The sequence below is a fragment of the Melospiza melodia genome, chromosome 3, assembly GCF_035770615.1.
Source record: "Melospiza melodia melodia isolate bMelMel2 chromosome 3, bMelMel2.pri, whole genome shotgun sequence".
NCBI classification, from domain to species: domain Eukaryota; kingdom Metazoa; phylum Chordata; class Aves; order Passeriformes; family Passerellidae; genus Melospiza; species Melospiza melodia.
Window position 1 is genome coordinate 65,496,964 of NC_086196.1, and position 243,948 is coordinate 65,740,911.

At 38.7% G+C, this 243,948-nt stretch overlaps 5 protein-coding genes and 1 long non-coding RNA gene across 7 annotated transcripts in view; 3 read left to right on the plus strand and 3 right to left on the minus strand.

Moving 5' to 3' along the window:
• PPM1B (protein phosphatase, Mg2+/Mn2+ dependent 1B) overlaps positions 1 to 18,639 on the minus strand; it is a 61,367-nt gene extending 42,728 nt beyond the window's left edge. For both annotated transcript variants that reach the window (XM_063152073.1, XM_063152072.1), the window contains exon 1: positions 18,560 to 18,639. The gene's annotated coding sequence lies outside the window, so the exon portion shown is untranslated. The remainder of the gene's footprint in view (positions 1 to 18,559) is intronic.
• A 77,454-nt stretch (positions 18,640 to 96,093) lies between these two features.
• LRPPRC (leucine rich pentatricopeptide repeat containing) lies at positions 96,094 to 182,710 on the plus strand. The gene is made up of 38 exons (XM_063152074.1): positions 96,094 to 96,284; positions 106,121 to 106,323; positions 108,923 to 109,045; positions 109,720 to 109,841; positions 109,931 to 109,989; positions 110,539 to 110,625; positions 111,107 to 111,233; positions 112,255 to 112,399; positions 113,210 to 113,352; positions 113,633 to 113,738; positions 113,819 to 113,926; positions 119,622 to 119,740; positions 120,297 to 120,390; positions 123,570 to 123,639; positions 126,776 to 126,803; positions 129,006 to 129,063; positions 130,193 to 130,299; positions 130,513 to 130,590; positions 130,918 to 130,971; positions 131,696 to 131,809; positions 133,023 to 133,153; positions 134,572 to 134,657; positions 136,280 to 136,484; positions 144,077 to 144,201; positions 144,825 to 144,931; positions 157,282 to 157,350; positions 157,591 to 157,681; positions 159,929 to 160,071; positions 160,182 to 160,263; positions 164,112 to 164,232; positions 167,900 to 167,988; positions 171,178 to 171,382; positions 173,402 to 173,541; positions 173,704 to 173,819; positions 176,573 to 176,647; positions 178,175 to 178,259; positions 180,797 to 180,939; positions 182,212 to 182,710. Exons 1-38 carry the CDS (start codon positions 96,094 to 96,096, stop codon positions 182,266 to 182,268), a joined length of 4,206 nt encoding a protein of 1,401 aa, XP_063008144.1. The 3' UTR covers positions 182,269 to 182,710.
• An 11,554-nt stretch (positions 182,711 to 194,264) lies between these two features.
• Positions 194,265 to 207,142, minus strand: ABCG8 (ATP binding cassette subfamily G member 8). The gene is made up of 13 exons (XM_063152078.1): positions 206,754 to 207,142; positions 204,975 to 205,079; positions 204,098 to 204,254; positions 201,995 to 202,233; positions 201,455 to 201,587; positions 200,136 to 200,405; positions 198,020 to 198,185; positions 197,850 to 197,933; positions 197,347 to 197,546; positions 197,156 to 197,232; positions 195,607 to 195,874; positions 194,954 to 195,081; positions 194,265 to 194,463 (listed from the first exon to the last, which is right to left on the minus strand). The coding sequence occupies exons 1-13, from the start codon at positions 206,802 to 206,804 to the stop codon at positions 194,326 to 194,328; spliced, it is 2,016 nt and encodes a 671-aa protein (XP_063008148.1). The 5' UTR covers positions 206,805 to 207,142; the 3' UTR covers positions 194,265 to 194,325.
• Positions 195,192 to 204,122, plus strand: LOC134415990 (uncharacterized). Its single transcript, XR_010027152.1, has 4 exons — positions 195,192 to 195,509; positions 196,809 to 196,861; positions 200,562 to 200,715; positions 203,474 to 204,122. It is a non-coding gene; the product is annotated as an uncharacterized LOC134415990 (long non-coding RNA).
• A 100-nt stretch (positions 207,143 to 207,242) lies between the features above and the next one.
• On the plus strand, positions 207,243 to 227,381 carry ABCG5 (ATP binding cassette subfamily G member 5). Its single transcript, XM_063152075.1, has 14 exons — positions 207,243 to 207,409; positions 208,023 to 208,144; positions 208,594 to 208,730; positions 208,946 to 209,044; positions 210,026 to 210,158; positions 211,521 to 211,660; positions 212,908 to 213,037; positions 215,612 to 215,825; positions 216,074 to 216,279; positions 217,109 to 217,247; positions 220,307 to 220,492; positions 222,113 to 222,225; positions 223,951 to 224,149; positions 227,297 to 227,381. The coding sequence occupies exons 1-13, from the start codon at positions 207,288 to 207,290 to the stop codon at positions 224,133 to 224,135; spliced, it is 1,926 nt and encodes a 641-aa protein (XP_063008145.1). The 5' UTR covers positions 207,243 to 207,287; the 3' UTR covers positions 224,136 to 224,149; positions 227,297 to 227,381.
• DYNC2LI1 (dynein cytoplasmic 2 light intermediate chain 1) lies at positions 225,709 to 243,492 on the minus strand. Its single transcript, XM_063152077.1, has 13 exons — positions 243,433 to 243,492; positions 242,144 to 242,267; positions 241,709 to 241,743; positions 241,257 to 241,326; positions 241,091 to 241,179; positions 238,889 to 239,075; positions 236,370 to 236,438; positions 234,971 to 235,048; positions 233,395 to 233,471; positions 232,971 to 233,041; positions 232,370 to 232,467; positions 231,112 to 231,204; positions 225,709 to 226,294 (listed from the first exon to the last, which is right to left on the minus strand). The coding sequence occupies exons 1-13, from the start codon at positions 243,444 to 243,446 to the stop codon at positions 226,229 to 226,231; spliced, it is 1,071 nt and encodes a 356-aa protein (XP_063008147.1). The 5' UTR covers positions 243,447 to 243,492; the 3' UTR covers positions 225,709 to 226,228.
• Positions 243,493 to 243,948: the final 456 nt, after the last annotated feature.

Consider the following 243,948-nt stretch of genomic DNA (forward strand, 5'->3'; position numbering starts at 1 on the left):
CAAAAGATTCTCAAAGGCAGAACAGCATCACATTTTCTGTATAAGGGGAATAAAGCCATTACAATACACAGACGCCAACTAATCACGTTTTTCCCTGTCTCAGAAATATAACACAACCCTAAGTGTGACCACGAGTATATCCAAACTTCAGAAGGAATTTAAACTCCATAAATTGGGGTGAAAAACACAAAGTATCAAAATAACAGTACCTCAGTTAGGACCAGGTACAAAAGATACAGCAAGAATCCACTAATGCCGGTGTGTTTGACAATGACAGAAATCAAGATGTATCAAACTTAAAAGGGATAAGAATGGGGTTTTATTGCTTTATATATGATACCAATGACCAGAGGAAGGACTTCCCCTCTTGAATAAGGCTCCTCTTCAATTTCTAATGTAAGCCTTCAGGTGTAAATACACTAAAACTGAGCCCTCACAGCAGATTAAAAAAAAAAAACAAAACAACAACTTGGCCAGTACTGATGTGCAGACAGTTACAGAAGGCATAAATTCTCTGCCACACTACTTAGACACTTGGCTCTATTTGTAGCTTTTTTTAGCCATGTTATCACCTGCTAAATTTATATACATCAGGAGTTAAACGCAAAAAAGGTCATTCAACACCACAATAAAATCACCAGCAAATTTAAATTGGTAACATAAGAAAACCAGTAGCATGAGCTGCCAAATATTAAGAGTTACGATGCTATAGGCAGTTTAATGTTTACTGCAAAGCACGCAGCTTGGAAAGAGAGAATTCAGGCATCTGTTATGTCAACTCACAGCCTACACACACAGTCTTTCTAAAGAAGTAATTTAAGTAATACAGGAACTGAAGGCTCCAAATAGGAATTGTTCAAACACATAGTTATTATTATATCTCAATTACAGTTTTAGAACATTCTTTCCTTTTGTCTCTTCCAGATTAAGACGCTTCTTCTAATTACTAGCAAAGTTACTTCAGTAACAGCACTGTATTACTATTAATAGAATCAGCACACAGAAATGTAAAGACAATTAAAATTTTTGAGAGGGTCCATTTGTTTAGAAAGTAATTTCCCTATTGCTAACAGAGATTTATCACCTTCCTAAATCAGCCCGATTTGATTAATTTCAGATAAGGCATATCTCAAAGCATTTTGAAGGCAGTTATAACCAATGTGCAAGAGAAGCAGCTGATCCCACACAATATATAATTATGTACTCCCATACTGTAACAGAATCAATACACCTGTAGTCAAACGATATCCAATCCATAAAATGATAAAGAAAGTAATGTTTCAGAACACAGATGACTTGTCCAGACTATTTCAGAAAATACTACACACTACTCTCCTTTTACAGGATGCTCAGCTTCTCCATCAGGCTAGAGAAACTTTTTAAGAAGAAGTCTAGTTAAAAGAATTACTATCTCTAGGAACTGCAGAGTGAAGCAAACTTCCATTACCCTTTTTTCCGGCAGCAGGTTCCAGTATTGTTGCCTAGACACATGGAATCTTTTTCAGGTGTCTGCATTGAGGCTATCTCAACTGTTTCACTTGTCATCTACACAAGAGTACTTGGCAAGAGGCAGCCACTTGGCAGCCTGTAAGCATAAAAACTCAAGGTTTTCATGTCCAATTCATTCTGCAACTTCAATTCCACAATAAGTCACTTAAACTATTGATTAAAAGTGAGTCTAAGTTCTCAATTTGCAATATATATTTCAATGTTGAAGTTTCAGTTATCTCTATTGAGTAAAAACTGTTTTAATTTTGCCACTGTACCAGTATTTACAATACATGTTGAACTATACCTGCAAAAATTCAAAGGGGAATTCTGTCAGTAAGAATGTTAAAACTAACACATAAGCAGATCATGACAATTTTCAAGAAATCAATTATTAGAGAAGGTGTTTAAGGGCATGACAGGCAGTCAGTGCCATAATGATAGACATGACAGCCAAAATGATTCCAGGAAAGTTATCATGTTAATAATTCAACATTTACTCTATGCTACCCATCATTTCAGACATCAGCTGCAGGCAAATTTGGATAACACAGATTAAGACACCATCTCAGCTCCACCAAAGGTTACTACTGCTCCTGTACTCTGCTGGTGCAAGATAGGCCCTTGCTGGACTGAACGGTGATGGAAACATCTTAGCACAAAGACACGCTTAAAAAAACATATTGTAGCAAGGGGGCAAACACCACATTCTGGCATCTCATTTATATGACAACTTGACAAGATATTTTCAAATTATTTCTATATTCCGAAGCTCACATATCGGCCTTACCACTTTACTACCATAAAGCTTAACCTGCATGTATTCTACACTAGTGTAACAAACTATCTGGATCAAACTAGGAATCCATAAAATAATCATGGCACACAAAGGAATACTCTTAAATATTCCGGCATTTGCAGAATGCCAACTGAAAGAATCAGATGAATTTAGCAGTTTAAAAGAAAAGCAGACAATTAGCTTGGGGATTACACAAATAATTCAGTAAAACCTACAACATAAAAAGCAGACCCCCAGCCACAAAAAATCAGAAATAGGTACGTGAATAGAAGACTGCTGACCTGAGCTTTCAAAGAGGTGCTGAATGCAGCACAACAAGTGCCAATTTCACTAGGTTTCCATGCCTCTGAAACTGAAGAGCTGGCATTAGGCAGCCAGCCGCCTATATAAAGTGCTACTTACACATTAGTCCCCAAAACATCTTCCACTCCTTCTAAGTGCCTCCAACATCATTTCTATGACTTGAGATCATGGCCTTGTATTCTCTCTTCTATGCAAATACCTGTCCTGTAAAGCAATAGCTATGTGCTTCTCAGATCTTCAGAGTGGTTTGGGTTGGAAATGACATTAAAGATCACCGTGTTCCAACCCACGTGCCACAAGCAGGGACACCTCTTACTGCACCAGGTTGCTCAAAGCTCCATCCAGCCTGGTCTTGGACACTGCAAGGGACAGAACATGCACAATTTCTCTGGGCAACTGATTCCAGTGCCTCACTACCTTCACAGTAAAAATTTCTTCCTAACATTCAATCTAAATCTACCCTCTTGCAGTTTAAAGCCATTATCCCTCGTACCATTAAAGCACACCCTTGTCAAAAGTCTCACTCCAGTTTTCTTGTAGGCACCCAGCCTGAACAACCTCAAAACCTCTACTCTATCAGGAGAGGTGCTCCAGCCCTCTAATCAGCCTCACATATATATATATATATATATATACATACACACACTTTTTTAAAATATATATACTCCACTTTTCCCTGGGAGTGGTGTGCGAATGAAACAACAAACATTATTAACATTTTGTTAAACTATGCATGTAAGCTGAAGGCAATGGCATCACTGCTGAACAGTGCTAATGGCTCCTACTATTTGATTGTGCTCTAACTCGCAGCAAGGTGACAATGGTGCAGGTGCTTGAAGCTATGGCTTGATTAAAAGAAATGCATCTCCCATTTCCTCCAAAATGCAGCAACCCTGCCCTATTTCCTAATATTTTGAAAGCGACTGAAATATTACTCAAAAGGGTGTTCACTCTCTGCACTCACAGAGAATTACAATAATAAGCTCATCATGGGGCCACAAAGTAAATAAAAGAGTTACTAAGACACCACCAATTGAGTACAACATTCCATATAATGAAACTTAGTCTGTCAGTTTTATAATTAGTAACACCTATACTACTCAAAAGACAGAGGTGCAATAAACATTACCTACAAGTAGCAACCTACTTGACTTTAAGTTAAGGAACACAGACACAGCTAGCTTTATACCTCTGATCATTAATGCATTTCAACAGAAATATGCAGAAGTATTTAATAGTAAAGAGTGATAACATTCTGCAGGAATAGTACAATATGCAAGCCAAGAACTCAGAAACAGTACCATTTTTCCAAGTCTCAGTATTCATGCTTTGTTTCATCTGATCGTGGATAATTTCCAGTGTCTTACACAGTAGAAAATATTTCTTCCAGATCTTTGTCTTTCTGATTAAGATTCACTTTAGAGACTCTTCCTTGTATATTGAGGTGAATAAAGCAAAAGGGTCTGTGAGTCTGAAAGTAGTAAAGTGGAAGAATTTACCAACTTCTCTCCTAGTTCACCACAACATTCAATAAAATCCCTAACTCAAGCACTTAATAGTAACAGCTAAACTGAAACTAATAAACTCAGTGAGCCGCTGGAAGAGGCCAAGCTAGACAAGAAGTTCCTACTCGTCTATGGCAATGCTGCCAAACATCAAGTGACTGCTTTTCACTTGTTAAAGATGAAAGCATGAAGTGATCTAAGGTACCAACCATTTGATGGCCATTACTTCCCAAAAAACTCCCACTTTCAGTATGTACCACCTTTACAGATGTCATGTAAGCAAATCCATTTCCAGGCCAGGAATATTCAAACTCTAGGACAGGAGAAGCTGCACACAATCGCGTGTGTGTGCACACGTTTCAGTGAGGACAAAACAGAGAAGTCTGGCATACAAATGCAGTTGTTTACAGTAACACACCCACATCCCGGGTGCAAAGGAAAAGACAGACTAAAAGGTGAGATTCTGATATATCTTAAAGCACAGAAACCACGACAAAGAAGTCTGTTACTGGCCACTACAGATCTTTTCAAAAACACAGAAGTGTTCTTCACAGTTCTTCAGAAACACACCTTAGCTCTCTTGGTTACAAGAAAGAAACAAAGTTGCATTTCCCCCAAACCCATGAAAAGCGCTATCACAATTAAGCCACCACACCTTCACAGACCAGAATATTGTTTCTGCAGCGAGAATCTGCCTCAAGCATTGCCTGCTCTGGAGATTGCCTACATCTAGTGTCCAAGATGACAGCTCACTTCCTTCTTTATCCAGGCTTGTGAAAAGAAACTAGCTTCACAAAAGCTGAGATTTAATTTCACCACCCAGCATCCTGCTTACCCTCCCTTCCCAGTAACTTCAAATGCTCTACAAATTGCTTTGCTTTTCCTCAAGGTTCAGAATACCAAAGGCAAGTGAAAGACAAGACACATTGATAACTATAATGTTTTTAAAACTTCATTTTTGACACTAAAAAAGAGCATTTTTCCTTTCTTAGATTAAATGTTTATTCAGTGAACAAACCTTGCTTATTCCAAGCCCATTCAATGGGCAGATTCTAATTAACTACTGCTTAATACCAAAAACGTTTAACATTAAACTATTTTATTTAGTAGCCAACAGACCCTTGAGGAGCTCTAGCTGTAACTGCTGTTCAGAAAGAGCATGAACCATTGACCAGCCACCCTTTAAAATTACTCCTCAACCAGTTTTCATTTGTCTAGTCATCCTCCCATTGAGACTGTAAATAGGAGTATGCTAAGGGGCACCAAAACATCTTGCTAAGGTCAAAAAAAAAAAAAAAAATAAATCTCTAAAGCTCTATCCTCAGCTGAAGATCTAGTAATTTGACAGAAGGCAGTCAGGTCAGTCAAGCACAACTGACCCCTGGTAAAGTCAGCCAGACTGAAAATAGTCACCTTTTTAAAATATGTTTTTCTACAGATATATATAAACTACTTATTGATAGTGCTACCCAAATAAAGCAGTATTTAACATTTTTATTAAGTGAAATGGAAAGCTTTATTATATAACATAGCCTGAAACACTGAACAGGAACCACCCCTTATGCTTCAACAATTTGCAGAATGCAAATGTTCCAAAGCCTAGATACAAGAACTCTGTGCATTAAAAAAAAAAACAACCCAGGTCTCAACATGTGAAACACAGACATCAAACAAATCAGTTTCTGGCTGGTTTTCAAGGTATCTGGCTACAAGACAGTAAACAGCAGAGGTTATAAAAGGGAAAACTTGGTCCTTGTAACAGTATGTAAAATTTATTACAGAAATGGGTGGCTGAGAAAGAGAAGAGAAAGAAGTGGAAAAGAACAGCAAATGACCAAGAAAACTCAAACATGTTTCATTGTAAAGAACTTCTAGAATTCAGATTGCTTCCATTTTTCAGACAGCTTGAATTTCTTCCCAATCTTCTTGCAAGAGACCTCCAACACTGAACAAATACAGAAACTCCTGGACACAGAATCAGTCAGTGCCTGACAAACAACTGCAAACTCTATTCTTTACTAGTGATGACATTACTCATGTTTCACCCAAAATAGTTCAGTCCCTCTGCAGTTCATCAAAACCTAGGCTTGAAACAGGCAGTGGGTAAGATACTCTAACCACACATTAAGTGATGACAAACACCACAGTGATGAGCTGAGGCAGTCCTCCTACCCCTAAGGAAATCTGCAAATGTGACAAAAAGCACCCAAAAACAGCTTGACTCGCTCAAAAACTTTCTGACAAACTCCTTACCATGACCTTTGCTATGCAAAGTTTTGGTTTCTGCTGCTTTCTCATGTACCTACAGATATTCTTGTCAGCAAGTGCTGGTATTTAATTAAACTGGAATGACTACTATGAAGGGAGTCATATAAACACCTGTTGCAGGCAATGCATTTGGGGAAAATCCAAAAGAGGGGACGGACCTTTTTCATTTAGTTATAATAGATGTTTTAATGTCAACATTTAGTTCCATGCTCTTTTACTTTAGGACTGCAACATGACTGGTGACATTGCTAACACTGTCACGGTTATGTGACTTCTCTGTGGTCTTCATCAGCAGTGACATTCCAAGTAAATACAGAACTTCCATTCACAAGACAGGCCATCAGGTATCAAAACCACCAGTGTCAAGAACCAATATTAGTGACCACACAAGCACCTCATGTGAAACAGTTCAGCATGCAGTCCTACAGTAAGTGAGGCTATGCTGAACTGATAACTGCTGTAAGCCCACCTCCGTCATGGGGAGTTTCAGACCCAGCTTTGGCACCAGGAGCTGCTCTCACATCCTCATGCAGCAAGCTGATTCAAGAATAAACTAGAAGAAAATTCATCTCAGCAATATGTACCCAACATATACACATTACCCACCTCTTACCCTGAGATGAGACACAGCCAAGTATCCACATGAGAAGGAAGAGGATCCTGCACACGGTCAGAAGCACAAAACTGCAGAAATACAGCAGCACTAACATACTCAGGTAACTATGCAAGAACTTCTTCCTTAAAGAAAGTCAGGATTATGAGTGGGTTCCAGAAGCAAATGCCTGAGTGTGTGCAAAGGCCTAGCAAAAACTCTTTTCTGTACTGTGTAAACACTGAAAAGTGGTGAAAAAAACAAACTAATCCAAGGACCTTTCAAATTTAAAAAGAGGAATACCAGATACTCAAACTGGGCAGCATGCAGCAAAAATCTGTTTGGGTAGAGAGTACAAACTTCCCATAATGGGAGACAAAAGCAAAGCTGCATTATGTACAGTAAGTGACTCAGCTTCCAAGAAGGTGCTATACCCATTGTTTTTAAACAGCTACAAAAACCTAACGGCGGTGCCTGGCTGACAAAGAAGGGGATGTATCTAGCGCCCAGCACTCTCACCAAGGCAGCATAAGATTTATTGACTAGAAACCAACACAGGAGAAGCTAAGCTTCAAGTGAATTACATGCTAGCTACATGAACTCTCCTGTCTATAGAATTTGGAAGACACCAACTTTTGGCAGTTGGACCTAATAAGCTTTATTGCTTTTTCCCCTCTTAATGTAAAAATTAATCTGGGGTCACATCAGCTCACTCTTACTTTCCTTTTCTGAACAAAGCAGTTCAAAGTACATCTTCTCAGTCATCCAAAGACCTTAAAAGAATTTTTGCTTTTTCAGCAACAGTGACGCAAGTCTACCAATTCCATGACACCTTAAATCCCTAAAGCACTGAGTTCTCCACTAACTGAAGAATTTCTTACACAATTCAGGGTGAATAAACCAAACAACTTGCACAGTTCAGGTAAAAGCACTGTAGACTAAATCTTCTCTCACTACCCCTAGTTCTTCTCAAGAGTGGATTCAACAGGAGAAAATGAGCCCAAAGAAACCAAACACAAACAAAAGTAAGGACAGAGAAAGACTAATAGCAAATCCCCATCTCACCCAGCAGTGTCAGTGGCCAATTTTTACTTGCTGGGTTTTACTCAAGCCAGTATCAAAAAGAGTGAGGATACTGCTGCAAGGCAAGCAGAGGTAGCGTCAGGCAGCAGAACTTGGTAATAAAAGGCAGTGCAGTGTATGAGCTGATAAAAATCTTTAAAATGAGGTACAGACAAATGAACAAAAACCAGAACCCCATGACGAGAGCAAGAAGGAATACTCCTCGATGAATTCTGTGTTCTGCCTACTCAAGTATTCTCTGGATTAGCTGAAGTTATCAATGAATTTATGCAATAAGTTTTTCAGAAAGCACTGCAGTTTTCTTCTATACCAAGAACACTACTTTTCATGTCCTCCCCTCACTTATTTCAGTTTCTCCCTTGCAGTAACACCATCAGACTTCAACTCAGGGAAAGGAAAGGATAAACACTGACTGGAAAAAAACCAACTTGAACAAATGAACTGTGCAGGAGAAAGGCTGCTCATTGCTAGGCCTGTTTCACCAGTTATTGTACTAATATAGCTTAAGATGGCGGCTACTAAAAAGAAAATAAATAGCAGAAAAGGATGATGGAGTTTCCAATACAGTGTTCGAGGATCATTACTTGACTTTAGGAAAAGGCTTTAAGCACAATCTGAAAACTCATGACAGATCTAAGCTGTCACATGTGCTTTGTATGCAAGAGGTTGTTTTAATCAGTGCTTCAATAAGCAAACAAACAAGACCTTTGGAAGAAGGGACAATAGGGAGAGACCTATTAACAAGTTTTCCACATTAGCTTCTGGTCTTTGTCAAACTCGACAACATAATCAGGTTTCAAGTCTCAACAAACCTTAAGACACTTTTCCAAAAAATAAGTTACTTCAGTTCATGACATTGCTACCCCAAGCTTTTGTTTATACAAAACACATCTGAATTTGCTAAGCCTGAACAAAACAGAACAGTGAAAAAAGATGAATTACAGCAGTAACTGAGCCCTACATTCCCTCTCTATATATGCAGAAATAATGAAAACTTCAGACTGAAAATAGCGTGGCTGTTAAATACACCTGTGAATAACTGGTATTTTTCAAGGAATTGTTTTTTCCAAATATGAATTAATAAAGTACAATTGCAGAGTACCTTCCATAGTGACATTTTTCTAACCATGTTAAATTCTGTTTCCTGCCACTGTCAACAGCAGCATACAAGCTAATTTCAGGAATCCTGAACTATACTGGAATTGTATTTATTCCCTTCTGACTCCAGAGGTATCGCACTTCACACATTTCACTTCAGGTTAAAAATCATGAGAAACTGTTTCAACTGTTTGTAACCTTATCCCTTTCCCTCCACAAGTCAGATATGCTAAGTTGACAGCATTTCTTTTTTTCTTTAAATTAAATTAATACTGTAACAATAGTCAAAATCACAAAATAAGCTGTTTTGTTTAACAACAGCCACAATACTTGAGTTCATTAAATATTTTAGAGAAGTCCTCTGGCCTAGAAATCCTTGTATTTGGTATGTTCTAGTGAAGAAATTGAGATATCATCCAATTTGATTTAATGTTACAAACCAGCTATTGATCTTCAGCAAAATTCTTAACCTCCATTATTTTCACACTCAAATACTGTAAGAAGACATAATAGTAAAGACATGGTTCAGTGTAAGACAAACCAAAGGCCAAACAAAAGCAAAATAAATTTATTGTTTACTATGATATAAAAGCAGGATATGAAACACCGTTGGCACTACAGCAGAGTCCTAACTACCCTTTCCTTCCACATCACAAGCCTAATTAATTTTTCAATTTTAAATCATAGGAAAATGCTAAACTATCACTTCTACCACTTATGGAAAAACAGATGAGCTCTTAAGGCCTGACTGCAGAGGAGACTATTAAACTCTAGCAAACACTGTGAAACATCTCTTTCCAATGTAATCATCCACAAAAGTGGTATGCTTGTCTTTTCCCTGATCCCACAAACTGCTGTCTGTAAGAGACAGACACACTGAACTGCTTCCAGTTTCTTTACACTGCAAGAAATGCACAGAATCTAAAAGAGGGCTGGTCAGAAAACCTCACACAAAGCAAACAATTCCTATTAAGAATGCATTTTTTTAAACTACTGAATGCTTATGAACTGGAGGTTATCTACCTTTTGAACAGCATTTTGAATTGAAGTGCATTTACAGAGGATTTACAGAACAGATTTCATGCTCCCCTCTTCCTCCCAGCTCTAGCTATTGTTTTCACAACATTGTTTTCATCTTGTTTATGTATGAAACATCCATTATTTGAAGTCTTGTGCACAACCTGCTACTTGTTTAGATAACTGCTCCTCAGAGTAACATAATCAGACACAACCTAGACTTTGGATGAGTCCAATAAGTTCATCCATCAGGGTAAGCAATCAGCAAACAAAAGAGCAGGAAAGACATTATCTCAGAGAAAAGGAAAAGTGAAACAAAAAAGCTCTTGCTGTAATATGTCTCCTGGAAAAGTGATAAAGGCACAGAAAACACGACAAGCTAGCAAATGGATAAACATCCCATCTGAGGAGCCCATTTGATACACACACAGGCAGCAGCCCCACAATTACTGAGCAACACTCACTGAGTGTAAATCCCACCTGCAATTAGACACTGTTAATGACCTCCTTAGAGGCGTCACTTCAGTTCTTACTCACCCAAAGTGAGGCTTTTGTGAGCCCTAACAGCCTGTACTGTGCACTGGGGCTCTCTTCAGCTACACGGAGCTGCTTTGCTTTCCGAGGGGAGGGACTGAACACTACCTGGGGCAGTCAATGGACTACCTCTGCTAGGCCTGAATTCAAGTTCTACAACAGCTGAAATAAAAAAAAACAAAATTCATGTTTCCTTTGAACACGAACACTCAAAAAAACCCCCTATCCTTTTAGTAAAAAGCCAGCTATAAGCAATTTTAATCAAATGTTCCAGAGAACCAAGCTTCATGTCAGACACGAGAAAACAGTGCCTGCAACTGGTATCATATCTGAAGAGAGATCTTATGCACAAGCTGGTATGCAGAGTTATCTTTTGACCAGGATAAGATTTTCCTGTTGGGAACCAGAACAAGCAGTACAGACACATTTTACTACTACACTAGGTAAAGAGAGCAGGAGAAGAAAGGACACAGAAAAAAACCTGAGTAATATCTGTGCTACATTCACCTTTCATATCTTTACAGCTCTCTGAAGGCAGTGCTTTGAGTACAGACCCACTTCAACAGAAGCAAAAGGAACAATTTCTTCAGCTTTATACACTGAAGACAGAACTCTCAAAACAGCCCACAGTGCCACATGTTTCAGTACAGTACTTCTCATCTGAAAAGTTTCAAAACACACAACAGTTTCAGCAGTTTTTCAAGGTCACAAGGGCAACGACAAACACAAGTCCCTGCCCCCTCCAACTGCTAATCCACCACCGTCTAAATCCAGTCTAGCTGTACTCCAGAGCCTTATGCAATGTGAAAACCCTCATTCACTTCCCTCCTGGAATCATGGTCCAAAACTATTGTATGTGGCACCCTATATACAGCTGCAATATACAAAGGCACCTTTACACCTGCTGACATTTATTTGGATGTGCTTTAACAAGCATGTTGAATACATTGAAGAATTTTATCTCATTTATGAAGGAAAGATTTTCAGCATCCCGTAAGAAGCTGCCATGAAGAACACAATTTCCTACTTCTAGATATGTTCTCCAAAATGTTGAGGGGAATATACTTTTAACTCTTTTGGAAGAAACTTCAAACAGTGGTAATTATTTTTTTAAAAAACATACAACCAACTACACACACAAACAGCAAAACAAGAGATAACGTTAGTGGAAAATAAAATAAAACCCCAAGCCAAGCTACAGTGCATGTTGTCTGTGTCCTCACAGTTTCACTGAAACACAACTCAAAAGTTTACACAAGGGTAAATATTTCACAAATAATCAGGTCCTATGAGTTCTGTGGAATAAACAGTCACATCAAGGAGAGAATCCAAACTAGTGCCCCTTGAGGACAAGGGGAGCAGAGGCTCAGCTGTGTTACCAAAACCATCATCCCATACAGGATAAACAAATGTGCCCCAAACAAATGAGAATACTTACAGAACTCACAGTACCCTGTACCCAACCACAAGACACAAAGCCACAGGAAGTCAGGCTTCAGAACTTACTGCTCACACAGACAGTTTCATTCTTGATTAACTGAAGAAAAGCCATGAAACAACTACTCTGCAGAATTTGTTGTAGTTTTAACACCAGTCTTTTTCACACAAGATTTCAAAATTAGGGACAATAACTTGGGAACGGATATTTAGTTACCAGGCACGATGAACAAGCCATCCTTAGAGAGCAGCAGGCCAATTTCTGCAGGCCTGGCAACACTTAGGAAGCAGCAGAGGGGAGAACCCACTCCCCCTGCATAGCTCAGCACCCTCTGCAGTGCTCTAACGTGCTTTTTAGTGGGCACAGCTGTACTGACATGTCAGTTTGAATTAGGAGCATGCTTTTCAAGCAGATCTGTCACCCACTTCCTGTATTTTAGTTCACATCTCATAGAAGTTTCTGAGCAAATGATCTGAACATCTCCAAGACTGACCTACATCAAAACTCTGGGAAAGCTTGAACAGACTCAGTCCACAGAGCCAGACTACAACTGGTCTGAAATAAACCCCACGAAGTACACACACTGGGGACACTGAGTCTACCTTACAGCTCCACTCCACAGCCTCCTTCAGCTGCAGTACTGCTTGCTAGTGTAAACAGAACCAGTGTGGCAGGGACTGTACATCCATTTATGAGAGCCTCAAGCAGCAGGAAGCAAACCCACAGGTTTAAGCTGCCAACATGCACCTTAAAAGCCCTAGAAAGGAGGTCTGTACAGGCTGCTCCTTTTCCTGGAGTAATGATAGCAGCAGTGTACCACCACTCATCCACTTTTGTTTCCACTCCTTTACAGGTTAGGAGTTTCAAAAGCTAGTGGGATACACTAGAAAAGTTTCCTGAATAAAGAGAAAAATAGCCCACCAAAGATCTACATAGTTCATGCATCACCTACCATTACTGTTTTACAAAACTTTTCAAGTGACATTGAAAAGACAACTCAATCCATGGTTCCACTGGAGGTGGTGATAGCAGAGGAAGAGCAGCATGTACTCAATAATGCTTTTTATGACTTGCATATCAGCTCAACCAACAAAGCCACCCAAAACAGAGGGCTTCTTTTCTCTTTGAATAAGCTGACCACCATAATATTCATTATTCCACTCGAATCAAAACATTAGTTCTTTACAAATAATTCCATCACCGAGATGTTCTTTCCTGTTACCCTTTTTTTTCTATAAAATTTTAAATAGAAGATGATGAGTTTCAAACATATACCTGCCTTTAGTAGGACCAACAAGCTGGTGAGAACAGACCAAAGCAGTACTGCATGAAAAACTTACAATAATATGTTACCTCCTCTGCTCAACAAATCCTTACCATCTTAATTCATTACCTCCTTGATAAAAACAATTCATTCATATGCTAACAATGCAGAGCCATGTTTGCTCTACATTCAGTAAAGGTCAAGTTCCTATACTGGGGGGCAGACACAAAAGTAGGATTATTGAAGATGACATTTTCTGTTAACACATTAATCCCATGAAAACTGAAAGAACTAATGACACTTTCCTTTGTGATTTAACTGGAAGTTTGTGGTTTTTGACATGTCATTAACATACTCACTAAAAAGCCATTTTAAATTCTCCAGCAGCCCAGGCTGAAACATCCTTAAGCTATGTTTTTCTGATATGTTTCATGTTAAAACAGACTTAAGCACCTAGTTGCACTATTTGTTTGAAAGAAAACTCAATGAAAACTCAACTCATCCCATCAAAGATGAAGAGAATCTATGCCAGGAGATAGTAATGTAGTGACATCATAAAATGACACACTGAAGTAATGTTAATGAGAAACTAATGGTGCACAGGGAAAAAAACAATTGTGGGTAATATTTTCATAGCAGAACAAAAATACCTGGGCCTGAGTAATTTCCTTCAAAAATATAAGAAAGGCTGCTGTCTGCTGAGACACCTCATTTCCCCTTCTGCCATCACTCTATACATTAAAACATCTTTGTGCTTTCCCTCCCAACACAGGGTTTTCCAAGAGCCAGAAGACTAATTTAACCTACACTCACTGGCAACCCTTATGTCTCAACATGCCAATGATGTCTCAAGAAACTGAGCTGAGTTGAGCTGCTCATCTCTAGAAACCAGAGATGAGCTACCCCAGCTCAGTACTTTCTTATCATCTCATGAAGATTTTCAGACCAGTTTTCTTCTGGAGTGACACTCATAAATTCTTCCAAATATTTATCTGATTTTATCATATGATACAAATATAAATTTGTACAAGGCTTGAGCAAATGATAAGCAGTTTGAACAAAGTTTCCCACACTAGACATCTGTCTAAGGCTGAAAAACATCCAAACAGCTAAGGAGTTTGCAAAGTTGTCTGTTAAGTAAAAGCAGTACTGATAATCTTTCTGGAAACTCTGCATCCTTGTTCTTACATCAGGGATCATCTTTCAATTTCTCCTTTCTCAGCTTCTCTAGTCAGAGGTCATTCTACTTGGCTAGCTTGTTTTTTATTAAGAAGCTGCAATTACTGGTCCAGATTTTGACATTAAATTCCCTGAACATTTTACGTATACGTGAGATGCTGGAGGTTGGGGCTAAACCTGACTCCTGGAAGATGCATAAAACATTTATGCTGCATTCACACTGCTAACAGACAGTGAGAAAGAAGTTACAATTCACACCCTGTACAGCTATAAGCCAAATCATGAAGACCATCAAGCATAAACTGAAGCACAGAATTAAAAAAGTAACACACAGGGAAGGAACCAAGACAGCAAAAGTTTTGATTTCAACTGTTTTCCAAAGAAATTACCACTGCTCTCCTCCAATTTACTGAGAAGAACAATACTCAGATTGAATCACTTCAGTTACTAAAAGGCCCAAGATCTGAAGAACGCTCCTTTTTTACAGGGCAGGGAAGTGCAGCACTGAATTCAGAGAGATCAGTGGACAAGTGACAAGAACTGAAAAAACAAACCCCAAACAAAACAGAGCATATTTGATTAAGGTAGTGGGCAGAAAGAATCAATACTAGGAAGAAAAACAAACATCTATGGACACAAAGATATGCATGGCCTGTCACAGTAAACACTCTCCACAGTGGAAACAGAGTGTGGAGCTTGGATTCTTTCACCAAGGCTTTCCCATTCACTTGGAAGAGACCATGCTTGTAAAAACCAATGGTTAGCTAATTGTCTTCCAGCGCTGATTGGGAAAGAACAGCCATTCCCCACTTCCTAAGCTACAGCAGTAAACCTATATGGCAGATTTAAGCATTCCTATTGGACTGATGATGCAAGGCACTACCAAATGATCAATGTTCATTTTCAGTGTTTTTTTCAAAAGAAACCAAAACAAAAAAACAAAAACAAAAAACAAAAACAAAAAAAAAAAAAAAAAAAAAAAAAAAAAAACAACAACCCAAGACCAAACCAAGCAACAGAAACCACACTGACAAGCCAAGCCCACCCTTGCCCTGCAGCCTGCTCCATGTAAGGAGCACTTTCAATACTCCCTGAACACTGTTCTATGCACATCCCCATCCCTTGCAGTCTAAATAAGCCCTGCTCCAAAGAGTAGTACAAATATTTCATAAACACAGATTTCTACATCCACTACTAAGAGCAGACTTTAGTGCCTTTCCCTTCTGTAATATGGAAGCAATACACTAATGTAAGAAATACTCTCTGCTCTCCATTGGACCCCTGAGAGCAGTAGTTTTTGACAGTGAGCACGTGAAACAACTGCTCAACACACAAACTTCACAGGCTTGAATTTCAGTTGTAATAGGTTTTTATTTCTTGAGACAAGTTTACTAAGTCAGAAACACACATAAGTGATTATCATTGGAAAAGCTTGAGAGCAATGCACACCAGAGACAAGAAGAGAACTGGATTGTCCAGGATAACTACAAGACTACTCATTTCTTTCTCTTGTTCCTTACATCACTGACTGATCACCTCATGACTACCACTATAAAAGAAAAATGGGTTCTCTATGCAGCCCTCTCCATACTGCATTAATTACATTTCCCTCATCCTGCTGTTGTGTGCCTTAATTAAATCACTGCCCTATGTAACAGCCTCCTCTAAAGATCTGCAGAACAAGAGATGAGGGCCTATGCAAATAAATAGAACCTACTAGCCCAAACTTCAGAACATGGGATAGACACATAATTAGTCCTCATTTCCAACTCATCCAAGCAGCTTTCCATTCTAAATGGATTGTCTCTTCACAAATCTCTGACCCTCAAGTGAAGATTTCATACACTCTGGATATGCAAACTCACAGTTAAGTGTTAAGGTACAGAAAATGCAATAATGTAATGTAATAAACACATATAATGGATGTACTGGAGCCCGAGCCCACACATACACACAGGAGCTTGTCTACACCACACTGAGTGCTTTTAGTTAGCTGCTGACCTGTCAACATCATGCTGAGTGCTAGTTTCAGCAAAAGTTTACCTTTAAAGTTAATGGTCAATTTATCCAGTGAAACAAACAGAACAAAATAAACAAACAAAAAAAGCACTTGACCAGAAACCCCTTGACTGTCCTGTAACCTCTTTTAATCCAGTAATATTCATAAAAGTATTAAATTGCCTCATCATCTTTATTCACTTTTTTCCTTTTCACCAGGTGTCATAGCTATAAAATACTTCTCTCCGTATATGAGCAGCAAAGAATCCCCACAGCCTCCAACCTGCACAGGACCCTGGAGCCAGTTCACCATCCCTCCCCCACACCATTTCAGCGTTTCACAGCCTCAGCCAAAACCGCCTGCCTCCTCTCTCTATGCACAGACTAACTCACTCAGCAATACGAAAACTCCAGTTTCCCTTTTGCACAAATACCATTCCCCTGATACACACATGTATACATATCCTAACAGAATCTTCACCCTCTGTGCAAATTCATCTTCCCCCCATTTTCAATATCATAAACATCCACCCAAACCCCCTCACTTTCCTACAGTCCACGGTCATCCTTGAAAATTTACCTACAGGAAGACAGCACTGATGACCTAACAGACAGAAATTCAGAGTGCCTCATGCCTGTCAAAAACATATATAACTATAGTTCTACAGCTCCCTAGCACATGCACAGACTTTTCTCCAAAAAGTACTATCATGATCCCAACATTGGGCATTTACTACACGTTTCCCCATTTGTATTCCATGGGCCAAACAACAAATATCCGGCCTTTCCTTTCATTTCATTACATATGAAACATCAATTCATGCTTCCTCGCAAGTTTCCAGGACACAGACCGCGTTGCTTTCTGCTCTAGCCCATCTCCACACACCAGACAGAGAACTGTCTGAGCTGGTGACAGCCAGGCATCTCTCTCAGCTCCCAGTGTGAGCAGCAGACAAACCAAAGCACAGCAGTAGGAACACGCATGACTTGCTGTCCACATACCAGCTCATATTACACACGAAGGTCTCGCACATTAAGTGTAACCACAGTGGCCACGAAACAAAACAAGTCCAGAACCTTGTAGCAACCTGTTACCACTGTGCCTGTAACTTGTACACAGGCTTCCCTACCACCCAAAGCCTCCCTCCCCCATGGCCTTTAGACGCCTGCCAACTTACCACCTTATTTCTCACAACGCACAGAAGCCTGTTTACCTCTTACTCCTAAACTCACAGGCCTTCCTGTAGCACTGCTCCCAAACACGTGTGCTTTCACCCACCACCTGCATCCCCACGGAATAAACACATCCCTCAACCTACCGCACACAAAACGAGACAGGTACAGATTTTATTAGCTGCCTCCAACTAAATTCATCAAAATGACGTCCTCCTTCCCAGAGAGATATTATTGTAAATTATGGTAAAAGTGTATCTCATGGGTTGGCAGAGCCAGCAAGCTCCGAACTACGAGTAAGAACTGCCTTCAACTCCTTTCGCCCAAAGGCTCCCAGGCACTGCCCATCTGCCCAGGATTCCATCCCCAGCTCGTCACGAGCACCGAGCCCTCGCGGCAGCTTCTCCCCCGGCACCGGGGCCGTGCCGCCCGCCGCCCGCCCCGCCCGTCCCGTCGGTATCACGGGCCCGGCCCGGCCCGGCGCTCCCCAGGGCACGGCCCATGCACGTGCGCGAGCCCGGCCCGCCGGCCGCCCCCCGCCCGGCTCCGGCCGCCGGCACACGCGGGACCCCTCCGGCGCCGTCCCCGGTGCCACCCACGCGAGGCCGGGCCTGCCGGCTCCGCGGCCGTGCGGGGCCTGGGCCGTGTCAGCGCGGCCCCGGCCCTCCCTTCTGCCGCGGCGGGATGAAGGCGGCGGCCGGGCCTCGCGGCGCCCGCTCGCTCCCCGGGGGCGCACCCGCCGCACGCCGCGTTCGCTGCCTCCCCCGGCGCCGCAACCCCGGCCCCGGCCCGCCCGCTCAGCCCCGGCCGCCCTCTCTACCTGTGTGCCCCGCGTCCCCCGGCGCCCGGCGGCGCTGCGGGGCCCGGCGCGGGTGCGGGCGGTGCTGGCTCGGGCTCAGGTGCGCGCCGCCCCGCGCTGGCCGCCGCCGGCCGCCGCCGCCGCCCGGTCGCGCACTCGGAGCGCCGCCAGCAGCGCGGACATGTTGGAGCCGCCGTCCCCCCGCCCGCGTCACAGCGCTCGGGAGAGCTGGGCGGGGCCAGGCTCACCCCGCCCGCCCCATCCCGCAGCCCATTGGCCGCCAGCCCCGTCGGCACAGCCCTTCCTCGCTGTCATTGGTAGATGCGTTCGCCGCTCACACCCAGGCCCCGCCCAAAAGCTTTTCTCTGATTGGGTCTCCCCCGCCTGCTTTGGTAACTATTGGCTGTGGCTCTCGTCAGTCAAGACGACGGCGCACGGACTCCGTCTCTCTCCGCACTTTTTTTTTCCGGCCTCGCAGCCTCGGGCAGGACTGACGGAAGCGGCTGTCAGCGAGCGCCCTCGCCCCTCCCAGCCTTCCTCCCGCCGCCATATCCCCTCCCTCGCGGCGGCGCGGTTTGCCTGCAGGCCATTGGCTCCCAGCGCCGCCACTCCCGCAGCCTCTCTCGCCCCGGCCGCCTCTTCGCCAAGGGGGCGTGAACCGACCCGCGGGCCCCTTTTTCTGATTGGTTGCTGCTCCTGCCAATCAAGCGAGGCCGGCGGGGGAGCGGAGCGCGGTCCGGCCCGCGCGCCGAGCCGCTCCGCACGGCGATTGGTCGCGGGGCGGGCGAGGGGCTCGCGACCTCCCCCGTGCCCCACGGGGGGCAGTGGGGAGTACCCGTATGTGCGCGCGATTACATCACCAGCAGCCAATCAGAGCGCGCGGGGGCAGGTGTCCCGCCCGAGGGGGGCGGGGCCTGGCGCCCCAGGCGGGACCCGCTGCGCCTCGCACGGCCCGGGGGTCGGGAGCCGGGATTTGGGATCTGGGATATGGGGCTGCTGTCGGTGCCGCTGCCGGTCGGGGCTGCTGGTGTTACCGCACCAAAGAGCGAGGCTGGAGGTGTCTCGGTCTCTGCGTTCCCATCTGCCCGCGGGGCTCGAGTGCCGTGTCCCGGCTCAGGGGACACAGAGGCCGGGGCCCTACTCAGGTGCCCGAATGAGGCGTCTCGGGGCCGCCCCTGGTACCCCACCGTGCCATGCTGACACCGGGGCCGCCTGAAGAGTAGAATCACTAAATCACAGAATCCATCGGGTTGGAAAAGACTCCTGAGTTATCGAGTCCAACCCGTGACCGATCACCTCCATGTAACTAGACCGTGGCACCGAGTGCCTCATCCAATGTTTCCTTAAGCACCTCCAGGGATGGTGACTCCGCCATCACATCCCTGGGCGGCCCATTCCAATGTCTAATCTCCTTTTCTCTGAAGAAATTCTTCCTGATGCTCAGCCTAAACCTCCTCTGGCAAAGCTTGGGGCTAATTCCTCTCGTCCTGTCACTCACTACTTGCCTGGGAGAAGAGGCCGACCCCCACCCCCTCCTTTCGGTGCGTGTAGAAGGTGATAAGTTCGCCCCAAAATCTCCCCCGAGCCCCGAGTCGCGGCCGTGGGGAGCGCAGGAAGGCGCAGCCGCTCCCGTCATCCGCCGCTCCGGCCGCAGGGACGGCCCCGCCGCGGGAGGCCGGAATGAACGCCCGGCGGGGACTCCCCTGCCCTGCGGCTTCTGCCTTGCCCCAAAGCAAAACTGTTTGTTCAGGAAAGAACATGAAAATCTGTGTGATCCCTCGTAATCCCGTGCTATTCCCACCTTTTCAGTCAATGGCTGGCTGAAGCCAGCTGCCGTTCACCTCGCTGGAGAGGGACCCCACTCGTGCCCCTACAGCTCTGTATGGCGGTTCAGCCGCTGCAGGAAAGCCCTATAGGCTTTCCTGGAAAGCTGGAAGGGATATCCTTGCCTTGCACTCCCGAGAACCCAGACTTTAATGTGCTGTCTGTAGAAATGGCATAATAATTCCCACACCATAGTTCTCTGATGCTTTTGTCCCTTTCCTTACTCTGAGGTGTTTCCTTCCCTCACACTGAATACATCAGCATGAGTGAGCACCCTTCACATGCAGGACTTGACACCATGGCTCAAAACATTTTGTAAAGCATTTTTATTTATTCTTCTATTCATTTTCTGGAGTGTTTACAAAAGGAACTGACCCTGAAAAAGATGAGAGCTTTTCTATCTGGAGTTGAAATTATCTCCCCCAGTCTTCCTAATAGGCACATGATGGGATTATTTTCCCAGGGCCTCCGGAGTTATATCCACAGTGCAGGAAACACTGCAGCTTTTACCTCCAAGGTCACGGGCACCACCACTCACGGCAGAAAATCCTTGGACAGAGCTCTGTGGGTGAGACTGATGCAGCTGCAGCTCTAAGAGCCGATGCTTTGCTCTCTGTGGGTTCGAATGCATCCATTCCACACTGAGAAGTTGGGATAGTCCACCCCTGTGTACCAGGGCTGCTTCCCAGAGCTCCCCACCAGTTGACAGAGCTGAATGAGAATGAAACCTAGATTGCCTCAGCACAGGCACTCGTGAGCCCGTTCAGAAAGAGCCAGAATGCTGAGACTGCGCTTCCCCTTCTGTCATAGAAAACTTGCTCACAGACAAGCTAATTTGAGTGCCCAGACCCAGCTGCCAATCAACCTAGTTAACTTTGCAGTGTCCACACGATCTGGGACTCAAGATACTTTTATATAGCTAGGGATCTTTCTTCTTTTTTGTTTTTTTCCTTTCCTCAGGCTTATATCTCATAGTCATTTAAATATAATTCATGTATTATTAAAGCAATCACAAGTCTGCCTAAAAATTGCTATCTCTTAGGGTTGATTAATGCAAAATTTATTTAGCCTAGATATTTCTTGGAGTTTTGAAACTGTTTTTTATTTCAAGAGATTCACCAAGAATTTTTTGAGAGCTTGACACTTTTTAAATTGATGTTATGTCCTGCACAGATTTCAGCAGGTATGGAACTGGGCTGTAATTTTATCAGGTCCCTGTTTGCATCCCCTACTTTGCTTCTTGGGTACCTGACAGAGAGATGCCCTGGGTAGCATTAGATAATTTTGCTCAGTATGTACATTGTATACTCAGCTACTACTGACTCTTCCCTCCAATCTACTGTAGCAGCCACTCTTCCCCCAGTGGCAACTAAAACAAAAATCTACAGAAGTACTGCAAGAAATCACAAATTAGGCTTTGAGTTGTCATTCAAACCTTCTGACCCTGCCTTTCTCCTTGCTTCTAGGTTTTACAGGGGTTCTGATCCCCTTCCTTTCACCTACAGCTCTAATTTCATATATGGTTTTATAACAAATTTAGAAAAAATAAAATACTTGCTTTCCTTATCATCTCACTAGCTGTACAACCTTTACAATTCTTTGGGAAGAAAGGACTTCCCAAAATAATAAATATTACCCTACATTTTCTCTAAAGTAATAAATGATATCCCCTACTGCTTTTCAAACATGACCTGCTTAAATGTTAGTGTTGTCAGTGTTTAACCGAAAACCTACACTGTGCCCACGAGTCCATAGCCCAGTGTAAACAGCACATTCCTAATCAGTAGAAAATGTGCATATCTGTCTGGTTTCTGTGGGCTAAAACTCAACGCTGGCATTGCTCAAGAGGTGTGTGTGGCAAGAAGCAAGCAGCAGTGACAGGCAGCAGGGGCAGGCGGTGAAGTAACAAGTAGGTGAAATAATGGTTTGTATGTGGCAATGTGGAGTTAATGGCTAATCCAGGGATTTTGTGCCATTTCATGGCTGGCTCCAGTTAAGCTTTGTGTAAGATTACCAAGGCAGGATATTTGTGGGAGTACTTGTGTGTTGGATCAACGGTGATGTGTGCATGCCTGAAAGAGTCGGCATTTTTTAATACATGCAATGCCCACTTTATTCTCAGTGGTGATGAAAATAACTGTGCTCTACAGAAATGGTAATAAATGGGAAATAGTATGGGATAAAGGTAATTTGCAAACAGCTTTGATACTACACTAAAGAGGAATGAAGGTGAGTTCTTCTACGGGGGTTTTTAAAATTCCCATTTTTGAATGTTCTGTTGTTATTGGTGAAGCGATTTGTCCTTTTAGGAGTAGCTGTTGACAAATCTCAACAATTACATTTGTTTAATGTTCAAATTAATGAGCTGTAAATCAGGCCCCGCCAAAAAGCAGTACCTTTGGGAAGCTACTTGATCTGACAGTGTTTTCATGCAATTTTCTCAGCTTTTACCTCTGTTTTTTAAACGTTAGCTGGTTGTCTGAAGCATGTATACATCTAGTGTTTTAGCTGGCCTTCAGACTAGTTTGACAAATGGTGGCTGCTCTGGTTTCACAAGAAGGCATTCTCAGACACTGACAATATTTATGGTACATGGTTACTTTTTTATCTGCAAAGCAAACAAACTCTTTCATTTTCAGCTGAGTAAACTTCCCATGGAAACTAATTCACTAAACAACAGTAGTTCGTTCTTCACCACTTGCCTGGGTACCCCTTCTGGATTACACCATCTGTGAAGAAAGGAAGGAAATCACCACAGATAATAAGGTCATCCTCACATTAAGAAATGAACTGGGTAAATTTTGAAAGTTTCTTGTAATATTTTGCCTTTGTTTTTCTCAACAAGAGGAAGACTAAATGTTAATACAGCAATGGGGAATAGAAAGAATGTAGGATGGGTAGCAAAGAAAAAAGGACATATTCAGACAAAGGCAAAAAAGTAATGTTACTCTGTCAAAATGAAATAATTGAAAAGTGGATGTACTATTTCCAGTACTTTGGGAAAAAAACCAAACATGGAGGTATTTTAGAAAGCAGTTCAGAACTCCCTCCTTGTGATAAAAGAACACTCAGTTCCTAACCAGAACATGTGGATTAGAGGGAATTTGTGATTGAGCAAACACAGAAGTAAAAATAAAATTGTGTAGTAATATTCTATGTCAAAGAAATGATGTTCTGCAAATAAAAGGTAAATAATAAAGCAACTCAAAATTCAGTTCTATTTTTGAAAAAGATGATTGCAGATTTTACTGAGAGAAGAGGGCCCTAAAATCATTCCAGGCTCCAGGTGGAAAGTTTGGAGGTAGTTAGAAAACTCCATATTGCTGAAGAGATGGTACTGCTTGGTTCAAAGAAATAGCCAGTGAGATTTCCAATTCTCATTTAATAACTTGGGGAATACATGCTACTCATATTTGGGGCCAGACATTCTGGACTGTGGTAGTAAATGAAATTCTCTGTCACTGAGCCTGTAAATAGTATTGCTTTTGGGTGGTTCAGGAATATGCCCTCAAAGGCCTGATGGTAAGTAATAACCCTGGAGTCAGTGATCACAACTTGTGTGATGAAAGGAAGGGGTGAAAGAAAATAGAACATTCTCAACTTCAGAAAGGGAAACTGTGATAAGTGAAGGAACCTGGCAACAAAATCATCTTGTATAATGAAAACTTGAACATGGAAGAAACCTTAGGTACCTTGAAACCAAGGGTTTGACTGGGATCCTGGTATCTCACAGAAAGCAAAATGACTTTGAGGTAGATGCCTCAAGCATAAGTAGAAAAGAAGTGGCATCAAGAGAAGGGTAAGAATTACAAGCAGAGAGCATTAAACAGAAAAAAGGTCTGGTCCTTCAGGAAGGACCTCAAACATCAATAAGTGGGAGAGTTTATCTGGAAAATCAGGTTGATTTATGAAATAAACCAGCATCTTAAAAATGAGCAAGATGTTACCCAGCCGTGACATAATAGTGTAAGAAGGAAGTGATGTTGCTTTCCGTTGAGGAAGAAGTGGGGTTTAGAAATAGTCTATATCTGATTCTAAAACTAAATGCATGTTTTGGCCTCAATTTTCAGTAAATATGGTGATCTTGAGCATGGGATTGGAGGGCAGGATGGCTAATAGCTAGGAGGAAAAGGAAATTGCTAGTATTATATATAAGATGAAAGTCAAACACAGCTTCAGGGCAGAAAGAACAGATACTGCCCATTCCAGAAGTCAGAAAATTGTGTCAAATGAAATCACTTGTCTGGTAGTAAGCTTTTTAAAGTAAGTATATCAGGAAATGAGAAAGTGAAATGTTTGTTTACTAAAGGTGGGCTTTACCAGATTAACCTCAGATCTTCCTTTGATAATGTCTTTCAACTTCTAGATAAAGGAGGAGATGACAGGAATTAGCAGAGCAGTACCAGAGACTAATGGAGGTGATGGAGTATCCACAGAGGATAAAACAAAATCTAATGATCAGAAATGAAGTGTCTGAGTGAAGGTGGTTCTCTTTTCTTCCTACCATCACAAACCCCCACACTCCCCCAGTGCCCAGGATAAGTTTGGGCTTAAACCTACTAGATATTTTCTTTAATGATGCTGATACAATAAAGTGGTGGGGGATAAATTTGTAAATGACCCAGTGCTTAGGGATACCAACAGTAAGGAAAACTTGGAAACCACATACATTTAAAGAGAAATAGAGATGCAGTTAACTTGAAGTGTATAAAAGCAAGACCTTAGTATAAGAAATTTTAGCTAGCTGCTGAGAGCTCATCACTTCAAAAAGATGACAAAGACGGACAAAATATGGTAGTTTATCACAGCATGATATGAAATGTCATTCAGCTTCAGCATTAGAATGACAAATGCAGTCTTAAGCGTGGCTGGACAACAGGTTAAGTGCCTTCACAGAGGCACTTAATTGGCAGTGTGGAAGTGCTTATTGGGAGATGCACACCAGCAGCCATGAGCTGGCTTTGAGATGTTCAAACTGAAGGGGTTGTTGTGCCATGATTATTTCTGTTGCCTTCATTTCAGCTTTGTTCATGTTGTTAAATTGGGTAGGGACAGACAGCCACAAGCTGTCAAGCCAGTTTGTAATTAAGCCATGACTTAGCATGGCTTAATAAGTTACTGCACCACAGACAGGCTGTAATAGCTGCCTCTGTGTGTGTGTGCTCCCAGCTCACCCAGCTGCCGAAGGAAAACGTGCTCATTTCAGCTATGACAGGCTGCCAGAGCATCCTAGCTGATAAGGAATAATTTGCCTGGCTAACTCAGTAACTTGTGTTCACACTTTTCCTCTCTGCCACTGGGAAGCTCAGAACTCCGTGCAGTATTGTGGTAGCGCAGGACACAGAACAGAACTGTCAGTTTTGTTAACGTCTTGCTGTCTCCTGTTCCAGTCTAAAATATTGCTAAACATTTTGCTTTGGTGTTAGAACACCACCTTTTCCTTAGACTACTCTCATCCACCATCCCTAAAGTGTCTTCATCTTTATTACTGCCCTACTTTGTTCTTCACTGGCTATCTGGACTTTAGATTAATCTTTTCTACCTTTGACTGAAGTATTTTAAGAGAACTTAGTATGTTTTAAGATAGTCTGTCACTGACATATTTCATGAAAAATCCTTTCATTAGGATCTTTTCTCCTGAGGAGCTTCAGCTTCTCCATGTTTTGCTGCTTTGGAATGTGATCTGGAGAATTGTTTACTCAGCATGTGAAATTGTTTCTACTTGATGACCAATGACAGCCACCTGTGTCAAGGCTGTGAGCAGTCACAAGATTTTCTTATCATTCCTTTCTATTTCTTGCTAGCCTCCTGATGAAGTCCTTTCTTCTATTCTTTTGGTATAGTTTTAATATATAATTTTCTTTTAATATAATATATATCATAAAATAATAAATCAGCCTTCTGAAATATGAAATATGAAGTCAAGATTCTCATCTCTTCCCTTGTTGGGTAGCCTGCAAATTCCACAATAGTCCAAAATCTTAAGCATGTCAACTGTAAAGTATTTATGTTCTTACCATCTTTTAAGCTTATGTTATTGAAGAAGTCAATTGAGTTTCCCTAACAAGCTTGCTTTTAAGCTCCATAAAATAGATGAATTCTGGTAACAATATCCTCTCAATTTTCAAACATCTCTTAAATGCGGCATAGATGCACAGTTTTATAGCTGAGACCATTCTAATGAAAATTTAAAAGTAAGCATGAGAGTAAAACTAAAAATAAGCCTGAAGAGTTTATCATTAAAGTATGTAAATATTAACTGAGATCTCTTACTGTCAATGCAATTCCATTGCTACTTTTTGCTGCCTACTTACACTTCTTTCCTAACCATAATCTCTAATAGTAATCTAATGACAAGTTAACAGCTTCGTATTTAATCTTTGTGATATTTCCTAATTCATTTGGAATTATCATTACTATTAATTCAGTTAATTCATGACTGTTAATTATCAATGCTGTTAATATTTTACCTTTCCTTACAGTAACTATGATAAGTAATTACCTGGGAGAGTGGCAAAGGTTAATTCATAAAATCAGTGGCACTTTAAAAACACCTTCCCACATAAAATCAGTGGCACTTTGAAAATAACTTCCCACATTTCCATTCACTGTCATCTCTCTTTATCCCCATTGCTGAGGAAGAATAAGAGCTCGAGGACCCCAGTGAGGGCAGGGGCTTGTAGCACACACTGTTCTCATGGGTAAGTGAAGCTGTGTGGCGTGGGGCAACACATCAGGCAGGAGCAATCTGATCTATGTGAGTGGTCTGTATTATTCAAGGATGTTTCTGCTGAGGCCATTCTGTTAAGATCAGAGGAGCTATTAAACTGGAATAGATGTGACTCACCATCCTTCTGAGGGGAAAAACATCAGCAACCAAACGGTGCAGTGTGAAGGGCAGCCCTAATACACATTTGAAATATTAACAATGAACAAAGCAGGTCCTGAGGAGGTTTCTTTTTTTCAAGACAAAGGGAGAAAAAAGGTCTTCTGATAGAAACTTCATGCATGTCCAGTAGGGCACTGATCCTTTTCCTGAAGTTTCTGCTGAACTGCAGCAGGGGCTGTTGAGTGCTTTATACACGCATGCAACTGATGAATACCAGTTTAAGTAGAAAGGAAAAGTGGCCAGAAATCAATTAAACTAAGGAAATTCAGTTTGTGGCAAGGGAAGGGTCCCTTTCCCTTAAATCTCATAACAGCTAAGCACGGCTGTTGGTATCCATGCCAGTGGTGCACAGCCCCAGAGGAAGTGGCCCAGCAGGCCAGAGCTGCAGATGGGACTGTTGTGAACTTGCTAATGGAAACACTTTGTGGTGTTAAAGTGTTTGCCAACAGTTAAAGGGTTGCCAACAGCCAACTCTTCCAGTGAGATCAACAGGCTGCACACCAGCTTGGGAGGTAATGAGGAGGACTGGCAAGATGGGTAACACTGACTCCAAATGGAGCCCTCATTCAAGGAAAAAAAAAAGAGTTAATTATTCCTTTTCTGCATTTTTCTAGGGTAGTTTGATGGGTGCTGTCCCTGACCATCAAAGCTGCCCATGTCAGACACTGTCACATTACAGCTATTTCAATTTTAAGCTCTGAACAAAAAGCCTTGCTTTCCACATGCAAAATCCATGTATGTCCCATGTTGTCTTGAACAGTTCATGAACATTCCTAATTTTAAAACATGTAAGCATATAACGAATCTTCATAAAGAAAAGCAAAACAATGTAGGCCAGGTTCCATGTTGTTGCTTATTACCCTTTTTTTTTCAATTAATGGTGTTTGGGTTTTTTTTTCCAGCTATACACCAACAAAACAATTGTTTTAAGATTTTTAAAGTATCATCAAATCCTTTGTCTAGGTATTAAATGTCTTAAAAAAGAAAATGTGTGTATTTCTTGCTAGCATATCTGCATGAATATAATTCATGACAACGGTAATAATTTATATAACCTATTCTGGATTCTAGAAATTGTATTAGTGTCTGGACAGGGAAAAAACCCAACACTCAGATACATTCTCACCATGGTGACCTACGAGAGAACTGTCACAACAGAAGCTGCTGTTGCCACTACAATTTCCAGAGCTCCTGCTGTTCGTGTTGCTGCCGAAGAGAAAATCCACTGCCCTTCGCTGCACTTAAAGCTCAGTAAGATCAGATTGCAGCTCAAAGATAATGTTCACACTTTACTGTACATCAGTAGCAAGGAGAAAATGAGATGATCAAAATATGCCAGCCATAATAACAGTGTCAACATGAAGTGTGCTGTTTATTTCCTTCGAGGTACCGAGCGCTCTGACTCCCTCCTGTTACAGCAAAGACAAACCAGCATCATGATCACAGCCTCTGGGGTCAGCTCTGCTCAGGCCAGGGGGCCACCAGTCCTGGCAGGAATACAAGCCAGGTAAAATGTAGAGGGCTGACTCCCCTCAAAGGAAAAAAAATAAATCTCATTATGTTTTTGAAACACAAAAATAAATTAGTAGTTACAGTTATATGAGAGAAAATATAAAATAAGAACAGTCTTGTTGACTCTCTGCACCCTGATGGTTACAAACTCTGTTCCCACACTGCACCAAAGGACTGTCAGTTACTATAAGCACATTGGGAAAGCCCTTTTTGCCAGCTAAAGAACTACAAAGTCAGAGAATTGTGTAAAGCACACCTTTTTAACAGGCTACTGAACACCCAACTAAATAAGCGTATTTCAAATTATTGGTCTATTTTCTAATATTTTCTAATTTTGAAGATTATCAAAAGCTAGTGACAAGGGGACATCAGAATTTAAATGTGAATGTTCCACTTTGCAGAAATGAGCAGTTTCATGAATTTTATACTCTGCAGTACAAAAATGAAACAAAACCAACAAAGCCTTGATGATAGGACTTGACATTTTAAAAGCAGTATTTCTGAAAGTGAAAGGGCCCCCAGAAGACCTCTGATTAGCCTGCTCATGATCAAGAAACTCTGGAATAAATAACTCTGCAACTGCCAGGATATCTATAATTAACTATGGCTAAGGGAATTAGAGTTGGAAGTTACTGTGATAGTTGCAAAGTTTCTGATATAATAAAGTGAAGAAGTAAGAGGAATGAAATTATTTGAGAATATGCTCCAGACTCTAAACTAATCATCATTATTAGTGGCATCTCATGTCTGAGCCCTATGAATAAAGCAATCCATTATTCACAAGCTATGAGGTTAGGGTCTGATGTGCAGTTGATAGGTTTATTATATGTAATTTAGGAGATCTTAAAAAGGCATAAAAAAAAGTTCATGAGAGAAGTTGCACTGCCTGGGAAATGGAGACCCAAATCAAGTTATAATTCAACTGACTTTCCAAGCAGGAAGGTAAACCTACATTTGGAAATCACATGTCAAAGGATCACTGCATCTCAGAGGTTATTCCATTTGAGGCAAGAGAAAACAGGTTTCATTTGCATTCACCTAAACAACTCTGGTTGGTCAAAACTGCCATACTTTATATTGGAATTGCCTCTAAATTGAAGGAAGCAAGGGAAGGGCAATGGTCCAAAGAAATGTGCTGAGGTTTAGCTTCTCTTGCAGTTGGGAATTCCCTCCTGCTTTGGGCGGGGGCAGGAAAAACCCAGCAGAGAAGTAGATCCTGATCCTGCTCCTGTACTGGCTCCTTGATTCCCTGAGGCAAGCTGTGAGTGACTGCCAGAACAATGTGGGTATTGAAATTGGATTTTCTTGTTTCTTTGCTTTCTGTTTGTGTGTTTGTTTCCATGTTTTAATCAGAACATTAACCCTTGCTTTACTAGTATAGTTTTTCACTTCCTTTTTAGCTTTACTTTGTTATAACAGTGATTTCAAGTAAGAGTGGCAAGCACAAGGAATGTTATTTCTGAAGAATCATCATGTCCAAATAAATGACTTGGCTCACAAACCTTGAGGATACCCAAATCCTGGGAGACATTTGAAAAATCAAGGTGTTTCTTAACAAATAGCAAGTCAGTGTTGCACTATGGGACAAGTCTTTCCAGTGGGGCATTTATTGAACACATGAGATTGCACAACTGCAGGTGCTCAACTGAGATTAAATCTTTTGGAAGTTACACAGAGCTGTAGCTCTGCCATGGATGCAACAAATCACAGGGAAGGAGGGGCAAGGCAGAAGAACAGGTGGAACTCCAAGACAGTCAAATGAGAGTGCCACAGGGAACCACAGAGAGTACAGCTCCCAGGAGAAGCCAACTGAGTATCTTACATGTCTAAAAAGATTCAAGAAATGTAATCATTACAGTCTGTTCCAAAAGGCTCTAATAACAGCAAAATTCTAAAAGCTGGAAAAGAAAGAATAACAACATAATAACCAGAGATCACTACTTCACAAAGCTCTGACATGTTAATAAGGTCAGCTTTTTCATAAAGTGTTTGAAATAAAAATAATTAAGAGGGGCTCTACAGCTGAAGCATAATACGTGCGGAGGTAAGTACCTAGTGGACACTGCCAAACCCACTGGTGGCACTTCCAAGTCACAGTATGGTACTAAGAACTGGATGCTAGCACTGAATAAGCTACAGAGGTACAGAAAATCTCAGTGCTCCTTTATTGGGCTAGAGAGGGACCTTTGGATACAGGCTTTGCAATCATGTATGTTTACCTAAGATAGGCCAGCATTAGCTTAAATGCCATAAACTGCTTATTTGCATTTCTAGAGGGAGCTTGGAAATTTTCACTCCTTGAAAAAGATGTTGCTTTTTTTCAATTACCAGCACATCACTTTCACATTGTCATTATACTTTTTGCAAATCAGGAGTAAAAGAAAGGAAGATACGATATGTGCAGAGACATCAAATAGAGCTGGAGCATCCAGTGGCTATGACCTCTAGGTTTATTTATTCAGTCTGTGGCTCTCTGGAACAGGCTGTAGGCAAGATAACTTGCTCTGGAACTGGCAGTAGCCTATTTCTTACCCCCTTCTTTCTAGAAGCGCTTTCCCTCCCAGTAATAAAACATAGGAGGGACCAGAGCCCCTTGAGAAAGAGGGCTTTTAGAAATGAGCTACTGTCAGAACAATTAATCCAGTAATCACTCTTTTCTCCTCACAGGTCTGTAGCACTGCTTGGAAAGCAGGAGACCAGCAGTGAGATGTCTGAATTACTTGGAGACACTAATCTCCTTTCAGCTGCAATATTTCTTGGGCACTCATCTCTTTAACATGGGGAACTTGCTGCAAGCAACCTATTGGATATATTCAGTAATTATGGCACTTTCAGGAAATTGCTGTGTCCTGCAGCAAAGGATGGAGTGCAGTATATGGGCCTCTCCTTTCTTTTGACAACATTGTAGCATATGAAAAGTGGGCATCTCTACTGCAGAGCATCCCTCTCACAGGCGTACAGCAGAGCTGAATCCTTTGTGCTTGTTTGGTAGAAATTGTGTATGGTCTCAGACCAAATGACACTGTGAGTGGCAGTGCAACAGCAAGAGAAGGAATGTTAATGACCAGAACATGTGGGGACTCAGGGAGAAGCACATATTTCAACTTCTATTCAAACCTTATCATACAGCTGTGTGGTTCTCCTTGTATCATGCTCCATTACATACAAAATCTTGATGATCACTGAAGTTTGAAGTAACAAAAAGAAGTTATATTCTATTTTCAAACACATTTATCTCAAAGAGCAAACCCAACAGCTTCTGAATTCTAGTGACAGAATTACAAGAAAGCCCTGTGTGAACAATGATGCAGGCAGGAAGGTATGACTAAAGACAAAGTGTGGGGCTTTTGTTCTCCAAAAGCAGAACAAGGGACTGCACACTCAAAGTACAAGGAAGTCAGCGAAGCCGAAACCACTGGGGATGAAGTGTCCACTCATCCAGCATTTTCAGATTTAGAGGACAGGGCAATTTAGTAAACTCCAGAGATGAGAAGACAGAATCACAGATTAATTCCTGCAGATGAGGAATCATGCCTGACTGACTGCAGGAGCAAGAGAAGTAAAACACACAGCCCCAAAACACTGTCAAATCTGACATACTTTTGAGAAGTGACATAAAATCCCAGAGAAAGAGGGAAGGGTATGTGGCTTGGGGGAATCAACTGTTCTTTCAGAACATTGGAAAGGTGGAGAAAAGTCAAGAGACCTCTCAACTTACTGAAGCATTTGATAACTTTTAGTTTGGGGAGGATACATGCATCTCGTTTTCTGTTGCTTGAACATTCATTTGTCATTTGTCAGAAGAGTTTAAAAAGCAAATTATGCAGAAGTAGTCCAAGCAAAATATTTTTTCATCTCCCTTAGCTTCTGTGGTGGGTAAAGAATCCTGGAGTCAGAATGAGACTATCATAAATCCTGATTTAACAAAACATAGGAGTCTTCATCAAAGAGTATGAGATTGAAGAGAAGCTTTTATTTGGTTCCAAGAGATAATCTCACTGGGGTAGTTGTCTCCTCAGTCACTACAGCCTATACTGTAACAACAGGAAAATTACTTTTAAGGCTGCTACACCATAGCAGATTTTGACCAGAATTTGGAGAGAGACAAATAATGGGACTGATCACATTCCCATTAAAATCTTCCATATAATTTCTATTATTTCAAAAAAAGTAAAATCACTCTGAAGACATCTGTGGTAGCATTTAAAGAATTGCTTTCACACCTGGTTCTATACCATTTAATTCTGTTGATTGCAGTGGGGCAATATACATTTTTCAATCTTAAAAATAAAAACAGAATCAGGTCAACTTGTCTTTTTAAAATTAATTATTCACTGCCTTTGCCTAGGGACTTACCATAGTTGAGGCCCACAAGCACTGCTGCTAAAGCCACAGCAGAGAGGCAGTGATTATGTATTAGGCCTTTAGGTCCATGGCATCAGTGGATTATCAATGCTTCCACCTCCGGTGCTTTCAGACAGACCTTCATCTCTGGAAAGCACAGTTGCACTTATCCGCATTATTTTCAAAATTGATTTCAAAGGATTCTGCAAAACATAATCTGAACACACATTTAATAAGACATAAAAACAAATTAAGGCAGCTATTGAAGAAGCGTATCTGTCTCTGTAGTTAAAGCCTACTAAATTAAATTTTAAAGAATTCACTCAGACTGGAAATCATATCACTGTGTGTGGGCACAGAAGAAGGCTCAGTAAATTCTGGCTCAGTGGGTGAGTCAGCATGAGTCACCAGCAGACATACCATCCTATGGTTATATGAATCCACAAGGTACATTTAGAAACATGTCACAGTAACAAAATAACACCGTCCTCCTGCTTTTTGTCTAGATGACAACAATGGCAGCCCCGACTTTCCTAAAATATTGTAGGAGTTCTCAGATCAACATGTGGGGTTAGAAAAAAAATATCTGTCTGTTTTGCTATTTTCATTAAGCAAAGCTAACACCGATATGATAAGCTGGTAGGAAAGCCTCGGGTTGTAAATAAAATCATTTAGGTAGCTGCATTACACTGACAAACAACTGAGCAACATCTGCTTATCAGGTGGATTTCTCATCACTTGATTGAAACATGAGGAGGTTTTTTTGCTCTTCCAACCTTAATTGTTTCCATCACTCAGAATTTCAAATGGGTAATAGGATGCTATGACAAATGAAGTTATGTAGCTGACATCACCATCTGTGTAATAAGCAAAATTGTGTCAATTTTGTTCTGACGGAGTTTTTAATTGTGGCATTCACTGAAAGACTCTGAATGTAAACTAAATGAGCACTTATAAGGCTGAAACTATTGCTGTTTTCTTGTCTTCTACTTTTCCCAATTTCCAGGGAAAAGTTAAATTGTATACTCTATATTTCATTTTCCTCTGAAACAGATTTCATTTTCTTCCAGCCTGTCATTTCATATAGGATTTGTAATTACCCAAAATACCCCACCTTGTACAGCAATACAGGAAAAGCACATTTCACTCCTTCTCATATGAATTTTTGGAGCTTTAATATATAGATTATCTTTAATTTTGCCAAAGATCAGGGAAATCTCAGCAGTCCTATGTCTGCACTTAGGATGTAGTGAATGGACTAGAATTGCTCATGGGCATATCTATACACAGCTCTTTGACTGCCTGACCACCTCAGAGCCCAGTCTGGAAACCCAATTCCCTGCCACAATTAGTCATCCACTTGGATGCCACTTACTGCAGTGATGCCACACAGATGCAGCCAGATTCACATCAGCTAATCTAGTTACAAAACAGAGGCCCTGCTTCTACCAGATATGTTAAAATCTGTGTAAATAGAAATGGCTTAACCTTTTAGTTTAGGCTGCAGACCCTTGTTTCTCACTCTCCCAACAGCGTGGCAAATGCATTCAGAGTTTGTTCTTTCATTGTTCTGAAGTGAAGGATGTTTCCCGGATTTATTCCTGTTATGTTTTGGTTCACCAACTAACTCCTTTCCGTGGTTATAGTTGTCTCTACATCACGTACTCACTATTTCAGGCAATTAGTGCTGCTCTTCTTCTGCTATTGCTATGTTCCAGTAGGCTTAGTAAAAACTTGAGTTTGTTTGGACTTTTTTTAATTCTGTGAATTACATATTAACTCCATACCCTGCATAAAGGAGGGTACCCTTGGCAGTGCTTTTGACTCTGCCTGTTTTTATAAGGCTTCAGCCGCAGCTGGAACTTCTCAGCCTGCTGAATGGAGGAGCGAAATCTGTGTCATTAGAACAGGCAACCTTTAGGCACACCTTGCAAAAGAACACAGGCCTCTTGAAGGTTTTGCAAGAAGCTCTGAGGGCAGAGTGGTTTTTGAGTGTCAAAGGCACCACAATGCTGGACTTGGCCTTCCAGGCTGTAGGTGCAACCACAAGGACAAAGTCAGAGTCCCATTTACCAAACATCAGTGCTGTTTACTCACTGGGCAGGCAGGGTTGCCAAATCCCCATGCACAGCCCAAAGATTTCAGCACTTAACTCAGGCTGTAAATGAGATCAGTTAGCAACATATCTGTTAATGTCTAGCATGTCTCAAAAAAAGCTCACAAAGGATATCAAAAATACTTTTCTTCAAGCATGGTCAGTCAATAATACTATTTAGTAATAGCTTTACCACAAACATTTTACTCAAAATCAAAATTTTCAGGACATTGCTGCTTTTTGACTGCAAACAGGGGAGAGTAGAAAACATTTTCTCTCATAAAACTCATTATCATACATATAAATACATATACATATATATATATATATATATATATATATATATATATGCAATATGCCTTTATGCACATGCATTTATGTATCTTTTTTGGAATACATACTCAGCATGTAGTCTTTCCACAGAGAATAAATATTCAATATGCTTGCTGGAAGCAACACTCTGCCTTCTGATAGATTGCTCTTTCTTCAGTTTTCCTTACAGTTAAAGTGGGTTGATGAACACTAGATTAAATTATCAAAAACGAGGCAAAATCCTCATTTCCTTATGCTTTCTATCAGCTATTAAAATTAACATATTCTGTAATTTTGGGGGAGTTTATTTCCAAACTTGCTATGAGTAGGAGAAACCCACTTTGGTAACCATACAACAGATTCAGAACAAAGGATTTTTCAAAGATTATTTAATATTTAACTGCAGGAGATGGCATAACAAACAATAATTCTTGAGTTACCTTTGAAAAAGGCTCTCTCTGCCAGCACAGTCCGCCAGAACCTAGAGGAGGCACACGGAATTTCCTTTTCTTTCTCCACAAGCTATCCAGGAGAAACATCAAAGCTGGAGTTCACAGACTCACACCTAAAAGCTTCCAGTCACACCTCCAGAGATAGAGCCCTTGTGAGTGAGTAATCCAGTGAGTAGGCCTACAGGAGGGAAAACCACAAGTTTATTTATCTCCTTGGTGCACTTAAGAGCAAATGCCTGGGCCACATGGAGCAGCCACTGTCCCAGCTCAGCACCTCACCTGCCTGGGCAGTGGAGACCCCCAAGTGCTCTGACAACCTCAGCTCACTCCCACTGAGGCTGCCTGGAAGGGTGGGATGGCTTCATGTCCAGGTTTTTGGTATGTCTTGGGGTAAGAGCTGCTCCTCGCTTCAGCTCCACTGCCATGGAATGTATCTGACCTGGAAAAGCATCTCAGTCCCCACTCACAGGGGTCTGAACAGGGAAACTCCAGCTGCTGTGACTGACTGGCAGCATGACAGTGGAAGTGTTCAAGAAGGCCTTCTCCAAGGGGTTGGAATGCTTTTTCTTAAAATTCCTTATAGCCTGTGTAGTGTTTTTCTGATTAAGTAACTCCTAAATGCACTACTGATGTCACTGTCTGTCTAAACAGAGAGTGGATGAATTCAGCTAAGGAAATGCGTGCTTGCTCTGTATCCTTGTATTGTGTGTTCTTGCTGGAAAGGGACTAGTAAAGGCTTTTTCTATTCTAGCAACAGGCAGATTTCCTAAAATGAAACTGCTGAGTAATCTTGGTAATTTTCCAGTACATGCTGTTTCATTCAATATCGTTTAGGACATCTTTTTCATGGCTGTAACATTTAGGTAATCATTAGCTAAGAGTTACTGATAGCATTAAACACTGTGAGCTGTGCCATGCAAACCTACATTTGATAAATTGGATGTCAGGATCAGGCACAAATGCTGGTATTTCAAATTAAAAATGAAGGAAAGAGGGAACAAATGGAAGAAGGAAAGAAAGGAAAGAAGCAAGTAAGCACCAGAGAAAATGATTGGACTAAAATGTCTTATTAATCAATTTGTTACACAGAAAAATGTTAAATTATTTTTCTTTTAACAAACACAGAAATATGTTAAATTGTTTTTCAACATTCTTTAATTTTCCTACTTTGTTGGTCAAAAATAAAGTAAAATTTCTAAAAATAAAGCTGGAGTATGACAGAATCAAATTATGTTTGTTCATTGACAGTGACCCACATACTCTGTCAATGCTCAATGCTACTTCAAGTTCTTTGCACAAATATATTGAGAATCTATCTTATAGCTCTCTATAATTTTTTGACAATATGTATGTTTATGCAATATTTATTTCCATTCATCTATTACATATTTATGTAATTGTGATGAAAATGCATGTAATTGTGCTGAAAAATTATGTAATTGTTATAAATATCACAGATTTGAATTAAAACCAGTCAATGCTACTTGAGTTCATTTGTATGTATACTTTTCCCCCTTAAACCCCTGGAAGCAGCCACTGCTAAGCTCAGGCTGCTGCAGCCACAGGCAGAGAGTGTGGAGGGCTGGAGTTGTCAGGGCGCCGCGGATTCAGACGTGAGACAGAAGTGCGTGGGAGATGATGAGTCCCACAGCTCTGCAAGCCAAAAATAGCTAAATAAATGCCAGTTGTTTCATTTTCTCTTTCTGCACACAATATATAGACTGACTGTGGGCAGTGCTACTATCTGAAAAATAAAAAACCTTTGCAAGTGGCTGAGCTAGCTTTTATCGGGTAGGAAAGTGGGAGGCAGTGAGGAGGCAGCAGTAGAAATTGTGGATTTTCCAAGCTTGGGGAAAAAAATCACATCAAATGTGTGTGTGAAAGCTGTTGGGTGACAGTGCATAGTGCTGAGGCAACACTGATTTGATATCTAGCAGTGCCGGCCATAGAACATGGTGAGCAACTTTGGAACAAAAAAAAAAATCCAGTGGGGGCAGGGGAAAAGGAAATACTGGCCACTCAGCATGGTCAGGATAAGGCTCTGGCTCAGTCAAAGACACAACTCTGTTCCTCTCCCAGTGGGAGTCTGACAGGGAATTGCTCTGTGGTGTAAGCACCATCACTCCTCAGATGTTACTAATGGTGCAAGCCAGCTAATGAAAGACCGGTGTATGCTGTAATTTTTGCTTGGAAGGTGCAAGGGCACAGGAAAGAAGAGGAAGAGGATATCTGTGGGGCTTGTGACAATGGTCACATTGGGACAATGAGGTGCATGGGGTGGCAGAATTGCTTGCAGGACTGTCCTGCACTGCTGGAGTTGAGCGGCACTGAGACTTCCCCTGAGTGTGCCAATGCAAAGGATCTCCCACTGAGGGCTTGGAAGCCAGGAGAGGGTGGGCAGCCATGGAGCAGAGCTGGGGACAAGGACTCTTATGGAATTGCTGCCAAAAGACAGTGCAGTGGAAACCAATGCATGTAAAACTGCTTAATTATACAGTGCTTAATTATATGTATTATACCTAAAAGTAGAGAACAATGAGTAGGAGTAGCCCATATGAGTTGGTTGCCTGCAAAGTAAAAAATTCCCTAGGTACTGTAGTTGGGTAAGAGAATTTCATCTTAGTTGTTTGTTTCTTCTTTTTCTTTTTTTGGAAACCTGAAAAGCTTCTCTGGTGAATTTGCATAGCCGTCAACTTGCTGAGGGTAATGCTGCTAACTATGCTGCCGAGAGAAGTCCTCCCAAAAGACTAAAACCTGTGGGCTTTCTTTCTTTTCACATTACTGATTCATCGCTTGCTCTCCTCCCTCAAGACTTCCAGTACGTCACGACCTGACTGGAGGAGCTGCCTGTCATAGTTCAGCTAATCAATGACCTACTTTATCATTGCATGGCCTCAAAGAGAGACTTTCTGCAGCGAGTGAAGACCTGATCAATAACGGACGTGAGGGACACGGTGGGGAACAGGATTGTGGGAGAGTGAATAATTTTTACCAAATGTCATTTCATGGTACCTCCTCTTGCTAGTCTTGTCTATTTTAGGTACAACAGGATGTCATCATTCTGGTTATTCTTGCAAATACAGATGTACAGATTATGGAAATATACTAAGCACTGAACTAGGAGACTTTCAGACAAATATTAGCACATCGGAAGGAACACAACAAATTTTATTTTCATTCCATGACATTTAATTGTGTGCGTCTTCTTTGAGACAATGGCAAGGACGATGCAACTCAGCTGGTCTCAGAAACCTAAGAGGAAGAGTGAGCTGAAAAAAAACTTTTCTACTGGACTAGCAAAGGGCAACTCTTTTATGAAACTGTTTTGTAAGATTGCCATCACTTTTGGAAACAGACCTATTCATTTGTGTATTCTGTATCACAAACATGTAACTTCATTACAGAAAATACCACTTGTTACTTTTTAAGCACCTCTGCAAAACTGCCAAGAATAGAAGAGAAATTAATTGGGTTCTGCTTTGTGTCATATATCACTAAGGGGATTACTATTATGTATCTATTACTTATATTATGCATAGCATATATATATATATATATATGTATAAACATAAAATAGATAGATGATAGATAGATAGATAGATAGATAGATAGATAGATAGATAGATAGATAGATAGATAGATAGATAGATAGATAGAGTGAGTTATGCTTCTAAAACCTTATTTAGCCAGTAGACTCTGTGGAATATCACCAAGACCATAACCACCCCTTCAGAGGCACAGCTGAATAACAATTTGACAGAGTTTCCGTTGTCACTGTCAGGACAAGGGTTGAAAAGACCTTGAGTTTGAAATCTGGACTGAATTTGGAGGTTTCATGACTGAATAATGTCTTAGGTCTCAATTAATCTCACCTGGATGTAGGCAAACGTCTGAATTGATCAGAAGGGTAAGCAGTAACTCTGAAGTCTGCTTAGTCACAAGAGATGGATTGAGTCAGTGCAGCTAAGATCCACTTCCTGAAGTATTTTTCCTAATATCATCCATCTTTCTCCTAATATCCATATTTAGGCAGGGTAACAGCCTGCCACAGGTGACAGAAAAATACAGGTAATACCTGTAAAACAATGCATCAAACATTTTGTATATTAAGCCAAGCGCTAATACCTTAGGCTAAGATCCTCAATTAGCATTTTAGTTTCAAGTTCTTGCCAACAATGGGACATTGCAGAGTAATATTTCACAAAGAATGTATTGGTATATAAGTAGGGGTTTAAAATGCCACATTTTAAGTGATAAGAGGAAAGCACAAGAGTCCAGTAGAGGCGTGGTTAGAAGGGATTGCTACTATGTTACAAGGATGACTGAGATTGTTCCAAAATAATGGCTCCTCTCAAAACTGTAAGCATGAAGTTGGGCTGAAGAGTTAAAAGCAGATAAATTAGATGTTAGCTACATGGCTCTCTAGCGTGACAGAAGTTGAATTTTTTTAACGTTGTAGCTCAAAGGGCTCCAAAGATCAGACAGGCCAAGGATGCTGATTATAATTCAATTTATAAGATAAGATTATGTTGAAAGAAAGCCTATTTATTTAGTTGCAAACTGAATAATTAGATGTGGAAATTAGTAGCCATGGGTCACATAACACCATCATTTTGAGAATAACCTCATTGAAAGAGCTGATCTGAACTAAAAAACGCAAGGAACTACTGAACAGAACATAACAGATTTAAGAAATAAAATTATATTGAAATGGCCACATTCTGGGGAAATTAAAATCTGCTCCCACACTCTGTTTATTCAGACTCTCATAAACTAAATCTCCCTGATTTTTCCTGGACCTTTAAGATAGTTGAACTTCCACATTGCTAGCCCTTCTCCTGTCACTGCTGCACAGAGCAGAGCTACTGATGGCCGGCTTCATTCACCCTGAGTGTGGAAAGACTTGCAGGAATGGAATACACAGTTCATTCCAAAGAAAGCAAACTTATTAGTTGGTTCCTTAGTTAAGTGCAACCTAGTGGGCCTTTTTGCCCCCATTTTTACCTATCTTCAACCACCTGTCCTGTTCTGTGAATGAGGTGTTTTGCACTGAAGTCATGCAACCCCCAAAAAGCAATGTCCTGTTTCCTGTTCCTATTCCCTGTCTCAGTGAGACACAGACCCTGCAACCCCCAAGCACCTCTAAAGCCTTTCAGTCTGGTGTTGGGATCCCTGAGCTTCAACCTCCTCCCTCTTGCACTTCTTGCTCTTCAAATGATTCTCCCCCCTACAAGCAGAAGAAGGACACGTGTCTGAAAAGTCCTGTGTTAGCAACCAAACCTTCAAGCTTCTAACAGCTCCTAGAGTGCTGAATATGCTGAGCACTCACTGGAAATGGAAGCCCCTCTTCATTTCTGCAGCCAGCACCTGTGAGCACCACAGGGAACAATATCCGTGCCCCAGTGTGGCCACGGGGAGGAGGGAGGAATGGAACTGCCTTCTGCATTGCTGGAGATGGCATTGCTGAGCTGCCTCAGACCCAAACTGCTCTCCCTGTACCAAAAGCCTCCATGAGCAGCTCAGAGCAGGGATTGTGCAGCAGTGGGGAAAGCATTCCATCAGTGAGGAGTATGAAGTGCTTCTGGGACTGCAGTTCACATGCTTGGGGTATCTCACAGTACTTGCCAGTGCTTTTCCGGAGCACAGCATCCAGACACCCACACCAGACATGTGGCCACAACTGACTTAGTTCAAGCTGGAAACCTGTCAAAAATTGAGTAAAGACATCACCTTTTCTTGGTGCTTGCGTCAGATTCTGCATGAGCCAGGGGCTGAATCTCCACCATGAGGATTTTCCTCCATTTTCCGTGGCAATGATGGTTACTTGGACTCACACAAAGCTGCTGAGTTGCTCTGTTGTAACACTAAGCAAAAAGGTCCACCGGAAATGCACCAATAAAAATGACAACAAAGGACAATTAGCTTCTTTCTTCTCTTATTCACACAAAGAACATCTTAAAAGGTGAATTGCTGACTGAGGCACCACTCCAGCTGGGATGAGGATAATTTGGGATTGATAGCTGTAGTAGCTTCTAAGAGAAATTCATTTGCTGCCAGTAATGCAGCTCTAACTGATTTTCATCTGCACTTTTATTAAAGCAATTACAAAACAAGGTAGTCTCTGGTATGCGAAAGCATCCAAAGCTGGGACAGGAGCTCAGAACATAACAAGGCAAGGTACCTAGGATTTGGACAAAATCCAAAGGTCCCAGGATTAGAAATGTTAAGGGCTTCTCTTATATATAACTGGCTGGGTATATCAGTGGGCACGGTGGCCTGCCACAAAGCCCACCCTGCACTTTAGTCACTCCAGAGCCTGGGAGCCAGCTTTGTCTCATGCCCAGGTCTTCCCAGCACTGCCAACACTTTTACTGAAGTACCAGAAGTAGGACTGCTGCAGCCATTTCCCAGTGATGTATCTCACCAAAAAGAGTGAAAAGAAATCTTTTGCTGTTGACAGGATTTAGTGATTCAAGACTAGATCTAACATTTTAGCTGAGACTCCCAGTGTCTCAGAAAGGCTGAAAAATCTGATTACAGCCGAGGTGAAATGGGAAAACATTTTGCATAGCCTTGCAGATGTCGGGAATGTTTTGTTGATCAGAAAGAGCTACTTCAGCCATCCACAATTCCAGAAAGGATAGTAATTTATAAGGAGGAAAAATAGGTTATAAGGAAGGCATAAACAGATTGTCACTCAAGAAGTTTCTTTTGCCAGTAAACATTTCTGGAGAGATCTTTGTTTCTAATAAACTGAATATCTTGGAATACCCTTGCACTATTTCATAAAATGTGCAGTTATTATTTATAGTGTAACAGCAGCACAGAATGGTTTGGGTTGGAAGGAACATTAAAGATCACCTTATTCCAATCACTCTGCCGTGGGCAGGGACACCTATTACACCAGGCTGCTCAAAGTTCACTCCAGCCTTAAACACTTCCAGGAATAGGGCATCCACGGCTTCTCTGTGCAGGGTGTTCCAGTGCCTCGCCATCCTCACAGTAAAGAATTTCTTCCTAAATATAGAATATCTAATCTAAACCTTCCCTCTGTCAGTTTCAAGCCATTTCCTCTCGTCCTATCACTACCTGCCCATGTAAAAAGCCCCTCTCCACAACTCTTGTAGCCTCCTTTAGGTACTGGAAGGTGCTATAAGTTCTTCCTGGAGCCATCTCTTCTCCAAGCTGAACAACCCTAGCTCTCTCAGCCTCATAGGAGACATGCTCCAATATTGAGAAATTTTGCTGTGCTATAGAGTACTTATTTGTACAAGCATCCTACTTGCTTTGTGCAAAATTTTCAGCTAAACTCATTGGGTTTTGCAGAGCATTTAAAATACTTGAATGTCAGTGAGTCAGAAGTGAAGACCATTTGATGTAGTTATATCCTGTGTTCTTTCTCTACATATTTTAGTCATGTAATATACATGTAAAAGAATACAATTAACTGGCATTGCTTTCCTTAAGACAAGCAAGTCCTCTTTGCAGCAGCTCTCAATCTGGCCCTGCAGCTTTGGCTGTCTGCCAGACAAGTTAGTGCTGGTATCATGTAGGCTAATGTAACTCCTGAATCACTCGACTATATTTAGATGCTTGTCTCAGAATTGTCTCCAAACATTTAAATAGACCTCACAAAGATGCTTTTCAGGTTTTGTGGGGTTTTGTTTTTTAAGTCAGGCACACGCTTTAATTTGGCTTTTAAAATTTCTTCAGTAAAATTGAATTAATATTCATAGTTACTCATGCAAAAAAAAAAAAAAAATTCTAAATAATGCTTTCCTAGCATGGTGTGCATTCAGCAATGTAGATGTTTGAGTGCCTGGGTGCAGGAGCAACATGCAGAGCCACAGGTTCTCGCAGAAACATGCACAGCAAGAGCTGTGCAACTCAGCATTATCTAACCCCAAACACAATGGCTGTGGGGGCATTGTCTCTTCAGGGCACACGTCCAGAGCTGCTCATTAGGAAAGGAACTTCAGGCCAGAGGAAATCAAAGGCACCCACCTGTGTTATCTTCTCTCCATCCTTCCCTCCCTCAAGGTGAAGGACGTGTGGGAAGCAGGAAGAGTCCAGCAAAGCAGGTTTGCAGTCAGGTCTCACCACCCTTTTCAGTGACCCCACGCTTGGTGTTTGAGCTGCCTCTCTGAGTAGTTGATGGTATGGTTGTGTTATGGTTGTGTTATGTGTTATGTGATGAGCCATAACTGCGGACAAGTCAGCCCTGAGGAGTGGATCCCTGGCAGAAATATGCCAGTTCCCTTTTAGGTGGCAGTCAGGTCCAGTGACACATCTGACAAGCAGAGATTGAAGCTTGATTGGCACAACCCACTCACTACTGGGAAACTGTAGGCTCACAGAAAGTCCAAAAGACTCACAGGAAACACCAGGGATATGACTCCAAGGCATTTCTGAGCCTCTAGGAACGAAATCCCATTTTCTTAGCTGAATCCCACACCAGTGATTTTTCTTTAAAGGATATTGAAAGAAAGCTTCCAACAGAGGGTAAGCTCATGGATGTTTTGGAGTTCATTATACACTGTAAATATTGGTATCTGATTGTCAGTGCATAGAAACTCCCCTGCTGCAGAGCTTCAGAAACTGAAAGCAAAGCCTATAACTGTTGTGTTTGAGAAACACCACAGAGAAGAATTGGGTAAGCAACCAGTCAAACAAGATTTATGAGAATATATATGAACACTTCAGCTGTAAACAGCTGAGACAAACAACCCCACAGTTTAATTAGTGTCAGGGATGTGCAGTCCCTGCTGCCATACTGAAGAAAACGATGTGTTTGTGTGAGAAGCAGAAGGTTTGGAGTGAGCTGGAGACTGTGTTGACCTCCTCACACTCCATACATCACTGGGGGTGGTAACAGCTGACTCCACTCATGTTTTGTCTTCTTACAATGGATGGTTAATATTCACTCAGTAACTGTGGCAGCTAAGTTTGGTTTATTCTATATAATGAACGAGTTTGTTCCAGAAATGCATACTGTAGCATCCTTTAAATTTTTCTCTGAAGCATCTGATATTGGCCAGGGTCAGATCCTAGATTATTTTGGACCAGCTTGGAAATTCTTCCTTGTTTTATTAAACGAAGTCATAACATTTTCCTTGTATATGGCAAATAGCCATATTTGAAGCTTAGAAAATAATATGCTAGCAGCATCTACTCCAAAAGAATCTGAACAAGCTGGATCATATAATTCTACATGTACATACAGATGTCTATGTACATAACTATATAACTATGTATGTAAAGATATACATATCAATATGTACATAAATATATCTCTACAGGCAACACTGTCTGAAATACTGCATGAGATCCCTAAGAAAAAGCATAGCAGTTGTCTGGTGCTGAACTCACTCCATGGCAGCAGAAGGAAGGGGAATTTTGACAAGCTGCTACCAATCCAGAGTTCCCATTGGTAGCTCCCATGCACAGCATCTCCCTTGCATCAGGTCCCAGCTGAGAGTGGGCACCACTCCACAGGGCAGCACTCCTAAGTGAGTGCCTTGGAGTTGAGAAGGACTAAATTTGCACCAGAAGACTGAAGTGTTCATTCACAGCCAGAAGACAGAGAAAGTTTGCAATGAAAGGTGTTCAGTGGAAGATGCAGCTAGAGAAGCAAGGGATTGCTGAGTCCAAAAGGACAAAACTAAGCCCAGAGATGTCTGAGAAACTGATGAGAAACTGAAGTCTGCTGAGTCCATCAGTGCAATGCCTGGGCTTTCTGGGTACTGACAAGGTCTCAGTGATGTATCTTCTTTGGGGAAAGGGAGGTGAAATGGGCTGCTCAGGATAAAGCACTGGGTTTGATAGTGACCAGAGCATTCAGGCTCCTTGTGTGAAAACAGCCAGAACTTCAAAGAGAGCTCCAGTCAGTGGCTGACTCTGTTTAACTCTATTAATTCTTTAATTACATAGTTCACTATCTTCCTCCTTTCAGGAAGGGAGGGCATTTAGCTATAGTTGAATGTGAACTTGCACCTAATTTTGAAAATGTATTTTACCATAAAATGTTAATTTCAATTTGGATCTCAATTTTACTTCTGATCACTTTAGCATTTAAAAATATTTTTCTGGAAGAAAGTCCTTCACAATTGACAATGTTTACCTGTGCATTTGAATTTAAAACCAAAGCTGATATGAACCCATAGTCCATGCATACTCCACACAATTACACTTTCAGAGAGATACACACTTTCATTTCCCCATGTGGCCTGTGCCCAAGATTACAGCAAAATATTTTCCACATGCCAGAACTAAATTGTCAGCTTTAACAGTAATTTCATCAGTAAAAGCATCACATTGGCCAATGTCGTTCCTGGTTACTTTTTACCATGATATTCTGTCTCAGATTGAAGTTGATTACCTCTAGCTTTGTCGACAAAGGGAAAAAAGCCCCACTCTTAGGTAATACTGCAATCTGAATGCTTGCTGAAACACAGTAATTTTTTGTTCTTCCTGTGAAGTCCACCTCTTTCAGTACTGTAAATATCCTTATAGCATGGTTTGAGATTATCTGTATCAGCCAAAGTCACTATTGAAATTAGCCTTTATTCAGTCAGTGTCAGGGGGCATTCAATTCTAATTTTAATACCCTTCATCTTCATGCCTCAGAGACAGCCAAAAGAGTCCAAAGAATGACCTAAAAATCCTTGTTTCAGAGGTGAGTAGGATTCCTGCTGAGCAGGAACTGGAGGGACTACAGTAGGTGTTGTTCGGTGACCTTTACAAAGCCAGCAGTAGAAGGCATGGAATTGCACTGCTGATGATTGGAGACTAGCTTATTACTCTAATTAAGCTGCTTTGCTGGCAGTAGCCCAAAGTTAAGAGGGCATAAAGTTAGAATTCCTGCAAAGCAAGGTAGAAATGAGACAAAAAATCCTTTATGATACACTTACCCTTTAAGAACAATTGCAATTAACTAAAGAAGAGAACAAGAGACTAGACACATTCTTTAAATTTGAGTGCATTTCCTCACAATATTTTTTCTATTGAACTTCATTCTCCCCTACTCATAAACCAGGAAACAGAGTTCTCCTCATAGACCTTTCCTAGTATCAGTTTCCAGGCAGTGGCTCAGCCCATGAGCTATTATTCCACTCTGCACTGCCATTTGCTGTCCTTTCCTTGAAGATCAGTCAAAACACCTGCACTAGCAGTTTGAATTACCTGACTCTGGAAGATACTGCTGTGTACACAGCATCAAATTCCCCCTTTGGAGAGCACATTGAGAATGAAAAACTCACTATCTCACTTGCAGAATATGATGCACAGGCCAGTTATTGTTGGTGAAGAGATCTCACAATTTTTCTTTTCAATGGCAGAGTGTTTCAAGGGAAGATTGAAAGAGATGAATGATCCTTACAATCTGCAAAGTAGCAGCCTATTCTCAGCAGAAGTGTGATATGAAAAGAAGTGCAAGTCACAAGTGGGAGAAGATGACAAAAGAAGTAGGCAGCAGAAAATGCAGGAACAGATCAGGACTGACTCACACAGCTTTCAAGTCTGTGTATTTCTTTGGAGGACTACTAGAAATCTACTTGCCTCACAGACAACTGCTGCACACAGCCTTGCTTTCTTTCTATGCCCACTCTGTAGGCATAAACCTCCTTCCCCATAGGCAAGCCCTGTAGAACAACCTGAGAATGTGAGGGGAAGGAAAAGGGTATTTCGTTACTTCCATGACCTGCAGAAAACTGGAATCAACCACTCCACCCTTGAACTTTTCTATCCTTTAACCGTATTGATGTCAGTGTTCTCCTGACCTTTCCAGTATTTCTTTGCTACTGAGAATGAAGTCCCTAGAGCACTCAGAGCTGGCTGGATCCATGCAAAAGAAGCAGGGAAATGACAATCCTCTGCATTTTAGAGCTTTTCAGGGACAACTTCTCATCAAACACATGCTGGAAAAACAGGTATCTTAGATGCCTCTAAGATATCACACGGAGAAAGTGTGGGTAGAGTTCAGGACTTAGGTAGCCAAAAGCAAAAAAAGCTTTCAGGAGAGCACTTAGACTAAACTTTATACAGCCTGGAAACTTTGACATCTGCAGAATGCAATGCTTAGTTATTCAGCCTCTGTTTACATCTCCTTCAGATCAAGCCATCTGCTACACTTCAGCTGTTGTGTTTTGATGCCAACCTCTCTGTAAGCAGGCTTGCATTGATTGGATTCCATCTAGCAGTGGAGCTGCTTCTCTGAGAAAGCCTAGCTTAGTAGTGCCATTTTTACTTCAGCTTGGACATGACAATATTGCTTTCTCATCAGAATCAAACTGACACATCATACATCTACTAGTTGCCCATGTCCATTCTTGCAAGTCCATTCATTCACCAGAAATTCCTATGATGTTCCTTTACATTGCACTACTGCAGAGGATGAAAGTAGAGGCATTCCATACATGAATGGATATGACAGATTTAGCAGTTAGATGTTCACTTTCTTGAACCTTTCACTGGCAGCAATCACATCCTAAGCAAAAGGAACTGTTCAATATATTAAGAGAAGGGAATTTTTAGAGGCTGAGTTGGCTGAGATGCAAAGATTTCCTCACATCTTATTTTTTTCTCCGCTTTTATATTATTTCTTCCACTGCTTTTTTTACTTTTTGTTTTCCTTAAATCTGGGAATAATTTTAAGTAATATTTACCAAATGCATGGATAGTGGAGGAACCATTCAATAAGCTACTAAATCATAGCCATGCAATGGAGTCTGAGGAGTGGGAAGAGAAAGGATAGAAAACCCCCAGAAAACTGAGACAAATATAATAGGTATAGATCAGTGGGAGTGAAAATTTTGTCATTCTAAGACAGTAATGACGCCTTCAGAAAGTAATTTTTTGAAGTGAGGTTCTGAGATTCTTACTGCATACCTAGAAACTGTGATTCTTTCATACAGTTAGAAACATTCTGCAATTGTTTCCCTGTCTGCCAGAGCAAAAGGAAAAGCAGGTATTGGAAAATTAGAAGTGTGTCTAGCTTTAGTTTCACATTTTATCTGCCTTCCTCCCTTACCCTTCACCCCCTCTTTCATACTTTTTCCAACCATCACACTTTGTAGAAGGGGCTGTGCCTTCTAAGGACAGCATTTCGGACATTGTGAACACACAAGTAACATCAGCAATCAATAATAATTCTACCTCTGAGCAGTCAATCAGCAAAGTATGTCCTGCAGCTCAGCCACAGTAGACACAGAATCTTAATTCTGAAAATATTTCCACAAAGTTGTTTACATAAATCAGCCAGAAAGTCCATGTTGTGAAGTGCAGCACATGAATATGGGCTTTTGAGATTAAGACCCAGGAAGCAACAGAAATTTTTCATAGAAGGAGAAAGACAAAAGAATTTATTCAGGTGATTTCCTTTACAAAATGTTATAATGTATTTTTTTAAAATTGTGATTGGAGTCTGGGCTTTTGTTATAAAGCAAATGTAGTTCAATATGCACTTCTTGCTCCATCCTCCAAAAAAGCTTGTTGGATGAACCAATCAATCAAACTTTCTGTTAAAAGTACAATGGATAGTTCCCAAGTAACTTCACTAGATTCTGAAAATACCATTTTATATTATGTGGAGAGTGAAACCCATGATATTAATTTGGGGATTTGTACCATTGCACAGTGATTCTCAGCGAGTTCAGAATTTAACTCTCCAGCATCCTGGGTGGCAATCCCTTCTCATGGATTCTCTCAGGTATCATTGTTCAAGGCAGAGGTCCTATATCCTGTCTTTGTACTACTTCCCTCAACTGTTCTGTCACAGTTCATGCTAAATTATTATTTTTCAGCATGACATCATTTGTAGATATATCCAGTGTTGTCTAAGGAACCTTTATTTAAATTGGACTTTTTCAGCTCAGGGTATGCTAGGCAAAATTTTCCCCTGTTCAGCTGCAGTGAAGAGTTTTGGCCATCTCTTGTTGCAACACCACATGCAGACAGGAAGCTCCTCTCACTGTAATTCGAGATCTCTGCAATTGCACCTTTGAGAAGGCAACATTTTTGGGGGAGAGGTGATATATATCAAACCAAGCAGACCAGGTTTCGATTCCACAAGGTCTGATCCCAGAAGTCTCATATGGATAAAATAAATTTCATGCTAAACATAGATTAAGCTATATCAGTGCCATGTAACAGGGAGGGCACACACAAATTTGTACATTTCTTACAGATAACTACAGATTAAAAAAAACCCAAAAAACCAAAAAACCTAATATTTTTTATGCATAAAACCAGATTTCTACATGGAGGAGATATTTAAAAGTTACAAAACACAGGATATTTTGAACTGAATATGGGCTTATGATGCTACCCATCTTTCAGAGTAAAACATTTTTCCTAGTTCAGTGTTACTCAGATTGTTTCACATCATTCCTAGGTACACAGATGAAGTTTTGCTATGATGAATCAGCTACTCAAGGCAGAGCATAGTTTTTGGCATAGCATAGCCAGGTTCTTTGGTCCTGCAATGAAGATAATTTCATTTAACAACACTTGAATGAAGTATAACCAGATTCTTTCCTGTGGTTTATAAAGTGATTGTTAATGCAAATGATATTATCTCTGTTTCTTCCTACAGTTCATTGATATTCTCAGTTTCTTTCTATAGTTCATTGATACAGATCAGTGAGATGTTCCTTGATGTCTTCTCCCAAACTATATAGAAATATTTAGTTGGAGAGACGATATATTTCTATATAGTTTCTCTGGAGAACTCCCTTCAGAAAAATATTTCTTTATAACATTGTCAAGAAAAGCTGACCTCTCAGAGAGAAGGATTTTGAGAACAACCATGGAAAGTCAGAAAAGGAAACACCAAGGAAGGCATCTATTTTCTACACACTGCCTCTGCTGCTCATAATCCAGAATTTCTTTGCAATGAAGATTCCAGTCTGGAAGACTGTGTGGACATGCAAAGGTCAGGACAGCAAGGGGAAAGTTTGAGGTATGTATCTTACCAAGTTTATGATCACAGAAGAATAATAACATTGGTCTAGGCCTTTCGCCTCTAGATGCTGTATGACCTCTGACTTCTTTGATGACACTTTCAAGATGCTCTAACAGGGTGATGGAAAGGGAAGTTTTCCTCCTTATGAGTGGTGATAGATAGAAGTGTGCAGGGACTCGGGACTCCCTCTATTTGTAACCTCTGGAAAAATAAATCCCTTGCATTCTCACCCTTACTTTGTATTGACCTTCTCAATTCACATGTTAAGGCAAAGATCCAGAGCCTCCACCAGCAGGAGAAGAGGCCTGTGAATCTCATGTACTCAAGTCTGTTTAGCAGATTTCAGAGTGGTCCATGGTTTCTCAGGCAGACCAAAAAGTATAATTCTGCCTATTTTTTAACAAGTATTCCATGACTACAAGTCTATTGACAGAGCCTGCAAAAAATACCGCCTTTAAATGTCTGTGCTTAGACAAAAAAGAGGCATTTTGCCAAAATGAAAATGAAAATCATTGGCCAAATTAGCTTCGTGTGATCTTAGTTTAAAATGACCCTGATGTTGTATAAACAAGATTACATAAGGGTTCAGAGGTATGTGAAGCAGTTCAGTAGTGCCATCTTGAGGGGAGCTCCTTGATGTTATGTTAAATTCCAGGTCTCAGATCATCAGCATTTGCCTGTGTTTTATTAGTTGGAAATAAGTTAATGAACTATCTCAGAAGGATGAAGTATAATAGATTTAGAAATGCATTAAAACATGCCCTTATTAGCAAAAGAGAAGTCAAAGCCAGGACTAATGCATTTCTATTGCTGCAGAAAATTATAGTCTGGGAAATAAAATTGTAATGTTTTCCACTTTTAGCTGTTTATTGCAAAGCCACTTAGTAATATGAATAAAGCCCGGCAAAACATTAACACTAATTTAGACCACAAATACCTTTGTGTCAGAAGGGAACCAGTGGAAGCAAAGAGTTGATGCCAGAGTCTCACAGAATCCTGTTTGTTTTTTTAATCATTATTTTCATCTGGGATGTAGACCAGCATCTGTTTATTCTAGCCTGACTTTATCAGTAGCGTTAGAACCATACATCGGAAATCAGATTGATTAATTTATGAAGTGGCAAATGGTCAGAATTATAAAAGAGGATGCTTACAATTACGATCTGCTTTGTTTTCCATCCATTCCTATCTTCCCCATCACATTGGTCTGGAAGTGCCATGCACCATCTGGTAGCATAAAATCAGTAAATGTCAACAGTGGTTTTGATTTTTCAGATCTGTCAGCTAGTGACAAGTAGGGCAGTTTAGAGATCATGCAGATTTTTATTTTCCTTTTACTTGTGAGGGATCTGTTCTTATCCATAAACATTTTGCATTTCCTGACCAAAGCCAGAAATAGCATCAAATTATGGAATTTCTTCCCTCCCCCCATTTCCTTCTTTTAGCAAGAGCAGATTTCCACCACAAAAGCAATGCACCATCTTTAAGAGCTTAGATGTTGATGACTTGTTTGTTACTTGACATGCACAATCACCAGAGCTGACGTATGATTTATTGATTACCTATGAAAGGATGGACAGCTGTGAACTTTGAAGCTTCTGTAAATATCACCATCGCTCCAGTGTGAATGCATGCAGTGTGTGATCTTACAGCCACACACAATTCCTCTGGGACCTGCGTGTGGAACTAAACACAGAAATTCAAGTCACCTCTTCACAAGACCCAAGCACATTGATTTTTTGGTGAGTTTACCAGGATCAAGGGTATTTAGAGCCTTTAGGAAGCTCTGCCTAGTCCAAGACTCTTGTTGGAAGAAGCAGGAAGGCACAGAGAAAGAAGACAGCTTCCCTTCAAGGAAAAAATTAAAAGGAGAAGTGAATATCCCCTTGAATGAGGAGTAGATGACTTCAGAAAAATCTGACTTCCTGGCATACTAGTATGATGCTCATTTCACATAAGAGGCTCTTTGAATAAAAAAAATGAAACTTGTAAATGTCATCATATTTTACTGGTTAGACATCATGCCGTGACTTTTTGGTGTCTTGTAATCCTTTTAGAGTTGGCAGAGTATTAAGTCCCTGTATGATACCAAATGTTATGCTGTTCCACCACATTCTGGTGTCAAGTATGTAAAATACTGACCCTGGATAGTGTGGCCAGCAGGACCAGGGCAATGGTTGTCCCTCTATACTCAGCACTGTTGAGGCCACACCTCAAATGCTGTGCTCAGTTTTGAGCCTCCCCACTACAAGAAACTTACAGAGGTGATGGAGTGAGACCAGAGAAGGGCAATGGAGCTGCTGAATTGTTTGGAACACAAGTCCTGTGAGGAGTGGCTGAAGAAGCTGCAATTGTTTACCCTGGAGAAAAGGAGGCTCAGAGGTGACCTTGTTACTCTCTCCTGAAAGGAGCTTGTGGGAGTCACCATCGTCTACCAGGCAACCAGACACAGGACAAGAGGACAGCCTTAAGATGTGCCAGGGGAGATTCAGGTTGGACATCAGGAGGAATTTCTTCACACAAAGGGTATCAAGCATTGGAATGCACTGCCCAAGGCAGGCAGTGGTGGAGTCACCACCCCTGGAGGTGTTCAAGAAGTGACTGAACATAAGCAGGTATTCAGACTGCTATGGTCTAGTTGGCATGGTGGTGATAGGTCAAAGGTTGGACTCAATAATCTTAGAGGTCTTTTCCAGTTGGAATTATTCTGTGATTCTGCAAGCAAACTGTTAATCAGCTGAAAAATAACAAGTACAGAGAAAACAATTGTTCAGAAATCTCTTTGAATAAATTCCAAATAAAAAGTGCTGAAGAGGAATACTTTTGCATATATCCTTTTGAAGTGCAATTTGCTTGAAAGATATGCAGAAAATACATATTTTTGCTTAAATGGGAACTATATATTGACTGTGTAGGGCCAGGGTACATGCCTTCTTTCTTTTCTTTTGTTTTTTTTTTTGTTTCTTTTGCATGTCTTACATCCTTTTTGCTCTTCACCCTGTGTCATAGTCTTAGAAATAAAATCTACAGCCACTTTTGAAGGTGAGGGTCTGGCTTCATTGTGTTTTATGTCTTTTCCATCAATACCAGATGCAGATAAACAATTACTCAGATTATGATGTCATGTTACTTTTTCACCTGGTCCTCACTATAACTAAAATCTCTACCTAATCCTATCCTGGGAAGAAGGTTTAATTTCATACATATACACATGAAAGAAGGAAACTTAAAAGGAAGGCTGTCTTGAAAATATATGAAGATTTACATATTTTACTTACCCTTTCCATAGAAATTACCACAAAACCCCAAAGTTTGAACAGTGGAGAATGCACTGAATGCAACAAAAACAATTTTAAGAAAAATACACTGAAGAAAGAAGGAATTTTTCTTCCCTTAAGTGTTTTTATGGGTATTCCTTATTGCACTTCCCAGCACATGCTATCCAAACAGTCTGCTACAACATTGATATCGACTGAGTATTTATATCAGCTTAGTTTCCTTTAGAATTTTCTTGCTGTTCTGTTTCCAAATAACTGATTTGCAATTTGGCAGTTTCATTTAACTGTATTTCTTAACTTCACCCTCCAAGTTAGTAAGTGAAATGATTTTTCCAAATTACAAACCATGAAATCCCAGTTGCAGGGAGTTCCCCTGATGCTTCTCTTTCCATTTATTTTTAATTTTAAATGTCCACCCTCAAAGGAATGGGGTGAAGGATGAACGTGCCAATGTGTTGCCCTGACCTCTAGTCCAACATCAGTGCCTGAAAACTGAGAACCATCTGCTTCATAGTGTTAGTTGCTCCTACCAGAGCACTGTTTCCCAAAAGAAATTCTGTTCACAGGTTTGCTATTTCAAGCACAGAAGGTTTGTCATTGCATCTGTCAAATACAAATCTGAACAAAAATTAAGCTTGCACTGTATTCTTGGGAAAAAACCATTCTGCAGTAGTAAATAAATGTAGGAAAATCTTTTCTAGATGGATCTGTGCTACTGAATGTGAAGGTTTGCACTCTTCTACACGTGTCCTGTAGAACTTGAGGCACAGCCCATGAGAAAAACAAATCCCAGACTTTTTTCAATTTTTACTTTAACTATCAGGACTTTCAAAACCCCCAAAAAGCCAACCCTCAGTAGATTGTGATTTCATCTTACTCATATATTTATGCTCCAAACAGGAATTCATATATGTGGTGGTGATAGCTATTTTGTTGGTATTTAAGTATGACTTTCTCTTGCAATGAAGAAGCTGTTTCCTCTATTCCAGCAAATTTACTGTGCCAGTATGGTCCTTTGCAGCCATCCAGAAAAGTTGCTGAACAATGGGAGAAGGCAGGGAGAAAACTCATGAAAAAGAAAATACTGAGAGCCTATTTTAAGGTATAATAGGATAAACACTCAGTTTTTCATGGTGAAATATAAAGATTTTGAATAAACCAGAAAAGTCCCTAGAATTACGTTTATATCTGACTATATCTGCAACACGTAAAGTTCAAGATTTCTTTTACCAAATGGCAAGATACAAACAGGCATCGTGGTTCACTGCAGGGAACAGTCTGCAAGGCTGTACAGAATTCTGAACAACAAAATGACACACATTTAAATGAAGACTTAATTAGACATAATGTTTTAACTGTCTCCATGAAATACTGTATTTGATTTGAGATTGCATTTTAACATCACTTATTTCTGACTCTACGTACATTAAAGCCTTATTCATTCATGACTGGTTGCAAACAATAATCTGATAAACATCAGCTTTAACCCCTTGCATGACAGCCTAAGAAAATAAGACCCTGATCTTGACTAAGGTCTTAGTAAGCTATAATAAGACAAAATGATACAAGTTTCTCCTATAATTTCTGTCAGAGGTCATCAATCTGTATTCAACAAAACCATTATTGATATTTGATGCCAATGAGTTCCTAGTTCAGTGGCTGAAAAAAAACCATACGACACATTAAGCCCATTCTTTTTCTTACGTGAGACCCATAATTAATAGGGCCAAATCATTCTCCACAGATAATTAATTCTCATATAATTCCCCAGGGTGACTGACATTTCATGTAAATACTTCTTTGGACAGGAGAATGCAAAGAAAAAGGGTTTAACTGCTGAACACAGAGAGCTGCAACAACACACGTTTCTCTATTGTGTCCTCCCCCAGTGCCTCTGCAAATGGCCGGAGAAACAGTGTGTAATTTGAAGGAGGAAAGGTATGGACAATGCTGAAAGAACCCCAAGGACCAAAAGCCAAGATTAGGGCAGTTTTGAAAGCATATCACCAAGTGTAATGTCTGCGTAACCCTCCTGTGGTGGCAACATCTCAACACAGTCTTTTGGTGTTTTTAAGCAAGATGGCTGAGCCAACCCTATACAGTACAGCAGTGCTATCAAAGTGTTCAAACCTGCTCCTTCTTCCTAGTCTTTGGAGGAGGCTCTTTACTGAGCTGACACAAGACTCCATCCATTAAACCTATAAAAATTTCAAGACCCACCTAAAATCCATATTAATCAGTTAAAACAGCCCAGTGCAGGAGCAAAGGAGCGCTAGAGTTTGCCACAGAAATGGTCAGTGTGAAGAGAAGGGGACAAGGGCTTCCCCTGCTTCCAGCCATGACCTGAATGCAGAGCTCACCTCCTGCAGACCTGTCCACCAGAGTCTAACACTCGCAGAACATCCTGACAACCTCATTTCCCAGCCAAAGAGAAAGAAAAGGAGGGCAAGGAGGACAAAAAGCACTCACATGCTTTCTCGTCCCATCTATCTTCAGAAGCAGCTGGCAGCACTTTGCACACACTCACAGAGCAGGCAGCTGTGCAATTAGGCAGCTGCTTTTCCCACCCAACAGCTTGAAGGTAGAATCCTAAAAACTTCAGGAACATACCCTGTGAGGAAGTTTGTATAGGCTACTCTTTCGGGGAAGAGAAAGATACTTCACCTCATTTCCTGGGGACAGATAACTCACAGATTCAGATTCCTTTAGGACCTGCAGGAAGGACTTTGTGCCGTAACAAAGCCAGCACATAGAAGCTGAGGATCCAAACCCATTTTAGCCTATTCTGATGGAACAATGCTGACTGTTGACATCACTCAGTTTGTGTTCCTGCATGTCTGTCTCAATTTCTTATTACTATTTTAATCACTTCCAATGACTCTTGGACACGGTACAGAGGTCTCAGGGAGGTCAAATTCCTCTGGCTATCAAGAAGAAACAGTGTGGGTATTGACCAAAGGAAGGGCTGGAGAGAACTAACTATTTGGGTGAGGCCATGTGAAAGCTCAGCCTCAATACACAAGTGTAAAATCAAGGGTTTGCTGGTTCTACTGACCCCACAGAAACATCATGAGTATAAGACTTGATAGAGGCTGACTATATAGGGCTAACTGCAATGTCAGTCATCTTTTCAGCTCTGGAGACCAAGTAGTTTAGTTCCCTGCTCTTGGGAAAACAGGAAAACAAAGTAATAAATTATAATATTTTCTATCTTTGCAGACATATTCTTTCTTGTCCCATAAGACACACGAAGAAAATGCCTCACAGATAAAATACAAAGGCTTTATCACAATTGTATTTTTATAGAGACCCCAGGATTAATGCAAAATTATAGCAAAATCCATGTGTAAATCACAGCTTTTTTGATAATGCTATCTGCTACTTAATGCAAGGATTTTTGGGGAAAAAGAATGCTGGATTTAGCACCACGCTACTCAATACAGGGCTTTGCAGTTTTAACAAGTTTTAAAACAGTAAGTGATACTTTTTGCCTTTTGGAAACTATTTAAAAATTGACGTGAAGGCATGGGAATAAAAATATAAAAATACAAGATATCTGTTAGGTCACCAAATCCATCTCTGTGCCAGACCAGAACAGTTCTCTGTGACAAATTCACCCAGCTGAGTTTAACATTCTTAGGCAATTGGACAACCAAGCACTTTCCCTTAGATTATAATGTTTTCAGACCGTATGTTGTGTGCTCCATTTCATTAATTCAACCATATTTTTTCCTCTTCCTTTTAAATAAAGATTGCAGCACTCACATGTCAAGCTGAAGAAGACATTATTCTAACAGTAACATCTAACATCTGTTTTTGGCAGGCACTATGGGCAGTTGGCAGCAGCTCTGCAGTTCCCTCCTTATGTAAATGATCATGTGCTGGTGGCTGTCTAAGATAACATTGCTGGAAGACAAAGGAAGCAAAAGTCCTTTTGCTTTTACTTGATGCTTACTGTTAGCTAGAACATAAGGACTTTTGCATGTTGAGCAGACAGCCTCATTTTCACTGTATGTGGGCCAGATCTGGCTTCAGGGGAGCTGAAGAGAGCCCTGTGCAAGCAGGAATATTCACTAAAATATTTATCAAAGGGAAATGATTTTTAGGGTCTTATTTATGCACAGAGCTATTTACTGTAAAAAAAAAAGAATGCCAGGGAATGCTGCCTGACACAGAAGCAGCAAAGAAATTAAGATGTCCACCCTCCAGTCCACACAGTAGATGTAAAAGTCTTTCCAAGAATGGAATATGTTTGTAAAAGGTAGGTTCATTGGATGCAAGTGATTGTTCAGACCTTTTAAATATGCTTGTAAAAGACAGCAAATACAGAGTCCTACTAACTGGGAAAATCTGGCCTTTGCTGGCATCACATAGGAAGCATATTATGTATGTCTCCCTCTCACTCTATGCACTGACTGATGTATGCAATGAACCCAGGAAACTGGGGAAATTCTGCTCTGTGTTGTGCAAGAACACAAACCAGAGGGTCCTTTCTCCTTATCTGTATAGAGCACTGACATGCAGCTTGGGGAATCTCAGCCTTTTTAGCTCTTGCAGAGATATGGTTTCCAAAGATATCACTTCTCTGAGGTGTTTTGGAGATTCTCAAATTGCCTCCCCTCCCAGACTTGGTGACAATACTGCCCAGCCTTAATTCAACTGAAACACTAATGGTGGATGCAGTGAGAGCATGGGCAGACCTATGGGACTATCATGCCTGCACAGTGAAGTTGTTGACAAGGCCTTCAGCTCCAAAAAGCCGGTGTTGGCCTGAGACCAGTTTCATATTCATTAGCCCAAGGTGCTCTGAGATGATACTTCCACGCTCCTGCCTTGCCCTATGTCTTGCTGCATCCTACCACTTTGTATTTCTGTACCTGTACTGGTGGGTTTTTAAAACTGTGGCAGGTAGCTCACATGGCCAAACACTGATTCTACAAGAAACATGGGCTCTTCAGTCTGTGCTAACACACTGCCATTTTAGCAGCTCACACGCGCCTCAGAGCTGCATTGTGCCATGCTGATGCTGCTCACAAGTACTGAGGAATACACTTTGCAGTTTCAGACTCTGGATAAATACCTCTAATTAGGTCTGCACTGTCAGCTACAGGTGTTTCCCCCCAGCTCTCAGAATACAGTTTTACCAACACAAAAAGACCTCAAAGCTGTTAGAACCATGTCTATGGGTAGCTGTGTTTAAGTGCTGTCATGCAGTTCAGCCAATGATTTCAAACAAAATTAAATAACCTTAGTGTTTGGCATCTGAGTGACATAGACATCAGTACAAGAGGCCACTTGTGGTACTGTGTGGCAGTAAGAGTCCCAAAAGAAAGAACTAACCATGGAATTTGAAGTAGTGGATGAAGATCAGTTTAGATTAGATCCTTCCTCTGATCCTGCTCTTGGTAAAAAGCAAATCAAAACATTTGACAATTTGGCAAAGATCATGCTTTGCCATGTTCATACACAGAGATTTTTAGAAAGATAAATTTATTGTAGCTGTAGAGTTGAGGCCTGGATAATATTTTGGCCCAATTCTAATCTTTAGGGAAATTTTCAACCCCAAGTACACAGCAGGAAACAGAGTTTCTTTGGTTAAGTGGTCAGAGCTGTTGAGTATGCTCTGTTCCCTCAACCTACAAAAGAATATAATAAGAATGTAATAAGTCTATAATTATAATAAATACAATAAGAATGTCCAGTGACTTGCAGCACTGGGCTTCAACCTTCTGCAGCAGTTAGTTTGCTGCATTAGTAAAATGCTGCTAATTTCCCCATTTTCTTCAGGGACATCAGGAAGCTGCTGCTGTGTGTGCATTGGAGAGGCCTAGACATTTCACTGGTAGCTTCTTCTGCATGTTTACACCAATCTTTCTATCTAAACGCCATCCTAAAGCATGCAGAACAATGGCTGGGGATATGCTGTGCATACTGCTGTGAGAAAAGAGAAAAGAATGAGCAGAAGGCCAGTAGAAAGCTGAATGGTGTGTGAAAATGAGAATATGACTAAGTGACTTGCCATTCCAATTGCCTCTCACCAAATGTGTGTAATCAATTCCAGTGAGGGAGGGATGGTTAACATTACAAAAGCTCTAATTGTGGATTTGTCCAATATTGCCTTTCCCAAGAAGCAACCTCAGATGCCTAAAAAGCATATGTATGAGTTTAGTAACAAAAATTTGATGTTGGACTACTTCATCTTTATAAAATGATTTATATTCCAGATTTTAGGTGTCCCCGCCACAGTGATTTTATTCTCAGGGAGCAAGTAACTTCTCAGTACTTGTAAAACTGTGACTACAAATTTGACTGAAGACTGCACTTTGCAGAGACTGAAATGACAGTACTAAAAGATTTTTATATCTTTTATTGTATTTGAGTTCTATACAGAAGGTAAAACAATAACAATCACAATTATGCCTCCCAGGAAAATAAAACTGTACTTGGAAAAGTCACCATGAAAATGACCTCTTGCTCTCCAAACTAATTCATGTCCTCTGAAAGGACAAAACTAAAAACTTTGGATTTTTTAGTAAATAGGTTAATTCCATGTTGCACTGGAATGATAACCCAAACATTTGTGGCCTTTATATTTAATTTACCAGGTCTAGAAGATCTATGAGATTGTCACCAGAACTAATCTAAAATCCATTGAATCTGTAATTTTAATTCATTCATTGTTTTAAAATTGAAAATGAAATCTCCCTTCTGTGGAACTTTGTGCTTCTTCAGAAATCCAATTCTCCATTCATTATTTCAGCAGAGAAATTCCCACCTAATTTCCAACCCTAATTCAGATCCAGAAACCACAAGCCTGTCTCTAAAATAGGACTCCTTCTGAGTAATTTCTCATTAAAAGTATTTGCATTTCTATCTTGAACTGGATTACCAGAGAAAAAAGCCTCAGGGGCATTTGATCAGCCTTGGCTTTTTCCAAGTGAAGAGCTACATGAGCCTTCAGCTTGAATATAAAATAGTCTGTAGAAATTAAAGATGCTTAGCAAATGTGCTAATTTTCTGAAAAACTGAAATACAGAGGCTCTGAGCATTGACCAGATATAGGTATTTGGCAACAATCTAAAACAATTCCTTTGATATTAATTGAATTTCTATTTATTATGCTACAAGTAACATCAGAACTTGGCCTAATTTCTGAAGTTGCCTGCAGTACTCATTGCAGAGGGAAAAATCTGTCATTAGAGTTCTGTTAAATGAGTTCAATATCATTACATCACAACCTTAATAGTGTGTGTCTCAATAATTTTCAAGATTAGTGAAAAACATGGGCACAAAAAAGAAACCTGAGCTTTCTTATGTAATGCTTCTATTGCCATTTTTTTCTATTGTCATAAGGATCTTCTTTTCCTCAGTGCACTACAAAAGAAACCTCTTTAGACAGCTTTCTGCTGACTTCTTCTTTTATCTGTAAATGCTTTCAGTGACTAGTTCACATATCTATTTTTTTTTTCTTCAAGCAAAATAGCCTTCTAAAGCCTCAATGAACCTGACAGTGAAAAGCACTAAAGTTGGACTACACAGGGTCATATCACAGCCTATAGAGAAATGTGGGGCCACCAAAAGGAGATAACTGTAGACAGCACAGGGGGCCAGGATAGCTCCTGATTCAGTCCTGCCTCAAGGTAGCATCTCATGAGTACCCACTTTCCATTTCAGTAATCCATCTTTGTATAATATACTCATTGTTCATGGCCATCAAGTAAGGCAGGCAGCCCTCATCCCATTACTATTTTAGCTCCAGGGTGAGGCTTATTTTTCTTATCTACAAAGAGGATATTAAGGAGTGGAATACATACACATAGTTCTCCTTAGGTTTATTGTGTTCAGCCTACTGCCCTGCCAATCATGCCATTTTTGTTTTGTTATCACTTTTCTTAGTTTAGTGCCATAACCTCAGGCTCTGATCTCATCAGATCTCACAAACTAAATAGGGTCAGGCCAGGTCAGTACTCAGACAGGAAACTTCCAAGAAAACTCAGACTTTTGCAGGAAGGAGTACTTTTCCACCCATGCTGTATTTTTCAGCCTCAGTCAGTACCTGGCATTACTGAACCAACACCAGTGAATGATTTTCAAAATTGACAGACTTCATGTCTGAAGTGAAACTCATCTTGAGCACATTGTAAAACAACAGCAACATTTATTTCAGTGGGCTCTTTCATTTTTCAGCTGTCCTACAAGTCCATGGTTGCCTTCACTGCCTGTCTGCAGATCTTTCTGCCAGTACTTCATTGCTAATGGTCACTGAGAGCTCCTACCTCAGAATTCTTTCTTCTCTAGGCCTACCACAGCTCATAATGCCACAGGATCAGGTTCCAATTATCGATGACTGCCTCCCTCACAGGGCATTGGCATTTCACTGTTTTGAGAAAACTTGTGCAACTCAGTGTGTTCCCCACAAGGTAGAAGCCAAGTCAGTTGGGATTTTGGTGACTTATTTGAAACTTAAAGCCATTGTCGATAATTTGGAAAAAATATACCAACTTTATTCACTAAAGGTATTAGTCTTCTACATGGAAATCATGGCAATATTGAATAAAATATATTTAAATATATTTAAATAAGAATCATAGAACCTGTGCTTCTGATACGTTATAGAATTATTCTCAGCTTGTCTTTTAAGAGGATAAATAGATGCATGAGAAGTTTATTTTTGTTGTTGAAATGCTATTTTCATTAAAGTTATAGGGCAGGAGGCAACATGATGTCATAACCATGATGGTAAAATGAGAATTGGGATTTTTGGGTAATATCATCATGATTTTGCCACAGTCATTACTACAAATAGATAGTCATAAAGCTGGGGAAAGAAACAGATTCAGGGGCACATGTGGAATGTGTTATGGAGATTGTTTACCAAAGAATGATTTCTTAATTGGACACAGTGTTTTGGATTCATTGACCAATTGGATCCACATGTGTCGGGACTGTCTGGCAAGGGTGATGGGTTTTTCTTAAGAGTAGTATAGTGTAGTAACAATAAAGTGATTGATCAGCCTTCTGCAATCATGGAGTCAAAGCCTGTTCAGAGGCTTGCTGCTACTATATGGCATCACCTGCCCACAGTGTTTATGTCACCCACTGCCCCATCTATAAAATGAAGCTAATTATCCTAGACACATATAACCTTGGAAAATTCTTTGCATACCTTAAATAAACAATTCTGTGCAAAGACATACTACATCCCTCACAGATATGATGTGTCCTTGTGCTTACTACCATGATCCTCTTTGGAAAGCAGCACTGACTAAGAGTGGAGCCACATACAGAGCAAAGTGCTTCTTAAGTAGGTCTGAATTTGTATCTCAGGGGCTAAACAATTTGTCAAGGATTGTAAATAATTTTTAGAAAATAAGTAGGACTGCATTAATTTCCTCTAAAGTTTATTCTTTGTTTGATATAGATTCTTTCTTTTGAGTAAACAGTTCAACCATGACATTAAAATGTTACATAAATAAAGAAATTCATGTAGTTAAAAACAATGAATTGTGAACCTATCATTTGAAAACAAAGGAGAAAAATGGACAAAGTACAAAAAAGCTTTTTTGCATTGACACTATGTACCATGTGCCTTAAAGAAGCTGCCTGTGATTTGTTTTCTTATTTCACATTTTCTCAGTGTATAAATCCTGCTAGAGAGCTTATTGCTTGTTTACATCAAACTTTTGACCTGGTAATGAAACTTCACACAATGCCACAAACAGAAATAATATTGGAAGGCGTGAAAAGAATGGGTCCATTGGGATTGCTATTTATTTTAAACAGTTCTCTGTGCCAACATCCATCTAGAGTTACCTGTTTTATCCATTAATAACCACTAAGTGTTAAAATGTGTCCCAGATTCTGCTGGCTTCTGCACTACAAACACGCTGCCTTCTTTGTCAAGAACCACTTTCAGATAAGGGCATGTGGCAGATTACTGTTTCTACTGTTCCTTCCTTGCCATTATGAATCTCAGCATGTTGTCCTCATGCTTTACAGAATTTCACAAGATCCTCTATGTGATGCAAAATTTTCACTTTACATGGACTAAAGTACCCCACGACAATTCCCAAGGGACAAACCCTCATCAACTGACAACACTTAAATGTGAGATACAGAATGGAGAAAAATAATACAGCTCCCATCTTATTTTCACAGCTGGACTCTTATGAATTTTTGACCCCAGCATGTTAGACATTAACAGAACTGATTTTTGATTCAGCATTTAAGCTTCACTTTGACTTTTTATTCCCACTGCCAGATGATTACTATCTCTGATCCCACTATGAAAGTTTACCAGTCACAAATCCCTATAATGTGTAACCTTTATACTGCTTTGATTTACGTTAATCTGATCTACCAACAAATGGACACATCTGTTTCATTCTGACAAAGTTGATTTATGTTGACATGTTGACTTTTGTACTTTCCAATGCTGCATTCCCTTTATTACGTTTCTGGCATTGTGTCAGCTAGACAGGGCTGGCTTTCCTGCATTTTTTTATCCAGCTGGGAGATATTTCAGTGCTTGTAAAAATTAGGATGCTGAACTCTTATAATCAATGCATTTGTTACTCCTGTGGACAGTTAAATAAGGTTCTTTTTCACTTCCTAAGATTTCTATGCTTTGATTTCCTTCCCACTTTGGCTGATGTAAATCATTAACAATGCAGCTAAAATTATGTAAATTACAGTGGTGTAAAGGCAGAAATTTAGATGTAATTGATGCCTAATTATTTTAAAACATTTAGAGCAAACTTTGGTACCAAGAGGTACCGGAGTGCAAAAAATATCTCTGCGCTGCGTTTGCCAGGTCAGGACTCCCATCTTCTGACAGAAAGCCATGCTTTGTGTCCTGTTCCAGCCCTTCAGCAAAAAGAAACATCTGAACCCAGGCTCTCACTGGGGAGATCATACTCTGACAATAATCCCAGTTGAGAAGAAAAGAACAGAATAGCCGAAGTCTGTAATTGGATATCAGCAATGCAGCATCAGGACTGTGTGTCCAGGCCACCTACAATGGAAAAGGATGGGGAGGAAATATCACAGAGATATATGCATTTTCACATAAAACTGAGATAAAGAACAGCAAAGAATACTTTAGTGAGACAAGGGCTTTAGGAAAGCTTCTATTCCTAGCAGCTAAGTGAAATGCCTTTTTCCACAGTTCAGTGATAGAGAGAAGTACAGAGATACTCAGGTGTCTGCACACTGAGCTGATGGCATCAAAATAAGTATTTTCATTCTTAAGAACTTCTAAGAACTCTATATGAAAAGGGCAGTGTATTTTTTTCAGGTATATCCAAACCAGGTTTTAAAGGAGATTTTGTAATACCACAGAAAGCTCTGTCTCAAGACATCACTGAATCATAAAATAGTTTGCCTTGGAAAAGACCTTGAAGATCATTTAGTCCAACCATTAGCCCAGAACTGCCCAGCATCACTAAACCATATCCCTCACCACTACATGTATTTTAAATATGTCTGGGAATGGTGACTCCACTGCTTCCCAGGGCAGTCTGTTCCAGTGCTTGACAGCCCTTTCCATGAAGAAATTTTTCCTAATATCCAATCTAAACCTGCCCTGGCACAGCTTGAGACCATTTCCTCTCAGAGCCCCACCTGGGTACACCCTCCTTTCAAGTAGTTGAAGAGAGCAATGAGGTCTCCCCTGAGCCTCCTTTTCTCCAGACTAAACACTCCCATCTCTCTCAGATGATCCTCATCATAAGACTTGTGTCCCAGACCCTCCACCAGCTCTGTTGCCCTTTTCTGAAGCCTCTTCACCTCAATGTCTTTCTTGTAATGAGAGGCCCAACACTGTGGCCTCACCAATGCTGAGTACAGACGAGTGGTCAAGCTCTTTCCTGGTGCTGCTGGATCACATTATTGCTGATCCAAGCCAGGATGCCATTGGCTTCTTGGCCACCTGAACACACTGGCTCATGTTCAGCAGGCTGTGGACCAGCACCCCCAGGTCCTTTTCCATCAGGCAGCTTTCCAAACACTGCCCCCAGCCTGCGGCGTTGCATGGGGTTATGACACAAGAGCAGGACCCAGCACTGAGCCTTGTTGAACCTCCTTTACCTTTGTCCTCAGCCCATCTATCCAGCCTGTCCAAGGTGCTCCAGCAGATCAACACTCCCACCCAACCTGGTGTTTTCTCCAAATTGACTGAGGGGGCACTTGATTACCTCACCCAGGTTGTTGATGAAAATATTCAACAGGACCTACCCCCATTCTGAGCCTTGGCGAACCCCACTTGTGATCAACTGGATCTAACTCCATTCACCACCCCTCTCTGGGTCTGGGCGTCCAGCCAGTTTTTCACCAAGCAAAGAGTGCACTTGTCCAAGCCATGAGCAGTCAGCTTCTCCAGGAGAATGCAGTGAGGAATGGTGTCCAAGGCTTTACTGGTGTCTAGACAGACAACATCTACAGCCTTTTCCTCATCCACTAAGCAGGTTACCATGCATAGAAGGAGACCAAGTTAGTCAGGCAGGACTTTCCCTTCATAAACCCATTTTGGCTGAGTCTGATCCTCTAGCTGTCCTGCACATGCATGTGATGGAAATCAGGATGATCTGATCCATGCACCTTTTCCAACACTGAGGTCAGACTGACAGACTTGTATTTCTTTGGTTCTTCCTTCTCACCCTTCTTGTAGGTGTCATACTGGCCAATTTCCAGTGAATTGTGATCTCCTTAGTTGTCTGGGACTACTGGGAAATGATGGAGAGTGGCTTGATCAGCACTTCCGCCAGCTCCCTCAGTACCCTTGTGTGAATGCTGCCTGGCTGCACAGATTTCTGTGTGTCTGAGTAGTACAGCAGATCTCTGACCATTTTGCCTTGGAATATGGGGGCTTCTTTCTTCTCCCCGCCACTGCTTTCCAGCTCAGGGGGCTGGGTGCATGAAGAATAACAGGCCTGACTATTAAAGACTAAGGAAAAGAAGGCAATAAATACCTCAATCTTTTCCTCATTCTTTGTGGCAATGTTTCACCCCACATCCAATAAAAAGACAGAGGTTCTCCTTAGTCTTTCTGTTGTGAGAATGTATTTATAGAGATGTTTTTGACTGTCTTCCACAGCAGTAGTCAAATTAAATTCTAGTTGGTCTTTAGCCTTTACCAAGGCCAATGCAATTACACCAGAGATTGAGCTCCAAAGCCTTGCCTGCTGTATGGGAATTGAGCCCTCAGGACCAGATTAGAGCCAGTCAAAGTAACTTCTCTGAATCTCATTTTGTGTGAACATTGAATCCTTAGATCCATCCACTTTGCTCTTTAATCCCAATCCCATTATGTCCCACTAGTTCCTGACACAGGCAGAGGCAGCTCATGACACAGGCAGAAGCTAAGTGTATCACTTTGCTTTGGAGGCATTGAAAATGTGGATTTTTGGTTCAGTGACCAAATCAAGAATTGTAACAAAATAAATTTTTGGCTTGGATCAAATTGGCATGAAGCAATTTATTTTTAGGTTATGTAACCATTTTTAATCTGCCAGCATAAGAATAATAGATAATGGGGATGGAATAGAGGAGGGGGGAAATGGTGAAAATAGTTTTGCATTCCCTTTTCTTTTTTTCTTAGGACTTACTAAGAAACTCTACTATTTGCACTCCAATTTCTCCTATTTTCTCTGCATATTCAGGGATTTTTAAATTTCTCTTTCAAAATCTGGAGACTGAAGTGGCTTGGAGAAGAACACACAACAGAGGATTCAAAATTCCTCTACTAGAGTTGCCCAGCTGTACCCTGTAACTTCACGGATATTTTTTACTAGAAACTGCGGAAAAGAGACCAAAGCGGGAAAGCACTTGGGTGATGCAAGGACAGGCACAAGCGGCTGTGATCTTGAGGCCAAGCGTGCCATCTAGTGTTGGAGAGTACTTGTCAAAGGGAAAGCGTCTGTTCATCTCCACAAGGCTCTCAATAGCTGCAACAAATCTTTCATCACTTACTGGACAGGCTACTGCTATTAAATGTAAAGCTCAACAATAATAACAACAACTTTTCACCCTCGTGACATTTAAGCAGACATGTATACGAATGAATAATTTGTGAACACCTTTTATTTGAAAGCTGCTGATCAATATCTGGTGAGCACGTCCAAAAAGTAATGAGACTTGTCCTGAAACAGAGGTGCACAACATTACAATAAAATACTTTGAATATACTGTGGCCTTTTTGATGATCACTTATTTCAGGAAACTGCGGGAACTGATAGCCCAGTGTGATGTAGAACAGATTGTAACAACATTCTCTCCCTGAAACCCCAGTAAGCAGGACAATGACCCAATTACCACCCTCATATGACAGAAAAATGGGTACAGAAAGTTGAAGATATGCAGGCTGCCATTTTTTGTTCTTTTGGCTTTTGTCAGCCGCTGCATATTCAGTTATGAGGTATGAGCAGCAAGACAGGTATCAGTAAAATCCACGGCACCACTGTCATTCCAGCAGTTCTCTTAGCACAAATGCTCTGCTACCACTGAGGAGCACAGACTTCTAACATATGTTACCATAGAGTTCTCCTAAACAATTGCTAAAACCTCTCTTTGTGACACAATAAAGACATATGTGAACCCCTGAAATCTGGTGCATTCCCATAAATACAAAAGTGTAAATTCTTTGGGATAAGGTGTCTTTGTTTCTTCAGTTATTCCATTTCAGGTCCCCCAAGCAGAAATGCCAGGAAACATTGGGGATGAGCTGAATTGAAGGCAAGAAGTTGTATTCCAGTCATAGAGATGAAGAAAAGACTGGCTGTGAAAGTCTATGGAAACACTCATTTCAAGCATCTCAAGCATCATCATCTTCACGATGTACTGCTAGAATTAAGGCTGATGTGAATGCAGGCACTACAGTGATGGGCAGAGTCAGGGGAGAAAAAGGAGGGTAATTCAGAGTTATTGAGTCACATTTCCCCTGTTTGTTAAGCATAATAAAAAACACCACTATTAACTGCTAAGTGGCTTGATGATACACCTTATCTTGTGCAAGTTAAACTGATGGTATAAAAGTCACTCCCTTGCCCTCCTGTGCTGCTGTGCTCCCACCACTTCCCTCATGTCGGGTCAAGTGATCCTGTAGCATCAGATTTTGCCAGGTCAGTGAGCTGATCCAACTGAAAACTAACTGGGGGTAGAAAAAGTTTTCGATCAGGTAGCCACCAAGAATTATGTCCTTCAGCAGATGCTGGAGCAGAAAAAGCAGCGTAATCCTTCAAGGAAAATCAGCCCTTTTAGCAGCAGCCCTTTTGGCAGCGACTGGCTTAAGAATAAGTGAAACCATGCCCAAGAGAGTAGTACAGACTGAATCAATACTAAAATTAGAATTATTTATATACAGACAGAGTGATATTTTTAAAAGTTTGAATCGTATCCTTTGAAGACAAAAAATTTGCTTCTTTACATTAAGATCACATCAAAATTCAAAATGTTTTCTTCTCAGCAGTTTTTTAATTCATTAGGTGCCTAAAGGTTTCCTTGATTGCAAAAATGCATAGAATATTGTAAAGATGAACAACTAGAAGTTTTCTTCAGTGAAAGCCATTAGATGTTTTCTTCAGTTCAATGTTGTTCATAATCATTCAAGACTGTGAAGCTGAAAGCAAGCAGAAACAGTGGGAGACACCATGTTTGTAGCAATCTACTTGTATTTTAAAGAAAACATGTCTCTATACAGCTAGGAGAGCACCCACACTAGCAACAGCTCTAATTCTTGTTCAGGAGTAGGCTGGAAGCCCAAACCACTCATTAAATAGACTAGAAGTTCCCATGTGTCTTCTTCCCAGCAGTGATCCAGTTTGGAGTTAGTACTTGTGGGGAGTCTGCATGCCAAGATCAAGTAGGTAATGCACAGCAATTTGCAATGTTCCTCCCAACAACTATTTTTGAAGCATGTTACAGCAGGACAACTCTTGAGAGCAGCACATCTCCTGTAGGAAGCACTATTTCAGACTTTGATGTGCAGCAAAGATATAGGAGAAATATCATTTCCTTTCTCAATTTCAGTGCCAATGATCACAGTAGTAATTCAAAGACCAAACCGAGGACTCATTTGCACTGAATATTAATGCAGGTGTAATACATAAAAAAACTGGCAGGAGTAGTTTTCAGAACAATGCATCTGTCAGCCAAGATCTTTGAAACAAATCCAAGTTTAACAGAGCAGCTTCTTTCCCTTTCTTTAAAAAGGGATTCAATATGATCAGCTACATCTTCTCAAAAGAAAACATTTAGACTCTTGGCTTTTACTGACTTTGATCCAACGTCAGAATGGCGCTGATTTCAGTGGAGGCAAGATCTTAAATAAGCTTGGGGCATTTAGCTGTCTTTGAAGCTAGGTGCTCGTTTTTGTCACAGGACTTACTTGACAGCCTAAAGACGAAAGCCTCTTTTCGCGCCAAAAATAGAATAAATGCACCATTTCAGAAAACTGCTCACACGGTCCTGCCAGCTTGCCTTGACATTTTGGTGCAGGAATCACCTTGAGCTTCAGAGAGGAGCTATTTCCCAGGTAGTTTGTCTCATCACCTCTGCCAAAAAGTCTACTGCAGGTGTTTAAATCATGGTAGTGGTGGGGAGCTGCTTCAGATCCAAGTGTCTGCTGGACAGAAAACAGGCAAGTGAGCCATTTGTTAAATATCACCAGTCACTACTGGTTTATACCCAGATCCTGCACTGGTGAAACTGCACAGAAGTAAACGGAGCTCTGCAAGCAGAACACTTGATCGGAACACTGATTTAGTCAGTGAAGTCTGGTATTCAATCTACCTGCAAAAAACAGCTTTTAACCCAAAGAAACTAAAGAACTAAACCTGCTCACAACTTCAATTTTTATGTGAAGGTACATTTCAAATGCTACAATGAAAAAAGGTGCAATTTTCATAATAAAATAGTGAGAATTAAATGACCATTTATATGCATGGATCCTTTAAGAGAACGCTTTTGGCAAAACAAGACACCTTTTCCTGTCAGTATCCTGAAGTACACTTTCTCCCTCCTCTTATACTTTGATGAAAGAATACTTCATGTCATCTCCATTACTTTCATGCTTAATGGCATTGCAATGAAAGAAATGACACCTTAAAGAATTAGGACCCAGACTAGCATCCCTTGGAGGCTGAGTTTCAGATCATTATTTCTGCTGACACTGTGCAGCTGTTGCAGAGGGTTTTTTTTTCTAGGAGCAACTTCGGGTGTTTTGTTTTGGTTTTTTTTCTTTTTTTTCGCCACAGAAATCTTTAGTGGGAAGAGAAAGGCACGGCTTGTTGGGTCAGTGATGTAACACCAGCTGACAGGTGGGTTTCAGGGAACTCTCTGGGGCCATGGCCTCTTTAGTGGTTTTACCACTCTAAACTCAATTACAGTAGAGTTTCACGCTCCACAGCAAACTCCAGTCCTTTTTTGATAAAAACTCTACAAAGTAAATAAGTCATGATGATGATATGGGTCTGCCATTTAATATTCATTGAAGTACATATGTTTGAAAATTGGAAGCAGAGTTTAATCCATTTTCATATTTATATCAACATGCAGCTTTAAAAAGGATATATTTCCTTTTCTCAGAGAATCTTGACAATTTCTGGTCTGACAAGATAAATAAAGATGTAAAAACCTGACTTAGAATGTAAGGTGAAGACCCAAAGATATTTAAAATGCAAATCTTAAAATACATATCCTAGGTCTACTCACTTTCAAGGAGGAGCACACCTCCCTTCCACATGACTTTTGTTTTCATTGAAATTATATAAAATACTTTCAAGGATCCATAGTTCTTGATGATATGTGCATTATTCGATCACTATTTACTCCTTATTTTGTACACTGCACTGACAGTATAACAGGTAATATATTTTATAAAGGGACTTGTACATTTATGATCAATTTCTTCCCTCATTTAAGTATTAGCTTGATGTCACTTTTCCATCTTTGACATAATTAAGTCACAGTAATATTCAGAATTCCGTTGTGCATAGCTATGACAGATAAATCAAAACACACAAGGAGTAGTCTCTGTAAGAATCACACATAAAACTGGCAAAATAAACAACACATTGCTCTAAAATAACTAAAGAATTCGAATTTGCAAAATCTCACCTCATATAGCACTAGGTTTAATCATTATTTTGCAATATCAGAGAGGTTTTCCTGCCCACATTTACAAATCTTCTGGGGAAATGAAAACAAAGACACAATAAATTTTCCTTTGTCTTGATGTTTTATTTTAGATGGCTGAAGGATAAATGAAGCTGGTGAAAAAAGAGTTAACCTAATGATGTCGTCTTTTATTTGAGTGAATGTTTAAGCATGGTGCTACGGCTGATGGCACCTTGTTTAATAATGCAGTACAGAGCTTCCTAAGGGGACAGGGCTTGATCTGAAAACTGAATATGGTGCACTCTAAATTCTCTTCCCTGAGGAAGGCTGACTAACTGATAAGTGCCATGAGCTAGCGCAGGGACTGATTCTGTCAAATCAAGCTCAAATGGAAGGCACAATGTAGACTCTTCTCAAGTCTTAGTGAAGTAATTTGAGCAGACATTTGTGACATTAGACAGTGCATCAACTATGGAATGCTGTAAAAGTTCACTGTCTTACTACAAGGTGGTCTTTAGATGACAGGATAAAGAAATCAGTGCAAATTTGTTAATGTAACAACTTGGAAAAGCATGCTAAAAATGTCACTCTATTGGGATATGTGATAAAATGTATAGGGAAGTGACTGCCAGTTGGGTTTCCTTGTGAATCCTTTATTAGAACTCATGTAAAAGGCATAGGAAATAGGGAAAGGCAATAAGTACAAAATTTGTATTAGGTTCTATCAGCTAAGCTTCCGTTCTTTCTGAGCTAAAAAATCCCAATTGACAACTGAAGCAAAAAAGTCCACCATTCAGCTATTTGTTTCTCACTTTGGGATCACATTGTCATTCAGTTCAAACTTCCCCTACTGAAGTTCTTGAATATTTTTTCTAAATGGGAACTGAAAAATATGGTCTTTAAAGTCAGGAAGAAAATTGTTCAGGTTGAGAAGGAGATAAAACCTGTTAATCAGACATAAATAATTTGCTAGCATAAAGGGAATAACTTTGAGCATATCAGCAAGAAAGACTGGAAACTAATGGAAATTCTTCGATAAACAGAAGGGAAAATAGGAGGAAAAAAAGAATTTTTCACTACTAATTCACATTTGTCTTAGGTTGCTTTTTTCTTCAAGTAAATAATGGTTCCCAGTTATAAGAAATGAGTATTTCTTTTTATAAGAATTTCATTTATAAGAAATGAGTATGAGTTCCCAGTTTTCCTGTGAAAAATTTGACAAATTGCTACCCGTGAAAAATGAAGATGAAATTAATAAAGGAAAATCTGGTACATAAGGAATTGATCTAAGAGGATAGAAGAACAAATAATGTTGAAAATAAGCGCTTCAAGTCTGAGAGATGTATTGATGGGTATATTCCAGGATAATTAAAAAAAAAGTTTTCAAAAGCTCTGTGACCTTTACAGAAAAATGTCAGTGTGCTGATGGGATGAGCTGACACTGCTCAGCTAAGAGGTAGAGCAGTACACAGTGAGGCAGTGTTTCTCAGAGGAAGACCTGAGGGCTGGAATAATAAACCTGTGAAGAAATGGTTTATGATACCACACAAGATGGTGCATTTGGAGACTAATAACAAACTCTATGTTGCAAGGTGGGAATCCATCAGCCGGGTAAGGAGCAAGATTCTAGTGCAATGAGTGATGAGAGAAGTAGTCGCAGATGGCAATCTGCTGACAGCGTGAGAAAGGCAAATGACACCAAACCAGTACCAGATGAGACTTTTCTGTTGAAGATCTACTAATGTCAATGTCCAACACAGCAGGAAAGACCCTTTAGGTGACACGTTACTGAGAAGCCTTCACATCACTTAGCTCAGGAAAGAACTCCTCAAACCGCGATGGTTCTGCAAGAAGATGCTCTCTTGCAGATGGGATAATATGAGAAGAGAGTGACATGTTGTGGCTGATTACAGATAAAAATTTTCCTTTATGAAATGTAAGGGATAAGAATTTCCATTTACTCACCATGATTTCCTATCTGTATGGAGGCCAAGGAGCTGCTGCAGGAAGCTCCTGTGGAGCTTCTGGAAAGCAGCTTCTCATCTGAGCAGTGAAAGCAAAAAGACTGCTCCTCAGAAAATAATTTCTGACAAGGTCAGGAAAAAGGTTATCTGATGTACTATGTGTGATCATGTTTAGTGTGAAGATCTAGGAGGTCCTCTGCTTATGTTGTTGTGGGCTGCATGGAGCTCTCTAACTCTGTTTTTATCATTGGTATGCTCAAAGGTACAATTTAGGCCAGTGCCTGAGAAGTGTCCTCAGCTCAAAGTGCTACACAAGTAAATATATTAATAACCTTGTATTAATGGACCATGGGGAGAATTTTCAAAGGCCTGTAGAACTTTACAACCAGTGATGTTAATGGCATTAAATGGAAAAAAAAAATTGAAAGAGGGATCCTCAGTCACCTTGCTCTTCAGCAATTAAGTAAAGATCCAAGCAGACTTCCAGTGCAGGTAACACTGACAACTATGAGCAACAAACTCATATTCTAGCTATAAATAGTACATCTCTGGTACACAGAAATGTCAGGTTTTCACAGGACCTTAATGATTTGCATAGAATCACCAGGTGATTCTACTTACTTACACACCTTACTACAGGGCTCAAACGCTGTTGCTCAGTTTTTACTTTAATGCCTTCCTCTTTTTAGACCAAAAGCCCAGTGGAAATGAGTCCTGTCCAGCCAGAATGGAGGATACTCACCAGTAGCTTACTTAGGAAGATAAAGGAAAAAAAAGACAAGGAATTTTCTGGTTAAGTAGGGGGAAAAAAAAGAATTTTTATATTCTCCACTCATAGGAACAAGAGTGAAAAAAGACATTCTGATTTTTTAGAAACTGAGGCGGTCTCTCTGTGATGCAATATGAGTCAGCTGTTATTCCACATCTTGAAGTTCTGAAGCAGGATTCACTAGAACTGATATCACTGCTTCATGGGTAAAACCTGTTCTGCAAGCCCCAATAGCACTACAGCATGCTTCCAATAAGAAAACTATAAAATAGTCTTACAGATCTAATGTTTAATCTAGCAAGATTTCTTACCCCAAAAAGCTGACAGAGCAACTAATTACGTTCACACAGAGCTACATTTAGGAACACTGACAGAGAAAAGTTTCAAATAAACCAGAATTGTTGTACACAGACTTCTGCTTTATATTTTCTTTAACTCATTCACTTATTTAATTCTGTTAATCCCTTCAGACACAGTATATCAGTGGTAGTGCTCAACTCCAAAATAAATGTTCAATTTCAAGTCAACCATTCTGACTTCATCTGCAAAATGAACTGTAAGTTCACCCTGTTTCCAGTGTCAGGATTTCCAAGATGGTTATATTTGGAAGTACCTACATGGCATTTGATATTAGCTATGGTCCCATTTTGCAGTCTGATTTTATCATTCTACAGCCAAGTAATTTACTTAACTTAGAAAAAAAATTGTGAAGCATTGGAAATAAGGATTAACCATATAACAATACTGCAAACTATGAAACAACACGAACTACAAGATGATGAAATAAGCACATTATGAAGAAGAACTATGTATTTGTAAAGAACAGTTTCTCAAGTCTGAAGTAATTAATGAATAACTTACATATGTAATTTTCCTTTGTTATTTTCTGCAAAGGAGGGTGTCCTATGGAACACAAGCAAAATTCTAAATATGTAAGTCTATAAACATCAAGTGATGAAACCTGAATTTTTCTAAAATAAGGACATAAAGCAGGGTTCCTTTTACAAACAAAGTGTAAATTTTCCACTGGTTTTATCTATGCCACTGATACTTTCACTAAGAGTTGCCTACAGTGCTGACTGGTTTTGATCCCCATTCTTACACCTTCATGTCAGATGTTCTGGTACATAGAATTGCAGCAGCTTTGTACTACTGTCAATAAACTCCATCAAGAATTTCTTCCATAGCTAGTTGAAGTAGAAGCCACAAAAATCATTAGATAGTATATCATATAGATATACCAATCCTTTTAAAGCCAAAGGAACTTTACATTATTGTAAAGACCCAGCAGTTTTCATTAGCTCGTATTTGTGGAGCAGAGCGTAGATCAAGTATTGCCTGCACCTATGGGTTACTGTCATAAAGGAGTCCAGTGAGTGGTGCTAAATGTTTATTATTCATCAAGACTGCAAGATTTTTTCACATTTCATGCAATGTCTCTTCCTTGTCTTTTTAAGACTTTTCCTATTGCACAAGCAAAACGGAATATCTGCAGCAATGGAGAGAATTCTTCTACACCTTTCTGTTTGTAATACCACATTGGAGGTACAAGGATATTGACATTTTGAAACATTTCTCTGCCCATTTAAGAGAAATATTTTTAAATGCATGTCTAGAAAACCTGGAATCGATTTATCATCAAAACATAAAATGTTCATAAGATATTTTGGAAAGTCATCTAGGAGTCATGTTCACATACAATTGTACATTGTTATGAGTTGTAAGAGTCACAGTACTTAATGCACTACATTATGCAAAGGGTCTGATGATGTTCACAACAGCCCTTTCTTTCCAGATAATCTGCTTTTCTTCACAATCATGAACATTCTTCTAGACTACTGCTCATTTGCCAAGGACAAATAGTGCAGAAGTGATGACAGCATCACAAAACTTTTTCCTTACACTTTCACCAATTTGATAATGTATTGTTTGACAATGTAGTGTCATTTTTTTCACTGAGAGAGAATGGAAGCATCTCAAAGTACTGTCAGGGGCTACCCTTGAGGCATTTGCTTAAATATCTCTATGCCTCAGTTTTCCTATTTTAAAAAAGGTTCATAATATTCATTCACACCAGCAGGGTGTTGTAAAGCTAAATTTATTATTGTTTGTTAGATGCTTTTAGAGCATCCAACTGGAAGAATGATAGATATGCAAAACAGAACCTGATGTAGCTATTATTCTCAGACAATTTCTGTTGAATTTATATAAAAGGAATACTGATTATTCCCAGACAATTATTCTCAAAAAATATATATTGAATTTGTATAAAATGGAAGGCTATTTTTTGAACAATATAAATGTACTTGACCATTATTCATAAAATTCCTTTTTTTTGCAAATAACCAATAATAAATTACATTGAAAATACATCCAATCACTCAGCTTCTGCTAAGATGCACTGAACATACAGACATATTATATGAACACAGGCCCCCAGTCATCCTTGCCTCTTCTTGTCAGTAAAACATGCACAAAGCTTCCTAAGTGTGTGTTTGCTTCTGATGGGCAACTTTTAAGTAAGGAGAAACACAAGACACTGCTTACTAGTTCTTAATTCTGGTACTTGTCTGTGAATCCTGTCAAACTCACACTTCTAAAGGAGCTTCTAACAGTTTTCAGAGCATGAGCATAACTCATTCCTATCATATCCAAACCAAATGAAAACAGGCAAGAGTTGCTCTGACATACAAAACTAGAAGTCAAACCAAGTTTGTGGTTAGCACTGCAATCCATTAACTTTTCAACTTCAGTCACAAAACTCTGAATTTTCATTAATGTGACCATAAATTTACTGCTGCAGTTCCCATAAGGCAACTCAACCTCCTTCCATTCAAAAAAGAATCCATTCCTCTCCTCAGATTTTGACATTGAAATTACTGTGAATTAGCCAACAGCTGAGCTCTTCTTTTTAATGCTTTCACCATCCATTCTTACCACTTCCAATTCTTCACAGAATGGCTGCAATTTGATCAAAATTGAAATTTAATTTGAAGTTTTTAGTTCCTTGTAGGCCAATGTGTAAGCAGGTCAGACAAATATACAACTTAAAATATTACCAACATTCAGAGTAACACATGAATTTCAGTAAGGTGCTGTCTGGACCAGAGCTACTTGCTACCATAACACACTAACTCAAGGAAATGGCCAGAATGAATATACACACTCCCAATATTATGAATAAAAGTTATTGATCAAAGGAAAGCATGTTACTCAGAACCAGAATAAGGAGTTGTGACATTTTCAAGAAATCTGAGTTGAGAAAAATCTGAATAGCCTTATATTTATCAATAAACATGATCATTCATGTAAAAATAAATTGGTGACCTAAAGATGTATTTATTACTGGCACACCACCTACATCTTTGAAGACCGGGCTCAGCTTTGTCCAAACCTCAACTCTTCTGGGACTCTTCATATATTTCATGAGCCAGGAATTGTGTCCTATAAAGCACCAAATCCGCTGGGAAGCAGCAATTATAACGTGATCCACGATTTTCCCTTCTGTCCAAGCTCTCTCACTAAGCCCTCCCCTGGCTGGGGGCAAGATGGCAAACACGTGTGGGTGGGCACATGTGCACAGATGTCCCTTCCCACCCTTTTCTAACAGACCTGTGTTCTGTGCAGGTGGCAGGAATGGCCTGCCTGTGCCAGAGACACCCTCTCAGTTTACAGATGAGAGACTAATCCCTGGCAGACTTCTTCATTTAAACAAGGGGGAATGAATAAAGAATCAGAAAAAAGCTAAAAGAGAAGCTGCATCTCTTTGTCCTCAGTCCTTTTATATGTTTACATGGTGGGGACAGGCCACGTGGGCTGTGAAACCTTGAGATCTGACCCCAGGCTGTATTGGCTTGGCACCACACTACCTCATTTTCCCCAAGACCAAATGAAATGCCTAAAAATGTCAAGGCTTGCCAAAACATTTATGCTTTTAGCTTCACTCGGTTGTCTTCACATTCAGAGCACTTTTCTTCTTCAGGCCTATCCCTCTGATTAGATTACATTTCTCTTAGTTGTGGGAGGTGGGATGAGCCTGAGCTGGGAACTGGAGGGAATAGAGCAAAGCAGTCCAAAGGGGAAGGGGGAGTATTTCTGACATTTCTCCTGGTGAAAGCGAGCAGCAATTGACCAAACACGTTGTACATCCACAATCAGCACTTACACACTGGGTGAAAGGGTCAGCCCTTGATCTCTGTGTTGCCTTATTGCATTTCCCACAAGGCATTACCTTTGTTGACAGATTCCACCCTTCTCATCCATGAGGACTGTCATCTGGTCCCTCAGGCTATGCTCTCGACTACTTCAATTGATCCTTTAGTTTGCCTTTATTTCTGGATGCCATTGTTTTCTCTCTTTCTGGGATTTTATATGTGCAACTGAGTATTATTGTTATTCTAAATCATAGCTCATCAATTTTAAAAATACAAATAATTTTAAAAAGAAGATGTCCAAATTCCTCTAGCTTTTCTTTTGATTGTGTTTAATGCTTCTAAACATTAACATTCCTCTCTCTCTTCATTCCCCCCAAGTTAAACAGCTCTGAAAAACTTCCAACCTCACTGCCAACTATTGCAAAAAGAATAAATCAGGTAGCAACTGGTTTCAGCCAAAGCCTACAGTGATTCTTACTGGCATTGCAAAGCTTACTTGAATTCACAAGGGGCTTAAAAAGCACTGAGATGGCAGAGATTGTTGTGGCAGAAGCAACTGGAAAATGTCCTGAGATTGAAACACAGACATATTAACATCACCCTTGTGGACGCTAATGACTTGCACTTTAAAATGCCAGAGGCTCATACTGCCAGCTAAAACAAAGAAAAAACCACATTTTTAGTCTCCAAAGACTTCAGATCTTTCCAAACTCTGAGGGCAAATTCAGCCATAATGTATTTTTGCAGTAGAGCAGGGCAGCTCATGCATGCCACTGGGGGAATCATTGCCTGGAGTTGCTGTAGGCAGTGTAGTCGGTATAGCTAAATAAAACAGCAGCTGAAAACCTCAGAGAGGTTCAGCCAGTAATGATGCATTCTATAATGCAATGCAATCAAACCTAAACAGTCTGAAGGCATTTCTTGCTGACACTCACAGCCCTTGCCTTTCTCACTGGAATGCATTTAAGGAAACGACCACCAAACACAAGGATTTCTGCAAGAGCTCTACAATTTAAATTGACACATAATTAGGAAAAAAATACTGAAATCTTTTGATGAAGTAGCAATGTCCTACTTAGACACTTCTAGATAAGTTCCTTGAGGAGTTTACTAGTAATGGCAGATTGGAAACTTTCTGGAACTGTTAATGCTTAAAGAGCTCTCCTCCAAGAAATGGAAAGGTAACAGGAAAGGAAGAAAGATACTGACAATAAGGAGAAGGCTAGGAAAAGGCTTAGAAGCAAATATTTGGAACAAAAAGTAATAAACCAAACTGGCTTGAGTGGGAAAATATCTGTAGGATAGGAAGAATACAGAAGTCAAAGTCATCTCCGGTAGAAATTCAGTTATGATACAAGCCCAAGAAACTTTAAATGGACTGAATTTTAAATGGGAAAAGGTTTTTTTTATTCTTTTCGATACTCTTTAATATGTAAAAGAAAAGAATTCCAAGTGTTCTTGGCCTCCATTAGAAATGTGAGCCACATGCACTTTCTTCTTCACAGATTCCATGGATGGCTAAACAAAGAAAAGGGTAAGATCTTTGTGCTATTTAACCTGAATAACTGAGAAAGTAATTTATACTTTGCCTAACTGAACATACATCTTCTGCTGAAGGATAAAAAATTCAAAGTAATGTTATGTTGCTTTCTTGGTGACCTACTGCTACCTGCAAAAATTAAACAAAACATCTCCTTTAAAAATTTTTATAAAAATCAGAAGAATTAAAGTAAAAGTCTTTCTTTAATTTTCAAATTACATTTTAATTTACAAATTACATTTTAAATAATTCTTATAATATAATGAATATGAAAAGCAAATGCTTTCTTAAAGTTGAGGAAAAAAGGGTTGTAAAAGAGGTGAAAAGTCAAGAAGATTTTTAAGAAAAACTTTTGCACCCCACAATTCTTTAGGCGCATCTCTTTCCTCACATACCCCTCAGTAAAGATAAGTCATAAGTACATTTAGGCCAATGGCTAGCATTGTCAAGTGAGTTGGTAAAAAGATAGAAGTAAATGTGAAATTTTGAAACTTGCAGGCAGAAATTAAAAATAAAACAAAACTCAGACAAAAGCAATTAAATTCCTCCCAAAAAAAGAGGAAATAAAAGCAACACATGCACACAACTAAAAAACAGAAGAAAACATTTAAATTCTGAAGGCTAATATTGAGGAAAAATGTAAGAAATGAACTTGCCAAGACCCTCTGTGTAAGAGACATCCATCATTCTTCCTTTGACTTTTCTCATGAATAGGCTAAACTCTTCCTATTGCAGTCCCAATGCATTCCAGCTAATTATTATGCATCTTCTAAATTCAAATTTTGATGCAAAAGTGTTGGAAGTGGGTTTATAGTGGTTGAGGTTCTTGTAAAAATGTGTTCTAAAAGTTTTAGTCTGAATTTTGCCATGTACAAATAACTTTTATTAAAAGATCTGGGAAGATGGAGAGATAGGATAATGAGAATTAAATGTAAATGAACCTACATGAAAGTGGCTGCACCTAAGCTAAGAATGAGCAAATTATAAAAGATTCAAACACAATTTGGCCAGAAAAAATGTGCAGCAGTACTGAATTGGAGCAAGTGAAGCAGTTTAATATAACTGTTATTAAGCTTACCCATAAATCCTTGCACACCCTAAAATGTTAATAATGAAGTCCTTACATTGAAGTTCCACAAGAACTAGAAACACAACTTTGGGCTGTGACCCAAAGATTTCTCTGTACATTTACCTTTTTGGGGGGGGGAATGCAGAATGTGAATTTAGAGTGTCTGTATCAGGCACATTTTTGTACCAGTTTAATTTTCATATACTTCAAAAAGTTCTTCCACTACAAAAAAAAAATTTAAACATCAAGCTTACCTCCAGAATTGCATTCAGTGCTGAAACAAGCTAAGTAGGACTATTACTGAAGATCATTCTGGGAAGCCAGGGAATATCTAATACAGGAACCCAGGGTGTGGATAGCTAACAGTTGTCACCAGGATCCTTCTCTTAGCTTCTGCTTCCACCCCAGAGCTAAATCAGGGAAATATGCTGCTTGGCTTGACTTCACTTAGAGCACTGTAAAGCATTGGAACCTGACAGCAGCATTAGAACCAATTCAGTTGTACTTTACTAAATTTTTCACTTAAATAAAGCCTAATAACTCACTAGATTGCATTTTAAAAATTGAAAGGATACTTACAGGTAAGAGAGCATCAACACTAGAAAAAGACAGGCACCATCAGTCTCTTAGCTTCTGATTTCTGCACTGGCCCAGTCCTTGTGATCAGTTTGTGCTGGCACAGTCAGAGGACAGACACAACGATGACCAGAGGGATGGAGCCCCTCTCCTATGCAGACAGGCTGAGAGAGTTGGGGTTGTTTAGCTTGTGGAAGAGAAGGTTCCAGAGAGCCCCTATAAAAGCTTACCAGTTCCTAAAGGGGAAGGGGGCCTACAAGAGAGCTGGAGAGGGACTTTCGAGAAAGGCATGTAGTGACAGGACAAGGGAGAATGGCTTTAAACTGAAAGAGAGTAGGTTTGGATTAGACATTAGAAAGAAATTCTTCACTGTGAGGCAGTGAAGGCACTGGAACAGGTTGCCCAGAGAAGTTGTGGATGCCTCATCCTTGGCAATGCTCAGGGCTGGATTGGACAGGGCTTTGAACAACATGGTCTAGAGGATGGGGAGTTGGATCTTGATGGTGTTTGAGGCCCCTTCCATCACAAACTGCTCTATCATTTGTGTGGTTGTGCATTGTAAAAGGCCAGGGAGATGATTTGGGTTAAAACTAATCCAGACTGATACATGCATGTGGTTCATCTAGAAACTCTATGAACACTTGCTGCCAGAACAAAAGGATGGTGTAGATGAGGACTCAGATAAAATAGAGGTTGGAGGAAATATTTTCAGTATATCCTTCCTGCTACTTATCTCAGAGTGTTTCTCAGCTCCTGATGACAGATTGATTCCCCCCCACACACCAGACTGTGCTCACACAACAGCCTCACACTTTGACACTTAATCCACCGCTTCAAAGAGAGCAACTACTTTTCAGGGTATAAAGATCAGGTTAAGCTGATTTACTTGAAAAATCAAAATTGTTTCAAACTTTTATATATTTCCCTAGTGCTGCCCTGACCCACACAAGGCATATTCACAGGCAGGCCCCAAGTAGGTAATGATGCATCTTCAGAGAGCTTCCCTTTCCAATAAAGTCCTCTTGAGCACAGACCACTCATTCTAACACACCTGAACTTACATGTGCTGAAATAACCTGGTTCTTGTTCATCTGTATCACCTGACTTAATTCAAATAATTTTGTGTAAGTAAACCATTTCCATCACTTACTGCTCCGTGATTTTTCTCACTAATTCAAATAGTGACTTTTCTTTTAGGTTTCAAGTAAAATACTAAGCTAAGAACTATCTCCATATAACCTCACTAGATTGTAATTTATTTTGCTAACCTTTCCTAGCAAATACAATTTTTGTATTAGTAGTTCACTCATGCTGAATTTACCATTGTTGAAGAGCAGTAATTTTTTAATTGGTGCCACTAAGTCAAATGCTTTCTAGAAGTGTGTCAGCACAGCTGCCACCTGTATCAAGCAGACTTGTAGTCCTTGTAGTCCTTCAAAACAGTTACAATCTCATTTGACAAGACCTAATTGCTATGAAATCATGTTGGTTAGCATTAAGTACATTGTCAGCATTAAAATCTCTGTTGAAGTCCATTATAAGCTGACCTGTTACTTTCTTAAGGCTCTGTGCCTAAATAGTAGTTTTATATTACTTTTCCCAAATCCCATATCTCACCTGCTACAGCAGGAGCAAATCATACCCTCAATTCTCTGGAATTTCTCAGATTTTCATTCAAAATCAACATCTTGGTACAGACAGATTTGTTAAGAAACTCTTGGGATAACCTGTTTCAACCTGCTAACATAAAAATCACAGAATCAGACAATGTTTTGGGTTGGAAGGGACCTTAAAGACCACCTGCTTCCAATGCCCCTGCTGTAGATAGGGACATCTTCCACTTAGACCAGGTTTTTCAGGGCCCCATCCAACCCAGCCTTGAGCACTTCCAAGGATGGGGCATCCACCTCATCTCTGGGTAACCTGCTTTAGTGCTTTACTACCCTCACAGTAAAGAATTTCCCCCTAACATCTGTTTCTTCCTTGCTTTTTTTTTGTAAATGTTGACTACAGAGTACCTGTATAACAACAGGACATTATATCAGATATAGGAGCACCAAGAAATTCTGAATATCTGAAGATTATAAAGTGCCTAAGCTTCAAACAAGACTCAAGAAAGGCAGCATGGTTTTCACTGATGCTGCAAGCCCAGCACGCTGCATGTTGGAGACATCTGGTCTCATGGATGGAAAATAAGTTTTCCAGGCATTCAGATGTAGCCAGAAGATTCTTTGCATAAAGCAGAAGGAAGAATCCTTCAATCTCAGTTTGTCCTGCAAATTTCTAAACCTACCCATGCTATTTAAGAACTGGGGTTTTTCATGTGTTGTGTTTTTTTCCCTTGCTAACATTTATTCAGCTCAAATATGACAAATATATTGGAAGAAATTCTCACTGTGAAAGATGCAATATGCTATTCCTTCTGAAAATAAGCAGTTCTTGCTGGTACCTTCCAAAGAACAGCAACAATCAAGAAATAAAATGAACAGGGACAAAGCTGTTCTTTAAATTTCATTTTAAGCCAATATTCAGTGTACAAAATCAGACTTAGTGGAGCACGAAATTCTTGTCCGAGTCACTGATTTAGGAAAATAATCAAAAAGTGTTTCATGGCTTCATCAAAACATATATTTTCCAATAATAAGGAGACAATTTCGCAGGGTGAATCTACATTTGAAAAATTTCTTTCTGCACTAAAAATACCATCTATTTTGCAAGCTTTTGATGAATGCCTCCAAAACATGAGTTTACAGAAATACACAAATACCTTTATGCCACAACTCATATATTTAAAATAATTAATTAGACACAACAGGGAAAACTAAAAAGGATTTTTTCACAGGAGATATGTTTAAAATGTAAATAATTTCTTCTTCCTTCACAGAGATAATTTGTGCTGCACCTTCGATAGCCCAATATATTCAACTGTTATTTTATCTTAATTTATCCAGACAGTGTCTGCCCCAAGGGAAATATTTGAACTTTCCAGCCTTCACACATTGCAGCAATGGGAAAATATTAGCAATGCAACCCATGCTGCTGAAACAGGTTCCTCTCTCCAGTTAAATGATACCCATTCCAGTCATCCTAACTGAGTTTTATGGGAAAAAAAAAAGCTTGATAGAGTTTGCAGTATTTAATGATAAATGCTTGAGTAGTATAAAAACTAATTAGTTAGAAAAAATATAGAGTACTCACAAACCACAAAGGAATTGAAGCTGTTTGTTAAGCAAATTTGGAATTCACCCTTGAATTTGAGTTTCTTTAACCGAAATTTTATTTCAGTTGAGCTGACATTTTGTCCCCAGCTCACTGGGTGCATACACAGGCTTAGCTAGAAAGATGTTTCACTACAGATGTGCATTCTTGTGGGTAAAAACCCCACCCCCACCATATTTTGTTTTTATGATACAACATGAAAAAGTATAAAACCCATTCAATGGCTTAAAGCAACAAGACCACCACTGAATATTGTTTATGGTAAGTATATCTGTCTGGATTTTAAGTTTTTTAAATTCTGGAATTCAGAAAGAAACACCTTCCAAAAAAACCAAAAAAATAAAACAAAAAAAACAACAACAACAAAAAAAAAAAAACAACCCAAAAAACCTAAACCAGGGAAACTAAATAATTTTTCTGCACAACTAACTGACACTTGAGTTCAAAGTTTTGTTTTGTAAGACAATCAGTATTTGTATTGGAAAAAAAGATAAAATATAATTTTTTCTACCCTACCTTCACAATTGGAAATATTACTCCTCAGTTAGAGCACAGCCATATAAACATTTGTTTTGGCATTTGACTTAACTGTGGGGCAGAAATATCCAACAGGGATGATGGAAAAATTAACAAGAGAAGAAAAAATTTTTTCAAAGTAGATCAGCTGCCAAAAAAACCCCAACTTTTTCCAGCAGTGACTGATCTGTTTTAAGAGATTCTTGATCTCTGCCCTTCAAAATGCTTTTTTACACCTCTCTGGATATTTCTGTCTTCTTGGTCACTCAGGGTTGTCGACCTGCAACACGAGGGAAGAGAAATAAACATAAATGGAAGTCTTCAACACAATGCAAGCTGATCTGATTATTGTTCATGAAGAGAACAGTCCAAGTGCCATTTTAGACAGCCACCTCATATTTGAAGGACCTGAATGCAACGAAATTGCTACTCAGGTAAATGAGCCATACAAATTAGCAGCATACTGTATCTGCCCCTGGTGTGCGTGCCAGTGAGGCAGGCATGTGAGGCACATGCAATCTGCATGTGATTTAACATTTCTTTTAATGTCAGTGGATCAGAGTATAAATGGCCTTTGGATTAAACCACCTACATCCCATATCATTAACTGCCCAAGTCCCAAACTGTATCCAGTAACTATTGAGATCAATCCGAACATTTGTGAGAAAATCTCAAATACTTCAAACTAAAGCAGATGTCTAGAGTTTAGATGCTCCTTACTTCATCTGTCTCATATCCAGAATTATTAATTTCTTTTTTTGGGGGGGGGGAATAGGAGGAGATTTGACAGAGACTTGGCCAGTGTGCCCATCAATATAAAAACAGCATCAGAATTCTTGCATAAAGTAAAACCTGAAAGCTTAATAATGTTTTATTATGATTTCCCAGTCCAGCTGGTAATCTGTATGACCTCCAAGTCATTCCACTTCTGTTTCCAACCAAAAGTTAAACTATGCATCAAAATCTCAAAGTGTTTTATTACATACTGGAGATACAAACAGCTGAAATTCAATTTTACTATTCCTGAAACTTGTTTTACTGTTTTCTCCAACTACTTCCTCTCCAATACTCATAGCAGCCAAATCCTGGGACATGATACTCTTTGTAGTACAGCATGCTCCCAGTTTAAGGTGTAAAACAAAGGTAATGACAGAAGAAATTCAGTGTGTGACACTTGTGTGTGTGTGTATGTACATATATATATATATATAAATTCTTACTTTGTTATTATTTCAATGCAGAAGGTTTAAGATACTGAAGGGCTACTAATTGGTTACAGATTTATGACTGGTTTGCAGTTTTCACTAACAGTACAATATGCAAATCTCTGAGCTGTGTGAGTCACTACAGCTCGAAGAATATACCTTCTGACAAAAGCAGCCACCTCAACTTCTCATTTTATGCAGCTTATAGAAAAATTTCAGATGTGACCCAGTTATGTCATAACCATTTTCATATTGTGATCCTCTGAAAAGTAACTCTACAAAAAAAGCACCTTCTTACTCATCAGATCTACTCCCTGTAGATAGTCAGGACAAGATCTGCTGACTTGGTTACAAAAATAAAGGCACTACTACTTATTAAAATTTCTACTAACCTTGCAAAACTAACATAGCTGAGGAGCCAAGGGAGATAAATTCTTTTGCAATTTCAGTGGAAAAAATTATTTTACAGTGCAGTACAGCTTTAAAAGAACTCATCAAAGATTTTGATTGGGATCAAACAAGAGCAAACACATAGTTTTGCCTGCAGAAACATTTTAACTAAGAGATACATACAATAAGACATAAATTTAGCATTTTGTTAGGGATTAGGTCACCATTGCTCATTGGAAAGGAATTGTTTTACATTAAAATCAAGCATTCTTTATATAGAAATCAGCAGAACCCTGAAGAAGTAATTTTCCATTCAAATTGTCTATTATTCACCTTTCTCTACTTCTCAGGTTTGCCTTCTTGATTGAAATTTCAACAAGAAACTTGGATACTATTCTACAAATCCTGAAACATGACTCGGATTTTTACTTGCTACTGCTATTTCCTGTTCCAGTTCCTTGGTTTGATTCTACCAAGACTCCGAGCACAGCAAACCAACATGCCAAACCAATATGCCAACACCAGCAAAGCTCTGCTGTCAGATCTCCATAAAATCTGAGATTGGCTTAAACTTAAGAAAATTTACAGCAGGGATAGGAGAACTTACTTTGGGGGAAGAGTGGAAACAATTGACACTTGAAAGATAAACAGGTCCCAAAAGCATCTGAGCAGCAAAGTATAAACTTAAAAGTCCAGGGGAAAAAAAATCTTCTCACCATCTTCCTGAAAGTGAGCAGTGCTTACTTTCACCTTGTTTCTGCAAGTGAACAGAAATCCCTTTTTGTCATGGTCTAATCCCAGCTGCCAACTAAGCACCATACATTCAGCAGCTTGCTTTATCCCCAGCACGATGAGGGAAGAGAACTGGAAGAGTAAATGTGAGCAAACTCACGGGCTGAGAACACTCATGGGGTTTCATTGTGATGAAAAGAAAAATAACACAGAGAAATAAAATCCAAGAGAGGCAAGTAGTGCAAATTAAAGCAATTGCTCACCACCATCCAACCAGGCAGTGGTCCTGCAGCCAACCTTGGCCCTGATTTTAGGGCTGGGCATGATGCCATATTATTGTATTTACAGGGACCCTTGTGGCAGGGAGGAATGATGAATCTGACTCCATGTTCTCAGAAGGCTAATTTATTACTTTATGATACTATATGACACTATACTATATTAAAGAATACTATTCTCTACTATACTAAAGAATACAAAAAGGATACTTACACAATGCTAAAAAGATAATAATGAAAACTTGTGACTCTTTCCAGAGTCTCGACACAGCTTGGCCCTGATTGGCCAGAGAGTCAAAACTACTCACACCAGAATCCAATGAAGGAATCAACTGTGGGTAAACAATCTCTAAACACATTCCAGACGAGCAAAACACAGGAGAAGCAAATGAGATAAGAACTGTTTTCCTTTTTCTCTGAGGCTTCTCACCTTCCCAGGAGAAAAATCCTGGGTGAAGGGATTTTCCAGAGAATGTGAATGCCACTCTGTATGGTGTGGGACGTCCCTTTGGTCAGTGGGGCTCAACCCATTGTGCAACCCCAACCTCCCTGCTGGTGGGGCAGTGTGAGGAGCAGAGAAAGCCTTGACTGTAAGTGCTGCTCATCAATGCAGAATGCATCCCTGTTCCCTGCACAAATCCAAAACCCAGCCCCACACTAGTGAAAATTAACTCTGTCCCAGCCAAAACCAACACAGTTTTCCATCCAGCAACCTTACCAATTACTCAGTTACTCCCATCTCAGATTTCTCCTTCCTTTCTGTCAAGCCATTTTGTCACATTTCCCCACTTTTCTTCTGAGCATGTATGCTTCTAGCATGTCTACCTCACTTGTGCAGCTCTTGAATATCTCACTTCATTTTTATCCTCTCAAAATAAAACCCAACTAGTGCAAAAATCTTGGTGACTTCAATCTTATGTGCAACTGGAGATTTTTCATGGAGCACCTGCTTTGCTATATGTAACACCAGCTACATTACAAGACCAGAAAGACACTGAAGTAATAAAAGAAGGGAATCTGGGAACCTGGAAAATGTCCCGAACAAGAAAATCACATTATTGCTAGCATTAAGCAATTCTGAAAAACATACATTTGTTTAAAAAAACCCACTCTTTTCACATATTTTTTTTCTCTAAATTCATCAGACATCCTCAGTTTACACTTTTTATTTATTTTTTCTTTTTTTTGCAAATGAATCTGGAATATGTATTCTCACAAGGTCTGAGAAATATTAGGAATTCAACTGGAAAAAGTGAGTTTGAAGTAACAAGTGTGTGAGTACTTTAAGTTGCTCCCACTTTGTCCTAGAACAAAATGGAAATGAGATATTAAAAGTGTACAAAAACCTTGGCAAGCATGAATTTCACTTAGATTTTCTTTGCTGTCAGAGGAGTATCTGTATATTATCTAAATATAGATCTATCTAAATCTATATATAAACATACAAAATATCACAGAGAACCACATTCTTCATTATCCTTTAATCTTGAGCTGGCTTGGGAGTCACATTTTCCAGGGGTGCACTCCTGAGATTAGGCATGAGGCTTAAGCCAACATTTTTAGTCAGGTTTAGTGAACAAGCCATGGGGAAAGATCATGTTCCCTCCAGAAATATTAAGGAGGCATATTCTTCATACCAGAAGCTCTTAAATAATAATAAATTTCAGAAAATAACACATTGTCTGAAATCTCACCTTACTCAGCCATCAAAAATTAAACCAATATTGATACTAACATTACATATATGTAAGTATCTCACCATCCTCTCAATTCCATGGCCTACCTTCCCCCAGAGTCTCAGGTAAAGGCTGCAAATGATCCCCTCCAGGGCAAACCTTCCTGACAGTGCACTTCTCAAGAGGAATGCAGCCACAAAATGAGTGCTGGGGACTGTGTTCCACTATGCTCCCTCTCCCCATTGTGTAACGTGGATCATGCCCCACCTTGGATTAGGACCTTGGTGGGAATGGATGTCACACTGCGCTGGTGACATCTGCACAGAGCTGCCTCTCGATGAGGCCATTTGAATCTAGGGAATGGGATACAACAAGCAAAAGTATGAGGAGGTTGGGAGCACAACATCTTCCCTACACACCACAGGATGCCTTGAACTCACCTCAAAACTTCCTGCCTTGAAACATCTAGACAGGAGCCCCACCTTTCCAATAGGGACTTGATGGCCCCACCATACAGCTCAAGTACAAGTAGAGGACACAGCTGAGGCTGCTGAGGGACCCCACAAATTCACCCACACCCCACTGCACAGCCCATGTCTGACTTTTTCAATGGCCAACCTCTCAGAAACCTCCTGCATGAGAGAAGTCAAACAGCCACACTCCCTGCCACCATCTATGCTCTGACACACAGCAGCCACACCCAAACTGCCTGCAGGCAACACTGATTCTCTTCTGCATTTCCTCTTATTTTCCCCTCCCTTAGACATGACTTGGATCATTCACGCCAAAAGCTTTACACTGAGATTCTGGGGAGGCATTTACAGCATCATTTTAACTTTGGATGTTCCAAGTTTCCAAAGTCAACTGTGGTATAAGCTAGTTTTTTAAGATGTTTTATATGTACAGGGTTTTGTTTGAAAGACAGGACAGTGAATGAGGAAAACTCTCATTACCCATGTCATTATAACTCTTCTTTTGGAAATTTCTATGACACATTTCAAATCAATTTTAAAAGCTAATAATAAGTGCTTACGATAAATTCTCAATGGAATTAGCAGAAACCTGGAGAGAATTTATGAGTTGCAGTGGAGGTAGTATGCAGACAACTGAAAGAATCTGGACAGAATCCTTCCTTTTAAATCCCCCCACTCTCCAGCATAGCATGGCCATCTCCAAACCACCTACTGGAAACAGTCCCAAGCTGATTGACGCTAATTCCTCAAACTTTGCCAAGCAATTGTCTGGCATAGGCTTCAACTATGGTAGAGAATTCAATACCAGAGATGTAGTTCCAGAGCCCAGGAACATAACCTGGCACTGTTTAATTATTATCCCCAGGAGTAATTAACTTAATGATGGGAATAAATTCCTTGAGCAGAGTGAATCAAGCCAAGATTTTTAGACTATGTGGTCTATGGTATGTGTCTGCAGGTAGAAAAGCTTCTCAACAACTACTAGTGACACAGTGCTTTCTCTGGATTTTTGCATAAAAAGGCAAATATTTTTTCTCCACAAATAACATACCTAATTACAAAACTCATCTTCATCATCCAAAGAGCTAAAACTCACCTAGACTCCATAAACATTATGTCTCAATTTACTGATTAAAGTTTTTCTTATTTTCAGATCTTGATAAATGTGACCTACACCAGAGAACTTCAGAAAATATAATTTCCTAAGTTTCTGTTTCAGCTAAATCACATTTTGAATTAATTTCCCAGGACCTCTTTTCCTTTTCACATCAACCAAACAGTTGTCTTTACCTGTGAAGCAGAATCATGTCTATGGCTTCTCAGTCAGCAGTGAAAAGACAGAACATCTCTGAGCAGCCTTTCATTTCAGATCCAGTTATCCACCAACTGGATTATCAGAGTTCTGTTTTTTCTTCATCCTTTGGAGGAATTGTGGTCAGCATCTGTCCCAATGTTCTCTAAAACACTTCTTAAAATGTTCTTTACTGAGTCTGAAGCAGGGAAGTCTCAGTGATCGGAACTTACTATCATGCTAACCAATGCCACCTCATTTTTTTCTTTCTGTCTTCCAGTCTGTTGGGGTTCAGGGTTTTCCCTTTTGTTTGTTTCTCCCAGGGGATTTTCTCCCAAATGTTGCAAAGAGACAATAACACCAATACTTAAGAGAGACAAAAGCAGTTGTCACAGGAAAGGGGCAGCCAGGTTCTCTCTCACCTGGGGGGTTCTCTTGGAGGGGCAGATACCCAGATTTGGACTGGAAGGAAAGGGGCTGGGGCAGCTCCCGGTGCTCTTGCTCCCTTGCCATTTGGAGGGGGAACAGCTGAGTCGCTGTGGGGAGATTACGGCACCTCTGCTGGGCTCCATCTCTTCCTGCCTTCTTCAACGGGAGTGAAGTTCTGCTTGTGGGAGCGGTCGTTGCATTGGGACCTTATAAAAAAAAGACCTTTCCACCATCTGCTCGGGTGCCTCAGGGGAAAGCCTCCTTTCAACCCCCAAGGAAGCCTCTCCTGGCCGTGTCCTGGAGCCGGGCTGCCGCTGTTCTCTGCCGCTGCTCTGGGGGTTTTGCTACACTGTAGCCGCACACCCGGTGCCTGTTGGGACACCCCACAGTTCCTGGCACAGCTGCGGAGTTTCTGCCACAGGCCATGTCCATCCCATCCACTGTCACCGCGTGAGGGGGACGCGGCCGGCCTGGCGCCGCAGCGCCCCCTGCAGGCGGGGCAGTCACCGCTCCTGCCCTGCCCGGAGCCACCAGCGCCCCTGCCGGCCGTGGCCGGAACTGCACCGGAGGGCAGAGCACGGGAAGAGCAGGAGGAGATTCATTGGGCTGTCCGTTCTTGTTTGTATTTGCTGTTTATCTGCCTTGTTGTACGTACAGAGACTAGTGTAATATATGTTATGAAATAATTCATGCTTATAGAGAGAATGTATTTTATAAGATTGTGAAATCCAAACGAGCCTCTCTGACCGCAAGCAGCCCAGAGGCAGACGTCTACTTTGGAATCTTGAAATTCCTGAAGGCCAGCGTGATGATCGATGATCGCCGCTATCCCGAGTGATCGGAAGACGCCCAAGGATGATCATCGCCCAACTGATAACATTGATTGAGATAGCAGAAGTCGCCAGAAAAATACATCTGAATACACAACTTCCCTGGACACAATTAACACCAGCTACCACTCAGGAAACAGTGATTGTCCGGCTCTGCACAGTGAAAGGAACCGTCTTGAACATGCAGGGTTACAATAGAAATTGGGACTCCTCTGCCTCAGGCATGAAAAACTGTATAAAATAGCCCTGCAGGAAGCGGTGCTCATGAACAGAGGGAGATCTGATGCGATAGAGGTCAGTCTAGGTTCACCCAGCACTGATACCGGGCTCAACGCTGTCTCTTTGGCTGTGGGTTTTTGAAGACCATATTTCGGTTGCAGAAAAAAAAATTATATATTTTCCCCATTTTGATATACTTGTCTTTTCGATTAATCATTTATAACACTAGTAAAGAACTGTGATTCCTCTTCCCATATCTCTGCCTGAAAGCCCTTTAATTTCAAAGTTATATATTTGAAGGGAAGGGGGTAATATTCTCCATTCCAAGGGTGGCTCCTTCCTTTCTTAGCAGATCCATGTCTTTCAAACCTAGATACAGTCCTTCGCTGTATCATTTCTGGTCCTTATTGTAAACAATGCATTGTTTCACTGAAGTGAGCTCTCAGGGGCTCTGCCACAGGGCTTCCTCTCGCTAGGTTTTGGAGGGTGCAGCCTCCTTTTTATCCTACTTCCCAGTAACATGTTGCCCTCTTCCTTTCCCCACTGGCTGAGATACTAGGAAAGTACAGCCTTCCCAAACCACGTGCCACGTATTCCCCCCTTGAACCTACTGTTTTATCCCAAAATTCAGAAGTTCAGCCTTGTGCAGACCCTTGTCTGTTTCAGGAGCCAAGCTGTCTGAGCTCTGCAACACACCTGCTGTCCAAAGTTAGTAGAGACATTAAAGCCCCATTTCAAAGATGTTAACACCCATAGCTTCACCCAAATTATTTGTAAAGACATTAGCTTTCCTCTCAAGACTGAACTTTGTATTCCATGAAATGCTGTAACACTGATACAGCAAAAGCCACGATAACATTGCAAATATTGTCTTACAAGCTGCAAGTTATTCCTCAGTGAGCAATGCTGAACATCCAGGACTTTGATAAATAACAAAAATGAGTGTACATAACAATTAAAAACTGAGCATTTTGCATCTTGATGATGAGACAAGTCTTTCCAAGTAAAGTGTAATTGGAAAAGGCTGGTCATAGCCGATCTACCTTTAGAGCAACTATTTGCAAGTTACGGCAAAAATGACATGAGTTTTGTATGAAAATATGCATTTAATTTCTAGATACCTCAGCTAATGTTTTATGTCACAGAAACCAGGTTAACTTGGATGCTAAAATGAAACATCAATTCAGGTGGCATCTCAGTAAATACATGCAACCTCAGTCAGAGATTTGCTATTGATATTTCGCTTAATGACGTTCTTCCCTCTGCCCTCCACTCCCAGGTGTGAAAAACGCCAATCACTTGTTTTTAAAAATTTAAAAACTTAATAGTAATAAACTGGTTATAAAAATAGTAATACAATTAGAGTAATAATAATTCAGACAATTTGAATTAGGACAATATGATACAATAGAAACAAAGAGTTATGGATGTCCGGGTACCTTTTCCTGGGCAGCACAAGACTGAAAAAGAACCCACGTTAACAAAGGATTAACCCTTAAAAACAACAGCCTGTTGCATATTCATACATCTCATACATAATGCATAAATTCCATTCAAATACAGGACTCTGTCTGGTCATTGTCAGCTTCTTTCTCGGAATCCTAACAGTGCCTTCGAGGCAAAAAGAAGTTCTTTCTCCTGATAACGGGGCAATAAATTCTCTTTCTCTGAAAGATTTAGGTGTCCTGTGGCTGCTATCTCGCTACAAGTCCTTTCTTTAAAAAAAGTATCCTACATAGCACAGTTTCTATTTTAACAATTTTTTATAACCAAAAACTATATTTAACACACTACTTAAAAGAATTAATACAGCATTACTTTCTAACACAACACATATAAGATTCATTTTAATATTTGCGAAAAGCCAATCATAAAATACGCATTTTTCACAGAGGCAATGATAACATTTCGGCGGAAAAGCTGACAGCGACCAGCAGCTTTCCCAGCCCAGTTCCCCATGGCTGCCCTGGCGTACACGCCGGCCCGCTACGCTTTCGGTAGGGTGTGGAACCATCAGGGGCAGCGAAGAAGCGGCGGCCGCCGCCGGACTGCAGGGAAGCAGTACTTGGGTGGGCAGGCCGGAGAGCCGGGCGGGTAGGGCCAGCAGGCCACAGAGGGGACCGGCATGGAAGAGATCCCGGGAGTGCCCACCGAGAGAGCCGGGCGGGCAGGGCCAGCAGGCCAGGGAAGAGCTCCCGGGAGTGCCCGGCAGGGCCAGCAGGCCCCGCGGACCGGCACGGAGGAGCTCCCAGGAGCGCCCTTCGGCAATCCCGCCGCTTCCTCCGGCGCGCCCGCCTTCCGCCGGGGCCGCTCCCGGTTGGCTGCCGGGCGGCCCAACCCGGGCCTGCGTGGAACGGCCCATCGGCCGCACGGGGTGGAAATTAGCAGCGCACTGGCGCCTTAGCGGGCTCTTTCCGAGGCCGCGCTCAGCGCCTCCCCCCCGAACGGAATGGTTCGTCCCCATCACGTGGGGCTGACGGCGGCGCGGCGCCGGCGCGCGGCTCACGTGCTGCGAGCGGTCATGGCCGCGCTGCTGAGCTCCGCCGGGCGCCTCCGGGCGCTGCGCCCTCGCCTCCCGCCGCTGCTCCCGCCGCTCCTCCGCCCGCCCGCCGCCCCCGCCCCACCGCCCGGCCCCGCCAGGTGAGGTCCCGCGCCGTCGCGCCGCCTGGTAGGGTTGGCGGGGCCGGCTGAGGCTGCGCTCCGCACGCCCAAGGGCACTGCCGGCCATGCTGCCGCCGGGCCCTGCGGCGCCGCTCGGCGTGGCTGCCCCGGGGGCTCTGAGGCAGCGCTCGGCCCGGGCCGGCCCGGCGGCCTCACCGCGTGTGCACGGCCTCGGGGTGAGCGCAGGGCAAAGGCCGCGCCGCAGCCACGCTGCCCTCAGGCTAGGCGGCCTGGGCTGGCCGCGCTTCCCGCCGCGCCGCGCCCAGCAGAGCCCCGACCGCCGGGGACGCGGCTGGGGGGGGAGCCACACGGCTGGGGGGGGGGGACACGGCTGTGGGGGTCACGCCGAGGGGAAGGGGCGTGGAGGGAGAGGGGAAGACTAGAGGAGATAAGCAGTGATGGAGCGGAGTTACTGTCCCTTGAGGCGTTCAGGGAACGACTGGACGTGGCTCTTGGTGTTCCGATTATAGCTGACAAGGTGGCGATCGGTCACAGGTCAGACTTGATGATCTTGGAGGTCTTTTGCACCCTAAGTGAGTCGGTGGTTCTGTCACCGACTCTGGGTACCTGCGCAGTTGGAATCTGGGATTCCTCTTCGTTCTCTCCGACTCTGCTGTGCCTCCTGTGAGGAGGCACGGCAAGATTTCTTTGCCATGGTTTTCTCTCCCTTCTGTCATGCAGGTAGGGTGGAGAGCAGCCTGTGCTACCTGTGTGCATCCCTGCTGCAGGTTTGACGGCACTTACGCGTGGTTAGTGCCCTGCAAGAAGCTTAGAGATGCCAACCTTCATTAACACAACTTCAGACATACAGATTTATGAGCTGATATAAGGGCTTAGTGCTACCCAAGTTGTTCTGTCTCTTGTTTCACGTTGTATTTCTGGTGCTCCCTCTAAGTCAATGTAGCTTAATTCCTGGTGAAAAACCATAACAGTGTTCTGCTATTCTGAGTAGATAAATATGTTCAGCAAAGAACTTAGTGAGTTCCAGAGCTCCTTCAGAAGAAGGAATGGGAAAAGAAGAATCAGAAATTGAGAACTCCTAGAGGAAAGTCTCACTGTCAAAATAAGGACATTGTTGCTAATTTCTCTTCTTTTAGTGCTTATTAGTCTTAGTTTGGAGCTGTTTTATTGGTAGCCTGGCCAAAATCTTACTTAAAGAAAGATGGTTTTCTTTAATCACTGATGTGTATCAGCTGCCAACAGTTGTTAAAATTGGTGTGAAAGATGGAGTAGGAAGGACCAGGAATGTCTGATTTATGGTTGGCAACAGAACTACTCATTTAATTATCTACAAATGATCAATAAACCTTTCTTCTTTCTAGTAACTAAGTTTTGTTTTACTGAACTGGAAGCTTAATTCACTAAATTTGTTGCAAGAAATAATATTCACTGAAATTCATGTGTGACTTGGTGAAGGACTAACATTTTATGACCCTAGAATTCCATTTCTAGAAAGAACTTTAGAAGTGCTTTATGTGATGATATTTTGGTTCTTACAGCTGAGGTTTGGTTTATTGGTTGTTTCCTTCCCTATACGTTTTTCTTACACCAAATTATACTTCATTTCAGTTATATATGTGGGATAGTTCAGTGATCATGCTGAAAACTCTTTTGAAACTTTTTGTACATCCTTCTTGTTCAGTAATTTCATTCCTAAGATAACTTTTCACTTAAAATCTCCCTGTCACACTACTGTGTGTTTGGGCATCCTGGTGCACAAGTGATGATCTAAAGTCAAAGTGTAAAGCAAAGGTAATACTTACAAACTGATATTTCATGTATTAAGCATATGATCTAATTTAATTTTTTTACCTTAAGTAACTATTTATTGCCTTTTTTTTTTTTTTTTTTTTACTTAAGCCTTAATTTCTGGAACTGGACCTCCTTTGAAGAACTAGAGTGGCATATGGACAACATTTTGGCTTACTGTACTTGCTGTTCAGGTCTCAAGATTATTTTGACAATGACATACAGTCTATTTGGAATAGTAGGGGAAGACACACTCAGTTTTAAGATTCAATAAATAAACAGTAATAAACTTGCATTTTGCAAGTAAATTGTGTAAATAACTGTTTCCATGTGCTGTAGTCACTTTAACATTGAACATAATAAAGTCAGTTCAGAGCAAGTCTGACTACTATTACATTAATGGTTGCAGAAAAGTTGCAAATCTGTGAACTTCTTTAGAGATGTGAAAGAGCAAGCATCACATTCAAGCTGAGGTTTTATCAAAGCATCGTGATTGCTTTGATTTTTAATCTAAGCTTCTTGGAAAAACGAAGTAGGATAGTACATGCATGTTCTAATGGTTGAGCAGCATTTCATAGCAAGTCAGATTTAAGACAAATTTACTCTTTCACTTGACCCACCTGTGCTGTGAAATGTGAAATAACTTGAGCTACATCATCACTCTCCTGCCATGCAATTTCATTGCAGATCAACTTCAGCAGACCAATACAACAAACTTCTGATCTGCAGGAGCAGAGTTCAGCAGTGCCCTGATTTATGTGGTACAGATGGCTTACTGGAACTTACAAAAGCTTCACTAGGGGGAAAAATGCCTGAATTTGCTGTTACTATCTGACTGTCAAGAATGGTGTAACAAACCTCTCCACTGACAAGTGTTTAGAGTATTTTTGAGTTCACATCAAGGTATTCTACATACTGTAGGTGATGTTACAGTTTGATGTTGCAGCTTTCTGCTCTGGGAAAGTTAGTGCTCAGAAATAGGGTCTTGGCTCCATTCTTCTGACAGCCTCCTGTTGCTGGCCACCTTGGCTGGCTCTAAATCAGGGAAGGAGAGCAGTTAGGCTCCTAAAGCTTAGAGATCATGGAAGTATAGCTGAAGAGGAAAATCAAGGAGAATCAGTACAAAAACAAAATGAAATCAAACTAGCAAACCTGCTCCAGTGTGGGCTCTTCTCTCCACAGGCCCAAAGGTCCTGCCAGGACTCTGCTCCTTCACGAGCTTGTCTCTGTTTTCAAAAATGAATTCAGCATAAATCCAAAAGACAGCCCCATACTTGCTACTTTGAATAAAATTAACCCAGGCAAAACCAGCACAGAAGGTGCTTGTAAGAACTCTTGCCTTTTGATTCATTGTGCTGTGTTTAATTATGTTGTTAAGATGGGAGAGGAAATATCTCTTTAAAAAAGGTTTCAGACTGGGGAGATGGATTTTATTAAGTCATAAATAAAAGACCCAAATGATTCATGGCTTAGTGAATAGTGCATTTTCATTTTTTAATTTGTTTTAGGTTAGCTGCAAACAAGTTCTTTTTGGCTATTTGCTGTCATACTCAGCAATCCATTACCAATGGATAGAAATGAAGAACTGAATGCTTAATGAAAGCATAGAACTGAATGCTTAATTGCATTAGCAAAATGATAGAAGGAAGGGTCTTCAAATGCAGAGGAGGCATAGAGTAGACTTGCTTTCCATAATACTTTGCTGTAATAAAGTTGCACAAACTGTGCTGTTGTAATTAAGTGTTCTGGTGATGGATATAAAATGCCCAGATACTTCCCAAGAAATCACAGAATCTTAGAGGTGTTAAGGTTGGGAAAGATCTCTGGGATTATCGAGTCCAACAGTTGGCTGACACTGCCAACTTCAGCACTAAGCCACGTCCCCAAGTACCTCACCTACCTGTCCTTTGGACACTCCAGGGAAGGTGACTGACCCTTCCCTGGGCACCCTGTTCCAGTGCTTGACACCCTTTTCAGTGATGAGGTTTTTCCTAAGATCCTAAGTGCAGTACAAAAGGTTTTCTCTTTTATTTCTTGTGAATCACTTAAGGAATTTTTTAGACATTCTCCAAGAAACACAAAGCTTGTCAATCTACATGGAAAGACATGAATTTTTCTCTCTGGTAAGATCCTGCTGTATCTCATTGTAGCAACTATATGGTGGCCTGAGCATTGTGCCTTTTTGTACAGCTGATCATGGCTAACAGCACAAATACTGCTTTAACAGTCATGTGAATCATGCTGGGATCTCAGGTGGTAAATTTAGTGTTCGGTTTACTGAATTTAGTGTTAGATCTGGAGTGCTTTTATGTACACTAATGAATTCTAACTCACTTAAGTTTGCCATTATTCTGCTTCAATGATGACTTTATTTTGAGAACTATTTCATGCAGGTTTTGCCTATTTAGTTTAGAAAGAATGAAATATTCGATACTTTCTGTAGAAAAAGCACAACAACTACCTAATTATGGCTCTGGTAAAGGGAGGCAAATGTCTCATATTTATAATTAAACATGTGGTTATCTTCATATATTTATACGAATATATAAATAATGTATGAATAAATATATAGCTGAATATATAAATATAATTTAATGTTTGTAATTGGTCAAGTCTTATGGAAAGCAACCCTTCTGCTGCTGCAAGGGGAAACATGAACATCACCTACTTTTTAGGTTTTGGGAAAGATGGGACTTATACTCAGGCTGGTGTGTAAGATATGTTCCTATAGGAAATTAAAGGCAGTGCCTTAAGTCTGCTCTAGCAGTGTGGAAGACATAAGTATGTGGGTACAGCACTGGGATTCCTACTTAAACCCTTGTAAACAGAAGAATTTTACTGGTTGATTTGATGTAAATTTCTCCATGCACACTTCATCTCTGCATCAGTTTTTGTGAGTTGATGTTCAGCTGCTTTCCCAGTGTTGTAAGCTAAACTGGAGGTGGAGTTGCCACTTGTTTTGGGATTACAACTGCACAGGTAACCTTTCCTGCGTGGGTGAGGGCTGCAGTTGTAGAGACAAAGCTGAAAATGGTGTAAAGGCTCCAATATCTCAAGGCTGCTTCCAATCCTGTGATAGTGGGAGTTGGAGAGAGATTGTCATAGGGCTCAGTGTATCCTTTTGAGCTTTTTCCAGTTCTGAAGTGTATTAGAGAGAAATTACATGTTTTGGGGAAGAACCACATTGCTCGTTCAGACAGATCTGAAATTTCCTGTGCAGCTTTATGTGCTTGTAAATAAAGTGTTTCACATGGAGAAAATATTAAAATACCATTTGGAGGTAATAGATGAAAGTAAATACTTGGTACTCATTGCAGCTCTTAGGGAAGTATGTATTTTTTTGTGTAGCATAGCATTTAAGTCTGGAAAAAGTGAATTAAAGTAATGGGGGAAATATAATTACATCATAAAACTGTAATCAAACATCTAGTTCTGAGGCAGCATCAGAAATATCAAGGTCATGCATGATAGATTTTTTTCCCCACTCCTAATCTTACTTTAGAAACTTCCAAATGAGAAACCTTGACTGAAGTATCCCATTCAAATATTTCCTTACAATTAATATTACAACCATTAGTATTGGTTGTGTGATTCCTGGTGGATTAGGTTCAGTTGCTTCTGTGCTTGGAGAGTGAGATGGGATAGACAAGTCCTTTAGGTCTTTTATACTTGGTTTTTTTTTCCTGAATGAACACACCATGATAGAGAGATCATTATCTGTATTTTAGCTATGTTCCTGTGTTTAGGAGCTGAGAATTCAAAGTCTTTTTCCTGTGTGGTGTTTCATGCTTAGCAATGCCTCATTTTCAGTGCCCTCTGGGCTGCACAGCTTAGCAAGTTGTACCCCATCTTGAATTTCTGCTTTTGTCCAAAACATACAACTTTTTGTGTTCTGTATTGAAGCTATTATTGCACATGGATTGTGCCAGTCCTTTCCTAGCTGGGTCAGGAGATAGTTTCACTTAGACTCCCCCACAATATTCCCAGTTCTGCAAGGAACCACATTTTAATTTTGTGTATGGATTTAAAATTTTCTTTGCACAACTACTGCTCCCATACTAGAAGTACATTGTGTCTCCTTGCTTTGCTTGCAAGCAGGTTGTCAGGTAAAGTGGTGCCAGAAGCCTGTACATCAATCTGTATTTTTTTGTTAGGCTTCTGTTTTTCCCACAACTTACATGGATTTTTCAGAGTAAATCCAAAGAACTGGAGTTTGAGTAAGATCCAGTCATTTGCCTTCAATATATCTTAATGTTTTCAGGAATTATTTGAGTCATTCTTCCATATTCTCAGCTACGCCCCCATCTCCTTGTTAAAATTAGTAATGATAGTTAAAATTTACAGATGGTTGCAATTAACATTTCTTGAAAGCCAAACAGTGTATGAGCTGTCATTTTTTTCCCTGTGAAGAGGTGATTTCTAAAATCATCTTTATTAAATTTAGCAACCTTTCTTGCTGCCTTTTTACGTCACTTCCTGAGAGAAATAGTTAACCTGGCCTTCTTGATTTTTATCCTTGCCTTTTTTTCCTATTTGTCTTAATTGGATGTTGTTTTTCAGCTTCTGAAAATTAAAGATTCCTGATGCATGGATAACTGCCTCATTTTGTTAGCTTCTTTTTGTGTTTCATAGGGAGGTTGCCTACTCTGTTCTCCTATCATTTGCCTGAAATCAAACCTAATGCTGTGTCCCTTAATTTGTTAAGTTTGTATCTTTTTATGAAAGCTGACTTTCTGGTCTGCTTAGTCTTTCATCTTAAAAAATAGTGAGCTCTTTTTTGGTGTTTTTGGTTTTTTGTGGGCTTTTTTCTTTTCTTTTTTTTTTTAATTTGGAGTTCTTAGTTGATTTGTAGTGCTACATACCAGATTCAAAACAGTAGATGCTGCAGCATCATTCACCTTTTGAAGCCAGAGTTATTTTTAACAAATTCTTATTATGGGATTGGCTTAACATTACACAGCACCTAAGTGTAAAGATGTAGTTCATTCAAATGCTGAAGGCCTGCTGAAGAAATGCTCAATTGTGCTCACCTTTCAGAAGGTGAAGTTACTGTATAAAAATAACACTTTCATATGTGTCTAGTGTTTTACAGTGTGCAACTGTAGCAAATGATACTTATGTTATAAATAGCGTGGTGCTAAATGTGAAGCAGGAGAGTTTAGTAGCAAATGAAACATAAGAGTTTTCTTGTGCTGTTAACCAGCTTATGCTGAGCATGCACATAGTGTTGTCTTTACACTTCATCTGATGGTGCTGTGCAAGTGTTTAAAGTACTTGTGACTTCTGAGAAGAAACTCTTACAAAGATGGCTTTCTTAAAACAGTGCAGGACTTAAGAACTTAGATACCAATTTGTCTATGGTTAGAAGTGTGCTGTATGTCATAAGATACTGTTCAATAATTTGAAAAATACTTTAAACACGAGCAGGTTTTTACAGGGAAAAGCATTTCAATTCTAATCTGAAGCACAAGAGTTGTGTCCACTCATGCTTTGATTGTTAATGGGACTTAAAGTATCAATTTCTGTGTTCCAAATACAGCCCTGTGTTGCTACAGCTTCCAGAGCATTTTTCTAACCTTTCTGGAAGTATTCTGAAAAGCTTTCAAGTAGCTTTTCAATTTTCTTTTTTAATTTATATCTTTAAGAAAATTATAGAGAACTTGCATTCATTACAATTTCATTATTCTAGCTGTCCACTGGCTAGCTCAAAGTTGAGTATTGCTATTCATGTGTTATAAGGAGTTATTTGAGTTCTAGGCATCTCACTTGTTTGTTAAATCCTGGAGGAGTGAAAATTTAGTGTCTCACTGTTATTCTTACCTTGTGCTACTGGATTTTATGCTAATTAGTCTAATGATTTCAGTTTTCCAGAAGTACCCTCTGGTCATAGGAGGCAATAGAAGGAGAGGAAAAGGAGGGAAAGAACTGAGGAAAATGACACCCTTGGGAATACTTTTAGTGAGACATGACATTACTAGTAGCAGCAAAAAAGTTTGTTGTTAATCTGACAAGATGCTTACCATGAAAAATAGTGTTTCAGAGCTTTTCCTTTTTTGTTTGTTTTTATTTCTAGCTTCTCTGATTTTAGGTACTTTTTCTTTCTCAGTTTCTTTTTATTCCATGTAAATTCTGGTGGGCTGTAGACCTGGTGAGCTGTTTCCTCTCTAAATTGATACAACAGTAATTTTACTTTTTTGTAGAAGGGGATAAATTGATATTGTGCTCGGTTAGTAAGTGAAATAAACTCACAGAGGGATCTGAATAAAATGAGAGCTAGCCCAAAGGGATTGGTGGGAACTTGCATCTATCAAGGAATGGAACTGAGACTACAGGAGGGGATCTCTCCTTTTTTGTCAGTCTTTCTTCCCTTCTTCAATTCTTTCTTCTTTATACTTTCCCTAGTGAAATACCATGTAGATAGTTAGCTGGACTCTGGGATATTCTTCAGGAGGAAACTTTAGAAGATAGGGCAGTGTAAAAATCATGTTCTTGAAAAGGCTAATGCCAAATAATAGCGATGTTCTTCATTACTGAAGGATTTTTTTTTAATCAAATATCATCTGTTAAACTGCTGTCATGGCTCCATTAGGAAAGAGATTCTTCTTCAGGCTACTTCTAGAATTTATGGCCTGCTGAGCTACCAAATCAAGATTTCAAAGAGCAAGGAAGAAGTTGGCTTTTTGGGCTACTTTCTGCTCACAAGAGGCAAGCAGATGGTAAACCACCAGTCTGTGTTTTGTACCCCAGTGATGATTTCTCTGCCATTTAGCAGCTTGCTGCCAGTGCTTCTGAAACACGCAATTGCCACCAGCAAGCTTTTCTCCTCCACTGGGCTTGTCTCCTTGGGCCCTAAACAATGACTGTTGGGTGAGAAAGCAGCCAGCAGATAGAGCTGGGAAAAGCTGCAGGGACAGGAAATGGTTTTGTAGAGAAAGTCAGCACTCCTGGCTTTTAGAGCTGCCATTTCACAAATGTGGAGCCATTACCTTGTGGTATAGACTCCTGGAGCACCTGTAACAGCAGGGAGTACAAACCTTGGGGGTTTGGGGTTTTTTAAAACTAGTCTAGAAAGCTTACAGAAATTTAACTTAAGAGTTGTCTGAAGAGCCAGAGATGAGGAAGGGCAATTTTAGAAGTTGCTGAATCTTGCTTTTTGCCACCCAGGAAATAGCACATTTTTTTACAGGATACTGGAGGAGAATAATCTGGTTTATTTTATGAAGTTGTAAGCATAGTTGAGAACAGACTTCCTGAAATGCTTATGTTTAATGATAATTTCACCTGCACAGGCTGTTCATAACCTTGGTGTGGCACATATTCAATTTTTTTTACTCTTACATATTAACTTGTTCTTTAAAAAAAAACAAAAAAGGCAAGCTTTTTTTTATTGCTTTGCTGGAAATAAGATCACTTTCTTGTTATGCTTCTTTTTGTCATATTTTATTTTGAGAAAATAAATGTTTAAACAAATCTGCTGTTGATGTCTGGTTTACATGGCAGAATGGGTGGATACTTCATGCTGGTTATTGTCAATTCTGTAAAATGTGGAATGATCCTGTTGGTGTCCAAGCCATTGCTGTCTAACACACCGACCTCTGCATTAGTTCTTGTGCAGTTTAATTGACGTGGAAGGTATGATTTGCTACCTTGATTTACTGTGTTCTGGAAGATCTGTCTGTGACTGTTCTTGAGAGTTTTCAAAACCTTTTGAGAGCTTTAGGGAGTGGCTGTAATGGGACAATAGACTTTTATAGCACTTTGGATGACTTAAAAGTTTTATTTTTGTGGGAATATTATTTGAACCATTTAATTCATGAGATGAAACTAACTGAAAATTTCAGAGAAACTTGTCACTGTGAGAAAATGTATGGCTGACTTTTTAAGTAGAAAGACACTGAAACGAATCACTTAAATATTTGTTTGTTTATTTTAAAATGGAATGTTTTTGAGACTGTTCATCAGCAAGCAGTGCGTTATTATATTTTTGACATTATGTGACTAGTCTAGATCCAAAATGACTCACAGAAATGTAATCTTTATTTTTTTGTTTGTTTCTGTTCAAGCAGAAATGCTATAAGCCAAATCAGGTTCCTCACACTTGCACCTCAAGAGGAAGGAAGTGTTAAAGAAGAAGCAGTTGCAGAAGTTCGAACCAGACGGACCTGGCAGTTTGACTGGGCGTTAAATAAAGTGGATAACTCTGTCAGAAAAACTGGCCGCATCCCTAAAACTCTTCTACTCAAAATCTTCCAGGATATAAGCAATGCAGGTAAGTTGCTTCCACTTAAAACCCAGTTAAGCTGAATTTCAGGCTGCTGTCTAACCAAGGAAATGAACTGAGTGTTCTGATCTGTGTTTTGTCTTTGAATGTTGTTTGATCTGCTGTATATGTTGATGGACAGGCTTTAACTGCTTTGGAGATATTTTTTTGTTTTGAATGCTCATGGTAGCTTATTCAAGCTTGGGTTTTTTGTGTCTTTAAGAATTTAAGTCTTATAAATGTGTACTTTTAAGGTATGTTATATTGCCTTGCTTATTGTCGAGTTTTAATCTGGTAATGCACTTTCCTCATGTAACTGTATTTTGCTCTCTGAGCAGGGATCATACATGCCTCCTTTGCAGTGTATATTTTTAAAGCATCTGTAATGAAATGAACCATGCTGCCCTTAAGACATTATTTGTCTTAAATGGAATTACAACAGGGAAATGTGGAGGTGATACACAAATTTCCATGTTCCCAGGTAGCTGTGTTCATGACAAGAAAGCTTTGGTTTTTTTTAATAAAAGAAAACCAAATAGCTGAGGCATTGTCCATTCTGATAGATTCAATACCTCTTGGCTAAAATATGCAGTCCACATTAGTGTTTTGCAGACCAGCTGCCACCATTGCTGAGGTTTGGTACCAGTTGGGATGAGTCAGTGGAGGTATTTAAAGAATATACTTGCTAACTACTACTGCCAATATTTATCAATGGCAGCCTGTCGCAGACATCTTTTCATTAAAATCCTTTCTTAGGATTTTTCCTGCTGAAGCTGAGAAGTTTCAGCCACAAATGTAAACAATGGTTATCTGCTGCTGTGGAATGCAACAGGTGGATCCGTGATTGGTCTCCTGTGGATGTTTGGATTTACTGACCACTCACGGCAGAGCTGCTCTCGCTCTCTGCTGAGACACAGCCCTTAGTTATTCATTCTGTTCTATTCTTAGCTTAGCTAGCCTTCTGAGAACTTTTCCTTCTATTTCTTTTAGTATAGATATAATGTAATGTGTACATGTCATAAAATAATAAATCAAACCTTCTGATCATGGAATCAACATTCTCGGCTCTCTCTCATCCTGAAAATCCCTGTGACCACGGTCACAGCAGCATGTATTGTTTTGCTTAAGTTTTAAACTTTGCTGTGTGTTACTCTATTCTGTAATGCCTTGTCTAGCTGGCATTGTGCTTTTAAAAGTGTTCCATTTTACTGTTTAAAGGCTGAACCTTCAATTCATGCTCTTTCTGTTGAATGTAGTTTTTTCCTTTTTGCTTGGGACATCCTTTCTGGTTCTGACTGCTTTGTTGTTTTTTCCATGTAAACCTTTAATTTGGGAATGTGGGTTGGCAAGAGCTTTGTGTCTGTAAACCTCTCTGCAAGTAGTTCTTCATGAACCTTGACTAGTTCCACAGTTTCTAAGTCATACTAACAAAAAAAAATCTTAATCTCTTATAGGGTATTTACCCTTTGGCTTTGGAATTGTATTTAAAAATAAAAGCATAGAACCTCACAAATGATTTAGCTAAGGTGCTATTAAAATAAATGGCAAATATTACCATATGAAAAATTTAGTCCTTGTTTATTTATGAATAATGAAACTAGTTTAGCAAAAGTGTGGAAAGTTAGTGTTGATTTCTGCCTGTTTTTATTATTTTTCCATTTCTAATTATAACACAAAAAATACCTGAAAAAGGTGTTTGCAGTAGATCTCATTGTGCATCTCTCCATCCTCACGCTGCCAAAAGTTTTTGATTTTCTTTTCCTTTTCAAGGTACTATGAAACTGAAGATGTGTTGTCGTTTTCATTGCATGCAGTAATTATGTTCAGGGATTTAAATGCTGGTCAGTTAAGAATTGATGATCATACTTGACAACATGTTGCTTTCTAAGGAAACTCATTTTTGTATCTAAACTCTCTTTGTATCTAAAGGTGGGATAGAGAGAATAATTGTCGTCAGCTGACTGGGTCATCTGCGATAGATTCTGCAGTTCTGCCTTTGCCTCAGTAATAGTAGTGAAGCACAAGAAAGAGATGAGTTTATAGTTAACTTTTTTGACATTCTGTGACTAGTAGAGAAGTCAGAAAAGGCAGATAATCTTACAGTTCACTATTCTCTAGGTGTACATTTTCTCATTTATTATGTATTAAGCGTAGGCCGAACTGGAAATGGAAGTTTGTGTGGAAGTGTCTCTGACTACCACTTGTGGAATTATATTGAATTGGTATGAAGCATTTTGACATTTTAGAAATTTATGAGAAAGTAATGTCCCTGTTAAAATGAAATTATCTCAGGATCTTGAGTTGGGAAGTTGAAAGTATTGGATAATCTAAGTTTAGCAATTTTGTGTTGTCTTCTGACAATTTCTGCTCAGCTAAGCTCATTATTGTACTAAATGGCATGTTTTGTCATGAATCTTTTTGGGTAATGCACAGTAGTGCTGTTGTTTAATCATTTGGGTATCCTGTTCATTTAAAATCTTCAGTCTTGGAGAAAATTCTGTTTTATAGAAAATGCTAAAATATTTCAGTAGATCGGTCTCAAATCTTATTTCTGATATTGAATTCATAATCATGTATTAATAAATTTGTGGTTTTATTCCATTTGCAGGGTGTCCAGGGAGTAACCACACCTTGCTTTTGTTACAAAGTTGTGGTGCTGTCTTACCAGAGGTATTGTCATCGGAAAGAACAGAACTGGCCCATATGATATGGGACAAGATGAAAGAACTTGGTACGTTGTGTCTGTTAGTCCTTCTTGCAAGAACAGCTCTGTGCTTTAGTTGCTCTCTTTGTAATGAGACACAATTTATTTTAACGGTATTTAAATGTTAGGTTATAACAGGTTGCACTTACTACTGAATGAACAGTGGGTTTTATTGTTCAGGTGAGAGACCTGTTTGTAATTCTGGGGGTTATAGTGACATCTAGGGGTGTTAATCTAAAATTCTAAAATCTAAAGATTTTTTGAAATGTGCTTAAATTGGACTTCTGCTTGATTTTTATTATTGAGTTTACTTTCTGTTAGATGCTACCTAAATATTTGATGGGCTATGTATTCCTAGTGCTACCAGCAATTTTATCAGATTATATTTTTATTGTGAGTCATTTATGTATAGATAATGCATAGGTAAATGCTTTTTTGATAGTAACATTGCCGAATCTGTAAAATAAATACAGCTGTAGAGACTGTAGAATAGCATTGCTGTTACTGTGCTCATTATGTTTTAGCCTTTTATAAACACCAGAGCTGTTAAATAAATGTCTGATGCTTCAAAGGTGAATAAAATTACTGTCTCCTAAGTTCATACAGAATAAAATTGACAGGAAATTAATTACCTGAGAAAGCTATGGAACTGTGTTGAATTTAGAGAATCTACATTGACTGTGGTTGAAATATTTCCTTAGGTGCTGTATATGATACGAGCCATTACAATGCTTTGCTTAAAGTGTATCTTCAGAATGAGCACAAGTTTTCTCCGACAGAATTCTTGGCCAGGATGGAGGAAGCAAATGTGCAGCCCAATCGAGTAGGTGTCCTTTTAAAGATCTTCATTCTTAATAGCAGGCTCCATTTATTGAATGGAAATAATTAAATTCCCCATTTTGTTTTCTACAGGTTACATACCAAAGGTTGATTGCTGCTTATTGCAATGAGGGTGACATTGAAGGAGCAAGGTATTCTTTTGCATTTATGCTTAAAGGGATTTCCACAAAATCTGTTTCTCATATTCCCTACCAGTGGTGTTAAAACTGATTTCTGTGTGATTCACCAAAATTGAGCAAAGCAAAGAAGGATTTTAATAGAAGTATATTTTTAACCAAGCAATGAAGAACGATTTCCTGGAGACTGCCAAAACCTACACAAACGAAATAAAAATAAGTGATAGACCAGTGTGTTCAAATCAAGTTGTAATCACATTGCTCAGAAAATAACTTGTTTTTGTCATTGCTAGAGCCATCATGCAAAAGTGTGAGGTTATGAAGGCTTACTGGCAAAGGCATTTGAGAATAAAGTGGGCTAAGGAGCAAATAGTAATAATTCTGGTTGTTGTTTTTCTTACACAGGGCTTGCCAGGTATCTCTAACAATTTTAGCAAGGTTAAGCTGTAACAGTGTGATTGAGGGGTATGAGAAATAAATAAAAGGAAGATAAAAATAAAAAGAACCCAGCCCCACCTTAGTGTCTGCATGTTCCAAAGTGGCAAATACAATTTTTTTTTTCAGTAAGATTCTTGGATTTATGAAGAGCAAAGATCTCCCCATCACCGAGGCAGTATTCAGTAGTCTTTTGAAAGGACATGCAAGATCGGGGTAATGTTTAATACCTTTTATTCCTTTTGTTTACTGTTAGCTTTACTAAAATACAAAGTGTTACTGTACAGAAAAAATTACATGCTGCAGAATAGTGTGGTGGTTTTGAATAATCATGTGTAGAAGACTGTCTCTACATTTATGAAGCAAAAAAGCTATTTAACAAAGGAAGTAGATTTTTTTCTTGTGTCTGAAAATCTTGTATTTCAAGATAAATTGCTGCACTTTTGTAGTGTTTGAGAAGAAATTTGCTGCACTTAGTTCTGAACTTTATAATCTGTTAAAGTTGAAAAAGTATTTTAAGTAATATTAAAAAGATATGCACTTTCACCTTTCAGGATTTGCTTTGTTAAAATAAGTTTCTCTAAGCCTGTTGCAGTCTTTGTTTCCAATTCTAATTAATTTAGTGAGGAAATGCAGTAGTCGCAATAAGCATCATTATGATTAAATCTACTGAGAATCTTGCTTTGAATTCTTTCAGAGATATGAAAAGTGCAGAAAACATCCTTTCAGTGATGAGGATGGCTGGTGTTGAACCAGGTCCAGACACCTATTTATCACTGCTGAATGCGTATGCTGAAAAGGGTGATGCTGATAGCATCAAAAAGGTATTGCCAGTTTGAATTTAAATACAACTTTTTTTATCTTTTGTTCAATATAACTTTGGAATGCTTTCTGTCCCGACTGGAGAAATAAAAATTTATAATTGGTTTCCTCCTACTTGGAAGTAATTATCAAAAAATTTTTATTGCAATTAAATAGCTGATTTAACAGAAAGCAATGTCACAATTTCTAAAAAATATTTGTCTTTTGATAGTGGCATTTCACTCCGGGAAGATAGATTTGTCAGCGAGCAATTTAATAATTTAGGGGTTTTTTTAAAGACAGTACATGTGGGATATCTATGTATTTATTTATAAAAACAACCAAAAAAGTAAACCTTGCTTATTCTGTTCCCATTGAGCCATTCTTTGGCCATTGAAATCACAGGATCTTTCCAGTAAAAATGAATTTTTGTTTTGAGAATTCATACAAACAGCTTAGGTATTTGTAAGGTGAGGCTTCCTTACAGCCCTTTGTGTAGCTGATTTTTTTCAAGTATTCTCTCACTTTTTTTTAAATCAAAGAAATACTCATGAAGCAATGAGAAGATCAAACCAGTTTTCTTAAGTTGTTTCAGGAGTTTAATCAGATGTAGAGGACCAAATCAAGGAAGAAGATATTGGAAACAATTTTCTGCTATGACTTGAACAAATATTCATCAACCAATATTCTTCCAAACAGTGTCAAAATGTTGGATTTGTCCTTCTTCCCTTTACAAAGTAATTTCTTTTGAAAGTCATCTCACAATGATAATACCTCTAGTGTTTTAATATATTATTAGATATTAGAAAGAAACTATATGCTGTATCACTTTTAGGTGTCCCTTTTTCTTTTCACAGTTTAAAGGTGTTTGAATGTCTCTAAATACTTCTTGCGTATTTTTTTTCTCTACCATGTTCCATTATCTAAATATGTGGATTTTAAAAAAGAAAAAACCCAGGTTTTTATGCTTGTTTTGATTTTAAAAGTATTCTGTTTTGAGTCACTTTGGAGTTGATTCAAGTTAAATTTATTTTGATTTTACAGACTGTAGAGCAGGTTGAGAAGACTGAAGGGTACCTTATGGACAGGATTTTGACGCAGGTGATTTTTAGCCTTGCCAAGGCTGGATATCCACAGCACATCGAGGATATTAAAAGACGTATAAGATTTGAAAAGGAAATAATTCCAGGTATGTCCTTGGTTCCCACAGCAGGGTGGAGAGAGAACACTTTTTTCCTTTTTTTCTTATTTTTGTTTTTTTTTGTTTGGTTTTGTTGTTGCTGGTTTTTTCCTTCTTTTTCCAAAAATAGGTAATTTTGCAGTTTTCTCTTGAATACTGAGGGAAAGGAACATTTTTGCCATTAGTTTGTGGATTAATTTGTGTGCTTTTGTGGTTTAGATTGTATTTCATAAAATCTAAATATGCAACAGCTTTAATAATTTCAAAAATTAATCTATCATTAAAAAAAATTCTAACATGAATTAAGTTTTTATAAGAAGGCAGCAAGTGTGGAGTCCTTTCTTAACACTGCTGTTAAGATTCCTGTTGTGAGAGCTCTTCAAGACTGCCATAAAAAAAGGGATAGTAAATACTGAATACAGTTTTTTATTACCTACCTTTAAAGTTGCTTGTGGATCCCAGTATGTTTAATCTGATTGATAACTATTAATTATACTTCATGCTTTTTTTGTTTTTTTTTGATGTGTCTAGGAATTAGTTTATTTTTTCCTTATCCTTCTGTCATGCTGCAGGGGTGATACTTCTGTAATTTTTGGCCTAGTCTTCTTATGAGAAAAGTGAATTTCATTGATAAATATAAATAATTCTGAAAAAGGTAGTCTCAGATTTGGATTGTGAATCTTATTTAAAAGTATGTTAATAGTACTTGTAAAACATTTACTTTTCTAGCTTTCACTAATTTTAGTAGCTTAAAGTGAAAAAGTTTTGTGCACTTTATTAATGTATTAATATTGTTGTTCTCTGTTTTTCACTTGCTAGATGTAATGAACCTGTGTTTGACTCTGATAACTCATGGCTTTGAAGATATCAGCTTCAGCATCTTGAGGTCTTTAAGTCATTTATCGCGTGAAGATATGGACCAAGGTAGCTTCTTCTTGCAACATTGTGTAAATAGAAATCTGGTAAGCAGAATAGTAATACTTTTTTTCTTAATAATAGCAGTATATTTATTTAGTTTAATGCAGCTGTGAAGATTGCAGATGGTGAGTTGTTGCACAGTTCTTCAAGAGGAAAAGAAGCGTTTTATTATTCTGTATCAACTTGTATAGTAAATTGAAATTCACAGAGGAATCCTGTTTTGCTTATGTAATATCCATTTTCTAAACATTAGAAGAATCTGACATTCTTAGCAGTTTGATAAATTGATAAATACCTTAAATTAATTTTTGAAATTGTTTGCAGCCTATGAGCAAGCTGAAGCAGTTCTGTAAGGAGTTAAAAGAAGCAAAGATGCACTCGGCGCCGTTACCATTTATCTTGCGTTGCGCTTTGGAGGCCAACAGATCAGGTACTCTGCTTTTTAGTTATTCTGCCTCTGCTCATTTAGAGTACCTGGTCACTGTTTAATTATTTGGTTAATATTTTCAGCCTTGGCCATTGATGTAATGAAGATGATGAAGGAGGAAGGCTTGCCACTCAGACCTCACTATTGCTGGCCACTGCTAGTTGCAAACCAGAAAGAGAATAATCTTAAAGGTGAGTTGTCTGAAAAATGCTCCTGTGACATTATTGCATACCTTGAGCACAAATCCTACTGTTATGAGATTCATCAGAAATTTAACAAAGCCCTTGCTATATGTCCTCATTTCAAACAATTTTTCCTTCAGAAAGACTTTTTTCAAAACCTCCTTTCTTGCTTGATTGTGATACAGTTCTACAAATTTCAAATCTCACTTGACATAGAAAGATGTGAGAGAGTGTTTGGTTATCTTTTTAACTCTTCACATTCTTTGTGCATTCCAGCGTCCTCTATGTTGCTCATTACTATTTACAGTTTACTCTTGAAGAAACTGCACTCCAAGTGAAGAATTTAAAAGTAAGGTTATGTTATTATAGCTCTCTTGGACTGCAAACCCAGTCCTTTATTCAAGCCAGCTTCTTACTATTTGCCAGATGAACCAAACGTGAGTTTTGTTAGAATCATAAAAACTGCAGGAGAACTTACATTGCTGAATGTGTGAGCCTGACCTGACAGCATACTGATTGAAGGACAAAAATGCTCAATCTTTGGGATTCTTAAGTAGGTCGAAGCATTTAGCATACTTTCCCCTGTTACACATGGGGATGTCTACAGGATATGAATAAGAATTGAAAAAATATTAAATTTTATAGTACAGTATCTAATTCTTTGGTTTGCGTTATTGGTAATTCAGAAAGAACGGTATTGTAAAAAGATGCTTTTAACAGAAGTACTTCCCCCTTGGGGAAACAAAAAACTGTCTTTTTCATCTTATCTCACAGTATAATGTGCTTTAGAATGAGATGCAGAGTTGTTAGTGTGACACTGGGTGACAAACAAAATGCACAAACAAAAAAAAAAGTGCTTTTAGCAGACTCTTCCATATCGCAATTTTATCTTAAATATACAGTCACATTCCAGTTTGGAAGAAATGCTGAAACAAGTATTCCCTAATTGTTTCTGGCTATAAAAATGTCTCAAGTCTTTTTCGAAAAGCCTTTGTGAAAACAATATTCAGTTTTTATTAACTCCTTAGGCTCTGTTTCTGCTAGGCTACTGCCCAGGTTTATCTTCTCCCAGGTTTTCAAATCCTTGAAAGTTCTATGATATTTTAAAAGTCTGGCAATGTTGTTTTAGTTGGGTCCTCTGTGACTTACTTGATACATGGTGTTGCCAAAAATAAGTAAATGGAAATAAATCAGTACCATACTTCCCTGTGTGGATGCTGTCTACTGAAGAAAGCTGCTTTCTTTTACTCCATGAAAAATTTCACCTCACTGACACAATTCTGGGAGATGTTGGAAGTATTTTTAGATTTAGACTTGGCTCCCAAAATTAAAGCAATAGTTGAACATCAAGAGAAACTTAGGTTTTCATACTTCTTTTGGTCTTTGTCAAGATCAGAGTTTGCCTTAATTTGGACTCCCTGCTGTAGAAATCAACTGTGCTTTGGCAAGTGTAGTTGCTGCTGGAGGTCATGTAAACAAATTGAGAAGTGATGAAGGATCCCTCAGTTCCAGCATTTTTAGCCATTTTCTGTAGAGCCTTTGTTTTTCCGTCTGCAATGGCTTTGCTTACATGTACTTCTGTATGGCTGTAAGATAAGGCTGTGAATTTGCAAACTCAGTTTGTAGCCTGGTGCTCACTATCCAACTTGATGTTGTCAAGTGGAAGCACAGTACATACCTACACAAGTTAGTGATTTTTCAATTCTTTAAATATATTAGGTAAGAAATCCCTGCTCAGTTGCTTCTGTAGTGAGGAACCAGTGTAACTATTCTTGATGAATGGTGAAACAAGTTGTCTTCTTCTCTTATGTAAGCTTGCATTCAATTTTTTCCGAGTTAATAATTAAAAAAAAAAAAAGAATAAATAAGTTCCACTATCTAAAAATACAACCAGTACACTTGAAGAAAGGTAAATAGGGGGAAAAAACCTCATCCACCTTGGAATTGTTTCATAGAAATAATAGAGCAAACAGTCATGCTGCAGTGAGAGTCTAAGGATGACAGCAGGTAGTAAATTAATAGAATGGTGCTTTCTAGGAGCAAAAATTAATGTGAACAGGAGTATAGACACAGTATCACATCTCATACCAAAAATACGGTAATTAATTTCTCAGCAAAGTAGTAATGCCCTGCCTAATGTGTGTAGTTTTGTGTCTTGCTGTAGGCAAGGCTAGTAATGGAAGAGAACTTGGAGGAAAAACTATTATAAATATGATAGAATGTAGACTGGACTAAGTAATTAGAATGAACAGAATAAAAGCAACAAGTTATCTAGAACTGCAGTGTACAAACATCTGGATCAGGACATATAGTGTGACCCAATCAATTAAATAACAAATAACAGTGTTTAATTACACGTTTCTCTAATGTTTATTACAGCAAAATCTGACACTGAATAACAAAGAAAATTCTGTAATTTCTGTATTATGGAATTGTGTTTGAAAGAAAAGTAGCAGTGAAGTGGTGGCTAGGAGGTATGAAACTAAATAAGGCCATTTTAAAATACACCTTAACCACTCTGAAATAGCAAACAGTTCTTTTCAGTCATTTTACACAGGCAGATAATTTCAGGTGGGGCATTGCCTTTATGTGCATCTGTTACATGAGTTGAGAAATACTTATTTTCTTAGTATTTATTAGACTTTTAGGAATGGAAAGTGCTTGCCCAGTTTAGAAGATCAGTATGCAGTGGATCTGAAACTGTTACTGGCGCTGAGAGTCATTTTGTATCAGATTATGCACTAAAGTGTAGAGGGCCTAGTGTAAGCAAGCAGAAATGTTCAACTTAGGCTTATTATTGAATATTTTATTGATCCCCTTTGCCTTTGAATGATCATGCTATTTTTAAAAACTCTTCTTACAAGTGTGTATTTTGCTTTTGGGTTCTACTGTTGTTGAACTATTGTATAAACTACTGTTACATACAAAAGCCATGGTTAGTGAATGGTAATTCAGTTTTTACTTTGGAAAATAAGAGTGTGGGTCCAAAGGGAATAAGGGTGGTGATTTCACAAAGTTACTGCTTGAAATCTTGTTTTATATGCAGACTCTTCTGGCAAAGAATGTTCTGAGTGGATCTGAAACTACCAGCACAGCAAAAATACATTAAATGCTATACTTTCCTGAATGTGAGCTTACTTTTTGACCTGAAGTTTCGGTTTTTTGTTTCCTCAGAAAACTGCTTAAAGCCAAATTTATCTTCCCTTGCTCCTGTAGAGCCATACATAGCTGCCTTAGAAATTCCTTCTGTTCTCATGGGACTGCTTTAGGGAGTAGACATGACTTAACTGTGAGAACTTGAGGAGATGAATGGTAGACTGAAATGAAAGCCTCACTTTGCAGTTTTTGCAAAGCTGCTCTACCACATAAATACTATGACCACCTCATAGTTAATCTCTTATATTTGTTCTTCAGTATACTGATTTGAGGTTGGAATCTGTTTGTTGTGGTGTTTGAGTGCTGTTTCCAGCATTGCCAAAAAGGGGTTGTTCGACTTGGTTTTGTTTTCTATTTCTGTCTTCTTTCTACTCAGTTATTTAATTTTGTTTACTCAGCTCCTGTTTACTTACACGTGTCAGCCTAAAACCTCAAAAAGCCTGTTCTCAATTGAGTGGGGAGATGATCAAAAGACTTTACTGGGGGTTTTAGTCATGCCCAGTCTTCTGGATCAGTGGTCTCCAGAGTGGGGTGTGCAGGGCAATGCATTGGGTTGTGAGTGGACTGTTAGCAAATAAATATTGTATCATTTAAATATTGTATCATTTTATCATTTTGCCTCTCTATTTTCATGTATGTTTGGTAATGCCCACAATACATGTGAATGTGTTCTCTACATGTGAATAATTTCTAAATCAATATACATGTATATTTGGGGGAGTGATCTCGAAAAAGATTGTGAGACCAGTGTTCTGCATGAGCATGACTGCACTTTTGTGCCTTTCTTTTTTAGTCTGTTTTTTGGTTGGGAGGGAGAGAAGAAGTCAGTGTGCTTTCCATTATGAGCAGCAAAGAACTTGTGAAAGTCCATGTACATAATGCTCAAATCTTTTTAACTGAAATGGAAATGTTTCATTGCTTAGTATTGTGGAAAATGTATATTTGACTATTAAGTAGTTCTGCTTTTGATGAAGTAGAAAATGTATGCAAAACTGTAGAACTCTGTGTTGGTTTCATTAATCTTCTGTCCCCCCAAAAATTGTACGTCAGCTGCCTTAAAAAAATGCTGCTGCACATATTTTCATTTTAAGTTTGTGATTACTTTGGCTATGGAATTACTTTGGTGCAGTATGGTTGTGCTGGTGTTCTCACACCTGCCTTTTGCTGCTCAGGAAATGTGCCCTAGTCTGTCTGCCAGGGAGTGGGGATGCTTAATAAGCCTGTTTTCTGCACTCTGCTGCATACAGGCTTGAGCTCAAACCTCCTGAGTGCACCACACTTTATTCACTGTTGGATCTAGTTCTTGGTCTTCAAACTAATTTTAGTGTTAGAGTTATTTTTGAAAAGGTTTCAGCATGAGAGGACTTAATGTATTTTCTGCATGTTGAAAACATGAAATAGAAACTAGCTGTCAACATTTGAAAGGTATGAAGAAAGACTTGGTGTAATTAATTCTTTATTCATATTTTTGCAGATTCTGGTCCAAAATCAGAGTTTTGTTTAAGGCAAACTTTAACAGATGATGCGACTTTAATCTAGTGTGACTTGCCTGCATGTATTTTCAAGTGCTCAAAGGGAATTCACATTTGATTATTTGCACCATAGTGCACTGCATAAAATATTCATGGAAGTGTCACTTTTCCATAGGTGGCACTCCAGGGCAAAGACAGGGACTTTGGACATTTTTAAAGTAATAAGTATGAAATGCAAGTTGAAAAAAACATATGCTGTTTGGTACTGGTGTCCTGCAGCAACTGACAAATCCTTTTTAGACCAGCAAAAAATTATTATACCTGTATTGGTTTTGACAGGAGTTCAGAGTTTGGTAGCTAAGGTTACTGTAAGAAGTTTCTGCAAATCAGAAGAGTGTAGGCAATTAAAAAGAATTACATATACTCTACACTTTGCTTGCTGGACTATTAATATTGGTGTCTGGTGTCTTCAAATGTGACTCTACAGAAGTGATACACAGTCTCGTTGTGTGACATGATGTGAACCCTGTAAAAGTTACAATGTGGCTTCACTGGGATTGGGAGACTCCTTTTTCTGAGTTTCCAGTTTGAAGCTGATGTGTTGTAATCAACCAGTTTGATTGCAAACATGTTACTACTTTTAAACAAGTGCAGAGGAAAGTCCTGAATACTGACACTAATTAGAGTTGGATGCTGGAAACAAAACGAGGAATATTTCAGATTTGTTTATTATGCACAATAATATGGGCATTTTGATACATAGCTCTATTAGATGTTGTGCAAACATGAGTAACTCATATTTGCTGTGTAAGAAAATACCTTTGTATTATACCAATTTCCAAACTGAACTTTCATGGGTTTTATAGTACAGCACAGAATACAAAGTTTTGTGAATTGATTTTAAGTTTCACAGCTAAAAATTTTATTAATACCTAAAATAGAAATGCAGGAATTTTCATGGCAATTTCAAGGAGGGAAATTGAGCCTTTTTTTGTAAAGCAACATTTATTTTTACATGTTTATTATCGAGTTTTCATTTTTCTAAAGGCTTAGCCTTATTAATTTTGCCTTGATAGGTATCTTTGAAGTTCTCAAAGTGATGCACACATTGGGAGTGGACCTTGATGCAGAAACCTATACAGACTATGTTTTTACAAACTTTGCTGATACTGAAACTGCCCATGCCCAGCTGAAGGTGAGTTTATATGTAAAATTTGTAAAAATGGCTATTACATGGCTTCTTATATTATGTTCTCTGTGAGGCCTTTAGATCCCAGTAGTGCTCCAGACATGAACCTGGTATGATAAAACCTGTTACGAGTATTTAGAATATTTTTCAAACAGTTATTGCACTGATGGTTTGTTTATCATGTTTTCCTCCTGCTGCTTTATTTTTTTCTTTTTCAGAGCTAACCGAAGTATTTTGCTCCAGACCTAGTAGCGCTTTGTTTCCTGAAGTGGAAAACAAATGAATGAATAGTCTCTTTTTGTTTCTAGTGAATAGTTTTTTTACTCACTAAAGAAGTGAGAATTGGAGACCAAATATAAGTGTCCTAGTCTTTCTGCCTTTCATGACTTTGTCTCTTGCAGTTGAGTTCAATGCCAAAAAAAATTTGATCAGTAGCAACTTGTTTGGCTGCCATATAGACTTGTGTAGAGCACCCTCTGTGTTCTCAGCAGCTAGCTTTGGGAAGGAAATGTTTAAAAATATGAAGTATCAGAAGTTCCATGGTTGATTGCTTTTTCTCTAGGAAAATGGCTGCCTGTTTGAAAGTGCTGGGCTCTATGTAGCAGAACTAAGAAGTGAAGCACTTCAGGGGAAATTGGACAAAGTTCTTTCTATATGTGAGTATTTTTCATGTTGCTTGTTGCTGTGTACTTGGTGATAGTTTGGATTGGTTGTAGGCTGAGAGATTGACTTTTATTAATATGTGAGGTTTCAACATATGTGGGGAACTTGAGCAAAGTGCTTATCATGTGAGGTCTTCTATGATGACTTGCCAGATAGAAACTACCAGTTCTGAACCATAAATCATAGTTTAATTCTTCTTTGGTATTGAACCTGACCATAAGATTTGTATACAAGTTATTTGCAAATAGCAGCTTTACTGTGATTGTGACAGGAATGTGACACCCTTGTACTTAGAGAGTTAAGCAAAGAGTTTGTTTTTCACAAGGCCTTATGAGGTGGTTGGTGCTGAGATTGCTTTTGTTTGCAGCATCAATGACCCTAGAAAACGAGGAACGATACAGCTCTGAAGTACTGCAGAGTTACTCATAAAAGAACCAGCTTTAAAGATCTGATGGTCACTGACATTAACCTGAGGGTGTTCTGCTGATCTTTTGGTCATGGAAGTTGTGTATAAATGTGATTGGTTAATTAGGCATTGAATTGTAGCATGTTTAACAGGTTTTTTCAAAGACTGTTCTGAGGCTCAGTGCTTGCAAATGTTAATTTGTGTCATTGACTGAATGTAGGGATGGGATAATTGGCTTGGTTAAGTAAGAATGAGATTCTCTTCAAAATTTAAAGAAATAGTTTTTATATTCCTAGTATGCTGATACATTAATAAAATACCTAAACTTGGGCTAAATCTGATACAGGAAAATCTCTTTGTAAAGAACAGTTTTATTTGTCCCAATGTCAGGGAAAAGCTTAAGCAGTTGCTTGCTGTGGTTGTCTTTAACTGTTTTATTTAACAAATACAGAGATAAATAGTCTATATACCATGACTCTGGGAAGCTGTTGTGTTACAGATGAGAAAATTGAGTAGTTGCTAATCAGTGATTTGATTTTGGTATTGGAGAGTTATCAATTGGTGAATCCTCAAGATTCACCTTACATTTTGTTTGGTTTTATTACAAAAAGAACCTAAAAAGCATGAACCCAGCCATTGACCCATAAAATTTAAGTACCTAAAAAGAAACTTTGAATTTTCTTTCTAAGGAGGACTGTTTATTAATAACAATGAAATCTCTTCTGGAATGTGAAATAGTTTGGGGAATTTTTTTCTCCATGAAAATGTAGACCACTCCTTTCATTCTGCTTAACTGAAACAGGCTGGCTTTAATATGTTGTAAGACTCAAATGCATGTATGCCTGGTGTGTGGTAAATGTATATATCAAAAGTATGATACAGGCACATAGAGTAAGTTGAATTCTGTCTTACTGTCACAAAATTAGTATCACTTAGTATATTATTTAGCCATTGTCTGTGAGTTGAATTTAAATCTTTTAGTGGTATTTCTGTTTACAAAGAACAGGGTTAATAATTCATGGAGACATATCAAATTTCTTTGAACTTGAGCTTTAAAGGAAGCTATTCCCTAAATAGTTTACCAAGCTGAAATGAATGCTAGTAAATCTAATTAGCACCTATGTGATGATAAGGCACAGATATTAAACAGCTGATTTTTTTTTTTTTCTTTTTGACTTGTCTCCTTTTGCAGTATTACAAAGAGGGAAAAATAAATGCAGTATGGAAAATAGTTTGAGATTGTCTCATCAGTATAGTCAGAGGAGGCAAAGGTTGGTTATTAATGCTGGCTGCTATCTAGGTGTATTGATTCAGCTTCTCATGCCTTATAATGTATAGATTGGTGCTACTGACAAGATGAAAACTCCGAACATCAGCTGAGGAATCTGGGCACATAAGGCAGCGTACATGAGAGCCGCTTTTTCCCTTTATCATGCCGTTCCATTCCACTTCATTGTCAGCCCCTTGATTTTCTCAGACTTGTTTGTTGCTAAGGAAACCAGGTTGCCGATTGTCAGCAGCAGCTGAGCATACTGAGATGCTTTTCTGCTGGTTTTTTTAGGAGCAAAAAGTTCAATATACTGCTGGAGGAGAATTTGTATTGAGGGTGTCTTGAAACCAACTTTACCTGAGGTTTTCAAACAAAAAGTAATGTTCCAGCATTTAAAGGTAGAGTTAGACTAAGGAGGTGCTCTTAGCATATTCTTGTCTTTGACTTCCCAGGTTCCTTTAGAGCTGGGGTTTTTATTTTGGTTATCTTCTACCATATTGCAGCCCTTGCAGAAAGGGCCCTGTGCAGTCAGGTTTTTCCAGCAGTTAATTCCATTGTGGTGCTGCAGTGAGATGGTGATAACTTCATACAGGACATAAATGCACCCACTACTGTGTTTTTTTCTTTGCTGGTCTGCGGTGCTGGAGTGAGAGACAGCAATTCTACAGGAAGAAGGTAGAAAGCTATGGAATATTTAGTCAAGCAATGGTGTAAAGATGAGGACATGAATCATAACTGTAAATTGCCTCTCAGAGACATCTAATTTTAAGTGATTTTGCAGTTTCCTTTGTGTTCAAATATTATTGTATATAACAACATATAGAACTGTATATTTGTCTCTTTTTCCCCTCCCCCTTTAATTTAATTCAGTGGATGACACTTTACATGGAACTGCTTTTTCTTTCTTGTCAGGGAATTTATACTAGTGGAAGCAAACACTTAAGAAAGTGTTGTGCCACTGATTTTTGCTTGGATTGTTATGATTTTATTTTTATTATTATTTAAAAAATAAAAGGCAGGAATTTAAAACCTATTTTAAGGCAGGTGTTCAGTCTGAAACAATTAGCAAACCATTTGCCTTCAGTGGATTTTTTTTGTTCCAGCACTAGTATCTCAGGTTTTCTTGATTAGTATTGTTTGAGGTTTGTCCGGCTTTATGGAATTGGTCTTGTACTTTCTTTAGAAAGATGCTTTATGCAATTAATAATAATTACAAAAAGTTAATTTATTAACTATTGACATTGAAGACAATGTAGAGGGAAAACTTCTGACTCTGAATATTTGATTGCTTTTGAAATGGATCAGATTTTGAGCTGATAAAAACAAGACTGATTCAAACACTTGGACATTTTAAATCGTTTTATAAATGTTTGTCAGCATTTAGTAAACTATCAAAATAGCTTTTCAAGTGATGGTTTATTTACATGATCTGCTCAGTTGTTGCAGTTCAGGGATTTTTTGACAATGACTATTGAGAAAATTTTCTTTATTTCCAGTGTCTTCAGCAAACACACCTGCTATAGATAATCGTCTGTTTAGAAACAGCCTCTTTATGGGTTTTAAAAGGTAAGGTTGTTATATGACTACTTTCTTTTTCCTGTGTAACAAAGTTCCCTCTCTTTAAGTTCCCTCTCTTTTTGTCTTGTTGAACACAAGTCTGTCTAGTCTTTTGTCCCCTGCTCCATGTTTTAAAAGTAGCATTCCAGGTGTAGTAGGAGATACTGTTGTTCCTCCCTGCTTTCTTCATTTTCCTTGCCTCTGCTATGTATGAGCCTACACTTAAAACATTATGTGTAGTAGATGAAAAAGAATTTCATTATTCTTCGTTCTGTGCTATGTGCCCATATATAAACTTAGGGTAGTAAACATTTGGGGATTTATCTTTACTCACTTTTTTTTAAATAAACAGCTGTGCTACTGTAAAATTTCCCTAAAGATTGTCACTATTAACCCGTAAAGTAATAGGGTGCTTGATGAAGATGAAATACCAGTAGGAGCCTGGCTTTTTCTGCTACATGTGCTAACTTTCTGTGCCCTCTGGGTTAATGTGGCTCTTGAACACTGACATGTAACACCTGGTTCTGAGCTACATTGCCAGGACTTTGTGTTCCCAGTCATATGGTCCTGTTCTGCAAGGAACGTTCCTTGTGTGTTTGCAAGATTGTCTTAAGCTTCTGCAAGCAGATGTGAATTAGCAAGCACTTCTATCATGCACTGCTTGCCCCAGTCAAATGTTTAGGACTGGGAATGATAGGGTTTTTTTCAGCATGCCTACACCACAAGGGAACAAGAGAAGTCACCTAATATTATCCAGGACCAGGGTTTGAAGATTGATTTTGTTATTTCTTGGAATTTTGTAATGAGTGTGAAGTAGAACTGGTTTTGGTTGGATATTAGTAAAACGTAACAGGTGAATATAACAAAATAATTTCCTAGTAAATTGCATGTTCTATCTAGCTGGTCCTGTTGTATCATAGGAAAAGGAGGAGAAAAAGCAAACCAGTGTTGAAATTTGGTTTCTCAGCTAGGCCCTAGCTGGCCTTGGCATCCAAGGGATAAGTGAAATAATATTTTAGATCCAGTAGGAGTATATTGCTGTTCCTTTAATAGTCAGCCCCAGAATCATCTGTTTCAGATGTATTAATTAAAGTGACAGATTTTCTAAACACATTTTCTCTCTATAAGTATGGATAAATATCCAGCTGAAGTAGGATTTTCACTAGAAAGCAATCCATGCCAATGTTTACCACCCACAACCAACACTAGGCTGAAATATCCCTGCCACGGGGAAACTGTGCAGGTGTGCAGAATGTGATTTAAAGTATCTTTAAAATGTCATCATCTTGCTAGCAAACTATTTGCTAAATATTAGAGTCTTCCCAAGTGAAACAGTTACTTTCCTCATAGTGGAAACAATTCCTGCTGTTCTGATTACATCAGTTATTGGACATCTGGGCTAAAAGCTCAGAATTCTGATAGAAATTAAGGTTAGAGGTCTTTTGATGTGATTTTTTTGCGGGGTGGGGTGGTGGTGGGTTTTTTCACTTTTTGCTTCAGCTTTCATTGCCACTCTTAAGTGTGTCATAAGTTTTGTTTATCTGTTTTATGTTTTTCTTTTGTTTGCCTTTCTTGCTCCCTGGTTTCAGACGCTGTGTCCAAGGTCACCTGTGCTCAGATTTTACCCTTACATTATTTCTGAAAGCATACCCACTCATGTTGCCTTTTCTGTTTTAAACTTTAATGGCTATAACAGCCTGAGCATGAAACTTGAGGGTATGATAGGAGAGAAGAAAGAATATTTGTAACTTTTGTAAAGACCACAGCAAAATTTTATGGCTAAATGCAGGTCTTGTGTGTTCAAATGAACAAAGTTCAGGATTAGAGTGCAAAAGTACAGGGTAGGGATGCCAGGGACACGTAAACAATGTCTGTGGCAGACTAGTTTATGGATTTCTGGTGAAACTGCTCTTTTCCAGTAACTGCTTGAAAGTATTCCCATTCTATTTGCCTGATGTACCATTACTATTTCAGAGTCAAGTACTTTAGGAAATTGATGCATTTGATATCTGCAGTTCATTGTCATGCTGTCAGTGTTGGAGTGAGTTCACCCAACAAAGCTTGACTAACCTCACAGATGGCATTTTCTTTTCCCTCTGTGTGGACCTGCATTTGACTCATTTTCAAATACAAGTGGCAGTTGCACAGAAGGAACAAATGTTTCATAGGCTTGAACTTCCTAAATAAAGTCCTAAATTTCTGTGAATGCATTCTAATTTTTGTGCATCTCTTTAGACTGCCATCTTACTTTGCTCTAATGAGAATTACAGGAAGATAAAATCATGTAATAAGATTTTGTTTTCTTACCCATGCCTATATTAATGCTGTTTTATAGTTTTCCAAAAGTTACAATTCTTGAAAACTTAGATTCTAATGAGAATTTTGAAGTTCTATGAATTACAGGAAAATGTCAGGTTTTTAATAGTTGAGACAGCTGGTTTACATTAAGATGTCAGGGGTTTAATACTTTGGTGAACTGGTTGACATGATTTTTGGTTGTAACCTCATGATATACAGGGAATGTTCTTCTTCAAGTTCTGTTTCAATCTATGAGGGGAGAAAATCTATGTTTTGTTTTCTACTTTTTAAAATATTATGTGTTTCTCTCACTGTAATGACCATTATACCTTAAGAGATTTGATTACTTTCTTTTTTTGCATAGAATAAATGTGTTAATAGCTGCCTGTAGTTAGCTTGGTGTATAAAAGGTCTAATGCACAGGAGAGTTAGATTTTTTTGTTCCTAGCAAATTCCATGTATCAAGTACTTTCTATGTAAAGTGCAGCTTAAGTGAAGCTTGTTTTCTTGAAATGCTAAATAGAGAAGTATAAAACAAAAAAAATACAATTAGGATATGTTAAAAAATTGAACTAAGACCAAAACTAAAACACTTTCTAGTCATAAGTGATCTATTTGGAATGTTGGATTGTTTCACGTTTTTTAGCAGAAATTATGAGCATATTGAGTATAGTAAAAAGCCCTAAAGTTATTCTGTGCAAAATTGGTTTAAACAGTATGTGGCAATTATTGTATTTTAATTTCATCTAAATAAGATCTTCAGTGTTAATGTTCTGTGTTGTTTTAAAGAAAGCTACAAGAGTAAAATCGTTTTGTTGCTTTTGTTATCCTTTGCTGCCCTCTTCAGCTCAGATGATGTACATCTATGGAGCAAGGTAAGTGGAGATAAAACTGTAAATAAGATCAAGATTCTTTAGGCATTGCATGTTTATGGTGCATTATTGTAAATCTGAATTCTGAGACTGAAAATGGTAGACCAGGTAATCTGAGCAAGACTTCTGTCAGTGGCAGATCGGACAAGTGTATCAAACTGAGTTTTCAAATCAGACAGTTAAGTGGAATTGTTAAAAGTCAAGTGTGGTATTACCGTGTCATTTAGCTTATTCTACTGCAGTTTCTAGATCAATGTAGTTACTTCTGAAGGTAATTGTAGCTTCTGGACAAAGTCTGCCATGGTTGTGCCATCTGGCATCAATTCACTTTCCTGCCCTCCTTAAACTTTCTCCCTCTCCTCACACTTACCAAAATAGTAAGGCATTTGTTATATCACTTAAAGCATCGAAGCCAGATAAAGAAGTTACCTGGATGAACTCCAAGGGAAATTGCTGATTGTCTTGCTCGATCCTGCGTTAGGGCTACAGTAAAGACATTCAAATATAACTTTGTTGTTTCATTTTACACAGTACTAGAATAGGGGAGATGTTGGCAGGTACTGCTTTGGATGTGGTTTCAGAATTCGGGAAGGGATGCACTGTGTTTTTTATTGTTATTCCTCAGGACTGTAACTGCTGATTAATAAAGTGCATTTTAGATTTCACAAAGAAATCTTGGAATGAAATGGAACTTGAGATTTGGAAAGTCTCTGATCAATGATTTGCGTAAAATCAGTTCAGGATTTTTTTGACATTTTATTACCTTTTACTGCTATGTGATGTTTCTGGTGAGAGGCTGCTGCCTCTCTCCTTCCTTTTTTGCATTTAAAAAAAAAGGGAGAGCAGGAGAAGAAAATAGGACATCTCTTATTGATCCCATTATGAAAATAATTTTGAAGGACAGAGAGCTGAAGTAATAGTGGTCTGCATGTGAAGTAATATCTAGAGTTAATTTTGTTCTTCATCACAATGGAAGAGAAATTTTGTTATCTTCACTAAGTTTAAGAGTAAATACATTCATTGAACTTCTAAAATAAGAAATGCTTACTTGGGAAGTAAATAGACACTTAGAAACAGAAATAATATTGCACATTTTTTCTGTAATTCATTGCTTTTAGTATTCTGATATTTGCGTCAGAAGAACTGTTATGACTTCTTTGGATTTTATTGCAGTGTGTATTGATTTGTCATAGGAAGATGAGGGGAAGAGGGCAGAAAAATGCTGTATTTTCTCTGTGAACAGTGTCCATGGTGTTGGTAGAAAAGTAATAGATAAGATATTCAGGTGCACATTTGGTATTTTCGGTCTTTATTTATCCATTCTCATCAACAATTGAAAGTGAGGATTCCTTTTCTTTTGTCATTACTTAAAACACAGCACTTTGGCAGTGAGAATGCATCTCTTTCTGACTTCCTTGACATTGCATTCTAGAATCATGGGAGATAAAACAAAAATTCTTGAAGTGCAATTTCAGTTTTTAACTGAAGATTTAATTAATAAAATTATTTTATTTCCTTAAGAAGAGTCAAATGATTTTTAAAGTGATGTTGTTTGGGTTAAAGTATTTGTAGGTAAGATGTGGGGGGCTTTTGGGTAAATGTTTCTTTTCTTTCAGAGGAGGTAAAATCTCTATATTTCTTTGGTTTGCAGGATGGATCAAACAAGTGCTAAATAGAGTTGTATTTAATTTTTATGAACACATGTTCTGTCATTCAAAATTGCATTTATTTACAACTGCTTATTTACAACTAGCTGTACTAGTTACCTTAACTCTACCAGAGCATGATAAATGTTGTTCCTTTATAATGTTTTATTTCCTTCTTTCAGATACAAAAAATAAGAAGCTTTTTAGGACAATTTCAGCCTTTTGATAAATTGGAAGATAATTGTAGCATCTTCAGGAGTGACACACATTAAGCAGTGTCTTAGGATAGCTAACTTCCTAAGAAGATATATAAACAGAATACTAGTGTTCCCTGTCTTAATGCTATACCTCAGAAAGCATTTCTGTTGCAATATTTTTTCAAGAAAACCCTATTATTTACCAAAAAACCCCTTTGTGTTTCTTAGGGAATGGCTATGATGTGGTAAAGAATAATACTTTAACAGAGAGATGCTTTATTATTTTGAGAATTCAATTTCAGATACTATTTGTCCTTGCTTGCTGCTTTTGGCTGCAATGTACGATTATTCTGTCTCACCAGATAACAGAAGTGTTGTACAAGGATGAACGTTATTGCCTGACGCCTTCAGGACCAACTGGTAGAGTTTCAATTTCTATGATTGTAACTTATCCACAAATCCCTTCTTCTGTGTAATGATGGGTTTGAGGGATTACAACAGTAAACACTGATTGCTTCTTTTTGAAAGTGAAATTTGAAAACATGTTGGGTAAAATCCTGATTCGAATAATCAGAGCATATTCTGTGAGATCCACAAGATATTTTTTCTTTTTAGAATGATAAACAAATCTTACCGATAATGATGTATTTTTCTAAATTTATAGATCAAAATGGAGAAGGAATACAGTATCAGTGCTTAAATACTTTAAAAGAAAGCAGTTTTTCAACCTATTTTCACATTTAATGGTAAAGGTACTGATTTTGTTAGGCAAAATGGTACTTAATATCCCAAATCTTCTAGCTTGAAATAAGTATACTTTTTTGTTTGATGTGTTTGTTTTAAAAAGGTGTGGGTTTTCTCCCTCCTTTCAGAGCTAGAGGGACAAGGAGGTATGAGGATGGCTAACCTTTGAGAAGGCAGTACTTGATACTCTTCCTGTTCTGGGAAGAGCTACAGAGCCCCACATATTTTGCACTGCATAGATAAGAAACTTAGCATAATTTGATGAAATCTGTTCATCTTAATTTTCATTGGCTAATAGGCAGTTTCTTTGGTGTTACTTGCTCAAATGGTTAAAATATTTTTGTATGCTTTTATATTAATATTACAATACTTAATGTAGCTTGGTAATGGAATATAATGGATAAAATGTACAGAATAAATATGCGAAGTGTTAGAAATCTGTTTTTTCTTTTGAGCAATGACAAAATATTTGTGGCAACTATTTGGGGTAGCAGGCAGGAAAGGGGGGGAAGGCCTTGGGCAGTACCACTTCTGTCATACGGTAGTGGAAAAAAATAGATTGAAGTAAGATTCTGTACTGAAAAGCTGTCACTAGGTCTGAAAATAATTAATATTCCTTTCACTCACCAGTTAGATATGTGCTCCCAAACCACATAATCTCTATGCCTCAGTGATCATTGTTGCCATTTCAGAGCCTCTCATCAGGGTGACATCTCACACCAAAATGATTTCTTATAAATTAATCTTGATAACATGACAGTCTCGGTAATTTTAGTGGAATGCTTTCTCTTGTTTTTTTCCACAGAAGCTGTTGGCTATTTTCTTTATCACTTGATTGACAGCATGAGTGACTCAGAGGTACAGGCCAAGGAGGAGCGTTTGAGACAATACTTCCATCAGCTGAAGAAGATGGTACCATTTCATTTTTTGCTACATAATGCCTGTCCTGCCTGACATGTATCTATTAGGTTTGAAATTGCTGCTTTTAAGTACAACCAGACCACTTCTCAATGACATGCAAGAGCTGGAGACTTGAATTACGTCTGAGATAATTTCTGTTAGACAAATTTCAGTTTGGTTCTGTTTCAAAACTCATATAATTTTTTTCCCCACCTCTTGGTACAGAATATAGTTATCCCCACCAGCCACTACAGCGGCATTTGCAGACTGCTGGACTCCTCTCAAGTTCCTGAATTAATTAAGGTCTGTGGTTCTATAGCAATTACTTTGAATCTAAAAAAATCTCTGAATATATTCTCCTTTGCAAAATAAATATCTTCATGCAGTGATTATATGTAAGCCTTTTAACCTTTCTGTGATTTTTCACTGTTGTAGCTGGTTTCATTTCTAATGTAAAAGGGATACATTTAATAAGTGCTGTTTCAAGTCAGTGTAATAATGCTGCAGAACACAGCTTTTTTTACCATTGCTATTATATGATTACCTTGAACCTTTTGAGTACGATATGCTTACTTAGAGATTGAACTTAGGGAGAGATCAGTGATATTTTTTTGTCTTACTGAATTTCAGGATGTAAGGTTACTGTGTCATAAACCATCCCCGTCTACAGACAGCATTCCAGAAGTAAGTAAATTCACAGATAGCTGTGCTTGTTCTTACTGTAATAATACTGTTTGGATATAGGGTTTAGATGAAGTGTAATCACTGGCTTTCAGGTCATGGAAGTATATTAACGTTATTTAAATCTACCATTTCAAGTTCAGAGGTTACTTTCCAGAGCAGGAGTAAAGGCTGTCCAGATTTTCATACAGACCTGATACTTGACCTTGGAGTTGGCTGAGGTCTCATGCCTCAGTTTCCCTGCCTGGTAGATATTTTTTTTGAAAGTTCTAGTTAGTTAACAGTAGTGGTGTGAGGCTTAATTCATGCTTGTAAATTACAGTGATCCACTTGAGTGGCAGGAACCATATAAATCCATACTGCTTCTAATGGTCGAGTGTCAAGTCCTTACATTTCTGATCTGAGCAAAGTGGAGATGGAAAAAGAAACAGGCTTGTATTCCCTACTTCCCTGAACACAAAGAACTGAGTGCGAGAGAAATAGTAATGTTGACCTTTGTAGATATGTGACTTAATATTGGGTTTTTATTTTTTTTACTGTATTCTGACTCAAGTCTTCAATTAGTATGTACTATTTAAACAGATAAAAGCACCTTAAATGATTAAAAAAATTTCTTCGAGTATGAAAGAAAAGGATTATTTTGTCTGTCTTTTATTAAAGTGATCCGACAAGTTGCTCAGGGAAGGGTGTTTTCACAATTGACATTCTTTCTGTTACCTCCATTTAGAGTGCTAAATCTGACGTGTCTGCTTTGGAGAAGAAACTGGAAAAGCGAAAAGCTGAAAACCAGCCTATTACAGATGTCTTGAAACAACTCATACATGCTCTTTGTGAAGAAGAGGTATCTTAAGCAATACAGAGATAATTGGAAACACATAGCTATATTTTTAAAGGGACATAAATGACTGTGTTATGGAAAGACACAGTTAAGCAAAGACAAGTGCCGTGCTTCAGGTTTCATGGTTTGATGCTAATAAATCAAACATAAGTGCAAAAAGCAATTAAATCAAAAGGTTAACTAATTTCAGCAACACCTTGAATGGCATGTTTTGGGGTTGCTGAAGTTTGTTTACAATAATCTGCAAAGTGAATGATAGTAACAGCTGTGATAGGTTTATCATACATGCCAAATGTCCTTTCAAGCCATGGCTCCGGTCTCTTATATCTAGATTGTCAAGCAACTGATACATGCACTAGTCATTTGCAATTCAAATATTACTAGGTTGTTAATGCAGGGATTGAAATTCCATTTTCCTGCAGGAGGAAAGCTCTTCTGAGATAAAGGGTCTCTTGCCTTCATTCGGCAGGCGTCCAGCTGTAGTTTACATTCATTTAGTGTGTGTCTGTAATTTGTGGGGTATCACCACACTTTTGTTAGGTTTCTTGTTCAGTATGATCCTGCCTGTAAAGCTGGATCTATAGGAACGGTAACAGTTGTGCAGGTGATAGCACAATATTCTCTGCTGCTACGAACACAATTTAGAAAGAGTTGAGTATCTCGGCTGTGTATCTCTACAATTTTGCATATGAAATAAGCCTAGATGCAAACACCATTGCAAGTTCAGTGTGGTCAAAATGTATGAATAAGAATTTATAGAAAGATAAGCTTTCTATGGAATTAATAAGTAGTTTCTTATTCTTTAGAAAGTAGTTTTGTTATGTGTTTGGCAGTGTACCAGGTGAAAATGGTTATGAATTCCAAATAAATAAGAACTGTTTTAGAATATGGGTTAATCATGTTCATGATTATTGGGATGAAAAAAAAAGACGTCTCTTACATTAAAAAAATGCAAGAAATATAAATGCAAAGCAAGAAATTTTATTTAGAAGTCTATTCTCAAATTAATGTAAAAAGTGTTCTACAAAAATAATGTTTGCAAAACAGCTTTCACTCTTAAAATTTCCTAAAGCATTACAGCACTGTGTTCTCGTATGTGATCCTACACTACTAAAAGCACTAAAGCAGTCATATAACTGCACACTGAATGTATAAGATTCATAATGTCAGATTGACTTTTCCTCTCGTTCACATCTTTGCTTTGTTCCTTTTTTAGAATATGCAAAAAGCCCTTGAAGTGAAAGCCAAATACGAACCGGACATGGTTGTCGGTGGCTATGCAGCCTTAATAAATTTGTGCTGTCGACATGATAATGTAGAAGAGGCAATGAACCTGAAAGAAAAAGTGTAAGTACACCGGCACTGAAACATGTCACAGAGATTTATGCTGATACACAGACCTTGTTGAATTAAGTAGGTTGAGTATTAACCCCCTCATCCATTTTTAATTAGTTTTCCCCAACAATGTATGTGCATTTAAAGCAGTCATGGGTGTGGTTTTTGGAAACAAAAAATTTGCTTTGTGTAATTGAACATTAGAAGCAGCTACTTTTTGTGGTCAGTAATTTCATTTTATTTTTATTTTGAAAAAGGCAGATTGCTACATAAGATGTTTTATTTTTATTTTAAACAGGCATGGTGTCTAAATTGAATTTTGGCTTAATTTGCAGTTAAAGATGGGCACCTGTATTGTGTGTTACAAAGCACCTAGAATGTGTTTAGAGTGTGGAACACCTATATTGTTTTTGGAATAGCAGTATTTGAGTAGTGTTACTTTAAGACTGTCAACAAGCATTCTGTTTTAAATTTTTATATTCAGTTCTTTGAAACTTGGCAGTAAAAGTTAGCTCCCAGCTAAAACATGCCATGCATGACTTAGCCCGGAGCAAATTCTTACAGATGATCCTTTTATTTGTCCCTTTCTTTTTTCCCTCAAAGGGCTCCTTTTGGTCTGGTGCTGTAGTGAATTGAAAACAAGTTATATGTGACTTTCAGGGTCTTTCTCTCACATACACCCACAAAGTACTTGTTTAGGTTTTACAGTAGGTTGGCAGCCAGGTGTTCATTACACCTTGCTAGTGTTAGAAATTATGTGAAATGATTGAGCTGTAAATATAAAGAATTTTGCCACTCTACAAATAAGGGTTGTGTATTGGCTTTGACTGCAGTTCTTCTCTCACACAGTCCCCAGTGTGAGTTTGCAGGAAGTGTAATTCAGTCTTCTGCTGGAGTTTCACTGCAGTAGCACATTTTTACTGATCTGCCTCAAGCGTAGCCTCATATTGCAAAAAAGTGTCTCTTTGGATTGTTATACAAAGAAATAGTGGTGAAGGAATTAACTTTTAGTACTTCCAGAGAAAAGAAACAATGCATAGAAGAAACTTTAAAATAGTGGCTATGAACTTAGGCAAATAGTTTCAGTCTCTCTGTCAAAAAAAAATATAGCCCTGTTCCAGTCATCTGAACTGTTTTCTTCCCTTGCTTCTGAAAAATATCCTATTTTAGAGTTAGAGGATTTAATTGTCTGCCTTTCTCAGAAACATAACCTTTGGCTTTTGAGGGTGGGAAAGTGCATGGATCATATTTTTAAATCATGTTCTAATAATGCATCTTTTCAATTCTATCAGATTTTTCCTTTAAGACTCACTATCATTTTTAGCTCTTAATGCTGTGGCTGTGTTATGCACTTTTAAAAATAAATATTTAAGCAGAAGCTATGAAATGTCAGCCTCTGTTGATAAAATTCTTAATGCTTTAATTTCCAGCTTCCCTAAGAATTCACCTGTTGCTCTTGACAGTGGAAAGTACGTAGCACTGATAGAAGTCTTAGAAAAGCACGGTAGACTGGAAGGTAATCCATTTGCTTTCATTGTGTGTTTCTGCTATATAATAAAGGTATCTTGCCTCGAGAATAAAAATGTGACTTGATATTAATGGTATATCATGTCCTGAAAAGTGCTTGAACATTTTGCATACAAATTTGCATGTGAATTCAACCAGAGATGCTTGGACAGTGCAGGCCATTAGTTTTAATGGATTGGCAAGCTTGTCATTTACATTTGCACAGCTCAGTGCTTTTTGCATTTCTGCAGCTAGTTTTTATTAGCATTGCTGTTTGGATTGAGTTTGAAGATCATGACTTATGGCACAAATTGCGTATGTGCCTAGACTAATGGCTTTGTTTTTGCTTAAGAAGGTCTGAAGGCTGAACATAAAACCTATAAACATAACCCTCTCATAAGAGCCAAGTACTGCAAAAAAAAATAAATTAACTTTTCATAAAGTATATATTTTTCTGTTACTATTCTTTTTTATGTTTGCTATTGGATTTTATATTCAATCTGTAAACTGCCTGGAAATTTTGGCTTTTTAATGAGTGTTCCACAAACAGCGTATTTCATATTTCTAGATGTTTGCATTAAGCTGTTAGCTCTTTGATTTTTGTAATTTAGTCTGATATAATTCTGTGGCTTACATGGTTTGGTTGATCTTTAAAAATAACTCTAGACTGTCATTAGCTTTAGAAGACAATTCTGAGTATTGAGTTCTATGATTTTGTAGAGTAACAACTAAAGTAACACTATAAAACATGGTCTAAGCCTAGACACAAAATGTAATGGTTTTATTTAAAGCACTGTGAAACAAAACAAAAAAGCTAATACAGTTTTTTTGAAATTTGTATTGGCCTTTTATTAAGCTTACTGTTAGAAAAATAATAAACAAAGCTGATGTTGTCCAAATCATAATAAATCAGATCATGTCCACCTCTGCATTAAGCAGTTTGAAAATATGAGCTTGCTTTTAAGACTATAAATGTTCCTCAGAAAATAAAATAATTCAGAAATGTAGCCAAATGTAAAGTGGTCAAAACATTCTGTCTATGCAGTAATTAAGAACATTATAAAAATGCACTTATTCCATATACAAAAATGTTTGTTTCCGCCTTACTAATGAAGCTTAATGAACCTAATGTTTTAACATGCAGTCTGTTAGAAAGCTTTCATTGGCTCTCCTTGGCTAATTAGTATCGACACAGCAAACAGGCCCTATCGGTATCAGACCATTAGTCTGGCTGTATATACAGTGTAAACATATCTTTATTATCTGGCCTCGTGACAAGCCATCTGCTGAAGAAACAATGGAGTGATTTAGCAGATGTTAGCATTGAACGATAAAAGCATCCATTTAGTAGAATCTTGCAGCTATAGGGCAGGCTGTACAGGGTTATGTGGTGCAGAGTGGGCACACAGTTCCTATCTATAATTTGTAGTCAAAGTTGCAGGAAAATGATAAAACCATGCTATTGTGGATTTATAATTGTAGTCTCGTTTAGAAATGCAAGTAGTAATTAACTTGAAATCGGCATTATACACCAGAATTTACATTCCTGCTGGGTTTGAAATGCTGTTTTAATAGCAGTTTGTTTTCCCTACATGAAATTACCTAAGGGTCTTTTGTGTTGTTTCATTGTAGATGCTATTAACATTCTAACGGAGATGAAAGAGAAGGATGTTCCTATCTCAGGCAGAACAGTTGCATCTTTTCTCCGCATACTTAATGCCGCTGCCACGCGAGGTGAAGTTGAAACAGTGAATCGATTACATGACACCATTGCAAACCTGGGCTTGGTGCGAACTGCTGCCCTTCATGCCCCTCTGATTACAGTTCACCTTGAAAAGTAAGCTATGCTTGGGCTTCAGATGAACCAGGTTATGATATTTATATGTGTTCTGTGACCTGTGTATGCAATTCACAGCTGCGCATACGTGTCTGGAAGTGCTCACGCACGTGCAATTACTGAAGTGATCTTAGAGCAGTAATGAACAAATATGTTTTCTTCATTTAGCTAAGTCTCTTTTCATCAGCTAGACATCATGTCACGATCTCTGGGAACAGCAGCTGTGTTTTACGGGCACATCAGAGATGAAGTGGCTATATGTTGGAATATGCTTATGAATTAGTTTGTTCTAAAGTCTGTTTGACAAGATAGCTATTGAGTGCATGATAGGTGCAGTGTCAGCTCTTGTGGTTAAGTGGAACCACATCAAAACAGCATTATTTTGCTGTGCCTTCCCAGTATATCTCAGGTGAGTTGCAGGACGGTTGTTGAATACTGAAATATTTTTAATTCATGTAATTCAAATAATTTGATATCATTGCCAGTAGGCTGCTGTGTTTCTGAATTTAAAATTCAAAGCAAATACTGTCTGGTCTGTTATGTTTGAGGGATTTTGCCAATATATACTTGTACCATTTATTAGAGAGAAGGAATTTTTTACAGGCATTCTGTTGGGAAGTATCTTTAATTCCATGTGAATTATTCCTTTGCATAAGTTTTCATTATGACGTGTAGGGTATTTGAATTAACATGCATATGAATTTTATAAAAATTTCCTTTTAAAATTAAGGCAAGAGTCGCTTTTCCTTTACCATATTCACAATCCTTTTATTATTCTTTTGTGTGTCACTTCTGTAGTTCCTGGATTTTCAACACTTGTAGCTAGAGTTTATGAATCGATTTCTTAAGATTTGGTTCATGTAAACAAAATGTTAATGGCATAAATATAATATCTATGAAATAAATGATTTTTCATATTATCGTATAAGTCAGCCAATAGGGGCTTTTAGTTCTTGTAGGTATTCTGGGTATGCAAGGTCTGTATAACATTTCTGTATTGGAAATTCTTGAGCAAGCGCTAACTCTTGGTAGATGTGTGCACATTCTCTTTTAAAAACAGTGTTTTAATAAGTGGTCAGCAGTTAAGAATATAGTGTACATCTTCTCAGTCAGTGACTCTGCCTTGGTTGCATCACAAGCCAGGCAGATGTTTATGAAAGCAATTTAACTGCAATCATATGTAACTAATGTGTCGGAAAAATATCTGATATGCTTTGCAGTGTGCATAAGAGCAGCTGCCTTTTGCATAATTGCTTTATGCACATTGACATGCAAGTTGTACCTGGTGCTACTTCAGCTCTTTTCACTTGAGATGCAGTGTATGATGGTGTAGATAAAGGTGTGATCATGTGCAGATGAAGAGGGGTACAGTAATGAGTGTTATTTGATTTTGATTCCACTGGGTTTTTTTGAATTACAAGTTTTCCTAAAAACTTTATAAAAAGTTGGAGGTTTTTTTATTAATAAAGGAGCTTTTGATGAGACTAGATTCACGAAGGAGAAAGTAGTTTCAGACTTTGGAATTGTATGGCTTGAAGTCATTGGTCCTTAACTGTAGGGGTGCCAATATAATTCATACATATAAATAAAAAGGAAAGTATGCTAATGGAGAGACTACATCTTCTCTGATGGTAGACAGAATTTGGAAGGTTTTTTCCTGCATATTTGCTTAGGAGGAATAACTGCATTTTTACTGGGGTGTTTGGTTTTTGGCAAGGGGGAGGTGTTGTGGTTTGAGGTTTGTTTGTATTTCTTAGATATGCCAAGAGAATTTTGAAAGTTATGAGTGACTAAAATAAGTGTTAGTCATTTCTTTCAGTAGTAGTGCTTATTGTTTTCCATCCTACAGCTCAGGTATCATGCTGCAATGTTGTCATTTAGCTGCAGGTCATCAGCATGACTCTGAAATAAACTCTGGGGTATTTTAAAATGTTCCACAGTAGTGATTATACTAGTGTTTTGTTTTCTTAATTTATTTCAAACTTTTTAATTGCTTATAAAGGAATCTGTGATTTGCTTTTGAAGACTTCAACAATTACAGGTATAAAATGTTTTCATCCACCCTTTTCTTCCAATCCTGAATATTCTTAAGTTCTTATTAAGTCCTAGTGCAAGTTAAAAGTTTTTAACAGAGCATGGAAAAGAAAAAAAATGTTGGTGGTGGACAGCATAACTTTACAAAAGCCAACATTCTAGTAGAATGGACATTTTGCCTTTAATATTCTGTGAAGTATTTAACTGAAGTAACTAGAGAAAGAACCTATGCTTACTTTACAGACTTTCTGACACTGAGTAATGGAACTATCCCCCTGCATTAAATTTTCTGTTTTTTATTTATGACCTTGAACAGTTTCTCAAGATGGGAAAATCACATTAAAAATTGAGACAATCCATATGGTCTTGGTCTGTCATATAATGTCATAAACCTTCCTTGGTTTGTGTGAGAAAATCTGCAGGTATATAAAGAACTTGTACTTTGTCTTAAAATATGTCTTACTTTTGAACTGATTTTTCTACCTGCTGATAATTAGAAAAACTTTTGATACCTACATCATGTAAAAATTACTAAGATTTTTAAGTATTGTGGGTTTGGCTTAAGTTCTCTACGAGCTCACCTTTGAGAAAAGAAACAAAAAATAAAAAATCTTCAGGTTTGAAAATATACTAATTCTTGTTATAAGGAGTACTCTTAAGCAGAGGGAAGAAAATTTGTAGGTTAACTATGAAAGCATTATGTTACAGACCATATGAGTAGATTATTTTGTAGTTTTAAGTCAGGGAACACAGGCCGTTAATACCTGTATCTTTAATGATAAAAAGGCTATATAGTTGGATTGTTTTTCTTTAAAAATAGTGTATTTTAATACAGCATTGTCCAGTAGAGCATTGTGTGCTCATTTGTCATTAATCTCATATAAACCCATTTTGATTAGTTTCTTATGTAGTAGACAGAGCATGAATGCAGTGCCTTGACAATTTTCCTTCTGTTGTTTTCACAGAGTTAAAATCACCTGTGATTCTTTTTGAGATCACTCTGCACCACTTACAAGTTATTTGACTTTTATATGCACTTGTAAAAACAGGCATCTTTGTAAATGAAGTGGTATTTTTAGTGGGGGACACGTGTCTCTACTGGGGAGAGGTTTTTTCCTAATTTTTTTAGCAGCTTTATTTCAAATATTGTATTAAAACTCCTTATGTGTTGCAATGAAATTAGGGATGTTTGGCTCTCTTACTCCATTATTGCAATTAGGAATTTAGCATCATCAGTGCCAAAGGACAAAAGTGTCTCATTTGCCCTATGGGGACAGGACAGTGATAAGATGATTTTTCGTCAAGGATCATTGGGTCGTAATTAAGTTACATTCATGGCTATTGCTTTTTGAAGGATGATTGGTAAATGACAGGCTTCATGTGCTTGCTATGGACAGTGTTCACTAGGGTTTTTTCTCCCTCTGTCAGAAAATCCTGTTGAGTCTGATAATGTAAATGTGGCATTTTATTCTGAACAAAAGAGCAGGGAAATGAGCTATCTTGTCTAATCATTCAGTTGTTTAACACCGACTTCCAGTTTAGACTCAATTGGCTGGAAAGCACTTGACATGTGAAGTTAGTGCTGTTCCGAACGCATGTTTGAGTAAATTTTAAAGTAAGTGACAGCTAAATTGTACCTAGGGAAATTACAAAGCCTTCAACACAGTTAATTTTTTGGGGAGGATTAGTTGTAATTGCAACACCAGTCTCCTTGAAGATTCCTTAGTACAGCAAATGAACAGAAACACATTTAGCTCTTTCAAGAGCCTGTTCTCTTTTTACAGAATAATTTTTGTAAAGCTGATTGTACCTTGCTGAATTGACTTCCCTCTACACTAACATCTGCTTCAGATTTGTAGAGAGGGATTTGTTTTACCAGGCTACCCTCCACCCCCACTCCAGAGAGTCCCTTTTTTCTTTTTACCTCTCTAGTGATTTCAGGTTTGAGAGCTTTTCAATCAGTAAACCCCTTAGGTAAATTGCCACTTCACTAAAGCTTTATGCATAATGTTGCAGCACTTCATTCCAATTAAAATCAATATTTGGAGTCTTATTTTTATCAGGCAGACTCTCTGGTTGGGAAAGTTGTTTATTACAAGGAAAAGGGTTAGATTTAGTGCTACATTCTTTAAGCAAGATGGGAGTGGCTTGTTGAAAGAGAGGGGGGCTGAAATATTGGGGAATGCTATAGCCAGTCCTGCCACAGTGTATCCTGCAAACCTTCCACTTCCTGAGTAATTTTGGCTCTTCAGATAGCTTTGTGTGATTAAGATTGCCCACACAAATATTTTGGAAGATTGGACCCATAATACCTTGGACTTCGTAGCCATTCTAAACAGAAAAGAATCAAAAAACTTGGTGTCTTAACTTGAACTTCAACTGGAAAATAATGCCCAAATAGGACTCTCCTGGGGATGCATAAAGGCCAAGCAGAATGTACTCATGGCTGAGGCTTCTTCTGTCATTCAAAAATAATAGTGTATCTTCTTTTTTAAAAGAGCAAGTTTCAAAGTGCCAGAAAAATACACCTAATCTTTAAGTGGAACAGGTCTTAGTCTTGAAAAGATAGTATTTGTGAGTGACTTAAAGCTGTAGTATCTGGCCAACTCAAAATGAAGCATGGACTGTGTTCACACTTTAAATACTGTTTATTCCAAACTGATGCCAGAAATATGGTTTTTCCAACATAGCTATGAATATATGGGCTTTTTTTTCCCTTTTTGACTAGAACCATATTAATGAAATTGTAGTTTTAGAGAAGGCTTTTAATGTCTTAGAGTAGTAAGTATCCTTGGGGAAGATAAAAGGGTGTTTGACATGCATAACTTCTTACAGAAAGGCTCCCAAATACTTTCAAATGTACAGCTGTTTGTTAGTTTGAAATCATTATGTCTAAATAGCGTTTTCTTAAATGTAGAAATTCTCTTTTGTGCAGCTCTTTTTATTATAATTGTTTCAAGAAACACATTAAAATGTTATGTCTGCTTGAAATTTGAAGCCTACAGTGAGTTCCTTATTTTTCATTTTCGAAAATGACTGTAAAAACTGCTCACAAAAGTTGCTGCTGGTACTTACTTGGAATTAACTGCAGTTTGTGACAGTTAAAAAATACTGCAGTTTGCTAAATCATAGGAGCTCAAGTACAGGCATAAGCTTGATAATTTTTTCTTTGCAGTAGTGATTTATCAAGTTGGAACTTCTCTATGTTTTCTTGTTTTATATTTGTCTTTGTCAGTTTTAGTATTTATATGTTCTGTAAACCCCATTCTCTGGTAAACTGTGGATGACTGGTTGGTTGATTAAATGCAACTGAACAGATATATCTGATTTTAGTAGATTAAAAACAGTTGTAACAATACATCAGTGTGTAAGATACAGTACTCCTTAAACACAAACTTACTCAGCCCCTTTGAGCAGTACGTCCCAGTTACAAGTACAATATTTCAATTTATTTTTGTCTCAGGTCTTTGCTGACTTTTTTTTCTCTGCATGTGCAGTATTAATGCCCTCAGAAGTATACATGTAGAGACTAGAAAACTCTTAATGCTACTGCTTGAATGACATTGCAATTATTCATTCATTTATTGATAGCTTTGACCTAAAAACAGTCACTTTAATCCTTTAGGAATACAGCTGAGACAATACTAGAGCTGTTTGAGCATCAGTCTGAAAAGCTAGATTTATCACTGAAAACTTTAATTTGAATGTATAAATGTTGTTGTGCCTCCTTAGAAATTGAGTAGTTTTCTGTAAAACTGTTTTTTTTCTAGATGTTAACTGAACTTGCATCTAAAGCAGGAGAAAAATACTGATTATATAAATCTTTATATCTGACTATGGTAACTACCATAGTATTTCGCTTTTATGACAGTAATCTAGCCTGCAACATCTACTTGCAGTTTTGAAATTAACCTGTAATTTAGTCTTCACCCCAAATGACAAAAATTCAAATGACTCCATGGGGTGCCAGAAGATGCACTGTAAACAGGGCTCAGTAAGGGGGATAAGGTAGAAATACATCATCTTAGGTTCTTTTAAAGAATGCCAGTATTACTGAATAAAATTAATTCTTCCTCTGTGTTTTACTGTTAAATTTAAAAAAAAATAGTAGCCTAGATAATGATAGTAGTACATGGTAGTTTAGTTAGTTATTCTTTGAAAAAGCAAAATCTGTGCTGCACAAGAAATGCAGTGTGAGGAGAGGACATCTGAATTTGGCTTGTTTTAACAGTAATGTCTTGATTTGTTGAGGTTTTGTTGGTGAAAAATAACATTTTCATCATGCTTGGGAATGTAGCTTCGGGAATGTTAAATCATTATTTCGAGTCAGCATCTCAGCTGCTGTTGTTAAGTGATTTTTAAATTTTTTTTTCCCTTTGGTAACTTACATCACCCGTATCAAATAAGGCTCTTGGTATCTAAAATGCAGTCTCACTCACTGCCTGGCTACTTACATTTTGTGTGCGTGGTCTTGGTTTGTTTCTGCTTAAACCTCACCCTTCAAAGAATAATTTGACCTATTGTTTTACCAGTGTTTCTGTGGTTGTCCTTGGTTGTTTCTGGTGTTTTTGCTTTGTTTTGTTTGGTTTTGTTTCAAGATTGGGTTGTAATTCTTTGAAAAAAGGTCTGCAGCAGATGATTAAGTACAATTAGAGTTACACAATATGGAAGATTATTTTGTATTTGTTGTTACTGTGATTGTTTTTATGACTTTCCAGTTTTGCATTTTAATTATGTGGACTTCTGAAGGTGTTAATAGTTTATACATAGGGGAAAATTCAGTGAAGGATTGAGGTACCAAAAATGGAAATATTCTCTGTGTTACTTCTACTTGCTGCTCAAAGGCTCCTGACAAAATGCATTTAATGCCATCTTGTACACTTACTTACTTACCCTTACACTAGTGCCATGTCTGACGTGGATAGGCCAGCATAAAACACATTTTGGTACCACATTATATTGTTGGATTAACTGCAAAAAACGTATTTTTTAAAGTAGAAAATATCTGTTGTGTTCTGATTTTCATATAGAACATAATAATGCTATAGCCCTTCCACTGTGATGGAGTGGACATCAACAGATGTTTTACAGGCACTCTGTTAAGGTGTAAAACCAGTGTAAAGCAATGTAATGAGCTGTGGTTATCTTAACTCTGGTGATCTCTATTGAAACAAAAAGTTGTGGAATAATTGTGAAGAACTTAAAAACTGGAAATGCCCAAGCATAGACAGAGAGGTAATAGAGTGCACACGGTATTACTTACAAATGAGAAAATAAAGCTGTTAAACGCTTAAGTGAAATTTTAGGACATAGCATAACTTAAGAATATTGCTCAGAATTTAAGTGCATCTGATGCTGAGGAACATTCACACCTTTGGCTAATTTGTAGTAAACAAGTGGTCATGGAATCAAAACCAGTAAGACTTGAGGGGGGAATAAGCACTTGGATTTTAGACTGCTAAATGAATTTTCTGTGAAATTTTCAAGATTAAAGTGCTTTCAGCATGGATTGCTCCTGCTCAGAATGTTTTTATTCTTGTTTTGTTTCTTTCCACAAGGGATGACATGCCTGCAGCTCTGGAAGCTTTAATCAGCTGTTACAAGAAGTATGGTAAAATTCTTCAACTCCATAACATCTGCTGTAAACTGGTAGAAAAAGGAGATGCTGATCTTCTGCAAAAGGGTTAGTTGCATGTACTCAAATGCTGTCTACTAATATGAAGTGTTTTCTGGGGGTTTTTCTTTCAGGATTTATATATAATTTCTTTCAACTGAAAGAAAAAACAGTTTGTCTTAATATATTAACTTCAAAGCACTAATATGATGCCTGCATTCTTCAGATTGAAAAATTGATTGTAATTTTGAACATGGAACAGCTCTGTTTGTATAATACATCATTGAGCTCTCACAGATTAGTGCTAATACTTGTTCTAGCTATGCATGCTACTGTTAAGAAACGAATTAATAGTAACACATCACACTAACAAAACAATACATCTGTTTTTCAAATAGCTGTGCAGTTCACAAACCATATATCCTCACTTTCTATGAGCAGAGCATGCCAGTATAGTCTATTTTGTTGAATATAGTTCAAAATATAGCGCAGAAAAACATTTTAAATATACTCAGCCACAAAGCTACAACAAATTGTGTCACATGTTATAATCATTCTGTTTGTTTCAAAATTATCCCCCCGTAGCTTATCTTTTATGAGGCTTGGAAAATATTGGTGTTAGGAATGTCTGACATAAATATTGAAATGCTTCAGTATATTGAGTAAATTAATGAGTTTTGTTCTGTCTTTAGTTTCAGATTTTATAAGCAGAGAATATGGTGACATGATGGCTCTTTACGATCTCTTCTTCGCTTTCTTGCAAACAGGAAAATACAAGGAGGCCAAGAAGGTCATCGAGGTGGGATTTTAACTATAGTACTCTAATAGTGCAGCTATTTAGACTCTTAATTAGAAACATTTAAAGTTTTTAACCTTTAATTAGTCTTGTTCTGATTCATGTTAATAGAATGCAATCCCAATAATAAAAAACCCTCGGCCGGCTTTATTTTGTATAATTGCAGTTCAGAAGAGAGACAGTCGTCTTGTACATTGAAATTGTTTCCTCACTTTTTCAAATTTTCTCTTATATATCAAAATGATATTTGCATATTAAATATCGGATTGTGGAACAATTAAATTAAACTGGCATTCCTGGGTGTAAAGTTGCTAATCCTCTTTCCGAAGGAATTCTTTGTTCTTAAAAGCACTGGAATTTAATTTGCTGCAGACCATGCTCAGATTTATTTGTAATGCTTGTCTACAAGTTAATCAGCCAAACAAGCGCTGTCTGCTACTGTTTGGCATTTAATTTAGCATTTCTTCTCTCTCTCCCTTTTTCAGGATAGTAAGCAGCTTATAGGAAGTGGTAGGTGACAAACTTGGTCTATTTAGGATTAGTATATTTTATCTAGACTTGATTGAAATTGTGCTTACTGAAATTGATAAGTCAAAGGGGCAGCTGCAGAGTCTGCCCAGATTGTGATTATTTTTTCTTCTTAACACTGTTGTATGTTTTTAAAATGCTGCATAAGTTTTTCACTTAATGTATGGGAGGAGGCATCTTGCAGAAAAAGTAATAATTTATCCTCAGCATTTTTGTGTTACGCCCATACACAACTCCAACCTAATTTGTTTGTTTTTTTTTTTTTTTTTTAATTTCTTGAGACAAAGAATGCTTTTCCCCCAGTTCCCCTTAGAGTATCTGAAATATTAGCTATCTCTGCTTGAATTGTCTAATGGAATTTTTGCATTTAAAAAAATCTTAACTGAAGGTCTGTTTGTTTGTCTGTCATGGAACAATAATGTCCTGCTGTAGGGTGTGTGGATATTGCTAAGCACGGTGTTGAAACATTGTATTTTTGTTCTGAGAGGTTGTTTTGGAGCTCAAATCTTACAGTACAGAAGAACAGAAATATCAGTGTCTGACAGCAGATGACACTGAGGACTTGAGTTCTTTTTACAGTGATTAAAGCATATAGGAGGTGAAAGTATGAAATCTGAGATTGGGAGTAAAATTAAAGCTAAATGAGCTAATGTTACATCATGTGATTTAGCAGCTCTTTCTTTGATATTGGCATTTAATTTCCCAGAATTTCTCTTGGTGTCTGGAGCTCAGCAATTGTGGATAGGATAATAAACAAGTTATCAAATTGTTGGGGCACTGAAACTCTTGTCATTTTCTTAAAACATGCCAGATTCTCTCTGCAGGTATTCAGTATTTGGTGATGGATTGTGAGTTACTAATATCCACAAATCTTTAAGCATAAATCTAAACACCAAATATCTGGAGATGAAATGGACATTGTCCTGCCTTTTATGCTAGTTAAAGTATTTTTATCTAGCTTTTATGAAGTATGATTTAGAGCTTTGTTTATGCTGCAGAGGAAGAGCTGTTTTAAATTACAGAATTTTTAATAGGGAATTTTCTAGGACTAGTATGCCTGTATTTTACTAGTGGAAAAAGTGTTACAAAATCAATTCTATATGGTGCATAATATTTTAAATATGCCTTTGTTATGTCACAATATGTTAAATATTTTTAAAGAAATTGTTTCCAAAAGGGGAAGACAGAAACCTTATTGTTGATATTTTGCTGAAGAAGAAAATAGTTTGTATTGTTTTAAAACATAAGCAAGTTCTGCTTGCTCTTTGATTTGTTGCGAAGTGAAAGTCTTATTCAGTATAATGTGAAATGGTGTGTGTGTGTATGTAATATATATATATGTGCATGTATATATATAAAAAATGAGTTGTAGGTGTATTTTTTTCTCTAGTCCAGTGGGTTTTGTGACTAAATTACTGCTTTGATGGTCATCTTAGATTATTTTTCTGTCTTCTTTGCTTGTGAAATAATACTTAGTGAAGGAGATTAGCTGGTGCTGCTTTCTCTTTTAGATGCTGTTGCATGTACCTTTAGGCATAGACTTTAATCAAGTATTGCTGGTTATGATAGTCAGTTTTAGTGATTTGAAAACATCTATGGAATTCATAAAGAGTATCTAAAAGGATAGTAATAAAACTGGAAAGAAAACTCTTAAGGAGCTAAGGAAATTCCACTGTGGAGGATAATGGTTGCTTAAATGGGATTTTTACTCATTGCAGATCACTGCCTCTGCTTGCTCCTGCTTTTTTTAGAAATTAGAGATATACTATATGCTTATGTGAAACTTAATGACAAGTGCTACTTTGAAAAACTTGGAACTCAAAGGAATGAAAAAATAACTCTTAAATCTCAAATCTTTGGTAAAATGAAAGTGGGTGACAATGCTGGGAAAGGACAAAGGGTAAGATTTGAGTGAGATTATAAAAATCAGGTCAGACTTGTGTATGTTACATTATCTGGCCACAAATGTGTTGCGAATGCATATATATGCAAGATCATGTCATGGGAAATAATGAGAAAGCCGAAAGCCCTGGGCTTCATCTGCTTGGTGGAGTAAAAGCAAGACTAACCAGAGAATGAGTGTGAGAAGCAGTGAAAGGTAAATACAAAGGAGATGAGGCAAAGAATTTGTCTGGCCCATGCTAGAACAGCTGGACTGAAGCATGTGGTAGTTTTGTAGTGGGAGTCTCTTCTGAGGCAATGCTGACTGGAAGAGGAGCTGTGTTTGAGAAGGCTGTGGGGAAAATGCTGTTCCTGAGGCATCATGGGCTTTGTGTGACAAGGTAACAGTTTGCATTATTGTTGAACTGCCTCCTTAAGTACTTGAAAGTCTTGTTCTCAGAGACAACAGCTACAGATAAGGTAGCCTTGGTTGCTCTGTAAAGTGCCTGGAGATTCCTGAGCCCCCAAAGTTGTGCTGATAGATGCTGTTTTGCTTTACACTGAAAAAAAGTTCTACCAATGGGTACATCCAGACATAATTGAGTCCTCCTTAACTGCACCTCAACTGAGAAGTTAGCTTTGTCTTTAGTCCTTCAAAGATGATCTTGTCAAAACAAAGTTGGCACATCTCTCTTCTTGCCCCTTACCGCAAGGTCACATACTAGCTTGCTTTCCCTTGGATTGGCACAGCATGACTTCTATGTCATCAATTCTAGCTCTGGATACTTAGGATTTTTTCCCTTACTTAGAAAGGCAGCTTAATTGCCTTTTGTCCTTGAATTTTGTTTTTCATAAAGAAAAAAGGAAGTAAATTAGGTCAGTATGTTTTGCTGTTAACTAAACTACGTTAGAACCAATGTAGGCTAAAAGAAAGGGATGTGAATTTTCAATAAATGGCATTAGGGGAAAAATACGTTTTTAAAAATACCTATCCTCTGAAATGTTTTCTTATTTCAAAAATGTTTAATCAGATCTCCTTCTGGAGAGAGGTCTTACATAATTATGTGGCAAGAATATAGAATAATTGTTTGGCCTTATGTTCTTCTAAGTCTGGTTTATAAATGGTAAAAGAATATTTTAGAGCCTAGTCCACAAGATCTTTCTACTTCTTACCTCTTGCCTGTACTGGACAGTTAAAAGTCTCTTTTGTTTACTCAGCTGTTGATTGCGACTTTATTAAACAGGTGCTTAAGATCTGTACTAATGGGAAGGTCATCCAGAAGAATAGGTGAAAAAGGGAATCTTACAACACCTTGGAGGAATTTATTCCCCTTTTAACCTGTTACCCTGTTTGTTTTCATGCTGCTTGGAGGTTTACAAATTTCACTACTTAGAGTAGTTAAAATATAATGGATGTCTGCCATTTTGGTTGGATGTAATATTTTGGTCATCTCTGAATCTTTCACCAGGATCTCATGATTTGCAGCTGTTTGCGTTCGTGTTGATTGAATATTTCTAGACCCACCTTTTCCCCTTCATTTACTCATGCTAAATGCAGCTATTTAAATACCCACTGAATCAGTGTGTAATGCAGCCCATGTCCAGTCTTGGCTTTTTCTGAAAAGGTTTGTGTCTCTTTCAGTACTGTAACAGTTCTGCAGCAGAGGGTCAAGCAAAGCCCAGCTGTAAATCTGCTTACTGAAAGTCCGAACCATGTTTTCATAAGCAGAACATTCCTGTGACTGAGCAGGCAAGGTAGTAAACTGATGTTAAACTATTTCTGTGCTGTATCAGTAAAATCATTGCACCTTAAATGAAGTTTCATTGTACTGGAAAATACTTACCTGAATAAACCAAAACAAGCCTGTTCAGAATCATGTATCAGGTCACTTGCATTTTAAATTGGGAGCTTATGGATCCCTCTGATAGGAAGTAGGAGTTGGTAGCAGTGTTCCACTGTCTTTGTGTTATTCCACAGATCATCTTGAAATCTTTCTAGATCAAATTACTTGAGCTGTTAAAATAACAGCGGTTAATTTGCTCCTTCAGTGAAAGAGTGAAAGTTCTCATTCCTGCTGTGGTTTTGGTTTTGCTGGAACTGAAGGCAAAGATTGGAATACAGGGAAAGATCTCAGAACTGTGTGGCAGAGTTTTTGAGGAGAAGTTCAACCTATTTTGTTTCCATTAGAGGAGCCTTCCTTGAAAATGGCCATGGATAGTGCATGGCTTCAGAATTCCTTAAACCAAATTTTAACCAAGTGTGATACTATCTTCATCTACTCTTATACTAAATATGTTGTTTATATTGAATAATTAGATTTATCATACTGTATCCCACATATGTTGAGACATTAGTATGAAGAATTCAGGATCAAATGGTTGTGAAATAGCTTAATGAAATGTGTTCCATTGTGGAGAAATGTAGGAAAAGGCATTTGCTGCTGCAGTCTGGGATCTAAGGAAAGAGCTGTTTTGGGTGAGTTCAGTGTACAGGAATATATCTATCAACAGATGTCAAGATAATTTAAGAGGTAAATAGATTTAAGCAAAGAATTGTGACATTCATTGTCAGCAGACCTCAAGATACCAGTAGCCTTTGGATTTAATCTGCCATAAAGACAATGAGAATATTTCTACATGATATTGAGAGATTACAACCTTCTTTCATCCAGATTGCTTTTTTTAAGAGTCTGCATCATAAAATTGCATCCTGATTTTATGCTGGAGATGAACTACCAGGAGAAGATGCTTTCTTGATTTGTGACAGCAGGGTTGGGGGAGTGAGGGGGTGCATCAGTTATGTGTAATTTAGTGATGGTTTATATCTAGTCTCTGAATTTATTTACAAAGACTTAATTTTGGTCCTGTTGAGAAGAGAGTGGACGTGATTTAAACAAAATTTAAATGTTTGTGAACAAGGTTGTATGAGATAATGGTGGTCTGAGATTTAGGAATAGTTGGTAGGAGGTGCCATAGCTTTTATTAGACTAACTGTATACAACCGAGACAGAGGGGAAAGAGCTTTTAAGCATGCAAGCCCTATACAAGAAAAGATTAATTTTTTAAGTTATTGCTATTGAGTCCTATTAGTCCAGTAAAATCATTACTTCTCCTTCTGTAACTGGACTCTGATACAGTTAGTTATTAGTGAACTTGGATTTTCTTTCCATGCACCAATGTATGTAGGTTAATTTAAAATGGGTTGCTTACTAGTTCAGTGCACGTTATTTTTCAGAAGTTCCTAAGTATTCCTTTCTTACAGGGAAAGGATATGTTTCAAATAAGTAAATTTGGTAAAGGAGATGACTACTGAAAAAATTCCTTCCCAAAAGGAAGGCAGTAATGCATTCAGAATGTGGGATTATGGCAAGATCTGTGCTTCTTTTCTTAGCTCCTGGGACTTTGTGTTAGAAGGAAGAGGTTTATAGTGCTTTTTTTTTTTTTCATTCATCATACACTGTAAAACTACATTACGAGGCCAAGAGCAAATTTTTGCTCTGTTTTGAGTCTAGGATAACCTTGAGGAATTTGTTTTAAGCAGAGTTTTTGTGTGTTTTTTGTGTCACCTTTTCTTCCAGTGTAGTTATTGTTGGGAATGTCTACTGATTTTTTTTTTGTAATAGTATTTCACTGCATAATTTATCTTGGTAAACTTACTGTAAATGTAGAATATTCCAATAGTGATTAAATCTACATCAGTTTCACTTGTCTTGAGAACAATAAAGTTGTAGAACTCTATCCTACTTTTATTTAGTATTTTTGGAAAATAATCTACTTGCCTGACATTTTTCTCCAGGTTTACCTAAAATATAGCAGTGTGTGTTTCTCTTTCAAGTGAAATAAATTAAATCATGAGTATTTACTCAACAGATTCTTGCCTTGGTAAAGTCAGTGAACTGTGAAACTGACAGAAGCTTTGAAGCAAATACATATGTAGGAAGAAAAAAGCCACAAACCAGCAGTACAAACTTAACCAGTGGAGACTGTAAACTTTGTATTTTCTTACTGTCAACTTCTGCTGCTTTTTACATCAAAATTGACCTAGTAGAAGTTGACTGGTTGCCATCTTGTGTGATTTTAGAAGGGGAGAGCAATAGCTTGAATTCTCATCAGTCTCAGGAGAATAGTTAGTGAGGATAGATGTGTAGGCATGTGTCCCTTTGTCTTTCATTAACTATCTGGTACTGCAAATAAAATATCAAATACACTTTAGCTGAGTAGGCTTTGAAGGCATGACTTGCAGTGGAGCAGCTCATAAGTTTCGATATTGCAGTACTGCATTAGAGTACGTGCTCTCATTATCAAACATGAAAAGTAGACATATTGAAGGTACAGATATCATTGTTTTCAAGCTTACATCTCTTGCCCAAAAAGTTGAACAAGAGTCCACATATTTTGGATGAGTTTCTCTTTAAAGAATTCTGTGTTATAGGGGTTGTATTTTGTTTAGTCATATTTAGTTCTGGGCAAAGTTGCTTATAAGAAGAAAAGAAATTACTCATTTTTTAGAGAGTTTGCAAGGTTTTCTTTTGTTTAGAAAGAGTGAAGTGAGTGAGGGTGTCATTCTGTGCTATCACCAAAAAGCCATTTTTGAAGTCATTGAAGACTACTTTCAAAGTGGAAAATGAACTTGTAGAAAAAGTATTGCTTCCATTGCCAGCCATAAACAGCCGTAGCTGTAATGCCATCCTGGTAGCACAATGACTTAAATAATAGCTGAGCTAGGAGAGCACTAATGTGTTTTGTTGGGCAGTTGGTATGATTGCAACAGGAAAGGATGCTCTTTGAGGCACAGGTTATTTTTAGATCGCTCAATCTCTAAAGCTGGATCTTTTGTGAGCTTCTGGACTATTGCATAAAAGTTCAGAGCCAATAATCAAAATAGGGTTTTTTTCCTGTATATTTAACAATGATACTTCACTTGGACTTTGCAATGATGACTATAGTGGGAGAAATACAGCAAAGTGATGTGCCTGCATACATATGAACTCAAGATGTAAGATTACTTTTAAAAATAATATAAATATGTTAATTGGTATATTTTAAAAACTCATGCATTGTTATTTGAAAGTAAAGGAGTGTTTAGCAGGAGGAAAAAATAATAGAAGTGTAAAATAGTTTTAACCATCTCAGTCAACACTTATAGACTAGGATGGCTACATGAGGTACAGAAATTTTATTTATATTCTTTTGATTAAGAGGTGCACCTACTGCTTAGCAGAAGTGAGGACTTCTGCTACAAGTTTTAACCTAAGAGAAGATTCAAGGAAAACATCCAGTGTTTATGTTGTAAACAACTTTGTTCAAATAACCTGCTATGCAAAAATATTCTAGGCTTCATTAAAGCTGTATGGAATTAGTGAGATTTTCCTAGACATTTTTGTGGAATCAGGGAAAAATCTGTCTTTAAATTAAGAACTTCCCATCAAGTGTTCTGTTTTCCATGGTGCTTATGTTGGGGAGAGCTGTTAGGAATGACACATATCAGTTCCTATAGCTGTCTGCCCAAGGCTGTCTTCTTGGAGGAGTAAAGCATTTTCCTGCAAGACATTGCTTTGGCATCTCAATCTCAGTAACTGGTTCTGGTACTGGTAGCATAAGTCTCTTATTGCTGCTGATGTAACTCTTCATGAAATGTTCTTCTTCCTTTAGCAGCATTAGCTGTCTCTTACTATTACTGGGTTTTTCAGCTGCAAAGAGAGGAATGAATGGATCTGTCCTTCCAAAGAACACCATCAGGAAGTGCAACATGGGTGGCTTCTATAAAATTTGCCAGTTTCTTTCCAATATGTTTGTATTAGTGATTATAGTAGAGCTGTTTCCCTAAGAAAAGACTGGACTTTTTGCAAACAAAATGCAGAAATTTTGAAGTAAATGTAAACTAGGTAAGGTGGTTGGGGTTAAACTTGAATAGTTAGAATTGATGTGTTATTCACAGTGCAGTTATGAAAGGCTAGAATAAGTTGACTGCTATATGGAAGAATTATTTTGCCAAACAGGCACAGTGGTCATTTGTAAACGTGCAGCATTGCAAGGTTAAAACAGAAGCTCTCCATCTCGTGTCACATATATGCCAAATGAAAAATGCATCTGCTGGTTTTTAAACAGTTATGCAACCTAAGCCAGCAAAAGTGGCACTGTTTTGGGGCAGTTCTCAACTCTTAGTTTGCTGAAAGTCATCTTTTTGAAAAGGACTCAGCTTCTGGTCTGTATGCTGTCTTTTGTGGTTTTTCTCTGTAAGTTTTGTGTTTAAAAAGAAAAAGTTTGGTTTAGGCAAGTGGAGAGGAGTAAATAAATATTTTCATATGTCTTCTGTAATTTTTTAAACTTTTTTGTTAGAAAAGCTTTTTTGAAAGTAAAAAACCAGTATGGCTCTATTGGCTGTAGCAGTTACAGAATACTAAGGTAAACAGAACTTGAATATTTCTATTGCTGTTTTAAAATCTGGAAAAACATCTCATAGATTCCTCTCTGACAGGTCACTATTTTTCCAGACAATCTGTTTTCTTTCAGCTGTAATAGGTAGAAATTAGCTCAAATAAAACTGTTAGTACAGAAAATCTGCTGATTGGACCCCTTCAATCACCTGAAGTGACTGGTTCTCAGAAGGAGGAGAACAAATCAAATGCTTTCAGTGTGTTAGGACTGTTGAATGATTTTTATTGCTTCTTCACAAGAGTTCTTCCAAAGATGCAGCATATTTATCCCTTTCTGGCTAGTGTTCCTTTCTGTGTGTGAAGGTGCAGAATCAGTGAGTAAATTGGTATGGGTGTAAGTGTAGAATAAGTGTAATTCTCATAGAATCACAGAATATGCTGAGTTGGAAGGGGCCCATCTGCATCATCGAGTCCCCCTCCTGGCCCTGTGTAGGACACCCCAAGAATCACATCACATGTAAGTTCTGGTCAAAACTCTGGGCTGATTTCTGTAGGAGATGCAATGAAGTAGCTGAATTCTGCTCAGCCTAGAGAAGAGTCAAGGAATTATTTTATATACTAATCATTAAATTAGTATGAAATTGAGATATTAAAGAAAAATCAGTTGTATATTGTCTTCTAATACAAAATCCAAGCTAGTAGAAGTTAGACTGAAAGCAGTCAGAAGTGGTTTACTTTGGTTGCTCTCTGCAGAAGGTGGTGGAGGCAACCCATTGCCAAAAGATCTTCTGAATAAATCTTAAGGGGTTTTAGGGGAACCAGAAGAGCTCATGGAAGAGAAATAACTTAGTAGAATAATCCACTCAACCACAGGTAGTTGGAGAGTGGAAGAGCACTAAAGGGAAAGTATTGCTGTGTTTCCTGACATTTTATATTCTCCTGTTGTTACTGTTACAGAGAGGATAACAAGGTTTGATTTAGTACAGTACAACTGTTTTCTATTTCAAAAGAATGTAAAAGCCAGAAATCTGTGTTTGGTTTATATGCTGGATGAATTGCATGAGACTCTCAAAAAAGCCCAAGAAAACAAAGAAACCACTAAGACTCGATATAGATGTATTTTTTTAATTTAGTCCATTGAAACAAGCAAGATTGAAATTGTAAATAGGAATTTGGAAGAGTGATTGTAGTTTTTTACTTAATTTTTCTTTATTCCTTGCATTCTCTTATTCTTTATTTCAGTCTGCTGTATCGTAGAAACACTGCTTGCTGCTAAATGCAATGTTTAAAATTCCCTAAGATTGTAAAGGATAAGCTGCAAATATGGACTATCAGGCAAGCCCTGGAGATTTAGTTAATCTGACCTAGATGTTCTTTTGATGATTGAGACCTGCAGTATGTGAAAACACTTCTCAATTTCAAAATGAAACACAAGGATATCTGTTGTATAACTCAGCTGTCCTTGTAGTGACAGACACATCAATCATTTCTGAACAGGAAAGGATTTACTATAAAAAGTTTGTAGCTTTCGAGCTGTTGAGTTCATTGGCATTCGGATCAGCAGTGATATTGGAAGTTGTAAGTGAATTCAGCATTTGAATTTTACCATGTCCTAAAGAGGATTAGCTACAAATGCAGGCAACATACTTCTTTCTTTTTCATTTTCAAGAGCCTGTTGTGTATCAAGAGCCTGTTGTGTAAGATGTTAATTCTTGACTTAGTTTTCAGCATATTTTATGTGAAACTGCTTGGTAGCTTTTAAAAAAGCACTGAACAGTACCTATAAGTATAAATAACTGTGAGGAGGGGAAAAAACCCAAACAAACAAGTAATTGGAAAAAAAGCACGTACCTGGAAAGCTGTGTTCATATATACCACTTTGAATATGTGGGAAGACACAATTTTTCTGTAACCTTCTGGGCTGAGACTGTTCTAACAGTACAGCTAAACACCCAGAGATGCTCCATGTTGAGGAGCTATGGGATTAGCATCCTGTTCTTAGCAAACCCTTGCATTGACTTCATAGAATGGTTGGGTAGTTGGTAGGATTATGTGGCCCAACATTTAGTCTGCAGAACACTGTTTGCTGTATATTTAGCAAAATTTTAGACTTTTCACTGAAATTTTGCATGCTGGTTCTCTGGTGTATGCTGAATTATTTCAGAAAGAGGCAAGGGTAGTAATTCTGCACTGCGAGACCATGGGAAAAGGAAATAATCTCTGTTTAAAAGAGAGAAGGTAAATTCACATTTCCAATGGTAGTTGTTTCCACTGTTTTGCAACTGAAACTTAATATTTCTCACAGCATTTTGTTCAAACCGCCTCTTTTGTGCAAAGTGGCATTCAAATTTTTAACTTGCACGTCACATTTAAACTGTAGAGATTTCTTACAATATTAAAACCTAAAAGCCTTCAAGAGTCAAAACACATGTTTCTCTGTAGGGGTGAACAGACATTTCCTTGGAATTACTTTAAGTTTAACGTGAATCTGGACATTTGAAATAAAAAACAGAGTTCACTCTGTAAATTATATTTGTGCTAAGACAAGGTAGTATAAAGCCCGGAAATCCAAGTATCTATGGGAGGGAAAGCCAAGAGGTAAAAATTATGGATGCTTTGCACACATTTTGCTGTAACCTTTTTTTAAGTATGTTACATCATACATACTCATGTTAGACATGAGTAGGTAGAATGTATGATGTATCTCTTAAAAAAAATTGACTTTTCCCATCTTTATTTATGAATTTACTTAAGTTGAGGAGCTGCTGTTTTGATTATGGTATATAGTGCTGGGAAGGCACAATGTGGTTTTCTACACCAGATAGAGTTTCAAGGATTGAAACCTTTCCTTTGAGCATGTGTAGCTACCATGTAGCTGCAGTCTGCTTGAAACAACAAAGGAATGAATGAGCAAAGGCTCACAACCTGGAAAAGTCAGTAACACAAAGAACTGTGGCATGCTGACAATTACACATCAGTTCCTCCATGTATGCACACATAAGGGTAAGCTTTGAGTGTCTTAGCTTTAAGAGTAAATCTAGAGCCTTCTGTTCTGGAGTAGGAAATGCCCTGCGGTTCCTGTAGCTGGTATCTGTACAGTATAGTGGCATCACCAAATGGTGATGGTGCAGTTCAGAAACGTGGTTCTCTAGCTGCTCGGTTGCAGTGATGCTGAAAACAAATATTTCATGGTGAACACAATTTAGAAATATTTGGTGTAATTCTTTACCGGGAGTAATACAAAGGATTACTTTAGGTAGGAGCAATAATACCCTATTAATGTGATGATACAAGTTATTTAATATTTCAGTTCATCTGAAATGTATTTTAAATGAACTCTCTCAGCAGTGTTCAACCAAAAAGGAGACTGTCTTGAATAAGATGACTGTAATTTTTATGTCTCATAAATGCAACTTAACTACAAGCTCACAAATAATCATGTTTTCATTTAGATTTCAAAAAACAAACAATAGCTATGAAGTTTCTTTATGAATACCTGTATTATGTTTATTTTCCCTTAGAATGTTCTATGTGCAGTAATGTATTTCTTGTGGAAATATTTTACAGACTCCTGGCTTGAGAGCACACTCTGGAAGATTGAAGTGGTTTGCACAAAAGTGTATATTAAATAAACAGGTATGACTTGTATGATGTGTTCTATGGAACTGTCATTTTATTCCAGGAAAAATTGTTTTGAAGTATTTTCTCACTTGATTTTTGTTTGTGAAAGGACATATGACAGGCTGGTGAGATGAACTTAATGCTGGTGTATACTTAAATACTATTTTAGCTGAATGCACACAGCATGTATGGACACATATATAGAAAAATAATTGTTTGGCTGAGGTATAACTGAGCTCTTCCTTCTTTTTGAAGATGGAAACTTTAGAACAGTTGGTAGAATCAACTCGAAATCTGTTTGAGTGCGATAGAGATGAGATGTACTACCACCTGCTCCAAATGTGTGGTAAGTGAGCTCAAGATCTTATCCATGTTTCTGATCTGGTTTCCTTTGTGGTTGGAAATGGGACATAACCCTGGAGAGAAGCTGTGTCTTGATACACAATTAGTCTGGCTAGCATTTCTGAGGCATCTTGTGGGGGTGTGGGGGAGGAGACGGCAGGGGTTTGGTTTTGTTCATCTGCAGACCTGAACGCTTAGTTAGCATAGTGTGGGTGTGTGTGTGTGTGTGTGTGTTTGGCTTTCAATGTGCTTAGAGAAGAAATCCTGTTCATCTATTATCTTCATAACTGGTAAAAATTGAGGGTCTCCTGTAATTGGATCTGGTTCTTCAAGGTGCATATATTTTTAAAATTTACTTACTTTTCCCAAGCCACAACCTAACTTTTGCATCGCTTATTGTCATGAAACAGTTTTGAAAACTGAAACTTCATTTCTATGCTGCAGACTTAGTGGAGGATGTGTTTATGAGGTTTTCATTCCTCTTTTTGTGTTTTTTAAGTCTATGTTGGTTTTGTTATTCAGTGTATTTTACTGTATTAAAAAGGATTACAATTTTTGAGATTTGTTTTAAGGTACTGAAAAAATACATTGTATTCAGACTAGATACGGAGCACTATTGGGTATGGAGCACTACACAGTAAATTGGGACATAAAGCATTGTAGGGATTTCTGTGTACTTCAGTAAAGTATGTACATATATCTGTATATTATTGACCTGTAACAGATGTTTGATATGTCTGGAAAACTTGCTTTTGAATTTTTAATAATTTTAGGCTGTTCTCTATGTATGTTTTTGGTTGGGTAGGACTTGATGCAGCCCTCTTCCCTACTGCATGAGTACTTGCACAAAAAAATGTGACCAGAGACCCCATGAGAATTTTGCTGCTTTTCATTTCCTGAAGCCTTGGAAAGCTTCAAAGAAAACCTGTGTTACCTAAGTCTGGCTTTACACATACTGGTTCACCATCAAAAATCAAATAGGCCTGAAAATCAATGTTGTCTCAACAGGGAGAGAACCTTCCTATTTCTCCACTCATCCTGTTCACCTCTGGCAGTGACTAAGTCTGACAGTGTGCCTGCTAGGAAGAGAATCTAAGAAGATACAATTCATCAAATTCTGTCATGCAAAATCTTCAGTCTTCTTTCAGAAGACAGAACCAATTCCATCTATTCAAAGAAGTGGAAAAACATTTGTGGGTTTCTGTCACCATGAAAGACAAAAGCCATGCATAATCCTGCTTTCAACCATTTTAGATTACCTATCAAAGCTGCCCCATGCACAACTACAGCAGGACTGTCATTCTGTACCAAAATCATAACTTCAGATCTATTTTGAGCATATAAAAAAAGCCCTACCATCTAGTCCAGGCAGTAATCAAAAAAGCTGAAAACAAGGATTTGATTATCACAGAATAATTTATACTGGAGAAAACCTCAGGAGTTTTCCTGAAGTTAAGATAGCTCCAAAGTCAGATCACATCAAAGCCTGTTTAGCTAAGGTTTGGGTGCCTTCAGCAGTGGAGATCAGAGAGCCTTTCTGAACAGCCTGGTCCAGTATTTGTTCATTCTCCAATACTCCATTGCTGTAGCTGTGAAATGTCACCTTCTGCCCTTTGCTGTGCACTTGTGAGGAGAGACTGACTCGAGTCGGTGAAGAATTTACAAGATTTGCATGTATAGCAGGAGAGCAAAACCTGATTTGAATGAAATGCCAAGGCAGTTTATGGAGAAGGATGTTCCTGCTTTAAAGAGCTCATTTTTACCAGGGTGTAAATCAGTAGTGACTGAGAGTCATCAATGCTTCACAATTGGTGACTGCAAAGCTAGAAAATGTAAAAGCAACAGCAAAGCACATGCTGTAGATAGTTAGATGATAGCTAAGCATTTTCTTACATGAAGTCCAGATTTCTGTTTATTTGCAGTTATGTACAGTGATGCATATATAAATTTAAATGAACAGTCTAGAACAGTAGAACTGATGAGCTAGGATGATCACTTCTGCACTACTTTTGAGCTGATTTCTCATTTATCTGAAAATCCATACAATCCTTGGGGGGTTTTTCTGGCATCCTCTAGGTATTAAAATAGTTTAAAACTTCAAACTGATGATTGTATGAAGCAGAAGTACATGATTAATTGATTTACATTATTAATTGATGGATTATTTTCCAAAGACATAATTTTGAATTACCTTAGATATGCATGCATATTCTAAATGTGCTTTTATCTGAAGATTTTTATCTTGTTTCAGACAGCAACAAGGACTGGGGAAAGGCTGAAGCTATTTGGACTAAAATTCAAGAAGAAAATATTGTTCCTCGTGCGAAGACACTAATCTTACTTGCTGATATATTTGAGAAAAATGGTCAGGTTGTTCCATTTGAGATACCTAAGGTAAGTGGAGTTTAACTTTCCTAGTTAACAACACTTAGGAATATATTTCTTCTTATTAAAAAAACTAACAGATATCATTACAGTAATTGAAATGTTTGCTTCTTTTAAAGGATAAGCCTGAAGATAGCAGCAGTGCTTCTACTGGGGAAGAACTGAAAATACAGATGCTTTGCAAGAAAAATAAAGCAAAAGGTAAAAAAAGTGAAATCCACTGTGGGTTTTTCCCCTGCCATGTTAATTTTAAGGTTTCAATTAACTGCAGAGCTCTTCTGTGCAAACTTCCCAGTTTCTGCGAAAAACAGAATTAATTTCTGCATGGACCTTTGCCTTCGTATATAGAAGAGCAGAGTATATTTCAGTGCCATTCCTTTGATTTGGTCTTTGATTAATCATTGGAAATCCATCGCTCTCCATCTCATTCCAAAGCAGAGTGACAGTAGAAGAAATAGCTTTACTGGGCTTTGCAAAATGGGGAGGAAATCACAGAATCCCTGAATGCCTCAGCTTGGAAAGGTGGATCATCTGGTCCAGCCTTTTTGCTCAGGCAGTCTCACCCTTGAGCATGGAACAGGAACAGGATCCTTGAATATCTCCAGTGATGAGACTCCAACACCTCTCTGGGAATCTGTTCCAGTGTTCAGTCACCAGCACAAGTCATATTTAGGGGAAACCTCCTGTGCATCAGTTTCTGCCCATTGCCTCTTGTCCTATTGCTCTGCCCCACCGAGAAGAGCCTTGGTCCCAATCAGTTCATTTCTAGTATTTAACAAGGTGCAGAGCATTTGAATGTTCTGGAAATACATATTTTCTTTGTTTATACTATAGTAAATAAATAGGCACCTTACTTGAAAGCGGTATAGAAAATAGAATTCAGTAGGTTTAAAAATTATATTTGCTGAATGAGGAAGATTTATAAATGCAAGACACCTAGTAATTTTCTTCTCTAAGTGTAATCAGTATATATTATGGGTTGGACACAGATTTTTAAGCTCTGAGTTTTAACAGAAGAATGTATCAGTCATTCAGACATTTAAGTTACATTGTTAGTGAAATTACCATCTAGAGTTACTCAGTCTAAATATTCAGTTTATTTAGATTAGTAGTCCAGAGTTGAGTCTGGACATTCTGCATATTGGGAGTGCAGTACCATGTTATGTGTATGAAATTAAGAATCATGTATTGTGGCAGACATCATGTTTTCAGGAAATTCTTCATGCTGCTAACTGTTGGGTATCATAAAAAGATGAGAAATGAAGAAATGTTGTCATTGAAAATCAGATGAAATCAAGGGAATGTGCTTCATGACATTTTCACTGGGAAAGTGTCCTGTGCCTTTGATATCATAAATGATCAAGTGAATAGCAGGAAGAAACTAAATAGCTGCCTTAGACTTGACAGGGAGACTAGTTTAAAACAAAAATATAAAATAATACTTCTGTGATGACTTCAGATATTGAACTTAGCAACAAATCTCTTCTGCATATTCTTTTATTTAAAGGTGCAATATTTGAGAGAAGGTGGTCAAGAGCTATTAAAAATGAAGGGGAAAAAAATGTTCCAACTATGTTGGAAAACAATTTGTCTTGGAAAACTGTTCTCTTGGCCTTAGAAAAAACCTAAAAAAAAAAAAAAAAAAAAGAGTTGTTGCTTTTTTTATATAACAGTATCATGTAATTTTGGTGTGAATGTAATGGGGCAGCTTTCTGATGGGAAAAAGATTAACTCAATCTAGTTATGTAACTATTCAGTGAACTTTCGAAGTCTGACACGTTTTGATAATCTGTTCTCCAAAGTGCTTGATATATGCAAAGTCATATTTTCATCTTTGTCTTGATTTCTCAGTGTGAGAACTTGACTCTAGGGGATCGTGTAACACATATCCCAAACAGTCACAATTACTGAAACAGATTTGACTGTCTTGAGAACTGAGACTTTCTTGGCAAGTTGTCACTTTTCTAACAAATCTCTCTGCTTGAAACAGCTGGTATAGCACAATATGATTTTGAAACCAAGAAATTTCTCTTTTGAATGCTAATATATTTTAATAATTTTAGATGCCTTCTGAAGAAGTAATAAGCTGATAATACCTGATCCAGGGATATGTCTCAGTTCAAAATTGATCCAGGTATACTTCAAACATGCAAAATGAAGTTAAGAAAAAAATCTGAACAGGATGGTCATAGGACTGATATACACAACAAAATTGATAGAAATATTTTTAATTCTTCATTGAAGTAGTCATTACAGAAAAACCTGAAAATTAAATACATTTCCTTGTAGAAGGAGATCTTAGAATGTTATGGACTCTGATAATTGTTAGTAACATATACCCGACATCTTGACCACTAGGGGCCAGGTCCATTTCTGTACCCAACTGATTAAAGTAATATTTAAACACAGGGTGAAATCCTAGTTCAGTCTGAAGACAGCAAAGCTTTTGCAGGAAAACATAACGAAATTTTGTCATTAAAAAAATAGAATTCAAACAGACATTTATGAGCAGAAAGGCCAAACCTATCACCAGTCAGCTACATTTTTGTAAATCATTAGTTGCATTTGTAGCAGGTTATACCAGTCAGAGGGGTATTGTTTTTGTTGAATGTGTTTGCTGGTCTGCTACTACCTCAGCTTTCAGAGCAGTGGATCCAGTGATCAGCATCTGAGCAGGCAAGAGAGTTCATCAATCACATTGCTGCAGGCCAAACTAACTTCAGACCTCTAAGTAAAAGTGGGGGAGGATTTCAGGACTTTTCTTATGTGGTCCTGTTGTTGTTCATTGCTCTTTTGGTTGACAGTGCAGTCACTCTTGTAATGTCAGACTCTCTTGTGAAACTGAAATACCCAGAAGTTAATTTAATCTTTACTGAGATGCTGTTACCCTTTATTTCTCTTCATATATATATTTAACAACGTTTCAAGCATACAGAGTACATTATGAATGGCTGTGGTAATTCTAATTATTAACTTGGTGTAGGAGTCTGTGTGATGTAAATAATAAGTTTTATGCATAACCATTTCTTTGCCTGCAGTTCAGGAGATTTTTGTATATGCTTGTTGGCTAAAGAAGTTAAGATGCAAACTGAAAGGCATACCAACAGTTTTGATTAAAATTCCATAACGCGCTGTACTAAGTGCAATTAGTATAATGCTTCTTATGACATTAAGATTCAATTGAGTTGTCATCATCTTTACTTTCAAAGTAGAAGAAAAAAGCTTAATGCTTATCTGTGAAATTTGTGGTGATAGTCCAACTATTTCTGATAAGTTTTAAGGGTTACTGTGGCTGTGATTTGAACTAGCAAAGGAATTACTTCATGAGTCATTAAAATATACATGCAGTCACTGTTTAGATGTAAAAGGTCATTTATGGTTCTTAACACAGCTTTCTAGCATATGTTACAGCGTGGATGGCAGTTCTAGCTGCATGTTTATAGCTGCATAATCTTGTTTCAGAAAAATAAATGACTGAAAACTGTGCTTATAATTTTTTCCCCCTTTTTGGTAACATCTTTTCATACACTGACAGTTATTGTGAATGCATGAAATAAAACTGTTAATCAGTCAAACAAATGCAGTGTAGTTTACTTGCTAAATATCTGTATATTTGTAAATTGTATGTTTTGTATAAATCTTGTCGTAGCCAAATAATCTGATCTCCCCATATTGGAATCGCCTCCTATATTATTTGTTAAATACTGTTGTGATCATGCACCAGACACTGTAACTGCATACCCCAGAATTAGGTGTTGCTTTAAAAAATCCTGAGTCTTCCCCTTCTAACCAGCTGTGTTGATATTGAAGCAACAGCCACATATAAAGGAAGAGCAGTGGCAAACTTTTTCTCCTGTAGAAGTGTGTGTTGATTTTTTTATATACAGGCAGTTCTGAGCAAGCTGTGATCTGCAGCTCTGGGCTTAAAGATGTAAGCAAAGGATACATAAATTTAAGATGGGCCTTTTTCAGTGAACAGGTGATTTCTTTCTGTGATCCATGTTCTTGCAGTATGACATTTCCTTTTGGCTTTTTTACTCTTTTTTTAGAGGCCTACAATATTTTCAGGAGAATGCAGAAGGATGAGTCTCATTCTCGTTGCTGTGACATCCTTGTAAAAGCGTTGTTAACACAGGATTGTCTTGATGAAGCCCTTGATGTGAAACGCATGTAAGGCTTTTCTTTGTTTGGGGGACTTTTACTGCCTTAGAGAGAGGGCTTAAATAATTTCTGGATCATTTTCAGGTGAGTCCTTATCTTTTAATGGGAAAACAGGTCATGACTAGTGATTAGGAGCTGTGGTAAGAAATGCACCAGTGTTTCATAGGGCGATACGCCACATTTTTAAAAAGGTACTAGAGTGACAGTGTGTATTGCTAATAACTCATTTCAAATAACAATCTGAACAAATGTACTTGGCATCAGAGTTGAAAGTCTACCCTTCTGGCAGTCTGCCTTTTCCTCTTTAGAGCAATATCCAAACAGACAAGATTCCTTCACTTAGCTGCCTGTGAGCCTTCCCCTGAATGCCTGTCCCTGCTGCTGTCTTACCCTGCCCACACTCCCTGGCAGCTGGCTGCCTGCCAAATGCAAAATGGTACGTTTGACTGTGATGCCAGTGGCTAAGAGATGACCATAAACCTTAGATCCAACTCTTACACTTCTGAAATAAATCCAACCTGCTGTCACAAGTTATTAGAATGAAAGGAATCGAATTAACCTTTAGTGAGTTGTATGATACAGCCCTTGCTTTAATGATTGCCTGTAACGTGTGTTCTGGTCAGGTTATAGGCTTTAAAGTGTTCTGACTTGTCAGTGTAGAGTTCAGAAGAACAAGAATTTAGGTTTAAGGGTTTTAAGTCTTTCAATTTATTCAACTAAAACAAGACTGGTGGTTGTCATCAAGTGTGCTCACTGAACGAATACAGTGGATTTGAGAATGCCTGTAGGTGAATTACCTAATGTATAGAGTACTGTAAAAAGTTTTTAGAGCCAAATTAGTTTCTGATGTCCAGGAACAGTCTATTGTAAGATGATTATTTTAATGTTTTCTTTAAAAGTGTTTAGATTGGAGAAATGTCTTTCATTGAAAAAGTGTTGGAGTTCTGCTTTCAGAAGAACAAATAGTCCTTTTGCAAATAGCTCTCAGCAACTGGGCTTTATGATAAGTAATGTTTGTGCCTGCAGGATATATGACTTATATTAGAGAAAACTAAATCAGTTTATCAAATTGATCTCCCTGTAATGCAAGAAACTGATAAATCTTCGCAAATAGAATGTGGAGGGGAGATGTGTTAGGGAGTACAAAGAACGCCGATAAAATTTAGGTAGTTTGTTTCAGAGAAAATACTCAAGTATCTAAAATGTATTGGAATGTTCTTCAGGGAAGAAGCTTGAAACATTGTACTGAAGATTTGTACATGGATACACTGCTTTCCTGATCCACAGCTCAAACAGTTGTAAGGAAGATGCACAAAGTAGTGCATAATTCCAGCAGTAATTTGCAAAATTACTGGAAAAGAAGAAAGAAGGTGGTGGTTTGTTCCTAGTATTTTAGGGATTCAGATTTGTCACTTTAGATAAGTGTTTAGATAAGTGTAGTACATAAATTCAAAATTCAGGGGAAAAAATCATTTGAAAGACTGAAAAGGTCAGAGATGTGTTAAGCCTCTGAAGTTTGAGATGTTTAGGAGTAAAGTAACAGGATTTTATAAGAGATTTTCTTCTTGGTTGCTGGTCAAAGCCAACTATGATCTAACCCTGGTGCTTTTCACAACTCTCCTACTCCATCTTGTAGCTTAGAAATGCCAAATAATGACAATCTGAGAAGCTTCTGACAGCTTACTGTTGCATCAAGACAGAAAATGCTTCATATTGGTCGTGTTCATGGCATATCTGTGTGGCTTTTCTTCTAGTAACAAAGTTATGCTTATATTAAGCATTTTTAAAAGCTTCTAAGTTCTAAGTAATTCACTGAAATAGAGAAAGTGATGATGTGCGTGCCTGTGATTGAGGAATAACAAATCTGTGTACAGCACACATTACTGGATGCTGCAGAATTTTTCCAGCCTCATACTTAAAAGAGATTACTCCTACAAAGCCTAAATGTGTGTGGTGGTCTGAAACTTGTGCAGCTCCTAATATTTTCATAAAATACAGGAAAGCTACCTTAATTTAGATACAAATTACTCATTTGACTGTTTGAAGCCAATTTGAAAGGTAAATAATATGTAGATAGTCTTACTGTGCACATTAGCATAGGCAACAAAATAACTACTTTTTAAATAATTTTAAAACATCCAATAACTTCAAAATATCCCTCTGTTACCTGAACTGAAAAACTTCCATGAGAAAGTGATGTGGGAGAAGTAAATAGCATTCCTACACTGCCTTTGAAAGAAACAAACACCAGACATCCCAGAACATTACTGATCTGTTGGTCAACCCAAGTGTAGTTGCTTTCACATTCTAGAACTGTTTTGAGGAATATTTACTCCATTTAGTCCAAGAAGTTTTAAATAGAAATTTAGGAGTATTGGAATGATGGATTAGTTCTGTAATAGTAGCTAACATCTATTTAATCACACTAAAGATTGGAAGATTGGAGAAAGTAAATCCTTTGTTATATGTAATTTACAGTCTCATGCATGAATTGTTGACTTAAGGGCTTTGACAGATGGGACAAAGGGAAAAAAAAAAGGCGGAACTGAGCAGTGGGTGCTTAGGCAGGGATTAAGGGGATTGGTTGGGAGAGGAAGAAAATCCCGAGTCCAGTGACTGCATTTGTGAGCCTGGGAGGCTGAAAGTGACTGAGAGGATAGTCATATTGTGTGCAATGTGAAGGATTTTCTTGGGATTGAGGAGAACAATTTAGCAATGACCCTGCTTACCTCCCAATCCGCTCATCCCCTAAGTTCAAGTAGGTAGGCTGCTCAGTTGTTTGCCACAAGATGATCAGTGAGGCTTATCTTGATTGCTGATATGGTAAATGGCAATGCCCCCCTTTGCTCTGTTGAGATTTTGTAATCTAGAAATGAACATTTGTAAAGTTATCCTTATATATTAAAAATGGAGCTTGGCTATATGTCATTTAGGAGCAGGAACATTTTGTAGTACAAGACCGATGTGATTGCTGGTTAGTCTCTTTTGACTAATTTCCAGAGTGTTAGCAAAGCTTTAGCAGGGTTACTGAAGTAAAGGCTGTCTTTGCTCTACTTACATGAAGTTTTGTATTACAGGAGACAAGGAATTGATAAGCGAAATACAATTTTAATGTGGCTAAGGCAGCAAATGTAGGATGTTCGCTTTAAAACCTGTATACATCTAGATGACAGAAATTTGAAAATTAATCAACCAAATGATATGGTGTTAGTTCATAATATGCTTTAGTTTATGTTTAAAATATACAGTGCTGAAAATAAATGTTTCATTTTTATTGCTGAAAGAATAGTTTTATATTTTATAATTATGGTGACTATTGAAAAAAGAAGAAAAAGTATCCAGCTTAGGATACAACAGAACAATGCAGGGCATGCAGTTATTTTAGTCATCTAATATGTCAGCATTCAAGAATCTGAACCGATTGTTTAAAAAAAATCTTGTACTTTGTTTCTTTTGTTGCTCACTTCCAACTTTGTCATCTGTCAGAATGCAAAAAAAAATTATCCTTCTATAACCATTGACAGGATAACACAAAAGCTGTCTCCAGGTCGATATTTTGCAGCAATATTTTTAACATACGAACAGTAGTTTTTATAATTTCACCTTGGTGCTCAACCATTTATTATCGTATCAGAAGCATGTCAGTAATTCCTTTCTAAATGTCTGCTTCTTTTAGTGCTGAGACCCACATCAAGGGCTTCACACTGAACAGTGCTGCCAGCAGCCTCCTCATCATATCGCAAGTTAGGCGGGATTATTTGAAAGGTATGTCACAATGCTTGACCTTTACGTCACATTAATGCCTCTGCAGATTTTTCTTGTAACGCCCTTCGAATACTTGGATAAAGGAGTCCATTTAGCAAATTACCTGCTTATCAAGAGCCTTTTGTGGTAGCTGAGAGACGTAAATTACTGTACATGCATTTATAATACAGCTTGAATATGAATGTACTTGTCATTTGACCACTTAGTCCAGTTTCCATTCCATTTAACACAAGATGGGTTTTCTTAAGATGAATCACAGCTCTTCAGACATGCAAAATTTGTGCTCCAGAACGAGAGAAAGTACAGGCTTTCAAGTGCGTTAAAATTCACAGCACAAGTCATTTTGCTTTGGAAATTAACATACTTTAGAGCATCTGAAACAATTCCCAGCAGTTGTTTCTTGCATATTGTGTTGGTTGTGTGAGATACCAGATGAGTTAAATTGACTGTTAAATGTGCGTGATTGTGAACTAAATGATTATAATATTGATTTAAAAACTTAATCAAATACTTTTTAATAGTTCTCAATACCAACAGTAACAGAATACTCTGTTTGGTTTTCTTTTTAATGTAACAATGATAGTGAAGAAAATGGTGGCTGAAGAGTACGTAAGGGTACCCAACAAGATGGTGCATAAAGTTTACAGTTGTTTTATTTTAGTCCTCAGCATTGGCTGCTTTGCAGCCTAGAGATCAGCTCCACAGCGTTATGTCCTACTTATGTAGTTGGGCTGTAGAAGTGTTGTGATGGAGGAAAACTCTGCATGCAGGTAGTTGTACATGCAGGGCAATGTCTTTTATCTACATGCAAGCCTAAGTACAGTGTTGATACATATTTTTGTCAGTACCTTTAGGCATTAAAGCAGCTATGTACAAATTCAGAAAATCCACTTTTGATTTTAACATCATTACGTTTTAGTTAATTCCATCATACATAGCTGTGCTAGTAACTCATACCCATGTAACATCAGCTACATTAAAATGCTCAAGATGAGCATTTGGACACGTCTTCTCACTTTTACTCTTTGTTTCCTGTGGCTGATAAACCTGTCTTCTTCCTCATTCAGTCTCCAGTTTCATGTCATTGGCAGGTGTCACCCACTGAAGTATTTGTGATGAATGCCATTGCTCCTTTTGCTCTTGGCAGATCTTTTTTTGCTGCTTTCAAGGCCTTCACCTGACTTTCCTGTCTGATTTTATTCTCATAAATCTTCTCTGCTTTCTTCTCTAATATGCCATAAATTTTACCAGTTCTTCCTGAATGTTGCACACCAAAAGTCTTCCCTTCTTCAGAACATCAGTGATGTTTCTATATCCTGCTAGTCTCTTGCACTGCGGTTCTTTTAGCTAGCATACTAAATCCTGTTACATCAGCTCTCTTCCTTGTTGTACTCTAAAAATCTCACTTTTTGCACAATGCAAAGTTTCTCAATCTTGTGGAATTACATTACTTTGCAAAATTATATTTTCTTATATCTTGTGCATTGAACAAGCTTTATCTAACAATTTTATTGAATAGTCACATTTAATCATTGTTTCTATTTTATTTTGAGATATACTACTTGTCTTTGTCTAAGTGAAACTTCGAAAATGCAAGTTACTGAGTATTTCAGCCATACAGGTCATTTTCTAAGGCTTACAGATTACCCAAAACATTTTTGGCATGGTGTTTTTGTAGTCTTTTGTTGGTGAGGTCCATTTGACCTACATCCTGTGATAGCTTTCATTTCTGTAAAACCTGCTTGCTTTTTACCACTTACATACCTCATTTAGTTCATCAGCATTCTTTGCTGTGTAATGTGGTGCAGTTAAAAGGTTTTCTGGAGGTACTAAAGTGTACTCCTAAGAGCTCTGATATCTTCTAGCAAGAACTTGGTAAAAACCAGGTTACAGTCAGAACTTGGGTTTAGTGGTAGGAAATTTGCAGAGTTTGTAGAAGTTTATTTTGAAAGATGCATGGTTGGTTTCCACAAGCATATAGTTACCTGCGGAATTACCCACTATGCTACTAGTACCTTACTTCTTGCAGTAGTTCTGCACATATGGAGCTTTCAAATCTTTTCTGTCCTTGTTCTTGAGAAGGCTGGTTGCACTCTGTGCTAGAGGGAGGCTCACACCTAGTTAGGAGAGAATTGGAACTTGGCATGTCTTCTGAGATTGCTTGTTAAAAGTTGGGAATCTTCCTCCCCCCCATGTATTGCTCCTTATTTTCCCTAAAAAGAAGAATATGGGGCAGAAAAAAAACTTCTTGTGAAGGAAGCCTAAGCATAAAGGATGTTTTTTGCTTCCTCTCGTGTAAAGGGTAGCTACTTGATTTCTGCAGTACCTGCATATTGAATTGGAATGGCAATGCTGTGGAGTTCATGTGGGTGTATATTATGCTAGGAGTGTTATCCCTTGGTATTATAATTATCATCTGTGATTAATCCTGCCTGTGCTGGTAAGGAATAAGAGATTTTTACCAGAGGGGCATGTCTTTCTGTGTGTGTTTGCTCATGGATAACATAAACTGACAAGAATTCTGCTAGGAGAAACGAGGGTGACTTCATCAGCTATGGGTTTGGGAAATTTGTGGCAGATGGACAAGAGATTGTCCTTGTGTGTTTTTAACATGTAATTGCTATAATCTTAGGAGTTTCTGAGGTAAGGGTTGAGTTCTTGGTTTTGGTTCTTGCAAGGAAACTTGTATCCCATAATTCTATTTAAAAATTAAATTTGGGGAAACAAAGCTTTCATGCACACTTAAAAAGAGAAATCTCAATATTGTAATTCATCAGTTTCTGTAATGGACTACATTTTTAGGCTATATTTATTCTTAAATATACGACATTTTTTGTTTTTAGTGAAGGAAATTGATTGCGGTTTGGGGAAGAAAAGAGTCAGGACTTCAAAATCATAAGAGAGGATGTTTATGACACACCTGCTTTCCTTGAGCTGGTTAAAAACAAATTATTTCAATGTTGAAAGTAGCTCAGTACTTATTATGAGATATTACGGCCTTTCAACCTAAATTATTGTTGAAAGTTTGTGTATATGTATTCAAGTTAGAATTCACTCTAGTGATTGCAGGGCTTAAAAAATTTTTTTTCTGTACTTATTTTTAATGGGTAGGATTAATGATACCAGCAGCATGGTGCTTTCTGAACTAAAGCCTGATTTCTGTTTCCCTTATTTCTTTACCATTGTTAGATGCCTTGGCTGTTTTAAAAGGAATGCTTGACAGTGGTGTGTTGCCTACTAGAGCAGCAGCTACTGCTCTCATTCAGGCCCTGGCAGAAAAAGGAGATGTAAAGAGCCTGCAAGTACTTGAAAACATCCTGGGAGACGTCACAAAATCCATTCGTTTACCTGACTCACTAATCTCTAATGCAATTGCTTTGGCTCATACAAAAAGGTAAGTATTTCTAGGACTGTGTATTTAATTCTTTTCTGCAATGTGCTGGGAAATCTCTTGCATTATCCATTTCATTCTGTTTCCATTTTTACAGTGTCCCAGATGTTGAAATTCTAGTTGAGTATAGTGTGCAGTTCTGTTCTGGTATTGTCTCCCATACAAATTTGGGGTTGGAAATTGAATGAAATAGAGATACAATAACTGTGAAGCATTAAGGTCTTTTTTGGTGCTGTAATTTGATACTTTTGTTCCAGTGTGCATGTAAAGTGTTGCCTTGGTGTTAGATCAAAAGCTCTATGAAGTCTGAAGGTAAAATGGAATTACTTACAACATAGCACCCAGGGATTATATAAATATGTATTAAATATATGTATTTTTTGTTGTTGTTGTTGTTTGTTGGAAAGAAAAATCTACTACCTGTTCCAGCAGTTGAAATGGCAGTATATTCTTGAACTCTTATTGTCTTTACCTTCAAAATGTGAAAGCCAAATGTGTATCTGTGGAGTGAGGTCTTTCCAGTAAGAGCTGAAAAAGCTTGGCTGATACTTTAGGCCACAGTTTAGTCATCATAGTTATCCCCACACTTCCTAGTATCCAGTGATTCAGCTGTTTGTTCAGTATTGTGCTCTGTGTGCATTTCTGGTTTAGTTGATACATTGGTACCTTGCTGGTTTATCCTTTGTGTGTAAAACTGCATGAGGAAGCACCTGGAGGGGAGAGGGCAAGGTCAGCTTCTCCAATACACTTTGCAGGGACCAGTCTTCAGGAATCCTCCATATTCTGTTGTTTCATTTCAAACTAGTTTTGTCGGGTGGACCTCCTGTGCCTGGCTTGGCAGGAAAGCTGTAGAGCTCTGTAGTACATCACAGATTCTTGGTTGCCTCAGGCATGCCAGGCCACAGGGAGCAGATCCCAGTGGTCCTTGGCACACAGTTCTAGTGCATGGACTTGAATGTAAATTAAATGCTTCACATGGGAGAGACACTTCATTATTTGTGTTATAATATGCCTATTTTCCTGTATTTCCATGTCATAAAAGTGTGGCAAACTCAGGCTGTGCTCTTAAGATGGAGTTTGGTGACAAGTATAAATAAATAAATTTCCATGCAGGTAGAGCACCAACTTTTCCCATACCAAAACTAACTTGATGTATGAAAAGACTGAGCAGTGTAAATAATATATTCTTACATTATATTCTTCTATATATTCTTAAATACCTTGTAATCTCATCTTTATAACTCTAAAAAACAGATTCTTACTGATATTTTCAATACAATGTTCATTTTTTAGTAGTTCTGTGTTTCTGATTCAGTTTTCAAAGCATTTTTCATAGCTTTTACATGTGTTGCATTGCTGCTTCACCTAAAAACATGTGCTCAGTTTTCTCTTTCAATTTAATTAGGTTTTACAGTGGACTGGTAAGAGGTGTTGTCATTTGAACTTTTTAGAATGCTGGAAGTAGAGTTTACACTTTGGTGAATACTTCTTGCATTATTTTATTAGCATTTGCTATATTTAAGCCTTAAGATTAAAAGCAAATAGATGTAATGACCAAATGACATGTAGTATTGTCTTTTGCATCCAAAAGGGCAGGCATGGAAAAATCAGGTAAATAATTAATTACATTGCATAAAAATACTTAAGTTGCATGCATTAATTATTCAGATATCCTCTGTTAATGTTTAGATTTTACCTTCTAGATTTGCAGGACGCATTTTCCTAAAGCAGAGTGCTGAACTCTTCTTTCTTAATGAGGAATAAAGTGTGTCCAAAGTACCTAAACTTTGCACAGGTCAAAGGCCATTTAAAGTGACTTATTAATTGATTTATTCATTCAGTCATAAATTGTTTCACGTTTACAATATCTGAGCGAATAATTTCTTTTGGTCAACGTTTTTTCATCAGCTATTCCTGGTAAATACAAGCTTGATGTAGAAAACAAAAACTTCATTTTAATTGCTTCTTTAGGTTTAGAAATCTTGATTTCAGAAACTGAGCCAGTTCAATCTCTTTTCCTAGCAATGACCTTGATGCTGCTGTGAAATACCTTGAGCCTCTGCTTATCTCTAGTGCGCAGAATCCTGATCAAGCTGTCAGAAGTATTTCCTATTTGTTAAGAAAGGTGTCTGAGGAAGGATTAGAACCAGCTTTGGAAAAATGTAAGTTAATTGCAATGATATTTAAATATTCTGACTCGACAGAGGTGTTATGAAAGAGCTATTACACATAAAACTTGCTCAGTCAGCATAAATCACGCCTGTGAAGTTTGCAAAAGCAGCTTTTCAACCCAAGCTTTTCCTCATGTTCTCATCATTTTGCAGTTGGTGCGATGGCAGAACGAGTGGCCAGTCAGTGTGGAATGTACAGACCTGTCACAGATCTTTTCCTTCAGTATATCACTGCAGGCAGAGTGGATGATGCCAGATCGTTGATACAGGTAATGACATAACAAGAGGAACAGAAATGCTTAGAGCTCTCCAAAGGTTAACTGAGAAATTGTCACAAAGTGATGCTGTGCAGCTGCTGGGATGCATTTGAATTACAGTGTGAGCAGCAGTGCACCCTTTACACTAAACCACGGGCTCATGCTCTAGTGCTGAGGGTAGCAGTGCATGCCAGAGTCAGGGATGGTTTTTGTCTTCCAGTAACATGAAGGGAATAAAGGAAGTATTTGTATATTGCACATATTTTTTCTCCAAGTTCTCTGTTAGATGTCAGTTGCTTCTTGCAAACCTTTTCCTTGAAACTTCTCACCTAATTTCCTAAGTGCTGTAAACACGATATCTTACAGCTGTACAGTTTGTAAAACAAGCAGGCAATAATTGCTTGTCATGGACTTCACTTGGCTGTAATATTGTATATATTGTATTCAGGGTTGGTTAAGAGCTGAATTTGCTTTCTAGTTGTCACAGATGCATTAAACCCCAAATGCTGGTCTCTGGGTCACAGTCTCAGGTAATTTAGGAGTTGAGACAGCTGCATTTGTGCCAAGCTAAAGACAAGCCAAGCAAGAGGTGGGATGAGCTGTGGGTGCTGGGAGCAGGCTCTGTCAGGAGGCTCATCCAAGCAGGTGATAGTGCAGCAGTCAGACTGATGTGTGCATAGGCTCCTGCCTCAAATCAGGGCCTCTTATCATCTCCTGATAGTGCATGCTACTCATTTACCAGTGCCTAAGTATTTTAAACTCTTAAAGAAAAAGCTCTGCTTCATCCATGACATATTTTATGATATTCCAAGGCACTACCAACAAAGCTGTTCTGTTACTTCTGCTGCAGTTTGAGGGTGTATTCCTTGTAATTCCCTTACTTTGTGCAGGGCTTTGCCTAACTGGTGACCTGAATATTAAATGAAAAGGAGACTACAATTTTGCCGTAAAACCCTCTTGCTATATAGCTTGAAACATCAAAATGCAAAAAAATTCTCGAGTTATTCCACTCTTTCTAATTTATTGATTGCTCTTTGTTTGAAATGGAATGAGTAAATGAAAATTGGGTACTTTTTTTCTTTTGTGAAGATAAGGTTTTTTTTCATTTTTAAGTAAAATGATACTATTCCTAAAATTTTCCAGAACATGGAATAATATACATGTATATATTTGTGAAGCTTGTTACAAGAGCATCTAACTGTTAGAATTAAATTCATGGCTCTATAGCATACTTGAAATAACCTTGTATACATTGTATCTTAATGGACAATTTAAAAATACCTTGTTATAAGTGGATATTTACAGGTAAGCTTGAGTTATAACTTCTGTGTCTAGGAGAAAAACAGGGGATTTTATGACTCAGGAAAAACTTTGAGCTGGGTTAAACGTTTGTGACTGCTATGTGGATCAAGTGTTTCACTAATAGTAATCCACCAACTGGAGGATAGGAATAGTCACTCTGCATTGTTACATTTTGGAAATTAAACAACAATCTAAATAAATACTTTGCTTGTAATCTAAAATATTAGTATATACATGAAGACTCCATGGTTTCAGAAATGCATCTAAGAGTCTTTTTAAAAGTTTATGGAACAGCTGCAGTGTCTGTTACTGTCTGGAGGGAGAATGCTTTTACTGATGAGAGTCGGAAGGGATTTGATATTTCAGCATGAAAGGGAGCTGTGGATAATGTTTCTCAAACTAGACTCTTTCCTGTCAGAGCAGTTACTGGCAGTAGGTGAGAATGGCTAGAACTGGTAACAAAATATTGCAAGTTTCTCTCATCAGTGTTTTGCCCCTATTCAGCACCATAAAGGCACTTCTTGTCTGTTTGCCTAAAGGAGGGAACCTTCACACCTTTTCACCTGGACTTTAAAGAGCTTGTAAACATATTACTTCAACAGAATATTCATAATGGCATAGCCCAAATTTTCTTGTTTGCAAATGTCTACAATACTAGTTGAATATAGGAAAATCATAGTATGTGTTTTCATATGCACAATATTCTCTTTTTCCTGTGCGTTTTGGTGCTGATATCACACAGTTGGTAAAAAAACCATACTCTGCATTTTTAAGAGTTCTAACACTGACAACTTTGAGGAACACACACTTAATATTGTCTTGTATATTTTATTTTGTCCTTGTTTCTAAAGTAAGATCAATTTTTGATTTTTATCTGGTCTGTCTCAAACTTTTTTAAGTTCAACTTCTCTTTCTCAAACCCTGTCTATTGCAGTTAAAGCCTTTTATAAAATAGAGAGATTGAAATCAGTCCTTTGTATGCATAAGTGTAGGTAATTATACTTTAAAGAGAACTTGCTTTGTACATTTTAATTTTTATAAAGAAACGAGCAGTTATCTCCCTGACACCTTATTAAATGTATAATTAACCTTATGATCCCTAGCTCACTTGTGAATGCTTGGCAGTATAATTGGAGAGGAATAGTGTTTCTCTTTTTCATTCTTTTGCAGTCCTAAACCTCGTTTTTGTGGTATATTTGAAGTATTAGTTTAATTCTTTCCCCTATTGTTTTAAACAAACTTTATCCCTACCATTTAAAAAATGTTTACCAATGAAGTGCATTAAATGAACTTGGTTTGTGGTTGGTTTTCTTGTCAACCTAATATTCAATTATTTACCTTATAAATTGGTAATATGTTAGTATATTGTTTTAAGCATCTGTAATTGGCAATTTTCACCTTGGTAATTTTGTTTAACAGTAACCTACTTATGTCTGCTACATTAATCATTTCTTTGTCTTTAGAGGTGGGATGGAATAGTTCAGGAGAAGAGAGCTTTAGGGCGTTTTTTGGCTAGATCAGCATCTCAACCTGGACAGGTACAATATTTTTTTCATGTATACAATTTCATATGTTGCAAAATACTATTTCATCAACCTTTGTTAAAGGGTTTTGAACTTCACAGTTGACGGCTTTACTGGGTTTCTTGAGGAGGGGGTAGGTTAATTTGCAGAGCTGGTTATATTTAAAGAACAGTTTACATTATGGAGCATGATGGAAAGGAGGGTGTACTTAATATTTTTCTATTGTTTCGGTTATTTCCTGCATTTTTCCATATTACACTGTACATCCTGCAAACGTGCTTAGAATGTTTTACTGCATTATCCTGTTCAGTTTCACAATCTGAAAGTCCTTATTTTATTGGCTACCTTGTACAAATACAAATGCAAGTTAAAACCTCAGCCTCTCTCTGATAAAATGCCTCTGTGTTTACATTAAAAGACACATTTCATATTACTTGTTGTGGTGGTTTGGACATGTATCTACTTGGAGCATCTGTTTAGATTCCTGGCTTTGTCCTCGTTCCCTGTAATTTGAAATGCTGTTTATATGCTTGCTCTACTCCTATCCCTCCCTCCTCCTATTGCCCCCTTAAAGTAAACAGAATAACCCCAAAACAAATAAAATACAAATCCAAAGGCCAACAAAGAAACTCCAACCCACACAAAAAAGCCTTAGAACACACTAAAATAATCAAACAACCCCCCACCCCTCAAACCCAACACTGAACAACAACCAGAAAACCCTGAAATACACACCCAAGCAAAACCATATGGATTTCTCTTTCATAGCGTCAGGAACATCTAGCACACAAACTAGAATAATTTTTTTTTCAAATGAGTCAAATGCATATTTATGTTTTGTGGGAATTGCATTAAATACTAGTTGATTTAAAGTTCTTCTCTTGAAGTGATGATGATAAATACAATGTGATAAACATTGTTTGGTGTCTATAAGAAGGAACTAAAAATGTGTAAGTTTCCCAGCTCATCAAGCTGAAATTTTACTAACACGTCAAAGTTGGTAGTGTGTGATAAAGATGTTCTTCGTTTCAGTAAACTGCTTTTAATTTAAAACCTAAAAATTTTTGAAACTGCAATCAGAGGCTGAGGGAAGGAGGTTCTAAATTTAAGCACATCAGTTAGTGATCTGACTCCTTTTCAGCATTGATCATTGCTGCCATTGACCTCTGGGTCATTGAAGGATGCTGAGTGTTTTGCAGTTTTCCTAAATTGGTTGTAATCCTGCCATATTCTTATTGATACATTAATTGTCTACTTGAAGAAAAAACAAGACACTAATGTTTAGGATTCTTGAGTACAGATTTTAGATCTGTATTGCATTAATTGCATTTTGTGCTTAATTGCTTTTACTATTTCATATCTGCAAAATTTTGGGAAGGAAATTATTGTACATACTTTGAGTCACACAGTCTATTCTTTGTTACCAGTACAGTTTATTTCACTTTAAAACTGTGCAATCACAGTTCTGAATTTGGTGACTTCATTTTGTTCTTTAAGATTTCAAGTTCATGGGTTTTTTTGTATGTGCATTAAATCTCACAGGCCAAGAGGATTGAGGCACTTATGGAACTGATTCCTGAGCATCTTGATCCAGCAGTGGTGTACCGGTACCTCTTGAGATGTTATGGTAAGCAATGGTCCTTGGAACAGTGTTTTGGTGAGAGCTCTGGAGACATTCAGAAAGGTCATGCAAGCCCTTACTTTACAGTTCAAGTCATAAAGAGGTGCAGAGGTTATCTGAGGTTTTTCTTGTTTCAGTCTGTTGGGTCTGTATGCTGTCCTCGCTGTTAGGATGAAAGAGCAACCAGCTGACACAAGCCATGAATCCTTTACTTAGAACCTTAAGTAGAGGCTTCATCCTAACCCATGGGGAAAAATGCTGTAGAAATGAATGACATTTAAAATGAGTTTAGCTTTTTTCCCCCAAAACATGTAGTAATATTGGTTCCTTTTATGTGTGCGTATGTTCCAAAATAATAAGTGATGTGTTCAATCAGTAATGTGAAACGATCTTATTGTTATTAGTGTAAATTATTTATACATCTTATAATGTAGCCAAAGTTAGTATTCCAGATGTCTGCATTTGAATTTACATAAATAGTTGAAGTACTTATCAGTTCTCTTTATAGCTGAAGTCAGAAGAGACCACCTCTAAAAAAGTCAAGTTTTTTGTTTATGCATGTTTATTTGCAAGGCTCACTCTTGAAAAACTAGGACAAACAGCTCCTATGGCAACACTGGCATCTCTGTGCTGTAGAGTCCTTTGCCTTTTGTACTCTGATACTGTCCTCCAGTTTTATAACAGGGAGTAAATCCTTTTCACATGTGTTACAAGCAAAAAAGAACAAGGACAGAAGCCTTTGTGTACCAGTCTATCACAGAGGAGATAAATAGGAATAATTAGGTAAAACACTTCAAACACTTCAAAGATATGGTGTTAAAGGAATACAAACATACTTATTTGAATCAAGTTGTAGAAGTGCTGTGATTGTTATCTAACTTAGAAAATTTGCTTGCTTAGTAATATTGCAAAGAGCAATCACTACCAAAATTGTTTAGCCCTGTAACAGATAGGTTCAGGTTCACAGCAGGGTATGTTTTTGAACATGTTTTCATAAAACAAAAAATTGCCCTTTTGTCGCCAGCACTGTACTTGCTGCTTTATGCTGTCATTAGTCCTCTGCTGCTTTAACTTTAGTAAAAATTCTGTAAGTAAGGTAAGCTATTCACTATCCTTCCTAACTGCATGATGGTAGAGCAGTTTCATAAAGAGATTGCTGAGAATCAATCACTTGCCCTGCTGCACCCACAACAGTGGTTAGAGTGTATTGAACAGTGAAGCTACACTCTGTATGAACAGATGCTTGCTGTACTCTCTTCGGGCAGAAATGTACCTGGTTCCTAGCAGGTTCTAGAGGAGACAGTACCAGCATGAAGAGTTTTAAAAGCTGTTCCCAGGTCATTCTGTGCAAGCATCTTACCTGTATGAGACATTGATCATTTGACCATTAAAGGAATCATCAGCAAAATATTTAGCACAACTGAAAATGAGAAGGCTTAGATTGTGCTCTAGCTATGAGGGGTAGAAATAAGATCTTTTAAATAAAAGTTGCTGGGTTTTTTTAATTTTAAAGTTACTACTAAGCTTTCAAACATGCTTTCTTGTTTTGCACCAAATCCAACCCTGTATTAACATTAATTGCTTCACTCAAAAATTTTCTCCTTTCAGGCCATTGTTATTTTTAATTAGAAAAGGCTATGAAACATGGCAGAGGATTGTTATTACCACAGTTGGTAACTGTTTCTAATTAACAAAAAAAAGGGCAAATAAAATTATAATTGTTTGTGTTTAGCAAAGATATAGTAGAACATAGATCACAGCTGAAAGAAGCTTGATCATCTGTCAGGCATCCATGATGGAACAAATAAAAGGACCTTTACTCCTGTCCTTGTCCTGAGATGAGATCCACTGCCAGGGCTAGCTTTCCTTCAGTCTGGTGAGATGTACAATCCTTTGCTGTACACCTTTTAGAAAAAAGAAATATGTAAAATCACGATTGTGTGGTCCATTAAATGCAATCTAAGTATTAGCTCTTTTTGTTGGTGTTTCCCATACAATAAATCTATTTTAAAGTTGTAGAAAGTTAACAATTTCTATGCTTTCATTAAGCTGTCATTTCATGCAGTTTTTGCAGTAGCCTCCCACATTAAAAAAGGAGCTCAGCCACTTGCCAGATGTGAGTGGGAAGCTCTTTCTCATGAGAAAGGGACACAGGCTATCCATTTCTGCACAAAGCTTTTTTTTCCTTTATGAACCATTGCTTTTATAGCTCCTGTGGTTGCGAAGATGATGTTTCCAAATGTGAACAAGTAAAACCTGAGACAGCTCCCATACTGCAGGTGTTTGTGTTCTCCCTCCCAGGCAACAGAATGAATTTAACTGGACATGATGGCTTCCTTGGTGTTTACAAGGTGCTAGGAACTGTTGTACTGCTTCTAGGACCCTGGGGACAGCAGTGAAACTGTCAAGGGTCGCTTCAGTTTCATCCCAATGCTTCTCAAGCAAATGTCTGAGCAGCAGTCAATGGTTGAGCATGAGTAAAAATAGGTGGAAAGAGAAACAGGTAACCATTGAGATGTTTTGGGTTCTATTTTTTTCCTCAGAATTGGATGGGGATGTTGCTTCTGTAAAGGCTACGTATGAGAAAGCAAAAGCGAAGAATATAGAGCTGCACGAGATCGCTTTGAAATCTTTAGCAACTTTTCTGAAGAAAGTAGGAGAGCCTGTCCCTTTCACTGAACCCCCTGTGAGTATTTCCTAATTAAGAAATAGAGCTGCAGACTTGTGTATGTTCAATATTAATAAAACAAATTGCGTTAATAATTACATAGGGACTAGGTCTCCGCAGAGATTCCTCAGAGGAGGTAATGTGTGAAGTCCTGGGTGTTGTGGGAGCTGTGGTAATCTTGCATTGGATTTGACTTGAGGAAATAAAACCCCTTGGGGCTTATGATATCTAAACTGCCTCCTTATCAGGCACTCATCTACAGGTGTACCTCAAATCTCCTTGGGGCATTCTTCTAAGCAATTGGACTTGAAAAGGCGTGCAGAAATTGTTCTTCAGTAACAATTAATGGCTTCTAGTTTTCATTAATTAGTGTTTTGTGTCTCCTATAAGTTAGTAAGATGGAATTTTAGAACTGTAGGAATTATTTTTCTGTTGCAGCTTTGCTTCTAGCTGCCCTGCCAAGATACCTATGCACTGTGCAAACACATATTACTTGAGGGTGACAAACAGCATGATATTAAATCTGTGAAGATTGCAAATAGTTCTGCATCATTCCTTTGACTAATTGTTTACCAGTACCATTTTTGCTAAGCAGATTTTGAAGACATTCTCTTTTCCATTCCCTAAGCAAACCTTTTATTGCAATTTTTTCACCACTTTTTATATTCTAAAAAAATGTTCTGTAATTTGGTGAAGACTGGCTATATACTGTTTCTCTATATTGCTTCATGATAAATGTGATTTTTAATTTGGAAAGAGTTGAGGAAAATTTTGGCGCAAAATATTTAGTTTAGTCTTTCAATGATTATGATGGGTTTTTTCTGCAGCTTTACATAGTTTATAGTCTGATTTTTTTGTTCGGACTGTAAATTTAAAACATAGAATGTCTGTTTCTTATATGTAGCTAGTGAAAATAAGAGTGTTTTTTCCAAGTCACTGGGATGATTCATTCCCTGTTCAATTTTTCTCTAATGCAGCTTGGTCTTTAAAAACGTTTCAATTTTTTTGACACAATTGCAGATTGAAGTTAAAAAGTATTTTCATTTTAAAATGAAATTGATTATATTATTGCATTTAGTAATAGAAGCTTCATTATGCATTTTTGGCAAGGTTTTCCTTTTCCTTTTATTCACTCTCTCTGGTATTTCTCCTAATTATACAGACTTCAATACAGATCTAGTTTTGCATGACAGAGAATAATAGATTTTGTCAGGACATGAGACTTTGTTCAGAATTAGTAACTTTTCAACTGAAACAAGGTTGAACTTGTTTATTCCACTCTGTTTATAGGAGCCTCTCAAGGTCTATGTGGAAAAATGGAGGAATAGAAGATCGGCAGCATCATGAACAGACGGTTTTATGATTTAGTTGTTTATGAAATTGTTTAAATACTACACTCAATAAAAACTTTAAAATGCATGTTCTGTGTAATTAATTTAAATCTGTGATTAACATCACTTTCCTTAACTGCAGTTGATAAGAAACATTTATTAATGGAAATGCTGTTAAAATTGCTAATGAAATATCAAGGTGCAGCCCTGTGAGATATTTCCATTTTGATGTATGATCTGCTGTAAACTCAACTGGTTTTTTGCCCCTGTTGATTTGCCAGATATATGTATATCAAGAAAGTTGCCAGAGGGGTACAGAACTGTAACTGAAGGAGACTGTCTTGTCCTTGTTCTTTGCCTGGTCACTGTAGTTTGGGGTGAAAATAGGAGGGTGAAGAACATAATCTTCAGGATTCAGCTGTATCTACACAGAAAATAAACAAATTTTTTAAGTTTTCTCTTAATTGTACTTTCTTGTGTTAAGCATCTTGGTAGGGCGTTGGCTATTATATGTCAAGACAAAATACTTCCACCTTTTATACTAGCCTTGTGTGCTGTAGTCATATAGCATTTCATTTTCATAACTCTTAGTCCAGTTAATTTTATGGATACAAGAACTCCATATTCATGAAAACATGTCCTTTAAACAAAGCAGTACCTATTCTTTGCAGGGGTAGCAATTTTTACTTGCTGGGAGACTGGTGGACATTTTTTATTTGAAGGAATGTAGGAGAACAGCCATTCTGAGATGATATTTTACAGCTCAGAGTTGTGTGATCATGGAAATAAGACATGTCTAAGTTACAAAGATTAAATATTAGGTAGAAAATACATCCATTATCTCTGTGCGTTATGGAAACTCACAAAAATTTTAACATTGGTATTGCAAATGGAATACGTTGCCTGCTGAGTACCTCAAACAGGTTTTACTGAAATGAAAGATTGTTTCTGTGCATTTCAGCTTTGTTTATTAATCCTTAAATTTTCAGCCATATCTTAACTGAGATATCTTTCTTAGGTTCTCCCACATAGGCAAAATAGTGGTAATTAAAAATTTATGTGTTGGTTCAAGGCTTTGGCAAAATTTTGCAGGACTTGTATGGTGAAAGAAAGAAATTCAGACTTAATTTTTTTAAAGTTAAAACTCCCAATTTAATTAATTATTATATTAAGAAATACACAGAAAAATCCTGCTGTCGTTCAAAAATGAGGCTTCACTGATCAGGAGGGGGAGAGTGGTAAATTTTGTTCTCCAGGCAAGCTGGATGAGTGCAAGCAGTGTCTGCCTCCTCGGTGGCGTGGTTTTGCAGTGACCTTCATCACTCCACGAGCGTCGACTCGACAGCACACGGCGGCTACGTGCCTCGAACCGCCTCGCACCCTTTGTTCCTGCCTTGTCAAGATAAGGCATTAACGTCTGAAATTTCATTCACAGCCTAATGGTTGTGTGCCCTATCTGAAAGCAAGCCTAGGCAGGACTCAGTTTATTTCATTTCACAAATGGAGATGGTTCTTTTTTCTAAAGCTGCAGCTACATTACATGTGTTTCAATGTAATAGCAGCATAATTGAAGACTGTGTCAACTAGTTGGCAACCCTTTCTCTGGTGCCACAGCTCTTGTTTTTAGAGGTCATCTCATGAATCTCTCCATTTCACAGCAGTAGCCGTGTTCCTGTAAGTGGAGTCACAGCTGAGTGTAACTGGAGGAAATGGGCACAGATGCAGCTGGAGCTGAGCTAACACATGGATTAAGGAAGAGAATATTACTTGAAGCAAACACCAGGTCACCACAGAGGAAGTTAACAGCAGATCTGCGGATCTGAACTCCCATTTGACAAGGAGGTGAAGTCTCATAAGGCTGTGGATCAGGTACTGCACCTATCAGTGGTCTGTGTTGTGATACCAGGGGGTCATGTTTGCAGATTCTGCCCTCTGAGGCAGGAGGGCAGCACACAGGGCCAGAGCCGGATGCAGGGCTGTGTTGCTAGTGCCCACGGTGGGGTCTGACCGTGCAGGATTGGTGCTAGTTAACATCTGTCCATTTTTCTTCTAGCTGGTTTGCCTCTCAGCCAGAACCATGCCCTGTAATTGCTGCAGTTACAGAGATAATAAGTACATTTGATAGCCTGTAACTGAGGAGTGTAAGTGAAATTGTTTTCAGCTCCAAAATTGCCTTTTGAGTGAGCTCATGGAAAGTCGTGGGCTGAGCAAGCCAGCTCCGGAGCCCATTAAACATCAGTGAGGCGCTGCAGGAACATGAGACCAAACAGAACCAGGGTTTCATGGCAGCAGGGACAGGGAAATGAGCTAAAGGACATGCTGACCATTTGGGATCCCATTGGAATAGCCTGGACTCAGGAGCCTGTCTCTGTGGCAGAGATGAGAAGAAGGAGATTATTCAAAGGTTGGGCTGCTGTTGTGTGATAATACTTTTGGATTTCCTGTTCCAGTAAGTGTTTCATGTGCAGTTAAGGGATGATTACACACAGAAGTGCAGTCTCTCCTGTCTTTAAAATGTGGGCCAATGAGGGATTTGTGCCACTCTGGGACACAATCATCTCAGTCTGAAACAAGGTTATAACGGGAGGGTTTTGCAGAATTGGCATTTGTGCCGACTCTTCAAGAGCACGCTTGAAATGATAATATTTCTTGTGCATCGTTGTGCTGAGACTCAGCCATTTCAAGCATGAAGAAAAGTGCAGTTTAGAAGGTTGGCATTTCTTTACCAAATAAGTAGGTGGTTTCATTATTTCCTCCTCTTCAAAGAGAGAAACCTGTAAGATGAGAAAATGCAGAATGGCAGCCTTGCGAACTTGTCACGGTGATTTACTGGTCCTGAGAGCAAATGCACTCTGGCACACTGACCACAGCATGCACCCCTTTAAAGCAGGATAGAATTATTTGCCACCAGCTAGTGGATAACTGGGATTGTGCAAGATCCAGACCAGGTGCAGTGTCTGTGAGATGGGAGCATGCCTTTCCAGAGGCCTCCGTGGGAAGCAGAGAGCCTGCTGACATGCCGTGACCTGACATGTTACTGTAGAAAGCAAATTGTGGGAGTGTGTATGTGTTTGCATAATCGTGTGTCTTGATTGGGGTTGAGAGGACTGGGAAAAGCTTGCTGCCTGAATTGACATGACTTAATCTCACTTCTGTGCTCTGCACCACATTATGGGCTTGCCTCTTACCACATTATGGGCAGGAGCAAGGGGCTTTGGGGCTTTTGAGATCAAGACAGGAAAAGTTTCCTCGTTAACTACCGATGTAGTCATTTGCAGCATGATAATTACATGCTATGGTTTTATCCTTATCTACTAAAACACTTTGTTCAACTCATTGTCTCCTGAGACCCTTTTTGATGGCAAGAATGGCAGCTTGGTAGGTTAGTAGCTGTCTTCACACTTCCTTAATATGTTCCCACTGTTGAAAATGGGGTAGCTGAAGGGATTGTGACTCTGGCAGTGAGAGTCAGAGGGCTTTTATAGATGGAATGCCTGAGTCAGCAGGATTCCAGCTGCAGTTTACATGACAAGGGAGAATCATAACTGTGAAGGGAGGATCATGAGTGCACATACTGACAAAGGAATAGACTGGTAGTGTGTTCACTGGGGTACTACTGGATTTAGTGCTTTACTTTGAACATGTGATGCTTCTGGACTCCCCAGGAACACAGCAGAGAAAAAAGTGACAGAAGTGATTGATGTGACCAGGAGGTCTCACTGTTCAGTGTGAGAAATCTGTCAGCATCTAGAAAGAATGTCCAGTTTCCTGCACTGGTTTATTTTTACTGTAAAGGTGAAAAAAGTAAGCATGTAAGAAAAAGCTGAGACTGTAATTGAATATAGCCTTTTTTTTTAGCAGATATTTCTCTGCATTTCTTAAAATTAGTCTCATAATTTCTGTGTAAACTAACTGCCAAAAAGTATTTCCTTTCCAGAATGGCTGCAGCCTCTGGTGGTTTGCCAGTGCTTCTGTGAATCAATAATCAGAGGAAACCCAATATCCTTCTAAGTTAGTGACTCCAGCTGAGACTGTAATTCAATCTGAGGGCATCTTCCTGAGTGTGCAGATCCTCAGCTACAAGAGCAAAGTGCTGGGTTTCCCATTAGATATGGAAATAAGATATGGAAGTTTGAGGTTTAAGTTTTCTCTACTGTTTCCTGTAATTAAGAAAATGAGATAATAGAAACTGTCTCATGCAGTGCCTGCTATAGATGGGAGTTCCACGTTGATCTACTTTTAGATAAAACTATTAATGCAAGGTTTCTCTCTGATACTCTTAAACCTTTATATTGCAATTGGCTAATGCTTCACAATTTCTCATGTGATTACTCTTGAACACTGATAAAACACTGTATCTGTGGAATTGCTGTTGTCTGGAGTGATTGCCACCAACCTCTTTGTAGCTCTGGTTTTTTACAGTTATTTCTCTCAGCTCCAAGTGCCAATGAACTCAGGGCTTAGGAAGCAGCAAATCCCGGTGTCTGGCCTTGAGCCTGGACAACCAGCAGCAAATTTAATTATTGGCTTTGCAAGTAGTTGGCATCTGCTGTTCTTCACATAGTCCATGAGACCAGGGCAGATGTGAAAAGTGAGTTTTGGGAGGGTTGTAGATAGTTGGAGATGAGTCTTGAGGGCAGGAGTGGAGAGTGTATTTACCATGTGGAAAGCAGTTTGGGCTGGAGGGAAAGCAGAGGAGTGTGGACAGGACAGAGTTGTTGTGGCTAACCTCCTTCAAGGCCGTCAAAGGCAGCTCTGAAAGGCTGTTTTGTTGGGTCCTGGATTTTTATTTATGGGAGATGGGCTGGGAATATATTAGGGATATATTTGTCAAAATACTGGATCAGTGCAGAGGAACTCTGAAGGGATAGGAAGTACAGGGAAACTGGGGAGGATGGCAGTTGTAGGTCTCAACAGACAAAAGCAGCAGCTTCAGCATGATGCCTTAGGCCTGGGATTTGGGAGTGATTGGGACAGGGAGTGAATGACCATGAGGGGAAGGAGCAGCCTGCAGCTTGTTAGCTGCCATGGTTGATGACACACCACCACGGGCCTTTGCCCTTTGCATGCCTCCTGCTGACTTCTCTTCAGCTGCTCCTCCTGGACATGTGCTGCTTCTCCTGGAGGTGTGCTGCCGTGGCAGCAGCAAGGGCTGCTAGGGATGTGTTGGCTGCTGAGCCCAGCTCCGTGAAGGAGGAGGCCACAAAGAAGTGATCAGAGCTGCTGAGTCAAGCTGGCCCTCATGCCTTTCCCCCACGGGGAGTTGGGATGGCACTGGCCCTGTAACCACAGCTGAAGGGAGAGGAGCATCATCACAGGCCAGAAATTCCCAAATGAAGTTTGTTCCAGCAGCAGCCTCTTCAAGCTCTCACTTCTCAAATCCAAAAGCAGCTGTAAGAGTGTGTGTGGTGTTAGTGTAGTTCAGGGTGGTGCCGAACAGGAGTCTGCATACAGGACTGTGCCCAGCATTGCGGCTGTCACCAATTCCTTGTGTGTTCTGCTACTGGAAGTGCAGCCTCAGGTGAGGTTGGAACTGAAGCAACTGTGTCCAGTTTCTGAACCTGCTACTGAGCCATAATCTGGAAAACTTTCTGCCTACACCAAAAATAAATCATGCAATTGCCCTTGTTACTTTTAGAGTTCCCTGGGATTTCCCTCCCATCAGTTTAGTTAGTAGACAGAGCAGCTTGTGTGTGGGGTTAGTTAACTGCAAAGCTTGATCATCTCTAGCAATTTTACAGTTCTAATGCCCTCAGAATCCTTTGTAAGTAAAATTACGCTGTAAAAATTGGAAATAGGATAGAAAGCTTATGCTCACTGGAAAATCCATTAGGAGCAATGTATCTGTAGACTTTGCTTAAACAGGGTTTTTGCATTTCTTTGTGATATTATTGACACAGCCTACATTTCAAACATTAATGTTCAGCAAGAGAGAGCACTGGTAATATCGTGTACTGCACCTGGTTAACAGTTCAGCATTCCAGGGAGGAGGAAAAAACCCGATCAAGTGTGTGATAGCTGAAAATAAATATCTAGAAAATGTGAAATTAATTATTTAGAGTCCTCTAGTTTTCCATCTTTTTATATATGCACAGTTAATGACAACCATATTTTTCATCCCCTATAGTACATATAAAATATTGTGCTCCAGTTGTGTTTGTACCAAGGAATACAATTTCTGCATTTGAGTGTCTTTCTCACTGTCATCAATAACATTATGAATTTGTCTAAATTCAGCAAGTAAAAACAAGGTTGAAAACTATGTTTTATACCACTAGCTGCAGGGGGCATAAAATTACGGTAATTTGTGGCTTTACTATTGTCAGTCATGTTCAGGAGTTTTTTTCCAGTGGAAATTTGTCACGCGCCTGTCACTGAACATACTACAGAGCTGCAAGGGGTTTTTCTAGTACAGAGGCACTGAGCAATTTTCTGTGAAGTACATAAAGCTGAAAATACTCATTCACCTTTCTGTTGTCTTGCTTTTAGAAGGAAGGAGCCTGGAGCAAGTGTGTGGAAAGCGTTTGTCAGTGCTGAGCTCTGCTGTAACCAGAAAATTGCACCTTTCTTGGTAACAATACTTGGCCAAAATGTTTTTTTACATGATTATTTGTAGGAATTGTGGGGGGAATTGGGGAAGCAGGTACAGTGTGTGGTGTGAGAGGCCAGAAGTGCTGTGTGCAGGATCACTGTTGGGCTGGTGGCACCATGCTGGCTTCTGGACTGTGCCCATTGTGTGTAGCTCTGGGGAGGGAGTGGCAGCTCATGCTCCTGTTGCTAAGAACTACAAGCCAAAAAGTTTATTAAATGATTCTATCCAAGGGGATGCTAAAAGAGCAAAGAAGTTGTTGATGTTCTGCCTTGCTCAGCTCAGATCAGAGTCTCTTGGGCTGATGACTACCACAGGTTTGACCCCCAAATTTCCTACCTGGAAATCCAGCAACTGCCTTGTGTAGCATAACATCCCAGTACCTGGTGGCAGCTAGTAGGGGCACTACACATCGTGTTCTTCAAAGTTTTCATTTTGTGTAGCACATTTTTCTGCTGCCTGGTTTGGAGCCCTCATTTTTTGGGTTTATGCCTTTCCATGGTCAGATGAAGCACTGCCACCAGACAATTGGCTATTTTTAACTGAGTCATAGAAGATTCAAATGTTTTTGAAAAGTGGTTGTTAAGATAATACTAGTTCTTTTAGGGCAATCTTCACAGCATTGAATCTTGAGAAGGATGATGTTTACTTGTGTCAGGGAGGAGCTGCTGCAGTGCTGCTACATTGTTTGGTTTTCTTCCTTCTGATTTTCTCCATGAAACATGAAGGTTTTCTATTTTGTTTCAGTTGTTTTCTAAAAACTTCCCCCATCCTGCAGTAGTGAAAGTGAGCAAATGTACTGTCTTGAAGACTGATGATTTTACCTGTGACCTGATACAGTTGAATGTTATATTGCAAGGCACTGGGAGTTTATTGAAAATTACATATTGTGTGCATTTTGGTTTGGATTACTTGAGAATGTTCCTAGATTTCCAATTCCTCTGCATTTGTTTGAAAATTCAGGCTAATTTGCTTGTGTAAAAAATATAAATTATTTTTGAGGCAAATGGCATTGATTGTTTACTCACCAGGTAAGTTCTGGCCAGTACTGTAACACTTAGGCCTCTAAACCCACTTGCTCCACATGAAAAACTACTGTGGGGCAGAAACGGTGCTGAGATGCAGTAGGAAATGTAGCAAAATCTGATCATGCTTAAAGAGGAGCAGAACATCCAAATGTGTTGTTGATGGGAGATGCTGGTTCTGAAGCCATGGTGTGAATGTTGAGGGTTTGAAGTTGCAGGGTTTTTAGTACTGGAAGCATTATAAGCATCTAATTGTGACCATGAAAGCAAAATAATGCCAGCAAAATTTGCAATTCAAAATAACCTTTAAGTTTGATTTAATGACAAAATAAATGCCAACAAACAGTCTTATATTAATTATATAAATTGGCAACAGCACTTCTACAAATTATGGATTTGAACTGCTTTTTAAATATTCTCTGCAAAAAAAAAAAAGGAGCAATCATAGGCATTGGTAATGTGTGTATATACATATGTATGTAATCCATTCATGCAGATACTTCTACATATTAACATGAACACACACACACATATATATATATGTGTGCTTTGTAAAGCTCAGCAGCTCTGAAAAGGGTTAAGCAGTTTTAAAATTACCTCAACCCACTGCTTAAACATTGTTGCCTTAATTAATAGCTGCTAACACATGAAGGGCTTGTCTTGGCTCTCAGAGTCTATATTAAAAAAAAGCAGCATGTCACAGAGCTCTGTGTACACTGTTTCTTGTCTACTGCCATTAAAATTAATCACTGTGGCTATAACCTGAAAGGTTTGTTATTTCTGGTACAAGTGGACACACCACACCTGCAATTTCTTACCCAAAGAATCTCCACGTCTGTGATCTTGTCTGTGATTTTTTTTAAAGGAATTTAATGGGGTTTTTTTATTAAAAGGAATGGCTATTGATACTTGTTACTTAGCTAGCATTTCTGAACAGAATTTTGGAATGAACAAAAATGAAATGAAACTTTTGGCTACTACTTATTAATTTAGGCCAGCCATAGCGAAAGCAACTCCTTCCCCAAGGAGAAGTTAAAAATATTTTGGAGGACTAACACTATGAGCCAGTATGCAGGGCAGTGTTTCTAGAATCCAGTTTCCAGTGCTAAAAGAGTTTGTCCTTTTGGCATAGTGGAGACTGTATAAACTCGGAATGGAAATTGGGGAAGAACTTCCCACCTCTTGCCATATTAAATACTAAACTAATAAAGGGAATTTTAAAATCTATTTCTCAACAGATCAGTATCCATGTAACCAACAACGACTTTTGTGGCTCTAAATTTGGTGAATTTTCCTTACAAACGTCATTGCTGCTTGTGTTTGATAATCCCATTCCCAAACTGGACACATCTGCACACTGCAGCCCCAGAGACTGGCGCAGCTGGGTTGTGCACAGTTCAAACAGCCTGGAAACCCTGTAACCAGTTAAATGTGGTGCCAGTTCAAAACCAGTTTTGCACTGATTTGGTTCCCTGCAGGAGCAGGGACTGGGTCTTACAGCTGAGGAGATCCCTTCTAAAGCTGGCCAGGGAGGATGCAGGGAGAGCAAAGACAGCCACTGGTGACTCCTTGGGATGGTGGCTCTGTCAGACTGGTGGGCAGTGCTTTGCTGAGTGGCACATCTGCCTTACCACGCTGCTAAAGTCGCCAAGATTGTACTGGCCCTGTGGAGTGGGCAGCACAGTGAGTTTTGGGCAGAGAGGGCAGCACGGTGAGTTTTGGGCAGAGGGGGCAGCACGGTGAGTTTTGGGCAGAGGGGGCAGCACGGTGAGTTTTGGGCAGTGCCTTCCTTGTGCCTTCCTTGTCAGCGTTGAGATTGTTGTGGACTGCAGCAGCTCCGGTTATACTGACAGAGGGAGTGCAGACAGGAGGGAATAGTGAGCTGCTGCTGATGCAGGGAGAGTCTAAGGAGAAGGAATGGCTACTCAAACTTGGAAAGCAAAGCTGTGTTGAAATTCAGTTATGACTCTGAGCCTTGGTCGGAGCTCGTGGGAAGACTTCTAGTGCCTCACCAGCCATTTGCTTTTGCAGCAGCAGCTCTGCAGTGGGAGCATGGCATGACCTTCCCTGGCTGAGAGGGACATCATTCCCCCAAAGCTGCATTATTTGCAAGTGGGGCAGGTTGTGTGTCATCCACCCACTGGTGCCTGAGCTCTTCTCCGCACGCACCCCACGGATGCTATTGTTAGGCACGAACGCTAATTGCTGGTATTTCAAGGCTCCTACCTTCTTATTGCTAAAGGCTGGAACAATAATCACAGCCTAGATTCCCCATCTCTCGGCATCAAGGAAACAAGATATGATCATAGGCAGCGTGCTAATGTAATTGTAGTATATAGAATATGAGCTTTTTCTGTGTAAACAGAGGCCTGGCCACATCCTATGATAGCTCTTCCCGCACTCCGCACGCGGGCTGTTCCTCGGCTCACCGCTCAAGTCCCCATTATGGATACATCCAGCCTTGTCATAACACCACCTCTGAAACACTCACACCGTTTGGTCCTGCTGCATAATGGTGAGAGGGTGGAATATTAAATGGAAAAAGGCTGTTTAAGTAATGTCAGCAGCCTGACTAATTTCACAAAAGGAAGGAAATTCAAAGTTAAGGCTATGGTATATTCTTATCTAGATGCCTGAAGATTTCTGTGCATGACAATATGCCCCTAAAATTCAGAGCTGTCCCTTATGTCTTTAATTTCTCCCATTGTGTCGCTCCTTTTTTTTTTATTAAACATCAAAGTGAATTCACAACAGAGAGTCAGCCTAGAATTTAATCCTCTAAATACCTTGAAAATAGAGGTTTAGACTAGAAGTACCAATATATACCCTTAAAACTTCAGTGTAATATAAAAGAGATTCTAATCACAACAGATCATTACAAAGAAGAGTAAACCACTTTAAAAAAAATTAAGTGTCTTAAATATAATAAAAAGGAATAATTAAGAATCAAACAGGAAGCTGCTATTCTGACAATTTAATGATGCTGAATTGGACTGAAAGAATTGGCTTTGCCACTAAAAGGGAGTGAAAATCTGATAATTTCAAAATGGCACTAAGATCAGATCAAGTGGGTTTTTTTGAAATCAAATGCAGCAGAATGAGAAAGAAATGGTAGGATTCACCTTAGAATGTGTCTTGGATTCCTACTGCTGCCTGGGGCTGAAGATCTTATTTTATCAGACCTGCTTAACATCTACTGACCAGGGTCCTCCTGGGAATTTAATACCATGTGGAACCTGTGGAAAGTAACTTGGCAGTCCTGACTGCCAAAGAGAATAATGAAACACAGTTGTTCTTTCGTTCCTATTTCTTAAAAAAGAAAAAAAAAAAAAAAAAAAAAAAAAAACACCAACAAAAAAACCCCAAAACAGAACAACCAAAACCAACCAAACCTCACAATTTACATGACAGTATCTGGGACATTACAGCTGATTACACTAGGAGTGTTCCACTGTGTGCAGTGTGCAAGTGAAAGTCAAGTAGACAATCTGCTTTGGGTTTCTATATGTAGGAACAGAGAAATGCATCTAAACGTTTAAAAGCAAGCAAGCTAATCTTACAAAATGCTCACAGCAACTGTACACATAATTTGTACATGCACTTACCATGACTCTGTGAATTACAGCCATGTATTTACTGATAATCATTTTCTGAGCATAACTAGGTGCACTAGACAAGCATTAATAGGTTGCATAATTAGATTTTTAATTACTCAGGGGCAGGTTGGTGTTTTCTACCTGAGAACCTTAGGAAGAAAAATTGGCAAATTGCTAGGATGTGTATTGCAATGGAGAAAGATGTCATTAATAACACACAATTGATATGCATTTATATTGTAAAAGTAAATCCAAGAAGGTGACATAATTTTATTTGTTACAAGATCTCATCCCTACAGTGAGCAAATACCTGGTTTGGGCATCATCAGCGTATTACTGGAACACAAAGGCAAAGCTTTAAAACACATAAGAAATTAGAACACAAAGTAGTTAACAATTGTGTTATCCATCCTTGCATGTTCTCTTGAAACACTTGTGGAATCTTCTGTGTTAAATGTCATACATGCCACAGAAAGTGTTTTGATCCTGTTCTCTTGTAGCCCTCTGAATTAAGTAAGTGATCATCGTATGTTCAAACATTATGGACTAGAACATCAGCTATTATTACAGAGTGCCGTGGGTCCTTTTCCATCGGTGGCCCACAGCTCAGACAATTTCCAGACGTGCAGGACTCGCAAGCGCCTTGTCACTCGCTCAAGCCCTAAGTGCAGCAAAAGCCCAAGTGAAGGCAAAGCCCCAAGCCCACCCCGCCCCCGATGCCAGGCTGCAGCCGCGGTCCGTGGCAGGCTCCCGACTCCTGGGCTTCTGCTGCCATCCTGTGGCAGCCGCGCTGCCGCTCCTGCTGCGGGAGCTGCTGCCCCTGTTCCTGCGAGGGAGGCCGGCACCTGCTGCCTCCGCTGCCCTTACCAGTCTTGGCTCGATTTCTGCTTGATGAAGCGCAGAGATAAATAGTATAAAAGCAGGAAGCTGCAAATGATGCCAGCGAGGACAAGGTAGCTCACATAGAGAGGGTGGGAGTCCAGGTCCAGAGCCTGAGTGACCTGTAGTGACCAATAGCACAAAATTAGCAAAAGGCACAACATTTTCGTGCTGGATCTGTGAAGTGTGTTTTATGTGTAAGCTTTCCTGGCACCTGCTACCTTCCCCTGTTTTCCATCTTGGGTGTAGCTTCTAGGGTGGTTTGATAGAGGGTTGCAGCTACCCTATTCCTATTTCAGAAGAACACAGTTCCAGCAAAGTGCATAGTTGGGGCTGGTGTAGGAAAGAGTTGCTCTTTACTATTTGTTTTTTTTCTCTTCAACTAACAGAAAGGCATAGAAGGAGGAACTGCTGTAGGGCCATCTTGAGGAACAAATTTACAACCAAGTGTAACCCCGCTTCATGTGTTGATTTGGCAATTGCTAAATTTGAGGCCTACACCAGCTATTTAAATGATAAAATTATAACATATGACAGGCATATAAATAGCTATTTCTTTCAAAATTTCCAATTTCTTATCAATATGTGCAACGATTTTTATTACTGACTTACGAGTTTTCCTGGAATTTGATAAGTAACGTTTCCATCAGTCATTTCATATGTGGTGTCAGTGAACTGAACTTGCATCATTCCTTCAAAATTCCATCTAAGAAAAGAGATTTTTGAAACCCAAAAAGGAACTGAAAAAGAAAATGACAGAAATTGATTCACACACACGAAACTTGAGACCTAGAATACTGCTGTGCTGCTGCCAAATACAGCAGGTTTGTCTCACTTCTTGACAGCCAGAGGCTGTAAACATGTGACAGTTTATTATTGGACAAAATGGCAGATATACTTTACATAGTTACATGGAGATGGGAAATCAGGAGTTAGCTAATATCCATATCCATCAAACTCCCCCTGTCAACTAAGTCTTCCTGGAGCTCCATCTTCCTCTTTTGAACACAATTCTTTTTACTGAAGAATTCAGCAACCACATAAGAAGCTACCCTTTCACTATTGCTTTTTTGACCAAACTTCTTATTGCCTCATTTTCAGATGGAGAAACTGATGTAAAATGGGTGACCTGACTGCACTGTCACCATCCAAGAAAAAAACTGCCAAGGTAAGAACAAAGCTGAGTTTTCCTGCACAGGACACACTGTCACTGATGAAAGCCATTGATGTTTCAATTTGGAGGGAGGGTGGGAGCTTTGTCCTACCTGTCCAGAGGCTGTTCAGGCTTATCACAAACCCACCACTGAGGTAGAATGATGTGAAGAGGACATTGCCAAAGAAGGCAGAGAGCTGTAAGGTCGGCAGCAGAGCTGCCACCCAAAGTGCCATGGCACGGGCACTGTAAACAGCCAACCACAGCAACAGGAAGTTCAGCAGGAAGTGTTCTGGATCAGGAACAAGGTTTGCCAGCCAGTAGATGGGAATCCCATAAATTACAACAAAAATGCAGTGTTCTGGGAGTTCCCCCAGAATCTGTTTGGGAAGATGAAAAAGAAAATTAAAAAAAAAAAGAGAAAAAGGTGAATGATAATTACAAAAATACATGAGATGTGCCTTAATGTACTTGTGCACTGTTTATAAAAGCTATAGGAAATACTCCCTTAGAATGCAATCATCTCCCTGTCAGGGCTTGCCAGTGACATGCAAAACCATGAAACAAACCCTTGCTAATTTTTTCTCCTGCTGTGACAATGCCTAAAACTAATTGTTACAGCTTGTTTTGTTAAGAGTTTTGGGAGAGTCTAAGAACCCAATACACTTTTGCTGTGAACTGGTGTGCTTGATAACAGTAGTACTGTTACTGACTCATGGCAACTGAATGTTTTGTTCCAATTTAGCTGAAACTTGTGTGATGTCAAATTTGAGACAAATTTGGCTGTTGGTCTCCTCACCACCTTGTCCCAAAGGCAGTCCAGGTAGCAACTTGAGTCATTGTAAAACAAAAGCATAACTGGGATTTTCTCAAATATCTGAAGAGGTATATAAGAGAGTATTAATTCTTCAAAGAGAGTTGCTACTATCCCCTAATACTAAGGTTGTAACAAATTACATCGATTTCTCTGTGAATAATGTGCAATCTTTGTGACACAATGCAAAGAATTTTTTTCTCTGGCAACCACTAATAAGCATTTAAAATCCTGTGCAGAAATGGAAACCTAAATTACAGATGCCATGGCAGGCAGAACTCATCTAACATCACAAAAGAGGGATTATTCAAAACCCTTGTGAAGAAGAGAATGTCGTTTTTTAAAAGTTCTAAATTTGATTCTAGAAACTCTGGCTCTTTGTGCACGTAACACATTTTTTAGTTCAGACCAATGCAGGCCCAAACTGGAAATATCACAGCATTCTGTAATTTCTGTTTTACCTCCGCTTTAGCATTTGATACGAATGTTTTGTTTTACAGATCAAGATATGTAAGCAAACTTTCAGAGATGCTGCAGTTGAATTAAACAGCAGGTATGTAAAATTGTCTAAACCTGGAAATCTGAGTCTGAGATTTCTCACGTTTTGGCCAAAGACTTTGCCTTTTCTGGGTGTGGGATCTCAGCCATGACTTATGGCAAAATTCTAAACTAGTGTGAGGCCTAATCTATTAATACAAAGGAAGTGAGACTGATAGCTTCAGCTGGCAGACACAAAAGAACAAAGTCTGATATGAATGTGATTATTTATTCAACAAGGCTTTGTTTTGCTTGTGTTTTTTAATGTTCTAGACGGCTGTTTGTATTTCCTGGCAGCAAAACCGATTACCTTAGCAAAGAAGTATGGGCTAACAGAGTACATTCCACCTTCCAAGTCATGATAAAGCATTGCTCTTTCTGAATGACCTGCAGGGGAGGAACAAATACACTGGGTTGTATGAATAAGCTTATTTTTGTCATAGATTTAAGAATTTTTTCATTTTGATTCCTTATAGCATTTACAAGAAGACTGACACTTACATTTGGTAATAACATCCAAAATTATTGTGAATGGTATAAGGGCCCCTATCATGTACAGCAGTGCTGTTGTGTCCCGAATAGAGAGTCCGTTTTTTTCATGGCCATAGTACAAAAATCCAATGAGTAATGACATAAGAAGGGCTTCAAATCCATGGATTAGTAATCTTGAAAGATCTCTGAAGTCATTGGAGACCTGACGACTAGGAAAACAGCAATATTGACCATAAGATAGAACACTTACTAATGCCAGTTATATTCAGACACACAGCCCCAGCCAGTGTTCAGATCAGTTCCTGGAACTTGCTGGCTTTGGCAAGGACAGGAGTTGGGCTCCCTGTTTCTGTAAAGGGTTTTACCTAATCAAACCCATGAGGCACCTGTAGCCACCAAGTATTTCAGGTCTACCAAGGTGAAAGCTTGAAGGAAGAAAACTGGGGTGGGATGTTCTGTGCCTCTTTCTGATGATTTTAAATACAAATGGGCACAATACATAACAAGATTACCTTAATAATATTGTGAACTGCTTCAAGGCTCCTGGTAACTGATCATTTAAATGGTGAGGCATATTGAGAACCTCTTCTGAATTCCTCCCCAAAAGAAAAAGAGAAAAAAATAGATTAGCAGAAGGTGTAGCTATTATTCCAGTTCTTCTCTATGACATTATTTTCTTTACCTCTGCTTGATGACTGTGGTATCAGCGTTGTCTCCTTCAGTAGCTTTCCATAAGAAATCATCAAAGTGTTTGACCTTTTCTAAGAACAAGTTGGCAAGAGTATTTGCTGTTTTTTGGCTTTCCATCTCCTTTTCTGCAGTCCGTTTATCAATACTGGTCAAGTCAACTGCAAGACATTACTTGATTTGAGTCCATGTGCTATAGAATAAATAACTTTACGATGTGTTTAGAATTAGGGATTTACTTGGGAGCAAACAGTCCAACCTGTGTACATTCATTAACTTACAACAGTTAAAACTATCAGTTATTTTAGGTAATTAGAGATGAACAGATTGTTAATGTGTACGTTTCTTACCTAGTCACTCAATGAATCACTGAGATATTACATAATTGCTTATTATAGTATTATAAACTACTATTTCAGATGTTTATAAATTTCAGAGCACCTTGAAAACAGTGCTGAGAAAAAACAGTTTGAATTTCTTTCCTGTCATGTAGGCATTTACAGTCTTTTATGTGTGACTTTGACTTAAATCAGATTTTTTCTTCCTGTGCACAATTATAGTTATAGAGGTGCCATAAACTTTACCTGAGAAAGTCCAAAAGGAATATTATCTAAGGACAACATAGTGCGTAGTGATACCAATAATAGTTGACTTAGGATAATAGTTGACTTAGGTTTTTTTTTTTTGTTTTTTTTTTTTTTTTTTATCTAAACTTACAGTAGTATTTTCCCATGCTGATCTTTGGTGTAGATTGACAATATCTGAAGTTTTACAGATGCTTTCTGAGAGAACTATCACTGCACATTTCCTGACTCCTTGCACTGGGTTGATCATGTCTCTTCAGCCACTGTTAGGAGGAGTCCATCAGAAATTCTCTGCCTTCCCTTCTGCTCGGGTTGCTTGTTTCTCTGTCAGACACACAGCCAGCATCTGAGTGTTTCCATCACGTGTTCCCTCTTGCTGTGAATGCCATCTTGTCCTATTTCCACAAGGACAAGTGGAAATAGGACAAGATGTCCTATTTCATCTTGTCCTATTGCTCTTCCGTCCTGTCCTATTTCCACCTTCCTGCTGCCCATATTTCCTTTCTTTTCCTGTGCCTACTGACTCAGTGCACACCATTCAATGATCTTCCCCTGCCTGTCTGCCCTCCCCACGCCCATGGCACAGGGTGTTGTCTCTGTAACCACAGGCTGGAGCTATGGGTTTCCCCAGGACTCCTCTGGTTCTCCATTCCTATCCAAGGGTGCTGCAAGCCTTCCCCAAGGCTGTGCTTGGCTCAGGACTGCTCTGAACCCTCATGGTGACAAAGGTCTTTTTGTGGGGCTTGACACCAAGGTTAACTTCCATTTATCTCTGTACAGCTGGCACTGCCTGCCACATGGGCACAGCTGAAGAGATTACTCCACAACATTATGGTTGTCTGAGGTCTCTATCAGGTTTTCTGGCCCACTTGAGTGCAAAGACCTAAGGGCTGGAATTGAGCCAGCCTCTGTTAAGAGATTCCTGCCATTAGATTAACAGGGCAGATTCCTTTTCCACATTGCAAAACCCAGAAAATGAATGGATTTAAAACCACATAAGCTTTCTTTGAGGAGTAAAAAGATTGCTGATTTGGGTTGGGATTTTCTCCCTTGGGATTTTGTGCTTCTGTAGGGCAGCACTCCTTTTTCCCAGTACTTGTTCCAGTTTTGTCTCAGACTAGGAGTTAGCTTCTGGGAAACAAACTTCTACATTTTCGAAACTGAGAAATCAGAGAACTGCCTACAGAAAGCAGTTGATCAGTTTATCTGTATCTTTCCCAGAGATGACGTTTCAGTCAGCTAAAACATGGGGATAAGTATGCTAAACATGTTGACAAGTTACTGCATCTGGCACTGTTAGAAGGAGTGTTTTTAAAATTAGTTTTGTCCCCTTGTACCTCTTGGTTTTGCTACATTTCCTGTACTGACAAATAAGGATCCTATTAAAAAGTGAACTTCCTGCAGTATTGATTTGGGTTAGTTACAAGGAATTTCTGAGACAGTCATGGTCAATAAAAATCACCATTACCTAGCCACTTAGGAAAGCAAATGATTTCCCTTTTTTTTATGACAGTGCTTGATACTGACCGTAAAAATCTGCAGGATTGCTGTACTTTGGGCAGGGATAGCCTAGTTCTGTGAAATACTGGACCATGTCTTTAGCTGTTCCACAGTAGGCAGTGAGTCCAGAAGTCATCAGAAGAACCAAATCAAACAGCTGGAAGATGTCTGAGCGGGGCTGATGAAGTGAAAGAAGAACCAATCTGTTTCCTCTGGCCAGTCTGGATAATGTTATCACAAGATTATGTGCAGTAAAACTGTCCAGTCCAGACGTGGGTTCATCAAGTATGAGTATTCCTGCCAAAGACAGTAAGTTTAGCTGTGGAAAGCAGCACGTGTGGTTTGGAAAATATGTTCTAAGTGAAATGGTGCTAGTGCACTAAATTTCACTCATTATTTTTAAATTTAAAGAAAATAACTTTTTTTTTTTTTTTTTTTTTTTTTTAATTTCAGTACAGCTATTCCTGTGCATCACTTCTTACAAAAGCAAAAACCTGCTTTCCCCATGACTACAGAAGTATAACTTTATACAAGCAAAAAGTTTTCAAATCCACTTCCTAGGGAAAAAGCTGATGGGGAATCCTGTTAGACAAGAGGCTCAGTCAAGGTTAGTGGTGCTTTTGATACATATATATAAGATCAAAGCGGGGATTCAATCCAGCAAAATCAGCTGTGGATTTAGCCTCATGTTTTGCTTCTACTGAGGACAATGGAAGTTTCTATTTCACCTGCAACATGAAGCCATGTCAGTGAGTTGCACAAGACTGCAATGACTGACTACAGTGAAGAAAATGACCTTTCCTGTTGATACTGCACATGTAAATGGAGGCTGTGTCAGAGGGAAGGAAAACAATCTCCATGTTAAAATAAGCCAAAGTAACTTGTGGCATGTGGTTGAATAAAACCCAAACCTTATACTGATATGCACAAACCAGAGCACTGCTGTAAGAGTAACTTCAGGCAACTTTGAGCAACCTTTGGTGGTGGGTGAAGGCTCCTGGGGGCTCTGCCTCTGTCTCCACTTTTCCACTGGCAAAGGTGTCAAAAGTGTGTCAGCTGCTGAAACATTCTGTTTACAGAATTATTCCTGTAATAATTACAGTATTATCTGTGATCAGCACTGATTGCAACTGAAGCAGATGGACCAGCAGCAGTCACTAACTGTGCTGTGGAAAGGCAGACAGAGGGTGTGGCAAGGCCTGTTAAGTGTCCCGAGTACGAACTCCTCCCGCTGCCCTAGGGGCAACTGAGTCTGCGACTCTTCCCCGAAAGTTTCCATCTTCCCGCAGTGCTCCGTTATGCCCAGGCGGTGTGGGGTGTGCCCCGGAAGGTGCGAGGGTGCTCACCCGGGTTCCAGAGCAGCTGCACGCCGATGCTCACCCTGCGCCTCTCTCCCCCGGAGACGCCCCGCAGGTACTCGTTCCCCACGCGGGTGTTGGCGCATTGCCGCAGGCGGAGCTCCGCGATCACGTCTTCCACCTGCGGGGATCCGAGGGTGACAGGCGTCAAGCAAGAGTTCATTTGCACATTCGTGCATAGGTACAACCGAAAATATGATTAATATGGTTAAAATTCATCTGGATATTTCTGTGCTAGAGACACTTGAAAACAAACCTTGATTTTAGAGGTAACATTAAAAAAGACTCAGCGATCAAAAATTTAGTTCGTCGTTCAGCCTCTCTAATGCTTTCTCTAGATTGTCATTTTTTATGAGCTTTGGAACAATTGCTGGTTTCTATCTTGAAAGATGAAAAAGGTTTATAATTCATAATCTACATAAAAAAATGCCAGATTAGCTGTTCTGACTCCAAACACACAGGATCTCTTGGATAATTCCTGTCAGACACATTTTTGACAACTTTATTTTTTCCCAACAGCTTAATTACCCTTTTTTTCCTTTGTGAGTCTGAAAAAAACTTTGGAAGGCGCAGTTTGGCAACGAACAAAAGTGTTTCTCTGACAGTCAGGTGGGGGAGCAGTCGGTCATCCTGCCTCACGTGTGCTATGCATTTCCTAACAAGCTGGGGAGTGCTGGGTTCGTTGTTGATCATGACTTGACCAGACTTGATTTTGCCTCCATTATCCCGGCAGGTTATCACGTCAAGCAAGGATGTCTTTCCACCAGCTAGAAAAATAAAAACTGAAAATTAATTTCCAAGGGATGGTTTTGAAAAGCAATCTTGTCACAGACAGAGATGTTAAGGAAAAAAAAATATTTGCCAACCCTCCTGAAGTTTTCCCAAAGTCACAGAGACAGGATGATATTCAAAGAAAACACTGACTATAAGCTCCTGTTAGGGAAATCTCTCGCCCCTGGAATGGAGTATGTGGTTTGAACCCTTATCATTTCTCAGCAGAACTGGGTAGTTGGGCTTTGAGGACGGCTTCAGGAGCACAAGAAGTGTGCCTTATCTCTACGGTGAACTCCCTTTCGCTTTTGAAACGCGGGTCAAAGATGGTCCCGCCCTGGCTGCAGGGCTGGCACCCGAAGGCTCAGCAAGAGCTTTCTTTGTGAGGGATTTGTGAATTCAGAAACAGCAGCTGGATCGGCTGAATGACTAAGGCATTGAATGATTATACAGACAATAAGAACATTAATCACGATTGAAATAAAAATTATTATGACTTGAATTAGACAAAAAGTCATTTAAATAATTTAGAAAAGCTGGTTCATACCCAGAGGTAAGAAAAGTAAAACAATGAAAACAAAACCTGATCTGGAGTTAAACAGCAAATGAATTTTTCCTTTTTGTTGCATGATTCTGTATGTAAACACACAGAACTCTCTTATGATTAGATGTCATTTATTTCCAGTCTCCCTGTTGAAAGATTAACTCCACACTTGCTTCTTAATACATACATCTTAAGAAAGAAACCCATCCATCTGTAAACCATGTATTGCTCTGTTTAAGAGTGACATATTGATTGCCATTGACAATGTGAAACCCATCAGCAGTTTAATCCATTTTACCAAGGCATTTGATGAAATAGATGATAAACAGCTTTTGAAAATAGTTTGACTAGTTTGCTGAAAGGGGTTTGTGCTCAGTGTATGTTGCCTTACAAAGGTGCTATATCTATAACTCAGTATGTTATTTCATCACAAAGCTTTTCCTTTTATTATCAGGAGAATGAATCTCTAAGGTAAGCTTCACTTACATTAACAATATGTGCTAAGGAAAGATTCCCATGGCAATAGGAAAGAAAACTCTCATTTTTTAGGAATAAAGTTAGAACTTTTTTGGCAAATATGCCTTGCCTTTGAGAGAATTTTCACCGAATCACTGAGCTAACCTGATGCAAGACTCTGGTGGAGACACAGCATGGGGGTTTTCACCTCCCAAGTGTGGCACTTTCTACTTCAGTTTACAGGTCCTGTGCCTACTTCTTGTCCCCCTTGACCAGTCCCACCAGCAAATGGAAGGAAAAAACCAAACCGCAGTGTAATAAAGCAGTAACACCAGACAGAAGAGGAACTGTCTTTTCTTCTCTGTAAGTTTCTATTAATTAACACAAATGCAATATTTTATCCTGTTAGAATTGTTTCAGTCCAAATAGAATTCCTGCTTATGCTTATTATGCAAGTTGACACTGATCTTTCTTATGGGCTTTGGCTTCATTTGTTTGCTATCTGAGTATGGTCTGCAATTGGCCTGTTTTGAATCTGAGCCATGAAACTGATTCATTTCCAGCAGATCTGGAGCTGCCAGGCCACACTTGTAACAATACCTCGCTATACCTCAGGAAACAGAACGCAGATGTGGGCAGGGCATAACAGAGTTTGGTTTGAAAATGAATTTTTATTTTTTCCCCTTCAGTATTTTCTTTGTGTCCTTGTTCATCATATCACTTAAAGAATGTATTTTACTGACACTCCAATAGTTTTCTCTCAACTTGATTTTAACATCATAAAGACTGCATAGTGTTGCTCTTGATTGTGTTCATTTTATCTGAGAGCTGCCCATATAATAAAATGTGGTTGCTCTTACCAGTGGTTCCTATAATTGCAAGCATCTGACCGCTTCTCACTTTTAGACTCAGATTTTGGATTACTGTCACATGGGAATGAGGATCCGATTTCCAGGTCCAGGGCATTTTCATCTGAGCAAGGTTCTCATACCAGGGAATCTGGGATGCTGTGTTAACCTAACAAAGAAGGAAACAAGTCCCTTCAATTCAAGCAAGAAACTATTTAACAACAAATACCTTCAAAGTTACAGTGTTACAAGCAAAGCATATATTAAAATATTGTTGTTCATCTTCAGAATTACCTAGAAGGAAGTTCTTTTGCAGCCACCTATGTTTTCATGCCTTTCTTCTTCTGTTAATCACTAAAACTCTCTGTGTCCTTTGTTACTTATTGTTAATTTTAAATGTTTCAAACTTTAGATATAATTAGAAATTCAAGGAAACTGAAAATTGTGAAATCTAATTCAGATGCCATGGTGAGGAGGAGATGAAATATTTCACTGGTTCATTGAAATCCTCTTTGTTAGTCATCTCTTTATCCCTTTCCACATACGCGTTGTTGCCAGCAAGGGCTCCTTTCATCCTTAGCTGAATAGAAAGCCCCTGTGCTCCAGCCCTCAGAGGATTCATTTTGCTCAAGACTGAAACAAAGCAGGGCCTAGAAACAGGTCTCTATTCCTGTCTTATCCCTTAACTTTACTGTATATATTTACAATACAGGGGTTAGTCTGCTGTCAGTATTGCGGCCAATAGTGTGATTCTGCTCACAAACTGACCATGCAACAGTTGTGTGATCTTTATCAACTTTATTTGGCATTTTAAATGGTCTGGGTATAGAAACAGGCATTGCTGGATATGCTTCCTGCTGAAGGGAGGTGTATAAATGACTATTTTTACCTGGTAGTTGAGTTCTTTGACCTCCAGAACATTTGATTTTCCACTGTATGCGAAATAAAGACTGTTATCTTCTTCAGGGTGAAAAATACTATCCCGGGTCTTGGTCTGGAAAAGTTGTTAGGTGGATTACAACAGTTAATTACAATAACTAAAGTGATGCTAAAGTCTGAGTTCAGAAAAGATGAAGCACAAAGGGAAATGTATTTATGGGATGTAGCAGTATTATTGATGAGTTACTGTAGTGCAAAAGTCTAAAGAGTTGAAATAAGTTATCAGTTCACACTCAGTGTAAAAAGTACTTTGTTCTAGTGACATGTATGAGGGCCAAACATGCTGTACTGTGCTCTTCTAGTTGCTTTCAGATTAAAAGGGAAAACTTTGAAAATGGAGATAAATGTCATGTCACTACAAAGAGATTTTTTTTGAGGAAAAAGATGTACTACTTCAGCAGTATTAGTCTACTGCAACAAAATGGTGTGTATTACTGAATAATTCGGTATTAGTCTACTGAATCAAAATCAATATTGTAATTGATGCATTTTGACAGCTAAAAATGAAGGTTCACTGGAAGCATGTCCGTTATTGAATTCCACATGGACTTGTTTCCTTGGAGGCTTTATGAACAAATAAAACACAGCCACTAGTGCAGTCTCTTTCTTCTGTTTTTTAAATTCACCATTTATCAGCTGGAACTTAATGTTCTGAGATATCATTTAAAATAACAAGAGCCTACTTGGCCCTTTTGCATAGAGCTGCAATGACAAAGTCCTAGCTTTGGGTTGAGCTGTGTGTGCATGCCTGCAGTTTTCCTTCCAGCCAACCATATCTCTCCCACAGCTCTGCTGTGCTTTTCCTGCTTGTCAGACTCCAACCCTAGCCAAGGCAAATGTACCTGTTCCCTGTGTACAGACCCTGCCCATGCCTGTGGTGTCTTTGGCAGAGGATGACCATGATCTTTGCGTGCACCTCCTGCCCTCGCAGCAAACAAGGCTGATTATTTTTTTCAGTAGAAATCAACATCACACCAAGCAGCTGGAGAAGCCACAGGAAAGCCTTCCAAACTACCCCTACTGCCAAAGCACTCTGAGCCCTTCCTTATGCTGAACCTAATTTTTGAAAACAGGTACTCCCCAGCAAACATGGGGATCCAGACTGAAGGCTTTCCTGGGAAAGCCAGTCCAGGATACACTCCCATGCACACATTTGGAGACCCTCCCTCAGCTCCACCACGGTGGCACCTGAACAGGGCTTGCATGGCACCAGCCTCATGCCCAGTGTGCTGCGGTGGGCGGTGTGCCTGCTTTGGGCTCCACAGTTGGGAGCGGGAGCACCTCGGGGCTCACTGGCTGTGCCAGCCCGCTGCCAGGATGGATGGCTGCCTGTCTCTCCCCGCAGGATGGCTGCCTGCCTCTCCCCGCTCCTGGCAGGATGGCTGCCTGTCTCTCCCCGCAGGATGGCTGCCTGTCGCTCCCCTCTCCTGGCAGGATGGCTGCCTGTCGCTCCCCGCTCCTGGCAGGATGGCTGCCTGCCTCTCCCCGCTCCTGGCAGGATGGGTGCCTGCCTCTCCCTGATCCCGACAGGATGGGTGCCTGCCTCTGCCTGATCCCGGCAGGATGGCTGCCTGTCGCTCCCCGCAGGATGGGTGCCTGCCTCTTCCCCACTCCTGGCAGGATGGCTGCCTCCCTCTCCCCGCTCCCGGCAGCCGCGGGCCAGCTGAGCCCCTCGGGTGCCTCGCCACTCCACGCGGCTCTCACTCACAGCCGAGCCCTCGCACATCACCTGGCTCCAGCTGGCATCGTCCAGAGAGACATTTTCAGTAGTTTCCTTCATGATGGTGGTGGTGGTGGTGGAATGTCTGGTTCCCTGCAGTGGTTTGACTGTCGTCTCTGGGAAAGCTGTGGAAATCCTTCTCCTGTTGGTTTGGAAATCAGTCCTTTCCAGGCACCCTCACCGCAGCCCCATTTCTCCTGGCGTGCCGCGTCTCTGCAGCTGGCATGACCCCGTGGACAGGGAAATATTCCCCTCCTCTGGGACGCTAATAGCTCAGGCTAAAGGTACATCAGATAGCGGCTTCAGCTAATCACTGATCGGTTCTTCTCCTGAAAAAGAAAGAACAGGCAGCCCCTCTGTTTTCTTTGAGGCGGCAGGTGCCGGGGACACCGACCTGCTGACCCCGGACAGCGGGAGCTGCCCCTGCGCGGTGCCGGGGGAGGCATGGTGCGGTGGCGGCAGTGACAGTGGCGGCGGCAGTGGCAGGCACCGGGCCAGCAGCGTGAGGGACGCAGGGAGGCTGCGGAGCCCCGGCACCCGAGGATGTCGGGCAGAGCGTCTCCCACCCTGGAGAAGAGCGGCAGCATCGGGCACGCAGGCAACGGGATGGCTGTGGGGCAACTCCCCAACAGCATCAGCGTCCAGGGTGTCTCCTACACCATCAGGTAGGGCTGAGAGGGCGGTGTGGAGGGTCCCTGCTGCGGCGCCGGGGGCTGCGGGAGCGGGGCTGGCCCTGTGGGCCGTGGGTTGGGCCGCAGCCCAGCCCGGCCGGAGCCATCGTGCCGGGCCCCCCTCATGGTGCCGGGCCCCCTTCATGGCGCCTCAGGGCTGAGCCTCCGGAGCCCCACCGCATCCCCTTCATGCCTCTCTGAAGGACGTGCTTTAGTGATTTCCAAAAGTGCCCTTTCCCAGTGCCTTTCTTGCCAGGGGGATAACACGAGGACCTAAGGAAAGGGACGGGTGGATTAACCCTGGCAAACATCATCAGCAAATAAAGCCACAGTCCATGGCTGCCCTTTTGGTTGTAGTCCAAAAGTTTTTAGCAATCATTCTGAAAAACGTGCTCAGATCTCATTTTATCTTCCAGGTAATGCCAAAGTTGAAGCCTTAGGAGGGGAAAGGACAAGGGGGAAAACACTTTAATTTTTATTTTCCCACATTTTAAAGTCCTTGCAGCTCCCATCCCACATGCAGGTAGCCATGAACCATTCACTTGCTTTATGCAAAATTTTTACATATTCTCTCTCTAATTGTTTTAATTGGTGTTTGTTTTCCAAGAGAGCGTGTTGGCCCGTGGTGGAACTTTTCATTATATTGTAAAAAATGGACCCGGCAAATACTTAAGGATGTTTCATTTCACATAGAAGGTGGCCAGATTATGGGGATCTTAGGAAATTCTGGTAAGTTGTTCCAGTACTTTAAACAAAATAAGATCACAGTTAATACTGGTGACTTCCATAGTGACATGCATGTGACTGAGGTCTGTGTTTTAAATAAAGAAATTGTGGCTGATTTTAACTTCTGCTTTGTAAAAATGGTGCTTGGTTTTCAGAGTTCAGTCTTCTGTCATCTAACTAACAATTATAACTTCAATAACAGACAAGGTTACTTCAAAACTCAAATGTTTCACTGCAGAGTGTGAATTTTTTATTATTTAAATGCTAATTTGCATTCTAATTTTCCTATTTAGTTTCCCTTAATTAGCTGCATTTGCAGGCCCTATTATTTTAAAGTTATTGAGGAAAAAATCCAGCTTTGTACTTTTTGGGTGTGTCCATCCAACTCAGGCTACCACTCTTGGAATCATAAAATTCATCTCAGCACATGATTAATTTCTTTTGTTTGAAAGGATCTGGGAAAACAACACTTCTGGATGCAATATCAGGCAGACTGGGACATAAAGATGACTTCTTTGGTGAAGTGTATGTGAATGGGCATCAGCTGAAGAGGGAGCAGTTCAGAGATTGCTTCTCTTACGTGCCACAGGTTGATTTCTACATTTATCTTTTGTGTACTGTGCTTCCTTTTGTGTAAAAAGAAGTTGATAACGTAATGGAGTAGTGTAAGGTGAATGTGGTTTTACAAGGAAATTTGGAACAGATCAGTTAATAAGCTGTATGAATGATTAGGCTTGCATGAAGAGGGACAAAATATTAATTACTACAGAACTAACTCCTTCTTCCTCTTCACTTTTTTTTCAGAATGACACTTTGTTAAGCTTTCTCACTGTACAGGAGTCTTTGACCTACACAGCTTTACTAACTCTTAAGAAATGCTCCAACAGCTCCATCAAAAAGAAGGTTTGTATTTTACAGTCTTCCGCCAGAAAGTCATACAGGATGTCGTGTAGTGTTTTCACCTGCAGCACTTTCCATCCATGGCTCTGTTTTATGTTTATGAGGTTTTGTTATCCTCATTCTTCAAATGGGTAGAAATGCCTCTGCTGAGGGGTAGAACACAAGCTCTCTGGTGCTCCCACCTCTCCAAGGGGCTTGTGCTGGTGCCCCAGGACACCCCCATTATGCTGGGACAGAACTCCCACCGCAAGCTGAAGCAGTTACCACTGCAGGAGATGCTGGTCCTGGTACTGAGGTCAGTTCCCCTTCCCCACAGGAGAACCTCAGTTCTCTGGGGTATTTTGGCCCATGTGTGCTGGCAGTTCTCATGGACAGCACTACTGATTTTGGCACCACTCTGTCTCCTGTAGGTATCTCTCACTAACCACAGCAGCTCAAAAAAGCACTGGTCTGCTAAGCCTCCTACCAGCTACTTTCTTGATGAAATCAGTGTGTTTTAGATTTACTTAAAGGACTCTTTCTGAATTCTGTTTAAAGTAAAACTGGATATTCCTGACCAGACGGTCTTGCTTTCTGTCTTCTCTCTTCCCCAGTCTCCCACTCAGTACTTTATACTTTCCCAGAATTGATGTGTTTCCTGCTCCCTGATTTTGGAAGCCAGAGCACATTACGCTCCACACCTTAACTTCTAGTCACCTCTGGACTCTTAATCTCTTAATGTCAAGCGAAGTTAAAATTGACTCATTTCAGAATACACTGAAATAAAATTTAAAAAAATAATAATTTAAATAATGTATTAAAATAATCAAATAGAAATTAGGCTTGATACTGTCCAACTAGAATGGATGCATGCAGGATATTGGTAAAGCTGTAACTTAAAATTATGTCCTTTTTTCTTTTTTTACTGTTTTTTTTTTTGCCATTGCATACAGGTATCCTTTGTGGATTATCTCTTATGGCTTTGAAATTGCAATTATTTTTTAGGTAGATGCAGTTATGACTGAGCTGAGTCTCGGCCACATTGCTGACAAAATAATTGGAAGCCGGAATATTGTAGGAATTTCTGGGGGTGAGAGGCGTCGGGTAACAGTTGCAGCCCAGCTTTTACAAGATCCCAGTAAGTACCACTGCATGGATTCTCAAAATAAAGCAAGGCTGTGTCACTGTGCTCCTACCACAGGCCCCTGTAAACCACTTGAAAATACAAAAGCATTTGCATTCTTCAATTCAAATGCAGAACTGAAGTTCAGCAGAAGCCACTCTGGTGATGACAGGAAAGAATAAGCAGTTACTGAGGTCAGCCACTGATCTGTTAGTTGATCTTGGAAAGCAGACAAATTAAAAATCTTAAGGACTGAACATAGGTTTAGAATTGGATTTATCCATTTTAAAGTCTTTCTGGGTTCACCCTTCCCAAATGTTGCCCGTGGCCCTTTAATTTATCATTTTTGAGTACATTAGAGCCATACATGTGCAAGCACTGAGCCTTGTAGTGGAGTAGCTGCCCTTCATCTGTGTATGTGTGAGTGCCATGTATATTCCAGTGCCAAAAAAATTCCAGTGAAAGGAAATCAAAGATGAGTAACTATGGAAGGATTATCCATGGGAAAAATTTTGTCAGTTTTGAGAGAGTTTCTTGAAGGTGCCAGAATCTCACGGAGTGAACGTACAGCACGTATTTATTGGATGCTGGAGTCCTTGTAGCCATGTGGATGTGCTACAACTGCATATTAGGCAGGAAGGAGTTGAAATAGCATGAGGTACATGTTTGCTACTGGTGACTCCTGGGGTGTGGTTGCTGCTCAGGAGCTCACCAAACTCTACAGTAAACACTATAGTAATTCTGTGTAGATAAACCTGGAGTGAAAACTCTCCTCCCCTCGTACCCTGACCAAGGTTGGACTGCCCTCTTCTGTGCCATGTGTCATCTCTATAAAAATAATGGATTTGATGATAAGTTTTCCTCTTTCATGAGCAGTAAAATAATGAAGAAAAGGCAGTAACATCTGCTTCAATCTATAGAATTGCATCTGCTGTATTTTAACAATTCTTGGTTTGTTCATTACAAATCCTATGTGTATATATAAATTTAATTCAGAATATATAACTCCTAGCTAATTTTGTTGCTTATGTTTACAATTTTGTAAATGCTGAAATTTATCATTATTGTTCTTGAAAGCAGATGTATGCATCAAAACTATCTTGGTAATTTTCAGATTTCACATGAATTTAAAAGAAGTATTATGCTCTGAAATATTTTTTAATGTCCTTATTCCTAGTTATTGAAACAGAACCACTGAAACTAAATAAAACTGAAAGATCCTGTCATGGCAATATCTGTGTATACCCTGCTTTATGTGTGTAACTTCACCTACAAAGTAATTTCTATGTTATTTGCCAAATTAGCTTTAAGGGCAGAAGCTATGCCATTTGCTCCTCATTTACCTGAATTCTAAAGGTATTCCTTGTCATTTGACAGAGGTGATGCTACTTGATGAACCAACCACAGGGCTGGACTGCCTGACTGCCAACCAGCTTGTCTTGCTTCTCTCAGAGCTTGCACACAGGGACAGGATCGTGATCCTTACAATCCATCAGCCTCGCTCAGAACTTTTCAAGGTAGGTGATACCTACTCACTATTGGCTTTTCCACCTGACCTTTTAGTACTTAGGGTTTTTTTCTGGATGGAAGTACAAGACCCACTGCAGCTGCCTCTTTTCCCTTCCTTTGCTTAATTAGAGGCTTCTCTTGAACTTTGCAGCTCTGGCCTTGACCCAGTCACAGGGCCCTCAGCACACGTTGCCTTGTGAATAGTGTGGAGTCTGACTGTGTACGTAACACTTGTGTTATGCAACTGCCCAAACCAGAACCAGTGGGAGAAGTCCTGACAAGGCATGTGGCTACACCCTGGTTGTGTGGTGGGGCAGTCCTTGCCATGCAGGGTTTGTGCTGGGGAAAGCATGTCTCTCTTCCCATTACTGTTTCTCACTTTGCTCTTATCCACCACCTGCCACATGAATGCAAAACTCCTCTCCCCTGGCTGAATGGACTGTAAATGGCCGTGGAGCCAGAGGGGAGCAACAGTGTTTTTCTGGACTGAAAGCAGCCCTGGTGTCTTAAGAACATGGATTGATTACAGCTAGTGGGAATCTTGTCCTGACAAATGTTCACTTGAGAGCAGTGCTGTTAGAGTCCTTAAGCACTTCAGGATAATCTCGCCAACAATTTGGGGGTTTTACAGACTGGGGCTATCAAGCACCAAAGGGGTCAATCAGTAAGTGAAGGTGCATTAGGAGTGAAGTCAGAAAGCCACATCTCTTTTTGTGGATTACCTCTGTATGCTGTTGTCATTGACAGTTTGGAAAACCACTAGAGCTTAAAGATATGTCATTTTGCATAACCACCAGTGAGAGGAGTGAAAGAAAGGACAAATGTCTTTTGGGAGAAATACAGTAAGGAAGTTTGAATGTGTCAAAACTATTTTTCCCATCAAAGCATTTCTCTTACCAAGACAGTAGCTGGACTCAAGAATGAATGCACTCCTGATCTGATCACTGTGGTGACTGGTGACAGGACCTGAGGGAATAGCCTGAAATGTGACAGGGGATGTTTATGTTGGATCTTAGAAAAAGATTTTACACAGAGGGTGGTTGGGAACTGGCTTCCCAGGGAAGTGGCCACAGCACCAAGTCTGACAGAGTTCAAGAAGCTTTTGGACAATGCTCTCAGGCCCATGGTGTGATTCTTGGGTGTCTTATGCAGGGCCAGGAGTTGGACTCGAGATGATCCTGATGGGTTCCTTCCAAGTCAGCATATTCTGTGATTCTTAGTACATACTGCTAATATATTCATTTTCCCCCAACAGTTATTTGATAAAATAGCCATCATGAGCTTTGGAGAAATGGTTTTCTGTGGGAGCCCTATGGAAATGATCTCATTTTTCAGTGACTGTGGCTATTCTTGTCCTGAACAATCAAACCCTTTTGACTTCTATGGTAAGTTTGTCTAAGTTGTTTTGGTAAAACAATTTGGTTTTTTCCCCAAGTTAAAGTTTTTCCAGAGATAGAAATGTATTTGAATTCTGCTCCAACTTTTTAATTGTTTTCAGCTCAGAGAGGGGGCTGCTCCCATGTCATTCCTAATGACTCCATCAAATAGCCATATTTGCAGTAAAGGAGTAAACTACCACTAACAAGAGAATCTCAGCTTCATGAAACCTGTGGATTCCTGATGGCATTTCGCTGTGGCTGTGCACTGGATATTGGAAAATTATTTTGATTCCAAAATTGTGGAAAATCCCATGCTCCTCCAGACTCTGTGATGCCAAGCAACTTAAAAGTGTTGTGTGGAGGGAAGGATGTAGAATAAATATGGGGTGACTTGAGGCATCAATTTCCAGCAATTCTAAGTTTGAGGTTTCTGAAAGTTTTGGGAAGTTGCTAATACCAGGGTGGACAACTGGAACAGAATGGATGCTTCAGGAAATGATGATGGCAAGATGATTATAGCTGTTGGCATAAGCTGGAGAGTATTGTTTTACCAATTCAGGATGAAAAAAAAGGGTCAGCAGGAGACTTTGGATATGAGACTTGGTTTTGCTGCAGGACATCCATGTCTCTCATCCATACAGGCACAGGTTTGAGGAGAATGTGGATGTGTTTGTATGAGTACAGGTATGCATATATGTACATAACTCTATTTAAATCCATCATGTTAGGTTAATTTCTGGCAGTACTAGCTGAGCACTAACCAGAGAATTTGGCCAATTCAAAAAGCTGCATTCAGAGCAGGCAGTGTTTTCCTATTGTCTACATGGCATTCTTAACTCAGTGAGAAGAGAGGATGGTTGTTGACATGAAGCTGGAATGGGATAAAGCTGAAAATACAGGTATGACAGTGAGGATAATTTTGCCTTCATGAATTTGAATAGTCTTGAAAAGCATAGATGATTTGAGATTTAGACCCACTTTTAAAAAAGCTTGGTAAAGAAGTACTGCATTCTTCAAATGTCAACCTTTGAATGTGACAAGAAAGGAAAAAAATACAGATTAGAGCAAAGAATCATCAGAATATTTAGTCTTTTGAAAATTGGTAGTTTATATTTTTTTTGTGTGATTTGATGTGAATGAAGGGACAGATTCTGATATCATTTACACCAGCAACAGAGGAAAATATATCCTATGTATTGAGTGTGGATTATATTGCTGAACTGTCACATGTTTGTAAAAAGTACTAATGCATGGTAGGTGTTAGCTGGTTGGTCTAGTTAGTAGTCAGTGTTACAATTCTTTTATAGCACACCCAGTTGCCATTTATTTCCTGTGTGACTTCCAGCAAGTCACACTGGCCAAGTTTCAGAAAGTGTTTCTGCATTTCAGATGTTCACATTTGTAAAAGCAAAGGCTTCATTTTGGATGTGTTTACCATTAAAGACAATTCTGCTGAATTCCAGCTTTTAGAACACCAGGGAACTATTCATAAACCTAATTCAGATTTTGAGGAAACTTAAGAATCTTGGACAAGACCTTCTTTTGTTGAATTTACATTTTGAAGTTGAACAGAGCATTGCAAAACTGAAATCTAAGGATGAGAGAAACCTTAGGAATAAATAACTGATGAAGACCTCTTAGCAGATGTAGAAGAGTAATATAAAATTGGGCAAGAACAAATATTGCTGAGAACAACAATCCAGTTTTCAAAACCTTGGCTAATTCATTGCTGTTAGGGAAAAGGGAAATTTCTAAGGCGTTTTAGCACTATTACTGAATCTGTGTGACTTGTAAAAATGGAACACACAAATTTCCCATCTGCCAGCAAAAGAATTGCTGGTGCCAGGAGTATGTTTTGGTGGGCTTATTAGAAAGGAACATTAACTCTGTGAAATAGTTACCTTTCCTGAGTTCCATGGCAGTCAGTATTGCTTCCTTCAGCCTGGGCTGAGCCTGGTAGGGGAATTTGGCCAGCTGAACATCCTCTAACTTCACATTAAAAGTATGTCTGCAAAGGAGGTAGGTGAAAGCCAGTGCAACAATGCATCAGCAGCTCAAGGAGAGAAGAGCAATGTCTCTACAGTGTGAGTTCACACTAAGCAAAAAATGAAGCTCCATAGTTAGGGAGGAGTGGGCAGAGGACAGGGGGGAGCCGTGGAGCCACGTCTGAGCATTTGCCTGAAAACCTGAGAAATATATGACCAGATAAGTCATCTCTTCATCTTCAGGAATCTTCATCCTGGTGCTTTGTCTTGCTCTCTACAACTCTGTTCTGTGCAAGGAGAGTGCTAAAGGTCTGACCAGCACAGTGCTTGGGCCTTGCATTTCCATTAAGGACCTGAACTGCAGGGTCCTACAGAGGTCACAAACCACAGATTTCTTGTGGCTGCAGTTAATTAATTCCAAGGGAAAGAGAAGGGAAAGAGAAACAGAAGGGAAAGAGAAGCCTTGAACACTTTAAATTTACCTTTTCATCTTTGCATATTTTAGAATGGATACAAGAAGAAGTTAGTTGCACAGGGAAAAAGGTATGAAGGGAAGGTGATGTGGATATAGACTAAAAGCTTTGTCATTTTACAGTGGATCTGACATCTGTGGACACCCGAAGCAAGGAACACGAACTTGAAACCTACAGCAGAGTTCAGGAATTTGTATCAGCCTATAGAAACTCAGAGATCTTTAGCAAAGTACTGGCAGCCATTGAAAAAACAAAGTACATGAAGGAGCTGCCACCAATACCATTCAAAAACAAAGACTCACCCAGTGGCTTTGAGCAAATACTGATTCTTTTACGGTAAGACTTCCCCTACCCCCCTTTTTAAAGCAAATATTTTTTCCTTCTCCACTGATATTTGAGGTTTCCCGTCCATGTATAGATGCACTTCCTTGGTTATTTGATCTCCCACTGTCCTTGTCCCTTATCTTTTTTAATATATTAGCTCTTTGTGGGCACTGTGTGTCTAAGATGTGTTCAAAGCTGAACACCCTACCGACATGTGTTCAGCTGTAGCTAGCAAGCCTTTTATTGTTGTTTTGTTTCAGGAGAACAACAAGAAATCTCTCCAGAGATAAGATAGGCATCATCATGCGCCTCCTGCAGAACCTGCTGTTCGGCTTGTTTGTAGCCGTGTTCCTTCTTAGGCTCAGGAATGACCTGACCCAGGGAGCCGTGCAGGACCGTGTGGGGCTTGTCTACCAGTGTGTGAGTGCCCCCCCCTACACAGGGATGCTCAATGCTGTGGCCCTGTGTGAGTGTCTGTCTGTCCTGTCCTACGTGCAGCAGCAGGTGCTGCTGCCACTCTGCCTTAAATAAGAAAAAGTCTTTTTTGAAGATTGTAATTTAAAGGATCTTCACTGGTCTTAGGTAATGTCAGAGTTGATACAGAAGCACAAAATTCAATGGAATTTAAGGGAATATGCTCTCATCCCTGCCTTTCTTTTTTATAGCTGGCCTGTCTATGAAGGCTTTATTCTAAACTGTGCAAAAGATTTCCCTGTGTGTAGCATTTTACAGGCAAGACAAAGTCTAGGTCTAGCTAATACCTAAGTGAGCTCAAAACCAGACATGTGGAAAAGATGGAAATACAAACCAACTTTGACAGCAATTAAGCATAATTGGATTTATGAGTATTATGTGATAATTACATTTTTTAAAAGGATTTTTCTCCTACAGGTGCCATACTGAAAGCAACAGTAATTTCTTTTTACAGCCCTAAAACTGTTTTGCTCATGTAGAGACCATACATTGCTGTCATGAGCTTGAAATCAGAGTACCTCAATAAATTGACCAGTGACAGAGGTTTTCTCATGTCCTTAATTTGTATATGCAAAAAAAAAGAAGGCTGTCCTGCATGCTGATAAGTTAGGCCTCTTTCATTAAACCTACCAATGTTTGCAATCTGCAGGGAACATACTTTGCATTTACAGTGAGGGAAAAAGGGATTAGAGTAGTTTATGCAAAATGTTTGTGCTATATTCTCAAAGTCGTCCCTGTGCTTCAGATAATTTCTGCTAGCAACAAGCCTTGCTCTTTCTGTTTAATGATAATTTACTTCATTTTTTATATATTTAATTCAGTCCCAGCTCTACGTGCTATCAGTGACCAAGAAAGTAAAGATGGCCTGTATAAGAAATGGCAAATGCTTGTGGCCTATATAGTCCATTTCCTGCCCTTCAGTGTCATCAGTGTGGCCATTTTCAGCACCTTCATATACTGGTAAGCATTTGGACCATCTGTTGGGTTGTCTTTTTGTTTTTGTTACCAGTGTCAGTTAACATGTCAGCAAAAGGCCTCCTGGCATGGCTTCCTGCTGTTGTCTCTCAAAATGAATACACAGAAAGCAAAAGGAAAGATGACACAAAATTAGCCCTTTCTCTTTCAGGCAGAGCTGAAAACACATCCCCAGTAAAGAAATTACCAGTTCTTTAGGTAACTTGCAAAGTTTTAATGGACCTGGGAGAGTTATCATACTTTTGTCATATTGAAAGCAGAAAGTGTCATTTTACATTGCATTTAGAAATACAGGAAATAAAAACAAACAAACAAACAAAACAAAAACCAAAGCCAAAAAAAAAAAAACAAAACAAAAAAAAAAAAAAAAAAAAAAACACCAAACAATCAAAAAAACCAAAGAAACCCAAACTAAATGAAAAAAACCCAAATTGAGGATGTCAGCTGTAGGCACATGACAGTAACAAAACTTTTATTTCCTGGGACGTTGGAGTTTAGCTACAGCATATGAAAGTGATGAAATCTGGATCCCTGTCTTATACCCTCCAGAGAAAAGGACAAATTTCTGTCCTTCAATCTTTTTCTTTTCTAATGTTGAGAGATGTCTAGTGCACCAAAGTTCATTTTAGTTTTCCTGGGACAGGTCCAATCATTTGGCAATCTGTAGTGAAATGTGCACAAGTGATGAGCAGGTTTTGTTTGTGTTGTGGATGCATGTTCTCTGATGACCTGTTCAAAAGTGATAAGTGCATACACCCTCATAAAAGAGCTAAAGTGCAGAAGAAGCCATTCTGCTGTGGCTGTGCATGTTAGTGCTCTTACTTTCCAGTAAGATGGATGGAAAATGGATAAAGTAGAACTACACAAAATGGACTTCTGAAGCAGAATTTCTGCTCAGGGAATTTTGTAGCAATTTTCCCCTGTCTGGAAAATCTTAGAAAAAAGGATGACTATTCCCTTCTTCCTTCTGGTCCATAGTAGGCAATGAGGGGTTGTGCTCAATGTTTATTTAATTCTTTCCATTTGAAATCTCAATGAAAAGAGAATATCCCTGAGAGGGAGATTTCTGCTCTTCCAGGTGTGAGGACTTGCATGCATGGGCAGGTTGTTTTCTAGTTTGGTGTGGATATGAAAAGTAGCCTCCTTTATCCCCTTGGCTACCTGGGCTTTTATTTCTGCAAGATATCGGTGCTATCTGCGTGAAGCAGGGCTCCCTGAGAAGACTTATTTTCACAGACAGACAGACAGAAATGACTGTTCCTTCCACTAAATGCTGTGCTGACCTTCTGTTTGTGACTGGTGCCAAGAAAAGAGCCATTTGGCAAACAGCTGTCCAGGCTCCCTGACTCTCTCAACTCCATAACTAACAGGGAATCGACATGGGCAGAGACTTTGCCCCTGTGTTTTGGTTGGCTCAAACACAATCAACAATAAATAGTGAGGCTCCAGTTAATGGATAATATTTACAGGTATTATCTTTCCAATATTGCAGTTGTTTGGAAGCCATCAGGGATGTGTCAAAGTGATTTCACAATGCTCTTAACCTCTCAGGGCAAGCAGTTTCTGGATGAAATTTTGGCAGTTGTTATGCAGGGCTGAACTTTATGGAATGAACTAACTTTTTGAGAGGCTTTAACAGCCTCTGGCATGTGTTCTTACAAGCCATTTCTTGTAGAGTTTGTGTTTGTGGAGGCAGCCAGTTGGGTCAGGCAGACCCAAACTCTGACCTGATCAGACACGAGGCAGGTTTGGCCAAGTTCAAAGAGGGCCTCTTTTGGAACCAAGTGAAGGTCCTGTCTGTGCAGATTTTCCTAGCTGAAGATACCTCTGGGAAATCTTCTAACAGTTCGCATCATGTTGTTATTCTGTTGCTGTAATATTCTCTATTTGGGCTGTTTCTTTCTTTCTTCTGTTCTATTCATACCCCAGATTAACTGGCCTGTGTCTCCATGCATCTGTGTAAAGTAGAGCAGCTCAGAGGTGATAGTTTTCTGGTAGGACTTTGGAAAACTGTTTCTTCTGCACCAATCTGTACTTAAAAGTTGTTAAATACCTGCTACCTCACTGAGTGTTTAATACTGGAAGGGTCAATGTTCATCCATCTATTTATAAAATATTCTGGTGTTACAAGAAACACTGCAGGAAAGCCTATGAGAAAATTGATACTTCTGTTTGAAGACCATATTTGAACATAGTGGATTTAAAAGAGACCCATAGGGTCTTGCACTGAGCAACAAAAAAAAGAAAATTAAATGTTGAATTTCTGCTTGTGAGCTAAGCAAAGCATGCAGTGTGCACCTAGTGTGAGGCAATTTTAGTATGAGGCATTTTGGAAAAAGAGTAATGTGTCACAGTGTAATAAAGGGTTTTGTCATCTGTCACATACACTATAAGGCTGAATTAAGTTTGTCAAGCAATTGCAGGCTTTTCTTAACTTTTTAATTTTGAGTATAGATTGAGAGGACTCTTTCCCTTGGGTTAACTAGGGGAAAACTGAGAACAGCATGTTGCATTAAAGAATTAGGAGTATGGGGGAAATTGCTTTGGTGTGAATTACCTGGGTGGTAAATTCAATTAGTTTTTCTTTTAATTGAATATATCCATGCTTATGTTTGCTTGCACATTATCAGAAGTGCAAAATCCCCTCTCTTAATTACCTGCATAAAGATGTTCTTTAAATATGTGACTTACATGAATGGCTCCCACTGCAAAGACTTTACAAGAAGCAGCAGGTTGGTTTAAGAAATAGAAAAGCCATGGTGATTGTCTTCGAAAAACCTGAGTTACTACAAGAATTACATCTTTGCATAACCCTCTTCAATCTAGATGGAGAATACCTCATATATCTGCACTTACATAGTGATAGTAAGTAGATGTCCTTTGTGTTAAGATTCCAAAAAATATACTAAGGATTAAGGCATAAACTCTTCACTTAATGAGCTATAACTGCAAAAAACCCAAATAGAAACAAAAGTAAAAGCTGTTTTTCAAGTTTACTACCCAAACATTGTTTTTTAACTGTTCTTCTGCTCATCTTTGTATAGGACTATAGGATTGTATCCTGATGCTTCCAGATTTGGAATTTTCTTTGCTGCTGTCCTAGCTTCTCACATGATTGGTGAACTAATAACACTTGTTGTACTTGGCATGGTTCAAGATCCAAATATAGTCCAGAGTGGCATTGTGCTTCTTAATTCAGCTGGTGTCATAGTGGGAACGGGACTAGTAAGGTAGGAAAAAATCTTACTTTGTTACAGTGTTGCTGTTAACATTGATGTGGAAGAGTTTCTAGAACAGTTGCTTTTGCAGAAATCCAGTAATGTACAGGTAGCAATGGAAAAGCAAGAGCAGCTGTGCTCCTTCAGAGGCAGAACTATCTAATCTTTTTGGGCCTTATACTAAACACAAAACCAGACACTTAGTATCTTTAGATATCAACAAAGATACTGAAGATTTCCCCCAGTTTTTGCAAATACATTGAAGATAAAACTGAAAAATTAATATCTATCAGCTGATCTGAATTCTTTTATTGATGCTGACATGATGATGTGAAATGCTGTCCTCATTAAAGGAGCCTATGAAAAATCCCTGTTCCTATATCTCTTAGTAACTGCTGGAACTTACGACATTAAACACTGGTAATGCTGGTTTAAAAAAGCAGTTGCTCTCAAGTATGTTTATCCAGTACTATTATCCAGTTTAGCCAGTAAACTTTTCAGTCCCTTTTTCTACCGTACAGACTGAAATCTATTAAAATGATTGAGTAGTGCAGTAAACACGCAGAAAAATCGTGCTCCACTTGCTCTATTACTGTGTAAATAGATGGGTTTGTGTGTTACTTGTGTGAAGTTCGAACAGTTTCCCCCTTGTGTGTGTCAATACTGAAATGACTGAGTTTTTTGAGGGACATAGCAGAATAAGTGTGTAATTGTTAAAAGCAGCTTTCCTAATGAAAATGAAAGTAAGCCTAACAACACATGGCGTTGTCCTCAAGAAAACCATCTGCATCTTCACAAAGTTGATGATGCTTTGTCTCTTTAAAGTAGATCTCAGCTCACACTTACAATATAAAGCTAGGTTAATGTCTAATTATTTAGTCCCTGCCTAATTTCAGGAAGATGTGTGTTTATAATGAAAGACATTTATTTCTGCTACTGTAGTCTAATGCCTTAGTGATAACTTAAAAGCATTAGAGTGGTTTCAAACCTTATTTTACAGCACAGATTTTGCTCATTTATATTATGAATCTTTTTGATTGATCTTCATAATCACTGAAGGACATTAAAAGTAGCATTGAGACTTAGACTGCTGGGGTTTTTGCCTGTTTTTTTTTTGTTGTTGTTGAATTGTAAGTTTTGAAGTATGTTAGATGCTGAAATTGCCCTGTCTTGTTGAATGTTTCTTCTCCTTATTTTTGCTTCATTTTTGCTTCATTTTTGCTTTGTTATTACTGGGGCAATGAATTCCTATTCAGTATTACTTGGTTTTAAAGATGGAGGGAGGGATGATGGTTTATTACTTGGAAAGCAAGTCATTTTTGCAAGTAAGGTTTATATTGGGTCCTGTCATTTTCAGTTTATCACTGCCATGTGAACAGCAAACAACCATAGAATTCTTTGTGACTGTTCATAAACAAGTCAGGGCTGAATGTTGTGACACTGTACCGAAGTCAGGGACAGCCTTCATGGTTGTCTCATCATTTAGCCCTAAAATTGGACTTTATGTTTGAAAACCTTACAGGTAGAGACAAAAATTGTTTTTGTCACAGGTTACAAACAATGAGAGCTTATTTTAATTTGGGGTCACTTAGTATGCAGCAAAAGCCAGCTTAACTTCTCTGTTTCTTTAAGGACCATTGAAGAAATGCCAAAACCTTTGAAACTACTCAGTTTTCTTACATTTCAAAGATACAGCAGCGAAATCCTTGTAGTCAATGAATTTTATGGCTTAAACTTCACATGTGGTAAGTGTTAAAAAAAAGTCCATTATAAATAATTTTAATGAGATGTTGATGCTTATTTTCCTTCTTTGTACATGTATCCTGATAAAATAAAGGTAACTTTTGAGTTGATAAAAAGAACTTACTAATTAGTGAAGACTATAATGCCACATCATTAAGCTAGAGCAGAATTTGATTCTTTTGTTCCAGCCATTTTTCATTCTTCCTGTACTTCCATCTTCCTCTTTTTCACCTCTTATCCCCTCTTTGGAGGAATTTTGGAAGCTAAGTTTATTACAGTCTGGAATTATTTTTTTTGTGCAATATTCACAAATAGAACATCAAGAAAATTGCACAATCTAAGATCAAACATCAGTGGAGGGAGTATTGAGAGGTAACAGCTGACCAAGTATCTCCTCTTAATACTAGAGAGGCTTCAGTTCAAATGTGTTTCCATGGTATTTACTGAGCAGCTTGGGTCTGTCAGGCTGTGCTTTGCTGCAAAACAAGAGAATCAGTCAGGGTGGCAGGGTTAGGAGCTAATACACATTAGTGGGGTAAAACTTACAGCTTGGAACCTACCCTAGGATATTTGTGGTGCTGTAGCCAGGTGTCGGTGCTCCTCTCTAAGGCTACATATTTTTATCTATTAATCTCTCCTGCACCTCTTTTTTACAAGATCAACAACAGTTAGAAAACAAATCCATGACTCTATTAGTACCAGTGAACACCTCATTTTTAATGTGCCCTTCAGACAGTCACCATTTCTTGCATTTTGGAACCCTCAACACATATGAACACAGTAAGTCTACCACATGGGGCATCTTTGGTTCTTGATGCCACTCCAGACAATGTGTCTGAAAAGCCATAAATCTTTGTTTGGCATGAACAAAAGAGAGAGCTCCTAGTGACCATTTGTTCTTGCCTTCAAAAAGTATGTCATGGATTAACTGCAGAAACACAGGGCTTGTCTGGTTTTATGTCGCTGTCTCGGCTGTTTTAATGACCTGGAAAGGCTCGGGGTGGCCTTGGACAGCCCGCGCTGCAAAGGACGAAAAAAGTCTTCAGGTTTTTTCTCAGTCTTCAGTGTTTATTAGTATGTTATCTACAAAATTTTCTCTCGGCCCGACAGAGGTCTGCGCAGCACGCCAGCCATGAGCACACTGCGTGCCCTTGGGGCGGTCACTTATCTTTATACTCAAAACTACGTATAAGATATTTACCTATTTTCCCCAATACCTTTCACCCTTATTGACCAGTGCACTTTTAGTAAGAACCAATCCCAAAGTGCCACCACCAGCACAGAAGATGGAGGCTAAGAAGAAGAAGAAGGACAGGACACGCCCCAATTCCTCCATCTTACCTCTCTAGATCCCCCTGTACAGAAATCCTAAACCCTGTGTTCTACACTCTAATTAACTTATCCCTTCACCATTCACCCAGTGAAATCCTCCCATCCTCATACAGGTGTCATCTCCTGTGTAGGATCAAAGTCCAGCCACCAGACACTTCTGGCAACATTCCAGGACCTCCGAGCCCCCCAAGGGTGGTCTCGGTCACTCTGCACATCAGTCCTGAGGTGCTGAGATCCCACAGTTTTATTCCATGGTGATGAGAAATACTGCTGTGGGTATGGTTCTTCATGGAAGTGATGTCAGAAAGAGGTGTATTTAAGGCATGAGTTAGAGACAGGAGTCTGAGTTTTAATTTTACTGATTTACCTACTGAAGAAATTGTTTCTTTTGACAGGTGAAGGCAACAGTTCCACTGCAAATAATGCTGCATGTGTTCTCTCTCAAGGCGTCCGGTTCATTGAAGAGAACTATCCCGGGGCATTGTCCCGGTTCACAGCTGATTTCCTCATACTCTATGCTTTCATACCAGTACTTGCCATTATTGCAATTCTGTGCTTCAAATTAAGAGAGAATCACTGACTGACAATGAAAAGGTAGCAATTCCAACAGTCTCTAATAGTATACTTTTTAATATATTATGGTCGAAGGCTTATATTGTTGGATTTTAGATAGAATTTAAATGATTACACATATAAAAACACATTCATCTTCTCATGTTTGTTTTCACCTTGAAAACCAATGTTCTCTTAAGAGTGTGAATGACTCCTGATATTGGTATTCCCCATCCCTCTCTTCTGGTTGATTTCCAGATCAGCCATAATCAACAGTATTTCATGTTGTAAAGGGCTTTCTGATTTAATTTAGTCAGCTACTGCTGACAATTTTTAACAATGTAGCAATGGTGCTCAAATTTTTTCCCCACTATTTTATTTTTTAACCACTACTAGTAAATAGAGGGGTCCAACTGCTAGTAAATCTCATTTCTAGGATTGTATTTTCAGTCTTATGTCTTGTTTTGATACCATTTGAGGAATCTGTAGAGAGGAAAGAAACCAAATATGTGTAAAGACAGAATCAAGAACTCACTCCACTTTAATCTTATACACACTATGCAACTGATGAGTACAGGATCTTGAAGCAGTATCAAAGTTACCCAAGTTGGTTTTGCCTTGTAAGTGATAGTAAATCAGTGAAGACAGGTTATTTATATCAATTCTTTCTTCTCACTGTCAAGTTCTAATCTTGTTTGGAAGCAGTTTATGAATTACAAGGAAAAAAAATGTTTGTTTAATAATGTTTTGGTTTTATTTAATAAAATGTCAATTTAACTAGGGAAAAAGTATGAAAGTTGTTTGTCAGAAGCAATGCTATTTTAATCTTTGGAAATTTTTCTCATGGGCCTTTCAAAACTGAAAACATAACAGACACAGAATGCCTAACTTTTGTATCTTATTTTCATGTTCTGTGAAGAAATTAGTTTTTGCAGAGAGACAGATTTCTCCAAGGACATAAGTATATTTGTATCTTAAAATTCTGTAATTATATAGCTAGTTTTATATGATAGTTTTGAGATGAGGCAGTTCATAACAAGGAATTTTAAATCAAATCCTCAAGGTAATAAGTGTTTCCACTTAAGTGTATTTTTCTAGTATCTTTATGTAAAATATTCTGAGATATAAATGTTGTATTCAGAAAAACATCTGGTGAACGAATATGTTAAAAATAACAAATAGCTTTAAATAGCTGGAAGGATACCAGGTTAGTCTGTCTCTCCCATTTTTAGGAGCATATAGGGTTGATCTGGTTTGCCAAGTGACTGTTCAGACATTCCCTCTCTGACAAGTCTGAGCCCTCAGGAGACACCTCTGGCTTTAATCTGGATTGGCTCGCGTATTCTCAGAACACTCAGTGCATCTCACACTAGTTAGGTGTGCCTGGACAAAGTCCCATTCATGCTGAAGGCTGAATGTGAATCAATAACATTCTCAGCACTAACCAAGTATCTGTCAAATTAATTAGACTGACTTCCTAGCATTTGAATATATGACAGAAACATCCATCTTCTAAACTCTGTGTGACATTATACATTGCAAGAAGTAAGTCCTGTATTAAACTGTATGATTCTGTGACAGAGACAATGCACACTTCTGAATTCAGGTCAAAGAAGGTTTTAACTCCACTTTATTCTGCCAGTTTTAGGGGTTTTTTTATTAATTCACATATATCAAACAATTATGAAAGTATTTCTTAAGCTTTGGTTTTGAACTACAAAAAGACGCCTAGCACACTACACAATTTCATATTCTGGGTGTGAAAACTTGTTTATATTTAAATATATGCTGAGGGTAGAAGTATTCAAAAGTAAATCAAATACTGTGTTATAAATTAGGTTGAACTACTAATGTCAGTCGTCATATACAAACCCACCTGAGAGCAATCTAGAATTCCTTTCTCCCCACTTTTTAAAACTCTTTGCCAGTGCCAAGATAAATTAATTTGGACTGAGTGAATAAACAGCTCCTTTCATAAAAATAACAGGAATGCTCAATAAATACCAACTTCATAGTTTGATATTATATAGTTTCAACTGCATCAGATGAAATTGCTAATGTAATGTAAAAATTATAAAAATAGTTTGGTAAATGGTGTTAAACCGAAGACAGAGCAGTTCATCAATCAGAGTCAAAATCCATTTCTTTCCAGGATTTAGAGGCATTTCTTTTGTATTGTTCAAGTTCCTAGAAAGAAACATATATACATGTTAAGCTAATTTTCTCATTACTAAAAGTCTCCAGAAACTTCATGTATTTATTTGGCAAATGTATGTATGTACAAACACTTTTCAGTGCAGAGAAGGTGTAGTATATTTCTGTACTTAACAAAATTATCCTAAAAGTTCTATGAATTTTGCCACAATTGCTGTCATGTAGGGAGCTACATTTTGCTGTACTTTAGATCAGCAGAGTACTAGCAAGGTACACAAATGACCTCATGTCAGTCAACTGGGAGCACTGAAGCTTATAGTAGGAATTTCTAGCACCATTACAAACAACAGTTTCCTCTGCTGAATTTTATGTAGGTGTGTGTACTGTCTGGAGTCATTTCTAAAGATTTTTTTCAGCAAAAAATCTTCATGCTAGCATTATGCTATAATTGTTCTGTGGGTGAAAGTGTAGGGGGCAGAGATCAGATTTACAAAGAAAAATAATTGCAATTTAAATGTGCTTTCAATGTGAGCTGAATGCTTTAAACATTATTAGTGCTAGCAGCTTATCACAGATATCTCAACATTGGCATAAAGTGGGCTTACATTTTTTTTTAAACCTTAATGCTTCTGTACTTCTGTGTTTCTGTAAATTCTTCATCTGTCAAATGGGGAAGATCACACCTAATCTCATAAAGGGATTGGGAAGAAAGACTTAACTGATGTTTGTGAGGCACTCAGATAAGATAACATTACCACACACTCTCAGAGAAAAAAAAATTAATACTTTTGTGTTCACTGAAGTGTCTGAATGGCAGGTTGAAAAATAAGGTACATAAAGAATAAGGATGATGAAAAGAAATACTGAACAATTGAATTGAGACATCAGCAAAATAGTATATGATCATGTAATTAAAGACAATACTACAATGTCTACAAACAAGAAGGAAAAATTAAGATTGTAGGAAAAGACTTAATTGTTGCACTTCCTCTGTTCTGAGTGACTGATATGGCTTCAACTTTCCTTTTCATGCAGTTTCTTACTGGAAGTGCCCTCAATCTGGAACATGGTGAAAGCAACCAAGTACTGAAACATTCATTAAAAGTCTTAAGGACAAAAACTTTGGTAGAAAATTTAATAACAGTGCTCTAATGATGCTCTTTAATTTGGTTTAAAAATGAGGTCTTTTTTACCCATTTGGACATGCTTTCATGTGAAAACAAGAAAGCTTGTTCTTGGCAGCTAAAGTAACTTCTTCTCTTATGAAGACTAGCACGTGTCCTCCTGTGGAGGAAATGAAAGGTGATACTGCTCTGTTATGCAGGTTAAGGTAGGGGCCTATTATATTTGTGGGACCAAGGCCTCACGGTACAGTATGAAATCTTCTGTTTTGTGGAATGAGACTGAAATGGTCTCCTGAAGTTCAGCAATATGATCATGGCAGCAGAGTATGCTGAAAGAATATGGCTCTCACTCTGTCGGCCAGCACAGTCGCCATGTCAGCTGCAGATCTGTAGCTGTTGGTTGGGAGTTGATTAGGTTGCTGCAATTTTAGGGGAAATGCAACTATTCTTCCTTGTGAGATGCAGAATCTTCTTGTGTTTATGACTTTTTAAAGTCTTAACAGTTAGTTAAGACTTAACAGTTAATCTCTGTTCATAAAGATCTGCTTCCATGACTTGTTAGCTGACACCAAATGGCACCAGGCATCTCCTTTTTTCACGTCACCTCATGGCATGAGGCTTCAGCTAGAACTGGCACCAATCCCTGAAGTAATAGCTCTGGGTAACAAGGACCAGTCACCATGAACTTTGGCACTGCCATCGTTTCTGAAGCACATGAGTGGGAGGTTCTCCACGTCATTGAGCTCAAGGCTGAGCTTTATCTGTTGCATCAATGAATGCAGCTGCAGTCAAATGTCCAGATCAAAAAGTCCAAGCACCTATTTTGAGCATTAGCAGTGAAGGCATATCATGAAACAAAGAAAAACTTCAAAAAGACACCTTAGAGTAAGTCTGCCACTTACATCTGTGGCAGAAAGGAAAGAGAACAGACATTCCCACTCTCACTGCCACAAACATTTAGAAGGAACTGAAGAACAAGACTTTCATGCTCCCCATAGGTGCTCACTGATGCAGGTGTAGACATGTAGCTCTCATCATAAATATTATTTTAAAAGATCTCACTCTTATTCAGGTTATGTGTGTACCAAAAATCAAATTAAGGTGACCTGAAAGCATCAAAAGCCAAAAAGCTAATGGGGAATGGATAGAGGATGACAAGCTTGCCATGTGGTTTATGTATGAAGAATTGACCAAAACCTAGACATTGAAGGCCTAATAACTATGCAGAATTTTTTTTTTTTTTTTTTGAATCTTGAAAGCCCTGCAAAATGCACAAAATTCCAGTAATTCCTGGAGAAAATCTGCTAGTTAAGAATTACATTAGAGATATAACTTTCAAAAGGGTCCCTGGGGTTGAGTTCTCTCTCAGAGCTTAACTACAGGGAATGAAAAGCAGCAAACAATTGCAACAGCACTATTTAATATAAACCTGTGCTATGTATGTCTGTGGGGCAAGAACTAGGAAAAAAATTGTGAAGAGACATAGTTGAGAAAGAGAGATGTGCTCCATCTTGAAGGAAGGCACAGTGAGGAAAAGACAGCCTCAGAGGGCTTTCCAGAACAAAAATGTTAAGAAAGAAAGAAATGTCATAGTTAACTCTGAAAATATTAAGAAGCCAAACTAAGCTGGTCTGAAAGAAAACAGTTATGTCAGAATGCTGATGAGCTGGACTCTAAACTTCTACAGCCAAACAGCATCTCAGATAAATGCTGGCTAACAGTACCTTGGAGTCAGCCAGGGACTTTATTGATTTTTTTTTTTTTAAACTGTTTTCTTATTTTATACTCAAGAATTAGAATTCAATCTTTTACTCTGCTAGAATGCAGGCAAATCCTTCAATCAAAATTACAAAGTTGGAAATGATTTATTTAAACTTTGTATTATTGCCACAGTTATCTCTAATCTGTTATGGCATTATCGAGCAGTTCTGATGAGGACTGAGTCAGTCAGCTATTGCTGGTTCTTCTATCAGATGCAGTGACAGGGGCTGTGTTTTGCTTCTCTTGCTGCTTATGTGCTTTTTTTTCATTTTGAAGCTTATCTTTGAGATAAATAAGCAAATAGGCTATCACCTGTCGTCCAAAGTAACATTAATTAACTGAAAGTAACCCAGAAAAATGATAACATGAAACCATTCATTGGCATCACATGATACTTCTAATTCTGCATTAGGTCCCATGATTTCATTAGCAACACCTTGCATATTGACCATCTTAAAATACTGGTCCTCCTCTGCAATGGGTACCATGAGACACTATAAAGAATGTCAGACGCATAAGGAATTTAAAAAGGTGCTTAAAAAATATGATTTTTGTGCTGCTTTCCAATGAACTGGAAAACTGAAGGACACTTCAAGAAACATTGCAACTAGAAAGTTCTTTTCTTTTAGATATGTATTTCTAGCTTGGTGCAATTCAAATTCTTAGTATAAAACATTTTAATAATGTGCAAATAATCTTGTAAAAATTAAACTTCGTGATAAAAACTTAGGAAATAACTGCAGATAACAAAAGTAATTTTCTCTTTAATGCTCAAATTACTTGTAGTAGTCCAACAAAAAGAAGCTATAATGGTTTGCAATGCTCTTGAACAGATTAAGATTCTAAAAGCCTGTCTCTTTTATTTAAAAACAGAAAATTAATCATTTCCTATATGATTTAATCAATACATACCAGTATCTTCTTTTGCAACACATTATTATGTAAAAATAACAAACCTAGTACATTATATAGTTATTTTGAGATATGTAGCTATACTGAGTATGTTTGTATTTTAAATTCCAAAAGCAGTGTGCTTTACAAATGTTAATGATTTCTAGGACTGCTCTTGATGTGACAGAAATTCAGAACTAATACCTACATTAACAGGATATTGCAGGTAATGTGCAGGTTCAAAGGCTGCAGGGGATTTTTGAAATTGCTTTATTCTCTGGATAAATCTTGGTTTGATTTTAACAGACCCATACCTATGAACATACCCATACTGATGAAAACTGTTCTATACAGTGCTGCTACTCAGCTGATGTTATATACTGCTAGCTGTGAGGCAGTCATTTAACCTTCACCTAGTTGCCACAGAATTTTTCTATAAAATTAATTCCCCACTAATCTAGAGAAAGGCAGAAACACTTCAAAATTTTAAAGAAAAAATAGAAGACCCTTTCCCCATTAAAGGTCTTTCCTGGAATTCAGGGGTTAAGCCACTTGTCATCACTCTGTGGAACAATTCCCTTCACTCTATTTAAGATAAAATGTCCACAGACTGCAAATTCAAGTTAGAAATGTTATCATCTCAGTACCTTTCCAGTTTAAATAAATTTTGAAGGAGAAAGACAGAAGAGTCCCCACCACAGACCTTGATATTGCTTCCTATACTTTGTTAGTCAGCACTCAAATGAGAGTACAGAGTGAAGAAATGAGGAAATTACATCAAGAAGGCTTCAAAGTTTATTTTAGTGAGTTAATTTTAAAGTACAGTTTGAGGGAAAATTTGAATTATAATTTCTAAAAAACCTCAGAGCCAAAACTTTGAGATCTAACAATGGTCTACTGGCTTAGTATCTAACAATGGGGAAGAAAACCTCACAACCGACTCCTAAGCTGAAATCTAAAGCTGAAATTATTTAAGGACAAAAAGGGGAGGTATGAGTATATACTATTAGTTCAGCAGTGCTGGTGGTTCTGGAATACCTGACTGTGAACAGCATTTAGAGAATTACCACACACCTGGTTTTTCTGAGCTCTCATGACATCAACTTCATACTCAGCATATTGACTATCCTGTGCAGGGTCCTTGGTATCTTGTAAATCAGAGAAACTCTAAAAGGAGAAAAGACAAAACCCCAAATGATACAATTTATCTTCTTTTAATAAGAAAAAGCCACACTATAGAAATTAAAGTATTTGCTTTTAATACCAATATATTAAAAGCTTGCATTTATGGAACAATTTTGTGCTACAGGACACAGATTAGTTAAAAAAAAACCTGTCAGTAAAATGAAGAAAAAATAAAAGCACAGCTAGATTCTAAAGGGCAGAAAATATTCTCATATGGTGGTTGGTTATTATTCTTGAGCATCAAAATGAAAATATCCTTCCTGGTCCATGATGTTAGGGCACAGTTGAGGGTGCCCTTGATAAACTATTTAATACTCATTATTAGAATTCAGTTCTGGTTATCAGAAGCATTACTTCAAAAGTTGAGAAACTGATTGCTATCTTTGCCAAATATCTGAATTTTCATTTCCTAGCCTTGAGTAAACTATAACTTGAATTCCAAAGAAGCAAATACACTAATAGTAAGAAAACTATCACATGAGGAGGGGTTTTTAAATGTTGTCCTGCACATTTCTCCTTAATCATATCAAATGGAAAGTAGCAACAAGGCAATAATACCAGTGATGGAATAAAATAAAGCAGAATTCTACTTCCTAGGTGAGGCAATGGAAAAAGAGGGTTACAATGCATAAAAATAGCTTCAAAGTTTAAAGCCTCCTGTGGAACCAAAATAGGAGACTGTGAATCTCTTTGGCAAATGTTTCAATCTTTAGACTGATACACTGCTGAACAGCCATGGAGCTTGCCAGATGAGAAGTGTACTCAATTCTCCAGCTGTTTCAGGGGGAGTTCAGGGGTACTTGGAGGGCTGGGTGCAGGAGGAGATGTTTATTGTGTTTTTAAAGGCTATGAGGAAAAATAACATGAAAACTAACACTTCCCTATAGTTTCTAAGAAGTTTAGTCTTTATCTTATTGGGGCATTTTATACTGAGAACAGCATCTTTCATAATTTCTAAATGAAGGGAGGTCACTGAAGATGTAGGAGCACTACTACATACAAGCCTTTATCTTTTAAAAATGTATTAAAGAGAACTGCTAAGTGAGACTAAAATTCCAGTCAGTGCACTTGAAGGACAACAAGGAGCAGGGTTATTGCTGCTGTTCTGTGAGAAAAGCAGCTGTATGCCTGGCATATCCATTCCTACCTTGGGAGGAAATGTTTTCTCAAATACTTTTTTCCATAGTTCCAAAGGCGTGTTGGCACGCATCTTTCCAAGATCACTGTCAGAGGCAGGTGGTGGTCCTGGGGATCACAGCACACATTAGACAAGTGTGTTGTCATAACAACATAAATCACAGAATAATTTTGCATAATGAACCACCTGATTTGGTATTTTACCTTCTACACTGACAAGCTGCAACAAGTTTGAATAAAACCATTGATCTCCTACCATGAAATGGGCTGAGAGGTTTTGTACATTTTTCAAACATTCTTTGAAAAAAACATTGATCTCCTACCATTAAATGGGTTGAGAGGTTTTGTATATTTTATTTTCTTTCAGATCTAAGCTCATTGGTATACTTTAATATTTTACATAGTCCAGAGACTTTATTAAACTACCTAACAAACCCGCACAAATAATTCTCAGTAATATACCGAATCATGATTTTAAAATCTATAAGCTATTTCCTTCAGTAATCTCTTAAAACTGATACTGATGTGCTGTAATTTATCTATTTGCTTAAAATGTTTTTCTTGTTTTCAAAAGAATGAAGCAACAAACAATGAACAGGAAATCTTCTAACCTATTTGACTCATGGAATCCAGGCCTGCTGGTATAAAGAGAGGTTTGCTGGGATCCACTGATACAGACTTGCTAAACAGAAAAAAAGAAAATTTATCAAGTGACCATTTAGCAATCAACAAAAAAACCCCAAGATTATTCTAGCCAAGACTAGAGTCTTCCTGGGGTTTGCATATAAATCATGTAAATAAAATAATGCTCAATTCCAGTGGCAATCACATTTTTCATTCATCAGTCTGAGGATCAAAACTAAGGAGTTATCACTGTTCTTAGCAGAGATAGGCAGCTAAGTCACAGAAGTCCAAGTCCATGAGCAAAATTCTTTCAGAGATAATACTTTAAAAAAAGTTCTTATGATTAAAATGTTTTTATTAAGTAATTTTATGTTCTGAGCAAGACATTTAATAGTTGAACAATAACGTTACCTTTTATCGTAGCCAAATGCCAAGTGATTGATAAGAGCACGGGCTTTCAGCAGGAGAGCCTCAGATTTACTGGTAAACTAAATGAATCAGAAAACAAGATATACATTAGGAACTTCCATAATAGGTATGCTGCGTTTTGCCATCTACAAAGAGGATAGAGCCTTTCTAATTAATACCTGACCCCAATAAATTTGGTACATGTTCACTGAATAGACTAGAATAAAAATCTCACATTCCCTTTCAAAAATATGAATGTATTTGTTACTGGATATTAAGAAAGATTAAAAAGTAGAATAAATAAAGATTAAAGGATAACTTTTAAAATACTGATCCAAAGCTTTTGAAATATGCACATTACGAGACACAATTCTTTTCCCCAAGACTGAGTTAAGATTTTAAATTGCATTACATATTATCCAGAATACCATAAACATTTAGAAATGTAATTAATAACTATATAATTTTCATAAAAACAGCTTAAAAGTGGCAGAATGGTACAGATTTATCAGAAAGCAATTTTCAGAATATATTCTCAAACAACTTCTTGTCTAAGGGCTTCTTCTTGTCTAAGGGCTTTTGTATCCTAACAGATTCATGTCTTTGAGAAAGAAGTCAGATCTGTGCTGTGAGAAATTAGGTTTCTCCCTCTCATTCCAATGACAATCACGATTAAGAAGACAAAGAGATTTATATTCGATTTTTTAATTACAATAATGCTTAAATACTAAAACAACCCCAACCAAGACAGTTGTACTCTCAGTTAACAAAAGACAAATTCATGTGTCAGAGTGAAAAAAGCTTTACGTGGATGCAAAAGGACATGCTGGGATTATAAGTATTCAAAGTAAACATAAGTTGTTTTGATAATCCCTAAGCTACTATTAAATACTATTTATTACATAAATGATGGTTGATACAATTAGACACATCTTCTGATGCACAGTAAATCCAAGATGCAGTGTTTTTGGACTGTGAATCCCAGCATGCATGTTTCTGTCTTTACTCAGAGAATGACCTGACAAACTAAAATAAATACTTCATTGTTCTCATGTTGGCATCTTTCTACCCACTTTTGTAAGGAAGCTCCTGTCCTCCTTCAACACCCTAAGTGTAGTAACCTGTTACACATAAACTACTGTGAAAATGAGCCAATGATTTTAAACCTACGAAAGCTCGATCACTTGATGTAAGTTCATGCTTCTACCAAAAGGCTCAGTTCCCTAATTCAATCTAAGGCAATCACTTTTGCCCATTCTCCTTTCTTGTACAAAAAAAAAGAATTGCCCAGGATGCAGTAAACTCAATGCAGGAACTAAGGTGGCGAACAGGTAACTGTTTTTATTCAGTGTTTGTTGATGCTGAGACTTGTGTAGTTTGTTTGCTCACAAGGCATGTCCATCCATCCCTGCCAGTACAGTGACTTGTTCAACAGATAGCCTCATGAAGAAAGCTACTGTAAAACCAATGAAATCCCATTTTCTCTAGGAGTTTTATAGTACTATTTTAAAAATGATTGTTTTGTAACAGAAATATTGTTCATCTTGTCTATTCTTAAGTAGAAAGTGAAAATGCATACCACTAATGAGGCTCCATAATAATGTGAAACAAATCGAAGTGTCTTGCTTATTATTTTCCTCATTTCAGAGTCAAACTCCTGAAAAAGTTGAGAGTGGAACACAGATGTAAGAAAAAACCCCAAAATACTACAGTTAAAACTTTTCTTTTTTTTAATATAAACTGCAGTGCACTTAAGCTACAATATATAAGGCTTTCAGCTGTCAGCATAATTATATCTTAAGACAGAATCAGTAACAGCCTACTCTAAAAAGAAATGTCACAATTTCTCTTTGTTTCTTTTTTACAGATGAAGCCTAATTCAGGCAATATGTTAGTCCAGGAAAAGTTTTTAAATTGAGAATGCACATTTAATTTTCAATTTATTTGTTTGATATTGTTTTAAATTTTTACCAGTAGAAATACTGCCTACTAGAAGAATAAGATTTTTTTTTTCTTTTTGTGAAAATATTTAAGAAAATCTTTGGGTATATGCTGTCTAAATTCTAATACCTGCAAGATTTGAAAGGTGCATCCAAGTACCTTTTCACCCATGTGTTTCATCTAAGATCATACAGATGGCATCCCCTGGATAAAATGGGTGAAAACTTGGTCCCAGTGATGCCTGCAGGAGTCAATCCCAAAGGAATCAGGCTGGCATTTTGTCCTTATTACATGAGAACCATTTAAGGGGGTTGTGGCTCAGCATAAAGAGAAGGCAAGTCCCTTATTAATAAAGAATTCAGTAACTCAGAGAGTCAGCCAGGTATCAAGTGCACTGTGTAGCCATCCAGAGAAGCACAGGCTGCCAGCACAGCTGCTACAAATCAAATATACAGTCCTGGTTTCTCATGATCAAGTGCAGTGAGTATGCATTTGTTAGGGATTTTTATGGCCTGGGAGACAATCCAGCAGTACTATGACATTTCTTTCCTCTCCTCCATAAAAAATGCAATTTCTCACTTGTCTCTAGAAACTTAGGAAGTACTTTAAAAGAAGCTCCAGACTGAAGCTGCCTCCAAAAAAAATCTGATCAGCTGACTTGAGATACACTCCTCTTTCACTGCCATAAACTTACAGCTGCTGTCACAAGGGACACGTGGAGCTGGATTTCTCTCATTATAAAAGGAAATCATCCATGTGGCGTTTTCTTGTTGAGACACAAGTTGCTGCAGACCAAAAAGGGAAGCATTTTCTACATACATTTCAAAAATCATCAGTTTGGGGGTGTTTTGTGAAGGAATGACAGTAGGATTTCCTTAATGCTGTTGGATGGAAAGATTTTTTTTTTTTTTGGTGGTAGAAGACTGGCTGTCCACACTTTAGTTCAAAAGATTACTATTATATTAGTAAAATTTTAGTATATAGAATATTTACTGAGAATAATTTAATTATTAAAAAGGGACTTAAGTATTACTTACATGAAAAATATCATATTTGCTTCCAATTATCACCAAGGGTATTGGAAAAGGGTCAACTAATGCACTGTCCTGTTAAAAAGATAAAGGACAGTTAAGCTCTGTAAACAAACTGTAAAAGATTGCAACTGTTAAAGCAACTGAAAGAGGTTAAAATAAATTCACAGAACACATCATTTTCCAAACCTTAAGGCAGAGGAGTCAACTTTATTGCAATATCCATATTATATTCTACCATTTTCCTATTTTCTTCCTAAATGGTCAGGAAGTAATCCCTCTGAGCAGTTAGAACACTCAGTGGAATAAATGGGCTTTTACACTATATATTACATTATTAGATGGGAAAGGAAGAGAGGAAAAACCTCATGTATTCATAGAACACCTGCCTGGCTGGATTAGAAGAACTGGCTTTTTGACACATTCACATTCTTTGGATAAAATCTAAAAGAATGCAGACAAAATCTCAAGAAAAATAAACTGAATTATTTGCTTGTGTCACACATTTGCCCTGTCCACATCATGTTTTCCAAACACACAAACAATATTTAATGTGAATTTCAAATGTTTGATATCAGCACAAAGAGGAAACATCATCCAACAATCTTGAAATGTGAATCAGTATCATTGGAGGAAAACAGGTCTAAAAGCGCAGGCTTATGTGCTGAATAGCTAATATGGGATGAAATTTTAATAAGTGAATTACAAGAATTCTCAAGTGATCTGGAGGGGTTTGCTGTAGTCCACATGAAATGAGGCAATCCCCTTGTGTGTTCAGGCAAATATTTATTCAAGCTGCTTTGGCTGCAGCAGTGCAAGAAAGATGAGTTGTAGCAGAGGCTGGTCCAACTGCTCCCTCCTAACCCCAGCTATTTCACAGACAGGTTCAATGACAGAATATTGACAGAAGCTGCACATACTGAAAATCCTCTGCTTGGAGAGGAGAAATAATGGCTTCACTCATACATTGTCAAATAAAAAGCTTTAAGCAAAACTATCATAACTTAAAAAGAGTATATAGAATACAAAATGAAAAAAAAAAAGTTTTCATTTCATAACTAAGAGGAAAAATTTGGGATAACATCAGAAACCTTAAAACTAGTATATTGAACCCTATTCATGTTTTGACTGTGGAATTTGTTTTTGACTATGTTTAGATCCATTCAGCCTTTTTAAACAGGGTCTGCAATTGATAGGTTTTGTCATCATAGCAAATAATTCTTTAGCCAGGCCAATGAAATATATCTTAATCCTTAAAAATATAAGTATTTAATTGATTCCTCTTTATAATAAAAATATGTTTAGCCATTGAAAGGCACATAAAGATCTCCATAAGAAATAATTTAATTTGACTATAGATTACAGTATTTTCTTCTAATAAACTGACACAATTTTTCTTTGAACAATGATTAAAATAAGAAGAGAACCAAATGGTAATATAATATTTTGTTTGCATTATTGATGTCTTTGATAATGGAGGATGAACAAGTTTTCGTTCAGAAGGTATAACTGTTTTTTCCTACAGTGCAAGAATACCAAGTTTTCTTAACAAATAATAGCATTATTATTTTTCTTTATTGCAATAAGCTTGCAATTTTCTGATATGTAAAACCCTATATGAAACTAGACACCGTGGTCATAATTTATTGCCATTTATTTGTGCATGTAGGTGTTATCTTTTTGTGAATTACCTTCTCTAAAAGTAAAAACCAAAATAATCCCAATATCAAACCCCATACGCTAAATCTACGGAGTGCTGCATATGTTGCTCTCTCATACATTTTAAGTTACTTGTAAATTTCTGAGCTCTACAAGCACTTGCTGTGTTGAAGCATTTTATAGAAGTTACAGTAACTAGATTTACATGCCAGGTCTTTGAATTGTTGAATACTTATTTATGCTTATTATATACACACAACATTTGCAGAGGTTTAACGCACAATGACTTTTCCTTTCTATTGCGCATAATCTAGTTTAGCTTTTCCAGAGATTTAGTTAGCAATTATGTTTAAAGGACTGATGTTAACATTTCTGAAACTTCATAATTTAATTAGTTGTCAGATTATCAAAAGGCATTGAGTTTGTGATAGACATTTAAATAAATGCAAAGTATATAGTCATGTTGATGGCTGTTATAACTATATTCTTTTCTTAAATTTGTACCTTCAGCTAGTCTCTTGCTAGATGACTTTTGTACATTCTAGTTTTCATCTTCATTTTTAAAAGATGAGGGGGAAAAAAAGCAAACTGCTACTCTAAAACTATTTCTTTTGATTGGTGTAACATGCCATAACAATCACATTAGATATCTAACAAAAAGATATAAGAAACCTTCTTTCCTTGTTTCTGCTCTTATTGAATTTTTATTAAATTGCTATAATTTTCCAGTGAACAGGTTCATCTACATCAAATGGATTTTCAGTCATGCATAAAAATCTAAAAGAGTTGTTTATGATTTTCTAAAGCATTATCTTTAACTGTATAAAGGCCTGTGACATCTGGAGAAAATATTAGAAGTAACTTACAGGGTGATCCCTCTGCAGATTGTTCCACATTCTCTGTTTAATTTCAGCAGCTACTTCAGGGTTTGTCTTTTCTAGTTTGGTTGAAATTTTGTTCACATGGTTCCTGGTGACCTGCAGAAGGCTCTCCATAGTGGTCCAGAGTTCATTAGGTTTGGAGAGATCCAACACCAGAACTACAGCAAATGACCTGTGAAATAGGCATTATTTGGCACATGAGGCAGTCAGCGTTTTCATACAAAACCACACCTGCACTGCAAATGTGAACATCTACCTGCTGAGATGGAATTAAATGGGACAGCAAAGCAAGATGGCTTTTAGGGATATTCTGCACTCTGAAGAACCTTTTCCCCTGGCTCTTGTTCAGAGTTATTATTTTGACTGTCTTCAAACAGTAAAATATGCAAAGCAGCCCTGCAGTTCCCTCCTGTATGACTGAGGATTTCTGCTGTTATGTATCCCTGCCATCTCCTAAATCTCCAACCCCAGACCAATGGCTAGGATCTTTCCTAACTATTACCTGCATTCCCTGTAGACCTGGGAAATTTCCCTATTTTCATTATTCTTTTCTAGTATGAAATGAAGAAAACCTGGTTAAGGACAATATTCTGTGTCATGGACTGAGACAGTTTGCTGGAACCTTGAATGGATGCCTAAGAAAAGTCATCTGAAAGATAAAAGAGTACTCAAGACATCCTTAGCTACTACCAGACTTTTAAAGGTGGATTGTTGATGGGAAATCTTTTACATCTGAAGTCCTCTCTTTCTAAAACCCTGCCTCCCAAAACACCAGCTGCATTTAAGTGCACCTGTAAAGGTCATTGCAAATGCAGTAATCTGAACAGCTGCCATCATTCTATCTCATTCTAACCTGATTTGAAAAAGGGGATTCCAGACCAGAGTGGTATTAAAAAAGCTACAAATCCAACTAAATGTTCAATTTCATTTTAAAATACTGTGGGAAAGAAAAATCTGGTGAAAAATCTCTTGATATAGATCTACTTTGTCTCTTGAAACTAGATATACTTTATGGAACTTTTAAATAAGCAAATTGCTTGAGTACGATGATGAGCAAATCAGCAAAATGCACTTATATTTGTTGAAGTAGTAGAATTTTTTCTGGCATGTTAAAATATTGTCTTGTGAACAGAAGTGAATTGTTCTTACAGAACATTTCTATCCCAGCAAAGAATCTTAAGATTCTCCACATCAGAAAATCCCTTATCAGTAAAAAAGGAAGAAAAGACTGATGGAGGTAGAGCTCAATTAATTTAATTTAGTCAGGGGCTGGAAAGTTATACTTAATTTTTCTCTCCCAAGCTTCTAAAGACAAAGAGCTTCACATGCCATAAGTGTTTTATTTTCATTCTCTCTTAGACTCTCAGCAAATAATGGCATTATCTCAATAGTCAAAACAGAAGCAAATATACCTAATAAAAATGATATCCCTCCTTTTTCTTCCCCACAGAAGTTAAGGCTCAATACCAATGAAATAAAGCAATACATCATAATACAAAATTTATATTTGATCCTTTTCTCCCCTTTCAACTCCCATCTTCCTTAATAAAAAAAACCATAAAAAGCACCCCCTATCACCTTGTCATTTCCTCATGCAATTTTTCATGCATTTCTTCTTATGCTATCCATTATTTTAATGGAATTTTTTAACGTACATTCTCTTAATTTCATAAAAAATTCTGTTTCCTTTTGTTTTCAAATAATTTCAGTAGCTCTGGTTCCTCCTGGAAACATCATCTCTCTGTTGGGAAATGACTTTTGCATTAAGAGGTCATATCCCAAAAACCCAGAGACTTTTTTTGTCACAGTTTTTGGCCTTATTTTTCACCCTAAAATGTCAGTCACAGAAAGAGCATCTATGTGTGCACACAGAAGCAGGAAGCAAGATTTTATTTTTCATGTCCCCAGTCTGTTGCTTTGCTCTTCACTGAGCATAAAGATATTATGTCTTATCTTTTCCTGTATTTCTTGTTCTACCTACTTAAGGCCAACTTATTTCCTCCATGTTTTGTTGAGCTTACTTAGAACTTATTTAGGAGAGAAGCATGAAAAGGAAGACCAAAGCAAAGCACTGTGGTATTACAGTGATTACACTCTGAAAGAGGTATTCACATAAAAAAGGTCTAGAGCTTACTAATGTTTGAAGGAAAGCTCAAATAACTCTGGAATTGTAATATTTACACTTACCTTATGTTGTGGACAGTGATTGGTATCCGAATGAGTTCCACTAATGAGGTTCCACCACCTAATTCCCAAAAATGAGCTACATCTTTAGGCTGCAAAAGATTTCCTTTTGTTATTTTTAGGTGTGTGTATACATATAAAGATATGCTAAGTTATACTTTATACTCACTGTATTGTGTCTCCTTGCTCTTCTTCCAAAAGTATATTCCAAGGCTAATGTTGGCTTTGGAGACTCTTCCCTAAAGGAAAAGTAACTGACTTTTGTCAAGATCTTCTAAAGAAAGGAAGTTAATTCTGCAGTTACTAAATTGTATTTATCAGTCAGTTCAGAATTTGGCTTAGAGACAGCAGTACAGAGAAGAGACACTTTTAGACAGGAGGTGTCAGGTACTCAAGACAGGAGAAGCAGCAGCACCAGCCCAAAGAAATGAGTCATTTCAGCTAACACTGGAGAAGGACTGAAAGGATCACCTGAGAGGTTATAATGAAGGGAAATAAGTTCATTCCTAAGTGATTAACCAGTTACAGGACACATCTGCATACATGCATTATGAATTATCACACAATATGACTGGTTTTAAATCTAAAGCTGAAAACTGCTTTAAAATATTTAACACATACCTCTCAAGGCATCTCAGTATGATAGTGGTCTTTCCCTGGAAATTAAAAACAAAGAGGAACTCTACTGTACTGTCTTTAAAGCATGAAGTTGTATCACTAAGTCAAATTCATTTAACATTCCAATAATAAAGTGCCAGAAAACTGCAAATGCATGGAACTGCTTGCAGCCTTACAGTGGAAACTCAAGTCCAATTTTCAATCAGAATCAAGTTACTCTACCATTATTTTAAGTATAAACTAATAGACATGACAAATATAGTAATAGGAACACTGTACTTTAAACAGACATTAGTGATCAATTAGACCTCTGCAGAATGAGACCATGAGGTATTATGTCTTTAAAATTAAGTGAACCTTAACATCTGAAAATATGAGATGTTTTCCCTGACACAAATTATGTTTGAAAAGTGTAGAATTGTACAGTATTTAGATTACCCCATTTTTGTTTCCCATAAATAATATTGATTTTTCCCAAACTTCCCCTGGCTTGACAACATCATCATCGTCAGGATTTTCTCTCTTCTCCACTTCAGCTATAGCAAGATCCCATAAAGTATCACTAATTGGAAGAAAAAAAGCAAGAAAAGAATAATTAGAGAAAAAACACACCTTAGGCCCTAATTCCTGAAAACATCTAAATTAAGGTTATTGTGGTGTAGATGATTATTATAATTTCACATCACCTGCTCCCTGCTTGTCGAAATATTTCTAACCAAACCAGCTGAGGTGACATTCCTCAATAACTCCAGCAGCCACCTGTGGCACGTACTTAGCACATACCCGCTATACAGCGGGAGGCTTTGCTTGGAGTACATTTAATCACAGAATCACAAAATCAATTAGGTTGGAAAAGACCCCTGAGATCATATAGTCCAGCCTGTGACCGAGCACGACCAGAACAAGTGCCACGTCCAAGCTTTCCTTAAAGCACCTCCAGGGACGGTGACTGCAGCCCTTCACCCGGCAGGGCACTGCGGTACCGAGACTCCTTTAGGGGCCTGTGTGCCGTGCCAGGCTTTCTCACTGCAGTACAGAGACTCCTTTCGGAGCCTGTGTGCCGTGCCAGGCTTTCTCACTGCAGTACCGAGACACCTTTAAGAGCCTGTGTGCCGTGCCCGGCTTTCTCACTGCAGTACCGAGACTCCTTTAGGGGCCCGTGTGCCGTGCCAGGCTTTCTCACTGCAGTACCGAGACACCTTTAAGAGCCTGTGTGCCGTGCCAGGCTTTCTCACTGCAGTACCGAGACACCTTTAAGAGCCTGTGTGCCGTGCCAGGCTTTCTCACTGCAGTACCGAGACACCTTTAAGAGCCTGTGTGCCGTGCCAGGCTTTCTCACTGCAGTACCGAGACTCCTTTAGGGGCCCGTGTGCCGTGCCAGGCTTTCCGAGGAGCCTGCGGCAGCTGCCGGCCTCTGGGGCCGGGCAGGGCTCGGAGGGCTCGGGAAAGCTCCGGCCCTGCGCTCGGTGTGCCGGAGAGCTGCCGCCCCCCGTGGTCCCCTGCAGACCCCGGTTGTGTGCGGTTCCTCACAGCAGTAAGCGGACAAAGGCCAAGCGTGCCCCGCCTGCCCCCGGCCCCGCTCGCTTTAGGGGTAGAGGCCGGAACGGCCCGTTTTAGCACTCCTGCCCTCCCTCCCGCTTCCAGGCTGTCCTCCCCGGCCGCCGGCCCCTTCCCCCAGGGCAGCGGGAGCGATCCACGGTCTCCAGCCCGGGCAGGGCTCCCGGTACCTGGCCTTGGGCATCGCTGCGCGGGCCGCGGGCCCGGCTGCCCGTGGCCATGGGAACGGCGCGGGGCACGCCGGGAGCTGTAGTTCCGCGGGGCTCGGCTCTCACAGGGAGGGGCCGTGGGGCGGCTCCGCCCGGGTCTCGCCCGCTGCCCTCGACCCGCGGCTGCCGCTTTGCTCGCGGTTCCCAAGCACCGTGGCAGTGCGAGGGCGCTCGGGGGAGCTGTGCTGTAGCCGCTCTTGAGAGGGGACAAAATGCTGCAGCTGTGCAGGAAGCCAGGGACAAGTAAACAACACCTCCGGGAGTCTCATTTGACCTCGGCTCCTGATAAATTCATGGTCCATAGTGAGCTTTGTTACCGGCGGGGGGAGTGAAACGAGGCCTCAGTAGTTCCCGCTCCCTGTGAACTGCTGTGTAACACACTGTAAGTGTAGTTTTTACACAAAAATTATTGTGTAATTATTTTATTGTCCAGCGGAGGGCAACGAGGGTGGGTGAGGGACTGGAGCATCTCTCTTA

Bases quoted from the DNA above. Each gene is read 5' to 3' on its own strand.
- ABCG5 (XM_063152075.1), top strand. From the start codon at position 207,288: ATGTCGGGCAGAGCGTCTCCCACCCTGGAGAAGAGCGGCAGCATCGGG. The intron at 208,145-208,593 runs GTAAGTTGTTCC...TTTGTTTGAAAG, and splicing joins GGGGATCTTAGGAAATTCTG to GATCTGGGAAAACAACACTT. The intron at 210,159-211,520 runs GTAAGTACCACT...GTCATTTGACAG, and splicing joins CCAGCTTTTACAAGATCCCA to AGGTGATGCTACTTGATGAA.
- DYNC2LI1 (XM_063152077.1), bottom strand. The intron at 239,076-241,090 runs GTAAGTGTAAAT...CCTATTTCACAG, and splicing joins ATCACTGTCCACAACATAAG to GTCATTTGCTGTAGTTCTGG. The intron at 233,472-234,970 runs GTATGCATTTTC...TGATTCATTTAG, and splicing joins ATTATGGAGCCTCATTAGTG to TTTACCAGTAAATCTGAGGC.
- LRPPRC (XM_063152074.1), top strand. From the start codon at position 96,094: ATGGTTCGTCCCCATCACGTGGGGCTGACGGCGGCGCGGCGCCGGCGC. The intron at 109,990-110,538 runs GTATTCTTTTGC...TTTTTTTTTCAG, and splicing joins GGTGACATTGAAGGAGCAAG to TAAGATTCTTGGATTTATGA. The intron at 130,972-131,695 runs GTAAGTAAATTC...ACCTCCATTTAG, and splicing joins CTACAGACAGCATTCCAGAA to AGTGCTAAATCTGACGTGTC.
- ABCG8 (XM_063152078.1), bottom strand. From the start codon at position 206,804: ATGAAGGAAACTACTGAAAATGTCTCTCTGGACGATGCCAGCTGGAGC. The intron at 204,255-204,974 runs GTAAAAATAGTC...CTTCTTTGTTAG, and splicing joins TCAAAGAACTCAACTACCAG to GTTAACACAGCATCCCAGAT. The intron at 202,234-204,097 runs GTAAGAGCAACC...TTATTTTTCTAG, and splicing joins TGCAATTATAGGAACCACTG to CTGGTGGAAAGACATCCTTG.